Source organism: Capricornis sumatraensis, chromosome 23 (assembly GCF_032405125.1).
Source record: "Capricornis sumatraensis isolate serow.1 chromosome 23, serow.2, whole genome shotgun sequence".
Taxonomy (NCBI): domain Eukaryota; kingdom Metazoa; phylum Chordata; class Mammalia; order Artiodactyla; family Bovidae; genus Capricornis; species Capricornis sumatraensis.
Window position 1 is genome coordinate 39,936,606 of NC_091091.1, and position 288,358 is coordinate 40,224,963.

The window sequence follows — 288,358 nt, forward strand, 5'->3', positions numbered from 1 at the left end:
GCAAGAGGAACCGAAAGGTGCACTAAGCGAAAGGGGCGGGGAGGAAACGGGGAGGGGGCGGAGCCTGGGGCAGTCGGGGGAGTGGCCGGGAAGGGGGGCAAGGAGAAGCCAGGGGAGGTGCCGGGGGCGGGGCCGGGAAAGGGGCGGAGCCGAGGAGAGGCCTCCAAGGCCGCCGCCGCCGCCGCCGTCGCCGCCGGGGCGAGTTCTCCTCCCGCAGGTCGGGCAGCAGGGGCGCTTCCTCAGCCGCAGCTCCCTGAAGCGCGGTCTCAGGCGGCCCCGGCCGACGAGGACTGCCCGCGCGAGCCGCCGCCGCCGAGCCGGGGGGCGCACCCAAGCCGCCGCCGCCTCCCTCGGCGGCTGGGGCCAGCATGGAGCTCTTCCAAGCTAAGGACCACTACATCCTGCAGCAGGGCGAGCGCGCGCTGTGGTGCAGCCGCCGCGACGGCGGCCTCCAGCTCCGACCGGGTGAGGCTGGCGGCGGGGGGCGGGGGTCGCCCTGGGCGGGTCGGGGGGACCGGTGAGGGGGCGCGGCCGGGCCCCTCAGCCGGAGGCTGCGGATCGGGCGCCGCCTGCGGCCGTGGCGGGCGGGGCGGGCGCGAGCGAGGGCGCGAGATCTGTCATTATTTCCTGAGGGGAGGGAGCGCTCGCCGGGCCCCTTGCCCCTCCGCAGGGACAAAGGGCCGGCGACCCTCGTCCCTCCGAGCACGCTTCCGCGTCGAGATCCGCTCCGCTGCCCGGGGAGAGGGGAACCTGGGTCGAGCCGCCCGCAACCGGGGTCGGGCCGGCGCCCACCAGAAAGTTCGGGCGAGGTGCGCCTGGCCTTAAAGGCCGCCTCTTCTCTGGAGTGCCCTCTGACCCTCCTTCCGGGCAAGTTCTGGGTTCGAATCCCGGTCGCGCCAGTTTCCGTAGAAAGTCCTGCTGGAGCTTCAGTCCCTGTTGACATCTATGTGTTTCTGGTCCCTTATCATTATAGGCATGGCTTAATTCTGATTACCTCATAAGCACTCGATTTACAGCACCTTAAAAAATTTTTTTAGTATTACAATTAACCTGCAGTGTTCAACTTTTAATGTTTATGTGTGACTCAATATTGTGCGACACAGTCTCGTAGGTCTGTGTTTGGGTGTCGTGTAAGCTGTCATGAGATACCTCACTCTACAACATTAGTTTGCGTTAGGAAAACTAGATCACAGTGGTGAGTTAAGCAGGACAGTCTCTGCCCTCAGAGAGCTGACAGTCCAGGGGGCGGTTCTCTGGAGGGGCTCGGTAGCCACTCCCCGTCAAGGGTGCCGGTCCTCTTCCCTATCACCGCAGAGATCCCTTTTAGGAGATGTGAGAGAACAGAGTTCTTTAAGGAAATCGCGAGAACATTTCGAGTTTACCTGTAATTCTTGTGTGTAATCTAGACAAAGAATTACGTGGTATGAATTGGAAAATATGAAAGGTACAAATCAACCTTTCGTATATCTCATAGCAGTTACCATACATAGGAGGGTTTCCAAGGATTTGATCCCTTAATATATTATTCCCAGTCCTCACAACAACCTTACCAGGCAGGTGGTGGTATCTTCATTTTCAAGTGAGGAGACAGGTGTGAAAGGTTGAGTAACTTGCTGGAGGTCACAGAGAGGAGAATTGGCCCCTAAGACACTTGCTGACCGGTTCTACTACTTGCCTTGGAAGCTCTGGTGGTTGATTTGCTAGAGCAGTGAAGGAGTTTTTTACCCCCCCCCCCCCAAATTTGGGGTGTGTTTTCTTGCTATTACATTTCCTCTATTCAGAATGGAAGAGAAACTACTGCACCCAGATAAGGTTCTTGATAATCTTGAGACAGATGGTGTTGTAGATAGGCTAATTTTGGCCAGTCTCCAGTCATTCTTTTCTGTTTTTCCTGATTTGATCATTTGCCTGGTCTTTCCCCCCACCCCGCCCCCAATGTTTGGGGAAGGCTTCAAGTGCAAACTGAGGGAAGGTAGATTGCAAAATTCCCTAGGCTGCCAAAGAGCCAGCTCTTTGGATTCTAAGGGCTTAAAATTAACTATTTCAGCTGGATAGAACTTGACATCATCTTTAACTCACTGGACAGAACACTTCTGCACTTCATTTCCTCAGCTGTAAAATGAGGGTTTGACTTTTTTGGTCTTTGTACATAATGAAACGTTTTTGAAACAATGCCAGTTTAAGTGTTTGTTCGGTGTACCTCTCTGAGGACAAGAATAGCCGTGTTTCATGGAAAACACTCAGGAAACCTCTAGGTCACTTGTGTGTCAGTATGGCTTCCCTGGCTCAGAGGTTAAAGCGTCTGCCTTCAATGCAGGAGACCCGGGTTTGATCCCTGGGTCGGGAACATCCCCCGGAGAAGGAAATGGCAACCCACTCCAGTATTCTTGCTTGGAGAATTCCATGGACGGAGGAGCCTGGTTGGCTATAGTCCACGGGGTTGCAAAGAGTCGGACACGACTGAGCGACTTCACTCACTCACTCACTTATAGCGAATTGAGGCAGATATAAATAGGGGTGGGTGTGGTTGTCTCCATTTCTAGGGCTACTCTCTCCTTTTCTCTCAGCCCCTAAGATTTATAGAGATGAACCAGGACGGTGGAATTACATGAAAGGAGGTAAGTCCTCTAAATAGACGACTTTAAGTGAATTATTTGTCATTCTGTTTGGTTTGTGTTCATTTCTTGTACGCAGAAACCTGTCCAGTCCTAATAGCTTTAAGGATAAGTTGCTCCCCTCAAGTGAAGTAAGTCAGCCCTCTTCCAGGGCTTCCCTGGTGGTTCAGACGGTAAAGAATCTGCCCCCAGTGTGGGAGACCTGGGTTCAATCCCTGGGTCTGGAAGATCCCACAGAGAAGGAAATGGCTTCCCACTCCATTATTCTTGCCTGGAGAATCCCATGGACAGAGGATCCTGGCGGGCTACAGTCCATGGGATTGCAGAGTCGGACACGATTGAGTGACAAATGCTGATACTGATTAGGGATAAGTTGTTCCCCTCAAGTGAAGTAAGTCAACTCTTACAGGGTGCTGGCTAGTAGCTTACCTTTCTAGTGGAAGAATACTTAAACCCCCATACTTCTGAGCTGAGGAAGCTCGAACGGGCTATTGGCTTAAGACTTTAAGGAAACTTAAGGGAAACCTGGGCCTAGATTTTGAATTAAGCTATGTAATTTGAATTACCATTTATGTATCCAAAGTCCCTATCAGAAGGCAAATTAACTTTTTTCTGAGTAAATTGGTTGTAGTCTTGGCAATTAGGTTTATCTCACTTCTTAGGATGTAGCCAATCACAGACTAAAGTAGACCAAAAATACAGAGGAAGGAAGAGGCCATTATCTTTCAGAAAAGCCTGTTTTGAACACCTTCAGGTGTTCAAGTACATATAGCGAGCAAATAAAGAACCTCATGCTCTTGACTTTAAATAGTTTATCCTATCTAGTACTCAAGAGCCTTTCTAAAGAATGACCGTAGAATAAATGAGCCAGCTCATTGGAAAAGACCCTGATGCTGGGAAAGAGTGAAGGCAAAAGGAGATGGGGTCGGCAGAGGATGAGATAGTTGGATGGAATCACTGACTCAATGGACATGAGTTTGAGCAAACTCTGGAAGATAGTGGAGGACAGAGGAGCCTAGTGTGTTGCAAAGAGTTGGACATGACTTAGTAACTGACTTAGACAACATGACTTAGACTTAGACATGACTTAGACAACAACTACTAAATGGAATAATGGCTTTTTAATTGTTATCAGATCTCTGTACACTGACTTAAAATTCTCCATTTTATTGGATCATTTCCCTCTGCTTTTACAGCCAGTTTTGCTGTTGTTTGTAATTAAAGCATTTACGATTTTTCATAGTTTCTTATTGATTATTCAGCTGAATATATTACTAGCCAGCTCCCTTTTGTTTCTAAAGGGCAGTATCATAAAACCAAAAGAGCTTGTGAACATTGTGATTTTTATGTTTGTGGCTATTGAACAACCTGAAACGGTATTCTTTTCTAGTGATATCAGATGGATCATTATTGATATTTAAGGTTAAAATGACCATTTCCTTAGCTTCGAATGCTTGTTACTGTTGGTCTCTTTTCCTTATTTTGTAAGATCCAGTTTGGATGCCACCCCTTCTCTGTGCTCACCACACTCTGCATTCCTGGGGCAGAATTATTGGTCACCTTTTTGTGTTTCCAGGTGTTTTATACACTTGGTACACATTTTGTTTGTAGCTCTTACTGCTTCGTATGAAAATAGTTTTCTTACTTCTTCCCCAGTGGACAGAGCATTCCTCAAGCGAGGACTTTATTCTGCTTATCTTGGTATCTCTGAGCTTGAGTGTTGGACACAGAAGGCGTTTTTGGTTGAGTTGAACTGAATTAAATTAAGTCCGGGTTTTCTCTCAGTAATATCATTGTCATAAATATAGGATATTGTGTTATACTCACTCATTTCAGGGCCTATTTTGAATATCTTCTAACTGGGGTGGAAAATCTGTCCAGCTGAATAAGGAAATAAATGTGAGGAAAGATGCATTTCCACTTGTGATGTTTTTCTGATTTAACGACACTTAAAAAAATTATTTGTGATGGTATTCCTTATTTTCTTCTCTAATGTTGCTTACATTTTTTCTTCTAAAGAGTTGAATATTTTTTCTGGTGTTTCCATTCTTTTAAGGATAATGCGTAGTCTGGGATCATACTTAGAACTGCTTTTTGGGTTAGGGGCTTCCCTGGTGGCTCATGCAGTAGGAAATCTGAATTCTATTCCTGGGTCAGGAAGATCCCCTGAAGAAGGGAATGGCTACCCACTCCAGAATTCTTGCCTTGAAGATTCCGCGGACAGAGGAGCCTGGCGGGCTACAATCCATGGGGTCACAGAGAGTCAGAGACGATTGAGCGACTAACCCTTTCACTTTTTCACTATGTCTCTCTCAGGGTAATGGCCACCAGAGGAAAGTATTTAGTTTTATTTTCAACCACAGAAAATGGTAAAGTACTGTGTAAACATTCAGTAATCTTCTGAGAGTGGAGTTTCACTATCTGAGAATAAGGGCTGTAATTTAAAAAAAAGCAATGTAATATAGTCCACCGTTGGGAAAGGGTGATATGGTCTTATCTCTTTAATCTTAAAATTGCTTCCCCTTGTCCTTGTAGGTATTGTTCTGATAGACCAGTGTTATATAAGTTACTGCTATGTGTTGCTTCATTCTGAAACGAAGTGACCACAAAAAGATGGTAGAGTGTGTCATACAGGTGACATTCACAGAGCGTGTAAACTAGAGATGAAACTGATAAATACCAGTGAACAGTTATTGGAGGGGATGCTAGTTATCTGTTAGAATGCACAGAAACATAAAAATGTGTTTGTGTTTTTCCTAGTTATTTTTTGATAATGAAATTATTTTTAATATGTCATGAAAACTTTTTTGAATGAGATTAGCTACAGAACTGACATCTAAATAGAACTTTTATCTCCTTTGCAAAATTATATTTTATGAAACTGTTCAGTTAAGCATTTTGTGTTATATAGTATTTGAAAAAAATTTTAACTTTACCTTTTAAAAAAATCTTGTTTACTAAAACTTCACAAAGTACCGTGACAAAATATAATAGGGCATTTAAATTTAACAATTAGTTATTAAATATATTGTAAAAATCTTTTAAACCATTGTTGTTGCTGTTGAATAACCAGTTTTTTCTAGTGTCTGTAGTTTTCAGTTTCTTTTAAAGCTTACCAGGTTTATACCTTGAAAACTTCTTACCCCATATTTTATATTTCTAACAGGCCAGCAGTTGGATTGAGATCTGTAAACTTATTTTATGAACATTTACTGTTACACATGCAAAGCAGAAAACACATCTTTCCAAAAACTTTCACCCTTTCTTTGGCTTAAAAAAAAAAGTAGTCTTTGTAGGGTGAATGATGACAATTTTCAGAATCAAGTTTTACAGATAGAGGGAAGGTTTTGTGCATATTGTCTACTTTGTCAGCTAAGATTAATAGTAGGTAATAATACTCTGAGACAACCTAGAGGGTTGGGAGGTGGGAGGGAGGTTCAAGAGTGAGGGGACATAGGTATACCTATGGCTGATTTGTGTTGATGTATGGCAGAAACCAACATAATATTGTAAAGCAATTATCCTTCAATTAAAAATAAATACATTAAAAATAGCAGCTAATAACAGTGGCTTTTATTTATTGAGTATTTTTGTTAACCAGACACTGTTCTAAGCCCTGTATGTGTCCTGTTTCATGTCATCCTCCCAGTAAATCTTAGATTTTTCTAATTCTGATTTTACAGGGACAGAGAAGTAATTTGCCCAAGTTTAAAGAATACGAGGGAGAGCCAGACTTCCAACTCCATACTGACTCCAAAGCCAAGTTTTTCTCAATATTGACAAAAATGTTTTATAAACCTTTACCTTCTTGACCGCAAAGTTATAGGATTCATATATATATTTAATAATATTTATTTATGGCTGTGCTGGGTTTTCATTACTGCGTGGGCTTTTCTGTAGGTGCATAAGCTTCAGTGGTTGTGGCTCCTGGCCTCAGTCATTGTATTACCAGGGGCTTAGTTGCTCCGTGGCATGTGGAATCTTCATAGATCAGGGATGGAACCTGTGTCTCCTTCGTTGGGAGGCGGATTCTTTACCACTGAGCCACCAGGGAAGCCCTGGGATTTATATTTTTATGGGGAATATCTGAAACATATCTGTAACAACCATAACTCATTATCATGTAGTCTGTGTAGAGAATAAAATAGCCTCTCAAATGTCGAAGTATGCTCATTGAGGAAGGATCTATGGATCGATAGAATAAAAGACTGATAATGGGACTCCTGGCTTTTTGACATTTCACCTGTCCTGAGTCTTGTCTTGTAAACTAGTTTGTATAGTTACCGGGAATATTGTTTTTTTTAATAGATTGACTAGTTTTTCCAGTTAGGGTCAGTTTATCAGGTTTCTCAGGTTTCTTAGAACATTTGGGGGTTGGGGAGGGAATAGAGAGAGGGAAGATCTTGAAGCAGAAACACTGATAAGTACTGGATGGGAACTATTTCACCTGGTGATGAGCAACCTGAAGCCTTCCCAGTCTAGCTTTGCAAGAGTTCCAGATCCAGTTTCACAGACATCCTTTCAGAGCACATAAAGCAGAGAGGGAATGGAGGAGGAAGAGTCTTTAGGGCACCCGCCTCCAAAAAGGGGAGGGACTTTCATAGCATCACTGATTCCGAGATGCCTGTGTTCTGACCAGGCCATGACAGCAGAGACCAGCACTTGCCAAAGGCTGGCTTCAGAGGAGAGGCAACATGCAGGCCTTTAGGGCAGAGCATGAAGGTGTCAGGAACCAGGGTGCCCAGAGAGCTTGGTCTTTCCAGAACGTGACTACATTGGTGCTGTTCCAGGATGTCCAGCCAAATGGCTTCCCTTGTCCCACCTGGGCAGCCTGACTAAGCCCACTCAGCGAGAGGGAGGTGGAGATTCATTACTGTGTCCCTCCATGTGGCCCACTGCTGGTCTTCTGTAAAAATGGTAGGAATGAATTGAAGTAAGTCTGGTTTCTGGTTGACCCCATGTATCTCGAGCAGCAAAGAGGTTGTTGTGAGGATTAAATAGAGAACAGAAGAACAGAGGACTAAAATGCTGCTGTCTTAACCAGCTTTTTAAAAGATGCTAGTCTGTCATCATTTTATTCAGGAAAGGGAGGAATCTGAATTTTAGTTCTATGGGATTCAACAGATCTTTTTTGTTTTTAAATGAAAATAAATGAGACTCAAAGACATTTTTTATTTTTCTCTAGCTGGCCCTATGTCAAAAAAATTGCTTGTTGCTGATTTTGGTTTTTATGATTTATGACAAAATTAGCTAATGTATTTGCAGATAGATACAAGGCTATTGGAAAATCAAACTAATTTGGGTATAGTATTGATTGAGTGTATTCTGAGAGCCATAGTCTAACCTTGGTGTGGTTTTCTGAGGATTTAAATGTATTAGGTCTTTAAGAGCTGTATTATTATCTCTTTGTACACCTTATTGTAAACTGTACTATTCCTGTTCATATGTTTTAAGATATAACCTTTTAAAATCTAGCAAACACAAGTCTAAGAAGTAACAGCAATGTTTAAGAAAGTGAAAATCACTCAGTCGTGTCTGACTGTTTGTGACCCCATAGACTGTAGCCTACCAGGCTCCTCTGTCCATAGAATTCTCCAGGCAAGAACACTGGAGTGGGTTGCCATTTCCTTCTCCAACAATGTCTTAGAATCTCTAACAAATAACTCTTTAGCTGGGTTAAGTCATAATCTTATGTGTCAGCTGACCATAATTGAGCTGAGAATGTTTGAATTAGATTATGTTTACCAAAATAGAGAAATAATACATTAGTTTATTATCAGTAGCTGTTGATAATACATTAAGTAATATTTAAGTAGTATTTAAAAGGTGAGGGTTAACACTGAACATTTAGCATTATAGTACTATCACAACACATAGTGGTAGTATCTTAATTAAATCCCATGCTCTGTTAAGATGACTCATTTTCTGGTTGCTGTGAGACCCTTAAAAGAACTGTTCTCATTCACAAAAAAGCATCCTCTCCTGCCAGCTTTCTTTGAGGCTGGTTGAAGGAAGTACAGGTTGATTTTAGATCAGTATTCCATGTATTTTCTTTTAAGTTACCTTATTTTAATTGCAGATTCTTTCAAATTTAACCTTGAATTTCTTTAGCTTTATAGTGGGATATATAAAAATACAAAGTGCATTATTTTATCTTTATGAAAATTTATGAATCTTATTCTTTGAAACCACATTTTTACTTATACTGAACTTCAAATTCCAGTTTCGGCAATGGTCAACATACATAATTTGAAATAGTCCTAACATCTAACTGAAATGTTGGGGCATTTTAAATATGCTACAGTGCTCTTAATTTTAGTAGTTTGCGTGTATAATATTAATGATGCTTCATGTATAATATTAATAATGCTTCATGGTGTCATTCATACATTGTTTTTATGCCAGATATAAACATTCTTCTCCCCATTTCCAGCGTAATAGCCCTCCCCTCCCCCAGGGAACAGTTGTGGTGGGCAGACCAAAGAATTTGGCAGAGTTTCTAATTTGCTACTCTCTCTCTGGGCACTTGTTTTTCTTGACTTCCAGGATTCATCTCCTGTAGCTGTATTTATCCCCCTTTGCATCTTTCAAATATTCCCCACTCCAACAACTAACTTAGTATTCTATTTTGTTCTCCTTCCAAATTATATTAAGTCTGAAATTCTGTGAAGTCATTTACTTATTTCAACAAATCTTTATTGAAGATCTGACTGCTAGGCGTTGTGCCTGTATAAAAAGTTGGATAAAACACTCTCTCTGCCCTAGCCCAGGTAGTGGTCCAACAAGAGAAAGCCATACATAGTATTATAGAGTGACAGAATCCCTTGGACTGCAAGAAGATCAAATCAGTCAATCCTAAAGGAAATTATCCCTGAATATTCATTGGAAGGACTGATGCTGAAGCTGAAACTCCGATACTTGGGCCACCTGATGCCAAGAACTGACTCTTTGGAAAAGACCCTGATGCTGGGAAAGATTGAAGGCAGGAGGAGAAGGGGACGACAGAGGATGAGACGGTTGGATGGCATCACCAATTTGATGGGCATGAGTTTGAGCAAGCTCTGGGAGTTGGTGATGGACAGGGAAGCCTGGTGTGCTGCAGTCCATGGGATCGCAAAGAGTCAGACACCACTGAGCAACTGAATTGAACTGACTCAGAGTGACAGATACTGTGATAGAGCTGAGTTCAGTGGGAGATTTTAACTGGGTCTTGACATTCAAAGCCTCTGCTTTTTTCTAAGATAATGAAAATGTATTTTTCTCCCTAATAAAGAAATGGGAAGAAGGGAGTTCTTTGATTCCATGAAGTTCCTTCCAGCTGTAAATAGTCTGTAATTGTTTCTTATCTAAGAGTGGACAGTCTTGAAAGAAACTGTCTATGTGACTGGTGAACTTTAATGGATTTTTTTTTGCCTTGCCAGAAATAACTTTGTATGCACAGTGCCTTGGTTCTAAGTAAGTACTCAGAAAAAAAAAAAAAAAAAAAATTATGGGGATGAATAGTGCCTAACTGGCCAGACTGAAATAGTACAGGTTCTCCCCTGCACTCCCACCCCCACAGGGCACTCTACTGCAGCCCCTGCTTGATCTAGAAGTGGTTCTTGATTTGAGGCCAATTAAAATAGACCTGATGGTGTGTTTGAAGGTAGAGCTTTTTGGTGGTAAGGACCTATGGTATCAGAATGACTATACAGACAATCCTAGATGGAAGAGAATAAGTTTTGAACAGTTTCTGGGGAAAGCTAGGAAGTTATTTAAACACCGACAGAGACAAAGGTTACTGTCAGAATGCTAATTTTATGCTATTTTAATGTTACCAGCTCTAAAATGAGCTAAGGAAAATACCAATTGTTAGCTCTCCTATGCTCTTATTTAGCTCTCAAATCCTACTTCTGAACGTCATATTGCCCTGAAGAACAGTTTTTGGGAGAGCAGAGGTCAGGAGTGCATCGCACTGCCATGTTTCTTGGGTGATGCCTTATGAATTTGTTATCCAAAGGTTTAGCTAAGCCTTCTTTGGACTGGTTATATTTTCAGTTTCCTAAGGTAATGAGTTGGGAAAGTTGTCATTTAAGCTTGTACTTCCCTTCATTTATTTTCAAACTGTGTCTTTTCAATCTCTGTGCCCTATACTGGTATTCCGAATGTACTGTAAAGACCACATCTTTTATAATCTTATATATATTCATCAGATCCTCTCAGGACCTAAGTCTTTTACTTTAGTTGTCCTCTGTGCTTTTTTTGGAGTTGCACCGGATCTTTCTTGAGATGTGACAGTTAGAACTTTATACTTCAAATAGAGAATCATAACAATTTTTAGTTTGGATAGTGTAGAGTTTTTAAAAAATTTTAAACTATTTTTACTTATTTATTTGACTGCCCCAAGTCTTAGTTAAAGCATATGGGATCTTGTTCCCTGACCAGGGATCAAACCCTGGGCCCCCTGCATTGGGAGCATGGAATCTTAGCCACTGGACCACCAGGGAAATCCCCCTAAAAAAGCAATTTTTTATTGAAGTATAGTTGATTGACAATGTTATGTTAATTTCTATGGTATAGCAAAGTGACTCAGTTCTACATATACATTCTTTTTTTATATTCTTTTCCATTATAGTTTATCACAGGATATTGCATATGATTCCTATGCTATACAATAGAACCTTAATGTTTATCTATCTTGTATATATCACAGTTTGATGCCAGGTTGAGAAGATCCCCTGGAGGAGGGCATGGAAACTCTCTCCAGTATTCTTGGCTGGAGAATCCCAGGGATAGAGGAGCCTGGCGGGCTATAGTCCATAGGGTCACCCAGAGCCGGACATGACTGAAGCAACTTAGCAGGAACACATGCGTGCATGTATTAGTTTACATTTGCTAATTCCAAACTCCTAATGCTTCCTTTTTCCACCCCTCCTCTGGCAACCACAAGTCTTTTCCTCTGTGTTGGAGTCTATTTCTGTTTCATAGATTTGTTTATTTGTGTTGTATTTTAGATTGCACATATAAGTGATATCATACGGTATTTGTATTCTCTTTCTCTTTCTGACTTACTTTGCTTAGTATGGTAATCTCTAGGTCCATCCATGTTGTAGTCCATAGTATTTATATATACATCACATCTTTTTTTTAACCATTCATCTGCTAATGGGCTTTCAGGTTGTCTCCATGTCTTGGGTATTGTAAATAGTGCTGCTGTGAGCATAGGGGTGCCTGTATCCCTTTGGATTATAGTTTTGTCAGGATATATGCCCAGGAGTGGCTTACTGGATCATATGGCAACTGTATTTTTAGTTTTTTGAGGAACCTCCATGTTCTTTTCTATAATAGTTGCACCAATTTCCATTCCAATCAACAGTGTAAGAGGGTTCTCTTTTCTCCATACTCTCTCCAACATTTGTTATTTGTAGACTTTTTAATGATGGCCATTCTGACCTGTGTGAGGTGGTATACCTTCTTGTAGTTCTCTAATAATTAGTGATGTTAAGGATCTATTCACATGACTGTTGGTCACCTGTATGTCTTCTTTGGAGATGTGCCTATTTAGAACTTCTGCCCCCCAAAACACTTCCAAATATCCTTCATGATCAAAACTTTGTAGCCCTGTTGCTGCACTGTAATTATTAATAAAGCCCTGTTTTAATGGAGAACTCTAGAAATTCTTAGGATCCCTTTTCTAGGTATGTATCTCATCTTTTAACTGTTCTGAGTTTTTTTTTTTTTTTTCTTTTTTCTTTTTCCCTTAGGGTTACTTTTTTAAATGTATTTTTTGTTTATACTAGCTTAACCAGCTTTTGCCAGTTCATTGTATTATGAGCTCTTTCGGCAGTTTATGGTACTTAATTATATGAAAATAGTTCAAAGCTGTACATGGACAGGCATCATCTTTGAATCAGACTGGTAGGATAAAACTAAGCTACTAATGCAGAGTCCAACTAGTAGCCTATAATCAGTTTGACCTGTAATTCTCAACCTGGCTTACCTTAGAATCTTCTGGAAGAAATTTGCAAAATACCTATGCCTGGGCCGCACCCTGACCAACAGAGTCAGACTCTCCAGGTGTGGGGCCCAGGCATCAGTATGTATAAAGCTCCCAGATGATGACAATGATGGCCAAGGTCCAGGGCCACTCAGCTGGAGTTCACACTGGGAAAACAGTAGCTGTTAGGACTTTTAAATTGGATTAACTCTTTAGCTTGCTGAATGCTAGAAAATAATTACTGTTAGAGTTGAGAGAAATGTATATCAAATTTTGCATTTATAAGAAGGCAACTGAATCAAATTACTCCTTAACCTTTTCTTCTGGCCTAATTAAATTTTGAGAATTGAAGTATGGATAAGCTAACCACTGGACCTTCTAGTTCCTCATTGTAGAACCCTTTCCCTCATCTGTTTGACTTTGGTGTTGGTAATTGCCTTTTCAGAGCAATAACACCTTTTGTCTTTAGCAGGAAATGAAACAGGTCAGATTATGTATGCATACCTTGGACCTTGTTCTTTTTTTTTTTTTTTTTTGACACAGGAGAAACTGCCTATAAACTTCAGCAGCTCTGCAAAGCCCAGGGTTGTTCTTGGGCTCAGAGAGCGACATCAGTTATGGCTCTTGGAATGAGTGACTCATGCTCTCTGCAAGCACACAGTACTTAATCACTTGTTTTCTGTATACCAGGAAGAGGAGGGCATATGAAAATAGAAGCCATGTACTGCCAAATGGGATCTGAAATAAGAGTGGAAATGTTGACCTAATGGGTCAGACAACTTATGACAAAATACTTATGTTTGGGGGTGTATGTTCCTTTAATGATTTCATTAATTAAAATTTGGCATTATTTCCCAAACCCTACGCTTTTGTAATTGGTAAGCAACTCTACTCTTTGCTAGATAATTTTGATAATCCTAAAATTTAAAACCTATTTGCAAACTTCAAATGTTTCTGTTTTGAAATTTGTGCCACATTGGAATATGCCTTTCAAGGAAGGCTTAGAAGGCAGTACATTTGTTGGAGCAGATAAATTACCTGGCTATTCTTTGTGGAAGGACAAGCCCACTGGCCATTTTCACTGCCATTCCCATGCCTTCTGCCTCCAGAGTAACCATTAATAATGGTGACAAGGGTGTCCATTAATAAGCATATGCTAAGTTACTGCATGCAATCCACGGGGTCGAAAAGAGTCGGATGCAACTGAACTGAAGTTACTACATATGCTTAGACCAATATGGTTTATACTGGTCTCTATGTGAACACTCTGCTAGTGCTTTTATTTTTATTTCCTTAGTAACAGATTAAAAACTACACATATATTTTGAAGTGTCTATCATGTGTTAGACACTGTACCATGCATAAAGTCATAGCAGCTCAAAAAGACACGTTTAGCCTCCCTTCTTGTGCCAGTTACGTAGCCTGCTTCAGACCTTCCTCCACTGGCTTGTCTCTTGTCTCTTTATTGGTGTGAGAAACTTTGAGCACTTCTTAGAGATTTTAAGATAATTTAAAGTTTCCCAAATTTTAGTTGTCTTTCATTGTGAGAAATCACATGAGAAGTCATCATTTATTACATTTATTGAAAGAGAAATGCTTTTATTATTAAAAATACCCACCTAGCAGAGATTTGTGTTTTGGGACTTTTCTTATTTTTTAGTATTTATTTTTAATTGGAGGATAATTACTTTACAATGTTGGATTGATTTCTTTTGTACAGCAGTGTGAAGCAGGAGTTGACTCATTGGAAAAGACTCTGATGCTGGGAGGGATTGGGGGCAGGAGGAGCAGGGGACGACAGAGGATGGGATGGCTGGATGGCATCACCGACTTGATGGACATGAGTTTGAGTGAACTCCGGGAGCTGGTGATGGACAGGGAGGCCTGGTGTGCTGCGATTCCTGGGGTCGCAAAGAGTTGGACGCGACTGAGTGACTGAACTGAGCTGAACTGAGCCTCCCTCCCAGTCCCATCTCACCCTCTGTCGTTACAGAGCATCTTCCCACTGGCTGTCTGTTTTACACGTGGTAATGTGTACATTTCAGTGGTACTCTCTTAGTTTGTTCCATCTTTTCCTCGCCGTACTGTGTCCAGAAGTCTGTTTTCTATATCCGCGTCCCTATTCCTGCCCTGCAAATAGATTCACCAGTAACATTTTTCTAGATTCCGTATATATTTATTTTCTCTCTTTCTGACTTGCTTTACTCTGTATAACAGGGGTCTAGGTTCATCCACCTCAGTTTAGCTGACTAAAATTTATTCCTTTTATGGCTGAGTAATACTCTTTTGTATACATGTACCATAACTGCTTTATCCATTCATCTGTCGATGGACATATAGGTTGCTTCCATGTCCTGGCTATTGTAAATACTTATGCAATGAACATTGGGGTACACATATATTTTAGAATTGTGGGTTTTTTTTCAGGGTATATTCTCAGTAGTGGGATTGCTGGGTCATATGGTAGTTTTATACTTAGTTTAAGGAATATCCATGCTCTTCTCCATAGTGACTGTATCAATTTTCCACCCACAATAGTTCCCTTTTCTCCACATCCTCTCCAACATTTATTGTTTGTAGATTTTTTGATGATGGCCATTCTGTCCAGTGTGAGATGATACTTGATTGTAGTTTTGATTTGCATTTCTCTAATCAAGAACAGTGTTAAGGGACTGTTTTTTAAAACAGTAAAAACTTAAGATGTCAGTCTTATTAAAAGTCAAAGACAATAAGCAATTGGTGGGAGAAGATTTCCAATTCACTCTTTCATGCTTGTTCCTATTTACCTATTTCTCTGGTTCAGCTGCCGTTGAATGAGTGAGTCCCTGTTGTGTGTCAAACCCTGTGCTAGGCTGCAAGCATACATCCCATCCCTCCACAAACAGCCGTGTAATTGATCCGCTGCAACAAATGTATTGTTTCCTAATCTTCTTTTGAAAAGCATATTCTGTAAACAAAATAGGTCTAGAATTAAATTGATAGGAAAATTGAGACTTGATAGTCTTCTTTTTGAGTCTTTAGGAGTCTTTTAATTGGTAAGTTGACATTTTACATTTATTATAATTAATAACAACAACACTGCCTCTTACTCATCTTTTCCATTTATTGTGCTTTTTCTCAGTTTTTTTTTTTCTATCACCTTTTACTGTGTTCCACTGGGTAGTATGATTTTTATTTTATTTTGTTTTTTGGATGGTGTGAAATTTTTCAGATATTTTTCTGTTGCTGATTAGAAGTTACCCATCCTGTTTTTCATCCTTGTGTTTCTCAGAACTTCAGACACTACTTATTTTCACATATACAACTGAAGTCTACTGATGTCTATAGCATATTAAAAAAGCAGAGACAGTACTTTGCCAACAAAGGTCTGTCTAGTCAAAGCTATGGTTTTTCCAGTAGTCATGTATGGATGTGAGAGTTGGACTATAAAAAAAGCTGAGCGCTGAAGAATTGGTACTTTTGAACTGTGGTGTTGGAAAAGACTCTTGAGAGTCCCTTGGACAGCAAGGAGATCCAACCAGTCCATCCTAAAGGAAATCAGTCCTGAATATTCATTGGAAGGACTGATGCTGAAGCTGAAACTCCAGTATTTTGGCCACCTGATGGGAAGAACTAACCCACTGGAAAAGACCCTGATGCTGGGAAAGATTGAAGGCAGGAGGAGAAGGAGACAACAGAGGATGAGATGGTTGGATGGCATCACTGACTCAGTGGACATGGGTTTGAGTAAACTCCAGGAGTTGGTGATGGACAGGGAGGCCTGGCGTGCTGCAGTCCATAGGGTTGCAAACAGTTGAACACGACTGAGTGACTGAACTGAACTGATGTCTGTGTCTTTTCCCAAGCAATATTTCAACCTCCATTTAGACTTTACCTCTTCTCGATTTTTCCTCTGCAGTGTAAGGGACTTCAGGGAGGGGAGGAAGCTTGCAGTCATGCTTGATTTGCCATTTGGACCTGAATTGGGTTCCTGGGACTGAGACTGCATGCCTAATTTTGAGCTGCATCAGAGCCCGGTATCTGTTTCACATTCTGAAGAAACAGAATTTTGGGGGCATATATAAGCCTTGAGATATTTCATAAAACCTTTATTACTCTCAGAAAGCCTTTAGGGATTATGGCCTTACCATAAATTTTAATGCAAAAAAACATTATTGAAGTTGTTTTTTTAAATATCCTTTTCTGAAAAAAAAAAAAAAAAGCCATATGTAGACTCTTGATATAAAAATCTAGAGAGAGATTTATTGAGTGGTATTTTAAATGCATATACATTTCCCAACTTGAAGTAAAAGTTATTGAACATTTATGTGCCAGACATTGTGCTGGGTACTTTCACACAATTCTTTCATTTAATCCTCATGAAAACCCTGTAAGTTAGATGGATTCCTGCTTACAAAAGAGGAACCTGAAGTTGAAAGAGGTTCTGAGACTACAGTAGAGCTAGTAGGACTTTCTCTCGGGACACGGAACGCAGGTTGTAGAATCTCTGGACTCTCTCCAGCCTTTCATTTCCAGACTTGGAGCCAGGCCGCCCTTCTGCACACGCCTGTCATTGGATCTCCGGCTTTAGGACTGCCCCTTTGGGTCCACTCTGTACATAGTGGCCCTAAAGTTCAATCTCACATGCAAATCTGCCCTCTCTGGAGGAAATGGCTCCTGAATTTACTATCTGTGGCCCTCCTGAGTTGGTCCCTGTTTGGTTTCTCAGCCTTATTCTTACAGCTTCCTGCCTTTTACCTTAGGGCCTTACCGTACCAAACCATTTAGAGTCTTCATTGCATTCAGTAAATATGTGAGTGCCTGTTATGTATTAAACAATCTGCTGGCTGCGAGGCTGCCCAGGGCTTTTCTCATGACCCAGATGGAGGAGGTCCTGGTTCTCAACAAGTACAGCAGCAGTGCGGATGGAGAGAAGTGAAACGTCACATATGAGGAGGTGGAGTCAACAGGACTTGGTGAGGAAGGAAACCATTTTGAATGTCTCCCAGGTTCTGGCTTGTGCAGCTGGAATGATGGTGGTGAGCTGGAAGACTCCGTATAATTTAAAAATGAGAGCATCATATTTGAGTAATCACACCTGGTAGGGAAGCTTATGGTATTAGAGGTATGATAGAGCATTGGACTGAGAGTGAGAAATGGGGTTTCGGTTTTCACAATATGGGTAGTTAGTATCGGACACTTTAACCCCTGCCAGCCATGATTATGTTTGTTTGAAATACTGCAGATGACTTTCACTTTGCCACTTCAGATACTGAATGCTTCTAATGTGATTCAATGCAAATTATCTGACTCCAACCTACTTCTTCATTCTGAGTCATAGGTTCAGTTGTCCATTCAGCATTTTGGAGCCTGCAGTGTATGTATCATGCACTTGAGACATAAAGCTGAATGAGACCAGGTCTCAATGAACTTTCTGTTCTTGATGGGCTTCCTGTTCAGTCAGAGAGACAGGCAAATCAATAATTAGGTGCATTAAACCAAAATGATAAGTCACGATGGGTATATGAGCCGGTTCCAGGGGGCTCACAAAAGAGAGCCTGATCAGTTCTGCTGGGTGGGTGGAGAGGGGAATGTGTCAGGGAACACCAGTGACCCTTGTTCTGAGTCAGGAATGAAAAGCAGGCTGAAGTGGGTGGGGAGCAGCATTCCAGGCTCAGCCCTCGGACACTTCTGGAAGATGAAGGATGCTGGGGGTGGGGAGGCAGGAAGAGAGTAGACAGGAACAACCCATGCACAGCCTTGCAAGCTTTTCCAAGGAATTTGGACTTTGTTTTTCAGGCTTGGGGTGTAGGAGAAGTAATATGATGGGATTAACAGTGTTCTGTGTTGTATGTACTTATTTTTTTTAATGCTTGATATATTTCTTTTACAATATTAATCTTAGACAAACTAGACTTTAGGGCAAAAGAGCATTATTAGAAATAAAGGCAGTTATTACATCCTGATGAACAGAGCAGTTCACCAGGAAGATATAATTCTGAATCTGTATATGCCTGACAACATAGTTTCAAAAAATATAATGCAGAAATTACAAAGGAAAAATGGGAGGGGGGAATACATATAGCATGAGATTTAAAAAACAAAGCAAAACAAAAACCCCTCTCAAACTGTCAGTATTAGGCTAAGCAGTCAAATAATTAGCAAGTACATAGAGCAGTTGAAGAAAATAACAAAGTTGATAAAGAGCCCTTACCCTAGAGTTTAATAGTGTATTCTGTGTTTGAAGTAAGAAATACTTTTAAAAATCCTGACCTGAACAGACACATGTGTGTATGTACCGGAAACAAAAGTTTTGTGAAATGTTTCTCCTTACGTGGTGCAGTTTTTCTGTTTTCTGTTTCATTGCTAGTTAGTGCTGATCTCATTGTACAGAACTGATAAAATGACCCACTAATGGATTAAACTGATGCCCTTTTTCTTGAAAACACTAAGCAAATATACATGCTTTTCAAGTACAGACAGAACATTTACAAACGGACTTTCTGGATTCTCCTCACCACGCCTAGCATCTGCTACTCCTCCTGTTCTGCCTCTGTCCTCCCCCTGCTATAGAGAAGATGACTTGGACTCCTATTTGTACTGAGTCAGGGCCATTCGAAACATGGATCTGCTTTTCAGCTCCATTTCTATATTTAGCTTTTTCACCTTTTCTTCCAGCCTTAGTAAAAAGTAATATCTCCCCCCCTGCCCTGTTCACTTGTGTACCTGTACTTTTGATTTCATTTTCTTTTGTTTTCTTTTCCTCCTTTAATATCTCCTCTGTTTCTTATACCTAGACATTTCCCCTTGACCATCCCATCATGAACTCAGTCTTAATGAACTTACCTGGTTCTCTCTTTGGATCTCAAACATTATCAATGACTATTATTTTTAGTCAGTTAGACCACAAAATATAGTTTTTTTTTTTTAAGTGAAATTTTAATTTTCTTCAATGGCTGATACAGTCAAATGGTTCAAAATACCATAGGTGCGAAAAGGGTATTATTGAGTTAAGAGGTTTTCACCTGCCTTTTCTGCCAGCTCCTATATACCCTTGCTCCTTCTTACTCATCTCCGTCCTCATCTTATCCCTCTCTGGAGAGGATGACTGTTTCACTGTCATTGGTGAGTTTATCCTCTTCCTGTCCTTTGTGTAGCTTCCTTTAAGGTGTTTCATGTTAATCTCCTTCTGTACTTTCTTCACCTACTGCCCACCCTACTCCCCAACTACCATATCCTTTCAAGCCAACACTCTTGTAATAAAAACCATCTCGCTCCTTTCCTTGTTCGTAGTCTCCACCTCCTTTCAGTGCTGTCAGCTAATCCCTGGCTGCAGTCTTGTTTTACTTTTGTTATTATTTGCCTGCCAAGGCCTCCAGGAAGTAAGGTTCCTTAATTAGTCTTTTATTCAAGTCCCTTCTTATTGGCCTCAGTGTACTTTTTCTAGTCTTCCCAATGAAGATCTCCACCATACTCACCATCCTCTTTGGTCTTCTGATCTATATTGTTTGCTCCTTTATTTTCATATCTTCTCAGTGCCTGGTTCCTGAAATGTACTTGATAAGTATTTCCCCAGTGAAGGGATGGATTCCAAAACAAACCTTGTACTTTCTTTCTGCCACATCATTCTTCTTTCTGATTTCCTTACGCTTGAAGTTCCACTTCCTCTGCGCAACTGTCCGTGACTGCTTTAGCGCTGACTTTTCATCCTCCTCCATATACCTTGAGCTCATTTGATACCTGAGGGATAGAATCTTGCAACTGTGTTTGTTCATCTGGGGTCAGCGTGAGATTATGACTAGCTGGAGCTCTTTCCTTAGCAGGGGCATCAGTGTTGGTAGAGGTTGAGATGTGGCCTGCCTGACAGGGATTCTGGTTATTTGAAAAGAAATCAGGATACTTCTAGTTTATATACCAACATGAATTCCAGGGTTAGTGTTAGATTTTTATAAATTAAAAAAGGGGTAAAATTAATAAATGATTGATAACAGATAAGGAACAACTTAGTGATCTTCCCTGTAGCTCAGATGGTAAAGAATCTGCCTGCAGTGCAGAAGACTTGGGTTCGATCCCTGGGTGGAGAAGATCCTCTGGAGAAGGAAATGGCAACCCAGTCATGTATTCTTGCCTGGATAATCCCATGGACAGAGGAGCCCGACAGGCCACAGTCCATGGGGCTGCAAAGAGTCGGACCTGACTGAGTGACTAACACTACTACCACTAAGGAACAACTTGATAATATAATAAGTGAAAAACTGATGGATAATGAAAGTGATTTGTATAAAAATTTAAAACAAAGTATTTACAAACATGTCAGAGTTGATATCCTTAGTATAAAAACTCATAAATCCATAAGGAACATAAAAAAAAATTCTTAGATCTGAATAAGGAAATCATAGAAGAAGAACCATAAGCAGCCAGTTTTTTAATTAAATGTTTAATCTTACCAGCAATGAAAAGAAAATAAACATCATTTAGGCAGTGGATGCCATCAAAATAGCAAAATTTACAAAGAAATTTTAAATGATGGCAAGCGTAAGAAGCATTTTCATATGCTTCTAGTAGAAATATAACTTGGTGTATAAACTTTGTTGATAGTATTGAAAGCTTTAATTTTTTTTAAAGTTTTCACCTACTGATTTCATCCCTAAGAGTTTGTCCTAAAGCTATTAATTAACAAATAAAATACTTGGATAATGTTCATCATTTATCACAGCATTTTTTATAATAGGGAAAAACCTGGAAATGACTTATGCCCAAGAGTGAGAAAGTGCTTCCTTAAGTGGAAAATTAGACAGCTGTGAAGTTATAATTTTGAAGAATATTTTAAAGATGTGAGAAAATACTCATGAAATATTATAAGAAAAAGTTAGCATACAGTGATATATTTGCAATATTGCAGTTGGATATGCAGACAAATATATGATGTGAAATGTAGCAAAATATTATCTCTGGGTGACAGGATGGAAGTGATAAAGTATTTTTTCCAATCTTACAGTGTATTAGTTTTATAAGAATGCATGTTACTTAAAATGTAAATATTGTCTTATTGATTAGTTCCATGTATGTATAGGTCCTGTGTTTGGATGGTTAAGAGCACAGGCCATGTGGTGTAGACATGGGTTTGAATTGCAGCTCTGCCCTTGGCCCATTGTGTGATATGGCCACTTTACTTTTCTAAGATTGCATTTCCTCATCTGTGATTTGGGACTCCTAGTACCTAACTGCTAGAGTCATCAGGATTAGAAATGATAGTATGTATCATTTCTTTAAAAAATTAATTCTCTGTTTTACTTTAATTCTTGTAATAAAAACAGAAGTCAACTTTTTTTTTGCCTCCCACTGAATATATCATTAATAACAAAGATGTTCAAGATATAATAGTCAAAACTCAAATGAACTTGGAGACTAAGTCTTTTGTAATTACCCACATGAGTTACAAATTGATTATACATGTCATTAAAATAGAATTTAAATGGTAATAATTAAAATGTAATTTAAAATTTCTGCTAAAAGAAATATTGTTTGCATTCTTGCTAATCTTTTCTTGCTATTGAGCCACCACTAATATTACCTTTATCTCCATGGGTATAACAGCCTTTTGTAGCCTGGGTTCCACAACAGAATTCAGCCCTAAAATCCTCAGGCATCTATTGTGTGTAGTGAATGAGCTTCTCTTCTGTGTGTCTAGAATGGTACAAATGATCTACCATCCTTGGGAGAATTGAGAATACAGTCATCCAAGTCACTGTCTTGTTCTGTGGTTCAGATGAGAAACCCTGACTGGGATGCCTGGCACATAGTAGGCACTCAGTATAAATAGAAGTGATCCCTGTTGTTGTTGCCATAGAAGTCACATGAAAGAGAACTGGCTTTCTAATTTCTTTGTTTGGTGCTAGCTTCTTCAGGAAAGGATATTTTCTGGAGTGTGATTCAGTAAGTGGACATCTCTGGGGGCGTTTCTCAGTCCTTGTCTCTGGATCTGAAACTGGCTTTGGCAGTAGGACCTTGGATAACTCCTCTCGTTGCCCTCTTATATTGTACCAGCTTCCTTCCTCCACTGCAGGGCGCCAAAGTACTGCCTCCCATCCAAGTAGAGTTTTAGAATGTCAATCATCCTCCCGTAACTGTCCTTGTGTTAGAGAACTTACTCAGGCCTTGGATTTAGTGCTTTCTCTACAGTGGCTTGTTAGTAATGTATTCGGTCCTGGGTGTGGATACCTGCTCTTTTGGGTTGCTGATCATTTTTTAATACATTGCTAAAGACACTGTGTTTTTTAAAGCATCTTGTGACTTTTCTGTGACATTTCTTTTTAAAATTTTTATTTTTATACAGTGTTAAAGGTTACTTTCTATTTACAGTTATCAGGAAATATTGGTTCTATCCCATGTGTTGTATTATATGATCCATCCTTGAGCCCATCTGACACCCCTAGTTTGTGCCTCCCCTTCCCTCACCTTTATCTTGTCCCTTCTCCTTTCCCCACTGGTAACCACTAGTTTGTTCTCTATAAAGATATTGTTTTAATGTTTTCCAATGAATACTTTCTCATGACCGCTTCTCATTTTATTTTAGCTACCGATCTGCTTCTTGCGTGGAATCCCATTTGTTTGGGGTTGGTAGAAGGTGTTATTGGAAAAATTCAGCTTCATTCAGGTATGTTTCTGTAAACTCTTTAAGCTTGTCAAATTTAATGTGGCATTCTATGACATTGTCTTCTTTGAGGATAAATGTAGATTCTATAATGGCTTGGATTCCTTTACCTTAATTTTGGATCTACCCAAAGTGGGTATATTTCCTTGTTGCAGAAACCAGTACTTGAGAAACCAAGCACTACGCTCGGAGAGTTGGAGAACTCAAGTTTATTATGCCAGCGGGCCCAGAGGAGTTAACACTCCAGACTCTGAGCCCCGAACAAAGAGATTACAGAGTTTTTATAGACAGACTGTAGTGGGCAACACTAGCAGTTAATAGGCTGGTTTAAACTAAGGAGTTTCGTGAGCGCAGGAACAGTGGTCAAGATGGGGAGGGGGATGCCTGACCTGGACAGGCATGATTAAGCAGGTTTGCAGGGGCTGGGCGATTGCAAAAGAGCAGGACAAGGGTGAGTGAGATAAACTCCAGTTCCTAGTATTGCAAGTCCCCACTTTCTGAAACTGCATGACCTACGTGATCTAGATTTTGCAAGGGGCAAACTGAGTTATAGAGGCAGAAGGAAAAGGAGGTTATGTAAAATTTTAACTTTTCCTCATCATCCGTATAAGGGAAACAAAAATACAGGCATCCGTCATTTTATTGTCCTTTGCAGATGTTGTGTTTTTTTACACATTGAAGGTTTATGGCAGTTCTGAGCCCAGCAAATACATTGGACCCATTTTTCCAACAGCATTTGGTCATTTCATATCTCTGTGTCACATTTAGGTAATTCTTACAATATTGCAAACTTTATATTTGTTATGGTGATCTGTGATCAGTGATCTTTTTACTGTTATGATTCACTGAAGGCTCAGATGATGGCTGACATTTTTTAGTAAGAAAGTATTTTTTAATTGAAGGATAGTTGATATACAGTGTTAGTTTCTGGTATACAGCAAAGTGATTCAGTTATGTATATATATATACACACACACATTTTCATGTTCTTTTATATTATAGGTTAATATAAGATATTGACTATATCTCCCTGTGTAATAAATAGAATCTTGTTGTTTATCTATTTTATATTTATATATAGAAGTTTGTACCTGCTAATTCCAAACTCCTAGTTTATCCTTCCCCTATCCTTCTTCCCTTTGGTAACTGTAAGTTTGTTTTTTAAGTCTGAGTCTTTCTCTATTTCGAAAATAAGTTCATTTGTGTTATATTTTAGATTCCATGGGTAAGTGATAACATATGGTATTTGACTTTCTCTTTCTGGCTTATTTACCTTATGATAATCTCTAGGTCCGGAGAAGGCAGTGGCACCCCACTCCAGTGCTCTTGCCTGGAAAATCCCATGGACAGAGGAGCCTGGTGGGCTGCAGTCCATGGGGTCGCTAAGAGTCGGACACGACTGAGCGACTTCACTTTCACTTTCCACTTTTATGCATTGGAGAAGGAAATGGCAGCCCACTCCAGTGTTCTTGCCTGGAGAATCCCAGGGACGGGGGAGCCTGGTGGGCTGCCGTCTATGGGGTCGTACAGGGTCGAACATGACTGAAGCGACTTAGTGGTAGTAATCTCTAGGTCTACCCATGTTGCTGCAAATGACATTATTTCATTCTTTATTAAGGCTGAATAGTTTTCTATTGCCTATATACCACATCTTCTTTATCCATTCATCTGTTGATGGACATTTAGTTGCTTCCATGTCTTGGCAGTTATAAATAAATAGTGCTGCTGTGAACTTTGGTACATTGCTATGTATCTTTCCAAATTATAGTTTTCTCTGGATATGTGCCCTGGGGTGAGATTACTGGATCATGTGACAACTGTGTTTTTAAAGAAACCTCCATACTGTTTTCTTTGTGGCTGTACCAGTTTACATTCCCACCAACAGTGTTGGAAGGTTTCCTTTGCTCCACACTCTCTGCAACATTTGTTATTTGTAAACTTTTTAATAATGGCCATTCTGACTGGTGTGAGGTGGTACCTCATTGTTTTGATTTGCATTTCTCTAATAATTAGCATTGTTGAGCATCTCTTTCAACTGCTCATTGGCCATCTGTATGACTTCTTAGGAGAAATGTTAACTTAAGGTCATTTTTTGCCCATTTTTGATTGAATTGTTTGGTTTTTTGTTACTGAGATGTATGAGCTGTTTGTGGTAGTTTGGAAATTAAGCCCTTGTGAGTGACATGGTTTGCAAATATTTTCTCCTATTCTGTAGATTGTCTTTTCATTTTGTTTTTGGCTTCCTTTGTTGTATAAAAGCTTATAAGTTTGGATTAAGTTCCATTTGTTTATTTTTGGTTTTTATGTCTATAGCCTGGGGAGACTGAATTTAGAAAACAGTGGTATGATTTATGTCAGAGAATGTTTTGCCTTTGTTCTCTTCTAGGAGTTTTATGGTGTCGTCTTAAACCATTTGAGTTTATTTTTGTGTATAGTGTGAGGGTGTGTTTTAACTTCATTGATTTACACGAGCTGTCCAGCTTTTCCAACACTACTTGCTGAAGAACCTGTCTTTTCTCCATTGTAGTCAATATGTTCAGTGAAGAAGTACTTTTAATTAAAGTATGTACATTTTTAGACATAATCCATTGCACACTTAGTAGACTACAGTTTGGTGTAAACAACTTTTATAGGCACTGGGAAACCAAAAAAATTTGTGTGACTTGTTTTATTGATGTATTTGCTTCATTGCAGTAGTCTGGAACTGAATGTACAGTATCTCCAAGGGATGCCTATAAAGCTTTAGAGAAAGGAGGCATAATATTAAAATCCTTTCTTCCTCTTAAACCCAGAAACTTATTAAATGCCTACTCTCAGGATTTATGTTAGTCGGTGGAATACAATAGTAAGCAAAAACTGACCTGTTCCCACCCTCATGGAGCTTTCGGTTTAAGAAGGAAGGCTAGACATTAGTGATTAATCACTGAAATAAATGCATAATTATTTGTTAATTGTGATAGGTGCTCTGACAGATACACTAACTTCAGTGGTTTTGAAGGAGAGAATAGTGGGAATAAGGCTGGAGAGGTAGGCAGGTGGCAGACTCGGACTGATCCGCTTTGGTCAGCTGTCTATTCCTCATATAGTCAGCTCTGGCCAGGGAAGAGAAAGGGTCTGTTAGTGCACAGCGTGGTGCTTCTAGGAGTCCTGTCCAGGGAAGGCAAACTGATGGAAGGCCTAGTTCATTCACCAGACCCTTCCTTGGAAGGACAGGCACCTGTGCCCTGAGTTCAGAGGGAACTTTGTTAAAAGGTAGGTGTTACATAGGCAGGTCCCAAAATGTCACGAAAAGGACTAACTGAAATATTTTAAGCACGAAATTTAAATATATATTTTTTCATTGTTATCAATTTTAATGTGAGTTTAGGAAGCTTTGCTATTACTGCTATGCAATCAGGAGTGTAGCCACCTTTGTGTTTTTAAAAATTCTTTTAAGGTAAAATTATTGCACATTTGAAAGCCAGGTTAATTTCTGAATATAAAGCACAAATTGCCATGCTGCTGCTGCTGCTACTAAGTCGCTTCAGTCGTGTCCGACTCTGTGCGACCCCATAGACGGCAGCCCACCAGGCTCCCCTGTCCCTGGGATTCTCCAGTCAAGAACACTGGAGTGGGTTGCCATTTCCTTCTCCAATGCATGAAAGTGAAAAGTGAAAGTGAAGTCGCTTAGTCATGTCCGACTCTTAGCGACCCCATGGACGGCAGCCTACCAGGCTCCTCTGTCCATGGGATTTTCCAGGCAAGAGTACTGGAGTGGGGTGCCATCGCCTTCTCTGACAAATTGCCATAGACAGTCTTAATTTCTTTTTGCTAATTTTTTTGTTTATTTTAAAAAATTGTTAAATTTTATCGACACAGAGCTATTTGTCACCGATACACAGTATACTTGTTGTAAATTAAACACATTTATCTACCATGTAGATTAAGAAATGAAACCAATGTCTTTGGAACTCTTGCTGCCTTTCTCCAAGTGTCTCTTTCCCTTCAAGAGAACCTGTGATTTTGAATATTGTACTTATTAGCCCATTGATTTTCATTATTGCTTTTGTTACATATATATTGCTAAATAATATGTTGCTAAGTTTTGTATTTGGGAAATTTTGTATAAATGATGTTAAGCCACTTGTGTTCTTTCGCTTGTTGCCCCTACCCACACAACTGGATACTTTTGAGATTTGTCCACTTTGTTGATATATGAAACTTTAGTTCCTATTTTCATTATTGTATTAGTAATACAATATCATAATTTGTCCTTTTTCCCATTATTGGGTAATTTTTGTTTTCTGGGCCTTTTTTTTGCCATTAGAAATGAGACCACTGTGAGTGTTCTTGTACATTCTGTCTTTGGCAGTTTTGAATTCTTTCAGCACAAAGGAGAAAAGCATTTAGACATTGTGTAACATGCTAATAAGTATTTTAGTCACACTCTCCTACCTGTCCACATTTACATACTTATATTTTTTAATTCATTTATATGCTGACAGGATAATTTCACAGTTGAATGTTCTGAGCTAAAATTCATTTTCTATTGTTTAAGTGAAGCATATGAAACTTTTGAGTTATTTTTCTCCAATTTCAGTTACATCTTGAAACAATGAATAAATCACTGACATGAGTCAAGAGACCTAAATTCAAGCTTTATTTATTAGAGCTTTGAGATATGAGAGAAATTACATAACATCTGTTTCATCTGTTGCCGTGTAATAAACTGCCACAAAAGTTTTAAAGCCTTAAAACAGTAACAGTTTAGAGTATCTCAAGTTCTGTGGGTTGACACGTGGCTCTTCTGCCCTTTTCGTCTGTTGGCCAGGGTCATCTGAGTGGCAGCACTCAGCTAGGGGTTTGCCTGGGGCACCTTAGTTTTCCTTCATGTGGCATTTCTTCCATGTAGCTCACGAGGCCTCTTTTTGGGCCCCCTCTGTCTCCTGGGTACCTGGACATCCTTTCAGGGTGCTGAGGTGACAAGTTCCAGTGTAGAAGGGCTTATCAAGCCTCTGCTTGCATCACTGAGCTTGCTAATATCCCATTGGTCAGAGGAGGTCACACAGCTAAACCCAGAACCAACATGGGAAGGGGCTTCGCAAAGGTTTGCATCCCAGGAGGCTAGTTCATTGGGGACACCAATGCCCCAGAGCCTCTACTTCCTTGTAAACTATAAAACAAGAGTGAAAATAACTGCTCACTTATTTTTCCTGAGGGTATTGTGGGTCTCACGTGAGGTCATATACCTAAAGGTGCTTAGTAAATTATCACTATTTTATCAATTCTTTTGGTTGCAAATACAAACCTATCAGTTTATGAAAAAAGTTTTTATTAGAATTCAAGGGAACAAAACCAAAAAGTTGATTTGTTCAGGATCTGAGATTACATTCTGTGGCAGACAGTCTCTGACCATCGCTTGTCTCTGTACATCTCTTGTACATTCTTGTCTTTTGGGTTTCTCTGTGTTTGTGTATGTGGGATGAAATTTCTGTCCTTATGTGGTACTCAGACCGACTTCAGCTAGCCCTCAAGCTAACCAGCATCTGATGTCCCCTACAACTTCTAGAGATTGACTGGCTCTCTAGTTAAGACCCTAGGGAAGAGACCCTTTTTGGCTCAGTCTGAGTCAGGGCCCTTCCCTGGTCACAAAATTCAAACATGCCCACTACACTAAGCAGGACAGTCAGTCAAAGCAGGACTGACTTGGATTTGAACTTGGCAAACAAACCCCAAGTCATTTCCTAAAGCAGTGTACAAATACGCTACTGGTTGGTGAGTTTGATGCAGTGGAAGTATGGTCATTAGGCGGGTGGGGGCATTTCCTGTGGTCTTTTGTGGTCAGTCCCTGTTTACATGCACTTTGCCTCCTTGTACCTCATGCCTTTCTTTGGACCAAAAAGAAGTTGGTAGGCAGTGTAGATACCTGTCATGTAGAATATTTTGGAAGAGGGAAAAATGAGCGAATAGAATGAACTAGAGAAACTAATAAAGAAAATATTAAAAAGAAGTAAACGGGGCTGGGAAAGTTTTTCACGCTCCTAATCTCTGTACTTTCCCCCTGCCCCGCCCCCTCTTGCCACATCACTTCTAAGGTTTGGCTGTTAAGAAAGGATACAGGGGAAAAAAAACAAAGGAAAATCTCTTTTCTGGGCCTCCTGCTGCTCTTTCCCTCACCCAGAGAACTGCAGCCCTACCCTTTGTGCCACTCCACCCCAGCTCCCATGCCCTGAGCATCCATCTTGCTCTTCCTGCCTTCTATTTCTTCATCCTCTGTCCTGGGCATACCTCATTTCCTCCCCACCCTGTGTTCCACCTAAGCTCTTGCTTTGACCACACTATCAACTTGCCTGCTGGGCAGTGTGCTCCTGATGTGTGTTAGAACTGAAATAATCACTCCAAGTGCACTTGCCCATGGGAGCATCTTACCTTCTAGGGTAGAAGATGAGGGGAAGAAAGTGTCTGTACTTAAACTCTTTCTCACTCCTCTTTGCCTCCTACTTATTCTCTACATATTAATGCGTGAATTTCTGTTCTTGCCTAGTGAGATGGGAACAGAAGTTTACTTGAACAGTTGTCATTGACAGTCTAAAAGCGGCGTGGGTGAGCTGTGACTGTCATCAGGCAGTCGTGACTTCGGAACGGCATTAGTTTGCTAGGCTGCCGCAGCAAAGTTCCTCAAACTTGAGGGCTTAAACAAATTTATTTTCTTGTCATTTTGGAGGCTTAAAGTCTAAAATCTACTCATCAGGGTTGGTTTCTTCTGAGGCCTCTTTTGCTGGCTTGTAGAAGGCTATCTTCTCCTTGTGTCTTCACATTATTCTCACTCTGTGTTTGTCTCCAGATTTCCTCTTATAAGGACACCGGTCAGTAGGGATTAGAGCGCACCCTAATGACCTCATTTAACTTAATTACAGCTTTAAAGATCCCATTCTTTAAAACAGGCTCCCATTCTGAGGCTCTGGGGGTTAGGACTCCAACATAATGAATTTTAAGGGGACCTAATTCAATCTGTAATAGGAACCTAACATCCTCTGGAATGCTCACTACAAAAGCATGTCCAGGAGAATTCTCACCTTTGCATCTGCCCTTTTATTTTACAGTGGAATAGGCCATTCCCCAAATATCACTGGGTAGGCACTGGCCCCAGCACTGGACTAACCTTGAGGTCACATGATTGCCTTGGATCAGGTTATTCATCCAAGCCTCAGTCGCTGGGTGATGAAACCACCTAGATATGGTTATGGTAAGTTTAATAAAATTCTTATTAAGTGCTTAGCATGGCTTCTGATAATAGTAGGCATTCAGTAGATGCTGGCTATTATTATTATTTTTTCCTTAGTTTTAAAGGTAAAACATGTCACTAAAGAACACTTAAGTTCTGAATGTATAATTTTGAATAAATGTTAAACTTAGACTGTTTTTTCCAGTAACACTAATTTTTACTGAAACTAATGATACTATCATGTCACTAAAAGATGACATGGTGGGGATTATAAAAGCAATGTTTTTAGAAGTGAAATATTAGTAGCATTAGTGAAGGTTATATTTTATAAGTTGTGTGCCCATTTAGAAAAATGTGTGATAGAAAAAAATTTAGAAGTATTATTTGGTTGTGGAATCCTTTGCTGACAATTGCCCTTCCTTTTATAGCAAGCTCTGCCCCTCAAATTGTTCTATTAACACTGATGCCTAGAAAACAAACTAATTAGAATAGTTGGCCTTTCTTCAGTTTGGAAGGTCTCTTCCCACAGACATTTGCAGGCAGGTAGACTTTCAGCTGGAGAAGGCAATGGCAACCCACTCCAGTACTCTTGCCTGGCAAATCCCATGGACAGAGGAGCCTGGTGGGCTGCAGTCCATGGGGTCGCTAAGAGTTGGGACATGACTGAGCGACTTCACTTTCACTTTTCACTTTCATGCATTGGAGAAGGAAATGGCAACCCACTCCAGTGTTCTTGCCTGGAGAATCCCAGGGCCGGGGGAGCCTGGTGGGCTGCCGTCTCTGGGGTCGCATAGAGTCGGACACGACTGAAGCGACTTAGCAGCAGCAGCAGCAGCAGCAGACTTTCAGCCAGGGTCTAATGAGTCTATCTTTGACAGCCTGAAGGTGTCTGACTCCACTTTGATCGGTTGGGATTTATTAGGATGAGGAACAGAAAGTCAAAAGGCACATGTAATGTGCTAAATAGATGAAGGAAAAGTAAAGCTTCATGAAAAATCATTGTCTTCTATTCCTTGTAGTGTCCAGGAGGAAGTCAGAATGATGGTCAGATCTTACCACAGTTGTAATGACACATTACTTTTATTTTTTCTTCTTTTTTGTCTTCTTCCCTCTCTAGAGGATGAGCTCCAAGGCAGGGGCTGTGTTTGTTGTGCTCACTGCTGTATTCCCCTATTCAGTGGCTATTCAAAAATATTCAGCACATAATTATTTAACAGATAATTACAGAGTGCCTGTTGTATGCTGGGGTCTACAGGGTTAACAAAATGCAAAGCTTTCAGGAGCATGGAGTCAAATTCAAGAGCTAGACATTAATTGCCCGATCAGAGTTTTATCGTTAAACTTAAGCTTCTGAAGAAGACAAATGTGGGATATTCTGAAGCACGTAGCAGAGGAGCGTGACTGGTGGGGATGGGATTCCTGGATGGAAGGCATCCCTGAGGAAGTGATGTCTCAGCTGAGGCCTGAAATGTGTTTTCTCAGTCACGGAGATCTTTTTGCACACAGCTTACTCTGCCAACAACTGCTCTCCTCTTGCTTTCCCCACCCTGACCCTGTCCAAATTATCCTACTGAAATAGTTCTGACTTCAACTCAGACATCACCTCCGTAGGAATGCCCTCCATCCAGGAGATAGTATGTCATCACACAGATAATCTTGAAAAGATGGCTTATGTGTCTCAGTTGTTTCAGTCATGTCTGACTCTGTGTGACCCTATGGAGTGTAGCCTGCCAGACCCCTCTGTCCATGGGATTCTCCAGGCAAGAATACTGGAGTGGGTTTCTATGCCTTTCTCCAAGGGGTTTTCCACACCCAGAGATCGAACCCACCTCTCTTATGTATCCTACACTAGCGACACCTGGGAATCCCCCGAGATGGCTGGAGGCTGGAGGTTTTAAATGTATTACAAAAGCTCTTTAAAACCTACAGTAGTCTTCCCCCTGCCGCACCCCAGTCCGTAGTTTCCCCTTCTGAAGTTTCAGTTACCTGTGGTCAGCCATGGTCCAAAAATATTAAATGGGAAATTCCAGAAATAAACAATTCACAAGTTATAAATTGTGTGGTGTCCTGAGTGGTGTCCTTACTGCCAGCTGCCGAATGGACAGTCAGAGCGTCCACTTACCCGACCTCCTACCCATTTGCTTTGGATCTACTTTAAGTCTAAGAAGTCAGAAAATAACTAGTGAGCACTATTCAGTGAGTAGGGTATGTCTCTGTGCCCTCTGGCATGGGTTATGAGTCATCCCTTTGTCCAGCGTATCCACACAGTATGTTTCCAGCCCATTTAGTCACATAATTGGTTCAGTTATCAGATTGGCTGTTGGTATCATAGTGCTGTGTTCAAGTAAACTTATTTTACTTAGTAATGACCCCAATGTTCAAGAAAGAATGTGTATATAAGGTTTGGTTCTGTCTGCAGTTTCAGGCATCTGCTGAGAGTCCTGGAATGTATCCCCTGTGGGTATGTGTCCTGAAGACTGTGCATGCATGGGTGCTAATTTGCTTTAGTCGTGTCTGACTCTTTGTGACCCCGTGGACTGGAACCCGCCGGACTCCTCTGTTCATGGTATTCTCCATGCAAGAATACCAGAGTGGGTTACCATTTCCTCCTCCAAGGTATCTTCCTGACCCAGGGATCGAACCTGTGTCTCTTAGGTCTCCTGCATTGGCAGGTGGGTTCTTTACAACTAGTTCCACGAGGATAAGCTTGTTAGGGTATGAAATATCTGCCTATAAAATGCAAATATATCCACAGTGTATTCAGAACTAGTTTGAAGAAAGAATTGTCAGGAATCCTGATTTATTTAGCAATAGGGGCTCTTTGTTTAGTAATGAGGAGAATTACTACTCCTAGTATTGAACAGCTACAGACACAATTCACTCAAGTCTCTCCCATTCATTAAAATAGTATCACCATCTGCTTTTCTACTGTTAAAGTAGTGAGGATATTGAGATCCTTAAAATGGTACAATGTATTATGTATATGATTTTAAAAGTGTGATTTTGGTCCCTTGCTGTCTATGGAGACTTTGCTGTGACACTCAGTGATATGAAATATTTTTATACCTACAGTGTGAATGAATGGAATGTCACCAGCATTGCTTTCATACTTTCCTATAAAGGCATTAGAAAGGCCCACCCCTCAGGGGCACTAGAGAAAGGGAAGAGAAGCCTGGCAGGGCCCCTGCTTGAGGCCTGCTTCTTGGGCACGGCCTTCAGATAGTACTTCTGTTTAAATACGAGTTTCATAGTCTGTGTACAATTGCATTGTGGGAGAGGATTGTTTTATTGTCTACTGATGACTCATAGAAACATGTAAGGATTGTGATAATGATTGCACAGTTATAAATTCATTAAAATCATTGGCTTGTTTATACTTAAAATGAGTGAATTTTATGGTATATAAATTATATCTCAATAAAGACACTGAAAATATTTGTCAGAATACTTTTTTGTATCCTTTTATCATTACTTCTGATTTTATCTTATTTTAATAATTAATCTACCTTTTGATAATTTAAAGGTGACTTTTTTCAAAAGGTCAGTTTTCATTCCAGTCCCAAAGAAAGGCAATGCCAAAGAATGCTCAAACTACTGCACGATTGCACTCATCTCACATGCTAGTAAAGTAATGCTCAAAATTCTCCAACCCAGGCTTCAGCAATATGTGAACCGTGAACTTCCAGATGTTCAAGCTGGGTTTAGAAAAGACAGAGGAACCAGAGATCAAACTGCCAATATCTGCTGGATTATCGAAAAAGCAAGAGTGTTCCAGAAAAAATCTATTTCTGCTTTATTGACTATGGCAAAGCCTTTGACTCTGTGGATCGCCACAAACTGGAAAATTCTTAAAGAGCTGAGAATACCAGACCACCTGACCTACCTCTTGAGAAATCTGTATGCAGGTCAGGAAGCAACAGTTAGAACTGGACATGGAACAACAGACTGGTTCCAAATAGGGAAAGGAGTACGTCAAGGCTGCATTGTCACCCTGCTTATTTAACTTATATGCAGAGTACATCATGAGAAATGCTGGGCTGGATGAAACACCAGCTGGAATCAAGATTGCAGGGAGAAATATCAATAACCTCAGGTATACAGATGACACCACCTTATGGCAGAAAGTGAAGAACTAAAGAGCCTCTTGATGAAAGTGAAAGAGGACAGTGAAAAAGTTGGCTTAAAGCTCAACATTCAGAAAACTAAGATCATGGCATCTGGTCCCATCACTTCATGGCAAATAGATGGGGAAACAGTGTCAGACTTTTTTTGGGGGGGGCTCCAAAATCATTGCAGATGGTGATTGCAGCCATGAAATTAAAAGATGCCTACTCCTTGGAAGGAAAGTTATGACCAACCCAGACAGCATATTCAAAAGCAGAGACATTACTTTGCCAACAAAGGTCTGTCTAGTCAAGGCTATGGTTTTTCCAGTGGTCATGTATGGATGTGAGAGTTGGACTGTGAAGAAAGCTGAGGGGCGAAGAATTGATGCTTTTGAACTGTGGTGCTGGAGAAGACTCTTGCGAGTTCCTTGGTCTGTAAGGAGATCCAACCAGTCCATCCTAAAGGAGACCAGTCCTGAGTGTTCATTGAAAGGACTGATGCTGAGGCTGAAACTCCAATACGCTGGCCACTTCATGCAAAGAGTTGACTCTGAGTTGATGCTGAGAGGGATTGGGAGCAGAAGGAGAAGGGGACAACAGAGGCTGAGATGGATGGATGGCATCACCGACTTGATGGATGTGAGTCTGAGTGAACTCCAGGAGTTGGTGATTGACAGGGAGGCCTGGCGTGCTGCGATTCATGGGGTCACAAAGAGTCGGACATGACTGAGAGACTGAACTGAAAGTTACTTTGAGGGAAGAATCTTAAAGATTAACAGTATTATTTGTCATATAACATTTCTACCAGATAATCTAAAGTGTAATTAAAAAGTCATTTTATATTCAGTTTTTCTCTTTTTTTTTTTAAATATTCAGTTTTTCATCCATGGCTTCCCTTGTGGCTCAGCTGGTAAAGAATCCGCCTGCAACATGGGAGACCTGGGTTTGATCCCTGGGTTGGGAAGATTCCCTGGAGAAGGGAAAGGCTACCCACTCCAGTATTCTGGCCTGGAGAATTCCATGGACTGTATAGTCCATGGGATCACAAACAGTCGGACACAACTGAGTGACTGATTCAAGAGGGTCTCAGAACTCATGGATTTTGGAGATAAGATTCATGTTGGTGACTAGGTTCCTGGTTAACCCTTAAAAGATTCTTTCACTGTAGTTTAGCTGATCTATTCAGTTAATAGCTTTGGGTCTTGAAAGCAGGCGGGCTAAGCGGCGAGGGGCTCCTTTCTTTGGCATCTTCTTGTTGCTGTTTTTTGCTTCTGTCTTCCTTTTGCTCTCTCCCTAGGTGCTGAATGACCCTTCCCTCCTCTCTTTGCTCCCCTCTGTCGGCTCCATTACTTTATGCTTCAGAGTTTCCCATCACCTCCCTTGTCCCTTATCTGCGCTCCAATCTCCTTGGCATGGATTGTGCCACCTCCCTGGTAGGAGCAGTGCTTGAATGAGACACAGGAAGGTGACCCACAGTTCTGAGCTTTCCCAAGGGCATCAGACAAGCATGCTGCTTAGTTCTGAGCATATCTCTAACTGACAGATTTTCATATCCTCAGGCAGAGGGGTACGTTAGAGGTAGGCCAGCTTGCCTCTTCTGTTTCAGTCATTCTGCTATCCAGTTATAAATGAATTTGTTCTTAAATTCCAGTTGTTTTCTCAGTGATTTCTATGGCAGTGATATTAAAAGTTCTTAACTCCATAAAGAGAAGAATTTTGTAAAGGTAAGAGTGACTGAGTGTATGTATGGGCCACCTATAAAGGTGTTTCCTATATTCATATTATTTCCTCCTTTATATTCTTAGTAAGGTTTTTATCTTATTGAACATTTTATCTTCCTGAACATTTTGAAGTGATTACAATCAAATTATTATCAGGTCTAATTGTGTTTTAAAAAGGGTATTTTTGATTAAAAAAAAAAAAAACACCTCACTTACTTAGATGTGGCCAGTATCAGCCATCCAGGGCAGAAAATGAAGGTTATTAATCTAATTGACTTTGACTTGGCTCTCAGGTTTGTTACAGCCTGTGGGCTTGTGTTCCCTCAAGCAGAGAGGCCTGTAACCTCCAACCTCACAGCATACTTGTGTCACTCCTCAAAACAGTAGTTTATCTTCATGATAAACCTTCGCCATAAATAACCCCAATTATATTTAGTATGCTGGGGTTTAATAGGTAGGAAAGTATGTAATAGATTAACATTTTAAATAAATATGTAAGGAAACATCTTACTTAGCACTTTAGCAAGAGAAAGACACAGTTATGTGGAAAATGTACTCTTGTAATAGAAACTCATTTTGCTCATTCATACTTAGATGTTTGTAGTTTCCTAGGACTGTTATTGGAGAAGGCAACGGCACCCCACTCCAGTACTCTTGCCTGGAAAATCCCATGGACGGAGGAGCCTGGTAGGCTGCAGTCCATGGGGTCCACAAAGAGTCAGACAAGACTGAGCAACTTCACTTTCACTTTTCACTTTCATGCATTGGAGAAGGAAATGGCAACCCACTCCAGTATTCTTGCCTGGCGAATCCCAGGGATGGTGGAGCCTGGTGGGCTGCCGTCTATGGGGTCGCACAGAGTTGGACACGACTGAAGCGACTTAGCAGCGGCAGCAGCAGCAGGACTGTTATAGATAGAAAAGCCTTTATATTTTTATAGATTATAATAGATTAATTTTATGGCAGGTCATTATTAGGGATTTTGTTATTAGGCTGAGTTTGAATTTGTAGATTAAGCTGAATACGCTTCTGGTTGCACCATTTGGTACCTTTGAAATGGACCCTAATAAATGTATCTCATGTCCCAGACACTGTCCTTATGAGTCACTGTCGGTTTTCTGTATGTGCAGATTTAGGACACTTTAGTAGGCAATAGAGTGATCATTAAGAAACACTGAGTAGCTACTATGTTTGGAAGATGAACAAATTAATGATTGACTCTTTGGTCACTGAGACTATTAGAAGCCCAATATGATGTACTTTTAACTACAGATATCTGACAGTGGAAAAAAACAGCATTGTAGTATTATTTGTATTTCTACTTACTTGATGTATAATGATGTACGGTGCTCCTTGAAATATATTCAAAGGAATATGCTACTTTATTTCTGTTTCTATTAGGAAAAGTATTTTTCTTGATGTAGTTTTTTAAAAATAGAAATGGCCTTAAATAGAAAGCAAAAAATTATATTAAACATACTGTGAATACATATCTTTTAGTAGAAATTTAAATTCATGCAGTTTAGTTGCTCAGTCATGTCCGACTCTTTGTGACCCCATGGATTGTAGCCTGGCAGGCTCCTCCGTCCATGGAATTCTCCAGGCAAGAATAGAGTGGATAGCCATTCCCTTCTCTAAGGGATCTTCTTGGTGCAGGGATCGAACCTAGGTCTCCTGCATTGCAGGCAGATTCTTTGCCATCTGAGCATAAACTTACATAAAATCTATAGACTTATATTCATTTAAAAGTACTAAATGGCCAATTAATAGCTTATGTAATAGGTATGAATGAAATAGGTTTTATGCTCACAGTGGACTGAATTTAAATTCCTACCAATTTTGAAAAAAGAAAAGGTGAGATCCTTCACATTGAAACATAATTTATCTTGAGATGAGCCATGGTGGCTCAGTAGTAAAGAATCGACCTGCCAATGCAGGAGATGTAGGTTCAGTCTCTGGGTCAGGAATATCCCCTGCAGAAGAAGATGGCAACCCACTCCTCTCTTCTTGCCTGGGAAATCCCATAGGCAGAAGAGCCTGGCAGGCTATAGTCCATGAGGTCACAAAAGAGTCGGGAATAACTTGGTGACTAAACAACAAAGCCATTAGGATATTACCCAATGATTAGCTTCTCTTAGAATGCATAGTGTGTTACTATGCTATATAACAGATCAGTTAAAGATACTTCATACATTTAAAAAAATGAGATCAACAGAAACTAGTCAGAGATTGTTTCTGACAGTCACAATATCGAGAAATACTTTGAACTGCAAGAGGAAAAAATATGAAGAAAACCACAATTCAGCATCTTATACTAAAACTGATAAAAGCCGAAGTCAAAGAAAACGTCCTAAAGCAGCCAAAGAAAAGCTACATGTTAAATTCAATGGTGTTCAATAAAGCTTTGGTAGGAACAGTGGAAGCCGGAAGACAGTGGAATGAGACCTTCAAAGTGCTTGTCTAGAATTTTATACCTTCAAAAATTAAGGGAAGAAAAGACATTTTGAGCCAAACAAACTGAATTTGTCATCACCAGTATCTGCACTAAAATAAATACTAAGAAGTTCTTCAGGCAGAAGGAAAATGATTCCAGATAGGAGTGTGGAAATGTTGGAAGGAACGTAAAACAATGGAAAGAGTACATGTTGGTAAATTTAAACAAAGTTAGCTTTATATGAGGTTTAAAATTAACACAGAATGAAAACACACAACAATAATACTAACTATAGTGAGCTAAAAAAGGCTGGTGTTCTCAGGTCCTTTCCTTGTCCAGGAACTGGCAAAAGCACTTATTTACATTAGGCTTTTGTAAGTTAGGGCTCATGTTATCAGACCCTATAATATAACCACTAATAGAGTAATAGAAGATTGTAAAAAGCTAATAAAGGGAAGAAATGGAATAATAATTTTAACACTCAATCCAAAAGAAGACAAGGAAAGAAAGTATATAGAACACGTGAAGAAATGGTAAGATGGTAGAATGATTCTTAAATGTTTTAACAATTACATTACATATAAATGGACTCATTTAGTCACTAAGTCAAGTCTGACTCTTTGTGATCCCATGGAGTGTTGCCTGCCAAGCTCCTCTGTCCATGGGATTTTCCAGGCAAGAATACACCTGCATTGGCAGGCGGGTTCTTTACCACTGAGCCACCAGGGAAGCCCATGAATGGATTTAGTAGTTAAAAAGCAAAGCTTTTCATAATGGAAAAGTAAAATTCATCTACAAGCTACTTTTAAGACAGATACCTTAACTATATGTATAGAGAAAGGCTAAAAGTAAAAGGATAGAAAAAAGAAACCAAACAAATGCTAACCTACTGAAAACTGCTGTGCTCATAATAATATCAAAACAGACTTTAAGGCAAGAAGCATAAACAGATATACATTTCAAAAACAGCCAAAGTTCAAGTCACCAGAAAGACAAAGCAGTGTTAAATTTGTAAGCACCTAAGCCCTAAAGTATAAAAGGAGCAGTGAGTCATTTGGCTTAAATTTATTAGTTCAGAGTGTCAACTTGAAATGGCAGAGAGATACATAAGTATTCTTATTGTCAGCTTGACACAGAAGAAAGAAAAAGTGAGCCAACTGTAATTGCCTTTCCTAATTCTCTTTTTCCTTCACAGCAGCACATTTCCATCCTCTGATTGGTCTGGTTCGAATGCGGACTCTAAGCTCTTACTAGAGGCATAATCTGCAGAAGCTCTTCAAGAATTTACATATTGGTTATTGAATATTATGTTAGGACTTTGGAGTATGTAGTAAATAAATGTTAGTAATTTGGCATGTGGATATAATTGTAAATTCCTTTGTGTATAAGCTGGCTTGAAACTCAACATTAAAAAATACTAAGGTCATGGCATCTGGTCCCATCACTTTATAGCAAACTGAGGGGGAAAAATTGGAAGCAGTGACAGATTTTATTTTCTCGGGCTTCACGGTGACTGCAGCCATGAAATTAAAAGACTCTTTTTCCCTGGAAGGAAAGCTAGACAGCGTATTAAAAAGCAGATACATCACTTTGCTGAGAAAGGTCAATATAGACAAAGCTATGGTTTTTTCCAGTAGTTGTGTTTGGCTATGAGCATTGGACCATAAAGAAGGCTGAGTACCAAAGAAATGTTATTTTTGAATTGTCTTAAAAATCCCACTGAACCAGTAAAATCAGAAACAGTCTTGGAAAAAGGTGAGCCAGAAGGAAAAAAAAATCAGGAAAACAAAATTATTTTCACACAGATACCTCACTGGCACAGAGACTATGTACTGTGTATGTATTTCTGTCAGTAGGAGCTCTTTTAATTGAACCTCACTTAAGATTAACCAGCATTCCTCACTGCCTCTGCAGAATGTATTGGTAGATGTGTTGGATGCTCTAAAGTCTGGTGGAGACTGGGTAGGAAGCCCTCTGTCTTCTGGTAGAGTATAGGTTGTGTTTATTTCCGTACCTGTTCATATTTGTTTTACTTGATACAGTAATTACATAACTAAAACCCATCAACTGTAAATATAAAAGGAATGACTTCCTGTTTCTATGAAGGCTAAATTGAATGCTTTGAAAAGACTAGATAAAGCTGTGTTGCATTAAAAAAAAATGCTAGGGGCTCATTCTCAAACAACATGGGATTTTATTTCCTGGACTAGGGACTGAACTGTGGCCCTTGTAATGGAAACTTGGAGTTCTAACCACTAGATTGCCGGGAAATTCCCTAAATCATGCATGTTTTAAAAGTCATTGGTGGTTCTTTCTCAGAGGTCCAGGGGTTGAGCCCATCTTCCAATGCAGGGGGTGTGGGTGTGATCCTTGGTCAGGGAACTAACATCCTACATGCTGAGGAGTGCCTGAGCCCTTGAGCCGAGACTACTGAGCCTGCTCACCGCAACTAAGATCCAGTGCAGCTATAAATCAGTAAATATTTTTTAAAAGTCATTGTTAAGCTCAAGTAAGATTGAAAGGACTAATGCCAGCAATGGTAACCAGTTCTTTTTCTGCTAGTCTTCTTATATGAGGGAACTCATAAAGTGGGGTTTGGATGAGGTTTAAAGAATTTCCATGGAATGGGGAACAGTGGTGAAAGGAAATATTAATTTTATATGTAATGTTTACATTTTTAAACATGTGGAATGTATTCCTTTATTTTCTGTATGATTAACATTAATAAAAAGAGGATTGCTAGACATGCATTATTGAATCGAATGCTTTTCTTTTCTATTGATGCATGTCAGTAGGATGGATAGCCATGTTGAGAAATATTAGATGCAGTACTTAGAGGTGAGGTTGTGAGTAGGGAGAAAAGATTTTCATACAGTGGTGGTTTAGTCACTAAGTTGTGTCCGACTCTTGCAACCCCATGGACTGTAGCCTGCCAGGCTCCTCTGGTATTCTCCAGACAAGAATACTGGAGTGGGTTGCCATTTCCTTCTCCAGGGGATCTTCCTGACCCAGGAATCGAACCCAGATCTCCTGCCTTGCAGGCAGTTGATTTACTGACTGAGCTGTGAGGGAAGCCCCTAATTTTAATTTTAGAAAAAAAGGTTTTTTTGAATAAAAATCTTTCTCCTGTGATTGCTTACCCTAATTTAACTGAGTCAGTTATTGTATAGAGAAAGCAATTGAATCTTTTCCAGGACTGTTGTTTTACTTGCCCTAACTGGTCATGCTTTTCAAGATAATCACTTCCTAGTTAGTTTTCTTATCTGGCTGGGGAAGTCACATTTTTTGTCTGTCTTTTTTTTTTTTTTTAAAGGAATCAGGGTTACAAAATTGACCTTTTTCCCCATTGTAATATATTTTAAAAGCTGAAGAAATATCTTTATACCAAAAGACCTTGCTAGAATAAATTACCTTTGACCCTTGGTTATACTACATAGCCAGATCTCAGTGTGATGGCTTTAATTAAGCCAAGTTTCTTTTTCTGGTGGGTGATATAAATTAATGCAGTAACCTGCTTTGGTGCCTTTAAAAGCTTCATTACAAAATTGTGCTTGACTGGATAGAGACTGCTAAACAATAGTAATGCTATACTTTTGCATTTTTCTTAGCTTAAAATTCAAACTAGAGAAAATATATTTGGATCATTTAACCCTGTAACTAACATACTCACTTTTGCTGGATTTCCAGGCTTCTGTGTGTTTACTGTTGTGTTTGTTTCACCTACGGCAAAATAATTACAGGAATACTCCTTATCCAGGGGATCTTCCCGACCCAGGGATCGAACCTGGGCCTCCAGCATTCCAGGCAGACGCTGTAACCTCTGAGCCACCAGGGAGCCGCTAACAGGAATACAGATTGCGGTTATGTCCCAAGAGGTTTTTTGTTTTGCTTTGTTTTCTAGAATCAACCTAGAAATATCTTAGTGTCCAATTCAAGTTTTTCATTTTCTTTCCATTTTGATAATTTTACTTGTTTCTTTAAACACTATTTCAAGTACTTAAATCTCTGTGTTTGGTAGAAAATATACTTTTTAGTTTATTCACTGTTCTAGTAAGTAAGACTCCTAGCAAGGTTTTTGTTCTTTAGAAGCTTTTTTTTAAATTGAGATAAAATTCACACACCATAAAATTCACTCTTTTCACATTATAATTCACTGGGTTTTAGTATCATTGTAAGGTTGTATTATCCTATCATCAACTGCTATGTAACTCTAGTGTATTTCCATCATCCCAAGTTACTTAGATTATAACTAGTATATATCAGTTTTCTTGTCTATCTTACTTTTAGTTTTTTTGTTTTGATCAGTGTGTGAGACTGAAAACAGTAAGTCAGGAAACTGTATCGTGAAAGACTTATGAGACATTCAGTTCAGTTCAGTCGCTCAGTTGTGTCTGACTCTTTGCGACCCCATGAATTGAGACATTAACCCAGTGCAATTTGTAGAGCTGGTTGCAAGTCAACTACAAAAAGTGTTTTTATCCATGATCTCTACATTCCCAGTGTCTAAATTATTTCAGAGCAGGTTCCAGGTAGATACATTTGTCTGCAGATACTTCAGTATGTATTTCAACACTAGGTATTGACATACCATCTTTCCCCTTCTTTATCATCGTTAACTTAGATGCCCATTTTTACATGGGTCTCTGTCTTCTGTCTTCTTTTCTAGTACTCACTTGTCCATTCCTATACCAGCACGACATAGTTTTATTTACCATAGCTTTATAGTATGTTTTGCTACCCGGTAAACATTAACTCTTAATAACATGGAGTATAAAAATTATATAATCCTCCTAGGTTCTCTTTGAAATAGGCAATTTTTCCCCTTTCTACAGGTGAGAAACCAAGAATTGGAACAGTTAAGTATTATGCTGAAGTACATGATAAATAGTGGAGCTAAAATTAGAGTCTGAGTTCTGATGTCTAAGAACACATTGAGGCTTTTCTGAAAAGGGAAACTATTGTTTACAAATTTTGTTCCTTGTTGTTTGAGATCATTTACATTGTATTTTCTCAGATTTAATCTTCATTATAACCCCTCAGGTATTTTGAACTTAAGTCTGTATAATGTTTTAAGTGATTTTAAGTTTGTAAGTTGAATTTCAGTATTGACAATACCAGCATTTTTGTGTAAAAAGCATGCTTTTTGTTTTCCCAAGTGAGTCTATGTAGGGGTAAAACCTCTGAGTTTGAAATTTGGTATTTTTGGTACCACACCATTAGATGGCATATGAGAACGACATTTATCATATTTGATTATGCACATTGTGTTTTTGTCATTGCTGTAATTTTTTTAAATCGCAGTTCATAATGTTAATAAGACAAGCAGGCATAAACTAGGAAGAGGGCTTCCTAATGTTGGCTTGTCTTATCCTCTGCCAACACTCTAAATTGTTCCATGTAAAATAAAAGTTATTCTTATAAGGTTAAGAGATTTGTGGTAAGGGCTTCCTTTTACTCAACTGACTGTATTAACATTCAAGTGTACTGTGTATTATGTGATTTATTATGTGTTAGGTTTCAGTTCAGTTCAGTCATTCAGTCATGTCCGACTCTTTGCGACCCCATGAATCGCAGCATGCCAGGCCTCCGGTCATGTATGGATGTGAGAGTTGGACTGTGAAGAAAGCTGAGTGCTGAAGAATTGATGCTTTTGAACTATGATGCTGGAGAAGACTCTTGAGAGTCCCTTGGACTGCAAGGAGATCCAACCAGTCCATTCTGAAGGAGATCAGCCCTAGGATTTCTTTGGAAGGAATGATGCTAAAGCTGAAACTCCAGTACTTTTGGCCACCTCATGCGAAGAGTTGACTCACTGGAAAAGACTGATGCTGGGAGGGATTGGTGTTAGGTTTACTGTGTGTTAAATGCTTGGTAACCTTAATCTGTGCCTGACGTACTTCCCAGCACATTGTGGGTCTTTGGTTAAAGTTTAATGATCATGAACAATGAAATGACTTATAAAAGCCTTGAAACTTTGGAGTGAATTTCCATCCTACTTTATAAAGACTTAATCAAACATTTCCAAACTCTTGCATTTATGAAATGCCTAATGCACGTGTCCAAAGCACTTGCCTAAAATGAAAGTGGATTAGTATTTGGGAGAAAAAATGGAAGAAATTAAAATACTGTATCTTTGTAAAAAATATTTTTTCATAAGCACAATATATATCCACCATGCTGTTTTTCTATAATAAGAAATTTCTGAAACATTGTTTCAATAGTTTTGGGTGGGGATTTTTTGGTATTAATTAGGTAGTATTTTTAAAGGGTATAGTCTCAAAATGAAAAATTGCTTTTACATGCTGGCTTTCATAGACTGTTTCTCATTTAAATAAAAACCTTTTGTGAAAAGTAGAAATTCAGATTGAAAAGATAACTGTTGGGGCTCTAGGCATTTTCTTTCCTTTCTTTCTTATATTTATTAACTATTTCTTTGTCTTATACCCCTCTCCCACTTTCATCAATATATTTACTTATTTGCTCAGTCCTAGTGTGCACATGAAGTAGTTCTGGAATTGCTAGCCCATATTCTTCTGACAAATAACTTGCTTACCAGAGTACAATATTGTATACAGTTCTTTTTGTCTTTATCTTTACAAAATACTGTTTTCCAAAGTTAGTTTTTTTCTTCGTTGTCTCCTACAGTGGGTTAAATTTTCCATTTATAGCAGAGTTGGGCTACTCTGCATTTCATCTTGGGTTCCCTCCATATTCTGATTAATTTGAACCATTTATTTTTGAGGAGATAACATGATCGTGGTTCAGAGTCAGAAGTATGTCAAAGAGTGTACTTGGAGAGCTGTCAGTTCCAGTCCCTTTTATCTCATTCCTGTTTTCTCTTCCTTCCATCTCATTTCCACCTACCCCTTGTTAGGTAACCAACCTCATTAATTTTCTTCTCTTTTTCTATACAAATGAGCAAATATATTTTTCTCTTTTTTTTTTTAACAGAAAGGGTAGTGTGCTCTAGCTACTCCATTGTGCTTTGATTTAATACTATATCTTATTATATTAATACATGAATAATATATCCAGTTTATCCCCTTATCAGTTTATAGAATGCTTTGAATTCTTTTTTATAGCTAATTCTTCATAGTACTCTGTTGCATAGATGTGCCATAGTTTATTCAGCCATTCTTTGTGCATTCAAGTTGTTTCCAGCAGTTTGCAGTTAGACTGCTGCAGTGAATAGATTTGAGTGTATATATGTTTGTTTAGTTGAGATGGATCTTCAAGGTAAATTCACAAGCGTGGGATTGCTGGGTTAAACAGTAAGTGGGTATGTTTTAATGTTAGTTATAGTAAAATTAACATCTGGAAAAGTTGTATCTCTTTGTGTTCTCACAAGCGCTATGAGGGTGGCTGGTTCCCACAGCCTTGTCAGAATGTGCTGTCATAACAATACTTTTTTATTATCCCCAAGCTGATGGGTGAGAATAGTATCAAAACATTCTAATTTACATCTCCATTGAACATCTTTTCATAGGTTTTAGGGCCATTTTTCTATCTTTGTTGTGCTCTTTACCAAAGGACTGTGGGCTTCCCTGGTGGCTCAGTTGGTAAAGAATCCACCTGTAATGCAGGAGACCCCGGTTTGACTCCTGGGTCGTGAAGATCCGCTGGAGAAGGGATAGGCTACCCACTCCAGTGTTCTTGGGCTTCCCTGGTGGCTCAGCTGGTAAAGAATCCACCTGCAATGCGGGAGGCCTGGGTTCGATCCCTGGTTTGGGAAGATCCCCTGGAGAAGGGAAAGGCTACCCACTCCAGTATTCTGGCCTGGAGAATTCCTGCATCTGGAGGATCACAGATGGACATGACTAAGCCACTTTGACTTTCACTTTCACCAAAGGATTGTACTCTTTGCATACTGTGTTACTCAGCTTCAGCTTGCTAGGACAGCAGTACTTTATAGAAACCAGACATTAAACATGCCTTTTCTCTTTCAGATCTTCCATGGTGGCTTATTTTAATTCGGCAGAAAGCCTTGGTGGGCAAACTTCCAGGAGACCATGAGGTCTGTAAAGTAACCAAAATTGCTGTACTATCACTTTCTGAAATGGAACCTCAGGATCTTGAGCTAGAGGTAAGATGAAGTTTCAGGAAATTTCATGGCAACTTGATATGGTTATAATGGCGACCATGAGGATTTGATTTAATAGACCAGAATCATAGAGTTCTAGAGCTGGGTATCTTTAGAGTAATTGAGTCCTGTGTTTTCAGACTTTGGTGTGGAACCTTTGTTTTAAAATCTATGAAAGCCAGTATGTAAGATGCATAGAAGCAGAGTTGCACTGGTTGAGGTGGTGATGGGGGAAGAGCTCCTTGGGGCCCTTCCTACTTTGCCTTTGCTGGAAGCCTCCCTCTGCTTCTGGGGACCCCTGTGTGTGTTAGGCACTCAGTTGTGTCAGACTCTTTGCAACACCATGGACTGAAGCCCACCGGGCTCCTCTGTCCATGGGATTCTCCAGTCAAGAATACTGGAGTGGGTTGCCATTTCCTTTTCCAGGGGATCTTCCTGACCCAGGGATTGAACCCAGGTCTCCCGCATTGCAGGCAGATTCTTGACCGTCTGAGTCACTATAGCACAATTTGAAAACTGATCTGGGGTGAAGAGAGTCAGGAAGGTTAGATTTAACTTCTATTGTATCTTCTTTTTATCTATATGTCTTGAAATTTTTCTAAAGCTATATTTCTCTTGTAATTTTTTTTCTTAAAGTTGGGATTTTTGTTTTTTTAAAGAAGAAAAAATATAAACCCACTGACCTATTAGACTTTCATTTTCTAAAAGGAAACCAAGCCCACAAGTTCAGTAAGTTAGGGCCAAGATAATGAGATTGCCCAGGGCCAGTGTTCGTCTCCACAATGGCAGAAATAACCCATGAAAGCACTGGTATCTGCCTACTGTCAGTGTGGGGATGTGGCATCTAGGGTGTCATCACACTGTCATAGCCCTGGCCTAATTTGATCACTATGTGGTGTACCAGACAGGCCCTGAGGGTTAAATGGATAATCATGCTTTATCCGTTGGGGTGTTCTGTGAAGTAGGCACTGTTATAATCCATGTTGCACAGGGGAAGAGAGAAGGCTTGGTGAGGATTAACCACACAGCTGGCTTGCGGTGCATCTAGGCTTGGACTGAGGCCATCTGTTCCTGTGTCCCTCTGCTGGGCTTGCCTCCCTGTTACCTGAACCGCAGGTAACAGGTAGCATAGTGTCCACGGCCCCACAACTCAGTATGTGTTTTCTAGGCTGAACTTTGGGGAAGGAAATTGGGGTACAGGGTTACATTATTTTAAAAAATACATACAGGCATATCTTAGAGATACTATGGGTTTGGTTCCAGACCATTGCAATAAAGCAAATAATTATAATATGAATTTTTTTAGTTTCTCAGTGCATATACGAGATATGTTTATATTACACTATAGTCTGTTAAGTGTATAAGAGCATTATGCCTAAAAAAAATACATGCCTTAATTTAAAAATACTATTGCTAAGATACTAAATGTGTGCTTAGTCACTCAGTCGTATCTGATTCTTTGTGATCCCATGAACTGCAGCCTGCCAGGCTCCTCTGTCCATGGGGATTCTCCAGGCAAGAATACTGGAGTGGGTTGCCATGCCCTCCTCCAAGGAATCTTCCCAACCTAGGGATTCAACCCAGGTCTCCCACACTGTACATGGATTCTTTACCATCTGAGCTACCAGAGAAGCCCTCACCACCATCTGGGTTTTCAGGGAGTCAGTCTTTTCACAATAACATCAAAGATCACCATAACAAATGTGATGATAGTGGGAAAGTTTGAAATCTTGTGGGAAATTACAAAAATGTGAGACATATGACGTGAGCAAATGCTGCTGGAAAAAGTACCAATAAACTTGTTTATTGCGATTGCCACAAACCTCTTAAGTTGTTTTTTTTTTTTTTTTCTTAGAAAGCATCTGTGAAGCACAATAAAACAGGGTATGTGGTAACAATGTAGTAATTTTTGTGCCTCAGATCTTTCTGGAAGTTTGACAGTCTAACAAACCAGTATTAAAATGAATTTAGGACACTGATACTCTGTTACAGAAATTTAAAAAAAAAGATTCAAGTACTTATTTCCTTTGATTGGTACTAGAGATAGAATACTATTCATTATTGCTGATCCTCAGACAAGTAACTTCGGTGGCAATTGGGCCTGTTAAAAACAAGTGTTTTGCAGTTTTTGTTTGCATTTTATTTTAGCAAAGAGCAGACTAAAAAAATTTTATCCATTGATTAAGCCAGTAAACTTGTGTCTTTTGGATGACTGCTGACAAACTGAAAGATCAGCATGGCTTCCTGTCACCAGTCTTGGACTTGAGCGTGAGCATGGGCAGTGTGCTGGTTTCAGCAGTAAGCTGGGGGCCTGGAAAGTTAGATTTAGAGCAGAGACCAGCTCCTCAGCACCTTGGTCACCTGTTAGTCATCAGTTTGCACATCTGGCACCCCCAATTCTGGGGAAATGAATTATCCTCATCCAGAGGCCTGCATAGGATGCCCAGTGGACTTTTCAGGAAGATGCTCTTTGTGGCCATCAGTCTGTATCATTTGAGATTGTTGTTGTTGTCCAGTCACTAAGTCGTGTCCAACTCTTTGCAATCCCATAGACTGCAGCACACCAGACTTTGCTGTCCTTCACCATCTCCCAGAGTTTGTTCAAACTCATGTCTGTTAAATCAGTGATGCTATCTAACCATCTCATCCTCTGCTGCCCTCTCCTCCTTTTGCTTCTAGTCTTTCTCAGAATCAGGGTCTTTTCCAGTGAATTGGGTCTTCACATTAGGTGGCCAAAGAATTGGAGCTTCAGCTTCAGCTGACTGTTGTATAGATGGTGGGTGGTGGAGGGGAGAATCTTTAGGAAAGAACATTTAATGGAATTTTAAAACAAAAAAAAATGTGACTGTGATGACAGCTTTTAAAATGTCTTCATTCTGAAGACTTTTCCTTTTCTTTCTTGACACTCTCAAGTGAATGAGATCATCTTCACATACAAATGAAAATGAGATAGTCCCACGTAGCTGAGTGTTTTTACAGTACTGTTGGATAATCTGAGTGATGGCATTTGCCAGGGTACTAAAAGTACAGTCCATGTTAAGAGCTGGAAATATATAATGACCCTTACTAATTAGGGATAAACATGATTATAGATAAACTATTTCCAGATCCCAGTTTAGTGATAGTTTGTCATGGCTTTCTCTCAAGAGAATATAATTTCAGAAATTTGCATTTAAGCCTTTTTTTCCCTGCCTTTAATCCTGTTTTCTGTTAATGGAGCTTTACAACAGTGAACAATAGAAGGGCAAAGAACAACTCTGTTGAAAATCATGAACTATTTGCTTATTTTCTGACATGTTAATTTAAATCTTTGGTATTCTTGTTCTAGTTTCCATATAACGCCAGTTAAAAAGAGCATTTAGAAGCATGATAAATTTTTGTGGGGCTTTTTATTTTTGATTATATAGTAATTGTAACTGAGGAGGAGGAAAAAATATTGTCCCGCATAGAAATGATCAATGTCAATATTCTGGTTTTTAAAAACAATTTAGTTTTAATTGAAGGATAATAGCTTTACAATATTGTATTGGTTTCTGTCATACATCAACATGAATCAGCCATAGGGATACATACGTCCCCTGGTTTCCATTTGTCTCCAGCTCTTTGGAGGAGCAATATTCCAAATTTTCAGAGTAGTTTTTGTATTTTGCATCTTTGCATATTTTTCCTACTTCTGTTAGTTAAAAGATTCCTGTTATTTTTCATGACCATATGTATCTTATGCACATAAGACTTTCTTAAATGAAGCTGACTCTTAGGTCTTCTTGAAAGTGAAAGTTGCTCAGTCATATTCAACTCTTTGCAGCCCCATGGACTATACAGTCCATGGAATTCTCCAGGCCAGAATACTAGAGTGGGTAGCCTTTCCCTTCTCCAGGGGATCTTCCCAACCCAGGGATCGAACCCAAGTCTCCTGCACTGCAGGCAGATTCTTTACCAGCTGAGCCACACAAGAAGACCAAGAATACTGGAATGGGTAGCCTATCCCTTCTCCAGTGGCTTCCCGACCGAGGAGTCGAACTGCAATCTCCTGCGTTGTAGGTGGATTCTTTACCAACTAAGCTATCAGGGAAGTCGAGGGCTTCTTAATATGTCTTGATAATTTGGACATCTGTGTCTGTGTTTGAATACCCACTGCTTTCTCCCTTTCCCCTCAGGACCCCTGGGCTCTTTATTGTGGTCACTGTTCTCAGATTTTCTAGGACTTCATCTGTCTTCTGTCATTGGAGCAGAAGCATTTTGTTACAAAGTTGGGAATTAATAGTATTTCTAGTTTTCTACCCCAGTTGACTTTTTACTTTACTTGTATGGCTTATTATGTTTGCCAATTCTTAAAATAATTTTCATACTATACATTTCATCCATTTAAAGCACATAATTCAGTGGTGTTTAGTATATTCACAGATTTGTAACCATCACTGCAGTTAATTTTAGAACATTTTCATGACTCTAAAAATAACCCTGCACTCATTAGCAGTCACTCATTTTCCTCCAACCCCCAGGCAAATCCTAGGCAACCACTAATCTACTTGCTGTGTCTATATAAATTTGCCTGTTCTGAACAATTCTTCTACATGGCATAAAATATGTAGGCTTTTGTGCCCGGTTTCTTTTGCTTAGCACCGTGTTTTCAAGGTTCATGCTTGTTGTAGCATGGGTCAGTGCTTAATTTCTTTTTATCCCTTTGTATGGATATACCACATTTTATTTATCCTTTCATCAGTTGATGTACGTTTGGGTTGTTTTCATTTTGGGGCTATTTGTGAATAATATTGCTGTATATTTATATACAAGTTTCTGTACATAACAAAACTTGTACATTTATGTATAAGTTTTTGGTAGACATTGTTTTCATTTCTCTTGTGAGAAAAAGAAATTCTATACCTAGGAATGGAATTGCTGTATTATATAGTAACTCTGGGTTTAACCTTTTGAGGATCTGCCAGACTGTTTTTCAAAGCAGTGTGCCATTTAAAAAAGAAAAGATCTATGCAAGGATATGAAGAATCTTTGGAGTTCAAATAGATGAGAACATAGATATTCTTTCTTTCGGGAAAACATTCTTTAAACTTTTATAGGCTTATGTTCCATGTCTGCATATCTTATTTGCTGTATCTTGTTGCTTTAATAGATAACTGCATCATTTTCCATATTTGGTTTCCCATTAGACATTGTTTAAAATTTTAGCTCCTGATGGACATAGATAGATATCAACTTATAAAGTAAAATCATTTATTTTCCTTTCCCTATATAGCAGCAGCAGCAACATCAGCCCTTAATCTTGGTTGTGAACTCTAAGTGGTTAGAGCAGTAGAAATACTAGGGGAGCAGTGTGGTGCTGGAAAATCCCATGGATGGAGGAGCCTGGTGGGCTGCAGTCCATGGGGTCACGAAGAGTCGGACGTGACTGTAGCGACTTAGCAGCAGCATCAGTGTGGTGCTGTGGTTGTGGTTTTCTTTTTGAGATTGTGTGTATCAACGTTGTGATAAGGGCCTAAGCACATATTATGCAGAACTGGCTGGGCCTCTGGAAAAGGGAAGGTGATCTTACTGTACACGCTATGTGTGGTAATCCCAAGAGCTCTGTCTAAACAAAGCATTTTAGGACTGGAAGGAATTCCGAGAAGTTATTTTCTATATTCTTATTTCTTGGTAGGACTGAATTTAACCTTTAAAAAAAGATAGTGAACCTATTTGCAGTGCCGCAATGGAGAGCCAGCCAGAGAACGTGTGGACATGGTGCGGGGGTCGGGGGAGGAGAGTGTGGGATGAATGGACAGAGTAGCAAGGAAACATATACGTCACCATACACAAAATAGACTCGATGGACATGAGTCTGAGTGACCTCCGGGAGTTGGTGATGGACAGGGAGGCCTGGTGTGCTGCGATTCATGGGGTCACAAAGAGTCGGACACGACTGAGCGACTGAACTGAACTGACACAAAATAGACAGGTAGGAATTTGCTGTATGATTCAGGGAACTCAAACCAGGGTTCTGGGGCAACCTAGAGGGTTAGGATGGGGTGGGAGGGAAGTTCAAGAGGGAGGGGACATACGTATACCTATGGCTGAGTCATGTTGATATATGGCAGAAACAACACAATGTTATAAAGCAATTATCCTTTAATTAAAAATATATAAATTTATAAAATGAGATAGTGGTCATGCTTTCTTTTCTAAAGTTAACTGAATATTTATGCTGACTGTCACTGACAAGTGCTCAGTCGTGTCTGACTCTTTGCAACCTCATGGACTGTAGCCCACCAGGCTCCTCTGTCCATGGGATTTTTTCCCAGGCAAGAATACTGGAGTGGGTTGGCATTTCCTTCTTCAGGGGATCTTCCTAAACCAGGGATCGAACCTGGGTCTTTTGCATCTCCTGCATTGGCAGGCAGGCAGATTCTTTACCATTATCTATATATATGGGTGATTCTAAAATATTCATTGAAAATTTTTATGTTTAAAGTAATTTTAAATTTCTCTTTAGAAAAATCAACTTTAAGAGAGATGGTGTGGTGACTTTATGCTCTGCTGTGCAGATCACAATCCTTATCCGAAACCTTTGAGGCTGAATTTATTTTAGAATTCAGGTTTTGAGGGCTTTCCAAAAGGTTATTTCATGTATTTTATTATATGAGCAATTAGTCTGGGATGTTACCCTACAATACTACACATTCATATTTCTTAAAGAATCATATAAATATTCATTCTGAGGAAGGTAAATGATGACTATAAATAGCCTCTCTTCGGGGGTTATTTTATCATTAGATGAGCTTGTAGCAAACTTTAAAAATAACCTTTAAAATTTTAGCATTTTTTGAAGTTGTTGGTAAGGAAGTGAAGGGATATTGGGCCTCTGTCAACTCTGTTCCAAGCCCCAGAGAAGAGTAGATTAAAAAAAGAGAAAGAAAAACAAGGAAGACATTGCCAGGCCTAGAGGGAAACTGCATCTTATCTTCATGGACCACAAATGGAATAGTAGCTCAAATAGAGGCCATAGACCTCCTAGGTTCTGGATCCATAAGTAGGCAGTGGTGGGTGGAGATATGGTCCCTACACAGTGAAAAAAAGTGAAAGTGTTAGTCACTCAGTCTTGTGACTCTTTGAGACCCTATGGACTATAGCCCACCAGGCTCCTCTGTCCATGGGATTCTCTAGGCAAGAATACTGCAGTGGGTAACGATTCCCTTCTCCAGGCGATCTCTACACAATAAAGGGAACTAAATGGAAGCCTGGAACCCATTTCAGTACTTGAAGCCTGGAGTGCTTCAAGTGGTGCTGGAGTGGACTCCCCAGTTTGTGAAAGGAGGCTGTTAGGTTTTGTGCTCTAAGTGGGATGATTGTGCATAAAAGAATCCTCAGTCTGTTAAGCCAGTAGCACCTCCCTTGAGAAGCAGTGGTTTAGGCAAAAGATATGGTCTGAATTATCACAGTAGCAATCAGCATGAAATAGTTGGGGTTGATAGAAGAGACTTTATCAGGGAGAGTAACGGAAGATGACTCGAAGGTTTCTTGCTTAAGTGGTACAGTTGGTGGTATTGCCTGAGATAGAGCATACCAGAGAAGGAACAAGATTTGTGAAATAGATGTTGGTCAGTTTTGGAGATGCTGAACTTGAGAGACTAGTGTCAGTAGTGGGCAGATGTTGTATTTTGGGGTCATGAGTTCAGAGCAAAAGAGTAGAGTTAGAAATGTGGAGTTAAACACAGTAGTAATTAAAATGAGGATGTGTGTGTTAGTCATTCAGTCGTGTCTGACTCTTTGCAACCCCACGGACTATAGCTCAGAGAAGCTCACCAGACTTCTCTGTCCATGGGATTCTCTATGCAAGAATACTGGAGTGGGTTGCCATTCCCTTCTCCAGAGGATAGAGGATGAAATTTTCTCAGCAGAGCATGAAGGATGGGCAGAGAGCTAAGGATGGAATGTCAGGAACCACCATCATGTTTAGAGATAGAGATGCTAGACAGAGAAGGGACAGTCAGAGGTCTGGTAAGAGCCCAGAGAGATGGGTTTCATGGTGACCAGAGGAAGAGACAGCAGGAAGTGATCATTATTGCCACGTTCTTTGATTTGTCCTTTTCAGAGTTGGGGGTGGGGTCCTTGTTTCACTCCGCCTTGGGAATTTCACTGGGCCATGACTCCTTGATCTCCCCAAGTCAGACTAGCATCCTCACAGTTCCAAGGACTATGGCATAGAGATTTCAGGGTTGAGGAATGATTTAAAAAAAAAAAAGATTCAGTAAACTTCAGTAGTGTTAAAAGGTGGTAGGAAAGGGGCTAGTAGAGAGAGTTTGCAATAGAGTAAAGGGGAATGAATGACAGGACAAGGTCCCAGTCCTTAAGGGAGACAGTGGGAAGATAGCCTTGCAGAGAAAAACAACTCCTGTTCTTTTGCAAATGAGGAGAGTGTGGGTGCAGGCTAGGTGTGCTGCTACAAGATTACTTTAGAATAGCTAGATATTTAGAATCATCTTTGATGTATTCCTGGGGGAAAATCTTGCTGGCTTGAATGCTCTTAAGGAATAACTGTATCTGACAGGTGCATAATATTCTGTTGGAATATTAAAGTTGTAATAACTTATAACTAGGTTTGAGGCATGTTTTCAGATTTTTTTAAAAAAAGAAAGTGCAGCAGCAACAGGGGACTAACAGAGCTTCTTGGCTGTCCCAAGAATTCTGTGCTAACCAGCGTCGAGGGGTGTGAGGTGTATTCATGGAAGAAGGGAAGTGATGGTTTCCCAAGACTACTCTTAGGACCTATGTGAATCTGGAGGTTACGACTTCACATTTGTAACATCAGAGCCCATTCATTCATTTAACAAAGGTTTTTTTTTTTTTTTTTTTTGTGACCTCCTGTACCAGGTACTGCTAGTGCCCCTGGAGATATGAGTCAAAAAGCAAAGGTCTCTGGTGAACGTGGGGCAGGCAATAAACATTAACACGATTCAGTTCAGTTTAGTCGCTCAGTCGTGTCAACTCTTTGCGACCCCATGAATTGCAGCACACCAGGCCTCCCTGTCCATCACCAACTCCCGGGGTTCACTCAGATTCATGTCCATCGAGTCAGTGATGCCATCCAGCCATCTCATCCTCTGTCATGATTATGTTATGTCTTATGTTGAAAAGTAATCAATGCTATGGGAAATAAAAATTGAGTGCAATAAGAGTGGTGGGTGGAGTGCCAGGGGCGGAGATTATGGTGAGATATCTTAGGAGATATCTGGAGGGCATCACTGACTCATTGGACATGAGTTTGAGCAAACTCTGAGAGATGGTGAAGGACAGGGAAACCTGGCATGCTGCCAGTGCATGGAGTCGCAAGAAGTTGGACACGACTGAGCAACTGAACATTTGGGAAGAGGATGACAGCTAGAACAAAGGCCCCGAGGTGGAAGTAGCCCTGACGTGTGGGGAGCAGCAGGTAGCTGATGTGGGCAGAGCGGAGTAAGCAAAGGGAAGAGAGCCACAGGAGATGAAGGCAGGGAGGGAAGATGAGGGTCTAGTTTGGGATGTGTTGAGTGTGAGGTGCCTGATAGAAATCTGAGTGGAAACGTTGGCATTTGTGGTTCTAGAATTTGGGAGAAGAGCGGGGCTAGAAATATACCATTGAGACAGAAGGATTGGTATGTCAATGGTATTTGAAGCCAGGAGACTGGACAAAATCACTGAGAAAGTGAATGCAGATAGGACTGAACCTGGAGGTGCCAAGATGTTAGGAAGTGAAATGGTTGGGAAGGAACCAGTAAAAGAGGTAAAGAATGCCAGTGGAAGTCAGATGAGACAGTGTATCAGAGAGGATGAGGGACAGAGGAACTGTGTCAGATGCTACTGAGCAGTTAAGATGGGGACCAGGAATCCACATTGCATTTAGCCAAGGAGATCACAGGAGTCACACTGAAGATAGGTTAAGGTGGAGTGGTAGGGGCCAAAGCCAAGTTGCCGTGGGCTGGGGAGAGAACAGGAGGAGAGGAATTGGAGGCAGTGAAGGTTGTAAAGAAGTAGGATCCTAGCTGGCACAGGAAGATGTTGGAGGAGAGAAATATCTGTGTTTCTGTGCTGGTCGAGTGAGCAGGCAGAAAGAAGGCCACAGGGAGAACTGCTGGAGCAACATGCATATGCTTGATTCTCTCTCCTTCCCCATCATGTCATGATCTGGTTAGTTTTGCTTGTGTGTGTGCTAAGTTGCTTCAGTCGTGTTTGACTCTCTGGGACCCCACAGACTGTAGCCCACCAGGCTCCTCTGTCCATGGGATTCTCCAGGCAAGAATACTGGAGTGGGTTGCCATTTCCTCTTCCTGGGGTTCTTCCTGACCCAGGGATCAAACCAGAATCTGCTGTGGCACCTGCATTGCAGGTGGATTCTTTACCTCTGAGCCACCGAGGAAACCCTTGGAAGAAAATTTAAGTTAGTTCGGGTTTCAGCAGGATGACTATAGATCTTTTTTAACTTCCCCTTGGGTTCCCTTGTCTTCCTCTGGTAGGCCAGGAGGAGTGTAAAGTTGTAGTCGTGTTGTAAAACCCATGTAAATTGAGTGTTTGATAGCCAGAGCTTTAAAAAGACATGAAACCCATAAGATTGCATTACATGTAAATTCTTGGTTCAGTTATCAGTCTCTACTTCCAATCTGATAAAACCAGAACAGTCTCCTTCCTTTTTTAAAAAAATAACTTACTATCAAACTTGAACTAGGACTTCTCTGGTGGCCCAGTGGTTAAGAACTCGCTTTGCAGTGCAGGGGACACAGGGTCAGTCCCTGGTCTGGGATGAGCCTGGGATGAGCTCTGCAGCAAGAGAAGCCACCACAATGAGAAACCTGTGCACCACAGCTAGAGAGCAGGGCCAGCTCGCTGCAACTGGAGAATGCGCCCGCCCCCCGCCTCCCGCCAATGCAGCAGTGAAGACCAGCACAGCCAAAAATAAACAATAATTAAAGAAAAAAAAAAACCCAGCTTGGACTAGTTTTTGCTCTCCTTGTTTTTCTCATCCTGTTTATTACCTAGTAATAGTTATTTTGTAAGTAAGACACTACTAATAATAAGCATATAGTAAATGTTACCTCCTAATAGGGTTCTGCCACTTAGCACAGCAATAAAACCAGTGTATTGAAAAAATGGCATTCGTCTGCATATGGTTAATAGAATCCATGTGTCCCCTTCAGAATGTTTGGTTTGTGTGCTGAGTCACATAAAATTATATGTAAAATGCTCAACTCTAGCCAGATGGTCGTCTCTAGAACCTTTGTGCCTTTCTCTTGCCTAAACCTTTCCATCCTCTTCCTCACCTTTGTGGGTTAGACTGCTCATTTCCTGCAGCTCCAACTTTTTGGTTCTCCAAATTTAATCTCTGGACCCAACGAGTGTGTTTTTATGCTGATTTTACCAGTGTGTGTGTGTGAGGATAGAAGGGGAAAGAGTAGTTGAAATGTCCAGATTTTAAGATTGCTAATAGAGCAGACTCTTGGCATCTTCTCACCCAAAACACTCCACTAACTAGCATTAATATTTAGCACAGATTGCTGTAAAGAAATGTTCCTAGAGCATAGAAAATGTGTATATTGCACTAATTTTAATCTTGTGTGTCTGTACATGCTCAATTCTCTTCAGTCATGTCCAACTCTGCAACCCCATGGACCGTAGCCCACCAGCCTCCCCTGTCCATAGGATTATCCATGGCAAGTATACTGGAGTGGGTTGCCATGCCCTCCTCTAGGGGATCTTCTCCACCCAGGAGCCTCCGCATTGGCAGGCAGATTCTTTGCCACTGAACCACCTGGGAAATCTTAGATGCCAATTTTTAAAGCATTAACGAACCCCAACCAGAGCATTTTACTCTTCAGTTATATTAGATAAGAGCTTGCTATAATGCCCCCAGTATGTCCTGCCCTGTATTTTTTGCTTGTGCTCTGCTGTAGCTTTCTAATGCTTGAAACCACAGCTGTGTTTTCTAATATCAGTGGACTACTTGGTCATTTTACTTGCTCTTGAGGTTTTAACCACAATGCTTGAGCAGTAGCTACACTTGTGCACTCATGCTAGAACATTTAGCAAGCAGATATTAGTAATAATGAATTCTCTTTCTCTTCCTAATTATGTAGCTCTGTAAGAAGCATCATTTTGGAATTAACAAACCAGAGAAGATTATACCATCTCCTGATGACTCAAAGTTTCTACTGAAGACCTTTACACATATTAAATCCAATGTGTCTGCTCCTAATAAAAAGAAAGTAAGAGTTTGACTGATATGGGCTTGGAATTCATCTTTGATTAGTTTTAAATGGAGGGGTGACTTTCCTGCTAGGAAACTTATTTTCAGACTACTCATCATCTTAAAGCACTGTCTCTGCATGTCCTTGGGATTATTTTTCACTTTTCTCCTAGGGAGTTGAGTGGTATCCACATAATGCCTTGCATTTAATTCCTGCAGTAATAGTAGATACATTTCTTATAGGTTAAGGAAAGTAGAGAAAAGGAGAAGCTGGAGAGAAGATTACTCGAGGAGTTGCTGAAGATGTTCATGGACTCGGAATCCTTTTACTATAGCTTGACCTATGACCTGACCAATTCCGTGCAGAGGCAAAGTGCTGGGGAGGACCCCCGTCCCCTCTGGCAAAAGGTACACCTCACAGCTCAGAGCAGGGTTTGCCTCCAGAGCAATTTATGGCCCTGTCTGGCCTCTGTGGGAAAACTGAAACAACATGTTTCTGACCTATTTGTTTTCTACCTTTTTCAGGTTGATGACCGATTTTTTTGGAATAAATATATGATACAAGACCTTACTGAGATTGGTGTGAGTAGTTGTTTCTGAAATATTCTAAGGTAGTTATAATTGTTAAGCAAATATTTTTAAGTTGTATTAAAAGAAATTTAAAAACTCACATAATGTTTTACCCTGTAGAATGGGAATCATTTAGCTCGGGAAAACCAAGGTACTGTTTTAAGGCGATTCACAATTCAACTATATGGCCACAGACTTATCTTTTCAGCAGGTTCCCATAGGACATTCATAATTTAAAGCTATGGAACTAATGTCCATAGAGTTCCTCTAAAAGGTATTTTGTTTTTACCCATTGGAAATGTTGAAGCCCAGTTTTCCTTTAGTGAGATAGTGAAGTGAAGTCGCTCAGTCATGTCCAACTCTTTGCGACCCCATGGACTGTAGCCTGCCAGGTTCCTCCATCCATGGGATTTTCCAGGCAAAAATACTGGAGTGGGTTGCCATTTCCTTCTCCAGAGGATCTTCACGACCCAGGGATCAAACCTAGATCTCCTGCATTGCAGGCAGACTCTTACCATCTGAGCCACTAGGGAATCCCAGTTATTAAATGTTCCTGTTTCCTCATTTGCATTTATTGCTGGAACAAAATTAAAAATAATGAGAATGGTAATGAAAATAATGAATGTGGATAGATCTTCGCCTCACTGTTTGCAACTCTAATCACCTTCCTGAGATCCTGTCTACAGGCTCCATAAAACAGAAACGTGAGGGGACTTGGAAGATATGGTTGTTAAAAAAAAAAAAAGGGGGGTGGATTTGAAGTTGATGCTGAGATCTGTATCAAGCGTAGATACAGATAAGGAGACAGGGGAAAAAGAGGGACAAAGAACAACTTCTCTGGAGCACTTTTCATCCTTTACTGTCCCTGGATACAGTCAGTTGAGAAATTTTCTGAGTATTCTTAGTCTCAAAGACTTAAGAGGAGATCTTTGCTTTTAATTAATACTTACCTAATTACATTGGATGACTTTTTAAAATATTTGTGGACATGATTTTTTTTTGGTTCATTGACTGCTTAGATTTTAGCTGGGCACAAAGCAAGACTTTGTCTAAACTAGAAAGTAGAATAGACCTTTGTGTTTCATAACTAAGTGATCAAAGTTGGTTTTACTAAAGGCTTAATACAATTGTGAGTTGAAAAGCAACCTTTAAGCTGTATCTTCTTTTATACCAACAGGAATAACCATACTAGCTACATTTGTTAAATCCTTATTATAAGCAGACAGACATTTTAGATTTTACTCATTTAATCTTCACAGTAACCTTATGAGGTTGTTGTCTTATTTCACAAAGCAGAATGTCTGGAGGCCTGGAGAGGTTAAGTCATTCTTCTGAGTGAGGGAGTAAGTGGTGGAGCCTGAATTTGTACCCAGCCACCCAGCTCCTAGCTCTGGTCCCTCTCAGGCAGCTCTTCTTGAATGACCACCATAAACGAAATGAAAGGCTCTGCCCCCTCCCTCCCTTCATTCCTCAGTGTTCTCCAGTAAGCAGAAAATATGGTTAAAGAATGGAAGTTTTCTGCTTCTAATAAACTAGCAAGTATGTGATGTCCACTGCTTGGATTTGAGGAAGTAGCAGTGCTGTGCAGAATAGAAATAACAAGGTGTTCATATTATTTTCAGACACGAGATGTGGACTTTTGGATCATCCCCATCATCCAAGGTTTTGTGCAGATTGAAGAGCTTGTGGTTAATTATAATGAGTCATCTGACGATGAGAAAAGCAGCCCAGAGACCCCACCTCAGGAGTCCACCTGTGTAGATGACATTCACCCACGATTTCTAGTGGCTCTCATTTCACGCCGAAGTAGACACAGAGCAGGTAAGTGGAGGGCTGTAATAGTGTGCAAATCAGATCCAGGCGAGAAGGGAACATTGCAGATGAATTGAAATGCTAATGGCAATAATGGATTTGGAAAAACAGCTTCAAAGTGCTCAGTGACTCTCAATAGTGTGGTGTAATTGGAGACCAATTTTTTGGAGAGAAGTGAATGGGAGAGTGTTAACAAGAGGGGAAAGAAAAGGAGGTATATTGTGGAAAAGAGCAGAAAGTCACTTGGGATGTGCTTCTAAATACCATTGTTCCTACTGACAGCCTGTATCACTGTAATAAATCCTTAGTGCTAGCACCTTTGGGAAAACCCTCCTCTTTCAATTCACAGGCATTATCTCAGCTTCAACTTTTAAAAAACACTGGTGAATACAGGCATGATTTGGGGTAAGTCAATACTGTGCTGCCAAGCAGTTGCATGTTAGATCCCCAAGGCTATCCTGAAAGACACAAATTTTTTAAAAAACTTTTTATCTGGTATTGGGCTGTAGTCAATTAACAATATTGTGATAGTTTCAGGTGAACAGTGAAGGGGCTTGGTCATCCATGTACATGTATCCATTCTCCCCCAAACCAGACTAATTTTTAAAATTTTTGCTGTTTTAATTTTTTTTTTTAGGAATGCGTTATAAGCGAAGAGGAGTGGATAAAAATGGAAATGTTGCAAATTACGTGGAGACTGAGCAGTTAATTCACGTGCATAGTCATACCCTGTCGTTCATTCAGACACGAGGCTCTGTGCCCGTCTTCTGGAGCCAGGCTGGATATAGATATAACCCAAGGCCTCGGCTGGACAGAAGTAAGCCTGTCAGTTATTTGGTTTGCAAACGATGATTTCAGAGGAGATGTTTTAAAAATCCTAGATACTGTGTAGGTTTGGGTTTATTTTGCCAGATAGTTCATTGAAGACGGTAGCTGGTACACTGAGATTTAGTAGTGATATAATAATCTCAAAAGCATTGATAATAGTGGTTGCTGACAATTCAAGTAATTAACAATAAAAAATTGCAAAGTAGAGCATCGCATAGCTTATTTCACAGATTTTGTTGTTTCTTTGAAGAATACTTTATTACAGTGCTTAATTTTGGAAAAGTGTAAATATAGCCAGTATGTGTAGAAGCAGGAAATACCTTAACAAGACAGTGTCTTCATGGAATAGGTAGAATCTCTTTTCAGACGTTTGCTGTGAAAGGTTTGTTGTTTGAAATATTAAGGATTTAATTTCTTCAAGTATTTTAACCAGAATAGCTAAATCATATTAATCTAATTAGATTACTCAAAGGGGCTGATTTTAAAATTGTTTACAGAATGTTTTTCACTCAAAACTTAATTCATATTTGTGAGACTTCAGCACACTTTGGTTTTTAATATCCTTGCTTTAAGGGGGTTTTATTAATTTATTATAAACTACATGAAACGTTTTCTGACAAGTTGGTTGAATATATAGATAATGCCATAGTTTCATAGTTGACATCTTCAGTATGTTTCAGTTTAGTCTAACTGGGGAAAAAAGAGAAATCAAATCTTCAGCTTAGCATTTCCTTTAAAAAATACTAGTTTTAGACAATCTTAGTTACATTTGGGCTGTCAATGTTTAAAGTAAGAATAAAGATGAAATAGACACTAAACTCCGTCTTAAACATGGGAAGGAAAAACAGATTTTGTATCACTTCTTCGTAGGTGAAAAGGACACGGTTGCCTATTTCTGTGCCCATTTCGAAGAACAACTGAAAATTTACAAAAAACAGGTGGGATTTCATCTGTAGTAATGTGTTCCTTCAAATTTTTAGAAATGGTTGTGCATCTGTTTAAATTTCATGAAGATAATGACATATGGTTCATAATTAAAACGGCATTTGTCATGAAGTTAAGAAACACATAAACTAAGAGTATTCTTTAACAATTATTGAGTCAGCTACTTTAGATTGTTTTTAGATGAGATTAGTATCTTTTTTTCTCTGCACACCTTTCTTATGTATTCATACAGTCAATATGTAGATATGTGAACATATAAACCAAAATCATTTGAGAACTGTTGGGTGAAATACAATTTCAATAAGATGACCAGATTTCATATACATTAATATAAAATTATCAGTGACTCTTCTTATCTATTAGCAGTGACCAGTCTGATGGTATAATGCCATGGGATGTGTTTTTATAACCACAGCACAATAGGAAGAAATAGCCTAAAATCTATTGAACATACAAAAAAGATAGCATATATATGAGGGGAGGGGGCTGTTGGGGGGGGAAGTCTACTGGAGACCATAGAAGAAAACCTGAGTAAACGGAGAGACAATACCATGTTCCTGGACGGAAAGACTCAATATCGAATAGACTTCAGTTCTTGCAAAATTAATATATAAATGTGTTGCAGTCCCAAAGACAGTCCCAGCAGGGAAATAAAAAGGAAATCCTCACATTGGAAAAAATTATATAAAGTGTGAAAAGAAGAAATAAAGACAGGTAACTGGGGAAATGAGAACTGCCACACATTGCTGGAGATCAAACCAATCAATCCTAAAGGAAATCAGTCCTGAATATTCATTAGAAGGACTGATGCTGAAGCTCCAGTACTTTGGCCAACTGATGTGAAGAGCTGACTCATTGCAAAAGTCCCTGATGCTGGGAAAGATCGAGGGCAAGAGGAGAAGGGGGCAAGAGAGGATGAGATGGTTGGATGACGTCACCATCTCAGTGGACGTGAATTTGAGCAAACGCCGAGAGCTAGAGAAGGACAGGGACGCCTGGCGTGCTACAGTCCATGGGGTTGCAAGGAGTTGAATAAGATTTAGCAGCTGAACAGTAGCAACACTTCTCTGGGAGGAGCATAAATTGCTGTGGCCATTTTTGAATGGTATTATCAATCAAAATAAAATACGCTTATACTGTTAGTATAGTAATTTGCTTTTTGGCCCTACATGCCATATACAGAAATCAGTTCTAAATAGATATGGATCTAAATATGAAAGGTTAAACAATAAGCCTTTTAAAGGAAAATATTGCATTTAGACTATCTTTTGACCTTGAATCTTAAACAAGGTTTTAAAAGAACTAACGGTAATAAGTAGACTTTACTAAATTTTTGATTTTTATTAAAACTTTATTGAATTATATATTTTCAATATTAAAACACTACAAGTGGTATATTATTTATTAAAATGAAATAAGATTTTTAAAGTACCAACCATAATGAAAAATTGGTAATTTGACTTTACTAAAATAAAGAAATTCTTGACTATTAAAAAGCACCATTAAGAGAATGGAAAGGCAATTCAGAAAGTTGCAGAAGACATATGACAAAGGGCTTATATCTAGAGTACATTAAGAATGCCTTCAAATTCATAAAATGTGTACAACCCAATGAAAATGGGCAAAAGACTTGAGCAGATTCTTCATGACAAAGGACAGTCCAAGTACAATAAACAGGACAAGGTACTCCACTTTGTTAATCACTGGGGAAATGCAAACTAAAACCACCACTCACACATTAGGATGACTGAAATAAAAAAGATAGAAAATACAAGTTTTGTCAAGGATGTGGAGCAGCCATAACTCTAATACAAATTAAACAAAAAACTTAAATCTCCCTGAGATAAACGTGTTCAATCCAGGAGGCATGTATAAACCTCCTTTATCGCAGCATTAAAAAAACCCTAATTGTTCATTAGGCATTCAGTGGATAAAGTACAGCATATCTGAAGTGTTGAATACAAATAGTTAAAAATGCTGAGATGCATCTGTGTGTACTAATGTGAAAATATCTTAAAATCATATAGTGGAGTGAGAGGAAAACTATATAATAGCATATGGCATGTTACCACTTAAAAATCCCACAAAACAAAACTGTGCCTTTATACATATGCAGTTCTCTTCCATATATACGTGTGTTCTCACCTACATATGGCATACACATTTTTTTAGGGACGTGCTTAGGTGGCCTGAAAGGGTACACTTCAAACTTGTAGCAGGAGTTACCTTCAGGGAAAGCTGTGGACTAGGTGTGCTCAGGAAGGATGTGACCTTTATCCACATTTGAATTTTTTACAATCTGAAAAAAATTTCATGTATTTGCAGTATGTGTAGTTAGAAGTAGTATTGTGGGCTTCCCAGGTGGCTCTCGGAGAAGGTGATGGCACCCCACTCAGTACTCTTGCCTGGAAAATCCCATGGACAGAGGAGCCTGGTAGGCTGCAGTCCATGGGGTGGCTAAGAGTCAGACATGAGCGACTTCACTTTCACTTTTCACTATCATGCACTGGAGAGGGAAATAGCAACCCACTCCAGTGTTCTTGCCTGGAGAATCCCAGGGACGGGGGAGCCTGGTGGGCTGCCGTCTATGGGGTTGCACAGAGTCAGACATGACTGAAGCGACTTAGCAGCAGCAGCAGGTGGCTCTAGTGGTAAAGAACCTGCCTGCCAATGGAGGAGACACAAGAGCTGCGGGTTTGATCCCTGAATCAAGTGCCAAAAAATCCCCTGGAGGAGGAAATGGCAACATACTCCAGTATTCTTCCCTGGAAAATCCCATGGACAGGTGAGCTTGGCAGACTACAGTCCATGGGGCTAAAAAGAGTCAGACACGACTAAGCTCAACAGAGCCAATAAGTAGTATCACCTACTTACAATGATAACACCTAATCGTTATAAAAATTAAAGTAATACTGAGAGGAGGCAAGAGTACTGGAGTGGGTTGCCATTTCCTTCTCCAATGTAAAGAAAGTAGAAGAAATAACCTCTTGACCACGCTTCCTGCTCCCTGCTGACTTTCACGATCTGTTTGTACACATCAATCTTACGGGCATAGGTATTAGCAGTCACCTGTTCCTCTCTAACAGTACCCCAAGGGTATCCTTTTACCCATCCTCATCCCTTGGGTAATTGTCCTGGGAGGTGGTCCTATGGTTGGTCTGACTCAGTCATGGTGTCAGTACTGTTGCTGTTGCCTGTGGTTGGTATAGGTGTGGGGCAATGTATGTTTTTGGCACTTTGACCAACGAGGTCTAATGTGAAGAGAAGTCTGCTGGGAGGCTCCAGGCAAGATTTCCTACTCTAATAAAAAGAAATGCAGGAACCCACAGTCCCTCGGTGGTGGTTGTGTCTGGATTTGACTGGTAACTGCTGCAACTTTAACCAGGCTAGTTCATTAGTTTGAGGATTGAACAATATGTGAAAGATGGTAGAACAAAAGAGCTGGTATTGGTAACTACTGAATAAAGCAGTTCCAGAACCATGCAGCCTCCAGACTTCTGAGGTTCAGAACAGACTGGTGTCCTGAGATTTGAGTCAGCGATTTGTTATTTGCAGCAAAGAAACATCTTGACACGTGCATGTATATGCATTCGAAATTTAAGTCAAAAGAAGGCTATAAGCTATACCATATACACTGTTCTGCAACTATTTTCACATAGTAGCTGATGGCTATTATTCAACGAGTTCTCCACTGGTGGACCTTTAGGATATAGTTTCTGCTTGCTATTCTAAAATTCCCCAGAGAAAATCTTTTACACGTTTTGAAATATGTATGTGCTTTATAGACTGAATTTCTAGAAGTGATATGGCTGGATCACACATTCAGTTCAGTTGCTCAGTTGTGTCCACCTCTTTGCAACCTCATAGACTGCAGCACGCCAGGCGTCCCTGTCCATCACCAACTCCCGGAGCTTGCTCAAACTCATGTACATCAAGTTGGTAATGCCATCCAACCATCTCATCCTCTGTTGTCCCCTTCTCCTCTCTTCAATCTTTCCCAGCATCAGGGTATTTTTCAATGAGTCAGTTCTTCGTATCAGGCAGCCAGAGTATTGGAGCTTCAGCTTCAGCATCAGTCCTTCCAATGAATGTTCAGGACTGATTTCCTTTATGATTGACTGGTTTGAACTCCTTGCAGTCCAAGGGATCACACATTAGATTAACTTCAGGTTGATACCCACTACTCAGTTGCTTCCAAAAAGATCATTCCAGTTTATACTCTTAGCAGCGAGAGCCGGTACCCATTTCTCCACATATTCACCATGCTGTCCATATTTAGCATTCAGTTTTTGCCTGTCTGTAGATTAAAACTGGTTTTCTGTTTTAAAATTTACGTATTGTTATTAACAAAGTTGCAGATCTCATGTATATTGGCTATTTGTCTATTTTCTCTTCTGAATGTCTTCTGAATCCTTTACCTGTATTTTTCTTACTGAATTTATAGCACTCTATTTTAATGGTTTTTGTATTGCAGGTGTATTCCCCTAGGTAGTCCTCTATTTTTCTTAATGTTTGCTTATACTGTCATTTGTACACAGAGGTTTTAAATGTTCATGTTGTCACATCTGTCCATCTTTTTCTTTATGCTCTCTGGTTTTTATTATGCTTGGAAAGTCCAATGACTTTCCCATGTTGGCATGGGAAAAATCATGCCAACATTATTCTTGCCTTTTTATAACTTGAAGAAAAATACCTAGATCATTAATGCATCTAGAATTTCTTTTATATATAGTGAAGGGGCTAACTTAAGTCCCTGCCATGTAAACAGACAGTTATCCCAATATCATTTATAGTATGCCACTATGGAAACAGTGTCAGACTTTATTTTGGGGGGCTCCAAAATCACTGCAGATGGTGATTGTAGCCATGAAATTAAAAGACGCTTACTTCTTGGAAGGAAAGTTATGACCAACCTAGATAGCATATTCAAAAGCAGAGACATTACTTTGCCAACAAAGGTCTGTCTAGTCAAGGCTGTGGTTTTTCCAGTAGTCATGTATGGATGTGAAAGTTGGGCTGTGAAGAAAGCTGAGCGCTGAAGAATTGATGCTTTTGAACTGTGGTGTTGGAGAAGACTCTTGAGAGTCCCTTGGGCTGGAAGGAGATCCAACCAGTCCATTCTGAAGGAGATCAGCCCTGGGATTTCTTTGGAAGGAATGATGCTAAAGCTGAAACTCCAGTACTTTGGCCACCTCACGCGAAGAGTTGACTCATTGGAAAAGACTCTGATGCTGGGAGGGATTGGGGGCAGGAGGAGAAGGGGACGACAGAAGATGGGATGGTTGGATGGCATCACCGACTTGATGGACATGAGTTTGAGTGAACTCTGGGAGTTGGTGATGGACAGGGAGGCCTGGCATGCTGTCATTCATGGGGTCGCAAAGAGCCGGACACGACTGAGCGACTGAACTATAGTATATTACAGTATAGTAATATATAGTATCTACAGTATAGTCTGTGTATAGTATAGTCCATATTCTCTGAGAATGATATCATCGTAGCTTAGATTCCTCAGTGTTCATAGGTCTGTCTTGGCCATCTGTCTTGTTCTGTTGAGTCGTTCATTTTTCTGCACTCATACCATAGTTTTAATCACTAGATTTAACCTATGTTTTGCTCTTCAGTGGGACAAGTCCTTTATTGGTTTTCAAAAATTTTCCCATGTTATTCACTTTCCCAGAAAAACTTTAGAATTAACTTGTGAAGTCTGTACAAAGATCCTGTTCAAATTTTGACTGGAATTGTTGAGTGTGTAGATTAACCTGGGGAGCCCTGACATCTTTACAGTGTTGAATCTTGCCATCCAGCACCATGGTGTCTCTCTCCATTTACTCAGGTTTTCTGTGTTTCAGCAACGTTTCATAGTGTCTAACATGTAGGTCTTGTATATTTCTTTAAAAATTATTCTAGAGATTTAAAATATCTATCATAAAGGAACTTGTTTTCGATTTGTATTCTAATAGGTTATTGCACATGTATAATGTGTAAAACTATTCTTGCCATTGATGTAAATTCTCATAAACCTAAGTGTAACAAATGAAAATCTAATTTTATAAAGGAAAAAACTGATGCTTGAGTGGATTAACTTCTAAGTCTGGGTACAAAATATTTCTAAAACATAACTCTAAATAAATTCAGTGAAAATCATGAGTCTCAGATCTGATTAACTGAACTTTTTCTTTTTCCCCACTCTCACAGGTTATTATTAATTTGGTAGACCAGGCAGGAAGAGAGAAAATAATTGGTGATGCTTACCTGAAACAAGTGTTGCTCTTTAACAACTCACACCTCACCTATGTTTCATTTGATTTCCATGAGCACTGGTAAGATGGCTTCCTGAAAAACTGTATAAATCTTAATTATGTTGAATTGGTTCCTAGTGCTTTTCAGGTCAACTATATCCTTCTACTTTTCTGTCTATTCATTCTATTAATTTTTGAGAGTTTGATATTGAAACTCCAAATAAAAATCTTAATTTCTCTACTTAAAAGAATTGTAATGTATAGTATAACTTTGTTCTGTATTTTCCAAGTCTCCTGTAAATGTATTATCATACTTTCATAATTTAAGAAAGAGAAAAAAAAAGATGGCTTCCTGAGATGAGTTTTGATCAGGTCCAGTATTTGTAGTAGTTGCTGCCACAGAGAAGGCAGTGGCACCCCACTCTAGTACTCTTGCCTGGAAAATCCCATGGATGGAGGAGCCTGGTGGGCTGCAGTCCATGGGGTCGAGAAGAGTTGGACATGACTGAGCAACTTCACTTTCACTTTTCACTCTCATGCATTGGAGAAGGAAATGGCAACTCACTCCAGTGTTGTTGCCTGGAGAATCCCAGGGACAGAGGAGCCTGGTAGGCTGCCGTCTATGGGGTCGCACAGAGTTGGACACGACTTAAGTGACTTAGCAGCAGCAGCAGCCACAGAGACCTTAGTTTTTCATCTCTTTTTTATTGGGAAGAAAATCTTGTTCTCATTGTTAGAAAGGAGAAGATGATCATTTCTTAGTTCCATTTTCATATTGGTTTTATTTTGCCTAAAAATTTAAGTTAATTCTTCTTGAAATATTCAGTCTTTTTGTTCCAAAATGACTTCAAGACTTAGAGTTCCTTTTTCTCCTTTTCTCCTTCACTTAATTAATGGAGCTTTTTCTTTCTGCTTGAGTTTGAGCCTGGCAGGAATAATAGCATTCCCTTACTTAAAACTCATCCTGCTGGCTCGTCTTCATACTCCGTTAGCAATAATGCTCTCCCTTGGGATAAGTTCACTAGTTATCTGGAAAACAACGATCATTTTGATGGTAATTTTAACTTGTGTGTATTCTGAAAGCAGATTTCTTTTGTCATAAGCCTGGCTCTAGTGTTGGTTTATTTACCTAAGTATTGAAAACATTGGTGGGGAAAGAAGCTTCCAGCGGCTGTGATCTGTTTCAGTGTATTCTTAAGCATATTTTCTTTCATAATGCAGATTACTTGTAAATATTTATATAATTTCCCATATAATTTAAAGTAGTATTAATCTCATATTTACAGTAATAATTTTAATTTTTCCAAGCTATCTTAGATATCATATCTTAAGCTTAAAAAATATTCTTAAAGATGTTTTTCTTTCTTTTGGCATATATTTTAGCCGAGGAATGAAGTTTGAGAATGTCCAAACACTAACAGATGCCATTCATGACATTATTCTTGACATGAAGTGGTGTTGGTAGGTATTTCATAAGAAATCAGTTTGACAAACTCTTGGTCTGTCAAATCATATGTTTTTTGTCTAGTACCAGTAAGCGTTAAAATAATAGCAGGCTGGGAAAGACTTTTTGTTTTTCTTGTTTCACTTCCAGATTCCTATTCTCCTTTTCAAAAGTATTAGTCGTTAGGCATTGTTAGCTTTGAACAGGAAGAAGGTGTCAGGTGACTGACAAAATGGAGCAAAGTGCTCTATTACTGTTCTTTAATTCCTTCTAATCCTTTGTCCTCTACATTTCTTCTTGGTCCCTAACATGGGAAGGAAGGCTTAGAGGTATTTGGTCTCAGTTTTGAGACATTTAAAAATTGCTGGAGAAGAAAGATGATTCTCAGACTATAGGAGGGAGAAGTAGGAAGGAGAAATTGGCTTAAAGAACAGAAGAGAACATTTGATTAGATTTTAAGGCCACAGGTGGCCAGAGGAATTAGATGAGTGAGGCAAGCTTCATGATTCCACCCTGGGTGGTAGAGTGAATTAGTCTGTACAAGCTCATTTAGATGCATTTCTGCTTGAAGTCAAAAAGCAGGGAACAGGATGTTGTTTTAAAGTGCCTTCTGGCACTTAGTGTAGATAAGAATAGCTGGGGTTGTGTCAGCTCTGCCTAGTAATTGTGTGACTCAGGATAGTCATTCTGCGTCTCAGTTTTTTCATTTCAAAATGAGGGTAATATCTTCCTAGTCAGGTTATTGTATAAATTAACAATAATGTCTACAAAGGTCTCAGTAATGCCTGCCACATGATATTCCAAGCAAATAGATAACCAGTGTTGCTGTTGTTATCGTTATACTGTAAAGAATTGTGGGTTTTGAGAACTTTTAAGTTTTTCCTATTGTAAAGTAATTCCATACTGTTTTTGAAAAGGGTTGATCAAGCTGGAATAATATGTAAACAAGAAGGGATTTTTCGAGTTAACTGCATGGACTGCCTGGATCGCACCAATGTGGTCCAAGCTGCCATTGCACGAGTGGTCATGGAACAACAGGTAATTTGGAGTCCACTGGATTGTAAATATTCATTTCCAATTTTTTCACTTGTAAACAAGTAGCTAAAATCTTCCTGCCATAGAACATTTACAGCATGCAACCATCCTTGTTGCTTTAAAACCTGGGAAGTACAACCTTTGCTAGAAATCAGTTGAATCAGGTGCTGTTTTCTTAAGTACTCATTTTAAAAACATGAGGCCCAAAATTTAATAATGTAGTGGGTGGCACTGTGTAGTCATTTACTTTTTTCTCTCAGCTACACACCCTCCCGCCTGTTCTTGGGGCATGGGGTCTGCACACCACCTTTCTGCTCGACCACCTGCTTCCATGTCAGGCTCTGCCAGTAGGGGCTTTCAAGGAAGACTGTGAGGCTGAAGGAGGGAAGAGGGACACGTTTGTTCACCTGTCTTATATTCCCATCATCGGCACCCTCTTTGGGGCTGTGAGTCCTTGGCATCACAGAACCAGCCTCTTCCCTTTGTGCCTCAACCCTCCTGGTGGCATCTGTTTCCTGTAGTTATTACATCTCCACCTCTGTGTCTGGTTTTAGATCTCTCATCCTTCCAACACCTGGGTGATGAATTCCCAAGGTTGATATTCCTCTCATGGTGGTTTGTTTTGTTTTCCTGATAGAACCTTGTGACTGTCCTTAGAGGAAGTCTTCTACTGTTGCACTGAAGCAGCTAGGCTTTGGTGATGAAGCCCTGGCCCTACCACATACTAGGTGTTGACCCCATGCAAAGAACTCAGCCTCTCCAAACTTCTTTCATTTCATCCATAAAATGAGGGTACTAAAGAGTACTGATCGCATAGACTTGTTATGAGGAATAAATGAGATTGTTTATTTTAGGAAGCTCTTAGCATATGGCGCCAGACTTAATCTTCACTGAACACTTACTGCTCTGCTACTATTAATGTTTTTGTTGTATCCAAATGATTTTTTGATAGTTAGCTTCACTTCGTAGCCACATTTAAAAGAAAGATACAATAGTATGAGTCTATACATTAAAAATGACACCAGGATGGTATGAATGTTTTATTCTATTTATTCAGATGTAGCAGTTCATAAAGCTGTCTCTCAAGTGGTACTTTACTTTGAAAAAGTCTGAAAACATTTCTTGAAGGGTCCTAAATTGTACATGTGTATGCTTCCTTTTCTCTGCAGTATATGTTTTACACTATGATTTCCTGGCTTATCTGCAGTTAATCTACCAATGCATTCATTTTAGCTGAAAAAATTAGGTGTGATGCCCCCGGAGCAGCCATTACCAGTGAAATGCAATCGGATTTATCAGATAATGTGGGCCAACAATGGTGACTCCATTAGCAGACAGTATGCTGGGACAGCTGCTCTGAAGGTAAGTATCTGTAGCCAGAATCTGTGGGTCATTCTGTGGGACACAGAGTGTGGTTTAAAACCAACTTGGCTTTTGAGAGAGAAGCATGTGGGTGGTAGGTCTACGTAGTTGACTCTGGAATGTTTGGGTAAGGCAGGGGTCACACTTCCAAATTCCTGCAGGTGCCAAGTGGTGTGACTTGAACTGGCCACTCATTAGCTTAAAAGGAGAGATGGGCAATGTGTACCTGAGAAAGAGCATATGATGACTCACTCAGGAAGGTGCTGTTCTGCTACTTCTAATGGGGCTAGAGGCCCAGGGTTGCCAGAGCTCTCAGTTTTCAAGGGAGTTTGGAAATCTAGAATTTTATATGTAATAGTTGGTTTTTAAAACTTTATACAGACAAAATAAAATGTGTCAGTTGGTGGGATTTGGATGCCTAGTATAATTTGCCTCCTCTAAATTTGAATCCCAGCCCTGCCTCTTACTAGCTCTGTGACTGTGGGCAAGTCACTTAAATTCTCTGTGTCTGTCTCTTCATTTATAAAACAGGAATAATTCTAGGCCCACTTCAAAAAAAGTGGTGTGGGATTATATGAGCTAATACGTTAGATCTTAGATCGTTCCCTGACACACGGTAAATGGTGAAGAAATGTTTTATTATCTTTTTGTGATTGTTTTACATAAAGTCTTTTGAGGATCCTACCAAGCTGATCTTCACAGAATTTAATGTAAATGTAAAATACAGTCACTGGTTACTAGATACTCCCTCTCTTGGCAATAGGAAGTGGTTGAATTAGTTTAAATTAGGTTTATAGTTATTTTTCTTCAAGGTAAATAGTTTACCCCAGAATATTTGTCATAACAAATCCTGAATAAAATCCTAAAGACTCCACCAGAAAACTGTTAGAACTAATAAATTAATTCAGTGAGGGTGCAGGATACAATATCAACCTATGAAAATTGGTTATTTCTATATACTAATATAGAAAAATATACTAATATAATTTTCCAGTACTCTTGCCTGGAAAATCCCATGGACAGAGGAGCCTGGTAGGCTGCAGTCCATGGGGTCGCTACTAGTCGGACACGACTGAGCGACTTCACTTTCACTTTTCACTTTCATGCATTGGAGGAGGAAATAGCAACCCACTCCAGTGTTCTTGCCAGGGATGGGGGAGCCTGGTGGGCTGCCGTCTATGGGGTCGCACAGAGTCGGACACAACTGAAGTGACTTAGCAGCAGCAGCAGCATATACTAATAGGGATTATCTAAAAAAGAAATAAAACAATCCCATTTATAATAGCATCAAAAATAGTAAAATACTAAGGAATAAATTTAAACAGGAAGGTAAGAAATCTGTACACTAAAAACTAAGACATTGATAAAAGAAACTGAAAGAACAAACAAGTGGAAGATAGCACAGGTTTATGGCTTAGAAAAATTAGTATTAAAATATTACCCAAAGCCATCTTCAGATTCAGTGTAATCTCTATCAAAATTCCATTGGCATTTTCTACTAGAATAGAAAAAACAGTCCTAAAATTCATTTGGAAACACATGAGACCCCTAACAGCCAAAGCAATCTTGAGAAAGAACAAAACTGGATGCATCCTACTTCTGATTTCAAACTATATTGCAAAGTTGTAGTAATCAACACAGTATGGTACTGGCATAAAAACAGGCACAAAGACCAATGGAATAGAACTAAGAGCCCAGAAATAAACCCACATGTGTACAGTCAACTAATAATTTGACAAGGGAGTCAAGAATAGTCAATAGGGAAATGATAGTCTCTTCACTAAATGGTGTTGTGAAACTAAAATATTTACATGCAAAATAATTAAACTGGACACCATTCATGAAAATTGAATTGAAATAGGTTAAAGACTTAAATAGACCTGAAACTTTACTCCTTCAAGAAAACATAGGGAAACATTTCATGACATTGATTTTAGCAATAATTTTTTTGACTGACACCAAAAGCACAAGAAGAAAAGTAAAAATAAACAAGTGGGACAACATCAAACAAAAAATGTTTTGCATAGCAAAATAAGTAATCGAGAGAATGAAAAGACAACTCATGGAACGGGAGAAAATATTTGCAAACCATATGTCTGAGAAAGGGTTAATATCCAAAATATGTAAAGAAGTAATGCCACTCAATAGCAAAAACAAAACAAAACTGATTTTAAAATGGGCAAAGGATTTGAACATTTTTCCAAAGACGATATACATATGGCCAGCAGGTACATAAAAAGGTGCTCAATGTCAGTAATCCTCAGGGAAATGCAAATCAAAACCACAATGAGCTGTCACCTGTTGGGATGGCTGTTATCTAAAAGGCAAGAGATAACAAGGTGGGCAGAAAAGCTCACCCCTGTACATTGTTGATGGGAATGTGAATTGGCATAGCCATTATGGGAAATGGTAAGGAAATTCCTCAAAACATTAAAAATGGAACTACCATATGATCCAGCAACCCTATTTTATAAATATATATCCAGAGAAAATGACATCAATATCTGGAAGAAATACCTGTACTCTTGTGTTCATTGTAGCACTATTCACAGTAGTCGAGATCCGGGAAGAACCTAAGCATCTGATGCTGAATGAATGGCTAAAGAATATGTTGACAAGGGAAGCAGCCATACAAAATTTTATATATATATATATATATATATATATATATATATATATATTTAATGGAATATTCAGCCATAAAAGGAAGAAAGTCCTGGGATTTCTCTGGTGGTCCAGTGGTAGGGAATCTGCTTGCCAGTGCAAAGCATACAAGTTTGATCCTGGTCCAAGAAGATCCCACATGCCAAAGAGGAACCAAGCCCGTTTGCCACAACTCCAGAGCCCACTCGGTAGAGCCTGTGAATCGCATCTACTGAAGCCCAGGTGCCTAGAGCCCATGCTCCACAACAAGAGAAGCCACTGCAATGGGAAGCCTGCACACAGCAGTGTAGACCTAGCGCAGCCAAAAATAAATAAGTAAATAGTTTATTTATTTAAAAGAAGGAAATCCTGACATTTTTAGCAACATGGATGAATCTTGAGGGTATTATGTTAAGTGAAAAAGTGAAATCAGACAAACAGAAAGACAAGTCAGTAATGCAGGATCTCTGAACTTCCCTGGTGGTCCAGTGGTTAAGAATCTGCCTGCCAGTCAGTGCAGGGGACATGGGTTCAATTCTTGGTCTGGGAAAATCCCACAGGCCATGAAGCATCTAAGCCCGAGTGCGTCAACTACTGACACTGGCCCCTAGATCCCATGCTCTACAACAAGAGAAGCCTGTGCACAGAAACTAAAGAAAGCCTGTGTGCAGCGGCGAAGACGCAGCACAGCCAAAATAAACAAACAGAATGCATGATCTCACTTGTGTGTGGAATTTTAAAAAGTCAGACTCACAGAAACACTGCGACTGATGGCTACCAGAGGATGGGGTAAATGGGGAGAGACTGGTCAGAGTACAAACTTTCACTTATAAGTTCTGGGGATCTAAAGTACAGCATGGTGACTATGATTAACAATACTATGTTCACACACAAAATATCATATTGTACACCTTAAACTTATGCAGGGGTACTTTTTAATTATACAAAGCTGGACAAAGAGGAATACTTTTTTCCTTTGATATTAAAATTCTTTGGATGCAGCATTCATGTCTCTCTTTTCCATAATAGATTCCTGTTGCTAAATTAATATTTTCTGTGAATGACCTAACTAATTGGCAACATGTTCTTCCTAAATTGTCAATTTTAGGACAGGGCCTATTTCTAAGATTGCCTTGAATGGAAATAGTGGGGTTGGGATGGGGGAAAAAAGAGACTGTGCTTTCCCTACCTCTCTAGGGACTTGCTCTGACATCTTTGTTGTGAAAACCAAGAGAAACAAAACACTTAAATCTTCATTGGATCATTCTACAGGGATTGTAATGTGCAGCAAGGTATGGAAACCTTTGCTCTGTCTGTATATACACACAACCACATACACAGGTTAAATACGGTTGTAATACGCTCTACGGAACTGTCCACATTTTCCACATCAGATATTTGTGTGTTTTGAATATCATACCAGTTGAAGGCTTGAAAATCTTTTTGTTTTGTTATATATAAGTTTTGACCTATAAGTTCTAGATATTCTACAGACTGCCAAGAATGGCTTTACCTTAAAGCACCATCTAACTGTAAAGGTGGATAACACCAATAGCGTGTTTAGTTATTTGACATGCTTGGATCTGAGTCAAATACTAGTAGATATTTTAATTACATAATTTGGAAATTGTAAAAGCCTGTAGAATTGCAGTATCAAAAGCACACATTGACTTCAGGAATATTTTTGTGTTTGCATAAATTGTCAAAGTGACTTTTTTCTTGACAGGGTGACTTTACAAGGACAGGAGAAAGGAAGTTAGCAGGAGTTATGAAAGATGGTGTTAACTCAGCAAATAGGTACTACCTGAATCGATTTAAGGATGCTTACAGGCAAGCTGTTATAGGTAAGGAACACAACTGTCTTTCTTTAAAATTTGTTATACTTTCTGTGACTAACATTTTACAGTAACCAACTTCATTAACGTAATCCATATGTTTTATAATACACTTGTGTTTCTCCATTGAACATCTTACCCGATAAATCAAATTTTTACAAGATTAGAATCTGGACAGATTTTTTAGGCTGGAGTGGCAAAAGAAACTGCTCATTTCCTTACATATTTGTCAGTTTGTGATTCATGTAACAGAAGGCAAGGTTGAGGCTCCTGGATTATGGAATATGGTGCCCTAAAACCTCATCAAGTAAAAACTCAGTATTCTGTTTTCCTATTACTCAAGCCTGAGAGATAAAACAAAATGATTTTCTTTCTTTGTCTGATGTTTATCATGTGTTCTTGCTGTGGACAAATACACTATCCTTCCTTATAAGCATGATTTAACAGGGTGTTAGGATATCAGACTATCCTAACCAATTCTTATCATTATTTAAGAGAAAAAATGGAGGGTGAATTGCCCAGTGGAATTCATGCCACAGCATATTTTTTTTTTAATGTGACTTTAATTTCCATGAAAGTATTACCTTTTAGGATTAAAGTAAATGTAGAGTATTCTGGATTAGAACCAAACATAATAGCTTGACATATGGTCTCTAGGAATATTTTTAAAATCCTATTTTTTTAACCTAATTATTTATTATATATGAAATAGTAGGGCCCACACATAGGCAATTTAGGAATTTGAGAAATCTGATGTAATTAAGTTTGGTTCATTTGCCACAGATATGGTATGTACTGATAGGAAAATTGGATTTTAGCAGTTTTTTAAAGGAGAAATTGATACATTTTTTTCTAGCAATTCAGTTAGGTCACTGAGGACCCAGATTCTGTTCCTTTCTCATTTTGACCATGAAAAATATCAGCTTCATCCTAACCCTGAAGCTAAATCTCTTCCAAGTTTGAGAGAGACGGGCTAGTAGCAGTCTGGGCTCACTGCTTCTCCATAAAAGGCCAGTGGTTGGCAATTCTCTCCCAGAAGTCTTACTGTCCCAAACGCGTGTAAGGAGTGGGATTACAATGATTTTGTTAATAAGCCTTGAGCTGCATCCTACACCAGGAAGACGTTAACTTGTCTATTCAGTTCCTTTGCTCAATTTAAAATTGGCTTATTTGTCTTTTTATTATTGAGTTGTAGGAATTCTTTTATTATTGATAATAATTAGTAATAATTCTTTTATTATTGAGTTGTAAGGCTTTCCTAGTAGCTCAGTTGGTAAAGAATCTGCCTGCAATGCAAGAGACCTGGGTTCGATCCCTGGGTCGGGAAGATCCTCTGGAGAAGGAAATGGCAACCCACTCCAGTTTTCTTGCCTGGAGAATCCCATAGACAGAGGAGCCTGACGAGCTACAGTCCCTGGGATTGCAAAGAGTCAGACATGACTGCAACTAACTTTCACTTTCAGGAATTCTTTATATATTCTTGGATACAGTTCCCTTATAGATGATTTTTAAATATTCACTTCTACTCTGTGGGTTGCCTTTTAACTTTCATGGCATTTTCCTTTGAAACACAAAAGTTTCTAATTTTGATGGTGTCCAGTTTGTCTTTTTTGTTGCTTGTGACTTTAGTTTCATATGAAAAAAAAAAACCCTATGCCTAGTCCAAGGTCACAAAGATTTATGCCTGTTTTTTAAAATGAGAATCTTGTTTTAGGTCTTGTATTCACTTTCGCTTTTGAAAAATGTATTAGTAAACTAAGAAGATGATAGATATCAATACTTTCTACTCTAGATTTGATGCAAGGCATCCCAGTGACAGAAGATCTTTATTCCATATTTACCAAGGAAAAAGAGCATGAAGCTTTGCATAAGGAAAATCAGAGAAGCCACCAGGAACTAATTAGCCAACTCTTACAGAGTTACATGAAGTTACTGCTGCCTGATAATGAAAAGTTCCATGGTGGCTGGGCCCTTATTGACTGTGACCCCAGGTAAGTTGGAGTTGTGTCCTGGTGACTAATGTGCTTAAATTTTGGATGTTAAGCTGTGATAATTATTGCTAGCAGTTGTCCATAAGGCTGTGGGCATGGATGCAAAGTGCATGGCAGTTCTCAAATACATGGCTGGTACTAAGGCAAGCTGACAAGGCACTCAACTTCAGCTGTAAAATTAAAGGGGCACGAAAAAACTCAGTAATGAGGTAAAATAGGATAATGCCATATCTGATTTTTTAAAAACCCAAATTGTGAAACTACAATTCAAAGCTTGTTTCATGGGTCCTCCCCTGCCCCCAGCCCCAGCTCATGCCCCAGAAGCTAGGTTTATTGTGTTAATGCACAGAACCGCGTGCACCAGGAGGTTTAATGATGCTCGTTAGTTTGATGGTTTGTTAAGTGGTCCTGGTCTTTCATAAAATAAATAGGCCAACTAATACTCTACATTCTTTTTAAAACAAAAACCATCCACTTTCAAGTGGTTCTTTAAAATATCAGCTGAATGGCAGGATCCAAATTTATCCACCAGATTGCTTGCTTTCAGGCTAAAATCTAAAATTATAATTTTCAATATTATGAATCAGAAATACTTCAGAAAATTCTAAACCAAGCTTTGAGAGTAAAAGAGTCTATTTAGATTTTATCTTTTTTTACATTTTGTATGTTTTTAAATAAAAGGGGCATAAAACAAGCTTGCAAGAACAATAGAAGGCAAGGGAGTATTTATATATATGATAATGAATAAAAAATGATACTGACCGTAGGTTCATAAGGAGTCCTTCCATGCCTTCAAGTTCATGGATTATTTCGCTTTGATAGTCAGTACTGTGGCTCAGAGGTTAAAGCATCTGCCTGAAATGTGAGAGACCTGGGTTCAATCCCTGGGTCGGGAAGATCCCCTGGAGAAGGAAATGGCAACCCACTCCAGTATTCTTGCCTGGAGAATCCCATGGACGGAGGAGTTTGGTGGGCTACAGTCCATGGGTCGCAGAGTCAGACATGACTGAGCGACTTCACTTTCACTTTCACTGTATATATGGATGCAATTTTTGGACTCTTAAAGAGATGAGGTTTTCTGCCCATTTGAATTTCCAAAGTTAACTATATGTCTCCATCTTTTTTGTTGTTGTTGTCGGATATTTATTAGGCTGCCTTGGGCTTTAGTTGCCACGCATGGGTTCATGTCACATGGGAGCTTTTGTTGTAGCACGTGGACTCCCTAGATGTAGAGTGAGGGCTTAGTTGCCTGACCAGGGATCGAACCCATATTCTCCATAGTGCAGAGTGGATTTGTAACCACTAGACCACCAGGGAAGTCCCTATATTGCCATCATGATTAGACAGTTCTTTAAGAACTGTCCTTCTTATGAGAGATACTTTGTGGTTATCATCCTTTCTATTACTGCTAAAATTTCTTTAAATTTGCTACTTATATCATTTGCAAGGCTTAAAGATTTTCTAGATGGTGGATAGTTTTCCTTTTCTCTTGAAGGGAGATGTTTGGAAACCTGCCCTTGGGCTATCTGAGGTTGCTAGAGAGCCTTTGTATAGTCTGTCTAATGAGACAGAGATGTAGACCCAGAACAGGTGGCCCTTGGTTGAGGACAGCAAGAGTATCTCTGGGAGTGGCTTTGCAGGCTCAGATCCTGGACAGCGTGTGGTGGCCTCAGTCCCTCAGGCTTGGAGGTGCAGCAGTTTGCACCTGTCTGCCTCCAGCTGCATGTATACTTTTTAAAAACGTGTGTGTGTGTGAAGTTGCTTCAGTCATGTCTGACTCTGCGACCCCGTGGACTGTAGCTTGCCAGGCTCTTCTGTCCATGGGATTCTCCAGGCAAGAATACTAGAGTGGCTTGCCATGCCCTCCTCCAGGGGATCTTCCTGACCCAGGGATCGAACTCGTGTCTGTCTCCTGCAGTGGCAGGGGGTTCTTTACCACTGCTGCCACCCAGAAAGCCCCAAAATACCTTTATTGAGATGTAATTCATATAGCATACATTTCATCCATTTTAAGTATATAATTGGGTGGTCTTTAGAATATGCTCAGTATTGTAAGACCATCATTTTGGTCAGTTTTAAAACATTTTTATCACCACAAAGAGAATCCTTGTACTCCATCCCCACCCTCATCCCCTAAGCAACCACTAATCTACTTTTATCTCTCTGGATATGTGAATTCTGGACACTTCATATAAACATAATCATTAATATGTGGCCTTTGTGACTGGCTTCTTCACTTAGCATAATGTTTCATGGTTCATGGGTGTTGTGCCATGTAGCAGAACTTCATTCCTTTTCATGGCTGAATAGTATTTCATTGTATGGATAGACCATGTTTTCTTTTTTTACTCTTCTTTTGGGCATTTATATTTCCACCTTCTGGCTCTTCTGTTGCAAACAGTGATGTTGTGAATACTTATAAACAAGTTTTTGTTTGAACGCCTGTTTTTCTTTGGGATATATACCTAGGAGAGGAGATTGCCAGGCTACTATGCTTAACTTTTAAGACACCACCAAACTATTTTCTTTGGTGGCTGCACCAGTTTACATTTCCACGAGTAATGTGGAAGGGTTCCAGTTTTTCCATGTCCTCACCCACACTTTTTTTTTTCCTTTTATCCCCCATTTTTTTTTTTTAATTGTAGTCATCCTAGTGGATGTGAAGTACTGTCACATTGCAGTTTTGATTTGCATTTCCCTCATGACAAATGATGTTGAAGATTTTTTCTTGGGTTTGTTGGATATTTGTATGTCTTCCTCAGAAAAATGTCTATTCAAATCCTTTGCTCATTTAAAAAACTGGGTTGTTTTGTTGTTGTTGAGTTGGGCCACATGTTTTTGTCAATAAAACTTTATAGGAACGGAGCTGGGATTAGGGTGAGGCAAGCGAGACAGGGTTGGACAGGTTGCAGAGTTGGATCCTATCTTTATTTGAAATGTCGGATGTTTTGTTTATCATCGTATGTTTGCATTAATTTTGATTTTTAAAAAATACTGCATTAAAAACTTTCGTTGATGTCAGGTTTTTTTTTGGCACCCCCATAAATTTTGTGCCAGAAACCAGCGCCTCACTGACTTCACTGCAGTTATGGTCCTGTTTAATTTTAAACATATGGCAGAAAAACAGTTACGGCAAGCCGTTTACAAATGCTTGGTCCTGCGCAGGCAGCAAGAATGGCTGCCCTTCCCTTTTCCTTTATCTCCTAGGGCTCCAGTTGGAACTGTCCAGCCACCTGGAGCCCACCCTCGGGCCTTTTTATGTTAAACCCCCGAGCACAGCTCAGTTAATTCCCCGCAGACAGCCGCTGGCGTATACAGATCAGACCTCCTGGTTGTCCCGCGGCCACTGCTGCCGCAGGGAGAGCTGACTCGAGTGACAGCCCATAAGCGCCGGGTGGTGCACTTGTGGCTGAAGGAGGAATATTTAATGTGACAGGAAATCGGGGGACCGTCCAGGTGCCCTTCAGCATCTGCCCACTCTTTATTTGGTCCAACTCGTTCTCGCTTTTTCTTACACCGAGAGCAGCTGACTAGTCACTGGTACTCGTACTAGTGGACTCACGAGGCGCGCGGCAGTGCGGGGAGGCGCTTAGTCACCGTGCCGCAGGCCCCCGCCAGTGGCTGTCTGGGCAGGAGGGACGGCTCTTCACCAAGGTGTTTTTGCATGCACTCTCCCTGGACCCCGGCCGGGGCCTGAGCCTACCTCAGCTTCCCTCGGGGATCAGGGGCCGCACCCTCCTCTGGACGTAGGCGGTGCTGGACGGGCTGCGCCTGCGCACTGGGCGCGCACCGCGGCGAGCGTGGGCGGCGGAAGTGCGCCGTGTTTGGGGGCGGGACTTGGCGCGGCAGCGCTGCAGTTGCCGCAGTGGCTGCAGGCGTGAGGTCTGGCACAGGTGGCTCTGACTGAGCTTCGACTACTTGACGGACGGACGGACGGACTGACGGACTGACTGACCGACCAGATGCCGCGCTCCCACCGGCCTCCTCCAACCGCTCAGCGGCAGGCGAATGCCACAGGCAATGCCGCCGGCAACGCGGCCGAGCCCAAGCCCGAAGGCGGCAGCCTGGCGACCACTTTCAAGATTTTTCTCCTTTTTGCAGGACTGATGGTTAAAGTTCCTGTGGGGTTGTATTTTTCCTGCAAATTGCTGCTCTTCCAAAGCCTCCTGTTAATGTCCCCCGATGACAGTGGCTTTTACGCCACCATTGTCGCGGTGGTGGGGCTGCATGTGGTGCTGGCGGTGTTTGTGTTCATCGTGTGGAAGGAGGGCATGCCTGACTGGCGGGAAGAGAAAAACGAGTAGCGCAGCCCTTCCCTCCGAGCTGCAGCCGAGGGCGGGGGTGCACCAAAAGGGGTTTTTTTCGTCTGTGTGGTTTTTTTTTTTAAATGGGGGTTAGGTTTTGTTTATTTCTGTTTAAGTGGGGCAGAGGGTGGTGGGGAGGGAAATTAAGTATTCACTGCAGCTTATACTTAAGTAAAACTGCGGGTGGGGGGAGGGCTGACTTCTTTCTCCATTGCCTGTGACGTGCCAAGTGCTTTTTCTTTCTAGACGTAATGCTTTTGACTTGAGATCGTGTTTGACCAATGTAAATATTCGTGTCAAAATAGAAGCTATGATAAAGTAGCACTACTTAGTAGGTGTAGAAATTTTTTTCATATTAAACTACGTGTCGTGACGTAATTTTTATGGCTTGGCTCAAGCGACGGTTGTAAGAGCGCAGGTAAGCTCCAATGCGCAAAACTAAATTATATGTTACGGTGTTCGTCTACGTTATCTCGGTGAGGCTGCCAAGATTGTAGAATAGATGGTTTTCTCTTTCCAGTTGGTTGGTTGGTTATTGCTCGTATTTTGGATCAATCTGTGTATTAATTGGGTTCTGACTTCTTCAATCTAATTAGCTGTATTTGGGGGCATGTTTTTGGTGAAAATTGAGGTCAGTTTGTTATTTTAGATTAAAATTGTTCCAGTTATGGTGCAACAAGACGCCCCTGATGTAAAATACTGCAATTTAAGATCTTGGTGAAATTTTCTCTGCAGTACCTGTTAAACAATGACCTCATTCTTAGGCAGATTATGTACGTGACTTTACTTAAATTCCATCTACTAGTCATTTTCCCCCCTATTGTTTTCCATTTGTTTTTCAGTAGCATTTGGTCAGTTTTTGCCAATAGCTGTGAAATTCTAAGGTATTTCTATTCTAAGATAGAAATATCTACTCCGTCAGTGGAATTTTGAGAACCAATATGTGTGCAGATTAATTTTCATCTTTTGATTGGAAAGCTGTTTTAATAGTAGATGAATATTTGATTAAAAGGTTGAGTTCAGATTCTGCCCATGCTACCTGTTGAGTATTTTTGGATTTCATAAGTTGACCTTTTTAAAAAAAGTATTTGGTTTAATGGTTCATCAGTACTCGGTTTCTAACCCTTACACTGATATTTGACTTTAGAGTGGAGATAAAATACAGCAAAGTGGACTTAGAATAAGGAAATGTTTACTCATTCTCTAAAAGCTGTGTAAATTAATCTGTAGTTAAAAAAAAAAAGCAAAATAGTTTGGGCTTGGTTCCATTTTTGCACATAAATGTTATATTTACATAAGTCTTTCAAAGGATACATTCTGCATGAGTATAAACATATGGTAAACGTGCAGTGTAACTTGAAGATTAGGTCATGTGAGATGATCTAGGTAATTTCTTTTCTCAGCCTGCTATTTTCTTTACAATCCTTACCCCCCTCCACCATCATGCAGTTCCCTCTCCTCCCCATGTGCCATTATCCTATTTTCCCTGAACCCTCCCTTCTCCTTGGCTGCTCCTCAGCTCCAGTCCTTTCCTCCACCTACCTCACCTTCCTGTGTTCCTGGTTTGGTTTTGTTTCTTTTAATCTCCAAATGGATAGACTGTGTACATTTAACTTCAGAAGTAGGACTTATTGATTACTTGATTTTTTCTCCCCACCCTAGCCCCCACCAATCTTTTATCATAAGGGGATCTGCTATAGAAAAAGTGTAGATGAAAATGAAAATATTTAATTCCTTGTGTCATGTTTGTTTAGCCTCATTGATGCTACTCACAGAGATGTGGATGTGCTGTTACTGCTTTCTAACTCTGCATACTACGTGGCCTAGTAAGTTGCTTACTGATTTAAAGCTTTTACTCTTTTAATGTGAGTAAATATCCTTTTTAGATTCTGTAACACAAAAGTTAAGAATCTAGTTTTGCTATATATTTCAAGAAATTTCACTGAATCCCTTTATCTTACATAATTGTTACATCACTCTTTTATCAATTTGAAGATGTGATTTTAGTGTTATTTATCATCTGTATTTTTATAATAGTGTTCGAGTATTTGATAGTATCTCCTGTAGATCTCATGTTATGATGTATTCTACATATTTTTATTGTAATTGACCATATACCATGATTTTTTATTACGATACCATAGTTAAATGTTTCCCCATTGTTAGGCATTAACATACTTGTATCTTTTTTGCTATGAGGAGTGAGACAGCTGTGTGCAGATAATTGTGTATGTGTACACATGCACTTCTCTGATTATTAGGATATGATGAATTACGACTTTTTACGCCTTAGAAATGACACCCAGTTAACAATGCTACTAGCATAAATGCAAGAACTTCCTCATAGCCTTAACCAGAATTATTTTTTTCAAATACACAGTCACTTTCTTTTTGGTCTGGTATGAACTGTCATTTTTCAGTCCTTGGCCAAAAGGTGCCTATTGGCATTGATCATTTTTTATTTTGGATATCAGATTTATCTGCCAAATCAGGAATACGTAGCTTCAGTATGTGTTTTGCTTTCCTTTTAGGTTAAGTTTTAGGCTTGTTGGTTTAGTTTTTGTAATAGCTTTTGTAAAACTGAATTTAACTTTCCTATGTAATTTCCTTTAGTGTAAGATCTATAAACTGATTTTCATTTAGCTATTGAACTATATATAGATATAAAATTTCTTCTAGTTTTTAAAATATTTAACTCTTTACCCCAGAATGTATTGTGTTGTGGAAGACTTTCCCTGCATAATGGTTCTTGCTGTTATGCCTCAGCTGACCAGCCAAATATGCTTTTGATTTTAATCCTCTTCTTACTCCCTTTCCCTTTGTCTAGTTATGATGATGAAGTTGACAAAGTAAACCAGTATCAACGACTAAGTCTTGAAGACCTGGAAAAAATAGAAATAGGTAAATTTTTAAGATACTAACCAGGTCCTAGAAAGCAAATACTGTTTCTTCCAAGAGTGGGTCGTTATTTAAGCAACTGGTATAATAACATCTTACTGGAATCAGAAAGGAGTAGTCTAAGTAGTCCATTTCTTAAGATTCCCTTCTATATTTTAGAGATGAGTGGTGGATATAGTCATTAATTGTTTCTTTCATTACTTGTCCTGTGAAGATTAAGCCTGGGGTCTAGAAAGTTTAAATATTTGAGACGGAAGAATTTTTATTTATAGTCTTATTAGACCAAGTCATCATAAGCGTGTGTGCTTATTCAGATGAAAAAAAGTGCTAAATGATTGATGAATCAATCATCAATATTTTGAAGTATTTTGGATAATATCAAAATCTCAGTATTTTGAAGATACAGAAGAAAGATAATGTTATGTGAAAGATTAACATATATTCATTTGGGTCGTTAGGTCCTGAACCCACTCTTTTTGGTAAGCCAAAGTTCTCCTGCATGCGACTGCACTACAGATATAAAGAAGCAAGTGGCTATTTCCACACACTGAGAGCTGTAATGCGCAACCCGGAAGAGGATGGGAAAGGTAAGAGAGGTGAAAGTATTCAGTTACAGCTTATCTGCTTTTATAAGCCCAAGAGCAGCTCGGGACCACACATACCATTATACAAGTGAGTGATCAGGAAAAATACCTTTGTGATTTGAGATCTTGAAATAGCAACTTTGTTCCCGGCAGTGCAGGGACACAAATTGATTAGATAGTTTGGGCAAGGAAATATATTATGGGAATTCTCAGTGTGCTTGGGCATTTGAGTGTGATGGCTTTTCGTACTACATACGCGTCTCATGGATAATAGTCAGGAACAACGCCTGTCTTGTTCGTGCCTGTTGTCTCAGCATCTGGCAAAGTGTTTGGACAGATTAGAGTTTCCGAATAAACTTTTAATTCCAATTGATTTGGTTCTTTTGTTGTTCATTTAGTTTTCTGTTAACATTTTAGAACATTTTGAATTAGGGGAGTGAAGTAGTATGTTTTTGTAAATTATAACAAGCTTTTATTATAAGATTAAAAATCCCATTTTGAGTTCTGAGTTAGAACTGCTAGTTTTTAAATGTTCTTGCTAAAGTGGCAAGCAATTACATTTGGGTTTCAGATACCCTTCAGTGCATTGCAGAGATGCTGCAGATCACCAAGCAAGCCATGGGATTAGATGTACCTATAATAGAGAAAAAGCTTGAGAGGTAAGTGTACCACTTTGCACAGAAGTGTCTTTATTCTACAGAGAAAATTAAAGTTTTACTTCTTTTAAAGTATCTGCAAAAAGAAGAGAATTCACATTATAATACTGTGTTGATTAATTTAGAGGGGGAAGGATCATATCATAATGGATCAAAAAGTAATAATTTTGTTTAAATTATGGCCACAAGTGATGATATGTTTTAAAACTCCTGAGAGGGAGCATTCAAATTTAAATAATGTTTTAGAGAAAATAACCAGCCACTATATTTTAAACACTAGGTTAATTTGCGAAAAGAAAGCCTATAAACAAATTATTTTATATTTTAAATTTGTGGTTTTTCCATCTAATAAGCAGGTTTTAAAGTCCAAATTCCACTAGAAAGGAGGACCATCTGGTCATCTAGATAAAAATTTTCAGTCTTCTGTTAGAAATAATTATTTCAGTAGCTTTTGAAAAAAGCAGTACTGTATTCAATAACTCTTTTAACATAATTTTTATGAAATATTCTCATGACCAGTGATCCTGTATGACCAAGTGTTGAACACGTGTACTGAGATGTGCGGTAAATAGGACTGCCTTTTTTCTCATTTTTAGCAACCCGGAGGGCTGGCTAAGGAGAAAACACAAATTATTTATGTTAAATGTCCCAAGTCTTCTCAAATAAATTCAGATAACCCACAGGAAGCATAAGGAAATGGAGCTCCTTCCCCTCTTCTCTGCCTGAATTCAACCAAAGTGCAATGTATATAGACCAGCTTTAGTTAAAATGCTGTAAATATCCATTTATAGTCAGTGTCTGCTTTGCTGGTGGTTTAGATCGTGGATGTAGTGGATCTGTGCTCCCCCAGACTGTTGTGAGTCACCACATATGGCTGTTTTGAAATGTGAATAGTTCGAATTTTGGGGTGAGGTTTTTGGGGAAACAGATTCTCAGAATAATGCAAAAACAGAGGTTAAGGCTTCCATTAGGCTTCCCTGTCTCCCCTCCTGCCTCCTCTCCTCTCTGAATGCCAGGGAGAACAGTTGAAGGAAGTGTGCCATCACAAGTGATGATGAGTTGTAAAGACAAAAGGTCTGGTCCAAGAGAACATAACTCATCTAATTACAGTGAAGGGCTTCAGGAGGTGGGATAAAGATACTGTGGAGGTAGTGTTCCTCCGGGGTGGTTCTTCAATACCCCATGTGGGCGGCTTCAGAGAGAAAACCGCTCACTCAGGAGATGTCTGTGGCCTGCTTGCTGGACCTGGGGTTAAAGTCACATAGCGTGGCACCTCTTCCCTCTCAATGCCTGCAGGTGACTCATCAGTGTCACTTAACAAAGGCCTCTGCTGCCCTGTTATGTATAAAATACTTGTTCATTGGTTGTTTCAAAGACTTAAGTTTGAGAAAGATGAAGATATCTGATCAATCATCTCTTAATACTAATTATGTGTTGAAATGACAAATTTTTGTATATAAAATTGTATTTAGCCCACATGTTTGTATTGGACATTAATGCTCTAGCATCAAGTCAAAGGAGTTATCTAGATTTGTCATTAAGCAGTATGCTACTTTTAAGGAATTGAGGTCAACTTGAGTTTTCACTTACATTAATAATTGGAACTGTCATATTGGATTCCATGGGAAATTAACTTTTTTCTTTTCTAATCTGTAGGAAGAGCAGTAAACCTCATGAAGACATCATTGGCATCAGATCTCAAAACCAAGGCTCTCTGGCCCAGGGAAAAAAATTTTTAATGAGCAAATTTTCATCTCTAAATCAAAAAGTGAAACAGACCAAATCCAATGTAAACATTGGCAATCTAAGAAAGCTAGGAAACTTCACAAAACCTGAAATGAAAGTTAACTTCCTAAAACCGAACTTAAAAGTAAACCTTTGGAAATCAGATAGTAGTCTTGAAACCATGGAAAACACAAGTGTGATGGAAAATAAAGCCCAGGCAGAGTCAGAAGGGGAAATCTCTTCAGATAATGACTCATATCACTCTGATGAATTTCTTACAAATTCCAAGTCTGATGAAGACAGGCAGCTAACTAACTCTTTAGAGAATGTAGGGCCAATAGACTATGTTCTTCCTAGTTGTGGTATTATTGCTTCAGCACCTCGGTTAGGCAGTCGATCCCAGTCTATTAGCAGCACTGATATCAGCATTCATGTTCCTTCAGAGGTTACTATTGCTCATGACAGTGGGCTTGGAAAAGGCCACGAATCTTCTTTGAAGAAAAGTCCTTCTGCTGACAACATAAACACATTGACTGGCTTTGCTAAGCCTGTGGATATTTACTGCCACAGATTTGTTCAAGATGCACAAAACAAAATGACCCAGCCATCAGAAACCAGCCCTGTTTCTCAGCAGGCTAGTGAGGAAGGAAATCAAATGACCAATCAAGTTTCTAGTGAAGAAACTCAGTTTGAATCGACGGAACAGCTACCTTCTCGACCTTGTCAATTAGACGTGTCTTTTCCTGAAGCAGGCCCACAGTTTTTGTCAGTTGAACCAGTGCATTCAGTTGTATCTCAAAAGACCCCCGGCTCTGAATCTGGCACGCTTGGACTTGAGAGAGGGCTTCATGTAACTCCTTCTCCTTCAGAGAGCTGTAGCAGCAGAGCAGTCTCTCCTTTTGCAAAGATTCGAAGTTCTATGGTCCAGGTTGCTAACATTACCCAGGCTGGGTTAACCCAGGGGATAAACTTTGCAGTGGCAAAGGTTCAGAAGAGCCCTGCAGATCCTGAAGTAGTTAATGAAGTCCAGCAAAATGAACTTAAAAATATGTTTACACAATGCCAGACACGAATAATTCAGATTTAGTTTTTAGCCACATAGAATCCTGTGGCTTTTATTTAACCCCCTCAAAAAAAGGTGTCACAGAGTGTGTGACACAGATCTAGGGATCACAGATTCGAATTACGTTAATTTGGAAAGGTTTTAAAAGACTGAACCTGAGCAGATTTCCAAATTTGAGAGCTAGGACAATGGAAGTGCATCATCCTGGAATAGGACCTAAGTAGCTTATACACTACAGAGCAGTTTGTCTCTTCACAAGTAATTCAGGAATAGATTACTTTGGGACATAATAATATGAAAACTTTTGGAGTGGGGTGGGTGGGTAGTAGAATGTATGAAGTAGACTCAAAGAGTGGACATGGATCTTTAGATGAGTAGCATTGTTCATAATTGTTACTGTTCTGTCAGCTCATTTCTGTGTGTTAACCTCTACAAGTTAAATTCTTACTTTAGTGACTAGTGTGGAGAAACATTTTAATGTAAAAACTATTGGTTTAATTTTTGATGGCTTAACCATTCCCTACAGAGTTAGGGCTAATGGCACTGGAATCAAGGAATGTATGCCCATTTGATCCTAATTTTCCCCACATTCTACTTAAATAAATTTAAAATATACCTACCTTTTACTCCCCAAAGTCTAAGAGCATTAAGACCTGTCTGCCATGAAACCTGAGATATCAAATGTGATTACCAGCACCTATTAATTTTGTTCTCTCTTCAGAAATGTTAAAAATATACACATTGGATACTAGTAAAGCTTGAAAGAAGTTTTCAAGTTGTAACTTTGCAAGGTGCAGTCCATAGTATCTTGTATAGGCTCTCAAAACTGCTGAAAATTTTAGCCTGAAGCACGACTGTAACGTCGACCACATGGAACCAGGGCCTTGTCTGTAAGCCCATACAGTAAGAAAGTTGCACATCTTATTCCAAACAAGTATTGGTTTGTCTGGTATCTTTAGAGCCTTACTCTGTTGAAGTGATTCTCAGCTAAACATTATGTGTGCTGTAACTTTGATAAGTATTTCCACTTTTGTTATTTATTAGTGGTACCTTTTTTTGAAGTGTCAGATGTGACTATTTAAAATAAAATGTCATAATTTAAAGTGACAATGTGTATGAGAATTACTTGAGTAACACTGAAGATAAGGATTTGATTTAAGTCAGACTGACGAATTCAGAAGCAGAGCTTAGTAAGTTAGCTATAACTGAAACTCTTGATCCCAGCCTTTCCAAATACTTCATTCTTAAAGTGTTATGATTTTAAAAACTAAACATCGAAACTGAACATGTACTCCTTACCATCTTTTTTTGAAACTATTAAGTGTCCTACAACATGAGAGAAAATAAGGTCAGGTGATAAAAATGTATTTTAAGCTCCAAGGAAATTAATTCCACAGAGATTTTTGAAAACTAAAATGAAAGAGGTGATGTTTAAATCCAGTGAGGGTAATACAGATGCCTATTCATTTTCCCAGTATTTCAAATCGGGTTACTATTGCATTAGATCAACGTATTGTCCCCATGGAGAAAAGGACTTCTGAAGCCCAGAGTACCAATCTCTTACCTGAGTGGGCCCTCAGAGGAGGGACACCATGCTGTATCATCTCATACTGAAGTTTATCTCTGGTAATGATTTTCCACACAGAAGATCACATGGGGTGAGTCTCATAATTCATGAAAAACAGCCCAAAGTACTAGTAATTTGGTAAGTTTTATTTATTTGAAAGAGGGTTTTCCTTTCAAGGGAACTTTTCTGTAAGACCAGGCAAATTATGTACTTCTCTTTGGTAAATTACAATCCACATTGGCACAGTAAACACACAGTAACTAATCTACTCTGTTGAAGTTTATTCTCACAAATCCAGCTGAGCCTTTGTTTTATTTCTAAAAGTTAAAGGAAAGTCTAGTCTACCAGTTATAAAAATGAAAACCAGTTAGAATTCTAAGTATAAACAGATTATTTACATTAGTTTATAAAAATAGATTTGAGTTTAGGAAAAGTTAAAGAACTAGTAATTTCCACTTCAGTTCATGAGGCATAGTAGATTGCTCCATTTTCAAGGCTGACCCTGTTTTCTTAGTTTAGGCCTCGGGGCCAGGGGGATGCCAAATTTAAGTAATCATTTAACTGATCTCTAACGTTTCTACCTTACTGACTGAAGAAACTAATTTTTATATGTAACCAGTGGTAGTGTAAAAAAGTAATGTTCTAACCTTTCCAAAGATTCTCGATGCCACAGTTATACTACTATGCTGTATCAATTTGCTTTCTAGCTAAGGATAATATTTTTGTTCCTTTAAAAATTTGTTAAAACTGTACTTTGGTGATAACCTACCTACATACAATTTTATCAGGGCATTCTTGGACTAGCAGATAATGTTAGTTGATCTAATACATCTGGAACTAATGGATAAACATAAGTTCAAAATGCAAGGTAATCATCAAAGCAACTAAATGACATTTATTAGGAAAAGAATAAAAACCAATTTTTTTCTGAAGAAGGCATTTTTTAAAAAGTTAAATTATTTTATTCTCTTCCTCTTTGGGCAAAACAACTTCACAGGGCAGGCAGCATTCCCTTTAAGTGAGTCCCATAAACAGTGGTTCCCAAATGCACTGGAGTGAAACGAGAAAAATAAGGACAATATAGCGGGTTTTTTTTTTTTTCCTTCCAAAAGAGCTACATTTATTCCATTTAAAGGACTCTCTCTTGTTCTGAGACTGTTCTTTTATGGGGGAAAAAAAGGTGATAATACAGTGACTTCTTTCAGATTACTTGGCAAAATAAATTGGCAACTCTCAATCCCCCACAATTTTTGTGGAAATATTACTGGTCCATGAAACCCAAAAGTCTGGGAACCACTGCCATTTAAAGACTTGCTTTGCATGTTGTTAACAACTATTAAATAAATGGAAAAAAGAGGTGGTCCAATGTCTGGGAAATGATACTGCATATATGAATTAATGGCAAGTATGCTCCATTCCCCAAACTTGGACCACTATACATATTCAGACCCACTGTTCATTGGAGAGACAAAAATCTGAAGTGAACAATTCCTTTGACTTTGGAATTGTAACAGTTTTCTTCAAATGATGCTCACATTTCTTATTTCAACAGAGTCTGGCCTATGACTTAGCTGAAGCTAAGGAAACTAAGGAAATGGTATATCAGCAACATTATCAATATTAAATTTTTAATATCAAATACATTTTTGTACATTGTTACTAATTTATATAATTATAAAACAAAATTCAAAAGCTCCATAAAATCAGTAAGGTAAAAGCCCTTACTGAATATTATATAAACTTTAGATGTTACCAGGCTTGATTTCAGGAAAAGTCATCAGTTTCTTTGATACAAATTATCTACAAAACAATGTGATATAAATGATATTTGAATTTTACAATAATGTGGCTAGAATCTGCCCATTACTCTTTATAGATATCAGACCTTTAAAGTTCATTTCCATTGACACATTTCTGCTGTTGAAGCCTGGCTCTTCTTAAAGACTCCAGCTGCTTGGCTCTTAGCCATCGTTCTCTTGACAGCGTTGTCTGACCGGCACTGAGAGATAGAAACCTGGTTTGAAATACAGAAACAAATTAGACTCTAGATCTAGAAAAAGGCCTTTTTAAAAAAACTGGTTTAGAAGTTTTTAAAAAAATGTTGTGGGAGACAAGACCATCTGGTAGCTACCCAACTCAACAGCCAAATTAAGACTTCTACAGAGGAATCCTTTCAGAGTCAGACTTGGAGGGTGATTCCCTCTTTGAGTGGGGCTTCCTTGGTGGCCTAGATGGTAAAGAATCTGCCTGCAGTGCAGGAGACTGGGGTTCGATCCAGGGGTCGGGAAGATCCTCTGGAGAAGTGAGTGGCTACCCACTCCAGTATTCTTGACTGGAGAATTCCATGGATAGAGGAGCCTGGCGGGCTACAGTCCACAGGGTTGCAAAGAGTTGGACACAACTGCGTGACTGATATTTTCACTTTCTTCCCTTAGAGAGGAGAACAAGGAGCATGCCTTGTCCACTGAAGTGATCTCTGGCCAAATGTAATTCCCCCTCCGTGAGCCATTTCACAAGGGGGTTTTTAGAAGGGAACAGTTCATTTCCATTTTTGTAAGTCTGCCTCAGTTATCCTAAATAAGGAGAGTTAGCCACAGGTCGCTGAACAGGCAACAGTGGACAGGGACTGACTCACCGAGCTACGATGAGTAACTGGTGGAGATCGTCGGCAGTGATGCTCTGAGGATCATTCTTGCGCATCTCCACAAAGTCATCTTCAACTGCCTTTATCAAAACAGTAAATGAACTTTGAAGTTATTCCTTATGAGGAAATTATATTTGCATTTTGTAGGGAAAAGGATTCTTTACCAAGCTAAAGTAAGACGGTCCTTGCCCAATGTGAAAATGAGGTCAGCCCTGCACCTTGGACAAATGAGACAGTATGGGTAAAAGGACCAAAACCAAACTTTACACCTAAATTATACCACTGAGGAGAGTACTGGAAACAAAATAACAAAACTCAACAGATACAACCCAGCAATTCTCATAGCAAAGCATGATGCCTTTAAATATAGGGAAGAGAAATGTCAGCAAAATTGGCCAACTCAGGACCTCTGAAAACTCCCCCACCATTAAAGAAGAACAAGAACACTGGCAAAAATTATCACAATCAGCTCCTTTAATACTGGAAATTAACCAGACCCCTGAAACAAACCGGGGAGCATTTTCTCCAAGAAAGACAAAAGAACATTGTGCTTTGAGGTATTTAAATTTGGCCTATTCCCTTCCCCATCTCCAAGCAGCCGTGAAAATAGTCTGGCAACCACTGGAGAGGCTGGTGGGACTGGAGCTCTGTCAAAGCACCATTCCCAGAGAACTGTCATTACCTGACTGCCTGGTGGTTCCTCAGAACAACACATTCGCAAGACTGTCTTTTTTTTTAAATTGAAGAATAACTGCTTTACTGTCTTGCTATCTTTATTTTACCTGACTCGGAGTTTGTTCAGTGTGAACAGCTTGTCTCCCCCGACCCTACTCCCCACTGAGTGTTTATCAGAAACAATCAGAAGCAATTATCTATCGACCACCTCAGCTGCCCCAGACCATGGATAAGTAGATGGGGCAAACAGCAGGCTAACCTAAACCATTAAAAAGAAAATCCTAGGGATGAAATGTCCATATATTCACCAGGAATTTACAAGGCCACACACATACGCAGGGGTGTGCACATGCTCAGGAGATCTGAGCCTGAGCAGGCAGGCCATAAGCTCTCATTCCTCAACAACCTTGAGGCTCTGTGCAAGCAGAAGGCAAAGGCTAGGGCAGAGTTGTAAACTGCATGGCTGAGTGCCGAAGATTTGCCCCACCACGGACACAGAGTCCCTTGGCTTATAGTGGGAGACTACTTGCAAGCATCTAAGGAAATTAAATTTCTCTCCAATCACTGACCACTGAACTAACTGAGGGAGACTTCTGTGACCACTGAACTAACTGAGGGAGACTTCTGTGCCCACACACAACTAAGAATACAGACTTTAAGAAATCAATTCAGAAAAGTCACTAAACAACAAACAGCAACAAGAACAACAAACCCTAGGGCAGGGGAGAATCTGCCAGAGCAGAGGTGCCAGGTTATATTATTTAAAGCACCAGGCTTCCAACACAAAAATTGGAAGACCTACAAAGAAACAAGAATGCCTGGCCCGCTTCATGGGAAATAAGAAGTCCTTGAGGAAACCTAAACATTGGAGTTACTATACAAAGACCTGAAATCAGCTGTTTTAAATATATTCAGAGAACTGAAGGGAAACAGGAATGAAGAACTGAAAGCAAGAGAATGGTATCAAATAGAAAATATCAATAAAGAGAAATTACTTAAAACATATTCTGAAGTTGAAAATACACCTTAAATTAAAAATTCACTTGAAAGGCTTAACAGCAGAATTTAACTGGCAGAAGATTCAGAAGATCTGTGGACAGGATGACCAAGATTATCTGAACAGAGCCTCAAAGACCTGTGGGACCCATCAAGTGTACCACATACACACCTGGGAAGGCCAGGGAGGAGGGAGAAAGGGGTAGGAAGAAACTTAAATAATGGTCAAAAATGTACCAAATGTCTTGAAAACTTGCCCAAAGTGTGCATTAATCTGCTTATCCAAGAAACTCAATAAACTGCAAGTAGGATAAACTCAGAGATCCGCATCTAGACACATCACAGTTCAACTGTCAAAGAGCCAGAGAGAATCCTGAAAGGACAAGAGAAAAATGACTCACTAATGTACAAAGAATCCTCTCACTGGAAACTCACTTCTTATCACAAAGTCCAAAAGGCAGCTGGAGGACTTCCTCACAGTGCTGAAAGAACAAACCCAAGAACTAAGAATTCCACACCAAGCAAAACTGGTCGACTTTCAAAAATTAAGGCGAAATTAAGACATTCCCAGATAAGCAAAAACTCAGAATTTGTCACAAGCAGATCTCCCTTACAGAATAACCCTGAGAAATAAGAAAGTTCTCCAGGCTAAAGTGAAAGTAACTTGGATCCCTGTGAAGATCACTGCTAAGGGTATCCACACGGGTAAATACAAAAGGTAGTATAAATGTCTTTAAAGACAACTACATAAAGCAATAATCATAAATGTGTTGACAGACATACAATATAAAGATGTAATCTGAATGATAATAAAGCACAAAGGAAAAAATGGAATTATGAAGGAGCAAAGCTTTTGCATACTATTATAAGTAAACCAGCATTAATCCTAAAATTAATTCCAGATTATCATAATTAAGATGTTAATATAGCTCCAAAGGCAACTACTAACGAAAAAAAATTGTGTCATAGAAGAAAAAATTAAAGTTGTACGTTAGTAATATCTATTTCAAACAAAAGACATTATATAACACAGAAAACAAATAGCAAAATTACCTCATCGGTAATTACAGCGAATGTAAATGGATTATTCCAATTCAACACAGAGAAATCCTTTGGTTTAAGCTAAACACACCTTGGTTATTTCATCAGAGATGCTATAATCCAGGAACCTCAAAAGGGTCAGATAGATGCGGAATTTATTCAGCACAGAGGGCAGCACGGCCGAGAGAAGGCTATTCATGTACTCCTCCATGTTTGGTGGCATTAGCTGTGGCTGTAAGTGGATCTGGCAGTCTGCCTAAAAAGAGGAACAGTGCACAGTATTTTCCAAGTTCCTAAATTAAACCAAAATTTTTAGGGGATGCTTCAGCTCTATCAGACCCCTGAGGGAAATAGGAAATATGATTTATTATTAGGGGGAGGTCACTTTTTAATATTAATTTATGTGAACTGTAACTACCCAGCAATAATTACCAAAGCTAGCCTTTTCTTGGTTACTTATGTTTCCTCAGTGGTATCAGTAAGCATATAGAAAGAGAGTGCATCTCTACAAACTGGCTAATTACAATGTTTTAGATGTTTCCTTCATCATGGAATATGTACTCTGTATCTTACTAAATTGGATTTCTAGACACCACATAAAGCAAATCACACTTTCACTACAGAAACTCACCACTGGGCCACCTAGTTCCCATTCACAGGCAGTCCTCATACATCACGGGTGAGCATGTTATACAGAGCAACTAGATGTCTTTCAAGCAACTGGGTGTATTTCTCATCATTAAAAGACTCAGAAGTAAAGGTGCTCTTCCATGAACCACTGAAGTAACCAGAGTTCTAAAGGGAACTCTCAAATATTTCTCACAAAAGATTCACAGAAGACAGTGGAACAGAGGCAACAAGAACCAAGGTCTGGATGTTAATCAGGCAATTTACAGAGAGCTTCTACTTTCTCTCCCCACGTGTGGGGGTTTCTACCGCCAACAGCTTTCTTTCCTTGCCTTGTGATTTTCTTTATAGATACGAGGTGTTCATTCCAGAGAACCAAAATATTCAATTTCCTCATTAATAATCAGCAGCCATAATTTTAAAACAAGTTTAACTTATTAAAAATAAGCAGTGCCAAGAAACAAAGCAAAAGTCCAGATCTCTTTCCAGTAACTGCCCTCCACTTCAAAATGACCCTTCGTACCGGCAGGAGTGATCTCCCCTCTGAAGTAATAAAAACATTAATGTTGCAGGGAAATTCCATCTGGTGGTAGCTGAAGTCATAATCCACCTTCTGCCAAGTTATTAGGTTGCTCAGGGCAGTCACATTATGAACACCTACAAAAGCAAGAAAATAATTTTTCAGTCACTTGACTTTAATTACTTAACCAAATTAGTTTTGCTGACATTGATAATAAGACATGAGATTTCTACTGCTTTAAAAAATATGAGAGGCAATATCCAATTTTCTAAATGACCATTAACTAAGAGGGTTCACAGACAATATTTGTCCAGATAGATAAAACACATTTCTGGAGCCAAGATTCCCTACCCACCCACCCAAAATTTACTATCAAGCATCGGGTGTGCAATTAGACAGAAAATAATTCCCAAAAAAGTAAGATTGCTTTGTATGTGATGTGTCCACAGGGCTAAAATAATCTGGCAGGACCAAAACGGTTTTTACAGAGATGAGGTTACTGAATTTTAATGACTTTCTGATCATTTCTGCCTTAGTTCTACCCAGTCTAACCCTGCTCTTTCTACCTTTACCTCCTGAACCGATTACTAGCAAAGGGGCTTCTGCATTCTCATTCGAGCAAGGTAGAGCAGTCTGCTTTCTCATAATTTCATAACATGTTTCATCACATTCAGTTCAAGCCATTTGATCTTCTAGATATTCTGATTCTTTGGGAAAAAAGTTTAATCACACTGGTTGGTAAAAAAATGTTTTATTAGGTCTTTTCTACAACTTTTCTTTTCAGATAATACAGGACTAAAGGCAAAGCCTCCTGCCTTGCAACCTTTAAAAAGCCGTATCTCTTGTATCGTGGTACAGTTTTCAGACCATCATAAAACACAGCTGATGTACACAACTTATTTGTTTACCATATAAGCTTTACCTAAATTCACAGAGCAAGCCTTTATCTTAAATATCTGTGAAGTGTGAATCTGCCCTTGTTCACGGTTATATTTTTAGAAAACCATTACCCAGCCTGGCCTCGCTGGGACTTAGAAGTGGTGGGGAAACGTCGGTGCACACACCTGGTGTGTCCAGCTGCCCTTGCTCCAGGAGAGTCTCGTCAATTACAAGCGAAGTGTTGCTGGGCAGCTGCAGGAGCCCGCTGACCAAGCGATTGGCTGCATAGTCTTTGTGGGGAATGAACTTCAAATGGTTCATGTTCTCTATAGTCATCTGTAGACGAAAAGACTGCAAAGAGGAATTTCCTAATTAGCAAGTTTCACTCTTTTAAGAAAATATGTATCTGGAGTTAAACACTACCTTGTATAAGGAGAGAAAGATCTTATCAATTTTTAAGGGAGTAGGCTCATGGTTTCTGGAGCTCTCAGAAACAAAAATTTGTACATCCTAAATAAGAATTTCTCTGATTCTATGAGCTGGTTTATTCTCAACTGTCCTATTCAGTATTCCTGGAGAATAGTTTTTATTTTATTAGTGAACCAGAAACAAATCATAGACAACTGAGATATATATTGGTATATGTATCTCAAATACACAGAGGCTTAAAAAAAAAAGATATCACCAGAAGCTTGCTAAGACCCGTTTATGGGGTCCCATGAGGTCAAAATCCCGGATAAAGGATCCATTCAGTGTGCAAGAGACCAACGGGTTTATGACAGCAGAGCATGAAAAGCTCACTGATGAGATCTCAGATGAGATCTCAGACTTCACACTCGCAACTCTTTTTGAAGAAAATACCACACGGACAGTTTTTCGTTCAGTATCAGAACATCCAAAAACAACATCCACAGTTATCTGAAAAGGCTGTTGACACAGTCCTTCCTTCGCCAACTACGTTTTCATCTGTGTGAGGCTAGCTTTCCTTCGTATACTTCAGTCAAACATCATGTTACGATAGACTGAATGCAGAAACAGATAAGCCAATCCAGCTGTTTATGAATCCAGACATTACAGAGACTGGCAACAATTTAAAACAACGCCACTTTTATCACTGATATTTTTTTTGTTTGGAAAAAATAGCTATTTTCGCAATTCTACTTATGTTCGTATATAATTGATTTGTTTTCAATGACTATCTTAGTCTTTAATTTCTAACATGGTAAATTGACGATACAAACAATCCACACAAACAATTTCTCTTTGAGTCCTCAATGATTTTTAAGAGTGTAAAGTAAGTCACGGAGAGTGAGGCATGCTGGTCTATCTGGTCTATTGCTATGTCTCTTAAGGGCCTAGAAGACACTGAATAAACACTGGTTAAACGAATGATCTACTTCAATCTTTTAAATTTCCAAAGTAAGGTGTGATCAGCATTGCCAGGCACACAACTAATCAGAAGCTACTCCCCTAAGATCTTACCACCACACAAACACTTCATTCTAGATGCTCTGGCAAATAAAGGTAGCTTGACTTTCAAACAGGAATTAAACTTGGGCAGCAGAGATAAAGTTATTTCCTCAACTAAAAAGAATTATGCTCCTACAGTTTAGTTAACTGACATTTAAAATCTTCACACATACAAAGGATACCACATTGTACAAACGAACTGGCATCAAAGGAGAGTACAATGTTAAAGGAATTACTACAGCTGTATTAACTGTTATTCAAAGAAATTCATGCTAAGGCAACAAAGGAAAAGTGGAATGTTTAGAGGTAAGCACATTTTACACTATGAAACCGGGCAGGCTTTGTTTCCCCTTAATGAGATCTATTAAAATCTCAAAGTTAAATATTTGGGTTGAATGAAAGACCATTAGATGGACTTTTAAAGTATACTTAGGTTTATAACACGTGTTTATATTGATCTTACTGCTGGAACCAGATGTTGAATAATTCGATATAAGTGTTCCGTGAAGGTACTATTCCGTGGACAACCACTCAAGTTAACCGTAAATTTTCCTAGTGGAAGAACATCTCTTCTTGTGTATCTAGGGAAAAAAAAAAAGGTATGAACCAATAAGACACTCAGGTGATTTCCTGATCTCCATCAAAAGGCAAACAAAGAAAAATTAGCTTAATACTGTCATTAAAAATAAAGCAGATTACTCTCATCAGCTTTTTTAAAAAACAGAAACAATAACAAAAGTAACAGCCAATACTTAGTGCTGGTATTGTTCTTCTACCACGTGCCAGGTACTGTTCTAAGTACTTTATCATTTAATTCCCAAGCACTCTGAGGTAGGTAATATTATTTTCATTTTACAGATGAGAAATCTGAGGCACTGTAAATAATATGCCGACATTCATACAGCCATGAAGTGGTAGAGCTGGACTTAAACACAGCCAATTTGGTTCCAGCATCTATGCATTCAGCCATTATGTACTACTGTCTCAAATCCTACCTGAGGAAAGATTTATTAGGACAAATATGTTTACTACAGAGTTAAACAGAGAAAAACTAGGGAAGCCTAACATTTAGGGGAAAAGTACAACTGTCTATAATGAAATACACTGTACAGCCATTAAAAGGCTCATGGAGAATTACGATGGGAGAATGTTTAATATTTATTAATGATAAAAGCAAGCTAATCATCTATTTAGAGTACAACTGAGACCCAAGTAGGGAGGTATACACATGGAAACAAAAAAAGCTGATATCATCAGCTACCAAGGTCTGTTAACTGATACCATCTCTAAGTGGTGTGATTACAGACAGTTTCTGCTTTCTTCTTTATGCCGTAGCTTACTGAAGGCACGCACATTACTTTGAAATCGGAAAACAAAGAGCTCTAGCGAGGTGAGAGGAAGAGGGGCTCACGTCCATGCACAAGTGAGATGTGCACCAAGTGGCCTCACAGACTGTAGACACAGAGCCTCAGGATGTATAAATAGGGGACTTATAGACTGCAAAAATGACAAGACAGCTTGTTTTATTCATCAGCTAGGTTCTATACCTAGTTTTAGCTCTTATATTTAAGGAGATACAATCAAAATGCTACAAGTGACCCTGAGAAAAGCTGAAAAAAGGAGTATCTGAGATTAGGTCTAACAGCTGCTGCACTGAACAAATAACCATCTGGTGATGAAGCCTAATAAACAAAACAAATTATCTCAGAAACCTTCCTCTTCTTTGTCCCTCTCAACAAAACACCCAACTCCCAGGAACACAGCACTTACACTGTAGAGATGAGATGTAATATAAGGTACTCAGCGGCCAAGCTGTCTCCCAGAAGGGCATGAGTGAGGAAGCCAAGCAGCTCTGCTCTGACTGGAGACAATTCGGACATGAAACCGGAAACAACTGCAGAGAGAAGGGCGACCAGATTCAGCAGACACGCCAGGCCCTCGCGTGCCTCTGGCTAAAAAGTAACTATGCAACAAAGCAGTGCACGTCAGCAGACAACTGGCAGGGACGTCAAGCACTGGCCCGTGAGTGATGCCAACTGTCAAGACAAGACAAGCGGCATACCTTTGGGAGGGGCCTCATTTTAACGAAGAGAATTAACACAAAGGAAAGTGGACAAAGCGATGGTGACCGCTGGAGGAACTTTTCCTGACCACTGAGCACCTGAGCAACAGCTCCACAAAACGCAGCTCCCACGCGCTGGGTGAGGCTCTGGGCCACGAGGCGTCACACTTACACTTACAGGTCTTGCTCTCCTCTTTGTTGAGGCAAGCAGGCAGTAAGGGGTTGATGTGCTGCAGCTTCTGGGCTAGGACCACGTGGATTCTTGGCACTAAGGAGGCAGGAGGACTGTGCACCCTCTGTTCCTCAGCCGTGTCCGTGCACTCCATCGGGTCCAGCAGCGAAGAGGCGTCCCTGCCGAGAGACGACAGAGCTTCAGCCGCTGTACACACATAAAAGTAACATCCGTCTCTGAAAATGACATGGGAACTCAAGCCGAGGACAGTTCCACCTGACTTCTCCTGAGAACAGAAAAATGCTCCTCTTCTTCGTAAACTGTTACATGACAGATTTCAGGCTACCTACACACGTCATATGATAAAGGCATATGTATGTACACGTGTGCACCAAATGTAACAAAGTGATCAAAAAGAACTTCACCAGTAAGTGGACACTGTACCTCCAGACGTGATGCACTGGGAGGAACGTATCACTTTGTAGTTTTCTGCCCAAAATGCATAGCTGGAATCTAATCACAAGGAGACATCAGATAAACCCAAACGGACAGACGTCCTACAGAGTAGCTGGCCTGTACCCTTCAGGGTCGCGAGTCTGCTCTGCCATGTGAGGACACGGCAAGGAGACAGCCATCTGCAAGCCAGGAAATGGGCCCTCGCTAAATGCTGCTGTCTCAACCTTGGTGCCCCCATACTATGAGAAGTGAATTTTCTCATAGTGTCAAGAAAAGTGTCAATACACTGAAGGACAGGAAAAAAAGAAAAGAAAAGTATCAAGGCCTTGAAGGACAACTAAGAGCTGGAGACTGCTCCAGGTTAACGCAACGAGTGATCCTGTGGATCCTGGACCAAGAGGAAGACTCAGAAAGAACAGCACTGAGACACTCGGTGAAATTTATCGTTAGTGTGGCCGATGGCTAGTGCACTGTGTATTCAAGGCAAATTTCCAAACTTTGTAGCTACACTCTGATTATATATGAAATACAGACACAGCAAGGATTTAGGATATGACATACACAACTTACTCTCAAGTGTTTCCAAAAACTACGTATGTATAAAAATGTATGTATATAAAAATAAGCAGAAACAAATGACAAAACAGATGGAGCCTAAGTGTTAACAACCTGTAAATCTGAATGAAGGGAAAAGGGAGTTCTTTATATAACCATCCTCCAACTTTTCTCAAAGTTTGAAATTATTTCAAAAGAGACTCACCTTTCATCATTATTCAGTATACTTAGCGCAGGATCCACGGAGAGTATGCCATATAACTCAAGAACATCATTTACTTTAAAACAATCCCAGTCTTCATAGACCTAATGAGAGGCCACACAAAATCACAGTTAGGGCTCAATGACATCAAAAAGTGCATAAGATATTAGCCTTGAAGTAATAATAATCAGAAAATGAACGTCACAGCATCTCCTTTATTTGATAAATGGAGACCAAGGCAGGTAAGGCTCTTACCTGAAGCCATTTTGCTGGTTAGCAAATAACAACTAAAACACGGGACTCCTGACCAATGTCTGTTTTCCCACTGCTTCAGAGAAAAGCTTTTCCCGAAGGATGAACTAAAACTAGAAACATGAATTATCTCAAAATCTATTAACTACACTGAGATGGGGAAAACTGAGTATTACTAACTTTGGACTTCACAAGCTCTGCAGTATTAAGAGGACTGACACAGACTTCAAATGGCCTTGAGGCTTCTCACAATAAAGAGCCAAACCTTCAAAGCCGTCTATCAAGACGGACGTTAGAAACTGTCACAGCCTCTTACTGGTGAGAGCTAAAAGAAGCACAGAGGAAAAACGGGCTAATTCTGGTTCCTGTGCTGCACAGCTGAGGTGCCATTTAACTTAAAGCCAAAACAACTAAGAATGGAAATCCTCACTGATCGTTTCTGAAACTTGTACCACTTGTTCACTGTTCACGATTAAAAAACCAGAATGAGCAAGACAGGTGAACAAACTGTTAACAGATTTTCTTCTACCTTATTTTAAATCTAATTGATAAGAAAAGAAAGAATGGTGAAAATAAAGCAGAATTTAGTAACTTAGAAATGATACAGGAAGAATATAGATATTAATTTAAATGCTGTTTCACCTCTATTTGAAATATTCATTTTTTAAAAATAAAGACAATGCTGTAGTAGATAAAATAATTCCCCCTCCCCACCATACACATATCCACATCTCACTGGAATCCTTGAATATGTTACATGTAAAAGGGATTTACATAAATTAAAGGACCTTAAGATGGGGAGATTACTCTGGACTGCATGAGTGGGCTCGATCTAATTACTCATGTCCTTAAAATTAGAGAATCCTTCCTACCTACAGCCAGAGGGAGACGAGACTATGAAAAAATGGTCAGAGGGCTGGCTGTGCTGGAAGATGCAGGAAGAGGTCACAAGCCTCTAGAAGCTGGAAAAGGCTGAGAGAGTCTTCAGAGAGGAACCAGTCTTGCAGCCACTTTCATTTTATCCCCAGTGAGATTCACACTGGACTTCTGGCGTAAAGCCTCTAAGATGATAAATTTTGTTATTTTAAGCCCCCTAAATTTGTGGCAATTTGTTACAGCAGCAAGAGAAAACTCGCTAACACAAATGCTAAGACTTTTCTGTTTTAATTTCTGAGACACTTAGCACACCTTTGTCAGCATCAGAGCCCTCAAAGACGTTCTTACCTTCACGAGGCATGCAGGACCCTTCTCTCCTGGCAATGGAAAATTCAGATCAAAAGGAGAAGAGAAGTTTAGGGAGCTCAGCTGCTGTCCAGAAGAAGCTTCCGTTTCTAAACGTTTTGGCTCACCACTCCATTGAAGACCACCAACATTCCCTAAATTCAAAGGGACAGCATTACACATCGTCATTTCAAAGGCTTCCTGGAGATAAAGAACATTCCTAAACAGCCTTTTGAGTTTGACTGAAATGATGTATTTCTGAGCTTGCAAACTTCAAGTTGTTCCCATTTTAAAGGAAGTAACACACATTAGAAGTCCTTTTGACCCGTTAAGGTAACAAAGAAGATCTGGAAGTGTGGTCACCTTCCCCTGCAATAAAAGGGCAGCAGACTCCTGCCCTCCCCCGTCAAATCTCCTAGATGTGACTTTAAAAGTCAATATTTAATAGGTTATTTAACGTCTTTGATGTTATATATGGGTCTACAGACAACAAACACACTTTGGTAGAATATATTTCTTTCTACTTACTAAGCAGAATAAAACCACATAGCAATAAACTAATTTACTAAACAACTATTAACTTCCACTCTGTACCAGGAGTCAGACTAATTGTTGGGCCTTCAAAGATCATTTAAAGATAGCCTGTACCCCTAAAGTTGTTACAATTTAGGACTGGTAACTAGTTAGAATTAAAATATAGCTTGCCACACCACACTATACTGCTCAGCAATAAAAAGAATAAGCTACTAATAAAAACAACAATTTGGACAGACCTCAAGGAAATTATGCTGAACGAAAAAAGCTAATCTATAAAGTCTATACACTGTATGATTCCATTTATATAACATTCATAAATGACAAAATTGTAGGGATGAAGAACAAATTAATCGTTGCCAGTAGGGAGGCAGAAAAGCAGATGTGATTATAAAAGGGCAACATAAGAGAGCCAGGTAATGAATTGTTCTGTATTCTGACTGTGGTAGTGGTCACATGAATCTACATATGTGATGAAACTGCACAAAAATAAGCGCATGTAAAAATGTGAATTCTGAATAACGTCTATGGACCATATCAATATCCATTTCCTGGTTATGATATTCTACTATAATTATAGAAGGTGTTATAATTATATAAGATGTTGACCCACTTGAAACTGCATCAAGGATATATGGGGATCTCTCTGTACTATTTTCTTTTGTAAGTGCATGTGAATCTATACTTATCTCCGAAACAGCTTAATATATACATATATATACACAACACAGTCTGATAGATTGCCTAGAAACCAACAAACAAGGTTAAATGGTAGTCTCTCAGTTGTGTCCGACTCTTTGTGACACCATGAACTATAGCCCTCAAGGCTCCTCTGTCCATGGAATTCTCCTGGCAATAATACTGGAGTGGGTTGCCATTCCCTTCTCCAGGGGATCTTCCCAACCCAGGTATTGAACCCAGGTTTCCCATATTGCAGGCAGATTCTTTACTGTTTGAAACACAAGGGAAGACACAAACAAGGTAAAACTTTACATAACTAATACACTCAAATGTATTCAAAAGCCCTGAAGTATGACATTCAAACAAAATGGGTAAGAAATAGAAGCATCGACAGCTTAAATGTTAAGGAAGAGAATTACCATGTGCCCTGGATTCTAATATGTATTTAGGTTATTGTTATGATGCACTATTAATTTTAATAAACATCTGGGAGTGAGTAGAGAAAAAGAGATTATTATTATATTCACATATGTTTGGTGTAAAACATTTCAATTTTAAAAATATTAAAATATGCCTTAGCTTAAAGACATACGGTAATATGAACTTGTGCAGTAGACTACTACATGGTTAGATGAGGCTCAGCAGTAAATCTGTCTACCACTGACTGCTCTATCTGCTCTCTCAACCCACTCTTCAGATTAAATTAACTCATTTGTTTTACTTCCTCTGCCTTTAAGAAGTGACAGGACATAAAAGGAGAAATAAAGACAAACTTACCTACCTGGCATATGAAGGAATTCACTGGTCATAAAAACTGTGATTGGCAAATCAATAACGATATATACCAATTTTGAAATTCTCTTAGAAAATTTCAACTTTTGGTTTCCTTGTATAATCAGAATTACTCGCATTTTAATTAATATTTTAATACATAAACTACTACAAACCTACTTAAATAGAACAAACAGAACTGTGACTATTCTAAGGGTTATTTGCTTTAAAGTTTAGGAATAAGTAATCCAGCGTACCAAAACTTCACGTTTTTCCTCCAATGTGCTCAGTCTTACTAAATTAGAGCAAAGTAAGAAAGGATGTTTCCAGATACAAGTAAGTCATTTTTGGGGTAGACTACTATGCTTTCATATTACTTAAAGGCTGAGATAAACAATAAATAGGAAGAAACACAAAAGCCCTTTTCTAGCTTCCCAACTTGAGACCCTGAACACGTGACAGCAGAGCAGCCTCTTCCAGGTGAGCCTAACCGCTCAGTTACGGAGCACAGACTGAGCCTCTTCCAGGGGAGCCTAACTGCTCAGTTACGGAGCACAGACTGACTGACCAGAGCGCAGCTGTCAAAACTCTCAGAACTGTCTCTAACTCTGCTAAACCTGAAAGCAAAGTTGTCAAATCACTGCCAGCTCCTAAATCTACAGCTACATGATAGAGCTATGAATTCTAAATATGAATCCATGGCAGGAGAGCCGAAGTCTCCAGAAAGCGGGATGGCACATGCTACCTGCTTGTCTGGCAGTCATGTGCTGGTCTTTCTGTTTATTGGGCTGCAGATCCATATCTTCGTCATCTTCATAGCTTCTCTTGTGACGGCTGGGGGTGTAAGACGTTGAAGGGCTGACTCGAGCTTGGTTGGCATTAACATAGGCGTTAAATGAAGGGTTAAAGAAAGATTTCCATGAAATGGGGAATATCCTAAAATTATGCTACCTCTATGACTAATAAAAGACTACTTCTATTTTGGTAGCTTACTACTTGCTACTTTGGTAGCTTGGTTAAAATAAAAATACTTTTTTAAAAGAAGACTGATGCATACAAAAAAATAAGCTACAAGGATATACTGCACAGCACCACAAATATAGGCAATATTTTATAATAAATATGAACGAAGTAAAATTTACCAATATTTTTGAATCATTATGCTGTATCTGAAGTTAATACACTATTGTAAACCAACTACACCTCAATATATTAAAAAAAAGAAACAAGAATTAAAAAATTATTTTTTCCAGCTAACTTCATTGAGGTAAAAAGACTAAGTTTGAAAAAAAAAAAAATTGTTATCTCTTCAATTAAGAAAATTATCAGGAAGCATTCAACACATAAGAAGGTTCAGATAAAGGATATTTCTTTTACCCACATAGATTCTCCAGGCACTGGAACACAGTAGAATGTCTGTCTCTCCGAAGTAGTAGTTCGTGGAGAGTTTAAATCAACTTCTTGCTGAGGCTGTGATGTTCACAAAATTTTATTTATTAAAAAAAATTAGCAACTCTGTTTTCAGATTGTTTATAAAAATCACAGTAAATACTTCATATGGAGTTAATTAACAAGCGACTAGTAAATCTAAACTATCATTTTTGAAACGAAAACTGACATAAAATCACTTCAAATGCAATCATCAATGCAGTGTGTACAGCCTGAGACGGTATGTATAAGCAAGGTGGGCAGCCTGAGATGGTATGTATAAGCAAGGTGGGTTTTGTTTCTTTCTTTCCTTCCAGGGCCAAAGTCCCCTTTTCCTGGTATGGTGCTCACTCTTACAACTCTTCAGCAACACAGCACAAACTCTTGCTCAGTGTGTCCAACTCTGCAACCCCATGGACTGTAGCCCACCAGGCTCCTCTCTCCATGGGAATTCTCCATGGAAGAATACTGGAGTGGGCTGCCATGCCCTCCTCCAGGGGGTCTTCCCGACCTAAGGATCGAATGCAGGCCTCCTGCACTGCAGGCAGATTCTTTACTGTCTGAGCCACCAGGAAAGCCCAATTAATACTGCAGCTTCCTTCAAATCCAAAATACACAATACCCTAGGCTACAAAATTAAATCCCTAAAATAAACACAGTACTTTGTTAAACTTTTTTCAAAGACAACACTCATGGTAATCCCACTGTCTCTCTCACAGGAATGCTATCAACATTAGCCTATTAAATAGGAATTTAATGATACACTTCTTATGATGTTGCTCTGAGATGAGATTTAAAAAGAGAAATTATTTCAAGACACTCATATTACTTTTATAGCACACAAAAAAATCCCTTACAAGTAAACAGAATCTATATTCTATCTTATAAGAGAAAAACAAAGAAAGAAAGAAAGCCAGAGACACCAATTGAATCTGAGATGTTATGTGTAAGCAAAGCGGCTTTTCTTTCTTTCCTTCCAGGGCCAAAGGCCCTTTTCCTGGTATGGTGTTCTTACTTATGACTCTTCAGAAACACAGCACAAACTCTTTGCCTTTGGGAGTATTACAGATGGACACCCTCATCCATTTTGTTCTCCAATTTCCAGATGTTGAGATTACTGAGTTAGAGAGACACTGCATTACTGTGTAGTAGAAGAAAAATTGTGTATTAATTTATCAGCTTAATGTAACTTAGGGCTCCATAAACAGGAACGCAGGATTATAAAGTTGCCTCATTAGACTCAGCACAACAATGTATTACCATGTCATGGAAACACCCTTAAAAAAGACACTGGGAGACTTGGAGGTCATCAAAAGATTAAACGAATTCATCTTTCATGAGTCCGTTACTCTAAGTAAGTGTAGGAAGTTATATTTCATTCTCTATAGAAACCTTCCTAATTAGGGCCATTCTTCCACACAGATCAGCCTGCTGAGCTAGAATATTTATTCTAGGATTTTGTCTTCTTTCTTCTTCCCTTTCCCATTATTGATATGTAGGAGAGTTTCTATTACTTCCTTTTATCAAAGAAGGCTTAGGTTTACTTTTTTCTTCCCAGGAAGAGAGGGCAGGATTTAATCAAATTTAATGAAGCACATGTAGGGGGTTCCCTGGCAGTTCAGGGGTTAGGACTCCATGCTACCAATGTAGGGAACTAAGATCCCAAATGCTGTGCCGCGTGGCCAAAAGAAAGAAAAAAAGGTATAAAAAAATTAAGCGCATGCAAAGCCCTGAAATAATATTCTTTCATTTTTCTTCTACTTTTCATTTTAAAAGAACTTAAGTAATTTTTAAAAGCAAGTGTATAGATATTAGGAAAAGAAAGGAATTAACTTTGTCATTTACAATATTCCACCTTCTAAGACATTTTTAGAAGATCAAAAAAAAAATCATATCAGAGAAACTCAAGGCAAATAAACAAAACATTTCACATGACTTCTTAGAACTTATATACAAGATAAGTAAATTTATGATCAACCAAAGGAAAATAATATTCTCTGCCCAGGAAAAAGAGCTCATTAAAAAGTTTTTTATATATTTTAAGTATACATACCCCACACTCTGCTACATCTCTGTATTTTCCAAAATGAAGAACCTATGATTAAAACAATATATCAAGATATCAGAATCAAAACTGCCACAGACAACACAAGGTCAAAGCTAATCCTACTAACTGTAAACACTAAGTTTCATGAAAAAAGCAATACATACACGTGCTTTTGTGTTTCGGTTAACAGTTTCATAAACTCCCATGTAAAATTCAGGGTCAAACATATCCTGAACCATGCAACGAAACTTCACAAAACTGTTAGGTTTCAAATAATGAAGAGGAACTTCATTCAGTGATGGTACCTTAAAGGAAAACAAACAAGTCAAAATAGTCTCTGTTTTGCAGAGACAAGCACATACACATGTATATCCAGACAAACTGCCATTCCCCACCTACCCACCCCCAATACACAATCAAGCCCTATCAAGGAGCCAAATGATTTCAACGGTCAACAACACAACTGCTGAACAAAAGTCCTTTCCGCATTCTTGCAAGTTCAGTTCGTATGATGACATTTGATTATAATGTCAAAGGATGCTTTTCCTTCAGAACACCTTCCACTTAGCAGAAAGGCATTTGCTTTGTTGAGCTCTTCTCTTAAACTCATACAAGTAATTCTTTAAAATGAAGGTAATAAAAGATCATCGAAGCTCTCACAATTACCCTTTTTTTTTTCCACAGTCAGTTACTGCCACCTACAGGTGCCAGTACAGAAGCATTTATTTGCTTGAAATTAAATTGCAAGAGACCAAAATCTTTTAATACATATGCACTTAAGGCAGAGGGCGGTACACGTTAATTTATATATTTTTAAGTTATATGTGGATCACTACTGTGAGAAATTGGAAGTCTGCCCAACCCTTGCCCGCCCACCCACCCCCAGCAAACAGCAATAATAAGCTTACCCATTTAGGAGCATTATTCTCCTTCAGCTTTTCCTTAAAATATTCTATTACTTTCTTCTCCCAGTCAGGATTAACCCCATTTTGAGCTGAAAGAAAAATATACTTTTCAAAGCTGAAGGTACATTAGTTTAGGGTGCCTTATTGGAAGTGCTGCGCAAGACACCAGAGCTGCCGGGTCGGGGGCTGGATATTACAGTCGGGGTGAGGCTGAGCCCCTGCGGGCTCTCAGGTGCTAACAGTTTCCCAAGAGCTCTACCACAGTGAGAGATGAGGCCCCAGACAGAGCAGCACAGGAACCATCACCTGAAAAGCACTCTGCTGCTTGAAAACATTTTAATACAGATTTAAAACACTTTTACAATTACCCTGAAATGAAAAGCAGAGCATGTTCTTCTTCTACTGTTTTTAACTTTTTATTTGGGAATAATTTCAAACTTCCAAAAAGTCACAATGAAAATTACAAAGAACACCTGTACCCTTGCTCCCATTTACTTTATTATTCACTTGCTCTCTCTCCCTCTCCCACATTTTTCTCACTTGAGCTTACATTACACACACATCATTTATTTTTACCTTTAAATAGTACTTGGGCTTCCCTGGTGGCTCAGCTGGTAAAGAATCCACCTGCAATGCAGGAGACCTGGGTTTGATCCCTGAGTTGAGAAGATCCCCTGGAGAAGGGAAAGGCTACCCAACTCTAGTATTCTGGCCTGGAGAATTCCATGGACTGTATAGTCCAAGGGGCCGCAAAGAGTCGGACGCAACTGAGCGACTTTCACTTAAATAGTACAGTGTGTTTCCTAAGAATAAGGAGATTATCTTACATAACCACGGTACTTGCTATCAATCTCAGGAAATTCGAAATCAATACCAAACTCTTTTTACCAAGCCTACCACACATATTCCAGCTAGTCTCCCGACCCATCACTATTGTCTCCTGTATTTTTTCCACTTCAGTGCACATCCAGTTTAGGATCGCAGCCTGCTTTCTGCTATCAATTTTTTCTTTTCAATCTTTTTCTATTCCGAAACAGTTCCTCAATCTTTATCTTTTATGACACTGATAATGAAGAATACAAACCCATTATAAAAAAACAGCATGTTCCTCACTGGGTCTGTCTGATGTTTCCTTATGCGTGGACTGCGGTTACGCGTTACCGGTCAGAGTGCTATGTAAGCATGCGGTGTCCTGGAACGGTTGTACGTGCTTCATTGAGACAGGAGATGTTCATCTTCTCTCCACGCATGACGTTAATTTTCACCACCCAGTAAAAGTGACAGCCGAGTTCTCCACAGTGGTCACTTCCCCCTCTCTCCTCTAGTAAGCAATCTAACAGGAGATGCCTCAGGACCAAACAAGTAATTTTCATGAAACTTGCCCTGCTCCCAAGATTCAGCACACCTCTACCTCTTGCAATGATGATTGCAAAATAAGAAAAAGGTGTTTTTAATGTCATATTAAGGATAAGAAACCAGCTTTTGAAAAACTATGGGAACTGGCCAAGACTAAAAAGTGAATCATCCAAAAAAAAAAAAAAAAAAAACCCAGGAATATATATACACGCATGTTTTCATGAATTAGAACTACCTAACCAGACCTTTGCCAACAAAGGTCCGTCTAGTCAAGGCTATGGTTTTTCCAGTGGTCATGTATGGATGTGAGAGTTGGACTGTGAAGAAAGCTGAGCTCCAAAGAACTGATGCTTTTGAACTGTGGTGTTGGAGAAGACTCTTGAAAGTCCCTTGGACTGCAAGGAGATCCAACCAGTCCATTCTAAAGGAGATCAGTCCTAGTGTTCATTGGAAGGACTGATGCTAAAGCTGAACTCCAATACTTTGGCCACCTCATGCGAAAGACCCTGATGCTGGGAGGGATTGGGGGCAGGAGGAGAAGGGGATGACAGAGGATGAGATGGCTGGATGGCATCACTGATGGACATGGGTTTGAGTAAACTCCAGGAGTTGGTGATGGACAGGGAGGCCTGGTGTGCTGCGATTCATGGGGTTGCAAAGAGTCGGACACGACTGAGCGACTGAACTGAACTGAACCAGAGCTGGTCAATACTTCCAACAATGCATGGGTACCATATACATCACACACGTGCTATGGAAACGTGGTGTAAAGGAATTTTGTCTTTATTTGTTATGCAGCTGGTTCTGTTAGAAACACTCATAAGATCCTGGTAACACCTGCTGTAGCAGATTCCTAATGCTTTCACTTAACTGAGCAAAGGACAGTTATTAAAAAGCACTCGTGGAGGTGAAAGTGCCTTCTGTGATTCTGACTGCAATGAGGGTTAAATCCTTGTGTGTGTATGTTAGTCATCATGTCCATCGCTTTGCAACCCCATGGACTGCAGGCCGCCAGGCTCCTCTATCCATGGGATTTCCCAGGCAAGAATACCAGAGTGGGTTGCTATGTCCTTCTCCAGGGCATCTTCTCAATCCGCGTCTCTTGCATTGCAGATGGATTCTTTACCAACTGAGCTAGAGCAAAGCCCCCAAGGGTTAAATCTACTCCTAGTAAACTGGTCCTCAAAGTGTAGCTTCCCAGACTGGCAGCACTAGCACCACCTGAGCAGCTGTTAGCAAGGCTGGGAGCCCATCCCAGAACCACTGAATGAGAAGCTCTGGAGGTGAGGCCTAGCAGTTCATGTTTTAAGATACCCTCTAGGTGATTCTGGTGCACACTGGAACTTGAGAAGCACTGCTCTACTAAATGCATGCCAATAAAGGATCACTGAATGGGGTCGGGGGGGACTAGACTGGGTATTTCCGCTTCTAGTCAAAACGGATGTTTCCTACAAGCAGACATGACCACCAACACCACCATTCTGACTGCATCTGTGTAAGAAGGTTGAATACACCACATCACAGGCGATGAAACTACATTAAAGAGTGACTAGGAAGCAGCAAGTTACTTCGAAGTAACTTACATGTTATGAAATGTTAACAAAACATCTGGTCTTGCTGAACAATTTAAGGACTGAAGCAGACAATTCCAAAATTCTCAGGAGTACAGTAACTACCCATTATGTATTAAGCCTACTTTATGCCCAGCACTCTGCCAGGTGCTATCAGGATCCTTAGACTTGAAGGAACTTAGGAGAAGGCGATGGCACCCCACTCCAGTACTCTCGCCTGGCAAATCCCATGGATGGAGAAGCCTGGTAGGCTGCAGTCCACGGGGTTGCGAAGAGTCAGACACGACTGAGTGACTTCCCTTTCACTTTTCACTTTCATGCATTGGAGAAGGAAATGGCAACCCACTCCAGTGTGCTTGCCTGGAGAATCCCAAGGACGGGGGAGCCTGATGGGCTGCTGTCTATGGGGTAACACCGAGTCAGACACGACTGAAGTGACTTAGCAGCAGCAGCAGAGCTAAGACAGGGCTTCCCAGGTGGCTCAGTGGTAAAGAATCCTCCTGCCAATGCCGGAGACGTGGGTTCGATCCCTGGCTTGGGAAGATATCCTGGAGGTGCATGCAAGCACATGAGAGCTAAGATAAACTATGGGCAGAATAGCAGGCAAAAGCAAAGAGGAGAAAATAGTGAAAGTCAAAATATTTCAGAGCGGGCTTCTGAAAGAGGTGGTGTTTGAGCCAGGCCTGGGAAGAGAGGCAGAATGGAACCATGCCGAGGTCTGAGGGGTGGGCATATTGCAGACACAGGGCATTCTGGGGGAGGCAACAGTAATAGCAAGCCAGAGACAAGGACGGACATACCAGAAATTCAAATACGCGAGCACAAAGTGGCTGGAAAAGAACAAAGCTAACGAACAAAAGGAAGATGAGACCAAACACATCACAGAGTTTTCAATGCCAGGCTACAGATCCACTCTCTGTTCATCAACAATTCACCTTTACATTCCCAGGCTCTAACAAGGGCCTGGGACACAGCTCCTGGAGTCAGAGAAGTAAACATTAAACAGACAAAACATTGAGAAAAATCGGCTGTTTCGCAAGACTAGCACCCATTTCCCCTTTTTCTAGCAAGTGCCTCTCCTGAGGAGGAACCACAGCACCCGCACTCTCAGCCCCGGGGGCGGACCTGACGGAGGCCTCACAGTAGTTCTGATGATCAGGTTAGGGGGGCCTCAGTCAAGGACAACCCCGGGTATAAGGCTCAGCAGCTGGGTCCAACAAATCCCACAGCTGCCTGTGGCCACAATGACCGAGGTCTGTCTGAAAACGAAGCCATCCCAGGGGAAAGTGGAGTAGGGAGGCTGATTTCTGAAGTATTTGGCTGTAGTTGAGCCAGACATTAGCCCACTCAGGAACTGTTACCTGAAACAACGTGTTCATCTTCCTTGGTTTAAGCAGAATCGACTTAGGCCATGGGCAACCAAGAATCCTGTTGAGCACATACATATCACTATCATCCTTCTCATGAATTCCTGGCCGTCTGAACGTGGGCACCCCTGCACTCTCTTGCCCTAGTTTAAGTGGTCAGAGGAACTGAGGAACAAAAGACAGACACACTTTTACACTCTCACCGACAGCCTATGAGAGGTCCAGTGCTCTGCCTCAATACTTCATCCTGTCAATCTTTTTAATACCCATCATATACCAAATTAATGTTTTTGTTTCTAGTGTGACACAGACATCAAGGCTCATTTTTTTCCAGAAAGATATCTATTTGTTCCAGCCTTATTTAAAGGACTTTCTAGTGGTAAACTGCTTTGGCAAACGGAGTAACAATTAACTGTCACACAATTACCAAAGAGAAAACATGCAAAAAAATAACCACTCACTCAACATATGCCACAAAACCATGGTCAAGGAGGAGGAACTTCACTCATACACTGTCAATCTTTCCTCCTACAGAATTAGCAAACTTGCATGGGTCCGAGTCCATCATTGATGCTGTAATTGGGGAAAGTCTTCTCGCTGGCCCTCAGCAGCAACAGATGAGATTTTTTAAAATAAGTAAATTGCCGTGGTACTACTGTCAAACTCAACTCCTGTTTTTATGTTACCATATTCTGTTAAACTGGTAAGAGTTGTCTATCCTTATGCCAGTACCATATTGTCTTAATCACTATAGCCTGATAGCGAGTCTTAAAATTAGGTAGTGATGTTCTTCATCTTTGCTTTAAAGTTTGTCTTGATTATTCTAGATTCTAAACATTTCTAAGTAATTCTGAGGAACACCTGAAAACGACTACTGAAATTTCTGTAAGATTATATTTTGATGTTTAAGTTTCAGTTTGATTATATACTGCATATATAGATTTGAGGAGAACTAAGACGTATGTCCCTTGGACTGCAAGGACGTCCAACCAGTCCATCCTAAAGGAGATCAGTCCTGGGTGTTCACTGGAAGGACTGATGCTAAAGCTGAAACTCCAATACTTTGGCCACCTCATGCAAAGAGTTGACTCACTGGAAAAGACCCTGATGCTGGGAGGGATTGAGGGCAGGAGAAGGGGATGACAGAGGATGAGATGGCTGGATGGCATCACTGACTCGATGGACGTGAGTTTGAGTGAACTCTGGGAGTTGGTGATGGACAGGGAAGCCTGGCGTGCTGCGATTCATGGGGTCGCAAAGAGTCGGACAGGACTGAGCGACTGAACTGAACATGTAAGAACTTGACCTGCTGTTGCTGACTTTTAAGACTGAAGGGGGCCACAACACAAGAAATTAGCCAAACTCTGCTGCTGCTGCTGCTAAGTCACTTCAGTCGTGTCCGACTCTGTGCGACCCCAGAGACGGCAGCCCACCAGGCTCCCCCGTCCCTGGGATTCTCCAGGCAAGAACACTGGAGTGGGTTGCCATTTCCTTCTCCAATGCACGAAAGTGAAAAGTCAAAGTGAAGTCGCTCAGTCGTGTCCGACCCTCAGCGACCCCATGGACTGCAGCCTACCAGGCTTCTCCATCCATGGGATTTTCCAGGCAAGAGTACTGGAGTGGGGTGCCATTGCCTTCTCCAGCCAAATTCTAGAAGCAGTGAAAAAGGCAAGGAAACAAGAGTATCCCCTAGAGGCTGCAGAAAGGAAGGCAGACCTATGAACCCCTTGACTTTATCCCAGTGACACCCACATCAGACTCTGGCCTCCAGAACTGTAAGATAATACATCTGTGTAACAAACGCTGGAGAGGGTGTGAAGAAAAGGGAGCCCTCTTACACTGTTGGTGAGAATGTTAAGTTGGTATAGCCACTATGGAAAACAGTTTGGAGGTTTTTCAAAAAAAACCCTAAAAATTAGAGTTGCCACATGAACCAGCAATCCCACTCCTGGGCAAATACTGGGACAAAATTATAGTTCAAAAAGATACAGTATCCTGCGACAAATCATAACGGAAAAGAATATTAAAAACAATATATATATATATTATATATATAACTGAATCACTTTCCTATAAACAGAAATTAACACAACACTGTAAACCAACCCTATTACAATAAAAAATATGTTGTTTTAAGCAATTAAATTTGTGGTAATTTATTACAGCAGAAATAGGAAATTAATAGTGTATTTTTAAAAGAACTGGTCTATTTCATCCAAGTTGTTGAATTTATATCCACAAAGCTGTCTGTATTACTCTTCCCTGTCTGTATTAGTCTTCCTGTCTGTATTACTCTTCGCCTGTCTGTATTACTCTTTCCCTGTCTGTACTACTCTTCCCCTGTCTGTATTACTCTTCCCTGTCTGTATTAGTCTTCCTGTCTGTATTACTCTTCGTCTGTCTGTATTACTCTTTCCCTGTCTGTATTACTCTTCCCCTGTCAGTATTACTCTTCGTCTGTCAGAATTACTCTTCCCCTGTCTGTATTACTCTTCGCCTGTCAGTGTTACTCTTCCCTGTCTGTATTACTCTTTCACATCTCTAATGGTATCTGCTCTTTCAAAATAGTACAGCGACTCTGGAACACAGTTTGGCAGTTTCATACAGGGGCTTCCCAGGTGGCACTAGGGATAAAGAACCTGCCTTCCAATGCAGGAGACACAGAGACACAGGTTCAATCCCTGAGCCAGAAAGATTCCCTGGAGGAGGACATGGCCAAAAATAAAAGGGATTCTCTTGTTATTCCCATTTTACAGATGATAAAGTTGAGGTAAAGAAAAGTTAATTGACATGTTCACGCTCAAGGTTAGGAAGTAGGAGAGGTCAAGCAGTGACCTACTACAGAAGTGTTAGGAGTAGTCTAGCCTAAGTGCTAGCAATAGGAGATAGCTTTCCTGCAGAGAATCTAAAAATAATAAAACCAACTAAAATCCATTCCACTTCTACCATCACTATGAATTAACCATTCTAAACAATGTCATTGATAAACTATTTTTCCTTTGAAAACCTTCTGCTGGTATAAATCCTAAACAACTGCTGACTACTGCTGAGTTTTAATATAGACTTCCCCAGTGGCTCAGATGGTAAAGAATCTGCCCACAACGCAGGAGACACAAATTCGATCCCTGGGTCAGGAAGATCCCCTGGAGATGGGAATGGCTGCTCACTCCAGTATTCTTGCCTGGAGAATTCCACGGACAGAGAAGCCTGGAGGGCCTACAGTCCATAGGGCTGCAATTACTACATTTTTACTATTTACCCTTTAATAAATATCTCATTTGACACAGCAGTGTATTTGAAGAACCTCTGTTACATTTTGTGACCCCATGGACGGGCTCCTCTGTCCTTCACTATCTCCGTTAGAGTTTGCTCAAAATTCATGTACACTGAGTTGGTGATGCTATCTAACCATCTCATCCTCTGTTATATACTTAGCTCCCAAAACAGACTCAGCCACATGCATTTGTCTGGACAGTGAATTTCTAAGAGGTACGTGTGTGCATGCCCAGTCATGGCTAACCCTTTGCGACCCCAGGGACTGTAGCCTGCCAGGCTTCTCTGCCTGCGTAAATTTTCAGACAAGAATACTGGAGTGGGTAGCCATTTCCTTCTCCAGGGGACCTTCCCAATTGAGGGCTTAAAACCTGCATCCCCTGCATTGGCAGACAGATTCTGTACTACTGAGCCACCTGGGAAGCCCTCTAAGTGGTACAGAATAGTCCAAACTTGGTTAGAGCAGTGAGCATTCCCCAAGCCCTATGGTACTCTAGAGTCCTACAGGTATACGAAAGATTTTAAATAAACGAACAATAACCCAGTGACTGTAAAGATGAAGGAGAACTTGAATTATTTCAATTCTATCTTCCATAGGACAACTTGAACAACTTTTTATGTTTAATATTTTGAACAGTGAAATAGTATGAATTGAGAGGTGCAGTGGGTGCAAATTTTGCTCATAAGTGAACATTTTACTGAATTTGAATCGTATCTTAATATAGAAATATATTATTCTTAAGGGCCTGCTTCCCTGGTAGCTCAGCTGGTAAAGAATCCACCTGCAATGCAGAAGACCCCGGTTGATTCCTGGGTTGCAAAGATCCCCTGAAGAAGGGATAGGCTACCCACTCCAGTATTTATGAGTTTCCCTGGTGGCCCAGACGGTAAAGAATCTGCCTGCAATGTGGAAGACCTGGGTTCGATCCCTGGGTTAGGAAGAGCCCCTGGACAAGGGCATGGCAACCCACTCCAGTATTCTTGCCTGGACAATCCCCATGGACAGAGGAGCATGGTGGGCTACAGTCCATGGGGTCTCAAAGAGTCAGACTGGGCAATTAAGCATAGCACATTTTCTTAAACAGCTATTTGTTTTACAGGAAAGAATGAATCAAGAAAATGTTAGTAACATCAGTGGAAAGATTTCTAGTTTGTGTCTTTTATAGATGTTTCAGTTTTATCAAAATTCATTTATAATTGAACTGTTTATATAAAATATTATTATATTGAATTATAACTAAAAGACCAAAATTCAAACTATTTAGTAGGTATAAACACTCTTCAGTAAATAGTTGAGCTTTTTGTCTATAGAAACTTGTTACTCTTAATACAAAAAATTAATTATACAATTAATACAAGATTATTCAAATCTAAAGTGTGGTACCTGTACCAACATGAAACAACGTCGTCATAACAGAACTCAACAACCACAAAAAAATTCTAAAATAAGCAGGGATGAGGAAGAAGTTGATAGAAGCAATGTCTAGATTGAATCTGAAATATGTAATTACCTTAAACACTGCACATAGCTTCATTTCATGATTATTACTGAAAATAATTTTGTAGTATAAAGAAGTTAGTTAAGTTGCTCAGTCATGTCCAACTCTTTGCGACCCCATGGACTGTAGCCCACCAGGCTCCTCTGTCCATGGGATTCTCCAGGCAAGAATACTGGAGTGGGTTGCCATTTCTTTCTAAAGGAAGTATTAAAAAATGATTAGAGCTAAATGCCCTGGGTACGGCCTTGTAGCTAAGAAGCAGTTTGGCGTTAGAATCTGAAATCTTTACTATTCTCTACTACCCAAAGAATTAAATGCACTACAGATTCAATGCAATCCCCACCATAATGCCAACTGCCTTTTTTGCAGCAATGACAGATTCTGAATTCATATGGAAATACAAGGGATTCTGAAGAGTCAAAACAATCTTTAAAAAAAAGAACAACGACAAAGTTGGAGGACTCATGCTTCATCATTTTAAAACTTGCTACAAAGCCACAGTAATCAAGACAACATAGTACTGGCAGAAGGGTAACATACAGATCGACAGAACGGGATACAGAGTTCAGAAATAACGCTATACATCAATGGTCAACTGATACATACACATATACACACACAGTTTTTAAAGAAAAAAAAAAGCTGCCAAACTGAATCAGTGGGGAAAGAATTGTCTTTTTCAACAAAAAGTGCTGGGGGAGCTTCCAGGATGGTGGAGGCAGCCACATGCTGAAAAGGCAGCACAGTGAAGTTCCATGCAGACAAAAGCTGTCCACAAGCAACCCTACCAGACCTTGCCCTACGCTCCTTTTTATCTGCGTACTCTATGAGATCCTTCAAAATAAACTGGCAAATGTTAAAACACACACACACAAGGTGCTGTGACGATTAGATGTGCACTTACAAAAGAATGAATTTGAATCTCTACTTCATATCATCATCCACAAAAATTAATTCAAAATGGATCCAAGACCTAAATGTAAGGAGCTAAAACTACAAAATTCTAAGAAAGAACACAGATATATATCTTTGTGACCTTGCATCAGACAATGGTTTCTTAAATATGGTACCAAAAGCATAAGCAACTAAAGGAAAAATAAATTGGACATCATCAAAATGAAAAATCTGCATCAGAAGATGTTATCAAGAAAGCAAAAAGGCAATTTATAGAACAGGTGAAAATATTTCTAAAACATATATCTGATAAGGGTCTAATATACAGAATATATAAAGAACTCTTATAATGCAATAATACAAGACAAAACCCCAATTTAAAAATCTGCAAAGGGGAATTCCCTGGAGGTACAGTGGTTAGGATTCTGGGCTTTCACTGCCAAGGGCATGGGTTCAATCCCTGGTCAGGGAACTAAGATTTGAGAAGCAGCTGCATGGTGTGGTCAAAAAATAAAAATCTGCAAAGAATCTGAAAAGACATTTCTCCAAATAAGATATACAAAAGGCCTATATGCATATCAACAGATACAATATACTATTACATTACAGTAATGCAAATTGAAATCATAATGAGATATCACTTGACCCCCATTAGAATGGCTATTATTAAGAAGAGGTTGAAGTGGACTGGAGAAATTGGAACCCTCATACTTTGCTGGTGGAAATGTAAAATGGTGCAGATACTTTCGGGAAAAGTTCTAACATGAAATTACCATATGGCCCAGCAATCGTATGCAGAGGCATATTCCCAAGAGAACTGAAAACATGTATTCCCACAAAAACCATGCGTATTTATAGCAGCACTATTCACAATAGCCAAGTGTCCACCTATGGAGAAATGGATAAACAAAACATGGCATATTCATGCTATGGAGTACTGTTTGCAGTCGTGGAAAGGAAGGTAGCACTGACACGCTACAACATGCATGAACTTGACGGCATTATGCGAAGTTAAAGAAACCAGACACAGGAGGCCAGAAGCTGCACGATTCCCTTCATATGAAATGTCCAGACGAGGTAAACCACGGACAGAAGTCAATGAGTGGTTTTAAGAGGATGATGGATGGGGCAGTCGGGAGTGACTGCTAACATATACGGGGCTTCTTTCTGGGGTAACAGTAACGATGTGCTGATGGCTGCACGTTCACAATGAATAAACTAAAAACCACTGAACTGTACATTTTTAAATGGTGAATTTTATGTTATATCTCAATGCAAAAAAAAAAAAAAAAGTAAACAGTTAAAGTGGGACCCTCAGCGGCAGAAAAGCAGCACACGCTTACTCTTCATTTTATACTGTAACAGTTTTTTAACCATATGCAAGTTATTACTCAATAATTTAAAAATTCATATACATACACATGTATCCTGCTGCTGCTGCTAAGTCGCTTCAGTCGTGTCCGACTCTGTGCGACCCCAGAGACGGCAGCCCACCAGGCTCCCCCGTCCCTGGGATTCTCCAGTCAAGAACACTGGAGTGGGTTGCCATTTCCTTCTCCAATGCATGAAAGTGAAAAGTGAAAATGAACTTGCTCAGTCGTGTCCGACTCTTAGCGACCCCATGGACTGCAGCCTACCAGGCTCCTCTGCCCATGGGATTTTCCAGGCAAGAGTAATGGAGTGGGATGCCATTGCCTTCTCCAATACACATGTATATATCTATACGTGTGTGTGTGTGTGTCTATGTGTGTATATATACATGCCTTTTGCCATGGCTCTCCAATCTATTCTTCCCTGAGAACTTCCCCCAGTGGTGAGGTGTGGGCCTCAGTAGTTATGACGATCCATTAACACTGCCCTGGCAGTGGCTGACTGGCCCATGAGTGAACCACTGACTCCATGCTGGGCCAATCAGATCCTCTAACACTAAAATCTGGGATTAAGATAAAGATGCTGGAACTTCTCTGGTGGCTCATCTGCTAAGACTCTGCCCTCCCCACACAGGGTGCCCAGGATTGAACCCTGGTTGGGGAACTAGATCCCACATGCCTCAGCTAAAGGCTTGCATGCCGCAACAAATACTGAAGGTCCTGCATGCTGCAACTGAGACCGGGCATAGCCAAAAAAAATATTTTTGGAAAAAATAAAGATGCTAGCTCAAGTGGGTTGGAACTGACAAGAGAAACTGGGAGCCCTGGACTAGAGAAAGGTAAAGTTTGTGTGCAGAAATGAACATAGCCTAGGGGAGAAAACTGAGATGTCCTGCTTGGCTGGATTTCTGCCAGCTTTCCAATTTCACTCAGTAGTCTCTTGGGTTACCAAACCACCTGCCCTGCCTTTGGGTTCTATAGCCTTAAAACAAATCACGTTTTTTTCAATGGCCTAACAGGGGCCTGAATATTCACTGGAAGGACTAACACTGAAGCTGAAACTCCAATACTTTGGCCACTTGATGTGAAGAACTGACTCATTTGAAAAGACCCTGATGCTGGGGAAGACTGAAGGTGGGAGGAGAAGGGGACGACAGAGGATGAGATGATTGGATGGCATCACTGACTAATGGACATGAGTTTGAGTAAGCTCTGGGAGTTGGTGATGGACAGAGAAGCCTGGCGTGCTGCAGTCCATGGGGTTGCAGAGTTGGACATGACTGAGCGACTGAACAAGGGCCAGGTGGCAGGAAGGTCCACGGTAGGTACAGACAAAAAGGAATGAACTATTTATTGGATTAGAATCATGGTGACAACAAAAAAGCAGACAGACTTTTAGATGATTTTACTATTGCTTGAAATTCTCTAAAATCCTAGTGATAAGATACTACTCCCTTCTCTCCTCCACACATCAGTGACCTTTTTCTTCAAAGAGCTAGTCTAATTCTAGTTCTGTTAGATATGACCAAAGTGCCTTGAATATAACTGCAACTAATGATCTTGACCCAACCAAAAATATGAACATAAAGAAATCTGAGTTGATAAGCATTCCTACTTATTCTGAAATTAAAGCAGTTACTAATTCAAGTGAATAAAAAATCCTTTTTTAAAAGAAAAAAAAAGATTAAAAGAAAAAAGTATACAAAACTTTTTTTTTTCTCATTTACAATGCCTGCTTCTGTTTAAGGGAAGCAAGTTGTCACAGGTTACTAATGAACAATCACTGCGGGGACCAAGCCATCAGCATTATGCACATAATAGAGCTCAATATGAGCTTCCCCGGTGGCTCAGACGGTAAAGAATGTGCCTGCAATGCAGGAGACCGGGGTTTGGTCCCTGGGTAGGGAAGTTGCCCTGGAGAAACAAACAGCAACCTACTCCAGAATCCCATGGACAGAGGAGCCCGGCGGGCTACAGTCCATGAAGTTGCAGAGTCGGACACGACTGAGCGATTAACACACACACACACACACACACACACACACACACAGAGCTCAATAAAGTATTTCTAAATCTTAAGTCTATGGACCTCAATGCTCTGTATATAAAATCTTTTAGAAACTGGAATGGAGACAGAAAAAGCATTTATGAACGCTTACAGGGAAAAATTTACATGTGAACAATTGTAACATGGCAGATACAAATTCAAAATACGCACTGGTTCACAGAGATGAATTATGACTCATATAGTTGTGATTGTGGTCACTAAGAGAATTTCAAAGTTTCTTACTTGAACCAAGAAAAAAGAATTAGAATTTGCATGTGAAAGTAACTCATACCTGGTATGATCATATTCTCTGAACCAATATAATGTCCACCAAGACTGTCTTTAGTTAAGATTTGTAGTGACAGTAACCACCCCAGTTTGCACCATTTCTGACTGATTAACCAGTCTTTTCTCTGCTCAACAAATATTCACAGAGCACTCTTTTTAAAAAAATCTTATTTTATTTTTTGGCTGAGGAGCATGTGGGATCTTGGTCCCCTAACCAGGGATTGAACCTGTGTTCTGTACATTGCAACTGCGAAGTCTAAACCCCTGGACCACCAGAAAATCTCTCATGGAGCATTTTCGATGTACAGGTATATTCTAGGCAAATAACAGATACACATCCTAAAATCCCCAGGGTTAAAACATAGCCAAGGAACCCAGGAAACGAGTGATTTCAACAACATGCTTTACAAGTTAATTTTCAGGCTTCACAGGATCCTATAATTACATGCAGCAGAAGTTACCTAACTCAGGTTCCCAAAGAAGAGTTAAGATTTAGCCAGGAAAATAGAAGTGGGAGGGGAAGTCTTGACCAGGCAAAGGAAACAGCCTATGCAGAAAGCCTAGTGGCGTGGTTTAAGATCAGAGAACTGGAAGAAGGTTCAGTGTGAGGGGGAATACCATGATGAGGTCTGAGAGCTGGGCAATGTGCCTGCCCAGTTGTGTCTGACTCTTTGCGACCCTATGGACTGCAGACTGCCAGCCTTCTCAGTCCATGGGATTTCGCCAGGAAGAGTGGCGTTGCCATTTCCTTCTCCAAGGGATCTTCCTGACCCAAGGATCAAACCTTCATCTCCAGGGTCGCCTGCATCACAGGTGAATTCTTTACCACTGAGACACCAGAGCTGGGCAGGGGTGGGGCCAAAAGGCCTCATAAACCACAAAAAATGAGTATACTTTTCTCTCTGGGGGAAAATGGATTTACAACAATTTCCTATTAGACCAAAGAGAGTCTACAAGTTTAACACCTCACTTCTCACACAAACATACCTGTAATGTTGTTATTATAAAGCTATCCAATCCCATATATTCACAGTGATAGGAAAATATAGCAAAAATATACATTATATATCAAAGCAGCTTCTACAAAAACATCATGACTGTAAGACAGGATTAGTTTCTTCTCTGCAAGACACAATCTGTATGAGAATAAGACATTCTAGAGGAAAAATACATCAACAAGGTCCAGGTCACCAACAAAACACAAACTTCAGAAAATACTGTAGAGCCAGCATTTTATATCCAAATTACACCTACTATACTATAATGAGTTGTTGCCTCTTAGGGTCCTACAAGCAGGAGACAAAATCTGACACAAATACATTCAAATATATACCAAATATAAAATCATCTCATTTATCCAGCCGGACTAGGACATGGATATTTCTCTTAAATTTTCTAAACATCAATTAAGCACCAAAACTTACTTTTGAATGATTTTCCCTAAAAAGTGTCTCTGTGTCTGCACCCTCTTAAACCTACTGTGCAATTTAATCTTCACTCCACATTTAAAGGCCATTATTTTGGAAAACAATTATGGGTTCTAGTATTCATTATAAGCATCAATTACTAGGATTTAGTAGAGAGACATATGCCCCTTTTTGAAAAGGGCCCTGGATGGATATACAGGGATTAAAAAAATTTTTTTAAACACTATGTACATAGTTTGAAATCTCTCCTTTAATAGGTTGTCAGTGTTCACTAGCTACAATTTGGATGCCTACCCAGGGCTTTTCCTAATATGCTGCCTCTAGTTTCAGCCTGGGAAACCAGACAACTGAACAAGTTCAAATCACAAGGAAAACGAATAGAGTTGCTCAGTGAGCCTTTCCTGCAAGAAATACATTTTCTGCCTTCCGTTTTGGCTGCTGCGGACTATTTAGCTTCTTAATAAGCGTTCACGCTAATATTCCACAAGGTCTTAAGTGAGGAAGGCCACTTTCCAAGTTCAAGTTACCTCCTGACAAGTCAGGTGTTCTGATCTTACACACTGATTCCTGGTTGGGTTTGCCTCCACCACTCCTGAGTGCAAAAGACATGCGGGGTGGGGCCAAAATGCCTAGTGAACGGCAACCAGACCTAAATTTTCCTTTGTGTACCCTACCCGAAAAGTGTCATTAACCATGACTGCAAGTGAAATTTCCTGAGCTTGCCTGCCACATTCTAAGCTCTTTCTATGCAGGAACGCATCTGAGTTCGTTCACCATTTCTTGCTAGCTCTGGCCCAAAAGGAGATGGGGAGACGAGACACGTTTTAAAGGTGTCCTAACGGAAAAAAATCTAAGTTATCACACGAAATCTTATCTCGAAAAGGGAGGATGTGTGTAACCCAGGAGTTACAGCCAACTTCTGCAGCGAGCGAGCAAGCACGCGAGCACTCCCCCCACACACCGGAAGTTTTGAAATGTCCTGCGGGCTTCCCATAGGCAAAGTGCTTTTCCCTTCAGCACATCTCTGCGGGTCCTCCCGAAAGGTTCGAGGACCCCCAACCCCAGAGTCCGGCCGCACGCGGGGCTCAGGGTCCGCCCGCGGGGCCACGAAGAGGGAAGCGAGGCCGTCAATCACGGCCGGCAGCCGGCTCCTGGCGCCGTAACCTTGGTGGCTCGGGAGTCGCGAATCGGGCAGGTGGGAGGCACCTGCGGCCCGGGCCCGGGCAGCCGCGGCCCGGAGTCTCCGGGCGGGAGGGGGTTGCCAAGCGCCGGCGGCGCAGGCCCGGCTGACCGTCTCGGCCGCTCGAGCCCTCGAGGCGGCCCCGCCTGGGCGCCGCGCGGCAGGGTCCGGGCCCCGGGGGCTCGGTGAACTCGGCGGCCCGCCCGGACCCCGCCCGCCCCCCGGGCGCCGCCACTCACCGAAGAAGCCCTGCACGATGCCCAGCGGGTGGCTGAGCCAATCCTCCCCACAGGGCATCTCGCCGACTGGCCGGAGCCGGCGCGGCCCGGGCGTCCCGCGCGCCTCTGCTCCTCGTCGGGGGCTCGGCCGCTCCTCGCCCGCGCCCTCCCACGCAGGGAAAGCCTCGCGGCGCGGGCCGCCTGGCCTCCCCGCGCCTCAGGGAACGGCGGCGGAGGCGGCGGCTGTGAGGCGCTGCCGGCCACGGGCAGGCGGCGCGTGCGGGCCCCCAGCCTCCACTTCGCACAATGGCGGGAAATAGGCGCCGCCGCCGCCGACCGCGCTGCCGGCGACCTGGGTGGAGCTCGTGCGGGGAGGGGCGGCGGGAGCGCGCAGCGCGGCCCCGCGGCGGGGAGGCGGGGCGGCCTTGCTCCCGGGAGTGGGGGGTGGGGCTCGGCGGGGCGGGGCCGCGGCGGCAGGGCGGTCGCCATCTTGGAGACGGGCAAGGGGAAGGGCAGGGGCGGCCTCGCGAGCATGCCGCGTGGTTACTTGAGGGCTGCATATTGCTCGGTGTCCCTCTGCAGACTCCAAAGGAGAAACTCCCGATGTCTGGTTTATCTGTTTATAGTGGCGAGGCCTTGCGCAGGTCGGAGACCGCAACAGTCCAAGAGCACAAGCGCAAAGAGACCTCAAAGTTATCTCTGGGCAAAATTAGAAGGTAACGTTGCCTCTGGTGTCTGCCCACCTCGTCCCTCCTCTTGGTGGTGTTTTTTTTTTTTTTGGCCAATGGCAACTCTTTTGTTTGGTTCCGTGCTAGAAACCCCCTGTAATGACTTTCCTCCACTGGATCAAGTCTTCCCTCGACTGGATCAAGACAGTGGTATCTGTACACAGAAAAGATCTGGTTAATAGTAACCTTTGAATGAGGAAATTTGGAAAATATCCAAGTTCTATAAATGAAACAGCCCCTAGATCTGAAATATATCGGAGAAAAACCTCTCTCTCATAACCTGAAATACAGCGTATTAACAGAAGGATGATCCGAATGCGATCATCCACTCCCTAAAAAGTGAGGAGCTGGAGAACTGAACTGGGATCTCAAGCCCTCCTTAGGGCAAAAGGGTTTCTTTTGTATCTGTCACTGTGAACTAATTACATTCCTCTGAATCTGGTGGGCAAGGCTGGTTGAATACCCGGATGTGGAAACTGAAGCTATGGAGACCTGATCACGCAGAGCCCTCTGTACTATTTCGTACCATTTTACATAAGAAACTCGGGCATCCACAGATACCTGTTCCTGGAACCAATTTGCTGCAATTGATACCAAGGAATGACTGTGATTGGCATATTATACTATACATCAGGCTCTTGTGAGTTTGGGTGAGCTGAGAAAACGGTTTCAAATCTTTGGCATTACTACTTTCATTCATTCATTTAGCTTAGAAGGGCTCGAGATTCCTGGTATTGAATAGAGAAATCTCCTATTTAGCTTTGTGACATACAATCTTTTAAATTATAATAATTTCAATTTGCTGTCTATGAAATTGCAGCTGGACACCAATTCAGCAGTGGCTAAGAACACTTCAGCTTTTGGTTTCTCCCTCTGTAGTCAGTGATTTGTAGACAATTGTTCAGATTTAACTTTAAGAGACACTGTGATCCTACTGAAATGTAATTACTTTATAATGTGAATAATTTCACCCAAGATGTTTTGACACTACTAATGAGTGGTTATGAAAACTTAAAAGGCCAAGGGAAGGTCCATAAGAGTATTTCTCTATGGCAAGATTTTTTTTCCCACTGCTGGCAATCACACTTCCCCACTCTCAAGTCTGTATTTTTAAGAAAGGCATTAAGGACTTCTGTGATGGTCCAATGGTTAAGAATTTGTTTTCCATAGCAGGGGACCCAAGTTGATCCTCTGTGGGGAAACTAAAATTCCACATGCTGAGGGGCAACTAAGCTGGTGGGCTACAACTACTGAGCCCACGCACCCTAGAGCCTGTGTTCCACAAGAGAAGCCCCCTGGACTGCAACAAAGACCCACTGCCTTCATGTTGCGTCCAGTTCAGTGAGAGACTTATTACTGAATAATTATCCATTTACAACCATGATAGGTACCAGGACAGAAAAACTGAAGTTCTATAAAAGGAATGAATAGCACCTAGTGAGGGAGGGTTTTGGGGAAAGGATCCTTCAGGGTTTCCTGCAAATGTGGCATTTTTCACTGGGACTTGAAAGATAAATAAGAGTTAGCTAGGTGAAAAGCGTGAGGGAAAGTTATTCCAAGTCTTAAGGCAAGGAAAACAAAAACTTGAATAGAACATTAAGAGTCACAATTTATGTCAGGACAAAGCTCTCAAGAGTATTTAACAGCATAATAATGTTAAATTAGAATATTTATCTAAGCAACATTATAATTTAACTTTAGGAAGCTAAGGGTATGAGGATGTATAGGATTCATATATGTGATAGGATAAAGAAGATTTAAACCTCATCTTAAACCTGGGAAGTCAACACACAATTCAAAGGAGAAAAAAAAGGAAAACTCAGAAGTGACAATATAATGTTAATTTTAAAATACAGAAATACTGAAACAATCAGCGGAAAGAATTGAATGTCGTTGCCTCCAGGATGGGGTAAAAGTTTCTTGTAAACATTTGCTTATTTTCTATATACTTAGCATGAATTCAACCTCAGCTGCACTGAAATTTCCACTAGATTATGAGATCTTTGAAGCAGTGATTTTGGTATTTTTATGCTGTATTGTTCCCAAGTACCTAGAACACTGTCTGACGTCATAGATGTGCAATAAATAGTTGCTGAATGGATAATGCATACTTTCCATTAAGTGCCTAAATCTCCTTTCTAAATAGGCACATTGAGTATGTTTTAATTAATTAATTATAATTTTGGCTGCTCTGGGTCTTCATTGTGGCAAGCGGGGGCTCCTCTCTCGTTGAGGTGGGTGGGCTTATTGTGGTGGCTTCTCTTGTGGTAGAGCGCAGGCTCTAGTGTGTGCAGGGTCAGTGACTGTGGGCTTAGCTGCCCCATGGCATATGGAATCTTCCTGGAACAGGTATCAAACCTATGTCCCCTGCATTGGCAAGCGGATTCTTCACCACTTCCCCAGGGAAGTCACATCAGATATTTTACATACATTATTTCCCCAAAGTCCTTTGTCCTATTCTCATCTGGTTTGTTGCCCTCTACTTCTGGTGCAAAACTGTCTTCTTAGGGTCTCCCACCACCATTATCCTAAAGATTCTCTTCTTTAGGATTCATCTTTTCATTGAGACTTCAAAAAAATGTTTTCTCCTTTCACGGTTGTGGAAAGGTTGTCCTGGGAAGAACTGCGTTTCCTAGCTATGAAGTGTAGGGGAGGTTTTTTGCCTGGCTAGGAACTACATTTCTCAGGCTTCTTTGATGCTAGGCAGGGATATATGACTAGGTTTACCAAAGCAGGCAACCCACTCCAGTATTCTTGCCTGGAGAATCCCATGGACAGCGGAGCTTGGTGGGCTACAGTCCACGGGTCGCAAAGAGTCGAACACGACTGAGCGACTTCACTTTCACTTACCAAAGCAGCACAAGGGAAAGGGTATCTAGAACCTTCCACTTCAATTTCTTAAGAATTTGGCCTTGGATATGTTCTTTGTTCTTTCCTGATGGATGGGGTGGTAATGTCTAGAATGACCTTGTGCTAAAGCCAGCCTAGATTTTCATATGAACATTGCATTCTGAGATAGCTTTTTTTTTTTTTTTACAACTGCTAGCATTACTCTAAATAAGACAAATTATTTTCAGAAGTGATGTGCTACCATAATAAAGAGAAAATGCATAATGTGGCTCTAGTTTAGTGCTTGGATAGTGGATGACAATAGATGAAAGACAAAATGCTGCAGGGAATGCAGAAGATCATTGATTTGGGCTGTTGGCAACAGAGAGAACACACATTCAGGAGAGGTGTTATTTTTTTTTTTTTTTCCCCCCGCACTGGGTCTGTGTTGCTGTACACGAAGTTTCTCTAGTTGCAGGAAGTGGGGACTACTCTCTAGTTGCGGTGAGCAGGCTTCTCATTGTGGGGGTGACTTCTCTTGTTACAGAGCACAGGCTCTAGGGTACGTGAGCTCAATAGTTGTGGTGCTCAGGCTTACTTGCCCCAAGGCATCATGTGGAATCTTCTAGGACCAGGGATGAACCCACATCCCCTGCAATGGCAGGGAGATTTTTAACCTCTGGACCACCAGTGACCTCCCTCAGGAACATTTTAAAGAGTTAAACTTGGAGATTTTATAAAAGAGTCACTGAGGGTGGGGTTAGTCTTATTTCGGTAAGTGCAAGAGCCTCCTTTACAGTTAGCCCTTTCTTAGAAAACAAAAGGGAGGAGTAATTTTCTTTATTTTTTGACCATGCGGTATGGCTTGCAGGATCTTAGTTTCCTGATCAGGGATTGAACCTAGGCCCCTGCAGTGAAAGCGCCAGATGCTAACCACTGGACCGCCAGGGAATTTCCAAGGAGGAATTTCTAACCATCCCTATCTTCTGGGGAGTGAGGGAAACAAATAGGAAAGTTGGCACTTAGCAATCCATTGCTCTACTGTCAGAGGATATGGGTCAGAGTTCTATTGTTAAATGCAGTCTGGTCATTGTGTATTCAGTCTCCCAGATATATTGTGCAAACCACCTATGTAATTTAAAAGTTAAATTTTAAAAAGTAAAAAGAAACAAGTAACACTTTTTAAAATAAATGAACTGACTTTCTGAATACATTTAAAAGGATAAATAGTCCTTTCAACCAGAGAAGGCAATGGCACCTCACTCCAGTACTCTTGCCTGGAAAATCCCATGGGCGGAGGAGCCTGGTAGGCTGCAGTCCATGGGGTTGCTAGGAGTTGGACATGACCGAGCAACTTCACTTTCAATTTTCACTTTCATGCATTGGAGAAGGAAATGGCAACCCACTCCACTATTCTTGCCTGGAGAATCCCAGGGATGGGGGAGCCTGGTGGATTGCCATCTATGGGGTCACACACAGTCAAACATGACTGAAGTGACTTAGCAGCAGCAGCAGCAGCAGTCCTTTCAATGGAGAGAAAAAGAACAGACATTGCTCTGGCACAGAGTGGTAACACTAATTTTAATAATATATTTAACCCAATATGGTTTTCCTTGTGTCTCAGTTGGTAAAGAATCTGCCTGCAATGCGGGAGACATGGGTTCGATCCCTAGGTTGGGAAGATCCCCTGGAGAAGGGAAAGGCTACCCACTCCATTGTTCAAGCTGGTTTTAGAAAAGGCAGAGGAACCAGAGATCAAATTGCCAATATCTGCTGGATCATTGAAAAAGCAAGAGAGTTCCAGAAAAACATCTATTTCTGCTTTATTGACTATGCCAAAGCCTTTGACTGTGTGGATCACAATAAACTGTGGAAAGTTCTGAAAGAGATGGGAATACCAGACCACCTGACCTGCCTCTTGAGAAACCTATATGCAGGTCAGGAAGCAACAGCTAGAACAGGACATGGAACAACAGACTGGTTCCAAATAGGAAAAGGAGTACATCAAGGCTGTATATTGTCACCCTGCTTATTTAACTTATATGCAGAGTACATCATGAGAAACGCTGGGCTGGATGAAACACCAGCTGGAATCAAGATTGCAGGGAGAAATATCAATAACCTCAGGTATACAGATGACACCACCCTTATGGCAGAAAGTGAAGAGGAACTAAAAGGCCTCTTGATGAAAGTGAGAGAGTGAAAAAGTTGGCTTAAAGCTCAACATTCAGAAAACTAAGATCATGGCATCTGGTCCCATCACTTCATGGGAAATAGATGGGGAAACAGTGGAAACTGTCAGACTTTTATTTTTTTGGGCTCCAAAATCACTGCAGATGGTGATTGCAGCCATGAAATTAAAAGACACTTACTCCTTGGAAGAAAAGTTATGACCAACCTAGATAGCATAGTAAAAAGCAGGGATATTACTTTGCCAACAAAGGTCCATCTAGTCAAGGCTATAGTTTTTCCAGTGGTCATGTATGGATGTGAAAGTTGGATTGTGAAGAAAGCTGAGTGCTGAAGAATTGATGCTTTTGAACTGTGGTGGTGGAGAAAACTCTTGAGAATCCGTTGGACTGCAAAGAGATCCAACCAGTCCATCCTAAAGAAGACCAGTCCTGGGTGTTCATTGGAAGGACTGATGCTGAGGCTGAAACTCCAATATGCTGGCCACCTCATGCGAAGAGTTGACTCATTGGAAAAGACCCTGATGCTGGGAGGGATTGGGGCCAGGAGGAGAAGGGGACAATAGAGGATGAGATGTTTGGATGGCATCACCAACTCAATGGACATGAGTTTGGGTGAACTCCGGGAGTTGGTGATACACAGGGAGGCTTGCCGTGCTGCAATTCAGGGGTTGCAGAGTCGGACATGACTGATTGAGTGAACTGAACTGAACCCATTCCATTATTCTGGCCTGGAGAATTCCATGGATGTATAGTCCATGGAGTCACAGAGTCAGACACGACTGAGTGACTTTTACTTTCAGTTTAACCCAACATATAAAAATACTGTAATCTGTACAAATAATCCATGTGAAGACTATTATCTTTTTAAAATCTAATTCATCAAAATCCAGAGTGTATTATATACTGATAGTTCATCTCAATTCAAATAGGCACATTTCTAATGCTTAGTAACCACAGGTGGGCACAGCCACAAGATCAGGAGAGCTGTAAGCACAGGAGAAATTGGGGCCTTCCTGGATTGAAAGAAAACAATGTGGTATTCAAACTCAAGGAGAATTTATTCAAAGGTGTTTTCAAGGATCAGTCCTTTAAGACTTCTCAGGTAAACTAAAGAATCTAGCTTTGTAGCAAAGGTCAGATCAAGATTGTAGCTTGGTTTTAAATGACCTCAGGTTAACCACCATTGAAAGTCACTCAGTCGTGAGCGACTCTTTTTGACCCCCATGGACTATACAGTCTGTAGAATTCTCTAGGCCAAAATACTGGAGTGGGTAAGCCTATCCCTTCTCCAGCGGATCTTCCCGACACAGGAATTGAACCGGGGTCTGCTGCATTGCAGGTGGATTCTTTACCAACTGAGTTATCAGGGAAGCCATAGTAACCACTGTTACGCTCAGAGGAAAAAGAGCTCAGGTCAGACACGGAAGTTACTTTACTGGAAACAGCAAACCAGGGGCTGGGCTGAAAGAGTCTGTAACTGTTCAAGCCTGAAAGCAAGTTTCAGGCTTCAAACTCATACCAACAGGAAGTAAACTGCCAAAGCTGTACTGCCCCTAACAAGGATGTACTTAGTACTTCTCAATGCCACTTCACTTATGGCCTTGGATGACCACGGTCAAGGAGAAACCCCCCAGAGGGCAAAGCCAGGGCCAGTAACGACTGTGGATGGGGGTGGGGGACAGTCAGGACTAACCACAAACATTCTCCACTGTCAGGGCAGGGGTATTTTCAGTTTCTGTCTAGAAGGACTCAATCATTTCTATGAAACAGAGAGTACTGTGCTTTCCATTCTTCTTTGATTCCTAGTGGAAGTCTCCGTTATCTTGCTCCACAACCATCAACTGAGTGTCTCATAGTCACAGCTCCGGAGGAACCACATCCAGAATCACTGGGAAAAGCTGAGCTGCCCAGAGATCCTGGACTTTTAAGCTGAAGGCAGCTAGTTGCCACCCTTGGGGCAGGAGTATGTTCCATTTGGAAAGTGAAAGTGAAGTCACTCAGTGTGTCCAACTCTTTGCGACCCCATGAACTGTAGCCTATCAGGCTCCTCCGTCCATGGGATTTTCTAGGCAAGAGTGCTGGAGTGGGTTGCCATTTCCTTCTCCAGGGGATCTTCCCAACCCAGGAATCAAACCTGGGTCTCCTGCATTGCAGGCAGATGCTTTACCATCTGAGCCAGAAGGCTTGGTAAATGGTGGTCAGAGGGAGAGACTGCCTTGGCAATTGTCATTTGCCCACCAAAACCTTCTTCCTCCATTGTTATAGAACTGTAGTCACCAGAATTGTGGCTACCCAAGTGTGGAGTGTTATTTCCCAGCTCTTCTTGTACCCAAAGGGAGTGCCTTTTGTCGAAGTTCACACTAGTGGAAAGTGACCAAAAGTGATGTGTGTTAACTTCGGTCTCACTTCTGTTAAGGGACATTTGGACTCTGTGGCAGTCCAGTGGTTAAAACTCCATGCTTTCACTGCAGCGGTAATGGGTTGTATCCTGGTTGGGGAACTGAGATCCCACACACCTCACAGTTTGGCCAGAAAAACAACATGGGACATTTGTCTCTGAACTGAGCTCAGCTCTTCCTCTTGCCTTGGGGGGCAGCCTCAGAAGCACTATGTTGAAGACAAAAGGTGGTCACCAATATGTATTCTTGTGTGAGTGAGAAAGGAACATTTGTTTGAACCATTGCATTTTTGGGTCTTTTTGTGTGGGAATGTGCTTGAATTCCCCTGTACACCTGTGTTGGATATCCTGTTACTTGCAGCCCATATAGGAAGACTTAGCCTTATTCCTTTATTTTCGGTAGAGCCTCTCCATCATACTCTTAGAAAGTCTGCTTGAGAGGTAAATATTTTGGGAGCTGAATTTCTTTGCATCTGACCTGTTTTTATCCTTCCGGAATCTGTATGGATCTTTGTCTCCTGTGCTCAGATGTGTTTTTTCAACTATTGTGCTGAATACTGAACCAACCCCCCCACCCCCTCCCCCCTTTATTTTTAAGATTAAAAATTTTTTGTAAATTTTTGGCTGTGCTGGGTCTTCCTTGCTTTGCACAGGCTTTCTGTAGTTGTGGTGAGTGGGGGCTACTTTCCATTGCAGCTCACGGACTTTAGGGGCGTGGCCTTCAGTAGTTGCAGCACGAGGGCTCAGAAGTTGCAGTGTGATGGCTTAGTTGCTTCTTGGCTTGTGGAAGCTTCCCAGACCAGAGATTGAACTTTGTCCCAGGTGGTGTTAGTGGTAAAGAATCTGCTTGCCAATGCAGGAGACGAAAGAGACACGAGTTCAATCTTTCGGTGATGATCCCCTGGAGAAGGAAATGGCAACCCACTCCAGTATTCTTGCCTGGAGAATCCCTTGGACAGAGGAGCCTGGCTGGGTACAGTCCATGGGGTTACAATGAGTTGGGGATTACTGAGTAACAGAGCACAGCAGTGCCACCAGGGAAGTCCAAAGATTTACTTTTTAACGGATCATTTTTAAAGTCTTTCCCAGATTTATTACAATATGGCTTCTGTTTTATGTTTTGATTTTTTGGCCATGAGGCATGTGGGATCTCGGCTTCCTGACCAGAGATCGAACTGGCACCCCCTGCATTGGAATGTGAAGTCTGAACCACTGGACTGCCAGGGAAGTCCCACTAAACCCTTTAAATTTGGAAACCTGTATCCTTCATTTCTGGATATAAATTTTTCTTCTTGATGATTCCCTCCCCTGCATGTTCTGTCTTTTTTAGCAGAGCTCTTAAAATGCAAATACTGGTTTTTCTTGCTTGGTACTCTAATTTTCTTAGGTTTCTCGCCTAGCTTCCATCTGTTTGTCTTTTTGTTTTCCTTTTTGAGAAAATTTCTCGTATTTATTTTCCTATACTTACTTTCTTGTTTGTTCCCTAAATATTTCTTTTCTTTCTCAAACAGTACCCTGATCCTGTTTCTTGGTTGCAGATCCCTCTGAAGATATTACTGATAGATTTTTTAAAAGTCCCTGCCTTCCTGTGTGGGTTATTTCTTCTAAATGACCATTTCCTGTTCCTTTTGTGGGTTATGTCTGGATCACTGTCTTCCAGGTTAATGGCTCTTCTCAATCATGTGGTAAATATACTTAAAGTGTGGGGACTGCCTCCCACCTGTGCTTCTTCTGATCACACCTGTCAGCCTGAATTAACACCCAGTATGTCACCTTGTATAGAAAGCAACACAAACCCTCCTCCAAAAGAATGGCCATTTCTGACATCGACAGGGCATGAGGCTCTTTGCCCACTACCCCCAATTTCCAAATCACTCACATGTGAGCTGATGCCGGACTTCTTTCTTCAGTTTTAGAGCCATCTATCTAATTGCTGGGTATCTCCATTTTTATGTTCCACTTTGTCCGCCTGTTGCTCTGTGTTCCCTGAATCAGAAATTAGCACACTTTCCCTCCAGTCTCCTGTGCCTCATCCTCCCTATTTACCTGCCTCACCAGGTAGATGTGAGTGTGGAAGAGAGGGCTGCTGCTCCCTAGGGTGTGAACTGTCAGGACTCTGCTGGTCTGGCCATTCTTGTATCCCCCATGTCTGGCACAAGGGCAAGTTCACATAATAGAATTTGCTGAATGAATGCCTGAACAAAAAAATGTGGGGACTAAAAAGGTGTTTGGGAGCTCAGAGCAGGTAAATGGGTCTGGTGGTTAGTTTTTGTCTAGATGAGTTTATTTTTATATGAATCAGTTCAGTCGCTCAATTGTGTCTGACTCTTTGTGACCCCATGGACTGCAGCACGCCAGGCTTCCCTGTCCATTACCAACTCCCGGAGCTTGCTCAAACTCTTGTCCATTGAGTCACTGATGCCATCTAACCATCTGATTCTCTGTTGTGCCCTTTTCCTCCTGCCTTCATTCTTTCCCAGGATCAGGGTCTTTTCTAATGAGTCAGTTCTTCACCTCAGGTGGCCAAAGTATTGGAGCTTCGGCTTCAGCATCCATCCTTCCAATGAATATTCGGAACTGATTTACTTTAGGATTGACTGGTTTGATCTCCTTGTGGTCCAAGGGACTCTCAAGAGTTTTCTCCAATACCACAGTTCAAAAGCATTAATTTGTATAAAAATATTTATACGAATATTTCATGGAAATAGGAATGTAGCAAGAGGGTCTGGGTAGTAGAATTAAAAATTGTAAGCGGAGATTCGTAAGTGTTTCTCTACTTACATCTGGGATCAGGCTTTCCCAACATTAGGCTCAGCAGCAGCCCGTTTCTGCTGCCGGTATGCAGACGCACCCCTGGGCACACTTGCTGTGCCCAGGACAGCAGGAGCAGCAGCTCTGATTGCAGGAGGTGCATTTGCAGGAGCAAATACTAGGAGTGGGGGCAGGACAGGAACCACCTGAGGCTCACGGGCACTTAGGGTTCATTTTGAGCTGAGCTGAGGCCAGATGTCTGAATCAGTGGCCAAGAAGAGACATTTGGGCTAGTGGCAGGGGAATTCTGGGCTAGCTGATTGTGAGCTAAATTATGGGGTGATCTGCCTGGGCTTCCCAGGTGGCTCAGTGGTAAAGAACCTGCCTGCCAATGCCGGAGATGCAGGTTTGATCCCTGTTTCTGGAAGATCCTCTGGAGGAGGAAATGGCAACCCACTCCAGTATTCTTGCCTGGAAAATGCCATGGACAGAAGAGCCTGGTGGGCTACAGTCCATGGCATTGCAAAGAGCCGGATACGACTGAACAAATGAGCAGATCACATGCTGTCTGGGCTGTCTTACTGGGGAGCCCTGACTTAATTACCTCTAGATGTTTTTTCACATGACCCCAAGAAGAGTCTGCTAATCTCCTGCCGAGAGGTTGAAGACCTGGCATCTAGTGTTTTGGGAGCTAAGTGGAAAATTGGGCTGGGATTGTGGAAGAGAGTGTTTTATTGCTCAGTATGTACATATTTGCTCAATCTTCCTCCTATTTTGGGCTTCCCTGGTGGCTCAGACAGTAAAGAATCTGCCTGCGATGCAGGAGACCCAGGTTTGAGCCCCAGGTGGGGAAGATCCCTTGGAGAAGGGAATGGCAGCCAACTCCAATATTCTTGCCTGGGAAATCCATGGACAGAGAAGCTTGGCGGACTACAGTCTAGGGTTGTGGAAGTGTTTTATTACTTAGTATGTACATAGTTGCTTAATCTTCCTTCTGTTTTACCCTGTCCAGAAGGAAAACTCAGTCTTTTTCCTTTAAGGGGGATGGTCAGTCGTCTAGAGTGGAGGTCAGAGCCGGGGGAGGGGATCTGTTTAAAAAGTTTTCGCCAATCCTCCTAATTCCAGGACCTTTGTTTTCCACTGGACCGCCACTTCCAGAGGTACCCGAGGTTATCAGGTCCTAAACTTTTTGGTGATCTTATGGTGCAAATAATGTTGCTTTTGAGCTCTCCCCATTACTGGTTTGCTAAATCATCTACTACTTGCCCTTTGTTTATTTTGATAAAATCTTGTTGCTGTCAAATCTTCCCACATTCTCATCCTTATGGATGTATGTCTAAAAAAACAAACAACAACAACAAAGCAAACAAACCTGTTTATGCTTTCAACAGAGTTTTAGGAAGAAAATGAAGATCCAGCTGCCTCAGTCTGACATCTTTGCCCAGAAATCACTCCTATTTCTGTTCACGCCAACTGCAATTGCTCTCCTTTGAGTCACCATCATTGCTCAGCTGGCCACTGCAACAGGCTGCCAACTGTTCTTTCTATGCTCAGGTTTGCTCTTTCCTTATCTATTTTATTACACTGAAGTCAGAGTGAACTTTCTGCAGAACAAATATTATTTCTCCACCCACCTTTAAACCTTTCTTTCAGTCACTTTTGTTCTTAACTTGTAAGGACCGTGTATCAGTTGGCCTTGATCTACTTTTCATTCTTATCTCCAGGCTTTCTCCCACTTGTTCACTGGGCTCCAGCCATGCTGTAACTCAGGTTTCTTTTATTACATTCAAATATGGCATCTTAAGGCATCCCTACATACTGTAATTTTATCTGTTAATTGTCTCTTACCACATCCTCCAACCCCTCTCCTCCAGCTTTTCTGGTTAACTTCTACTCATTCACTTTCAGGTGTCAACTTAAATATGTTTTCTTCAGGAAAGATTTTCATGTAGCTCCAGACAAAGTAAGCCCTTTGTTGATGGTCTGATTGTTCTAAATACTTGCTATCCCTCCCCTAGAAAGGTTACAACTCCCTCTCCTGATGGTGTCAATACTCCACATAAGACACTTTTGAAAATTTTACATTATCACTTTCAACACACTTTATTGTTATTGTGTGTCTAGTTGTCTGTCTTTCTGACAAGACTGTAAGCTGCAAGAAGGAAAGGTCCTGTGTCTCTCTTATGTACCATGGTATCTCCAGGGTTTAGTATACTGCCTTGAGCACTCAACAGTAATGGCAAAGACCCCTTGACCAAACTCTACCATGGCTACTAACAGCTTAAGGCCATGTCCCCAGGATGAACCCTGTCCCCCTTAAAATGCCTGCATGAGAAAGCTCAACAATGCAGGGAGAATTGACAATTCCAACCTAAACCAGGTGATAGGCATAGAGGCCCCTGAACCTCCTTTAAGTAGTTACTTTAGAAAGTTAGCTACTATAAATCTTCTTTCTGCCCCTTTGAGATATAAAGCTTTTGTCACCCAGAACTGTATTCTCAAGGACATGACAGCTCCTCCCAGCCTGGTGGGTGCCAGCATGCATGCTACGTCACTTAGTCGTGTCTGACTCTGCGACCCCATGGACTGTAGCCCGTCAGGCTCCTCTGTCCATGGGATTCTTCAGGCAAGAATACTGGAGTGGGTTGCCATGCCAACGTCCTGGGGATCTTTCCCACCCGGGGACGAACCCACATCTCCTACATCTTCTGCATTGGCAGGTGGGTTCTTTACCATTAGTGCCACCTGGGAAGCCTGGTGGGTACCTTGCTTTAGCTTGTACCACTGCCCATCATAAAGATATGAAAAGTTAATTCCTCCTCCACATAAGTGCCAATTAACAAACCTGGGTGGCCTAGTCACATGTACCAGCAACCCATGACACCCTTCAGTGCTTTCCTTAGCTTTTTGTTTTTTTTTCTTTTGACAGTAAGCATACTAAATAGTTATTAGGTAATAAACGAGTACTATGTTAAAAAGCAGACATTACTTTCCCGACAAATGTCCATCTAGTCAAAGCTATGGTTTTTCCAGTAGTCATGTATGGATGTGAGAGTTGGACCATAAAGAAAGCTGAGCGCCAAAGAATTGATGCTTTTGAACTGTGGTGTTGGAGAAGACTCTTGAGAGTCCCTTGGACTGCAAGGAGATCCAACAAGTCAATCTAAAGGAAATCAGTCCTAAATATTCATTGGAAAGACTGATGCTGAAGCTCCGATATTTTGGCCACCTGTTTCAAAGAACTGACTCATTGGGAAAAGACCCTGATGCTGGCAAAGATTGAAGGTAGGGAGGAGAAGGGGAGGACAGAGGACGAGATGGTTGGATGGCATCACCAAGTCAATGGACATGAGTTTGAGCAAGCTCTAGGAGTTAGTAATGGACAGGGAAGCCTGGTGTGCTGCAGTCCATGGGGTTGCAGAGTTGGACATGACTGAGCGAGTGAACTGGTGTGAACAGCTGAGGGACATGATAGTTTCGTTATTTCAAAGCTTTCTTGGGGTTTCTCCTATAGCTTTCTCCTATCCTCCAAGAAGTTATGTTATTTTTTTCTTTCATAATCTAACTATATGAAAGATAATCATATCCAAATTATCCACAGTGTATTTTAGGATTAAACTAGTTAGATTATTGTGGACGGGTAAAGAGGTGGACACGAGTTAGCCACTAAACCATCACCACCACTATAGAAAGCTGTTAAAAAGTCACACACCCAAACATCAATTCCCTCTTTTTGCTTTTTGGCTTAAAATCTTCAAAAGTTTTACCATTTCTTCCCCCCTGCCCCGTCTGGTGAAAACAAAAATCATCCAAAATTTATTCTCCAATAGACAGCAGCAGCAGATAAAAACTACAGGGGTTTCTCTGCAGATCATGCATTCACGAGACATTATTAGCTATCAATTGAGAAATCCTCTGGTGTATTTTCTGTAAGTTTTACCATTTCAGTTTCTGGACCAATGACAAGAATTCAGTTCAGTGCATAAAGTGTGGATGGGTAAGATGCGGTTATTTGGTAAGAGCCGGTGAGTTGGTCTATATCTTGGCCACAAATGGCCCACACACCTCTAGTCCTCCTTTGGTCTGCTGCTAGCAATCTGTTACCTACACGTGCGGGCTTTCGCACTTCCTCAAAATCTTACCTAGTTAAACGCTCCTGTGGGTACTTTATGGAAGCACAGAGCGCCCCCCGCAACCCGGGATTTGCAGTGTCGATTCGTACTTTTATTCACAAACAGCAGCACCCCATCTCCCACGCTCCAGCCCCAGCCTCTCCGGCCCCGCCCAGGCAGTGGTCGAGGTTGTCACGTGCTAGGACCCGGGCGCGAGGTCGGCGCCGCCATGTTACTTTCTGGTGGCCCAGTTGGCGAAGGCAAAGGGAAGCTGAGCGGCCGCCCGGAGTTCCGGCCCTTGTGCGCAAGTGCGGAAGTGTGTTGGCTCCGACTGCGCTCAGTTTCCGGCCGGTGTTTCCGCACCGGCCGCCCGTAGACGTGTAACGGACGGTGGGCCGCAGCCATGGCCGAGAGGAAACCTGACGGTGGCGGTGGCACCGCCTCGGCCTCCTCGTCGGGCACTAACTTACTTTTCTCCTCCTCGGCCACGGAGCTCAGCTTCAATGTGCCCTTTATCCCAGTCACCCAAGCCGCCGCTGCCTCGGCCTCCCTGCTCTTGCCCGGAGGTAGTAAGGAGATGGAGATCCGGTTGGGCAAGTGTGGGCGGGGGGCGTGAGGTGAAGGGTCGGACCAGAGGTTTTCCTTTGCCTGGATCCTGCCCTCTGCTACCTTGTCGGGGCAGTTAGTGGCCAGGTTGGAGTAGCTTCGGGACTTTGGGGTCTTGGGGGCGGGGGCCAAGCTCTTCGTCAAAGGGACTGTTCAAGTGCTGGCCACTCCTGCACTGGCATTCCTCACGTTTTTGTTAAACAGAGCCAGGTGCTTGCAGGGAAGGGAGAATATATTAGTCCTCCCTCTCCTCGGGTACAGTAGACTGTCTCTTAGGATAGGCTCGTAATACTTGCAAAGCAGAGGTATAGAACACAGTCATCTTTCAGGGCCGTGCCTCATTTTCTGTTAGACGCTCTTGCTTGTTCTTAGGTACCACTCTTGTGTTCATCTTAGCACTTTGTACGTATCTTTATTAGTGTCTGCGGAGCTTGCGTTTTCATGATTATGCGGCATAACCCAGAGCTGGTGTTTAGGAGCACCGACAGTATTCCAACCCTAGCCTTGGCAGTAACTTTCTGTGTGATCTCAGGCATGTTACTTCACCTCTCTGTGCTTCGTTTTCCATACATGTACAGCCTCCCGGGGCTGTCATGAGAATTGAATTGATTTTTGTGAAGCACTGAATATAGCGTCTGGCACATCATGTTGCATAAACGTTTGTAAAGTTAGTGTGTCTGCCTGTTTATTTGGACTGTGAGCTGTGTGAAGTTCGCAGCTATGACTTATTTACCTTTTTATTTCTAGGATCTTGTTTAGTGCCCAGCACATAGCTCCTCAGGAAATAGTGAATATTTTTCTCTTGAATAATTTATTCTTATTTGGAGGACCAAGGAAAGTTTCATGGAGAGGTGAAAAAGGGCGAACCGGAGCAGTACAGGATGGTTCTCCTTCTCTGGTGTCACGTTTCTTCTTGGTGCTTACCACCTGACATGTCCACATCTTTGTTTATCTTGTCCCACTAGCGTGTAAGCTCCATGAGAGAGCAGAAGCTTATACCTAGAACACATCTTGGTATGCTCTAGGCAGATTGTTTTCTATAGAGACTTCAATGAATGAAAGGGTGGGAGTTAGGAATATGTTTGTCTTGTTTTGATCGTGTGGCTGAAAGGTTCCACATTGCCATTTTTGCTGGAGGACCAGCATGGCTGGAGCAGAATGCTTTTGGAGGTTGCAGGAATAAATATGGCTCTACATGGGATTCTCTTACCATCCTCTGCTTCACAAATGTTTGGTTCATGCCCGTGTTCCTTTATAATATTTTGTTTGTCACTGTCAGTAAATGGTTAACATCTTCATTGTCAAGAGCAGTGTAACTTAACGTGTCTTGAAAGCTATTGTTTCTTGGAGACGGTTTATTTTTTAATAAGAAAATTAGTTTTAGAACTAAAATTCTTTAACAAATATTTTTCTACCTTTAACAAAGATTTGATCATTAGAAGTCCATTCAGTGAATTTCCAGAGACAAAAGGAGAACCGGTTGCATTGGAAGCAGCAATGAATCAGTGTCAGTGAAAGAGGCATACAGGAAGCAGTTTCATTCACTCAGCAAACCTGGACTGAGCAGCTTGTTTGCCAGGCCCTGTTCCAGGCGTCAGAGAGACAGAGAGGAGCAGATAGCATTGTCCCCAGTGACTGCACACTTTTAAAGACACGCTGTTCCCAGCTGTGTAAGTAGTTGTGGTCCAGGTTTGTGATGGCTAGAAAGAGAGATTGATAGGCTGCTGTGAGAGCTGTGGCTGTCAGGCTGGCTGACCGGGGAGTGGACATCCCTTAGACCTTCAGAACTTTACAGAGGAGGTGGTTCTTGAGCTGAGTGTTGAAGGATACATAGAAATTAGGAAGTCTGGGGAGACAGGTATTTGTAAAAGTCTGGAGGCATGAGAGAAACCTGCAGATTTGGTGGGATTTTGAGGTAGGTGCTCATATTCTCTCTCCCCGCCAACTCTTTCCCTCTTGGCCAGTTCCCCACCTCACCCCCCCACCAGGTCCTTTTGACTAGAGTGAATGCAGGGGAGTGGCTCAAGTGGTTAGTGGGGGAACCAGGTCATGAAGGGCCTCATACAGCACATTAAGGAGTTCATAGTACATCCTGTGTGGTGTGCGGGTACCCTTAGCAGGTTCTAAAACAGGGCAGTGACATTAGAGATGCATTTCAGAAAGAAAGACTAGAGTTTTCTGAGGTTGTACCAGAGTAAAGCGGACTGTAGCAGAAGTGTCTAGTCTGGACGCCACTGTGAGTCAGGCAGGAGCGAGTGGCACTCTTGCCCTGGTCAGCCACTTAGGGTGTGAAGAGCAGGAAACAGAAGTAAGAGATTTTTACACCGTCAAATTGTTGGGACTTAGTGACTCACTGAGGGCCAGACTGTCCAGTGTACAAGCTCTTTATCTGTTCAATTTCAGCTCCAAGCTACAGCTCCACCTGGCATATAATAGATACTGTGTACTTACTTCTTTAATTGAAGATCTAAATGATTAAATGGAAGCGAGGGAGGAGTCTCAGGAGGTTTCTGGTTTTCATGTCTGGATGGATGTTGGTAGACATCTGTTGAGGTAGTGAGATTGTAAAAGGAGCCCGTGAAGGGGAACAGTTAAGATGATGGTCGAGGTTTACTCAGCTTCATCTGTATGTATCTGAACCTGCCAAGAGTACTGAGGAAGCAGCTGGGAAATGGGTTCTGGGACACATACGATCAGTCTCAGTTTGGGACAGAGTTGGGAGTGTCACAAGTATACAGGTGCTTATTAAAGATACAGGTCTTGATGCCAAAGGTGTCCACACGTAATTAGAAAGTGCCCCTGAGGTGAGACTGGCAGCTTGTTGAGATCAGTATTTTGTTTGTAAATGATGCTAATCAGAGAAAAGTTTCTTGTATCAGATTGATCCCAGGTTGCTTTAAAGGATGAAGGACACCACAGAGGTTTTCCCCCTGCTTTCAGATGTTGAGAGATGAACTGAAGTCTGAGTCCAGGTGAAGTTCATGGGAATGGAGAGAGAGGATAGAAACTGGAAATGTATCAGAGAAGTAGAATGATAAAAGCAGAAATGGGTCCTTGCTCAGGAAGTGATATTTTAATTACGAAGAAACAGTTCAGAGGGGTATTTTGAATAGTGGAGTACCTCAGTTAAATTGATGTGTGAAATATATCTGGGAGCAGCCTAACAGCTGAAGGCCACATTCAGCAGCAAAGGTCAAGAAGGAGCTCAGAGCTTGAAAGGTCACACTTTGGCAGGTTTCAAGGACAGGGACCACAGCCTGCCTGTGTGCTGGGAAGGGGTCCACCGTTCCGATCTGCTCTGTGCCTCCAGTGGTGGGAGATTAGAGAGATTTGAAGATAAAGGGTTGAGATGGGAGAAAGAAAAGATTAGGAAGAGAAAGGTGATGTTCCAAGCTAAGGACTCATAAGAGTTTCTAAGGAAAACTAGACGACTTTTTAGGCCGTGTAGAAGGAAAATATTATTTTACAACTTGGTAGCGAAAGAGAGAATAAAATAATATAATTTGGTGCCAGAATACCAGCAGTGAAGATCAAGTTTGGCAAAGGGAAGTGAGGAGACCTACCCTTTGTTAGAAATGACTTTTTTTTTTAGTGATTGTCATTCTCTAATGACGATTACCTGGTTGTGATACTGTGTGGTTTTAGGGATGGTAGTGAATGGTTGACCTACTTTGCCTCGGGAATGCCAGCACCTCGTGTTCACTTGTATAATGAGTGCTTTGTAGGTTAGAGCCCTGACACACCTTTTCTTGTCAACAGAGTTAATATCTGTACTTTAGCTTCTTGTTGTTACTGTATAAATAAAGTTCTGTGTATTTGGGTAGTGGAATAATGTTTGAATTGTTTCTTACTGGGAAAAAAAATCATTCAAAATAACATCTAAAACTAGTAGGTACAAATTTTGTTTCCATTTTTTGAAAAATTCTCCTGTATACAAATATGGGCTTCCCTGGTGGCTCAGATGGTAAAGAATCTGCAGAAAGGCAGGAAACCAGGGTTATATGCAAATATGTCTACATAATTTATACATGTCTACCAAATAAATAGTACGTAACTATTTCTGTTTATTTTGAGAGTATGGAAAGGTATGTATCAACATATTAAAGGCATTAACAGTGCTTGTCTCTGGGAGGTGAGCTTACGAATGAGTGCAAGGGTTCCCTCCTTTTGTTGTTTCTTACTGCTATTTTCTAGTTTTTCATTTCAAAGAAAAAAGAAAAGTTTTTCATTATTGTCTTTAAGGCAGAAATGTAAGTTTGAACAACAAAATCAGAGGTATAATTGCTAGACTTGCCATATAGCATCTTGTCCACAGAGTGACAGCATCCCTTTAAACCACATGCCCTCCTGTTCCCTTGCAGAGGATTCCACCGATGTGGGTGAGGAGGACAGCTTCCTTGGGCAGACTTCTGCTCACACATCTACCCCAGAGACATTTAGTTACTTCTCTCAGGTATCAAGCAGTAGTGATCCTTTTGGGAATATTGGACAGTCCCCGTTAACAACTGCAGCAGCATCAGCTGGACAATCAGCCTACTCCAAGCCCCCAACGGCTCTGCCTTTTACAACTGGATCCCAAGATGTGTCGAATGCATTTTCATCATCCATTTCGAAGGCGCAATATGGTGCTCCACCTGCTTCACAAATGGGAATAAATCCTTACCTGCCTTCTCAGCCTAGTAATCTCCCTCCTTCGAATTTTGGGAGCCCACCACAAGGAACGCCCCAACAAGGATACAATCCGTATCGCCACACGGCCGTAAGCAGCAGGGCTAATCCTTACATCGCACCACCGCAGCTGCAGCAGTGCCAGACGCCAGCTCATCCCTCCCATCCTCCGCCCTCCGCACCCCTCGTTCAGATGTACCAGGTGCCTCCAGGATCTTTGCCGCCGGTATGAAGACATGCTTTATATCTTTATATCATTCACTGTAATTCTAATCCCTCTCATTTTTACCTGTGATTTGATGACAAACTATTTTCAGACGGTTTTTTTTTTTATAAGCTATATGTTTTGAAGTAAACAATCTTTTAAAAGCTCATTAAATGGTTCATGTCTTAGGTTATATTTTTCTATTTATGGAGGTAATAATTTATTTTAATGCATTAACTGTATGCCAGTATTACCAGATTTAATGTAAGATACCAATAACAAATGTCATCTGGAGATATGTGAGAGTTGAAGCAACTATTATCAGCTTCTCTTTTTTAAATTCTACTGTCCGATCAAAACGCTCAATTGCTGGGACTAAAATTGATTACTCCAATAATTTATTTAGATTTATAAAGTTTGAATCTAGACAGACTATCTCAGACAGATGATGGAATAACTTTTGCCTTGGGTAAATTTTATGAAATTCCTTTATGCTTCCCCTGTCCCCCCCCCCGCCCCCCCCAATTATTCAGCTGACTTCCAAAGGGAAGTGAATTGAATCAGAAAAAGGGAAATGATTGAAAGGAAGAGTTAAGAACCCAGTGTGGCAGGGATAGTGGTACTCTAGGCAGTGGTGATAGAGAATGGGCTCCATTTTACCATCTAATCTAAATCATACCAGTATACAGACTCTTGGTAACTGTGGATTTCAGCAGATTGGTAGCATGTAATGTAAGTATACTTGTTTGCTGGTGAAGTTTTGAAGAGTTCTGATTAAAAATGTTTAAATAATTTTAAGTAAACCATTGCAAAAATAAAAAATAGAACAAAGAACACCCCAGTACTCTAACCCAGGTTCCCTGTCATGAGCATTTGTTCTCTCCTTCGTGAACACGCACACTGACATGTGTGGGAGAGTCTTCTCCCCCATTCCTTTCTCTTGCTGTATATTGGCAGTTTTTTGGGGAAACATTTGCAGATCAGTTACATACATTATAGGGCTTCCCGGGTGGCTCAGCTGGGAAGAATCCACCTGCAGTGCAGGAGACCTGGGTTTGATTCCTGGGTTGGGAAGATCCCCTGGAGAAGGGAACAGCTACCCACTCCAGTATACTGGCCTGGAGAATTCCATGGACTGTGTAGTCCATTGGGTCGCAAAGAGCTGTATACAACTGAGCAACTTTCACTTTCACTTACATACATTATGATTCTTTACTCCTAGATACTTTAGTGTGTATTAATATTTCCTAAGAATAAGAATATTCTTTTGCTTGACCACAGTAGTCAACCTCAGTAAATTTAACATTGGTGGAGTATTTTGAAATCATTTTTTAAATAAAATTTAAAAAAATTGTATTCTGCTTTTAAAAGTATTTTTACTGCACAGGATTTGAGAAATGACTGATAGCCAAATGAGTAAAAATTGCCACGAGAAAACCTTGTTTTTAGTTTTTATGTCTGTCTTATCTTTTTTCTAGATAAACATAGTTTTTCCTTGACAAGCATTATATATGTTTTTTATGTCCACATAGTTTAGATGTTAAGATTTTTTTCTAAAACATTTTTAATCTTTCTAGAGAATTCCAGTATATGAGTAAAAGATGATTTTTTAAAGTCAGGTTTCTGGTAGGTCTTTGAATTGTATCCAGTGATTGTCTGTTATAAATCCTTGTAGGTAAATTTTTACAGTTAGGTCTTTAGGATGAATTCTTAGAAATGGAATAGGTAGGTCAAGGAATATGCATTATTTTTTATTTTATTTTATTTTTGGCCATGCCTCATGGCTTGTGGGATCTTGGTTCCCGAACCAGGGATGACTCTAGACCCTTAGCAGTGACAGCAGCAAGTCCTAGCCGCTGGACTGCCGCAGAATTCTCGAGGATGATGCGTGTCTTAGAGATGAAATAAATGACAGGAGGTGTACTGCTGGATTGATTGCTGTAAAGGTATTCGTTTACTTTGCCATCAGTGTGAGAAAGCCCTGTTCACTTTCCAGCTGGCATGGGGTTTTGTTACATTTTTTAAAAACTTTAAATTGCTCTGGAGCTTAGTTATTAAATAGCTGTCTAGAGAAATAATAAGAATAATTATTACTAATGTCAGTTTGGGTCTGCAGCATACACAGAATTGTTCCTTTGGTCCTGTCTTTTGTCCCCCCAGATCCCTCCTCCAGCGCAGGCAGGGTTGCCCCCTCCAGTCCAGCAGCAGGCACCTGGCAGACCTGCAGGACCCCCTGTGCAAGCGCCACCTCCTTTTCTACTTCAAAACCAGTATGAACCTGTCCAGCCCCACTGGTTTTACTGCAAGGAGATAGAATACAAACAACTATGGATGCCTTTCAGTGTTTTTGACTCTTTGAATCTTGAAGAAATCTATAATTCAGGTAAGTGTGGGTCTTGCATCATTTGTATCTGATTTGAGGAAGAGTGGAATGAGGAGTAAGTATCCATGGCCTCCTTTTCATGAATGTCATTTTCTTTAATCCTGTAGACCTCGCCAGCCTCTGTACCTTAAGGTGATGATACTTTTAATAATACACTGTATTCTTAAGTTCTGGGTTATTTGAGTAAGGTATTTGAAGACGTATTTTAATAAGTTTTTTTTTAAAGGTATTTTAAATCCAAGAAATAGAGTAGTTCATATAATCCAGGTGTCTGTTTTCTTATTTCCTTTATTTTTTTGTAGCTAGAGGGCAATGCGGGAGACCCGGGTTCAATCCCTGGGTTGGGAAGATCTCCTGGAGAAGGGAAAGGCTACCTACTCCAGTATTTTTGGCCTGGAGAATTCAATGGACTGTATAGCCCATGGGGTCACAGAGAGTCGGACATGACTAACTTTCACTTTCACTTCATATGGCATTTATAAAGCATTTTCTATGGAACTCTTGTTCCTTAAGATAAGAGTTTTAAAAATGCTATAACTACATCCATCTCTCTCTCTTTTTTTTTTCCTGGAGCAAGAACATCCATCTCTTGAGGTGGTGCACAGGAGTAGGAGGTTCACACTCTGAGAAGTTTCACTGTAGAAATAGGTTTTTCTGTTTATCCTGAAGATATTTCATCTTAGGACTTAAAAATCACCTATTCTTTAGAAGTATGTTAATGGAGAATTTGCTGGTTTGATACATAGAGAAAAAGCCTACCAGTTATTGGAATTATTTCATGATGCTTTTATATTTTACTCTGGTTATTTCTTCTCCACTTAAGAGAGTCATCATTTTGAGCAGCACAGATTAATCTTAAAATTCTGTTTTTGAATAGAAATGAGCTTTGTTTTTTGTCTTTAATGTTAGACAAGTCGCCATATTCGTTATTTATTACTTTTAGATCTACCTTGTAACTGTTCAGTTAAAATGTGGGCTTTGTTTCCTAGTTCAGCCAGACCCTGAGAGCGTGGTCCTTGGCACTGATGGAGGGCGCTACGACGTCTACCTCTATGACCGGATGCGGAAAGCCGTGTACTGGGACGAGGAGCCAGCCGAAGTGAGACGCTGTACTTGGTTCTACAAAGGTGACACAGACAGCAGATTCATTCCCTATACAGAGGAGTTCAGCGAGAAGCTAGAGGCACGTGGGCTTTGTTCCTTTATGCCTTTCTTTAAAACACATAGCCTCTATACATTGGAGCCTCATGTAACACCTCTCACAGGGGAGCGGACTTTATTTACAGGACACCTCATCTTGATCCGATGCACAGAGAAGACTACTTTTTAAGTAATGTCATCTTTTTTGAAGTGCTAATTGTGGTCTTGGTGTCTGAAGATACAGTGTTGTTTGGGGAACATTACAGATCTAATATAATAACATTGTATCAAACCTTCAAAAGAACTTAGGCTCCTGGATCTGCTGCTACTAATACATGCCAAGGGTATGGATGTTTTTCAAATTAACATTCAGTAAAAGCATTTATGAAAATAAACATAAGAATAGGAATAGATGTTGTCAGACTTTTTAACCGTCTTAAAACTGGTGGTTAATGTTGCTTTACGTAATAGTGTTAATTCATTGTTAAAATTTTCTTAATAATTGAGTATTTAAATATTTGAAATGTTAATTTATCTGCATACATGGGCATGATAAAGGACAGAAATGAAAAAGACCTAACAGAAGCAGAAGAGATTATGAAGAGGTGGCAGGAACATAGAGAAGAACTATACAAGAAAGATCTTGCTGACGTGGAGAACCACTATGGTGTGTTTACTCACCTAGAGCCACACATCGTGTAGTGTGAAGTCAAGTGGGCTTCAGGTTGCATTAGAAGTATAATTGACAGGCAGTGAACTATATGCATTTATGACATGTATATGATTCAAAAAGCTTGGGCATATCCATACACTTGTGAAACCACACCACAAACAAGTTAGTAAACCAGTCTGTTGTCCCTTTTTGCCTTTTCATACTATTCATGGGAATCTCCTGGCAAGAGTACTGGAATGGGTTGCTGTTCCCTCCTCCGGTGGGCCATGTTTTGTCAGAACTCTTCACTCTGACTCATCTGTCTTGGGTGACCTTGCATGGCATGCCTCACCGAATTATGCAAGCCCCTTTGCCAGGACAGGGCTGTGATCTGTGAAGGGGGTCCTTTAAGAAGAGGTGGCAGGAATACACAGAAGAACTGTACAAAAAAAGGTCTAATGACCTGGATAACTTATGATGGTGTGGTCACTCACCTAGAGCCGGACATCCTGAAGTGTGAAGTCAGGTAGGCCTTAGGAAGCATTACTATGAACAAGGCTGGTGGAGGTGATGGAATTTCAGCTGAGTTATTTGAAATTCAAAAAGGTAATGCTGTTTAAGTGCTGTGTCAAATATGTTAGCAAATTTGGAAAAGTGAACAGTGGCCACAGGACTGGAAAATGTCACTTCAGTCCCAAAGAAGGACAATGCCAAAGAATGCTCAAGCTGCCATACAATTCTCATTTTACATGCTAGTAAGGTTGTGCTCAAAATCCTTTAAGCTAGGCTTCAGTAGTATGTGGACTGAGAACTTTCAGATGTACAGGCCAGATATAGAAAAGGCAGAGGAACCAGAGATCAAATTGCCAACATTTGTTGGATCATGGAGAAAGCAAGGGAATTCTAGAAAAATATCTGCTTCTGCTAAAGCCTTTGACTGTGTGGATCATAGCAAACTGGAAAATCTTAAAGAAATGAGAATACCAGACCACCCTACCTGTCTCCTAAGAAACCTGTTTTTGGGTCAAGAAGCAATAGTTAGAACCAGATATAGAACAGTGGACTGGTTCAGAATTGGGAAAGGAGTACAACAAGGCTGTATATTGTCACCCTGCTTATTTAACTTATATACAGAGTACATTATGCTCAGTGCTGGGCTGGATGAAGCACGAACTGGAATCAAGATTGCTGGGAGAAACATCAACAGCCTCAGATATGCAGATGATACCACTTTAATGGCAGCAGAAAGTGAAGAACTAGAGTCTCTTGAAGAGGGTGAAAGAGGAGAGTGAAAAAGCTGGCTTAAAACTCAGCATTCAGTAAACTAAGATCATGGCATCTGGTCATATCACTTAATGGCAAATAGAAGGGGAAAAAGTGGAAGCAGTGGCAGATTTTATTTTCTTGGGTTCCAAAATCACTGTGGGTGGTGACTGTAGCTGTGAAATTAAAATACTGTTGCTTCTTGGAAGGAAAGCTATGACAGACCTAGGCAGTGTCTTAAAAAGCAGAGACATCACTGCCGACAAAGGGCTGTCTAGTCAAAGCTATGATTTTTCTAGTAGTCATATATGAATGTGAGAGTTGGACCATAAAGAAGGCTGAGCACTGAAGACTTGATGCTTTCAAATTGTGATGCTGGAGAAGACTCTTGAGAGTCCCTTGGACAGCAAGGAGATCAAACCAGTCAATCCTAAAGGAAATCAACCCTAAATATTCATTGGAAAGACTGATTCTGAAGCTTCAATACTTTGGCCACATGATGCGAAGTGCTGACACATTGGAAAAGATCCTGATGCTGGGAAAGATTAAAGGCAGAAGGAGAAGGGGAGGCAGAGGATGGGATGGTTCGATAGCATCACTGACTCAACTGACATGAATATGAGCAAATCTAGGAGATGGTGAAGGACAGGGCATCCTGGTGTGCTGCAGTCTAGGGCTGCGAAGAGTCAGATTAGCAACTGAACAACAATAACAAAGAAATTAATAGACAACTCTAAACTTTGGTTTTCACCTCTGTGTAATGGGGATAATGTTATTTAGGGCTGATTAAAAGCAGTTGATCAAATGAGGTACCATATGTAAAATGTTAAGTTTGATAACCACTTAGTAAATGAGATCTGCCATTATTGTTACTTTTATTACTATCATTGTTAATAATTTTCTTCCATACTTTCTCTTAATGTGACACAGATTTGTCTTACTGGATTGTACATTGTTTCCATTGTAGGCTGAATATAAGAAAGCTGTAACCACAAATCAGTGGCACCGAAGATTAGAGTTTCCAAGTGGAGAGACAATTGTTATGCACAATCCAAAGGTAGTGATATTAAGATATTAAAATGCTTAGGTTTTAAAAAATTATTATTTTGCTGAATGTGTTTGATAAGTGTTCATTTTTATTCTATAGTAGGGATATATTTATAACAAGTGCATTGCATGGATGATAGAAAAATAAATGAAATGTAAATTTCTCTCACTAAGTTTCTATTTGTGGTAGCACATTAGCTAAAGTTTAGTATGCATCATTGAAATTAAGCTTGACAAGTTTTTGTACTTGACCCAAGGTCAGCAGAATTTTCTGTGAAGGGTCCGAGAGTAAATATTTAAGGCTTTGTAGGCCATGTAGTCTCTGAAAGTGTATTGGTATTTAGGCAGTATGTAAACCAACGGGCATGGCTATTTTCAATAAAACAAACAATATTTCAATTAAAACAATATTTCAGTATTTTCATTTGCTTATAAAAATGAGTGGTAGGCCAGGTTTGATGTGTGGCAATAGTTTGCCTACCTTGCCCTTGAGAGTGGTTTGTTTAAACCTTTACAGTCAAAATACATTCTTTCTCTTTTATTGGGGGGAGGGAGAGTGATGTTAAACTATCATTTTACTTTTTTAACTGAAGCGTAGTTGCTTTATACAATATATTAGTTTCAGGTGTACGGCATTGTGACTCGGTAATTTTATAGATTATTATACTCCATTGGAAGTTGTTACAAGATAGTGTCTGTAATTCCTTGCGCTGTGCGATATATCCTTATAGCTTATCTATCTTGTATGTAGCAGATTGTGTCTCTTAATCCCCTACCTCTGTCTTGTGTTACTCCTTTCCCTCTCCCTAGTTGTTAAACTGCTTTGCTTTTTTTGTTTTTTTAAATCTATGAGTCTTTCTGTTTTCCTACATACATTAGTTTGTTTTCTTTTTTAGAGTCCACAGGTAAGTGACATAGTATTTGTCTTTTCTGACTTAATTTCACTACACGTTTTCTAGGTCCATCCATGTTGCTGGAGATGGAAGAATTTCATTCTTTTTTATGACTAATATTCCATTGTGTCTGTATATTTCTCTATATCTGTGTGTCTGTCCAACATCTTCTTTATCCACTTGTCTGTTGATGGACGCTTGGATTGCTTCCATATCTTGGCTGGTGTAATTAGAACTGTTGTGACCTTTTAAGTTTTTTGGTTTAAGTTTATTACTAGGTCTTTTATTTTTGAAGAGATTTTAAGCAGAATTTTTTCTTTTTCTTCCTCTTTTAGTTCATTATTAGTGTATAGAAAAGCAGCAGGGTTCTGTATATTAATTCTTGTATTCTGCCATTTTACTGAATTCACTTATCAGTTCTAATAGTTTTTTGGTAGAGACTTTAGGATTTTCTGTTTACAGTGTCATGTCATGTGCAAATAGTGATAGTTTTACTTCTTCCTTTCCAGTTTGGATGCCTTTTATTTCTTTTTCTAATCTGATTGCTGTGGCCAGACTTGCAATACTATGTTAAATAGAGGTGGCAGGAGTGGGCATCTTTGTCTTGTTTCCAGTTAGGAGGAAATACTATCAGCTTTTCACCACTGAGTATGATATTAGTGGTAGGTTTTTTCATAAATGGCCTTTGTTATGTTGAGATATGTTCTCTCTGTACCAACTTTGATGAGAGTTTTGTCAGGAATGGGTGTTGAATTTTGGTTGTTATTTCTCCTTTTTCATTTCTTACTTTGTTTAGTTGTGTCCTCTTCTTGGTAAACCTGCTTAACGGTTCATCAAATTTTGTTTCTTTTCCAAAAAACCAGCTCTTGGTTTCATTGCTCTTTCTTATTTTGGTCTCTGTTTTATTTATTTCCTCTCTCATCTTAATTAGTTCTTTCCTTTGCTGACTTTGGACTTCATTTTTTCTTCTTTTTCTGATTCCTTTAGATGGTAGATTAGGTTGTTTGAGATTTTTCCATATGACACTGGACTAAATTTAATACAGTTGATTTAACAGAATAGTGTATGTCTTCCTGAAAAGTGGTAGGTAAGTCCGTTTTTGACATTGAAATTGAATTTGCACTTTGTTATTTAGAGGATTTTGTGTTTATAAAACAGATTTCCTCTACTGCAGGTAACTTTTCTTTAATTTCTTACATGTAAACCTGAAAGTTTGTTATATTTTTAAATCAAGACAAACTACTTCTCATTTAGTTGTACTGTTTTTCAAAACAAGCATTGGAAATAATGGTATTGACTTACTTAATCTTAATGGTTACTGAACACCAGCAAGACTGCTAGAAAACTGATTTTGGAGGAGCAGTGTAAGTACTTGATTTATAAGCTATACTATAAAGTAGTTTATTGTGTATTGAAATAAATTAATTTATAGTGGAAATGGATTTGGTAGTGATCTCTGTCATAATCCTTTTCTGTATCTTGAAGGTTATTGTTCAGTTCCAACCTTCCTCAGTGCCTGATGAATGGGGGACGACACAAGATGGACAGACAAGGCCTAGGGTTGTAAAGCGTGGAATTGATGATAACCTTGATGAAATTCCTGATGGTGTGTATAATTTGTTTAGGATCAAGATCATTTTTAAACTTTTCTACTTTAAAATGATGAGAAAAGCAAACAGTTATTAGGATTACCTGCCATATTTGAATGAAATAATGAATGAAATGAAACAATGATTTATTCAGGTTAAATAATATGAATCAATCTATAATCTAAATGAAATAATTAGAGTAAAATAGTGGATTTAGCTTGAAAATGTTCATTATAGTGTGTATAAATCTAACAAAGAGAAGGATTTTTGAAAAAGATTGTAAGTTTTATATTGGCAGATTGCTTCTCCACATGGGGCTTAGTGCCCTGGGCAGTTCTGGAGAAATGACAAGGTTATGGAGCCTCTAGACGTACAAAACTGATGGTTGTCATTGGCTCATATCTTCTCTAGTGAGCTGCTTTCTCCACTCCTTGGTCTAGTTCACTGATTTATGCCAAGGTTGACTTTGAGCTTTGTTCATCTAATTTTGGCAAGTTTGTGATGACAAAAGGGATATTGAATATTGCTACTTGTTTAATAAAACCTAAACCAGTCTCCACCTTGTGTATGTTTGTATGTATGGATGTGTGCATGTCTGTCTGTCTTTTGCAGGGGAAATGCCTCAGGTTGACCATTTGGTGTTCATGGTCCATGGCATTGGACCTGTGTGTGACTTGCGCTTTAGAAGCATTATTGAATGTGGTAAGTGTTAGTCACTTTATTTCATGAAATGATTTGTAAACTATTAGAAGAACGTTAAGCCTTTATTTTAAAGTGTTTCCACCTGTATACTATTGGCTGATGTACTGTCAGAAGAGATTGAAATGATCACTGGGCAATACTAATTTGTACTTGTTTTGCTCTTATGACATTTGTAACTCGTAAAATCCTAGACTGTGAAGAATGAGCAGGGATCTTGGAAATAATTTAGCCCTTCTGACACCCTCTACCTGAACACTTTCAGCTACTAGGAACACCTACACGTTGAACTGATTTTTGGTGAATTAGTTGTGAGAAGTTGTTTAAAGGAACTATGAATTTGCCTGTTTTACATAAATAAAAAGCTATGAATTTTATTTTTTTTATTTGTAGTAATAGTTCATATTTATTGAATATTTGGAATGTGCCAAGAATCTTGCATGTTTTGTATCATTTAACCCTCATAATAACCTCTTGAGGTATAGGTGCTGTTACTGTCATCTTTACTGTTAGGTAAGGAACTGAGGCCCAGAGTATGAGTTAACTTCTCCTGTGTCTCAGTCTGGGAGGTTCTGGAACAGGTTAATTTGATTCCTGAGTCTACCCACAGTGCATTTCTGCCTGCCCGTAGTGGTAGTTGAGCTAATATTTTTCAGTCATTTATCTATTTCTGTAAAATAATGGAAGAACTTCTTAAAGATTGTTTTTTTTTCTTTTCTGAACTAAATTTTGTCATTTTTTTCCTTTGAAAAGTTAGTGTTACAAAAAATACTGATATAATTGAGGTGATGGCTGATTGCTTACCAAGGTAGCAAAATTTAATCAAGTACCTTTGTCTTCCCTGATTTTTTTTTTTTCTTTAAGTGGATGATTTTAGGGTGGTTTCTCTAAAATTGCTGCAGACACATTTCAAGAAATCTTTAGATGATCGGAAAGTAAGCAGAGTGGAGTTCCTTCCAGTTCACTGGCACAGTTCCTTGGGTGGAGATGCCACAGGTGTTGACAGGTTTGTGAGTTTTGATAACTTGGTTTTCAGATTAGTTAAGCTTAGATTCAAATTTTAAACTATCATATAAAGTAGTTTATTATGACTTCAACAAGTACACTAAAAAGCTTTGATTATATATTTGCTCTTATATATTATTAAATACTGTTAAGCTTATATGCTACTTTGTATGTGTGCATGCCTAATTATGTATGTATGTATGTATGTATGTATGTATGTGGTGTGTATATTTCTGTTGTAAATATTTAAGAGAGTCTAAGAAAGTTAAACTGGTTTTAAAATACTTACCTATAGCGTTTTTTTTCCCCTATGGTGTTTCAGACATGGGGCTGTCCTGTACATTGTAGCATGTTGAACAGTACCCTTGGCTTCTACCCTCCAGATGAGAGTAACACAACCTAACCTCTGATTTAACAACCAAAAATGTCTCTAGTTACTGCCAGAGGTGCCCTGGTGGCAGAGTTGCCCCTAGCTGAGAACCACTAGTTTAGATGATTGTTTCTCAGTGGAGACTCTTCTGGCAGGACAGTTGTCACGAAAGACTGATGTGTGTATTGTAGGCCATTTAATATCCTTAGTCTAAATGCCACTAACTGCCAGCAGCACTTACCAGGCACTGTGACAACTAAAAAGGCCTCCACTCATTTTTGATTGCTTCCAGTTGGGAACCACAGATTTAGGATGTATTTCTTTTTAGGGACACAGAGCTGATAACATACTTGGATTTTAGTGAATGTCATGATGTTTCAGGGCACATATTTTAATAAAACTAACCTATGAATATTTTATCATGTGAGGCCCTGTACAGAGGATGAGCTGGTTGGATGGCATCACTGACTCAGTGGACATGAGTTTGAGTAAACTCTTGGAGTTGGTGATGGACAGGGAGGCCTGGCATGTGGTAGTCCATGGGGTCTCAAAGAGTCGGACACAACTGAGCAACTGAACTGAACTGAGGCCCTGTTACGGGGCTGTTTTCTTTCTCTCTGGGTATTCCTAAAGTATGCTGTGCTGTGTCCTGAAATATGACCAACTCAAATCAGGAAAGATTTTCATTCTTTTAAACTCCTCTCTTAGTTTCTTGCCACATTCTCTGTTGTCCTTTGCCACCTACAATTGTTGTCAAGTATCCTGATTTCCAGTAAGTTGGAAGAAAAAGGTAGGCTTTCCTCTTTAAAAATGAAGTAAAGATCTTTGTTTTGGCCTTATTTTATATGATAACTTTAGAGAATCCACAAATTCACAGGATAGTTATAGACACAAGTTGATAACGTTTTTGGTTTATCTTGGTTTATTTACAATACCTCTGACTGAAATCAACTCATAATTAGTCTGTGAGTTTTTTTTTCTCAGTGTATTTTCAGGATTCATAAACTCATATTTAAGGTGGTTACTAAGTATACTTTTTTCTTTCTAAACAGGAATATTAAGAAAATCACTTTACCAAGTATTGGTCGATTTCGTCACTTTACCAATGAGACCTTGCTAGACATTTTATTTTACAACAGCCCCACCTACTGTCAGATGATTGTGGAGAAAGTGGGATTGGAGATAAACCGTCTGTATGCACTCTTCATGAGTCGGAACCCGGACTTCAAAGGCGGGGTCTCCGTTGCTGGCCATAGCTTAGGTGAAACTTTTAAATTTCCACATTGAAAGTACAGTTTTTGTTGAGTCATCACTGTTTTCATTGTGGGTGACATGGTTCGTTAGAGATCTAGAATTATAGATTTTCAGTTTTATAAAGGGTAGAAGTGAATGCTTTGAGTTTACATTCGGCCTTTTGCTATTCACCTTTCCTGTTGCCTAGGAATAACCATGGGGTCGCTAAGAGTCGAATGACTGAGCGACTTCCCTTTCACTTTTCACTTTCATGCACTGGAGAAGGAAATGGCAACCCACTCCAGTGTTCTTGCCTGGAGAATCCCAGGGACGGGGAGCCTGGTGGGCTGCTGTCTGTGGGGTCGCACAGAGTCGGACATGACTGAAGCGACTTAGCAGCAGCAGGACTGCTTTATATTTTAATTTATTCTGCTATTCAAGAATATTGATTATCAGATCTTGATGAGCATCTAACTTTACGTGACTTCCACTTGGGACTTTGAATAATAAGAGTAGGATAATTTAATTAATGTTATAGAAGCACCTAATACATTATAAAACAACAAAGCAAAATGCTTTTTTTTTTTAAGGCTCTTTAATATTGTTTGACATCCTGTCTAATCAAAAAGATTTGAACTTATCAAAGTCTCCTGTGCCTTTTGCTGTTGCTAATGGAGTTGTGAAGCAACCACATTTTCAGGAAAAGCAGGTATGGCCCACTAACATCTAGATTTAGAGTTTGAGCCAAAGAGCTTTTCAAAATCTGAACTGATTTTATATAACAAAACTCCTTGAGGTTTACAAGTATGATGGAACCACAGAGCTTGTTTGAGTTTCTTACTTGTCTTCCTTATGGATTATACATTTAAATGTGATAGAATGTTTATGATTTGTTTAAAAAATGTGAAGTAAATTATTATAAGGAAATGAGAGCATACAAATTTAGTACTTTCAGTAATTTTCTGAATATTCAAATTTGGAATAACTACTAAAACTTATGATTTATGTATGGGACAAAATTAAGATTTTTCCATAGATCAGAAGATGTTTTATGGGAGTTTTTCTGAACTTTGTAATGTTCTCCCAACTTTTTTTTAAAAAGATACCCGAAGAGCCAAAGCTGACGTTGGATGAGTCTTGTGACCTTGATGTTGAAAATGAAGAAGTCCTGACTTTGCAAGAAACTCTGGAAGCACTTAGTCTCTCTGAATATGTTAGCACTTTTGAAAAGGAAAAGATTGATATGGAATCTCTGGTACTGATGATAGTTTGATTCATTTTTGTCTGAAACTGTTTTTCCTGTGTATGAGATGGAAAATTATTAAGATTTAAACCCTTTTACATCACAATGAAAGCAGAGACTTAAGTGTTTAAAAAATTGAAAAAAATCAGGAGACTTTAAAAAAAAATAATCTGGGAAGACTTTTCTAAGTAAAACAAAACCCACAAGCCATAAGGAAAAAGAAATTGTGTAGTAGGGGATGCCATAAGCAATATCTAAAGGCCAGTGATAGGTTAAGAAGACAATTTGGAGCACACTTGTAGACAGAGCACTCATTTCCTTATTATTCAAAGTTGCTACAAATTAACTACATAAAAACCACCAACACAATAGGAAAATAGGCAAAGGATGTGAACAGATGTATATGGAAAATAAGCAACTTCTTATCAGGAAACTCAAGAAAAATATGAATTAAAAGTGCAGTGAGATTTTTTTTTAACCTGTCAGTTTGGCAAGAATATTAAGAGGTTGATGTTCATACACTGTGTGGCCAGGATAACAGGAAATAGGTACTGATACATACTGGAGTAAATTGGTACAACCTCTGTAGAGAGCAGTCCAACAGTATCTTTTATTATTTTTCAAATATTTATTTATTTGGCTGCACCAGGTTTAGTTGCAGTATGTGGGATCTTGTTCCCTGACCAGGGATCAGACTTGGGCACCCTGCATTGCGAGCGTGGAGTCTCAGCCACTGGGCCACCAGGGAAGTCCTGTCTTTTAAAATACAAAGAATGCATACACTTAGCCCAGCAATTTCACTGCCAAGGGTATTTCCTATGAAAAAATACTCACATAGGAGTATTTCCAAGGATACTCACTGTAGCACTGTTTGTAATAGCAGCTCCTTAGGAACACCTGTGTCCACTAGTAGAGTGCCCGTGAAATCATTTATGGTGCATGCACACAGTGGCGAACCCAGCTGTTGAATGAACGGGGCAGTGCCAGAGGGAGTGGTGTGGAACGATCTCTAAGGTTTGTTACATGAAAAGACCGAAATTCAGACCTGTTTGTGTATAGGTTTGTTGTTCAGTCACTAAGTCACGTCCTACTTTTTGTGATTCCTTGGACTTTAGCGCGCCAGGCTTCCCTGTCCTACACTATCTTCCAGAGTTGCTCAAATTCATGTCCATTGAGTTGGTGATGCGTATAAGTCACACACATGGAAAAACACGGGATGCCGTGTACACATAAGATATCTCTGGACGGAGAGCAAGTTGCCTGCAGTGTCTGTTCAGAGGACTGGGTGGTTGGGGCGGGTGGAGGGAGGAGACTTTATTTTACACTTAACATAACTTCGGATACTGAACAGCCCTGCGTGTTAAAAATTAAGAGAATGATTTAGATGTGGAGGCTGAAGATTTTACCACCTAAATTAGTTCATAATTAAAAATTACTGAGGGTGGGGGTAAAAAAATTAAGTTGACTAGGATATTCAGTTACCTTAGGTGATACAGTTTCTTTTCATAATTTCCTTTTTTCAGTTTCATTTCATGTATCATTAGATTGACAAATGTGCTTGTCTTCTTTTAAAGCTTATGTGTACAGTGGATGATCTGAAGGAAATGGGGATACCGCTTGGACCCAGAAAGAAGATAGCTAACTTTGTAAAACATAAAGCTGTCAAACTGGTAAGGTTCATTTCTGCTCCTAAAAGAAAACACAACTTAACTCTGACTAGCTTGTTTATATTTTGGAAATTTTTGTTCATACCATTATGGTTAGGCCAGTTACTGTGCTCCCTGCCCAAGGGAACAATAATTGAGTTGATGGAAGCCCAGAAGTGGGAGTCAGCCAGAACGGGGTTTAAATTCTTATTAAATTTCAATTCCTGGTTTTCCTGGGGATGATCAAGGTTCAGGTTAAAGGACTTTCAGTTTTTAAATTGGTATTTGCGTATTTCCCAGTGCAACATTGGATAAGTCCTAGATAAATAGATGAGCTGGTGACCCTAATTTCCAATTCAACTACTCATTAACTATATATTCATGAGCAATTTGCTTAACTTTTCTGGTCCTTGGTTTCCTTCATTTCTACATTGGGAGTGATAATGCCTTCCTTACAGGATTGCAGAGTGGATGAAGCCATGCACGTATAGCTAATCACCCAATAAATATTAGCTCATTTTCTGTCTTTCTAATCCTTCTCACCATCTAAAGAGATAAAAAGAACACACACATACATCTCGTTAAATAATAACCGAAAAGCAAAAATTGTCAGCAATCCAAAACACAGCAATAACAGCAACAACTAAAAAGCATTTAAGAAGAAGTAAAACAATTGGGAATAACTGACTTGTTTTATTTAATTTTCATTGAGTTAACTATACAGAGATTTTCTGTAAACTTAGGAAAGTTGGTAGCATTTAGAGTAGGTATTTTGTTTTTATTGTACATTAATTAACATGGTCTTCCTTGACCCTTCCATCATTTAAACTTCTGTGGTTCTTTACTTTGGAAAGAACTTAACATCCCACTTTATGTGTAATACGGTTATAAAGTCATAGGACAGAGCTGTTGTGATTAGCTAAGCAGTTGAGTTGTTTGGCATTTTCCGAGTGTATCTTTTGGATCAGGCACGTGCTGGATCCTTGGGACCTCGAGATGAACTGTGCGGTCTGTGGTCTAGCTAGAGCGGGAGATCTGACCACAGAGAAAGTATCGGTCCCCTGACAGCTCTGTCAGAGCCAGGTGAGGCCTGGCCGTGGGAGAAGGGACAGGCTGGTGAGGGAACACTTCCCCCAGGTGTTGGTCAATGAACCTGAAGGAGGGGTGGGGTCAGGGGAAATGGCTTTCCAGGAGGGGGCAAGTATTTTTCTGCAGTGGAAACAGCAAGGGGACTGAGAATAGGGTAGGAGAGAGGGTCCCAAAGGCCCGAATGGCAGAAGTGGCAGCTGGTCCTCAAATGTATTCTCATGGCCGTGAAAGGCATGGTGCTTTTTAAGCTAACACCATGAAATGCTGACTTGCTTATTAATTCTTGTCACAAATTATGATTTAGCACCAAATCATTTATTTAGTCTAAATTTTAAATTTTTTACTTCAGAAATGTTAAAATTTAAAGCTGTGTGCTATAAGCCACATCACCAGGGTCTTCTGCATTGCAGGTGGATTCTTCACCAACTGAGCTATAAGGGAAGTCCCTATAAAATTTCAACCATGAGCAAATATGCTTATAATAAATAATAAATGAGTTTTTAGGCATTGATTCCTTCCTGGTTTTTCCATTAATATTTTCTGTGTTTTGCTGTTGGTTAGGGCCTACTGGCCGGTACGCAGTACTAAAGGAAGAAAAAGTTGGAACAAATCGTAATGGAGCACATCATTATCAACCTGAATTTCACATTAATATGTGTATGTGAGGGGGAGAGAGAGAGAGAACTGGGCCACATTTTAGCAGCAGTGTAAAGCCACTGGGTCAGTTCTAAGGGACATGGTGTGAGAGCCACCGCTGTGGGTCAGTGGAACAGTCAGGGCACTTCCATGACTGGGCTGGTGTTTTAGAGTTCAGTTGGTTACAGTGTGGGTGTAGAGTTGGAAGAGGGTGAAGCTAGAGGCTGTTGGGAATCTCAGCATAGTCACTGTAATTATTCAGTGACTCGGAAATGGTTGGGATGTAATAGAAAATGGAAAAAAAGGGTGCGACTCAAAACACATGTTAGACACAGGATAGCGTTTGTGATGGTTGACTGAAGGTGATGATGAAGACTGAGTAGAGGGGCAGCATCTCTGGTGAGCAAAGTGGTCACACCAAAGCCAGGACACCACAGGTGTGTCCACACTGGACAGCAGCCTGTGTTCTCCACGTGTAAGCACGTGCGTCTGCATGTGCACATCAGTGAAGCACAGGCCTGTAGAAGTAGAGAAGCAAAAAATGAGAAGCCTGATTTCCAGGCTGTGCATCTGCCCTTGATTTTATATTTCAGTAAAAGGAAGAACAGAAAAGTGTTCTGTTTATAGTTCTTGAAAAGTCTCTAGAAGGAGTTCGGTTTGGCTCCTGTAGTAGCTTGGCTGTATCACTTATGGCACTTACAAGAATGTTTTGAAAGGGGTAAAAACCTATAAAGTCATCTTATTTTTTAAATTCAAAAATAATTGCCTCTGAATGAACCGTGACACTTTCTCAGCTGTGTCACCACTGATTGCTCTGGTTTTCATCATTAACAAGGTGCTGCTGGGTCAATAATGAGATAAAATGGTGCCTCCTGTTGATTTTCTGTAACTGAAAAGTTGCCTGTTATTTTTAATAAGGAGATCAGGTATTTGTGACTTGAAATTTTCCTTCCCCTTTGTAAACCATCTTAATCATTTTCCTTTGAAAAGAAATAATTCTTAGTGCTGGGAATATTGATTGTCAAGTATGTGTATGTTGGCTCGCTTTGTTTTCAAGTTACTGCCTCTGTCTAAGAGGGAAACAAAACAACAGCTTGCGTAGGACAGTTTAGGATCTATTTAGACTGTTCTCTTAGCAATTTAGATTGTTATGTTGTATGACTATAATGGGAGGTACTTTGAAGCAAGAAACCAAATTTAAACTGAAGAACATTGGTCACATTCTTCAGTTTGTGTTTTAGGCTTAATCCTGTGGTGTCTCCAAAGGGCAGAGATAACAAGGCCAACTCAGACCTTCATGGTGGGATCAGTTCCCAGATGGCTGGCGGAGAGCTTTCTTTTTGCTATATCATCTTTTGAATTAACCAGTTGGACTTGTTTCCAGGTTTCCTAGTATTTGGAATTCACTGATGGACAAGAGCAGTTAGACCAGTGTTTAGGCACTGTCAGTAATGTTCAAACAGAGACTTACCCAGGCATTCACAGCTTGGAGAGTGAGGACTACTGAGACCTGTGCCCATGGGAAGTCAGCAAATCCACCGTGACGGTCGTTCACATTCCCCTGACATTGTTGCCGCTGTCCTGGGGCACAATCACAAACCAACATGGGCGGGTTTTGTCTCATTACTATAGTGATACACCTGTTCTGTTGATGCTCCCAAAGATTTTCTTTACTGACTTATTTATGAAACGCATAGATCTTGAGTGTTCTGTTCAATAAGTTTTGACAATTTTTGCACCTGTGTAACCACCAGCCAAAACCAGAAACTGAACATTTTTGTCACTCAGTTCTCTCATGCTTCTTTCTAATCAGCTCCTCCTGCCATACAGCTCCTCTTCTGAATCTGATCACTATCGAATAGTTTTGCCTGTTCTAGAAGTTTATATAAATGGAACCAACACTGAAAATTCTTTTGTATCTTTCTTTTACTCAAAATAGTGTTTTTAAGATCCATGCAGTTGTAGTTTTATTTGCAGTTTACTTCTTTTTATTTCTGAGTAGTTATTCCACTGTATGAATGTACCACAATGTGTTCTTTACAGAATGCTTTTGAGGAAAACTTGTCAATGGCTTCATATAGACATAAGAATATAAACATGTTGGAGAAATAAATTTCTTAAGTTTACACCTCTTATAGGAAGTATATATTTTACAGTTACATAAGTACTTCTAAAATTATCTGGCTGAAGTTGAGATCATAAAGGAAGAAGTTGGTATTTTTAAAAAAAACTTCTATTAAAATTTTAAATTACATAAAAAGTGTAGGGCTCAGGGTATAATAATAGATAATATTTAGATTTAATTGTAGCTGTTTTGCCACATTTTTCTTTGTTCTTAATTTTCTTTTTCTTAAGAATTTTAAAGTAGCTTATAGGCATCATGGCATATTTTTCCTTGAATATTTAGTATGTGTCTCTAAAAGGACATTTCTCTAATTGACCACAATGCTTTCATTCTTAGGCCTAAGAAATTACTAATCATTCCTCAATATTGATATGGATATTTCATAGTGATAGCTGATAACTTTTCCCCCTTAGTTATATTATGACATTTTGGTATTTCATAGGAAGAGAAAAAAGCAACATCGGAAAAGAAGGCAGTGGTGGCCACTTCAGCAAAAGGACAGGAGGAAGGTGCTCAGAAAGCTAAAGACGTGGCTTCTCCTCCCTCAGACTCGAATGAGTCCAAGAGGAGACTCCCGCTTGGAGCGTCTGTCTCTTCTGTGCGTGTTGACTATGAGGCGTTTGAAGTTGGCACCGGACAGGCAAGTCAACACACTGACTCAGGCTGTGTGGTTCATGTTGGAATCCCTTACCTGGGTTATTTGGGCGACTTTAAATTCTTTAAATATTTATTCAACAATTTTTTAGGGGGAGGATGGAGAAAACTGATTTTCTCTTAATAAAAACAGTATGCTTTCATAATGTTAGAAGTATGGGATTGAATTGTACTGAACATATCACCTCGCCTTTGAAATTGTCTCTGTTTAAATCTTTTCACCCCTTGGTTTTATAGCGTTCAGTGTCTCAGCCACTAGAAATAGAAGTGGTGATAGAAAATTATTTTCAGAGTATGCTTAAACGTTTTTATTACTCATAGTTCTTCCCCAAGGGAAATAGTTTCTGTAAAAACCTACCAAGTAGTTGATAATGCTGCATTTAATGATAAACTTGTTTCACAGTGGCTTAAAAGTATTAAAATCTTTTTAAAGAAGGTTACTTTCAATTTATTTATAGTTGTATGGTTCTAATCTCTTCAGTGAGTTCATGACTGATTTAAAGAAGGCAGAAAATATTGCTGGATGTTTGATACAGCCTATTCAAGCTTTTAAGCCTAATTCATGCATAAAGTTTGCATTTAAAAGGATTTTTATTTATTTCTTTAACTTACTTATTGGCTTGCCTACTCCAGAGCGAACGAGCTTAGTAGTTAACAACTGGCAGGCTCAGTTGCCCCACGGCATGTGGGATCTTAGTTCCCCGATCAGGGATCAAACCTGCGTTCCCTACATTGCAAGGCTTGCAGAGTGGATCCTTAACAAAGGATCCTTGCAAAGTGAAGTGAAAGTTGCTAAGTTGTGTCTGACCTCTCTCGGCCCCATGGACTGTTGCCTGCCAGGCTCCTCTGTCCATGGAATTCTCCAGGCCAGAGTCCTGGAGTAGGTAGCTGTTCCCTTCTCCAGGGGATCTTCCCAACCCAGGTCTCCCGCATTGCAGGCAGGTTCTTTACCATCTAAGCCACCAGGAAAGTCCCCAAAAATGTCTTCTTAAAACATGAGCAAACTTGAACAGACTCTAGGAAATAAGAAAGGACAGATACTTTCTTAGCTGCATATGAAGGCTGAAGTGTAGGTTTGTGGAAACAGGCCCTCCCCATCACCAGGACACTCTCACTGCCTGCTTCTCCTTGCAAGTGTTGGCATCTGTGAACGTGGAATTGTGGATGTTGGTGGTCTGGACTCCCCTCTTCATAGCTTCATCACCATAGAGGTAAAGGAATCTACTTAATAGGTCCAGTTAAGAAACTTTTAAAGAAGGATTTTATTTGACCTGACTTGAGTCTCGAGTCCATTCTGGACCAATTGTTATTGCCTGGGGAGTGGGGCATGGTTTGATTGGCCCAGTCCAGGTCACATGCCATCTCCTTTGTTACCCAGAGGGTTGTTGTGGTAATCCACAGTATGCTTCATTCATGCTAGAAAGCCAGAAAGCACTGATTAAGGAGAAGATGAGGGGGAAAAATAAATCTCATAATCTCCTTAACCATGACTAATTACCATAAGCAGTTTGAACAAGGCCTTCTGGACTCTTGAGCATATATTTACGTATCTGTTTTAATAAAAATGGAAAATGCTAGAACATTATACAGGTCTCCCTTGACTTATGATGGGGTTACATCCTGATTAACCCATTATAACCTGAAACTACCCAAAGTCAGAAATGCATTTAATACACCTAACCTGTTTCCTGGGTGGCTCAGACGGTAAAGTGTCTGTCTACAATGTGGGAGACCCGGGTTCGATCCCTGGGTCGGGAAAATCTGCTGGAGAAGGAAATGGCAATCCACTCCAGTACTACTGCCTGGAAAATCCAAAGGACAGAGGAGCCTAATAGGCTACAGTCCATGGGGTTGCAAAGAGTTGGACACGACTGAGCGACTTCACTTAACCTGCCCAGCATCAGAACATTAAACATTAAATATGCTCAGAACACTTAAACATTAGCCTACAGTTGGGGAGAATTATCCAACACAAAGCCCATTTTTTAAATAGGCGGCCATAACAAACTATCACAAGCTAGGTGGTCTTAATCACCATAAACTTACTGTCGCACAGTTCTGGAGGCCGGAAGCCCATGACTCAGGTGTCAGCAGGGCCTTACTCTGCTCTGAAGGCCCGTAGGGGCGCCCTTCCCTACCTCTTGCCCTTCTGATGGTTTGCCAGCACTGGTTAGCATCCTTTGGTTTAAGCGTGCTTCAGCCCCCCTCCCCAGTCTTCCACTTTCATGTGGCCAACTCCCTTTGTGTTCATGTCATTTCCCTGTCTCTGTGTCCAGGTTTCTCCTTTTCATAATGACATCAGTCACTGGATTTAGGGCCCACCTTAATGCTGTAATGATTCTGTTTCCAAAGAAAGCCTGAGGTACTGGTAGAGTTCTCTTTGGGGGGAACACATTCAATCCATAATATTGGACCTGTAGGCAGTTTTTCACTCTATTAAGCAATCCAGTGATAAACAGTTTTAAACCAATTTTCTGTGAACATTTTTTATTCTTTCTTGCAGTTATATAACTGGAAGTATTTATATAGTTGGGCCAAAAGCCGTGAACACAAGAATGTTAATAGTTATTGCTACTTGCCCCTGGAAAGTTTGTACTCCCACTGGCAGCTTCTCTGCCTCTCTCTCCTCTCCCTTGCTAGTACTATCAATCATTCTTGTTTAAAAATGTCATATTCTTACTTCTATAACTTCTTCTAAAGAAATAATTTTTTCACATGCAAATAGGAGTTAAAAATTTTTTTTTAGTATTTTATTTATATCTGTGCTAACTGTTCAGTTCAGTTCAGTTCAGTCACTCAGTGGTGTCCGACTCTTTGTGACCCCATGAATTGCAGCATGCCAGGCCTCCCTGTTCATCACCATCTCCTGGAGTTCACTCAGGCTCACGTCCATTGAGTCAGTGATGCCATCCAGCCATCTCATCCTCTGTCGTCCCCTTCTCCTCCTGCCCCCAATCCCTCCCAGCATCAGAGTCTTTTCCAATGAGTCAACTCTTCGCATGAGGTGGCCAAAGTACTGGAGTTTCAGCTTTAGCATCATTCCTTCCAAAGAAATCCCAGGGCTGATCTCCTTCAGAATGGACTGGTTGGATCTCCTTGTAGTCCAAGGGACTCTCAAGAGTCTTCTCCAACACCACAGTTCAAACGCATCAATTCTTCGGCGCTCAGCCATCTTCACAGTCCAACTTTCACATCCATACATGACCACAGGAAAAACCATAGCCTTGACTAGACGGACCTTAGTCGACAAAGTAACGTCTCTGCTTTTGAATATATTATCTAGGTTGGTCATAACTTTTCTTCCAAGGAGTAAGCGTCTTTTAATTTCATGGCTGCAGTCACCATCTGCAGTGATTTTGGAGCCCCCAAAAATAAAGTCTGACAGTTTTCCACTGTTTCCCCATCTGTTTGCCATGAAGTGATGGGACCAGATGCCATGATCTTCGTTTTCTGAATGTTGAGCTTTAAGCCAACTTTTTCACTCTCCTCTTTCACTTTCATCAGGAGGCTTTTTAGCTCCTCTTCACTTTCTGCCATAAGGGTGGTGTCATCTGCATATCTGAGGTTATTGATATTTCTCCCGGCAGTCTTGCTTCCAGCTTGTGTTTCTTCCAGTCCAGCATTTCTCATGATGTACTCTGAACATAAGTTAAATAAGCAGGGTGACAATATAAAGCCTTGACGTACTTCTTTTCCTATTTGGAACCAGTCTGTTGTTCCATGTCCAGTTCTAACTGTTGCTTCCTGACCTGCATACAGATTTCTCAAGAGGCAGGTTAGGTGGTCTGGTATTCCCATCTCTCTCAGAATTTTCCACAGTTTATTGTGATCCACACAGTCAAAGGCTTTGGCATAGTCAATAAAGCAGAAATCGATGTTTTTCTGGAACTCTCTTGCTTTTCTTTCCCATGATCCAGCGGATGTTGGCAATTTGAACTCTGGTTCCTCTGCCTTTTCTAAAACCAGCTTGAACATCAGGGAGTTCATGGTTCACGTATTGCTGAAGCCTGGTTTGGAGAATTTTGAGCATTACTTTACTAGCATGTGAGATGAGTGCAATTGTGTGGTAGTTTGAGCATTCTTTGGCATTGCCTTTCTTTGGGATTGGAATGAAAACTGACCTTTTCAGCAGTCCTGTCGCCACTGCTGAGTTTTCCAAATTTGCTGGCATATTGAGTGCAGCACTTTCACAGCATCATCTTTCAGGATTTGAAGGAGCTCAACTGGAATTCCATGACCTCCACTAGCTTTGTTCGTAGTAATGCTTTCTAAGGCCCACTTGACTTCACATTCCAAGATGTCTGGCTCTAGATTAACGATCACATCATCATGATTATCTGGGTTGTGAAGATCTTTTTTGTATAGTTCTTCCGTGCATTCTTGCCACCTCTTCTTAATATCTTCTGCTTCTGTTAGGTCCATACCATTTCTGTGCTAACTGTATCTCACTGTATTTCTTTGAGCACTAGAGAAGTTAGATGTTTTGTCATCTGTTTTTTATGCTTTTTTAAAATGATGTACTAGTATACCTATTTTTCTTTTGGGCTGCTTTTCTCTTTACTGGTACTAAAGAATTCTTTATATATTAGAGATGTTGGCCCCTTCATGTGAATATTTTTTCCAGTTTATAATTTTTTTAACCTTATTTTTTTTCTGAAACTGATGGAAGATGTGTAATCTTGAAAGCACCTCCTTTGTGGTCCCCATCAGTAGCAGAAACTATTGAATTTGCAAATTTAGGGGCAAACCAGGGGATATGAAGTCTAGACTTTGTTAGAAGGGCAGCCTAGTTAGTAGAAAGAGCTTTGAATTTGGGATTAGATGTCATTCTGCCCCTCACCGTGTGCTCCTGAGTAACTGCCATCACCTACTTGGGTTTCACTGTCTTCGTCTGATATGTGGGCATGAGGGTTCCTGCCATGCCCTCTGCTCTCAGTGGACCTCTGTCATGCCCTTGATTATGCCATTCCTTGTTCTTCATTCTCAGGATACTGAAATGATGGAGGCAGAAGTTCTGTCACTGAGCATCAAACAAAAGAGCTTTGTAAACTACAGAGAGCTGTCCGAATGTGGGTGCTTTCTCTTATGCTAACAGTTCTCTGTGAGCTGAAAGGCTACATGTGAGCTTCCCCCACACAGGAGCTCTTTGGGGATAAATCATTTTTCTAATGGAGAGAAACATGCCTAATGAATGAGGATGGTAGTTTTAATAGAAGTCACAGTCACCGGATGCTTAAAATATGCTAAGCACCTTATGTGGATTTGATTATTAAGTGTGGTTTTTCAACCACATTATGAGTTTGGCATTGCTATGATTCCCATTTTATAGATGAGGAAACTGAAGTGGAGGCAAGAGAGATTGAGAAACTTGTCTGAAGACACACAGTAAGGAGTGGAGTCAGGGCTCAAACCCAGGCAGTTTGATTCTAGAGTCTGCAGTTTTGACCACATTTATAACTAACCTAGAGATGATACTTCTCTACACTGTATATTTTATGCTTTATACAATAAGTGAAAGTCTTAGAGGATGTAATTGTGGGTAAAGATTTCAGAGGGAAATTTTTTGGTTCTTCTGTGCTAGCAGCAGCTGTCCGTTACAGTGATCATTAGTATCGTAAGCTATACGTTACAGAACATCGTCTGTATTGGGGTGCTTTTAATTAAGTGAAGTTTTAGTTGAACCTTTGATATTTGTGTTTCATGACATTGAAATGACTGTCTTTCATTGTTTTCTGATTCTTCCTAGGTTTCTGTTGTTTACAGCTCCTTAGACTTTGAACCAGAGATTTTCTTTGCCTTGGGATCTCCAATTGGTATGTTTCTCACTATTCGAGGAGTGGATAGGATAGATGAAAACTACAGGCTTCCTACCTGCAAAGGATTCTTCAATATTTATCACCCAGTGAGTGACTTGCATTTACTTCTGCTTTGAAGAAGACAAAGCACTAGTCCTCTTTATCCTGATAGAGTCTCAGATTCGTATTTCTTGGGAATTAAAACTGATTTTGATTTTGTACAACTCAGCCCTCTGACCTAAAAAGTACAGTCTGATACTTTGCAATAAACTTTTCTACCAGAAAGCCTTTGTTCAAGGAAACGATTCTTTTGTTTTGTTTGCAAAGTAATTTTCTCCACAAACTGAAAAGTTGTCTTATAATTACCAGTATTTGAATAAGGTGTGGAAAAAAAATAAAAATCTCTGGTTTGCTAGTTATCTGTTTTCTCACTTAACTAAGATACGTAACTCAAAACAGCTTTCATAAATTTCTAATTCTTCTGTTTATAGCTTGATCCAGTGGCATATCGATTAGAACCTATGATTGTACCAGATTTGGACCTGAAGGCAGTTCTCATTCCACATCACAAAGGCAGAAAAAGACTTCATTTAGGTAAAGAGAAAATGCTAATAAAACTAATTTCCTTCCTGTCAGTTTGTGACCTGTCATTTAATGATTTGGGATCTTCCTGTCATTTGTAATAAGTTATGAGCATTTTAACACTAAGGTCTTATTTAAGTGCCTACTATGTGCAGAACCTGTTTACTAAATATTTGGAGGAGCTGTAAAGTTATAAAAGAGTTTCTTCTTGATGATTTCTTCTTGATAATATTTGATATTTGTTGATATAATTGATACAATTGTTGATATAATGAGGAATGGGGGAAGTTGGTGATAAAGTGAGATGCATACATTTTGATAAAATTTGGTAAAAGTTTTTGGAATTGGGAAGCATAGTTGTTTTTGAACTAAAGACCAAACCATCAAGAAATAAATTTGACGCTCAGTCAAGTGAGCTGTTTTTTCCTTGGTAACTATAAATAAACTTTTTCTTTTAAATAAATTTTATTGAACAAAATGGATTGATAATAATTCCAAGTAGGGTTTAGGTTTCTTTTATGCCTCTTAATGGTGTAGTATTCTTATTCATAGGTTTAAAAGGAGAAGTGATCATGCCCTCTTAAAATTTTTGTTCTTTTTTTTTCTTTAAGCTTGCATCATGCTTTTCAAATGTAATTAACTTTTGAAGTTAAAATGAGAAATTTGATACATTGATATTCTTAAGATTTTGAATTAAAATATGATTTATTAGACACAAGTAGAAAAAGTAAAGGGGCAGTAGTTTCTTCATTTTTAAGTTAGGAGTTTAAATGGTGATTATATCAGAATCTCAAGTTCTCAAAACCATTCGCCAATGCATAATAGAAGAACAGTCATCTTTTTAGTCTTGTGGGCCCGTTTTTTGACTTTTAAAAAAAGGCCCATAAATGTGCTTATACCTTTTTATGGTATTTGCATTCTGGTTTTTTTTTTTTTGGAAGAGAGGAAATATATAGGTTTAGGCTGGATCAAGTTTAGTCATTAAAAAAATGATAGAGTAAGACTCCACAGAACATTTTATTTATTTATTTATTTTCACAGAACATTTTAACATGTTGAGTGTTCTTGGCTGAGAAACTCCCGTGTATTTGACATTTAAGAGAAGAGTAAGAGGTCTTATCCAGTCTGAGAATAGTGTAACTTGTGTTTTAACTTCTGTGGTGCAGAATTTTACCCAGTAACTAATAACTTGTTATGTCGTCTTAATCTCTGTAGAGTTGAAAGAAAGTCTCTCTCGTATGGGATCTGATTTGAAGCAGGGTTTCATTAGCTCTCTGAAAAGTGCTTGGCAGACATTAAATGAGTTTGCCCGTGCTCATACCTCTTCAACTCAGTTGCAAGAAGAATTGGAGAAGGTAGCCAATCAGATCAAAGAGGAAGAAGAAAAGCAAGTAGTTGAAGGTAAATTTGACATTTAAGGCATTTTCCAGTGCAAAAATTATCTGTGAACAAAGCACACATGAATTATTTGATGATGCTTTTCCATTATAGTCCTTTCTGTTGAAATGTAGAGGCTCTTCCTATAAAGGAAAATCTGTTTGTACAAACTGTACTTCAAAACCTATGTCATCCTTTCTTTTTAACCTAGGTTTTGGGCTGATAGTTGCAGGTTTTACTTTGCTGCTGTTTAGTTGCTAAGTCATGTCCAACTCTTTGCAACCCCATGGACTGTAGCCCATCAGGCTCCTGTCCGTGGGATTCTCCAGGCAAGAATACTAGGGTGGGTTGCCATTTCCTCCTCCAGGGGAGCTTCCTGATCCAGGGATTGAGCCTGCTTCTCCTGCATCTCCTACACTGGCGTGAAGATTCTTTACCACTGAGCCACCTGGGAAGCCCAGGTTTTACTGTACAGGCTTTAAATTTTGTTGAGATTCATAAGGCCAGAATGGAATGTCGGAGTTGAGAACTTAGTTGGTATTCAGGCATCTGAATGACCCCCTGTGAGAAAAGCTCTCCTGGTTCTGTGTCTGACTGTGTCACTGTAGACTATACGTGCAATGTAAAGTCGTTGTGCCATGATGTTTTTGATTCTTTCAGGTTCTAATTCTATTTCCTTTCTCTCTACAATGCCCTCTTACCCCTTTTCTTCAAAACTCCTGTCAGCTGGTTGGCTCTCTCTCCTCTCTCCCGGGCAGCCAGCCCCTCTCCCCCTGGCTCTTTGGAGGAATGGGAAGTGAGCCTGGTAGCTCCCCAGGCTGCTGCGTGTGTCAAGCAATTTTCTCTTGAGCCCAGAAAGTCAGCTAAAGTCAAAGGATAATGATTAAGTGATTGACTTTGATATTGAAATGGTTTGAATTCTAGCAGAAAAGATTGTTGAAAGTCCAGATTTTTCCAAGGATGAGGACTACTTAGGAAAGGTTGGAATGTTGAACGGAGGCCGTCGAATTGACTACGTTCTTCAAGAAAAGCCAATAGAGAGTTTTAATGAATATCTTTTCGCTCTTCAGAGTCACTTATGCTATTGGTAAGTATTTTCACCTTTGATAGTGTTCATGTGGCCTTTAGGTGCCAGCATATACCGCAGTTCTGTGAGAGTCTTGCTGAATTAGCATTTGTTACGGAATATTAATTTGAACACCCTTATATTCAAAATCAGTATTTTCCCCCATTAGCTTAGTTATCCACAAGATGGCAGCGTGTCACCTGCATTTGACCAAAGTCCTTTGGTACTTGCACATATTGCTGGGATGCCTTTCAGAGTGGGAATGGTAGGGACTTTGAATGCCATCCTTTTATATATCCTGTGTCACCAAGAAGAACGGCAGCACAGCTGTTTTGTTGCTGATCAGTCTTTATCCATTTTTTAAGGATAGCCCTGAGATTACACAACTTTGTTTTCATTTGCCCTCCTTAGGTAGAGTTGAATAGAACCAAAGCTGGCTTTCCACCTTTATGCATAGAGGTTAATTTATCATTATCTCTTAAGTAAATGTGCTTTTCTTTTTAATAGGGAATCAGAAGATACTGCTCTGTTATTACTTAAAGAAATTTATCGAACAATGAACATTAGTCCAGAACAGCCCCAGCATTGATTGGACTTCAGCTTCACTGTGTGAGTTTATCTTTATTTTGTGTATAAATTCTGAGGCTTTTTTTGGCTGCACCCTGCAGCATGTAGGATCTTAGTTCTCGACCAGGGATCAAACCTGGGCCCCCTTTGTTGGGAGGAGAGTCTTAACTCCTGGACCACCAGGGGAGTCCTATGTCTTTCTCGTCCTCTCTTAGTCACCTGGCAAAACCTTAATCCTAGGAAGCCCAGTTGTCTCTTACTCTGAACCTCACCCGAGTAGCAGCACATGGCCAGAGAAAGGTCATGCAGTTGTGCTAACCATACGCGCTTCAAATCTATGACCAAACGCCCAGCGGGCAGTCAAGCCTGCAGTATAGCTCTGCCACACTTGTGCTGGTCAGTCCCCTTCCCCACACCCTGAGGTGACTGTTACTTTGCCCCTTTCTCCTCACGTTTCCCACAGCCCTTGACCGTGACCCTACTCTCACACACTTCGGAGAGAAGCCAGAGAACCCCGCTCTGACGACCACCAACTTTACCCACTCTTCTCACCTTTGTATCTTTGTGATTTTCCAGCATCCACCCACCTATCCATTCATCCACCCACCCACCCGCACACCCAGCATCTATCCATCATTTGCCGAGCACCTTACTTACCTGTGAAGTGCCTAGGCCCTGAGGGTCACAGCATTGGACTACACAGTCTCTGCCCTCAAGGATCTTCCTTCCTCTAGGGGAGGACAGACAGTAAATAAACAATGGAAGTGAGTCAGATGGTTAAAAATAGAGCAGCAGGATAAAGGGGAGAGGGAATACCTTTGAGATGGGAACAAGTTGTTATTTATATAAAATGGCAGGGGACATCCCAAATGATAGAATGTCATTGGAGCAACTGAGCCAGGTGGATATCTGGGGAAAGATCATCTCAGACGGACAGAATATATATCAGAACAGAAGAGCTGCCTCATTCTTTTTAGTGATTGTGTCGTATTTCATTGATTGTTACACCACAATTTGTTTTAACCATTCCTTACTGTTGGGCATATAGGTTTACTAGTATGAACAGTGCTTCAGAGATACATTATATTTAATAGTTGTATTTCATTCATAGTTCTTTTTATTAAAATCCTTAATTTATCTACCATTGTTGCATGTTTAATGATGTTCCGCTTTTTATTATAAATAATTCTTAACATGTAGTTGTACGTACTTTTTGTGCATCTCTGACTGTTTGCTTGGCCTAAATTCCCAGAAGAAGTATTGTTAAATCTAAGAGTTGTCACATTTTAAAAAGATTTTTGATCTGTATTTATTGGGAAGTTATATTTCAGAAGGGTTGCAGAAGTTTCATAGCTACTGTCAATATAAGTGCTAGTTTTTTTCTACCCTTGTCCATATTGGTTATTACTGTTTTTTAAAGTTTTACTAATTTGATAGCTAGAAATTGTTATGCATACATGCTAAGTCACTTCATTCATGTCCGACTCTTTGCAGTCCTATGGACTGTAGACCTCTAGTCTCCTCTGTTCATGGTACTCTCCAGGCAGAAATACTGGAGTGGGGTGCCATGCCCTCCTCCAGGAGATCGTCCCCGCCCATGGATCAAACCTGGGTCTCCTCTGTCTCCTTCATTGGCAGGCAGGCTCTTTACTGCTGGTGCCACCTGGGAAGCCCAGAGGTGGTTACATCAGTGTTTCATTCTGCATTTCTGTTACTAGTGAAATTAAGCGTGTTTAGTGTTTTTACTGGCCATTTCTTCTTTTGTCAATTGCCTGTTTTTGACCTTTATGCTTTTTTCTGGAGGTGGGAGGTATGATAGTTTTGCTTCTTATTGATTTATAGTTTTGATAGTTAAATTAACATTTTGTCATTACAGTTTCTTTTTTTAATTTTTTTTTGAGTTTGGCATTTGCCTTCTAGTAAATAAATACACCATTTTATTTTGAGGGGGGTAGGATCAGGGAGCATGTTTTAAAAATGTGCAGGCCAGTCTTTTAATATTATTTAGATAATTACATTTATTTTCTTTTAGTTTTTATATGGTTTTGTTTTTTCACCTGAGTCTTAGAAACTTAACTTCTCTGCTTGAGATTTTCTTGGCCTATGCTGATAGTGTGCACACAGGTCATGAAATCTGCAGGCTGGTGGGGGTGGAGGCACCAGGTCAATATCAGGGAATTTCCCCTCCTTCCTGTTGTCAGAGAAGTGGTCTGCAGCATCTTTGCTTTCTTTCTGGAGGAAGCATTATTATTTTTATTATTACATTTTTATACCCCTCGTTGAGGCTGTTTGGGATTTGATATCCCCACTTTTTGTGAGGGTCTCTATGCCTTTTAGACTCCCCACCCTGGGCATATTTTCTTTGCATGATGCATAAAACAATGTTGCATCTTACAATTGATGCTGTCTTAGATTCAGTGAAAGTTTTTAATATCTGCTGGTCCAGTTTCTTAGGCTATCATAGTCTTGGCTATTATTCCAAATGAATTTTGAAATGATTTAAATTCTCCTGACATTCTTTCTGCACAAAACAAAGCAGAACAAACAAAATCCAAACCATAGCAGTTCTAGGACTGTGACAGCATCACCTGCTGTGAAAAATTAAGACCCTTTCACCTTACACATGATTTGTTCACTGTACTTGTTTTATTTCTTCTTATACATGATTGTAAAACTTAGGCAAGAGCTTAGTTCCTAACAGTATACTGACACTATAAAATAATTTAAAATCGTAACAGTCCTTCTATACGTGGTGCATTCAAGCATCGACAGTCTTGCTGAATTTTTTTTCTGTCCTTTAACTTTAGAATCGCTCTTTAAAAAGCCTCAGATTAACCTGACAGATAACTCACTCTGTGTTTTGTCTTTTATTTTTGTACTCATTTTGTTACGAAGACCATGACGCTGGTTGACCTCACTGAGCACTCCCTGATGCCCTCCTGTCCCTCCAGAAGGCCTGTCTGAGGACTTGGTGTTCCCGGGCCACGTTCTTCCAGGCAGTCTGCAGTGTTCGCTGTCGCTTGACAGTGTGTTCTTTTATTTTAGAAAGGAATGACAGTGAGTTTTTGTGTTATGTCTGTAAGTTTGTAAAGATGACCAAGGACTCTTTTTTTCTTTTCAAGACTCTTGTCTTTACAGAAACTTGCAGTCTAAATTACAGTGCCGAGAAAATCCTCAGAGGACATTCCCAGTCCGCTCCTGGGATGGCCGACAGAAAAGTGATTCATCGACAGTTCCTGTGCTCTCATTCTCAGATGTAGGGGTTCATTTTAAAGAAAACATGCAGAACAAAAAGACAGTGAAAAAAATCAGTACCACATTTGGACTGTGTAGATGAGAAAAAGAAATGTTTAAAATGATGCAGTTTAAAACTCTTCAGATCAGTTTAATTGTACAGTTGTCAAAGTAATATGTGATATCAATGAAGAATATTTGTTGCATGCAAACGGTTGTTTCTTTTTCCTAAAAAACTGTTGTCAGTGGTCTATTAAACTTGCATTTTAAAATTAATGTAGTATGTTCTACAGACTTCTCAAGAAACTATAATAATACAGTTTTTTAAAAATTTATGTTCAACTTTTAAAAATGTGAATTATAGTTCGGGCTGCTTTAATGCAGGGTTATTTGTATTTGTTAAGCGGAAGAAACCAAAATCACTTCTGTTCCAAGCTCCGCTGTGGTCTTGGAGCCTTCCAGGCTGTTGCTGGGAGGAGAGTGGGGAGAGGAAGTGAGATGCTGGTTCACTTCACGGAAGTCCTGTGAACGCTCTCCCAGGGCCGCTTCCGCTGGTAGCGGGGAGCAAGCAAGAAGTTTCTCCCATTTTGTCACCCATGGTAGCTGTGCAATCGCCTTATTGCTGAAGTTGCAGTTAATATGAGAACCACAGTAGAATTTTTTGGGGTTTTGGGTTTTTTTGCCTTGTGTTAATTTCACTCATACCAAAGTATTGGAAAGTATCAACTTCTAGACTGTAGCTCTGCTTCATGAAAAGACTGTTCTGTGATGTTTTACTTTGTTTTACTGTAACTTCAGATTGTCTGAATATTTTCCTAATAATCCATGGGAATGCTGATCTGCTTTTGTTATGCAGTAGGAACGTTTGACACTGTTTACATAGCTCTCATGGAACATAGAATTTTTTGAAGGCCGCATATGATACACATTTTTTGTGTATAGATATTAGTGTGAATAAAACAGTAACATCAGTGCATTTTTCTAAAGCAGAAAACTTCTGTAATTTTCTTGTCTTCCTTAAAAGTATTCCTTTGAGTTCAGTGTTCATTTACTTTTCATTGTGAGCATCTGCTCTATGGTTAATGTCTAACTATAGCATTTGCTCCTAATAATAGAATTAGGACAGTAGAGTTTTTGAACTGCAGCTGACCCCAGACAGCATATGTTCCAACCACCTTATTCTGCATCCAAGGACACGACACTAAATGCCTTTCTCAGGCTGCTGGTGGCAGATGTGGGCTGGAGTATGGTTCCACCCACTCCCTTTTGGCCTTCATTTCTCGACACCAGTGCTATTACTTTTCACTTAATTTCCTCCTAACTTCCCCAACTGATGAAATAAATAAGAGTTATTTATGTATATTTTAATAAAATCCAGTTTGATTTTTCAACTTAAGCTGGTTTTGTCTGTATTATTTAACCTGTGTTTTCTGAACATTGAGCAGAGGAGAAACACTTGAACTAGTGTCCATAGTAGAAACATACACCAGAGCAGTTTTAGGAATCTTGTGATTTTAACACTTCAGAAGATATAAAGTAGAATTTGGGGGGCATGTATTTATATCCCTCTTCAGTTTCTTAAAAAAACAAACCTAAAGTCAAAACAGTAAGTAGGTCTGAGGACAGAGTCTCTTTATTAGCATATTGTTGACAGTTTTAACCACCCTGCCTAGCAGAGTCTTGTCACAAAGTGAGGCACGTCCCAAATATTTGTTGAATAAAACAATTAAAAAAATCAGAAGTAGAATTAAATAAGAGACCTTAGAATGACTGTTCAGACCAAACCCTTTACAAATTACATATTTTCTTTAATTTTGCTTTCTTTTTAACATATTTATTATTTTTGTCTGCACGGGCGTTTGTTGCCGCTCTTGGGCTTTCTCTGGTTGCGGTGAAGGGCTTCTCATCGTTGTGACTTCTCTTGTTGCAGAGCATGGGCTCTAGGTGCTCAGGCTTCAGTGGTTGCGGCCCATGGGCTTAGTTGCCCTGAGGCACGTGGAATCTTCCCAGGCCAGGGATTGAACCTGTGTTCCTGCACTGCAAAGGTGAATTTTTAAGCCCTGGACCACCAGGAAAGCTCCCCATTTTAAACATTTTAGATGAGAGTATAGGTGTTGAGTAAAGCTTGACCTCCTCCTTTTCCCCAGCAGCTCGTCCTCTCCTAGGACCCTCCTGCTACTGCTAAGTCGCTTCAGTCGTGTCCGACTCTGTGCGACCCCATAGACAGCAGCCCACCAAGCCCCACCGTTCCTGGGATTCTCCAGGCAAGAACACTGGAGTGGGTTGCCATTTCTGGGTTGATGCTCTCATTTTCTTCCAATGAGGGACGTCAAGTCTCTAGTGATTCTGAAGTTGTTTCATATGCAGAGTTTGGGACTAAAGTTAAAAAGCGTCAGTGTCTGAAATTGAAGGTCAAAGAGTTGTAAAACTGATAAGGACAACCTAGGTCTGGTTTGTTAACGTGGCCGTAGTGAAAGGAAAGTTATCTTCCAAGTCTGATGGGCCTGTGTGTTTTGTGATTTCACCAGATCCGGATGTTTCTCAAAACCAGAGTGTGGCTATAGTATTGATAAAAGAAAACTTGATAGGTTATATTGATTTTTGAGGTTAGTCTTGAATATGTTACTGGAAAGGTGTGCTTTACATAGACCCTTGAAAATGAGGACATAAAGTGTAGACAGCGCTGTCCTGGCGAGGGTGATCCTCTGTGCAACATGGCGACTCCCAGCACTGTAAATAGAGTGCTGGAGATGAGGACTGTCCTGGAAATTCCAGAGTCGTTGATTTTGGTATTTATTTTCCCGTTGTTTCAGGTTGTTGACTTGAGGCATCTAACTTCCGTTAAGTGTTGAGCCTCATTTCACTGAACAGCATTCTCGTGGTGACTTGTTTCCTATGTAGATCTTCCCGTCTGGGAAGAGGGTGCTTTGAGCTGCAGACACTGAATGCTCTGATTTTACTCTCAAGTTAATGGTTCTCATTGTGACAATAATTTGGCACTGGTTAGTATGAGTTATTAATAGTTCCCCAGGGCAGGTCCTCTAAGGCTAGTTGATAGAATTTAGTTCTGTTACGAGTTATGACAAACCTAGGCAGCATATTATAAATAAGAGACATTGCTTTGCTGACAAAGTGTCTGTCTAGTCAAAGCTATGGTTTTTCCAGTAGTCATGTGTGGATGTGAGTTGGACCATAAAGAAGGGTGAACGCCAAAGAATTGATGCTTTTGAGCTGTGGTGTTGGAGAAGACGCTTGAGAGTCCCTTGGACTGCAAGGAGACCAAACCAGTCAATCCTAAAGGAAATCAGTCCTGAATGTTCATTGGAAGGACTGATGCTGAAGCTGAGGCTTCAATACTTTGGCCACCTGATGCGAAGAGCCAATTCATTAGAAAAGACTCTGATGCTGGGAAAGATTGAAGGCAGGAGGAAAAGGGGACAACAGAGGATAAGATGGTTGGAAGACATCACCGACTCCATGAACATGAGTTTGAGCAAGCTCTGGGAGATGGTGAAGGACAGGAAGCCTGGCGTGCTGCAGTTCGTAGGGGTCACAGAGAGTCACATGGCTGAGCGACTGAACAACAAGCTGAGGTGCTGACATGCCATTTCTGCTCTTGTCCGTCTCCCTGCAAAGCACCAGATGGACCGTCAGTTGACTTGTCTCCTTGCTATTTCTATAAGACTTCCAACAGGTATCAGTCTTTTTCTGGTATTTCACCTCTAAAGTGAGCTTACCAGAATCTTCACAGTATGTTAAAGAGTGCAGGTGCCCACCTGCTGTTGAGTCCAAGCTCTCTACCTCGTAGCCGTGGGACCCACGCAAGATCGTTTTCTCCTAAGGTCTTGGCAAAGTGTTTCTGGTCAGTTTCCTCTTCCATGAAATTCCTCAACCTCACAGTTGTGAAGCTTAAACAAAAGTATGAGTAGAGTATAGCGGTTCTGGGCTTTAGTAAGCACTCAGAAGATTAGCTAATTATCACTACTGTTGCTCTTTTTATCATGAGCACTCAGATTCATGGAAGACCCACGTCTTTGTGCCACTTGTAGTCCTCCCTGAGCTGTACTTGGCCAGGTTTCTTATCTCTGAGCGATGCCGGGAGGGCTGAGCATCCTCCAGGGACGCCAGGTGTCTGCAGGTGTGCAGGCCTAGAGGTGCAGGTGACTGGGGAGGACACAGGAATTGTGGAGCCAGTTGGGGTGGGGCTAGGGGCGGGGGTGGTAATGCTCACGAGTCTGTCTTCATGCAGGTCAGTGGGACTCTTGGAAAGCACCTTAGAATAACTTCTATGTGCCCTGATTCTCTAAGCTCTTTTTGGTATAAGGATCAAAAAAACACGTTTTCCTTCCTAAATTCTGCCTTCTTTTCTCCCTATTTTATTTTCCTGCTTTAAAACACCAACTCTGCTGCAGATTTTCTCAAACCTATTGGCCCCATGGACAGAGGAGCCTGACGGGCTACATCCCATGGGGTCGCAGAGTCAGATGCGACAAGTGACGTGGCATGCATGCAGCATTGACCTCACAGAGCTCTGAGAGTGACTTCATGTTGTTAACACTAGTGGGCGCTCGTGAGACAGTGCAGCCTCTTCATTTAATGCTTCCTTGCAAGTCTCAAAGCAAGTGAAACGCGTTTAGACAGTATTCACACTTGGTGACAGTAAGCAGTCACGGTATATGTTTAATACAGGAAACTTCAGAGTGACCTGTAGAACAGGCCAGGGATTAGCAAGGATGCATCCTGGAGACAGCGGGCAGTGCTGCATATTTGCTAGGGGCTGAGCTGCAGTTCAGGTTCACGGACAGGTGGAATTGGTGAACCTGGGGTGACCCTCTGTGTTTTTCTTTCGCTTATCCTATTAAAGAGTGACTTTTGAAAAGTTTTATTGTAGAGATTTTCATATACTCCAAAGTGTGGAGAATGGTGTAATGAATTGCCATGGATGGACCCCTGCCCTCGCCTCTGGTGGTGCCAGGGTCTGCCTCTCTGTAACCTGAAAGACAGGTGAGCAGTGGCAGCCAGGGGCAAGCAGGGAAAGAAAGTGCATTCAAGACATGGAAAGACCTGAGCGGGGAAACGGGATCACACAACGGGGCGACCGGAAGAGAGTAAGTTGTGTATGAAACACAATAAGAGCTGTTTGAATGTGTTGAGTATGGTTTTCATTAAAATTGTTTTAAAGACAACATTTCTAGTGGTGCTTTTTCTTTTTGTAAGCCACTTGCTGGCATTCACTCTTGCTGAAAGGAACGTGGTTTGGAATATTGGAAAGTGCTCACTACCAACCAAGAGGCATTCCTTTTTCCCTGTGCCTCTCAGAACCTGTGCCCAGCTGTATCTCCGAGACCCGCCTGCTTCTCTTTCCAAGGAATGTTTATTAGTCAGTAGGTAAAAAACTGTTTTGGAGAGCACTTCTCACTCTTGGAGAAGCTTCACGGGAAGGAGGCTGTAATAGTTCTGAATGTTACTCCTTAGAACTGGGAAGAGGAATTTGTGTTTTGGGGTGTGGACTGTGTTTCAGGCACTGTGCAGACTCTTTCATGTCTCTACAGAAACCCCATGGGAGTAGGTTTATTCTTCCATTTTACAGATGAGAGAACCGAGGCTCACAGAAGCTAGCCATCTTGCCAGGGCCACACAGTTAATGGCAGGGAAGAATAAAGTGTACTTAAGACTCAAGAAGGAGATCTCCGCTATAGGGAGATACTTGCAGATTGCCTCTTCTTGAAACACCGAGACAGTCACAACACTACCTCCCTCTGCTTGTTTTTTTCCTCCCACAAGCAAAAGCATTTTCAAAGGATCCTTTGAAAGGAAAGGGAAAGTTTTAGGAGATGTGGATTATAATTTGCTTTGTTGTTTGCACCTGGAGTGCTTTTTCTTTTTAACATAGGGCGTGAAAGCCTCTTGTTAGTAGAGATTCCCAAATATTGGTCTGAACAGGACCTAAATGTTTAACTACCTTTTGAACTGAAAAGAGAAATAAAAAGATGGTCTTTTGTCCTTAAAAAAAGAGTGTAGAGGTGTCCTAGCTTGTGTGCCCACCTGAATGTCTCAGTGGCCGGTCCCAGGCTTTAGATGTTCCTTTGGGGTTGGTTCTCCATTCTCACTGGCATCACCCTGGCTTTCCTTTAGCCCAGGCCACCGAGACACCATGCAACCCTCCAGCATCCTCTGCCCTCCCCCTCTCCCTGTTGGGGGCTTTCTCTGGTTCAGAATTTCCTGTCCTCCTCGCTCTGCTGCCCTAGCCTCTCTGCCGCCTTTCCTGCTGCTCCCGCAGCATGAACCAAGCTGGCTATTCATTCTCCCAGTTTGCTCTTCCTTTATCATCCCCTCCCGGCCTCTGCAGGAGACCAGAGCCTTGGGCTCCCACCTTCTCCGCAAAGCCTCTTCCCTCCAGAAATCCTAAATAGGGCTGCTTCCCCAGTGCTGCTTGGTAATGTTGAATCGACATTTTACCCTGGTTTGGTCACAGGTGTCTTAACTCAAAGAGCATCGTTTAACAGGGGAGGATGACTAGCACGGGATTTCAGCCTCCACGTCAGAGGGAGGCAAAGCCCGAGGGCACAGAGAGGCCGTTAGAGCACCTCTCTTCTCTTCCCTGAGGGCGGCGGCCTCCGCCTCGCTGTCTTCCACCTGCACTCCTCCCCAAACACAGTGGGATCGTGAGTTTCTCATCTCACAGTTACATCTTGACCCTCATGGGCATCCATCAGGTAAGAGGAAGGCTTCATGTGTAGATTTCAGCAAGTGGCTGGCGAGGGAAGGAGGTGCATGGTTCTAAACATACAGTTACCTGGTGAGGTGTCTTTTATAGGCTGGAAGTTCATATTAAGGATCTGGATTTAATGTTTTCTGTTCCCCCTATTTTGGAGAAGGCGATGGCACCCCACTCCAGTACTCTTGCCTGGAAAATCCCATGGGCGGAGGAGCCTGGTAGGCTGTAGTCCATGGGGTCGTGAAGAGTTGGACACGACTGAGCGACTTCCCTTTCACTTTTCACTTTCATGCATTGGAGAAGGAAATGGCAACCCACTCCAGTGTTCTTGCCTGGAGAATCCCAGGGATGGGGGAGCCTTGTGGGCTGCCGTCTATGGAGTCACACACAGTCGGACACGACTGAAGTGGCTTAGCAGCAGCAGTTCCCCCTATTTAATAAAAAAAAAGCATCTTATTACAAAACTTTTCCTGTGAAAAGGTACATTATAAAATCCCCTCCCCACTCAACGTTATCAGTTCAGTTCAGTCCAGTCGCCCAGTTGTGTCCGACTCTGCGAGTTGTGCCCATGGACTGCAGCACTCCAGGACTCCCTGTCCATCACCAGCTCCCGGAATTTACCCAAACTTATGTCCGTTGAGTCAGTGATGCCATCCAACTGTCTCATCCTCTGTCGTCCCCTTCTCCTCCTGCCTTCGATCTCTCCAAGCATCAGTCTTTTCCAGTGAGTCAGTTCTTTGCATCAGGTGGCCAAAGTATTGGAGTTTCAGCTTCAGCATCAGTCCTTCCAATGCATATTCAGGACTGATTTCCTTTAGGATGGACTGGTTGGATCTTGCAGTCCAAGGGACTCTCAAGAGTCTTCTCCAACACCACAGTTCAAAAGCATCGATTCTTCAGTGCTTAGCTTTCCTTATAGTCCAGCTCTCACATCCATACATGATTACTGGAAAAACCATAGCTTTGACTAGATGGACCTTTGTTGGCAAAGTAATGTCTCTGCTTTTGAATATGCTGTCTAGGTTGGTCATAGCTTTTCTTCCAAGGAGCAAGCGTCTTTTAATTTCATGGCTGCAATCACCATCTGCAGTGATTTTGGAGCCCCCCAAAATACAGTCTGTCTCTGTTTCCATTGTTTCCTCATCTATTTGCCACGAAGTGATGGGACCAGATGCCATGATCTTAGTCTTCTGAATGTTGTTTTAAGCCAACTTTTTCACTGTCCTCTTTCACTTCATCAAGAGGCTTTTTAGTTCTTCTTCACTTCCTGCCATAAGGGTGGTGTCATCTGCATATCTGAGGTTATTGATATTTCTCCCAGCAATCTTGATTCTAGCTTGTGCTTCATCCAGCCTGGCATTTCACATGCTGTCCTCTGCATAGAAGTTGAATAAGCTGGGTGAAAATGTACAGCCTTGACGTACTCCTTTCCCGAATTGGAACCAGTCTGTTTTTCCATGTCCAGTTCTTACTGTTGCTTCTTGACCTGCATACAGATCTCTCAAGAGGCAGCTCAGGCGGTCTGGTATTCCCATCTCTTTAAACTGTGATTTTTCCCAAAGTATTCCCCAAAGTATCATCTCAGGTCAAAATGCTTAGTTTCTTTAAATAATATCTGTGATACCTTTTATTAGATAGACTTCTGGATACCATCCAGAAATTCTTAACTTGTCTGTTTTGAAGGTTTCTATCATTTTCATTAGAAAATCTTTAGGTAGGTCATGGGTGTGAGAGGGAGGGAGTTTATTTTATTCAGCATTCGATAGGGCAACTCTTCAGTCTTATAATTCAGAAACATACACTTGTAATAGAAAGTTGTTTATTTTTTGAGGCTGTGTTTCATTTCTTTTAGCTCAAGTACCTTTCACTGAACTTTCGTTAAAATTCATTTTCTGATGCCACTTTTCATTTTTCAACAAATTTCAGAATCAAGCCCTCAATGCCTCCACTTTTTTTTCTTTTCCTAGTCAGTTTTGTCAACACCTGAGTCTACTCAGGCTGTGGTCTTTGGATGACTGTGTGTGATTATCTCCCTCTATCATTACTTCTTATTGCCTGGGGCCTGTGGAGTTTTATTCTCTAGAAAATGACAATATTTTGTGAACTGAAAATTAGAGTTTACCTCGATTGTACATGATGAGTTTTGAATGGGTGAATCTGAGTCTCAGTCCCCTCCAGATGAAATCTGTAAAGACGAAGGTTTCTGAATCCTTGGGCATCGATAGTTGAACATGTGCTGCTTATCTGCCGAGAATTAAATCCAGTCTGCTGGCTGGATTGTAGAGTCAGGTCTGTCATCACTTTCTTTGGAGCTGAAAGAGGAGCATGAAGTCTCCTGTTGGCATATCTAAAGTTCTGGGAAGAACTTTCCTGAATTGCAAGAGTGAATGTGTGCAGTTAGCTGGAACTAAATTCCCATTTGCGAGGCCCCAAAGGGAAATGAATATTTAAAGAAGTTTTTATTTTATAGCTGTTGTTTAGCTTTGCAAAGTGCAGATCCCAACCAACTTTGAAGTGTTCAGTTTTATTTTTTTGCTTTTGAATTTTATTTCATTTAAAGAGTGTCTCATCTAAAGAAAAGATACCATTTTTCATAAGACATATTTAGTATGGCGAAGTAGAGATCAGTTTTTCTTAAAACTGCTTTAAGTCAAGAAAACATTTCACAAAAATAAGAGTATATATGCTTTAATTTCTATAAACAATGTGTGTGTTAACAATATTTGGCTAAAATGTTCATTTCACATTAATCAATTTCACAGTTTTAACTTTTGTCTGGAATTAACTGTCCCATCCTTTTTACCTGTGGAAGAAATTACAGATTTTTCTTTGATGAATTTTTAGCAAGTTAAAATATCTGAAAAGGTCATGAACAGGTAAGTCACTAAAACAGACTCATACACTTGAAATAAAATGTTCATCCTCATTACTTACCTTAAAAATACAAATTAAAATGTAAAAGAAGGGACTTGTTTTTTAACTGCTCATAATGCCAAATTAAAAAAAAAGATTGTCATGAAAGCTCACCCATTGCTGGCAGAAATATCAACTGATACTTCTTTTCCAGAAGACAATTTGGTGTAATATGTATCAAGAGCCTTAAAATGCTCTGTACCTTTTAACCCAGTAATTTCACTCTGAGAAACAGAGTCTTTAAAAAAATGGACAAAGATTTATGTATCCTGGATTGTTCATCCTGGGAGAGTTACAGAGTGAAAGTCTGGAAACAAATGTTCAGGGTAGTTTAAACAAAATTACATGGTCAGTTTGGGAAGAAGTTGGAGGAGACGTGGGAAGAAGACTTGGAATTCACAAATTTCTAGTTTTGACCACGAAGAGTCTTATTGGAGAATAAGAGCCCATGGACAGTTTGACATAAGTCTGTATTTTTGTAACTACAAGAACAGCCCAGTTGTATCACTGCCAGGAAGGCTGGCAGCACTATCTGTACAAGGTCAGCTTGTCAGACAGGGTCGCTATCCTAGCACAGATGACGTTAGCTAGAAATAGCCCAGTCTGGGAGATCAGTGGATGTGCAGAGCTTGAACTGTGGCTGGAGCTGGGGGCACAGGACTCCTAACAAGGCCTTGGCAATCTGAGGATCAGAAAGGGGAGGGGGCCTGGTCAGGGTCACAGATAGTGACAAGACCAGCGTTGCAATCTCCTGAGCCCGAGTTCATTTGTGTCCTTTTTATGTAACTCTGGCATTTGTGGCCTCAGAATGGCACCGGCCCATTTTATAGATAAGGAAACTGAGATCAGCAATATGGAGTGACCTCCAAGATCACATTATAAGTAACTGGTGGCATTGTGGTCAGAGTAGAGAAAAGAAAATTTTTTTAAAAATGAGATGAAAATTCAAGCGTTTAGTTTTCCTCCAATGTTTGGACAAAGTCTTAGAGGTTGCTGACCAATACTCTTTCTTTAGTGGATTTGGAAGAGAGAGGAGTGTGTTATCATCTGAAAAAAAATTCTCCTATTCTTCACATGTGGCTGTATCTCCCACAGTATCCTTCCCTTGTTTTTTTCTGCCTCATGTAACTGTTGATAATGTACCACTGGGGACCTGGGACAGCTATTTCTTCACTAGTGACTTGTGAAAACATTTTGTTTTTTTCTCCCTATGGGTGGACACTACCTACCTGTCCAACACTCCTGCTTTGGTGCTTTGTCAGGATCCCACATTTGTCCCCACCTGAGGGAACATGTGTGGTGGTGATGATGGATATCTTTTTTTCCCTGATGCAAAATACAGTCTTAAAACTTTATAAACTTGAGTCAGATCCATTAAAAAAACTTTACAAGCAGCTTTAATAGTTACTGTTACTCCTTTTGCTGAACCTCACTTTCCTCTTGGCAGAAGACTTTCGTGAACTTTTTGCATTTGATATTTGCACTAATTAAGGGAGGGAGACAAGCTGGGGATGAGCATCTCCATCTTTAATTAGATGAGAGAACCAAAATTCCCAGAGGTGCTGTGACTTGTCTGAATGACTCAGAGGAGTGAGCGGTGAAGCTGGGACTTGAACGCAAGTCTTCTCCCTCCAAGTCCAGTCCTCTGTCCGTGGCATCATTTTGTTTCTGTGTGGAAATACATTATTTACCAGTACAGGCAATTCTCACGGGCCTTGAAATTTATAAACATGAAATAGCTCTTGGCATTGTGTTGGACTGAAAATTTGGAAAACGCAGAGAAGCATAAATGAGAAAATAACAATCACACATATTCTACTCTCATCATTTTGCATTTTTCCTGAGTAAAATGGGGTCACATTATAATATTTGGAACTTCCCTTTTTCGTTTACTGCTTCTTGAATTTTTTCTGTTACGGGAACAATCTTCTATAAAGTCAAATCGATTTGTATTCTCACTTATTTTTTGTTGTTTTCAGTTTTCCATATACATATGCATGTGTGTGTGTGTATAGATAGATACACCATATATACATCATAGAGGGTGATCAGAAAGATCAACTTCTTTTTTTTACTGTTTTAAAAAAATGAATCATTTAATTTTGGCTATGCCTGGTCTTTGTTACTGCGAGGGCTTTTGTCTAGCTGCGGTGCTTGAGCTCCTTATTGCCGTGGCTTCTCCTGTGGCAGAGCACAGGCTCTAGGGCTCATGGGCTTCAGCAGTTGTGCCTCCCAGCTCTAGAGCACAGACTCAGTAGTTGTGGCTCGCAGGCTTAGTTGCCCCAAGGCATGTGGGATCTTTCTGGATCAGGGATCGAACACTGTGTCTCCTGCAATGGCAGGCGGATTCTTTTAGCACTGAGCCACCAGGGAAGCCCCTGGTGATGAACCTTTTGATGAACCTCCTTTCAGAGAAAGCTTCGTGAACATGTGAATTAAGATTTTAAATTCAATCCCTGAACAGGTGTAAGATTTCTCAGAGGTCAAATGATATAGGAAGTTGCTAAGGAAATAAGACTTTGTTCCCTTGATTTTATTTGGGTCTTTGTACAGCCTCTTTTCAACCTTAAAATCACCTTCAAGATTATGTTTCCTTGAATGGTAGTTTTGGTACCTCCCAACCTGTATGTTTCAAGTAGATTTAACTCAGTCACTTAGCTACCTAGTAAAGTGGTGGTTCTATTTTTTTCATGCCAAAAATAATTCTGCTAAAAAGCTAAATTAAAAAAAAAAGAAACAGTGATGGGAAATATGAATTCTAGAAGGCATTCCTCTGTTAGAACACATTGACCTTTTTTTTTCTTTAAGCAAAAGGGGCTAAATTGTTTCTAAATTGCAAACTGGTTTTACCAGTGGATGCCACTCAAGTATGGGTTGATATATGATCTTGTAAGCCTAATGATCCAGTTTCTGACCCTTCAGAATCTTCTGGAAAGGCTTCCTAGTTCAGGAAGTTTTGAGTTGTCTTGTTTATGCTGTGTATATGATTTGTATTGCAGTCATTTGTTTTCATTTGGGACATACATCTTACTTTAGAACTTGATCTGACTTATGTAGCTGATGTTAGCAGTCTTTTAAATCTCTTTTGTAGTATTTGTTCATTTCACTTATTTACTCATTTTAAAATGAAATTTGGCTATTTGAGGTTTTTTGTAGTTGTTGAATTTGAAAAATAAGATAAATGTATGTGGATCACTGAATCACTCTGGTGTACACCTGAAACCCACAACATGGTTAATCAACTACGTGCTGTGCTGTGCTTAGTCCGTTAGTCTAGGCCACCTCTTTGCGACCCCATAGACTGTAGCCTGCCAGGCTTCTTTGTCCCTGGGATTCTCCAGATAAGAATATTGGAGTAGGTTGCCATGCCCTCCTCCTAACCCAGGTCTCCCAAGTTGCAGGTGGATTCTTTACCATCTGAGCCACCAAGGAAGCCCAAGAATACTGCAGTGGGTAGCCCATCCCTTCTCCAGGGGATCTTCCTGACCCAGGAATCGAACCAGGGTCTCCTGCATTGCAGGTGGATTCTTTACCAGCTGAGCTACCAGGGAAGACCCTAATCAACTATACTCCAATATAAAATAAAGAGTTAAAAAATGAAATTTGCCTCTGAACATGAAACTTTAATTTCAGAACATGTAATTGTTGGCTTTAGTGTATTGTTTCCTCACAAATGTGTTCAGACTTTCTATTTACATTCTAAAAGCCTTAAATCCAAATTATGTATATGAGAAGGGGAGAAGGGGAGCAGAGTAACCCACCTAATGTTGTCTCTCACCAAGCAATAGTATCTTCCAGAATATTCTTGTTCCTTTTTAGCTTTTTTCCCCCACCCAATTTTTATCATCCAACTCATAATGTTTTTCAGTTGTGATGCCATGAGGGAGACTTCCACTTTCAGTGATGGTAGACTAGCTGATTGTACACCAACCCTCCCACTAAAAACGACTAGAAAATATACGGAAAAAGTGTTTGAAGGTAGCAGAGACCTACCAAAGAAGTGAAGTACAAGGGATTCTGAAAAATACCCCCACCATTTCAGCTGGGACTTCTAACAATCTAGTCCTTCAGACAAAGACGAAATAGAAGTAGAGCAGCCCTCACAAGGACTACGGCCCAGATTCACATTGGCTTAATCCTTGATTGTAAAGTGGTCTACCCCTCTCCAAACTGCCTGCAAGAGGCAAAACACACTTTCTGGGGAAGGAAGATAACATCATCTCCAGCTTCAAAAAGGCCATGGCACCCCACTCCAGTACTCTAGCCTGGAGAATCCCATGGATGGAGGAGCCTGGTAGGCTACAGTCCATGGGGTCGCAAAGAGTTGGACATGACTGAGCGACTTCACTTTCACTTTTCACTTGCATGCATTGGAGAAGGAAATGGCAACCCACTCCAGTGTTCTTGCCTGGAGAATCCCAGGGACAGGGGAGCCTGGTGGGCTGCCATCTATGGGGTCGCCCAGAGTTGGACACGACTGACACGACTTAGCAGCAGCAGCAGCAACAGAGCTTCAAATTTACTGTATAGTTTTTCATACATGATAACTAATCTCTATGACTAAAAGCCAAAAAAAAAAAAAAAAACCCAAAACAAACCAAGACAGACCTATAATACATCCAGACACTGGAGTTTCTTAGACACAGATTTAAAATAACAGCCATTAATATTGTTAAGAAATAGGATGACAATTTGGAGACTTCTTTCAGAGAACTGGGCTTCCCTGGGGGCTCAGACAGTAAAGAATCTGGGATTCAGGTTCAATCCCAGGGTTGGGCAGATTCCCTGGAGAAGGGAATGGCTGCCCACTCCAGTATTCTTGCCTGGAGAATTCCATTGACAGAGGAGCCTGGTGGGCTACAGTCCATGGGGTCGCAAAAAGTTGGACATGACTGAGTGACTAACAGTTTTAGAGAACTATATATGTATATAGTTCTAAATATATATATAAAGTATATATATATAGTTCTAACTAAATATATATATACACACGTACACACACACATATAACTGAATGGAAATTCTAGAACTGAGCACTATAGTAATGGAAGATAAGAATTCAGTAGTGAATTTCATACCAGGTAGGCCATAACTGAAGAGATGAATAGTGGATTGGTAAGAAGGTTAGAAAGAAATAGACTGAAACTCACAGAGGAAAAAGATAGAAAGCACAGGAAAGAGTGTAAGAGATATATGGAATATGATGGAAAATCTAAATATGTATAATTGGGGTCCACAAAGCAAGGAGGACAGAGAGAGAGCATTATTTGAAGAGATAATGAGGATTTTCCAAAACTGGTGAATGGTTTCAAGAAACACTGTAAACCCTTGTCTGGACGCAAAGGAAACCACACACTAAGGCACATGGTGGTAAAATGCTGAAAAGTGAAAGTGAAGTCGCTCAGTCCTGTCTGACTCTTTGCGACCCCATGGACTGTAGCCTACCAGGCTCCTCCATCCATGGGATTTTCCAGGCAAGAATACTGGAGTGGGTTACCATTTCCTTCTCCAGGAGATCTTCCTGACCCAGGGATTGAACCCAGGTCTCCCACATTGTAGGCAGACGCTTTACCGTTTGAGCCACCAGGGAAGTTCGGTAAATTCTAGGTGGCTTAAAATCACCCCTTCAGTCGCTATTTGACAGGATGTCTTCACCTCAGTGGGCAGCACCGTGGCTGTGAATTTCCACAACTGCTTCCAGAGCTTTGCCTTTAAATTCTTACCAGACACGTCTCTCTTTGGGGGCACAGTTCCTAAGGACCAGCTTTCCGTCTTCGCACGAGCTCTGCGCACCCAGCGGTGGAGTTCCCCTCTCGCTGCGCTTTTGTCTGTGGCCCCCGGGGAGCATGCTCAGTCCCTGGTGTGCGCTGGCTGGTCTCCCGCTGAGGGGTTGGAAACACATTGCCAATTTTTTTTTCCTTCGGCTGTACCTCTCAGCTTGTGGGATCTTAGTTCCCTGACCAGGGATTGAAACCGGTCAGCAGTGAAAGCGTGGAGTCCTAACCCCTGGACCACCAGGGAATTCCCAGGCTTCCTATCTTGTTTCCACCACTTACTCCTCATGTGATCTCAGTTCTTAAAGCTTTTCAGTCCTAAAATGTACAATAAAGATGATAATGGTTATTTACACTTTTTAGGGGCATTATGAGAATTAGATGAGTTCATGGATGTGAAATTTTTGACATACAGGAATTAATGGAATTAGTGAATGAGTTTATTTTTAAATCTCCTCAACCCATGCCTTCAGTCTGATTGGCAGCCACATATTCCTTCCTTAATAATAGCTGAGGCTTCTTCAGATTTTTGTGCCTGGCTCATCCCAGTGGGAACTAACATGAAAGGAGAGGAGGTGGTATACATTTTATATTAGAGGAGAGAGCTTAAAAATTAATCTCCTTAAGTATGTACAAGAGTTGGTGAACTTCACCTTTCAAAAGAAGTGAACATTCAAAAGGAGTTAGAAAAGTTTCTGAAGAACCAGAGAAATCAGATCCTGATAAGATCAAATAAACCACCTAGAGTGTTAAACATTGCCACTCTTACTACCCTGACCCAATTTAAATTTGGTTCCTGTTTCTGCCTTAAAAAAAAAAAAGATGCATAAAATATACCATTTTCTTTATCATAAAATTCTTTAATAACAATTCCATTAGTTTGGATCCTGTACCCTGATTCAGTTGCCTTCTGACTGCTGTTAACTCCTTGACTGATGCATTTTAATATATGCATATGAGTCAAGAAACACCTGGAGTAACAGGCAAATTTGACCTTGGAGTACAGAATGAAGCAGGGCAAAGACTAATAGAGTTCTGCCAAGAGAATGCACTGGTCATAGTAAACATCCTCTTCCAACAACACAAGAGAAGACTCTACATGTGAACATCACCAGATGGTCGACACCGAAATCAGATTAATTATATTCTTTGCAGCCAAAGATGGAGAGCTCTATACAGTCAGCAAAAACAAGACCAGGAGCTGACTGCGGCTCAGATCATGAACTCCTTATTGCCAAATTCAGACTGAAATTGAAGAAAGTGGAGGAAACCACTAGACCATTCAGGTATGACTTAAATCCCTTATGACTATACAGTGGAAGTGAGAAATAGATTTAAGGGACTATGTCTGATAGACAGAGTGCCTGATGAACTATGGATGGAGGTTTGTGATGTACAGGAGGCAGGAATCAAGACAATTCCCAAGAAAAAGAAATGCAAAAAAGCAAAATGACTGAGGAAGTGTTACAAATCGCTGTGAAAAGAAGAGAAGTGAAAAGCAAAGAAGCAAAGGCAAGGTATACCCATTTGAATGCAGAGCTCCAAAGAATAGCAAGGAGCGATAAGAAAGCCTTCTTCAGTGATCAATGCAAAGAAATAGAGGAAAACAATAGAATGGGAAAGACTAGAGATCTCTTCAAGAAAATTAGAGATACCAAGTGAACATTTCATGCAAAGATGGGCTCGATAAATGACAGAAATGGTAGGGGCCTAATGGAAGCAGAAGATATTAAGAAGAGGTGGCAAGAATACACAGAACTGTACAAAAGATCTTCACAACCCAGATAATCACGATGGTATGATCGGTCACTTAGAGCCAGAATCCTGGAATGTGAAGTCAAGTGGGCCTTAGGAAGCATCACTATGAACAAAGCTAGTGGAGGTTATGGAATTCCAGTTGAGCTATTTCAAATCCTGAAAGATGATGCTGTGAAAGTGCTGCACTCTATGCCAGCAAATTTGGAAATCTCAGCAGTGGCCACAGGACTGGAAAAGGTCACTTTTCATTCCAATCCAAAGAAAGGCAATGCCAAAGAATGCTCAAACTACTGCACAATTGCACTCATCTAACACATTAGTAAAGTAATGCTCAAAATTCTCCAAGCCAGGCTTCAGCAATATATGAACCGTGAACTTCCAGATGTTCAAGCTGGTTTTAGAAAAGGCAGAGGAACCAGAGATCAAATTGCTAACATCTGCTGGATCATCAAAAAAGCAAGAGAGTTCCAGAAAAACATCTATTTCTGCTTTATTGACTATGCCAAAGCCTTTGACTGTGTGGATCACAATAAACTGTGGAAAATTCTGAAAGAGATGGGAATACCAGACCACCTGACCTGCCTCGTGAGAAACCTATATGCAGGTCAGGAAGCAACAGTTAGAACTGGACATGGAACAACAGACTGGTTCCAAATAGGAAAAGGAGTACGTCAAGGCTGTATATTGTCACCCTGCTTATTTAACTTATATGCTGAGTACATCATGAGAAATGCTGGACTGGAAGAAGCACAAGCTGGAATCAAGATTGCAGGGAGAAATTTCAATAACCTCAGATATGCAGATGACACCACCCTTATGGCAGGAAGTGAAGAAGAACTAAAGAGCCTCTTGATGAAAGTGAAAGAGGAGAGTGAAAAAGTTGGCTTAAAGCTCAACATTCAGAAAACGAAGATCGTGGCATCCAGTCCCATCACTTCATGGCAAATAGATGGGGAAACAGTGGAAACAGTAGCTGACTTTATTTTTCTGGACTCCAAAATCACTGCAGATGGTGATTGCAGCCATGAAATTAAAAGACACTTACTCCTTGGAAAGAAAGTTATGACCAACGTAGACAGCATATTAAAAAGCAGAGACATTACTTTGCCAACAAAGGTCCGTCTAGTCAAGGCTATGGTTTTTCCTGTGGTCATGTATGGATGTGAGAGTTGGACTATAAAAAAGGCTGAGTCCCGAAGAATTGATGCTTTTGAACTGGTGTTGGAGAAGACTCTTGCGAGTCCCTTGGACTGCAAGGAGATCCAACCAGTCCATCCTAAAGGAGATCAGTCCTGGGTATTCATTGAAAGGCCTGATGTTGAAGCTGAAACTCCAGTACTTTAGCCACTTGATGTGAAGAGCTGACTCATTGGAAAAGACCCTGATGCTGGGAAAGATTGAGGGCAGGAGGAGAAGGGAACGACAGGATAAGAAGGTTAGATGGCGTCACCAACTCGATGGACATGGGTTTGGGTGGACTTCGGGAGTTGGTGATGGACAGGGAGGCCTGGCATGCTGCAGTTCATGGGGTCACAAAGAGTCGGACCCCACTGAGCGACTGAACTGAACTGATGAACTCATACACATTTTCTGTAATTATTATACTGCAAAATATTTTATTCTAATTGTGTTCCTTTTCTTTACATAAATACATAGTTATACAAAAAATTGTTTCATAAAATTGGAAGTTAAAATAAATCTCACTCAAAGAGTATTTCTAACCACTATCAGCATCAACTTGTCTGATATTTGGCTCTCCATTCACAGAATTAAGAGAAATCTCCATCCACAGAGCACTTATTGTATCGGGCAACGGGAGAAGCCATCACTGTGCTGCATCTCATCTGGTCTTCACAGCTACCTGGAGAGGTCTTTCCTTTAGGCCCAGGGCATCATTTATTTTTTTTCACTAGGCAGAAATTTCGTGTTAATACAATATAAAATTACTATTATTTTTGGCTTCACTGCAAAAGATCATGCCCTGTGGGATCTTAGTTCACCAATCAGGGATTGAACACATATCCCCTACAGAGGAAACACGGAGTCATTACCACTGGACCACCAAGGAAGTCCCATGAATATAAAATTATACAGAAGTAATATGAGATATCTTAGCCTGTTGGACTGCTATACAAACTACCACGGACTGTGTGTATTATAAACAGCAGAAATTTATTTCTCACAGTTTTAGAAGCTGAGAAGTCCAAGAGGAAGATGTCAGTAGATTCAGTATCTTGTGAGAGCCCACTCTCCTGATTTGTAGATGGCTGTCTTCTCACTGTGTCCTCACATGTCGGAAGGGGTGAAGGAGCTCCCTGAGGTCCTTTTCATAAGGGTACTAACCCCTTTTGTGAGGGTTCCACCCTTGTGACCTAATTACCTTCTAAAGGCTCCACCTCCTAACATCATCACATTCAGTTCAGTTCAGTTCAGTCTCTCAGTTGTGTCCGACTCTTTGCAACCCCATGTAGCGCAGCATGCCAGGCCTCCCTGTCCATCACCAGCTCCTGGAGTCCACCCAAGCTCATGTCCATTGAGTCGGTGATGCCATCCAACCATTTCATCCTCTATCGTCCCCTTCTCCTCCTGCCCTCAATCTTTCCCAGCCTTAGAGTCTTTTCAAATGAATCAGCTCTTCGCATCAGGTGGCCAAAGTATTGGAGTTTCAGCTTCAACATCAGCCCTTCCCATGAACACCCAGGACCAATCTCCTTTAGGATGGACTGATTGGATCTCCTTGCAGTCCAAGGGACTCTCAAGAGTCTTCTCTAACACCACAATTCAAAAGTGTCAATTCTTTGGTGCTCAGCTTTCTTTACAGTCCAACTCTCACATCCATACATGGCCACTGGAAAAACCATAGCCTTGAATAGATGGACCTTTGTTGGCAAAGTTGGAGGTTATGATTTTAACATATGGACTTGGGGGAAGCATACATGTTCAGTCTGTTGCACCAGGTAAAAAGTGAAGTTTTCACTCTATCCCCTTGTCCTAGTTCCTCTATATTTCTTTACAATGTTTCCTCAGTATTTTGTAATTTTTGCTGTTGTGGATGTGATGATTTTTTAAAAACAATTTCAAGTTGGATATTGTTAGTACATGGGCAAGTATTGATTATTATTCATAATCTCATGTCAGTTGCCTAACTCTTCACTCTTAGGAGTACTAATAATTTTCAGTTGTTTTTCTTTAGTATTTACTGAACATCGGTTTTCTCATCTGCGAAATAAAGATTGCATGGAAGAGCTTTCATGAAGACCGAATGAGATAAAGAAGCTGAGCTTAGTGCCCAGCTCAGTGGGGGCTTGATTAACATTAACTTGCAGTCTCACTTCCACCATCCTCACGATAAGATCTTTTCTTCATGACTCCCTTCACTGATTGTGGGAATAAGGATCATGGAGAAATGATTTGATCAGAAAAGGCTGTACTTACAGTTGCTGATACAGAAAGACTTACATCAATCAATAGGCTACTAATAGTACATGCTTAAAAAATTGTGGCAAAATTCACGTAACATAAAATGTACCATATTAACCATTTTAAGTGTAGTACTGTCTCATGAAATATTTTTACATTGTTGTGCAACCATCAGCTGCATCCATCTCCAGAACTCTTTTCATCATGCAAAACTGAAACTCCATACCCATCAGCAGTAACTTGCCTCTCCCTTCCAAATGCTGGCAGCCACTGTTCTGCTTTCTGTGTCGATGAATTTGATGACTCTAGGTACCTCATGTAAGCAGAAACATACATTGTTTGTCCTTTTGTGTCTGGCTTATTTCATTGAACATAATGTCCAGGCTTCCCTGGTAGCTCAGATGGTAAAGAATCTTGCCTGCAATGCAGGAGACCTAGTTTCAATCACTGGGTGGGGAAGATACCCTGGAGAAAGGAATGGCTACCCACTCCAGTATTCTTGCCTGGAGAATTCCATGGACGGAGGAGCCTGGAAGGCTGCAGTCCCTGGCGTCACGAAGAATTGAACATCACTGAACAACTAACACTTTACTGTCCTCAAGGTTCATACATATTGTAGCATTTGTCAGACTATCCTACCTTTTTAAAGCTGAAAAACATCCCAGTGTATTAATATGTACATACTACGTTTTGTTTATGCATTCATCTGTCAGTAAACACTGGGGTTGTCCACACCTTGGTTATTGTGAATACTTCTGCTTTGATTGTAGGTGAACAAATAGCACTTAGAGTCCTTGCTTTCAATTCTTTGATGTATATATTCCAGTGGGTTTTTGAAAGCTAGAGCACATTAAGGATAAAATTCGTGTGTGCCGCCTTTGGTTTCTGTAGCCCTTGGAAGAACAGCCTGACCAGCAAACCCTGGGCATCTTAGGCTGCCGTGGCAGAAAGGAGGGGTCTTCAGCTGACTGTCATTGTGTGTCTAGCTTTCAAAGCCCCCACCAGCTCTGCTATCTCGGCACTTGTGGCTGCAGAAAGCACTGGACAAATGCAGGATTTGCTGCTGCTGTTGCTACTCACAAATGTACATTTTTCTATTTTATTGTATAATTCCCACAGCTAAAATGACCCTGTACAATGCAGAAGCTGCAATCAAGCATTCACGTGTGGCTTCCAGGAAAATAAAAATGCAGCAGGAAGCAGCAGCAGCAGGAGAAAGAGAGTACTGGGAAGACTCACAATATGAAATGCCGTGGCTGTTTTTTTCCTTCCCTCCCGCCTTCATTTAAATGCCCTGTATTATTAAATGCAGCATTGTTTGTAATGGCAGAGACTATAAACAACCTCGACGTCTATCAGTGGGAAATGCTTAGATAAATCACACTTCTCCACACCGTGCGAGATTGTAGTGCTGTAAAAAAGATGCTCGACCTTTTTGTAGAGAAAGATCTCCCAGATAGTTAAGTGAAATAACATAGGTGAAATGCTGGTTAGATTGTAGAGTATGCTGTCCTTTGCAGAAAAAGTGAGCATTAAGACTGTGTTGTGTATTTATATGCATAATACATTCTTACCCTTGTTTCTGTATATATATATGTATATATATATACTCTTGCTTATATAATGAAACCCTGGAATGATGACAAACCATTATCAGTGGTTATATTTGGGGATGGGAAGATTTTCACAGTATCACTTTTTAGATATATTTTTTATTCCAAAACCTTGTCAATAGATCATTTTTTGAAAATCAAGAGAGAGAGAGTTTGTATTTTCCCACCAGCCTGACCATGCTGCTGCTGCTGCTAAGTCACTTCAGTCGTGTCCGACCCTGTGTGACTGCATAGACGGCAGCCCACCAGGCTCCCCATCCCTGGGATTCTCCAGGCAAAAACATGGGAGTGGGTTGCCATTTCCTTCTCCAGTGCATGAAACTGAAAAGTGAGAGTGAAGTCACTCAGTCGTGTCTGCCTCTAAGCGACCCCATGGACTGCAGCCTACCAGGCTCTTCTGTCCGTGGGATTTTCCAAGCAAGAGTACTGGAGTGGGGTGCCTTCGCCTTCTCCAGCCTGACCATGGGAGAGGCTAAATATCTAAATTAAGTTGATTTACAGGCAACAAACAGTTGCACAATATCTTGCAAGAAAAAACATATCTCTGTTATGGGCTATTGAGAATTTATTTTCTGGTCAAGGAAACCAACAACTTCTGAATCTGACCCTGAAGATACTGAGAGGAGTTAGGGAGGGATTGGTGCTCAAGACCTCCCTCTACAGCTGACCCTAAACTCTTGGGAGAAAGGGGAGAGATGGGCTCAAGGTAGGAAGCCAAAGCCATGGCGAACTGGGACTGGTTATACTTGGGCTTTCTCGCTGTCTTACATCACCCTGGTAAACCAGGGCAGTTAGCAAACCTTTGATTTATATGGCTGGATCCGAACTCGGATTGTTTGAAACTCTGAAATCTCCGTCAGCTCATAAATTAGCAGGCAGATGAACATGCTGATTGACTGAGTGCCCACTGTCATGTGTCCAGAGCGCCTATCACTGCTCTCCCTGCAGGGTGACCAGGCAGGAGTTGCTTGAGTTCAGAAAGCCCCAGTTGGGACTTTCTGTGTCTGTATCTCCAACTCACCTGGAGAAGCACAAGGTAGGGCTTATTCTCCCGACCAGAGAGCCATCACTAGCCAAGGAATAGTTAGTCTTAAGGGAATAAAGGTGAATGCAGAAGAACACTTAAGAGACTTTTGAGGAGAAGCCACCTAAATGTCCACTGACAGACGAATGGATGAAGAAGCTGTGGTACATGTATGCAATGGGATATTACTCAGCCATTAAAAGGAATGAAATAATGCCATTTGCAGTAAGTACCATGGATGGAGCTAGAGATTGTCATACTGAGTGAAGAAAGTCAGAGAAAGAGAAATATCCTATGCTATCCTTTATATGTGGAATCTAAAAAGAAATGATACAAATGAATTTCATTGATACTGATGAATCATTTACAAAACAGGAACAGACTCACAGACTTAAAGAATGAACTTATGGTTTGGGGCGGGGAAGAATGGGTAAGGGATAGTTAGGGAGTTTGGGATAGACATGTACACATTGCTATATCTAAAATGGATAACCAGCAAGGACCTACTGTATAGAACATGGAACTCTGCTCAGTGTCATGCGGCAGCCTGGAAGGGAGTGGAGTTTGGGGGGAAATGGATACATGTATATGCATGGCTGAGTTGCTTTGCTGTGCACCTGAAATAGCATTGTTAATTGGCTACACCCAACCTAAAATAAAAGGTTTAAATAATTTTAAAAACGAGACCTCTGAGAAGCAAGAGTCCTGTGAGAGAGGGATGACTGCCACAGTCAGAGATTCTGGGATGAGAGAATCCCGAGGTCCAGTGACATATTATCTGCCAGTTTACACTTGAAACAAAAGGACACAGAAGCACGAAAAAGAAAGAGATGAAAAGAGAAACACAAGGCAACTAAAGCTCAAGAAGCAATTTTAGTACAAAACAAAATGACTTTATGGAAGAGCATCAAAGATACAGTGTTCCATGCTGAAGAAAGGCACAATAAACCAAGAAGCTCTAATGATTATAGACATATGCCCCTAATACCACACCCTTGAAATATATAAAGCAAAATACAGTAGAATTAAGATGTTCAGTTCAGTTCAATCGCTCAGTCGTGTCTGATTGTTTGCGACCCCATGAATTGCAGCACGCCAACCCTCCCTGTCCATCACCAACTCCCGGAGTTCACTCAGACTCACGTCTATTGAGTTGGTGATGCCATCCAGCCATCTCATCCTCTGTCATCCCCTTCTCCTCCTGCCCCCAATCCCTCCCATAATCAGAGTCTTTTCCAATGAGTCAGCTCTTCTCATGAGGTGGCCAAAATACTGGAGTTTCAGCTTTAGCATCAGTCCTTCCAATGAACACCCGGGACTGATCTCCTTTAGAGTGGACTGGTTGGATCTCCTTGCAGTCCAAGGGACTCTCAGGAGTCTTCTCCAACACCACAGTTCAAAAGCATCAATTCTTTGGTGCTCAGCTTTCTTCACAGTCCAACTCTCACATCCATACATGACCACTGGAAAAACCATAGCCTTGACTAGACGGACCTTTGTTGGCAAAGTTATGTCTCTGCTTTTTAATATGCCATCTAGGTTGCTCATAACTTTCCTTCCAAGGAGTAAGCATCTTTTAATTTCATGGCTGCAATCACCATCTGGAGTGATTTTGGAGCTCCCCAAAATAAAGCTACTGTTTCCTCATCTGTTTGCCATGAAGTGATGGGACCAGATGCCATGATCTTGGTTTTCTGAATGTTGAGTTTTAAGCCCACTTTTTCACTCTCCTCTTTTACTTTCATCAAGAGGCTTTTTAATTCCTCTTCACTTTCTGCCATAAGGGTGGTGTCATCTGCATATCTGAGGTTATTGATATTTCTCCCGGCAGACTTGATTCCTACTTATGCTTCTTCCAGCCCAGCATTTCTCATGGACCTAACAGAAGCAGAAGATGTTAAGAAGAGGTGGCAAGAATACACAGAAGAACTGTACAAAAAAGATCTTCACAACCAAGATAATCACGATAGCGTGATCACTCACCTAGAGCCAGACATCCTGGAATGTGAAGTCAAGTGGGCCTTAGAAAGCATCACTATGAACAAAGCTCGTGGAGGTTATGGAATTCCAGTTGAGCTATTTCAAATCCTGAAAGATGATGCTGTGAAAGTGCTGCACTCAATATGCCAGCAAATTTGGAAATCTCAGCAGTGGCCACAGGACTGGAAAAGATCAGTTTTCATTCCAGTCCAAAGAAAGGCAATGCCAAAGAATGCTCAAACTACTGCACAATTGCACTCGTCTCACACGCTAGTAAAGTAATGCTCAAAATTCTCCAAGCCAGGCTTCAGTGATATGTGAACCGTGAACTTCCAGATGTTCAAGCTGATTTTAGAAAAGGCAGAGGAACCAGAGATCAAATTGCTAACATCCGCTGGATCATCGAAAAAGCAAGAGAGTTCCAGAAAGCATTGATTTCTGCTTTATTGATTATGCCAAAGCCTTTGACTGTGTGGATCACAATAAACTATGGAAAATTCTGAAAGAGATGGGAATACCAGACCACCTGGACCTGCCTCTTGAGAAACCTGTATGCCGGGCAAGAAGCAATAGCTAGAACTGGACATGGAACAACAGACTGGTTCCAAATAGGAAAAGGAGTACATCAAGAATTAAGATAAGAGGTATATAAATCAAGAGTTATAGTTGGAGATTTTAACATATGCTCAAAAGCTGATATGCAGAAAAAATTACCAAGGATATAGAAGAGTTTAATAACATGATTAGTTAATCCAGATTAATGGAGATGAATTTAAGTAACACAGAATATACAATCTTTTGAGCACACACAGAATAAGCACACAGTGATTTATGTACCATAGCACAAAGAAAATCTCAGTGAATTTGAAAGAAATTGGGTACAAAATCAATATTAATAGCATCTTCTTACTCTAAAAATAACTCATTATAAAATGAAAACAAAAACAATTAAAAGAGAAGCTCCACAAACCTTTACATTTTCTAGGAATTAACATAATAAAAGCCTCAAGATCTTTAAGAAGAAAAGTTTGAAACTCTATTAGACAATATAAAATAAAATGTAAATGAACGAAGAGCTGTGGATAGGATAACATTATAAAACTATTAATTTCACTTAATTTGTAAATTCAATGTGATTACAAATAAAATTCCAAGAGTATTTTGAGAGGACTTAATAAACTGATTCTGCAAATTAGATAGATGAATAAAACTTTAAGAATAGCTGAGATATTTTTGGGACAAAAAGGAGCAAAGAAAGATGACTAACACTACCAGATATTAATACATATTACAGAACCAGACATAAAACCAGGCCCAATTGAACAGAAAAACATCTAGAAATAGACCCTGTATAAATGGGATTTTGGTATTTTATAGAGCTAGGGAAAAGATGGATTATTTGGTAAATAATCTTGGGTTGTTATCTGGAGATAAAGTTGGATCCTCATCTCTACTATATACAGAAATAATCTCCTGGTGGATTGAAGACCTGATTTTAAAGATAAAGTGCTATGTTATAGAAACAAAATGTAGCTAATTCTTTATGATCTTGAGTGGTGGAGATTTCTTAATAGGATGCTCAAAGTGTATACACTAAAGAAAACAATAGACTCGAATGTTTTAAAACAGACTTTTTTGGCTGCTATTAATAGGCAGATACCATCCAAGTAAACAGATGACAGCTGGTAATATGCGTGTGCAACATCTATGACTGGAAAGCAATTAACTTCTAGAATGTAGGGAAAACATTTAAAACTCAGTATAGAAAAAGGAAAATAAATTAGGAAAAAGAATTAAAAGGGAAATTAGATGAATGGGCAAGTTACAGAAGAGGAAGCCTGAATGAATGACACATATCCGAAGAGATGCTCAACATCAGTCAGAAAAACACAAATTGAAATAGTAATGAGACCCTATGTCCATTTGATAGCCAAAAACAAAAAGGTTTTTAAGTTTATGTCACTCCCCTGTGTTAAAACTTTCACACACACCCATGTCACCTGTCTGATGGACCACACACTCACCTCTCCACTTTCCTCCTTTGCTTCCTCTCATCAGACTTGCCTTTTAGTATAACTCTAGTAACTGTGGAGATTGGAGAGAGAAGATACTAGAAAAAGAATGACTACTTAGAAGCCCACTGAAATAGAACAGGAAAGAGATGCCTAGACTGGGATGCCAAAGAGAGGGTCAAAGTGAAGAAACACTGACAGAGAAGGCAGGATGTGCAGACCTTTGCTGGGGGCAAGGAGCGGTTGTGAATGGCTTCTAAGGTTTGTCTCCCAACTTGTTGCGTGGTGGTGCCGTCCGTCAAGACAGAAAGGAGAAAGTCCAGGTCCATTTTCACTATGTTGAGGCTGAGATAGCCATGGTACCTTCAGGAGGATCTGTAGAGTTGTGGCTGGCTATGAAGGCTTGGCATCTAGAAGGGTAACCTGGGTAGAGGTGTCAGTTTACGGATGTCATCACTCCATAGGAGGCGGTTAACATCATTTCATTCAGTGAGACTGAGGCATAAAGCACAACAGCTTCCCTTTGTTGCTAAAGATGCTTTCTAACTACTGGCTTTTTTTTTTTGCAGGGCTAGGATGACCCCTCACCCCCAATTTGACCACCTCATTTTATTTTTTGTCGCATGATAAAGCTCACCTCTTGTTTTAGAGTCACACTTCATTGTTTGAAAAACTCCTGATTGATGTCAGTGGTGAAGATAATGAAATTGCTTTCCCTGGAGTTCAAATTCATGACTTTGGCCTCTTTAGTACTGTTGCTTTAACCAGCCAGAGACTTAATATCTGAATCTGCTATCTGGCATGAAAATAAATGAACTTGAAAGTGAAAAAGTCTTCTTATTATACTTGCTTATTAGATGACATTTTGAATGAGTTGTAGGTTAAAGTGATAATTGCTGTTACTAGAACTTCCAGGTTATTGATATTCGAGGATTTATGATCTAGAGTTACTTTCTAGTACTAAGTATACAAATTCAAGTTACAAAGGTTCTAGAAAAGTACCATGAGCTAAATAGAGGCACTTGATATATAAACAATTGTGATATAATAGGAGATATGATTTTTCCCTCAGGCTGTTATCTGTGGATAGTCTTTCAGTGTAGACAGTGAGCTAAGCACATGGGAACATGGGATTTGGGATTTCCCTGGTGGTCCAGTGGTTGAGACTCCACGTTTCCAGTGCAAGGGGCATGGGTTCAATCCTTGGTAGGGGAACTAAGATTCCCACATGCCGCTTGGCTAATAATAATGCAGTACCATTTATTAAAAATAAATAGAACATGGAATTTGGAGGCAGACTTGAGACCTAGCTCTTCCACTTACTAAATGTATATCCTCTTAGGCTGTGGTTCAGAGATGGCTAGGGCAGTTCCAAATATCCAGAAGCTTCAAAAGGGAGTCTTTCTTCCTGCATCTATGTAAGTTATTGAGAGACCTTTCCCGGAAAGCTAATGCATGCTTCCCTTCATGTCTCAGTGGCTAGCGTTGCACTCCATGCCCTGGCCTGAGCCATCATTGGCAAGGAGGGCATGGAACTATTATGTTTGGCTAGACTGTGTCTCTCATAGTCCAGAAAGTCACGATTCTGTGTCTGGGTCTATCTGCATCCACTGTCAGTTGTCTTTTCAACCTGCTGACTCATCCTTTAAATTCTGAAGAATGTTCTTGAAACATAAGTTAATTTTCTTCCCTTCGGTTTTTCCGTTCTCTCCTGGGAGTGTCCCTCTTATGGGAGTGGTCTGGTCTGCTATTATTCTACCTCCTGGACTGGTCTACTATTCTTCTTTCTCTAATATTTTTCATCCCTTTGGAGTTTTGTTTTCTGAGTTTTTCATTTTGGCTGCTAAAAAATTTAACTCCCAAGAGCCCCCCTTTTTTCTTCTTTTTCTACTTTTTTCTTCTTTGTGCTCAAGGAAAGTGAAAGTCACTCAGTCATGCCTGAGTGTTTACGACCCCATGGACTATACAGTCCATGGAATTCTCCAGGCCAGAATACTAGAGTGGGTAGCCTTTTCCTTCTACAGGGGATCTTCCCAACCCAGGGATTGAACCCAGGTCTCCTGCATTTCAGGAGGATTCTTTACCAGCTGAGCCACCAGGGAAGGCCCATTTTTATAGCATTCTGTTCTAATTTCATGGAGATAAACTATTCTCTTACTGCTCTGAAAATATTAAATGTGGCTTTGAAGCTTTTGTTCTTAGAGTGTCTACTTCTTCTAAATTGCTTTTTACTATTTTTGGTGTCATTCATGTTAAGGATTTTACTCAAATATCTGATAATTATTTTTAAGCTTGAGACACCGAGAACCCCTGTGGGACTGGGCTTGTTGATAGAGAGCCTCACCATGGGTGGAAGGACCATTTCACTGGGGATTCCTCCCTCTCTCCTAACTGTTTTTTTGCCTTTTCTTTTGAATTGGCCAGAGAAGAATTTTCAATTCTCCTTCTTGGGGTTAGAAGCCTGGTTTCCCCTGGGTTCTGAGTCAGGGAGGAGAGCTGAGTGTTTCAACATTAATATGTAGATCAGTCTTATTTTCAGTATTTTACTCTGTCCCTCAACTAGGGCTGGTGCCCCCATCTTTTTATACCCATTCAAATGAATAAACCTCCCATTTTCTGCCAAGGTGGGGCAGGGGCAGCTGCTGAAAAGCATCACGCTGGGGAGAGCATCTAGGAGATCTCAGAAAAACTGAGAAGATGGTGTAGTGTTCCCTTATACCCAGCACTCAGTTCCCATTATTATTAGCATCTTACACTGGTATGATTCATTTGTTACAATTAATAAACTGATACTGGTGCATTATTAATCTTTTAAATTTTTGGCCACATCCTGCAGCATGTGGGATCTTAGTTCCCTGATCAGGGCTCAAACCCATGCCCCCTGCATTTGGGAGCACAGAGTCTTAACCCCTGGACCACCAGGGAAGTCCCATAAGCATTTCTGAAAAACAATCTTGCTTACTTATTTTTCCTTCTGCCTGGGTGGGGTCTTTGTTGCTGCACGGGCTTTTCTTTGGTTGCAGAGAGCGAGGCGACCCCCTGGATGCAGTGCACAGGCCTCTCCCTGCAGTGGCTTCTCCTATTGCGGAGCACGGGCTCTAGGGCAGTCGGGCTTCAGTGCTTGCGGCGGGTGGGCTCGGTAGTGTGGCTCCAGGGCTCTAGAGCGCAGGCTCGGTAGTTGTGGCACATGGTCCAGTTGCTCTGCAGCCTGGCATGTAGGATCCTCCTGATCAGGGACCGAACCCATATCTGCTGCCTTGGTAGGCGGATTCTTTACCACTGAGCCACCAGGGAAGCCCCATTAGCATTTTAAGTAAATGAATGAGTCTCCGTAGTCCTCAGAGGACTTAGGATTGTGCCTTCTTATAGGAAGTCCTAAATAAATAATAACTGTTTGCCACACACACTACCAAATGCTTTACTACCCTAGCAGAATAAATAAGCATGCAATTAAGTCACAGAAGACGAGGACCGCAAAAGTCAAAGACACGGGACTCTGCTCCCTCCAGATGAGTAGCTTTTAATGCTTATGAGGTGTTCCTTTCAGTCAAGCCTAATGCAGTTGGAAGGAAGATGCTAGAATGGGCACAGCGGCTGCCCTCCTAGAACCAGCACACTGAATAAGTAGGGTGTGTCTAGGTGCCAAGGAGAGGAAGGAGAAATGAAGTCAGGTTCTCAGGAGCAATGTATGCGGAGAAAAACATCACAAGTTAACAACACTAGGGAAGAAAATAAAGATTCCTAGGGCTCACCTCTACCTCTTTGAAACCTAAAGCCTGAACACAGAAAACTTTATTCTAACTAAATACAGCTTCATTTTAATCCACTTCAGAATTTTCATCCATATCTTTTACATTTGAATTTTAAGATTTCACTCTTTAATATGACTATTCATATTACTACTTGCGTTTTGGTTAAAATGCTAAGTGCAGATCATTTGTTGGACTTTTTCATGGTGTGGAGAGGTGGAGGCTTGATGGCACCATCCGGGAAGTTCTATCTTAATGGAATTTGGGAAATGAGATAAGCCAAGTTGGTGATGTCTGTGGCTGAAAATGATAATGCCTTCCAGTGGCAGGCCAACGGACACTATTATTAAAGCCTATATATATATATATATATGTTAGAAATAATAATAAAATGGAAGCAAAGTTTTGATTCCTTTCCCAGGATAAACTCCTTGAATGTTCATCTTATAGAAGACACAGAAAGAATTTGGTTTTAGACCTGTGTATTTGTCTAAATGCAGTGAGTGACCATTTTGTTGTTGCTGTTGTTGTAAATTTTCTATAGGGAAAAAGCAACAATGTGCTTCAGAGCAAAACACAGAAAAAGTCATTAAAATAAAAATTCAGGATTGAGACTCTGTAATATATTTTGCTAGTGGCAGCATAGCCCAATAAATCAGGTCTATTTGTTCACTTTCTTGATAATTGATTTTCCATATTTTTCAGCAAGTCATGGAAAATTCAGCTTTAAATATGTCTGTTTTTATCTATGACCTACTGTGGGAAGAAATTACTTGTGTCCATATTTTAAATTATTTGCCCTCATGAAATTTTCATGGTCTTTCCTCCAGATTGCTCTTCCATAAAAGGGCTCATTCATTTATTCACCCATTGCTTGTAAATGCCTTGCGTTGGACTCCCAGGGGTTAGCTCAGTGTCTGACATATGGTGGCATTTTATATGTATTTGATGGATGAGAAAATGTTGTCTGCACGCACACAACATTGTTTTGAATGTATTTCCTAAGACATGGTCCCTTGCAATGTTCATTTTCTTTCCCTACAGGCTCTCCCTTTCTTTGCCAGGGAAAGAGCTTTTTTAAAAAGTTATTTTTAATTGGAAGATAAAAAATGCTTTACAGTATTGTGTTGGTTTTTGCCATATATCAAAATGCATCAGCCATGGGTATACATATGTCCCTCCCTCTGGAGGTTCCCTCCCACCCCATCCCACCCCTCTAGGTTGTCACAGAGCACTGGATTTGAGCTCCTTGAGTCATGATAATGAAAGAACTTTTAACTTGGTTCTGCCTTTGGAAGGGAGGGACTTCTCTTCTCCTTGCCACAGTTCCCCCTTCTTACTGGTTGGAGTGTAGACAAGATGTAGAGCTATTGTAGACAGGTAAAGGCAACACTCTTGAGGATGGAAAGTCACAGATGGCAGGTGCCTGGATCCCTGCGTGCCACAGTGGAGCAGAGCGGCCCTCCAGCCCCCACACTGCTCCTGCAGCATTACACGAGAGAGAAACGAACTCCCATCTCTTTAAAGCCATTGTTATTTGGAGATGTTTCTTACACAGCGGCCAGATTTGTTTTTTAACCACACAGTTCTCGGGGCATTTAACTTTAGAAAGGTTGAAATTGTTAGTTCCTTGGTCTTGTCTGACTTTTTGCAACCCCATGGACTGTATGTAGTCAGCCAGGCTCCTCTTTCATGGAATTCTCCAGGCAAGAATATTGACTTGGGTAGCCATTCTCTGCTCCAGGGGAAGTTCCTGACCCAGGGATTGAACCTTGGTCTCCTGCATTGCAGGCAGATTCTTTACCATCTGAGCCAACAGGGAAGCCCACAAAGGTTGAGAAGTTCTTAAATAACCATAATGTATACCAGGATGAGAGAAATTCCATCAGAGAGTTCAATAAATGCTCTGAGAGTTTGGAGGAGGGAGGGTTCACACCACCCATTAGGAGAGCAAATTAAGTGTGGTTTAGATATTAGGATGTCTGAATTTTTAAGTTTTTTAAAAATAATTTTATTTATTTATGATTTGGCTGCACTGGGTCTTAGGTGTGGCACATGGGATCTAGTTCCCTGCCAAGGATTGAACCCTGGTCCCCTTCATTGAGAGCTTGGAGTCTTAGCCACTGGACCACCAGGAAAGTCCCATGGATATCTGAATTTTGGAGAGCAGCATTACTCTAGGGTTGGCCATGGATATTGTTATTCATGGTACCTTAACTGTCTGCCTTACCTTGCTTGTCTGTCTGGCACAAAGTTGCCACCTTCAGATTTGGGCAAGGCGGACAGACATTCCAGAGGACCTGGGGAGAGGGAGGGGTCAGGGTGCACTCAGCTTGCATGTGGAACAAAGAGGGTGACCGAGCTCTCTCTAGGTAAATGGATTCTGACCCTTGCAAATTATCGAGATGTCCAGGAGATGTGAGATTGGACAGATGTTGGGGTTCAGATTCTATCTTTACTGTTTCCCAGCTGTGAGCAAAAGATTATGATAGCTGAGATCTGGCTCTGTGGGTTCAAATCTCTGTTCCACCCCTCAGGACCCATGAGATCATGGCGATTTGGTTTACCTCTCTGTGTCCTGATTTCCCTGGGATAAGAGTACCCACTTCTTATGAGTGGTTGAGGAGTGTTGAGGAGATTAAGTGAAATCTCCTGATAATATTAAGTCTTTAACACACATTTAATGCTTAGTATGTGCCAGGCACACAAGTATATTTATATATCTATTTAATTTGTATATAAAGAAAATAGTATCTGGCATATAATAAATATTTAATGAATACTACCTATGATTGTTGTTTTTAATGACAACTTCCTGTGATTTAATGGCCTCAGTTTACATGCGTGTAAAATGCAGGTGATAATACTTACCTTCTTGTCCTCATTTATAACATGAGGACCCCTTAGGGTCATGAGATTATGTCTGTAAAACACCTACAAAATGCCTGGTAAGCAGTAAGATCAACATTATTAAGCACCTTTTGAAGTAAGTCTCTAAAAAATATTTCCTCATACATTTCCTATGTACTTCTAAGGCAAGTGTGTGGAGACTTTTTCAGTGCAGACTTAAGGAGAGAGGAAGCCATGGGCATAAGTGAAATAGTGTTTGGCCAAACACTCTGCTACACTGACGATCTTTGTAAGGATTTTGTGGCAAAGATACAGAGAATTCCAGCTGGTGTCCAGGGTGGGAAATAGTAGTTGCCACTTATCGAGCCCTTCTATGTGGTTCACCAAGGCCCCAGGGGGAGACTGTGTCCCTTCCGATGGTCAAGAAAAGTGAGGTTGAGAGAAGGTAACTTACCTGTCCACAGTCTCTCAGTTGGCCTGGAACCTACTGTACACACCCTCTGGGTTCCTGTTCAGTCCCTGTCTGGCTGAAATGCCAGTAGCAGGGCCAGCGGGCCAGGCAGGAATGGTGGGATGGTGAGCTTGGCTCTCTTGGAGGTTCCTGCCCACCTGTGAGTGTCAGTAGAGCCCCTGCCCCTGTGACAGCCTCTGGCTGTCCCAGAAGGTGCCCAAGCAAAGTATTAATAACCTCAGACCCTGTAGTGGTCCCTTGGGATCTTCCCTGGATCTTCCAGGACCTGGTCAACTCTCAATCACTAGGGATAAAACCCTCTTTCAGCTGGAATGGGAGAACTCTTACCATGGTGTCTCCCAATCTTGTTGTGTCATAGGAAGCATTGAAATCATAGGGAAGAGGGCTCTGAGTTGACCACTCATTTTGGAGGCTCTTTGAAAGCATGGTTCTCTTTCTCTTGCCTTTCTGGACCTCTGGAACGGTTGTGGGGACTGTGAGGACCCTCTCAGTTCCCGACCATTCTTGCTGCTCTCCGTGTGTGGTTATTTCCTAGGCTTTGAGGCACAAGGGACCAAGCAGAAGATGCCCAGGGCTCCAGGTGGGACAGGTGAGGCTCGGTTCTTTCCACTCTGGGCTTTCTAATCCATCTGAGTCTCCGCCAGCAGCCTTCAACACCTTCTCTTCTGGGAGCAGAGCCCAAAGCCAGGCTTTTTTGGGCCCCTCCCTTCCTCTTCACCTCTCTGCCTTCCTTTTCCAGCTCCAGGGTAAGAGAATAGATGGGTAGGGCACAAGATGGGGAATTGCTTCTGTCAGATAGCACTGCTCTTTAGATTTTTAAAAATTTGGACCGTACCCTTTGCACTTAGATGCAAATAATTTGTTGTCTCCATCGTCTGGACATGACCTGGCCACAGGCCCTGGGACATGAATGCAGCCCACTTTCTATGATCCAAAGAAACTGTGGGTAGAGGGAGTATGGGGCCAAAGGGCACGATTCCTGCGTCACAGGGCCATCCAGCTGCCTTTCTTTGCTTGGAGTGAGAGCGTGCGTGTGTGTTTCCATCCTTCCTTTGTGTCCCACATCCTTAATGTGCTGCTGCTGCTGCTAAGTCACTTCAGTCGTGTCCGACTCTGTGCGACCCCATAGATGGCAGCCCCCCAGTCTCTGCCATCCCTGGGATTCTCCAGGCAAGGACACTGGAGTGGGTTGCCATTTCCTTCTCCAATGCATGAAACTGAAAAGTGAAAGTGAAGTCGCTCAGTCGTGTCCGACTCCCAGCGACCCCATGGACTGCAGCCCACCAGGCTCCTCCGTCCATGGGATTTGCCAGTGATGAGACACATTTCACCGAGTCCCTTTGTACAGAAACTATTGTGATTGTATGTTTCTGTTATTTGGTATATATTTACTATAATGCTCTGTTATTAGGCCTTAGCATGTGTGAATTTTTCTGTGTTCAAGAGTTTGGGGAGCATTTCCCCAAGAACCCTTCAGCCATGTTTTATACCAAGAGCATGTGTCAGAAGTTTATAGGATTTAGGACAAGCCCAGGAACAGGTTTCATGAATGAGGGTAGTGGATGGGTCAGCCATATTATCTTTTATTTTTCAGTTACTCAGTTGTGTCCGACTCTTTGCGACCCCATGGACTGTAGCACACAAGGCTTCCCTGTTCTTCACTATCTCCCGGAGTTTGCTCATGTCTATTGAGGCGGTGATGCCATCCAACCATCTTATCCTCTGCCGTCCCCTTCTCCTCCTGCCCTCAGTCTTTCCCAGCATCAGGGTCTTTTCCAATGACTCAGCTCTTCTTATCAAGTGGCCCAAGTATTGGGAGTTTCAGCTTATCGTATGCTTATCATATACATATTATCTAGCACAAGCTTATCATGTACTCTTTACCAAGAATCTACTCTAGATAAAGCCATCTGAAACTCCAATAACCCCTCAAATAGGACTCATCCGGGGGAGGATTTGCTCTTCACCTGTTGGTCTGTAGTCATCTTTGGTAGGACTGATGCTTTGAGTCATGATCTGAACGCAGCAGCTGTGGACATTTGGGACTAGGAACAGAGCCCGATGATGGCCAGGATTCAGATGCCTTTAAATGTTTTCTTCTGAGCCAGTCTTGATGCGGGGCTTCTGTTTGAAAGTTGTCACTCATTGGCCCTGTCAGCAGATGTCACGAGGCAGATAGCTGTGAGTGATGACATGTTACAGGGGGACACAAGATTGGAAAATCACTGGAGTGGGGCAAGGGGAGACAGATGGGCGCTTTCTGTTTTAATGAAAATTTTTAGCAGTGAGAGGATCTAACTCAGAGATGATTTAAGATACAAAATGTACCTTTGAACTTATTGTTAATGTTTCTTATTTTTCCCAGACAATAGAAGTAGAAAAGTTGGAGGATATAGACAATTATAAAGAAGAAAACAATTACCCACCATTCCACCACCCAGAGATAAGCTTTTATCTGTGCACATATTCCTACATCTAGCATATATTATATAAATATCATATACTTAATGTTTTATAAATATTTTATTTAGAAACTTTTAATAATTATGACAGCAATGCAGACTTGTTGTAGAAAACTCGAGCAGAGCTGACCATCTCCCCAACCACCTCATGGAAGGTCAGTGTGGATATCTGGTATGCATCCTTCTAGATATCTTCTTCATACATGTACTCCCTGCAAATTATTTTATTTACTTATCTATTCTTTCTTATAGCCACTTGGCCATAGATTTCCAATATCTTCTTCCAGTTCCCTGTCCTGGTGCCTGATTGGCTCAATTAAAGAGCTCACTCTGCTGAACCTACTGAGGCCACTGGTTCAGTAGCTGGCTAGCACCCTTCTGAACCACAGCGCATAAAGGCTCGCCACGGGACTGGCCACTGAACATGGATGGGATGGTTTCCAGCTCACTGGATGAGAGCAACAGTCTACTTCCCTTTCTGGGACAAGGAACGTCTCACAGGGATGTCTGTAGAGGACCTGGGAGCAAGGGTGGGTCCCCCACCCCCATCCTCCCAGTTCAGGGCATCAGGCTCATTAATTCCACCCTGTCACAGTGAGCCTCTGGGTGGTGACTGTGGTTGGCTTCGCAGATGCTACCTGTATTTAAGTTGATTTAAAGAAATGAAAGCTATGTTATGTCTCAACATTTGCTGTTGCACATTCATATGTATGGGAGAAGGAAATGGCAACCCACTCCAGTGTTCTTGCCTGGAGAATCCCATGGACAGAGGAGCCTGGTGGGCTGCTGTCTATGGGGTCGCACAGAGTCAGACACAACTGAAGCGACTTAGCAGCAGCAGCATTCATATGTATTCCAAACTTGTACTCGAACAACCTCCCAGAAACTCTGGAAAGATAGCTTCTGAGTTGGCTTCTAATGTGTCTGAAAAGTTTTGGTGGTGTCTGGAAGCATGAAGAAGTTGACCCGTCTCATCTCTCCTGCAACGTGTTGCTTACGGACGTTACCCACCGCCTAAGAAGGGTCTTGGCAATATTAACGCTGGTTCGGCTCCTGACAGGAGAACTTGGGATTTCCCAGTGCTCTCTTAATTCTGTCATCAGCTGGACTTAACAACCCCCCTCGCCCCCTCTTCTTCCCCTGTCTTCCTCTCTCTGACCTTCTGGAGGGTAGTATAGTTGGAAACCCACACCTTTCCATGTGCTCTCCCAATTGTTAAGCGCAGCTATTTAACTGAATTTTCCAAAACTCTAGGCAGGTGGAGAAACCCACATCTGTGGGCTAATTTGACATCATGGCACTGTAGGACTATATTCCTACCTCCCCATCGAGTTACATTGTTTTCCCAAAGTTCTTATCTTGCCTATCTCACGTGATTTATAGGCCAATAAGATAAGTAGTTATTTTAAACACCCTTTAGTTTACTCTTTAAGAGGGCTCATGGGCTGACTTCAAAAGGTGACTGTTTTGAAGATGCTTTTAATGTACGCTAAAGACATTTTGTTTAAGGAACAAATTCTGTGGTTTTGTAAAGAGAGGCCAAATGGAATTAAACTTCTTATGGAAATATCAGTGGGCATGCTTACCTCTCTAACATAAATTCAAGCCTACGTGATTTGAGTGTTATGATGCTATTTATCTCTTTGAACAGAGTAAAATGGTAGTGTATGTGACAAAATTACAAGGTTGTATAGTTCCTTTCTCCATTGTTAGAGTCTAAAGCTCCTTTTTCTACATGAAATAAGGGTGACAATAATAGAGAAAAACGTCAGATGCTTTCCCTAGTACCTGCTCCCCACCCCATATGTCTTTCTCCTGCTTCCTCAGTACATTCTAAAACTGCCTGCAGGGTCCACAGGAAATGTATTGTGGTCTCAAAGCTGTCAATACTAACTACTGATTCATCTATTTTTCTGGCTCATCACCTTTTTCTTCTGAGGGATTAATCAGCTCTCAAGACTCTAAGATGTAAGAATAAGCCTGATTCTGTAAGGAGGGGAGGAAAAATGAGTGAATGGAATTTGGACATAGTTGCTGGCTTCATGCCTGTATGTTCCTGTCCCTGGGATGACACGCTATGATAAAATCCATTTCTTTTATGGGAATTTCTTTTTACAGAAGTATAGAGGCGCCACGTGTCAGTAACTTAGTTCCCAGAATGGTGAAGACCTTGAAATCCTGTCCTTTATAAAACAGTGAGAAGTTTGCCTTCCAAAGTCAACTCAAATATCAGACAATTAGAAAAAAATTCTAATGGGGGGGGTAGAGCTTAATAAGATCTAATTCTAAAAGCTATGCAGTGTTATGTTTAATGTAAGGGCAAACCATATCTAAGAGGATCACAAAAGCTATTCCCTGGAACCATATTTATTTCTTCACAGTTCTTCATGACAGTTGATCAGGGTTTAAAAGTCACAGATAGATGGGTTGAATTTATACTTGCACTTGTGTCTATTGGTAAAGACATTCTCTAAGTACAAGGTTCCTGTCAGCAGCCGATAATGCCCGTGCTGTTGCTATCTTTTATCTCTATCATAGTTCCAGAAGCCTCAGGTTTTCAATCGCAGCATGTTCCTATTGTGATGTATATTGCCAAAAATATAACAAGAAATAATCTTAGGAGATATACAAATGGTTTTTAAAGTTTAGGCGGCTATATATTTAAAGTAGTTAAAAAAAATACAGCTAGAACACCAAACCAATCAATTCAGATATTGTATAACTCTGAAATAAAGTAGATGATTTAAATGAAAGTAAGGAGCCTGATGGCCGACAGTCCACAGGGTCGCAAAGAGTCGGACACGACTGAAGTGATTAAGCAAGCATGTGCACATGCATTAAGTAAATAATAGTTTGAGTGATACATGAATATGGCAAAAAGCATACACATAGTATGGAAATGACCGCAGCATGAGAAACTGTGAATTAATGGAGTCTCCCTGGCTCTAGCAGGCTGATGCTGTTTTTTTTTTTTTTAAATTTTATTTTTACTTTATTTTACTTTAAAATACTGTATTGGTTTTGCCATACATTGACATGAATCCACCACAGGTGTACATGAGTTCCCAACCATGAACCCCCCTCCCACCTCCCAAGACTGATGCTGTTTATCTGTCTCAATGTTTGGCTGAGTTGGGTCTTAGTTGCAGCCTGTGGGACCTGTTGGTGGGCTGTGTGAGTTCAGCGGTTGCTGCACTCTGGCTTGGTTGCCCTGTGACATGTGGGATCTTAGTTCCCCGACAAGGCATCAAACCTGATTCCCTTGCATTGCAAGGCAGATTCCTAACCATTGGACCACCAAGGAGGTCCCAGGGTGATACTATCTTTTAACTTTAAAATTTCAATCTGATTAAGGTAGATCTCAAAGATCAAGATAGATAATCCCAATGATTTAACATCACGGGGATCCTGAAGAGAATGTTCAGTCAGTTGTTGACCTTAGCTTCCGATTTACCACCTGCTGTATCTTAGGTTCTGTTGTTGTAGGCACCTTATTTTATATAATACTGCAGACTCTGGATTCCTGACTCTATATTTTTTTTGTGTGTGAACTCAAATTTACTCAACCACCATGAATCTACTTTTTTCACAGGTAAAGTGGGGAAAAATAGTACCTAGCTTGGGAGGTTCTTCTTAAGATTAATAAGCCAAAACACACCAGGGATATAGGCTGTTACCAAATGAAGCATTGAACAAGTACTAGCTGTTACGGTTTTGGGCTTCCCCAGTGGTTCAGTGGTAAAGAATCTGCCTGCAATGTAGCAGCTGCAGGAGGCACAGGTTTGATCCCTGGGTCGGGAAGATGCCCTGGAGGAGGGCATGGCAATCCACTCCAATATTTTTGCCTGGAGAATCCCATGAACAGAGGCACCTGGTGGGTTACAGTGCATAGAGTCGCAAAGAGCTGGACATGACTGAAGCGACTTAGCGTGCACACACGCACACATTATTGTTTTATGCTTCTGAAAAGTTGCCTAAAGATAGTGGTTTATATATAAAATTTCATTTATCATGCCACAAAAGGGCTTACTTAAAATAAATGCTTGGCAAATCCCACTGTGAAGCAATACTTACTATGAAATGTACTGTACTTTTGGACAGAATGGGCTGAAGGTGAGGCTCTTCTTAGAAACACTTAAGTTCTGTAAAGTTTTAAAGGCATTTATTTTCACTGTGACTTGGCACAAAGAAAGGTACTTTAAAAAGTAATATAAATTAGCTTGGGATACTTGAAGGCAAATATTCCAAACTGTATGTGTAAGACTTCAGGATGATGGTCGGTATAATGAGAAGAAGTACTTCTGCATTTCTCCTGGGAGTCTTTTAGGGGAACTCTAGGTTATGGCACTTGAAAATGAGGTTTTGGTTTCCATTATCTTTAGCATCACCTGAATAGGATGCAATTTCATTCTTTAAAAAGTTTGTAAGATATCAAACATTTTGCAGTAAGTATGTCATATATTTTTACTTGAAAGAGGTTTTTTTTTCTTTAATTAATTCAGTTCAGCCACTCAGTCATGTCCAACTCTTTGTGACCCCATGGACAGCAGCATGCCAGGCTTCCCTGTTTATCACCAACACCTGGAGACTACTCAAACTCATTTCCATCACTTCGGTGATGCTATCCAACCATCTCATCCTCTGTCATCCCCTTCTCCTCCCACCTTCAGTCTTTCCCAGCATCAGGGACTTTTCCAATGAGTCAGTTCTTCGAATCAGGTGGCCAAAGTATTGGAGTTTCAGCTTCAGCATCAGTCCTTCCAATGAATTTTCAGGACTGATCTCCTTTAGGATGGACTGGTTGGGTCTCCTTGCAGTCCAAGGGACTCTCAAGAGTCTTTTCCAACATCACAGTTCAAAAGCATCCATTCTTCGGGCTCAGCTTTCTCTATAGTCCAACTCTCACATCCATACGTGAGTACTGGAAAAACCATAGCTTTGACTAGACATCCCTTTCTTGGTAAAGTAATGTCTCTGCTTTTTAACATGCTGTCTAGGTTTGTCATAGCTTTTCTTCCAAGGAGCAAGTGTCTTTTAATTTCATGGGCTGCAGTTAATTAATTAACTAATTAATTATTTAATTGTTGTCTGTGCTCGGCCTTCATTGCTGTGTGCAGGTGTTCTCTGGTTGCAGCGGGCAGGGGTTACCCTCCAGTTGTGATGCACGGGCTTCTCATTGCGGTGGCTTCTCTTATTGTGGAGCACAGGCTCTAGGGTGCTTGGACTTCAGTAGTTGCCATGCAGGGGCTTAGTTGCTCCATTGCAGGTGGGATTTTCCTGGACCAGGGACTGAACCCATGTCCCCTGCATTGGCAGGTGGATTCTTAACCACTGGATGCCAGGGAAGTCCCTGGAAGAATATTTTTTTGATTCTAGCTGTTTAGGTAGGGCTACATGTAGAATCACAGAATTTTTAGAGTTGGAAGAAACCTGGCATATTGTTGAGTCACCTCCTTCCTGGTCTTTCTATCACAGAGCCAACTTGTCCATGTTACCCAGCTAGGTAGTGATTCTTCTAATGTACTACCCCAGGTCCAATTCTGTTTAGACTGGTCACTCATTAAGCTTCCAAATCCGAAGTTTCTTAGTCCTGTCAAATTCCTTACACATTTATTGCTTCTTTGTCTAAAAAGTATAAAAGTTGCCTGCTTTGACTACTTCTTAGCCCCCATTTCTGTAAGACCTCCATGTGCCCAAATTAAAATTAGTTTCTCTTTTCTCCCATCAATCAGCCTTGTGTCAATTTTATTATTAGTGGAGCCACAAGAACTCAAGAGGAGTAGAAGAGGAAATTTCCCCTCCCAACCATGCATAAGGGTGAGAGAGCCTTGAAACCATGGAGAATTGCCAGACAGGACTTGCATGGCTGGGTGTTCAGGAATTTTCTTTTCCTAACAGACTCTCGGTGACAACGGGAGACTCTCCCAACAAGAACCTGGAGACAAACAAGTGATAGAAAAATTATCCTGGTACTTCTTTTCATGAAGAAAGAGAAAAGTTCTAGAGTGCTAAAGACCAAACCCTTGATTTATAAAGGGGTTGATTTCTACTTTGCTATTGCAAAGAAGAAAGGATAAAAATATCCATGTTGATTAAATCTCTGGGTTTTGTGCCCCGTTTCTCTTTTCATCTCTTGCCTGCAGGTTTATGGTCCCAGCAGCCTTGATTGGTTCATGATGTTCATTTTATTTGTTTGTTTATATTGAGCTCCACTCTGTACCACTCTCTGGCCCAACTTGTTTGATGCCTCCTAAATATTAATGAGCTAATCTTTCCTACTGACAACAATAAACAGGAGGAAGTATTTGGGCCTTCTCTCTGTGCCTAAATCTCTCCCTAAATGAATCTCAATTCACAAATAGAGGCTTTGGATTAAAATAAGCTATGCTTACCTATATGGGGAAAGAATCCAAAACTGAATGGTATATGTATATGTATAACTGATTCACTTTGCTGTATCCCTGAAACTAACGGGATTGTAAATCAACTATACTCCAATGAGAATTAAAAAAGCAAAGCAAACAAAAAACAAGTCATCTTGAGACAGTTCTGAAAGGGGAAGTATCAGGCACTCACTTTTAGTGTGAAATACATCGGATTTCTCCCAACACCAAGTTGAAAGCTACGCTCATGAAGCGATTTACCTATTTTGGGAGTGGATAAGGAAGTGGGAGTAGGGCAAAGGAAGAGGGTTTTGTGGCTCACAGGGGCGCTTTGGACAGTTCAGAAGACACCAGAGAATTGCTGGTGGTCCCCGGCTGCTGGCTCTGGGAGAGGACTGAGGAGACTGGTGATGTAGTCCAGTGTAAGAAGAGCTTCTTTAATCAAGGAGTAATTGGATGGATGTTTTAATTTTTTCTCCTTTGTATTTACTAGATCCTGTGTAGAATAATTCTATGTGTTTATTAGAAAATCATCCAGAAATAGCCTGGTGGGACTTTTGCTCTTTCATTTAGAGAGTTGTCTGGTGGGAGAAAGATGATGCCCAGCAAATTGGACATTTTCACAGGGAAATTTTTGCCTTGGCCAGCTGTGCTGTTAACCTTCCACCTGGTGGCTAATTGCCTGTGGATCTCAGAAGCTGAAGCTAATTAGAAAATGAAAAATTAGAAATCTCAGTAAATGGGACATTCTGAAGATCTTTAGAAAACTTGTGTTTCCTCACAAAGCAAGTGTCACTAACATTTTTTTGCTATTATGAAAGAAAGTATGATCTAAATGTCCTTGCATGAGTAAGTCTCCAAGATATATTTTGCCTTCTTAATATTATCAGTATTTTTTGGCCACACTGTGTAGCATGTGGGATCTTTATTCTCTGACCAGGGATCGAACCCATACCCCTGCATTGGGAGCCCTGAGTCTTAACCACTGGTCCACCAGGGAAGTCCCTTCTGAGGTTAAGACAACAAAATAGGTTTCAGGACTAAGCCTTAAGCATCACAGACACACACACACACACACACACACACACACACACACACACTGTTACAGATCCTCTGTAAGTAAATACAAGAATACATGGATGTAAAGTAGCTGTCACAGAAGAACTATACAAAAAAGATCTTAATGTCCCAGATAACCATGATGGTGTGATCACTCACCTAGAGCCAGACATCCTGGAATGTAAAGTCAAGTGGGTCTTAAGAAGCATCACCACGAACAAAGCTAGTGGAGGTCATGGAATTCCAGTTGAGCTATTTCAAATCCTAAAAGATAATGCTGTGAAAGTGCTGCACTCAATATGCCAGCAAATTTGGAAAACTCAGCAGTGGCCACAGGACTGGAAAAGGTCAGTTTTCATTCCAATCCCAAAGAAAGGCAATGCCAAAGAATGCTCAAACTACCACACAATTGCAGTCATCTCACACGCTAGCAAAGTAATGCTCAAAATTCTCCAAGCCAGGCTTCAACAGTATGTGAACTGAGACCTTCCAGATGTTCAAGTTGGATTTAGTAAAGGTGGAGGAAGCAGAGATCAAATTGCCATCATCCACTGGATCATAGAAAAGGCAAGAGAATTCCAGAAAAACATCTACTTCTGCTTTATTGATTATGCCAAAGCCTTTGACTGTGTGGATCACAACAAACTGTGGAAAATTCTTGAAGTGATGGGGATACCAGACCACCTGATCTGCCCCATGAGAAATCTGAATACAGGTCAAGAAGCAACAGTTAGAACTGGACATGGAACAATAGACTGGTTCCAAACAGAAAAAGGAGTACATCGAGGCTGTATATTGTTACCCTGCTTATTTAACTTATATGCAGAGTACATCATGCAAAATGCTGGGCTCAATGAAGTACAAGCTGGAATCCAAATTGTTGGGAGAAATATCAATAACCTCAGATATGCAGATGACACTACTCTTAGGGCAGAAGGCGAAGAGGAACTAAAGAGCCTCTTGATGAAAGTGAAAGAGGAGAGTGAAAAAGCTGGTTTAAAACAACATTCAGAAAACCAAGATCATGACATTTGGTCCCATCACTTCATGGTAAATAGATGGGGAAACAATGGAAACAGTGACAGACTTTATTTTCTTGGGCTCCAAAATCACTGCAGATGGTGACTGCAGCCATGACATTAAAAGATGCTTGCTCCTTGGAAGAAAAGCTATGACAAACTTAGACAGCATATTAAAAAGCTGAGATATTACTTTACTGACAAATGTCTGTATAGTCAAAGCTATGGTTTTTCCAGTAGTCATGTATGGATTGAGATTTGGACCATAAAGAAAGCTGAGCACTGAAGAATTGATGCTTTTGAACTGTGGTGTTGGAGAAGACTCTTGAGAGTCCTTTGGGCAGCAGGAGATCCAACCAGTCCATCCTAAAGGAAATCAGTCCTGAATATTCACTGGAAAGACTGATGCTGAAGCTCCAATACTTTGGCCACCTGATGGGAAGAACTGATTCATTTGAAAAGACCGTGATGCTGGGAAAGATTGAAGGCAGGAGAAGGGGACGACAGAGAACGAGATGGTTGGATGGCATCACCGACTTGATGGACATGTGTTTGAGCAAGCTCTGGCAGTTGGTGATGGACAAGGAAGCCTGGCATGCTGCAGTCCACGGGGTCCCAAAGAGTCAGACATGGCTGAACGACTGAGCTGAACTGAACTGAAAGTAGCTGTCTCATGAAGTTGTTATGAGGATTAAAAAAAGATGATGGACATAAAATTCCTAGAACAATGTAAATGTGTGCAAATATATTACACAGTGTAAATATGTGAAAAATGTTAACTACTACTATGATGTAATGCATTTAGAATGACTTGTACTGAAGTTGTAGTTGTTAACAGTGGGGTGGGGTGGATGGATGACTTGGGCCATAGCCAGATCTTTAATGTGTTAATACTTCTGCAATAAGGAAATATGTTCACATTACTTGTATAATTAAAAAGGAATTTAATAGATCTTAAAAGCAGATATACTGACTAAAATTTTAAGACAAATATTATAAGCAGGGCTGCCCTCGGACCTGGGCAGAGGGGATCTTGCCCTGACCTCTGTGTTTTAGAGAGTCCTGCACCTTAGAGAACACATGGGCAGCTTTGTCACTTAGGAACGGTATGATTTAATGCTAATTAAAAACCCAGGCATCTGCTTTTGTGAAGAGCTCCATTCAGGTCCTAGGGAAAAGATTCTGCAGGTCTTTTGTCCTTGAACAAAGGCAGCTGCCCCCAAATGCCAAGAAGGGTGAAGCTTGTGCTGCTGCCTGTGTGGGAGCTGCTTTATTACATAAGGATTTGAGCAGCAGAGCACTGAGGTAAAGAAGAGACAATTTAATTAATTGATCATTAATTAACTTACAATAGATTCTTGCCTAAAGACTTATTGCTTCCCAGTAGTGCCAACATTCATTTTCTTCTCTTTGTGTTCCAATCCTTGGTTCCAGGGATATTGTAAACTAGCATGGTATTTGCAGTCGTTACACATGGCAGCTGGAGAATATTCTGCAATATTAAAACAATGCATGAAGAAAAAGGGAAAGTGTTAGTTGCTCAGTCATGTCCAACTTCTGAGACCCTATGGACTGTAGCCTGCTAGGCTTCTCCAACCATGGAATTCTCCAGGCAAGAATACTGAAGTGGGCTGCCATTCCTTTCTCCACGGAATCTTCCCTACCCTGTGATTGAACCCAGGCCTCCTGCATTGCAGGCAGATTCCTTACCATCTGAGCCACCAGGGAAGCTCGAAGCACTGCATATTATTTTTAAACCACTGAATGTATGTTAGTCACTCAGTCATGTCGACTTTTTGTGACCCCACAGACTGTAACCCACCAGGCTCCTCTGTCCGTGGGATTCTCCAGGCAAGAACACTGGAGTGGGTTGCCATCCCCTTCTCCAGGGCAACCAATGAAGCATGATGTCTATTTTTTTATATAGGCACCTGCATGGAAATTGAATGCTAAAATTATGAATAGTTTTACTTCTATAATATATATTTAATATGCCTTGATTACATTTTCAAAAAATTAAATGACAGTTTTAAGTACTTTTGATTTAAAATTTTTATCTTCATTGATTAAAAATTTTATTTTTGGCCATATATACCCTATGCCTCCCCCCAACACTTTGGAATATGTTAGGAAAAAAACCCCTATTTTAAAAGCATAAAATAATTTCAATTTGAACATTTTATTGTTTTCTTTTAACTTGTATTTTTAATAAAAAGTTATTCCAATTTTGTACATTGGAATATTATTACATTCTGATTATTTAATCATTTAGGTCACTGCTATCAATAGCACAGAAATTATGTGAAAATTGTAGAAATATAATTATGATTTCCCCAAAATGAAGTTGAGAAACAATTTATGAAATAAAGGTAATTAATAATAACACATATCTTTCTGACTTATCAATGTTAGAGCATTAATTGAACATCCTGATTTGGGAAATAATACATTTAGTTGTGTTTGACATTTTGCCAACCTTCAGGCACATACAAGCGTAACTTTGGGACTTCCCTGGGAGTCCAGTGATTGAGACTGTGCTTCCACTGCAGAGGATGTGTTCCATCCCTAACTGGGGAGTAAGACCCCCACACGCTGCTTGCAGTGTGGCCAAAACAAAACAAAACACCCAGACCTAACTTTATATGTGTTTTAGGTTTTGTCATTATGAAAGTATGCTTGTATGAGTAGGAGGATAAAATACATTTAGCAGCCTGAAAGCTCTGAGTTTTCAGGTTAAAGAACAAGACTCTCCACCTGAACTTTCAACCTGAAGTCTCCTACATGACAGAGGTGGGTCTGAGAGTATACATTGTCTTAAGCCACCAGGACTACTTACTGTGGACCACTCATTTCCCAAGTTCCTTGCTTCACCCCAAACTGCCCAGGTTGACCCATGGGAAAACACAGGGATCAGCTCCTGGAGCTTGACCAAGTGGCTGGGCATCTGAGAGGATGGACCCTTCTGCCTTTTCTCTTTCTCCCCACAGCTTCTTTACTCGCCTCCTTGCCACAGCTCCTGGGGATGTTCTCCTAAATCTTTTGGTGAAGCCATAGCCTTTTCCTCTCTTCTGCTCTGCTTCTATAGAGCTTATCCTTTCAGATGATTGCCAACTAATTCCTGCTACATCCTTAGCTGATAATTAAAATCTGAACCAAAATAGGTTTAAGGAAAATGCTTTCTAGAGATTGTTGAAATTATAAAGGGCAGTGTTTTTCACTGTGTCCTCAGAGTTGAATTTAGACATTTAAAACCATTGACTGAAATCATGAAAGGTTACTTTTTTAGAAATTTCCTCTCAGTTCTCTGATCATCTTGGAAAGAATGCTTCGATTTGTTGCCAGTGTGTATGCTAATGTCTCTTCTAAGCAATTCCTGTCCCTCCCTTTTTATTTAAAAGGCAACTTTATTGAGATAAATTCACTAAAATAAAGTGCACCAGTTTTAATTGTGGTGAACTTGATAAATGTATACAAATAACAAGCAACAAAATCAAGACAGAGCATTTCTACCACATCCAACTTCTTTGTGCCCTGATTGTCAATCTGTCTCCACTTCAGGCCCCAGGCAATTACTGACCTGTTTCCGTCACTCTAGACTTGATTGCATTCTCTAGAATTTAACGTATATGGAATCACCCAGGATATCTGTATTTTGTGCCTGGCTTCTTTCATTCTATATAATAGTCTTCAGATTCATCTATATTGTGTGTATTAGTAGTGTGTTGGCTTTTATTGCTAAGTAGTGGTCTTTTGTATGGGTATATCAAAATCTGTTGCGCTGTTCACCTATTCATGGCTATTTGGATGTTTTCAGTTTGGGCTGGTCATGAATAAAGCTCCTTTGAACATCTGCATGCATGTTTTGTGTGGAAATATGCATTCATTTCCTCTGAGTGAGCAGCTAGGATTGGAATTGCTGGTTCTTATAGTATCTGTACATTACCTTTAGAAGAAGCTGACTTGTATCATTTTATACTCCCACCATCAACTTGTAAGAGTTCAAGTTGCTCCCCATCTTTATCAACACTTGTTAGTGTCAATCTTTTTAATTTTAGCTATTTAGGGGATGTGTGTGGTATTCCATTGTGATTTTAATTTGTGTTTCCCTGATGATAATTGTGCTTATTTCCCATTCACATATCTTCTTTGGTGAAGTGTCTATTCAAAATTTTTGACCATTTGTTTTATTCTTATTGAGTTGTAAGAATTATTTTATATATTTTGGGTAAATATAAGTTTTGTAAATATTTTCTTCCAGCCTGCAGCTTGTCTTTTTATTGTCTTAACGATAAAAAGTGGTTTTTGAAGCAGAAGATTTAAATATTGATGCAGTCCAATTTATTAATTTTAAAACATTAAAAAATCAGTTGTGTTTTCTGTGTCTTACTTAAATATTTGCCTAACCCAAACCCTAAAATTTTTTTGATTTTTTTTATTTGTAAATTTTGTGGCATTAACCTTCTTGTGTGTGTGTGTGTGCACGCACACAGTTGATCAGTTGTGTTTGACTCTTTGTGACCCTGTGGACTGTAGCTGCCAGGCTCCTCTGTCCGTGGTATTTTCCAGGCAAAAATACTGGAGTGGGTTGCTATTTCCTACTCCATAACAATAGCAACAACAAAATAAATCTGACCTTAGACACTGACACTGAACTTGGAGAGATAAAATGGCAGGAAGTTGATGCTTGCTGCCCATCAGAGATGGCATGCTGGGGGTCAAGTTGTAATCTCTCTGTAGGACTAGTTCTTATAAAGTGAAGACAGGATATCCCTCTTGCTGATATGGAAAGAAGAAATATTTATTGATTTTATACCAGATGCCCAGGATCCAATTCTTCTGTCTTGTGATTGACAGTGTGACCCTTACCTGAGATGCATCCCAGTTTCAGCGGAAAAGACAACATAATTGTGCATTTATTTGCCACCTGCCTTCCAGAGACGTAGGTGGAACTCAAGCCAAGCACAAAGCTGAGTCAGGTCAGAAGGGCATCAGTGTTCATAGTCTGAGTCTATTCCCCAGACTGGTTCCCCATGTGGTTTATTTCAGGAGACAAAGATTTGATTAACCAAGCTGGCCCTGGTTCCAGTGGGAAACACAGAGCAAGAGTGTCGCTCAGGGCACATAGGACTGGTGGGTGGGTTGCGTGATTTGCTATTTGGCAAGTTACCCGAGCGTCGGCTGCCCCCTTCCCCAGCATCAACATGGAAAATGGAGTGTTCACAGCCATTTTGCTCCACTTATGGAAGGTGAGTCGCTTATACTTCGGTCGGATTTGCTGAGCTGCACCTCCTTTTGGCCTACGTGCTAATAGATTTTTGTTGAACTGCCCTGCACTGCATTCCTCCAGCAATCAAGCTGTTACACAAACTCTACTCCTTGCTTCATGTGGCAACTCTGTGGTGGCACAGTTACCAGGGGCTGTGTTCTCTGGAGCGGGGTTCCCATCGTTGTTTGTCTAAGTCCTATCGAATCTTGCATTCCCAAGGTGCACAGTCTGGGAGATAAGGGCTACCATTCACGAAAACTAGGTTCTGATTGTTATCAGCCAGTTTATTCTGAGAGCATTTCCCCCATCATTGTTTGTGAAATTGATTAAGACTGGCTAAGTAAAATTAGGAAATGTTAAAACTCTGAAAGAATCGTGGTGAAGAAAGAAACCTTAATTTATCTTAGCATTTCCAATGAATTCGTATCTCAGATGAAAAATAATGTACAGCATGAGATGCTCCCCCTAAATAAGAAAACTGTGTATTGATGTGCCTAGGTGTGTGTTTGTATAGGGTGTGCGTGTGCGTGTGCGTGCATGTGTGTGTGTTTATGGCCAGGGCGCTCTCCCCAGCATTGATGTTAACTCAAGAATATCAGGCTGGGACTTTCCTGGCTGTCCAGTGGTTAGACTCTGCTCTTTCAGTGCGGGGGGTGCAGGTTTGATCCCTGGTCAGGGAACTAGATCTCACAGGCTGTGTGGCCAAAAAAAAGAAAAGAATTTTAGGCTGGTTATAAGCATTGAATTTGACCTTGAAGCTCACCCAACTTCAAACCTTAAATTTTGCAGGTGAGGAAGCTGGGCTCAGAGTGGTGAGGTGACCATTCTAAGATTCCACAGCCTCTGTGTAGCAGTGACCAGAGGAGCTCAGATTCCACGGTTTTAATCTTTTGAGGGGTTTCCTTACCTAGTGTAAAAAGTGCATGGCATAGGCTTTGTTTTAAATGGTTTCTTTTCACAAAGCTGTCTTTCTCTGATTAGAATTTGACTTGCCATCCTCGTTTGCTCAGGGCACAGGGTCTCTGGAACTCAGGACTTCGGCAGAAACCAGGGAAGTTCAGGAAAACCCGGATGAGTCTGTGACCCTGTTGCAAGGGTTTGCAGCTTTTCATCTGGATGGTTTTGTCCTGTTTCCTGGTGACTTGTGACTTCTGGCCTGTGCTACATGAAAGGAAAGAGATAACTCTGTTCTGTGACAAAGAAGAGACAAGTTGTGACTCTCTCTGGGCTGCGAGCGCCCAAATCCTGCTCCCCTACAACCCAGTTCAGTCTGTCCTTTCAGCTTCAGTCACCTCCTTTCCCACCTTCCCTGACCACTGTGGTGGTTGTCAGACACCTCACTGATCGGCAGGAATGATTTCTGTACGAACCATTGCACCCTATGCCATCAAGCACTGCAGTGATTTAATCAAGGTCTCTGATTTCACGTAGACGGGTTTTATCCCTTCAAAGATCTTGCGAGCCCCTTGAAGGCAGGAGGTAAGGCCACTGTCTCCTGGACAGGTGAGGATCCTGGCCTCTGGGGCCCCTTTGGTTTAGAGTCCTGGTGCTCTGTGCTTCGTTAGTGAAGTGATCTGGGCAAGTCATGTAAAGCTTTGCTTCTCAGTTTACTTCTGTAAAATGGGGAATAATAGTACTCACTTCTCAGGTGTCATGAGAATTCACTGATACCCACAAATTGCATATAGCAGCCCCTTACACGTGGCACATTAGCTACCATGAGTGAGATCTCAGTAGATTCTGTGCTTGTTGGCTGCTTTGAATGCATATTCACATGGCTAATTTCCTTACCTTTAACTTTGACTTGCAAGCTTTGCACTTTGAAAGTGAGCCTTGATGACCTAGAGGAGTGGGATGGGAGTGAGGAGGGAGGCTCACAAGGGAGGGGATATATATAATTATGCTCATATGCGTTGTATGGCAGAAACCAACACAACATTGTAAAGCAATTATCCTCCAATTATAAAAATAATTTTTTTGAGAGAAATTGCAATGGAATTAAAAGAAAAAAAAAGTGATCCTGGTGGTGGAGAACATTTCTTGCCACCTAGGCTGTTAAAGGATTCTGTGGGGTTCGTTAGAATTCTAACTGCAGCGGAGCTTGCCTTGAAATAGAATCTTTAAGCATAAGGCCATCTGAGAGTGTCTGCTTGAAGATTACTCTTTATAAGTAATGCTTTTCCATCTTTGAACTGACCATTTAATAACAGAAAGTTATCAATTAAAAATAGTTTAAGAGCATGTTAAAAGGACAGCTAATTTTAATTCATTGGAATGGATCTTTATTTTATTTGATACATAATTTGAATTTTATGGCTGAAATAAAAGGTTAAAGCTGATAGGTAACTGAAACAGAATATGTACATCATGGGAACTTAACTTTTAATCTTTTATATGCCTTGGTGTAATTAATAAAACATTTCTTACAGCAGAATTGCATGACTGCATGAATCCATGAACTCCCTGAGTGTCAAAGCAAATCAGATTATTTCAATCCTCATCTAAAGAATAAAACTGTTCAAATTGCAAGGGCTGGTAAATTCTTGACTTTGGAACAAAGAATGTGTACTGTCTTTGGAAGAGGGAATAAACATTTTCTGCATTCTCTTCACCTGCAAGAAATCCAGCCAAAGCTGATGACAGCGTATGTTAATGTACTTGTCTGCCCAGCCCCTTCACCCTCTTCCTATGTTAAGTGAGGTTTCCCTCGTGGCGCAGATGATAAAGCATCTGCCTGCAATGCAGGAGATGAGATAGAATTTGATCCCTGGGTTGGGAAGATCCCCTGGAGACGGGAATGGCCACCCACTCCAGTATTTTTGCCTGCAGAACTCCATGGACAGAGGAACCTGGTGGGCTATAGTCCACTGGGTCACAAAGAGTTGGACACGACTGACTGATTAACACTTTCACTTTCTGTTAATGGAGCACCTCCCCCTTCTTTGGGGTACAGCCCTTTCTCCCTTCCAACTGTGTATTGGGGGCTGTCCTTCATAATACCCCAAATTCCTGACCCCTGCTATAGGTACCTGGTCAACCTGGGTCCTACGTGTCTGTATGAGTTTCTAGGACTGCTATAACAAAACATCACAGAGCAGGTGGCTTACCGTAACACTGTTAGAAGTCAAAAATCAAGATGTTGTCAAGGGTGGCACCTCTGGGAGGCCTTGAGAGGGAATGTGCTCCTCACCTCTTGCACCTTCTCGTGTGTGTATTTGTGTGTGTGTGTGTTTGTGTGTGTGTGTGTGTGTTCAATCTTGTCCGAACCTTTGTGACCCCATGGACCATAGCCTGTCCCTGGGATTTCTCAGGCAAGAATCCTAGAGTGAACTGCCATTTCGTTCTCCGGGGGATCTTCCTGATCCAAGGACAGAACCCGTGTCTCTCACGCCTCCTGCATTTGCAGGCAGATTCTTTACCACTGCACCACCTGGGAAGCCATAGCTTTCAGTAGTTGCTGGTGATCTTGACATGCCTTGGTCTGCAGATGCGTCTGTCTAATTTCAGCCTCTGGCATCACAAGGCATTCTCCCTGTGTGTGTATGTCCGTGTCCAAATTTCCCTCATCTTATAAGGGCACCGCTCGGATCCGGCGTGACCTCTTCTTAACTTAATTACATCTGCAAAGACCCTGTTTCCAAGCAAGGTCAGATTCTCATGATATCAGGAATGAGGACTTGAATGTGTCTTTTGGGGACAGAATTCAACCCACCACACCTTCTTCTCCATGGTGAGTGGTCCAGTGATAATCATTGTACCCAAACTGGGCCAGTTGGAGTCTCCCATTGAAGCTTTGGGGAACATCCTTTTTTTCCCCTCTCTTCCTTCCTTTCTTCTTCTTCTTTTTAATAAATATTTATCTATTTATTTACTTGGCTGCATAGGGTCACACGGGCTTAGCTGCCCCATGGCATATGGGATCTTAGTTCCCCCACTGGGGATGGAACCCACGTCCCCTGCATTGGAAGGCAGTTTCTTAACCACTGGACCACCAGAGAGTCCCCGTTCTTGCTCTCTGCTTGAGATAATCGTGGCTGAGCTGCTGGCCATCATGAGTCCAGCCTTGTGGAGAAGGTTGCCTGAGAGGGTGGAGCCCAGGAGCAGAGAAAAGCAGAGAGAAAAGACAGTCCTGATGACATTCAGGTTATTATATCCCGATTCTGATTTCCTTGGCTTTCTCACATGAGCCATGAGACATATTTGAGATAATTTTTCAGTCATTCTCAGCCTAAGGACCCTAAAATAATACAATTTAAAGAGGTTCTAGGATTTTGTGAGAAACTACCCTAAAATGGGAACGCTGTCTCCCGGAAAGCGAGGGCTTAGCCAACTTCGCTCCAATGCGCCTGTGTTTACTTGGCAAGTAGTGATGTGTGTGGGCAGGGACAGCTCCTGTCTTCCAGGTCATGTAGAGATGCCCACTTGCTCTGGATCACCACAGAGGTGGGTTCAAGCTCTGAATTCATTTATTTTTCTTTCCCTCTGTTGATGCAGTCCAAGCACGGGTTGGAAAAGAATTTCCAGACACAGAGCATTTCAAAAGGGAGTGAGTTTATTAAAAACAAAGAGCAGAGATAAAGTGGGCCCTGCAAATGCAGTGGGCCAACCTCCTGACAGACCAGGGATAGCTGGGTTAATAGCCAATGTTTATAGCTTCAGGACAAAGCAAATTTCGGCTAGAAGTTTGGTGTTAAGTGACTGGTTGGGACGCTATAGGGTATTTACTGGAGTGGGCATCTTTACTTAATTAGAAGTCAGGAAGGTTGTTAGTGATGATCAGGGGGCTTTTGGCAAGGTTAAAAAGGGGTCAGTCAGCTTTAGAGGTGATCTGGGTTCTCGACTCTGCTTCTGTGGCCTTGGGGCAGGACTCAACACCCTCCTGCAGGCTTATTCTGACCCACTATCATTTTTGTATGAATTTACAAAAGAAAACTTTTCGTGAGATCCTAAGAACAAAGGAACAACATAGAACAACGTGCTTTTCCCAGGATGAGTGCTGTAATAACATAAGAGTGTCTTGTCCAGTTGTCTGATTTGTTGAGAGAGTGCAGAGGTCACAATGCAACATCCCCAAAAAACTTTCTGCCACCAAGTGGCATTTGGCACGCAGGAGGCTAGCTTCATGGTGAAACTGCTGGACACTTTTGGCTGCAAACAGTGAGAGCTTCAATATTAAGGAACCTCTTATCTTACATAACAAGAGATGCAGACACAGGGCTTCCTTTGGTGGCGTCATTAAGTCTGTGACGCTTCTTAAGTTTCTGCTTTCCAAGTAGGGCCATTCAGGTTTTTTTAAGTTATTCATTTTTAATTGAAGGATAATTGCTTTACAGTATTCTGTTGGTTTCTGCCAAATGTCAACATGAATCAGCCGTAAGTATAGCTCCCTCTTGAACCTCCCTTCCCATCCCAGCCTGCTAGTTTGTTACAGAGTCCCGGTTTGAGTTTCCTGAGTCACACAGCAAATCCCTAAATTCATGTTGATTATTTTACATATGGTAATGTATGTTTCCATGTTATTCTCTCCAGACATCCCAACCTTCCCGACCACCCCCCACCCCCCTGCTGTGTCCATAAGCCTGTTCTCTAGGTCTGGGGACATGCAGTTTTGAGGTCGTTAGCCCGCTGGGGCCTGCTTTGCCCAGCAAAGCAATAAAGCTATTCTCTTCTAACTTCACCCCAAAACTCTGAGACTTAATTCAGTGCTGGGGTATAGAGGTAAGGCTGGATTCAGCTTCAACTGTCGTGGGCACAGCACGCTGGCAGGAGCCTCCTCCCTCCCTGCCAGGCTCCTCATCATGTTGCATCTGCCGCCTCAGCCACCTCTGGCTCCCTCAGTTATGGCCAGCTGCTGCTGCTTACGTGCAGATCCCTCTTGGGCCACGACCAAACTCTTCATGGCTCCCCCATCTTCTTCAAGCACTCACACGGGTGGTAGGGAATTCAGTGCCTGTGTGGTGGGACCATTGCAACCCCAGGACCCAGCACAGCACCTCCCCAGGGCAGGTACCTCCAACTCTTGGTGGAACAGGTCCATATATATCCACGGACCACTGAATGTTATGTATTACCCTGCATACAACCTCTACGCTTTTTTGCTGTGGAAGGGTGTATTCAATTTTGAGGACTTCTATAAGCAAGTAGCACAAACGGGGTGGCTGAGACAGAAACTGTCTCACAGCTCTGGAGGACATAAAACTGAGAAGGACCCTATGATGCTTTTCTAGGTACAAAAGCCCCTCTGTGTTCCCTGCTTGTAAAAAAGCAAGGCTTTAGTCTCCAAATCTTCCCTGGGTTCCAGAGAGCAGACTCAAACAGGTTATGAATTAGGGAAGTGAGGGAATGCAGAAACAAAGGAAAATCAGTCAAGCAAGAAAAGTGATGATAGCTTAAACAATAGTTCAGATAAATTTAATATAAATTAAATTTAAAAATTAAAAAAAACTGAGCTTTCACTGCTGTGGACCCAGGTTCAGTCATTGGTTGGGGAACTAAGATCCCACAAGCCATGGCCAAAAATAAAAAAAAAAGATTTAGAACACCAAGTGTTGGAAAGGAGATGGAGCAATCTTACACATGCGTACATTGTACAAAAGGAAACACCACTTTGAAAAACAGTTTGGCAGTTTCTTAAAAGTTAATCAGATTCATCATACGCGTATCCTGTGGTTCATTCGTGCGCTCCTAGATATTTACCTAAGAGAAATAAAATATATGTCTACAAAAATCTTCAGAAAAAAATTACAAAACTAAAAAATAAAATATAGTTCAGATCATGAAACAGAGTCCAAGCTCCTCTTCAAGGGATTTCAAACAATCTAATGCATATTTTTGAGTTGTTCTGCAGACACTAAGACCTCCCACCCAGGCGGGGGATGATGATACATGCTGACCTTGTAGACCCTATACTGGTTGGAACCAGGTTGGTGCTTAAGAGTCCTGAAACACCACGGTGTTCCCTCACCACCAACCAGTCAGAAGAAAATCATGCATCCTCCAGCCCTCACCCTAAATGTTGCCCTTTTAAAAGCTTTCCCTGAGAACATACCTATGGCTGATTCATGCTGATGTATGGCGGAAACCAACACAATATTGGAAAGCAATTATCCTTCAATTAAAAATAAAATAAAAATTTAAAAAACTCTTCCCTGAAAGCCACTGGGAGCTAGGTCTTCTGGGCATGAGCTGCCTGTTCTCTTTGCTTGGTACCTGACTTTTAACTAATTAAATCTGCAGTGACTCTAAGTAAGGTTGCATTCTGAAATACTGGGATTAGGGCTTGAAATATGAATTTGGGAGGGGAACATAATTCACCCGTAACAGGGGGTTACCAAGTGTACAGTTACTATTCCTTGTCCTCAGTTTTGTTGCTCTTTCTCCATTTATTAATATGTTAGAAAAGGTTGACGCTTATATAGATTTCTTTAAAGTGTAGACACAGCTTTTCTTGAGGAGGACCAATGAAATGAATGTTCCTCACATTAACAGAACTAGAATTTTGGATTTTGTCTGAAAATGGCAACCAAGGCTAAGAATCTAATTTTTTTTAATTAAAAATTATTTATTTATTTTATTTGACTGTACTGGGTCTTAGTGGTGTCATGTGGGATCTAGTTCCTTGACCAGGGGTTGAACCCAGGCCCCCTGCACTGGCAGCGTGAAGTCTTAGCCGCTGGACCACCAGGGAAGTCCTAAGAATCTTAGAGATCTGATAAATCGTGCTATTTCATCTCGACCTTGCGTATCTGTGAATAAACTGTATTTTCTCTTTGGAATCAGTGAATTGTTTGCATGAGAATACCTCATTCTTATCTGCGTGCCTTTAAGCAAAATGTAGTTCTGTCTCGTGACTGGATGGACACAGTTGGCACAAAGTTTGCTAGAAGAAACTGGAAAAGATAGTAATAGCAAATCTTTCCTCTAGTACTTGCTCTGATCGGAGCTGCTGTTAAGGACTGAACTCATCCAACCGCCCCTCAGTCCCACTAGGGTACTGCTGTTAACAATCATCCCATTTACTGGTCCAGAGACGAGACGATGCACAGAACAGCCAGCAGATGGCGCCAGAGCTGAACTTGAATGCAGGCAGCCTCATCCCTCGCCGCTAAGACACAGGGTTGATGCTGACGTTGTAACCAAAAGGGCTTGTGCATCTGCAGCACAAAAAGCCAGACTCCGACAGCCACAAAGTAAGTCTGCAGCAAAGTCAGGATTTATTGCCGCACACCAAGCAAGGGAGTGGGCAACAAGCCTCAGATCCACTCCAGCTTGGTCTTTGAGTTAGGATTTTTTTTTTCCCTTAAAAAGGGAAAGAAGAAAGAGACCAGGATCAATTATGTGACATTTCTATGACTTTCCTTAATTGAGGTTTTGAAGTCAGGTTGCCTGTGGTTTATGATTCTCTGGCCAGGTGGTCTATGGCTTGGGGTCTGTTAATTCATCTTGGTCTGGAGAAGCAGCCTGAGTTTGTGGTTAAAGGTGATATCTACAACAGCAATTTCAGCACATTAAGGATGTTATCGACAACAGCAATTTTAGTTCAATAATGGTGGGATGGACAAGAGCAATTTTAGTCGTCTGTCTGGTGGATTAGGTTCAATAAGCTCAGGGTTGAGATCAGAGAGGACAAGAAAGGGAACAAAATTTTAGACAGGGAGTTTAGACATAAACTCAGCTTTGAGGGGACTAGGTTTCAACACCTCACTTTAATCTTGGCCATTGCCTGCAGCCTCTCGGGGAGTACACAGCCCCGGTGGGAACATAGTTACCTTGCAGGGGGCTTTTGAACAGCTTGTTACTGGGAGCAGGGGAAACACGGCTACCTTTGCAGGGAGCCTTTGAAAGAGCATGGTGTTGACAGTGGAAACCGACATGGATTATGGTTAACGTTTGCCGCCTACATTTTTGGCTAAGAAGCTGTCCTGACAAGATGCTAGACTCAGCCATGCGCCTGCCAACAGTGCCAGAGCCCTGGCCTGCCAGGCAGCTGAGGCCCTGGCCCTGCCCGTATGCTGGCCCTGAAATGTCCCCTCTCCAGGTACCCATCCCCTTTGGGTACCTCCAGGAGCCCGTCCCCTTTGGAAGTCCTCCAGCTCCACGGTCTCCCTGGCCTGTGGCTGCTGCTCTCTGAGCAGTTCTCCATTTGTTAACAGCTTCCTCGGGGTTTGAGGCAGAGAAAAGAAGCTAATACCTCGTGTGGAATTTGGTAGAGGAGAAACTGGCAGGAACAAGGTTGAAGCCAGTGGCTGAGATGCACGGAAGGGGTTCATCGCCCTGCTTGGCTGGTGTCAGCCCCCAGCGCCTGGCCTGGCAGCATCAGTAGTGCCTTCAGGAATGTAAGGACAGACAGACACTGCTCGTCACTGGGAAACAAATCTGAAGGCGTGGTCTCCAAGGCTATGGCGAAACTGTGCACACGTTTTACTTGGGGAGAGGGAGGGAAAAAGGTGTGAAGTGACAAGAGTGTGCCCCATGGAGCCCCAGTCAGGACACACCAGGGGCTGCGACAGTTTTCAGAGCTCAGAGGATCTGCTTAAGGAATGGGCTTCTGGTGACTGGTTAAGGGGTAGGGGGTGCGAAAGAAGAAGAAAGGTAAGAGGGACCAGATGGGGTGGAGGGGAGATAAACTGCAAGTGGCCAGGCTTACCATCTTGCCTGGGGCTTATCTGGAAATTTTGCCTTGGGGTTGTCTCACTGTTGCGACTAACAGGAATGGAAAGAACTGGCCTCTGTGAGTGACTAAGTCATTTATAGACAGATACATAGCTTTGTTTTCCTACCTGTAAAATGGGCCAATAGCTTGCTAGGATGGTGTAGGGCTAGGAGTGTGTGTTTTGCAGCTGCAGCTCTGCTGGGGTCCCCGTCCAGCTCTGATGCTTTCTGTGTGAACTTGAGCATCTCTAAGCCTAGACAGTCTCTCAGCAGCGAATGAGAGAAATACACTGGGATTGGGGATGGAAGGGATCTCGGTGGGACCTACCTGCTGAGGAGGGGGACCTGAGTTCTCCGCAGTGAAACGTGATCTTAGAAACAATGCCCATGTCAATCTGACTCATGTTTTTTTGGGTTTGAATGGATAAAACAGAAGCTAGCCAGAGCAGATTCTGGAGAACAGAATTGGTTCTGCTTGGGATCACATGAGATGAATCAGCAGTAGCTTGTCAAAAAGCTGTACGTGGGGAAAAAAAAAAAAAAAAGCTGTACGTGGGACTAGAGTCTTGGGGACCACCATACATTAATGAAGGAGAAGGCAATGGCACCCCACTCCAGTACTCTTGCCTGGAAAATCCCATGGACGGAGGAGCCTGGTAGGCTGCGGTCCATGGGGTCTCGAACAGTTGGACACAACTGAGTGACTTCACTTTCACTTTTCACTTTCCTGCATTGGAGAAGGAAATGGCAACCCACTCCAGTGTTCTTGCCTGGAGAATCCCAGGGACGGCAGAGCCTGGTGGGCTGCCGTCTATGGGGTCGCACAGAGTCGGACATGACTGAAGCAACTTAGCAGCAGCAGCAGCATACGTTAATGACTGAATTTAGTTTTGTGAGTATCTGCATACATGTGATGTGAATTTAACTTCTAACCTTCTCACAATGCTACATCTATCTGTGACATGTTAAAAACAGAGTCCATGCGAGTAAATTTGAAGGTCTAACTGGCTTCATTGAGTGACTGATGAACTGGGTAGCATTCCACCGAGCCTCTAGGAGGACACTCGGAGAGGGATGTACAGAGTGGGAGGTTTTGATAGGGAGAAGGGTGGGACAAGGGAGCTATTAGCAGAAGAAGAGCAAAGATTGTTTTCAGGCCAGGACATCTTTTCTGAGGGGAGGAGGAGGGAAATGGTAAGGATTTTATGGAACAGATGGCCTCTTCTGCTGGGTGAGGGGAGGGATAGAAGGCCCCTACATGACAGTCTGCCTCATTGGTGCTGACTGGAACATTCCAGAAGGGTTAAGATTATGTTTCTGGGGAAATTTGAAACTGCAGTTAAGTCAGGTGTTTGGTGTAAGTTTGGTATCATGGACTTTAGCACAACTGATGCCATTTTGACCCTATGGCTTTCTCTCTAACACTGGTTTAAACTCAGGAAAGATGAAGGGTTTAAGAGGTTTATTCCAGCTAAAATCTATCTGAAGTCAAGTCTCAGGCGGGCCAGGTCAGCCTGAGCAGGCATTGTCTTTGTAAAAAGTTCCCAGCGTGGTTTCTTCCCACTGTGGGTTCTCTTGTACAGTGTTTGCCTATTTTTCTGGGGCCTGCTTTCAGATTTTACGGTGGCTCTCTGCCCTACCCTCCGTTCTGACACATCATAGGCATAACAAAATTTGGTCAAATGGAATGAAATTCTAAAAATGGTGAAGATGGTGGCAACTTGGATTGAATTAAATTAGATTCTGCTCAGTCATTCAGTTTCTCATGGGAACCTTTTTGAAAAAAATATTTATTTATTTTTGGCTGTGCTGGGTCTTCATTGCCACGAAGGCTTTTCTCTAGGGGCGCTGAGCGGAGGCCACTTTCTAGCTGCGATGCGCTGGCCTCTCGTTGCAGTGGCCCACAAAGCCTTTTCTCTAGGGGCGCTGAGCGGAGGCCACTTTCTAGCTGCGATGCGCTGGCCTCTCGTTGCAGTGGCCCACAAAGCCTTTTCTCTAGGGGCACTGAGTGGAGGCCACTTTCTAGCTGCGATGCGCTGGCCTCTCATTGCAGTGGTTTCTCTTCCTGTGGAGCTCAGGCTCTAGGCGCTCAGGCTTCAGTAGTTGGAGTTCCCTGGCTCTAGGATACAGGCTCAATAGTTGTGGCGCGCAGGCTTAGTTGCTTTGGCACATGTGTGATCTTCTTGGATCAGGATCCAACCTGTGTCTCCTGCCTTGGCAGGTGGATTCTTTATCACTGAGCCATCAGGGAGGCCCTCTCCTGGGAACCTTTTAAAATAAAAAATCTGGAGCTTTTCTGAATCAGGGGTCTCTCTAAGGGCCCAAGGAAACTTTTGACTGTCTCTTTAGGTTTTGCAATTAAATACAAACATATTGTAAGAAATTCCGGAGTGTTTATAAACTCAGATTGTCCATCTCTGTTTAAGCATCTAAATGCAAAGTTCTGTCTTTCTCCTGTTCCTTGATGTGAATGGAGATATTTAAAGAGAAGAACACTGTGTTTATGGCTAGAGGCAAGTAGAGATGGACTGTCAGTATCTTATTATTTTGATAGATTTCTTCCCCCCACAGAGATGGGCAGAATATTCCAGGGTGAGCAAAGGAAGACAAATATAGTGGTAGCCAGTCTTTAGGGCTTGTTTTGGTTACGGATCTTCTAGTTATCAATTTGATGTATGAATTTTTTTTTTTTTTTTTTTTGGTTTATTTCCTTCCTGCTTCTCAAGGAAGATAACAGTAGGAGATTTGGTCAGAAATCCCAAACAGCTCAGAGTGCATGTATTGTAGTGAAATCTGTGCCTGAATCTGCTGAAAATAGGCCCCAAGGTAAAGGAGTCTTTAGAATAATCACATGTGTTTCCCTATCAAACCTGATCAATTAGAGCGCCACCCCCCAAAATCTAGGGATTTCTAAGTGAAGATGCTGCCCAAGTGTAGTTTCAGCTTGCATTCCTGCTTCCAACATTGCATAATTGCTTATGGATTACTTTGCATGTGTTCTCAGATATGTCTATTTTCCAGCCACTGTCCTGTGCAAATGTTTGACTTGGGAAGAGTGTGTATGATGAAAGGCTGCAAGTTCTAATAATGCTCCCAGATCATTCAATGTGGGAAGATAGACAGTGTTTCCACTAGAAAACATACCCACTCTTTCGTCCACTGAGTTGGCTTTGAATATGCTTAAGTCAATTAGATGCCATTCTGATCATGGTCAGCAGAGTTATTTTAGAGTCCTGATAGATCACTTTGCAAGTCAAGTATTTCACACTGCAGGGTATTACTTGGTGGGGAGGTAAGAGATGAGATGAGTAGCCTGGGATTCATAATTGATGCACTTGTATAGAACTTAGAGTTTTGCATAGGCATGCTATAAAGCAAATCTTATGAAGCTTGAAACAGCACAAAGTGAACTTTCCAGGGTTCTCAGATTCCCTAATTTAGTTAAAACTCAGGTTTCTGTCTGTGGTGAGGTTGGACCCTGAGTACAGAGGCAGGTTTATGACTTAAAATAAGCTTGTGAGCGCCATGGTGCCCAGTGCTTGCAAGAAGCCTAGGAGCCATCTAAAGTGGGGGGACAGCTTTGATCTCCCACCCTCAGCTGGCTCAACAAGAGACAGACGTAGCAAAAGAAAGAACTTTCTTGGAGGTGTTGCCATTGGAAGGTTTTTTTCTTTTTTGCAAAAAAATATTGAAAAGTAGAATATTGTGGCTGATAGTTTTCCTGCTCCACTAAATACATGGTTCTTTGATTAAATTCATATTGCCTCAGAAGATTATGACCCTTCCAGAAGATTTTATGCTTCACTTTTGAGTGCTGTGGAGGGTGAGAGGCCTGCTCTCATAATTTTGGTTTTATTAGAAGCATTTATCACATTGTCCTCTTACTTTTGTATTAAAATTTCCATATGACATCTTTAAAAGACATAAAGTAAAATCTTTGTTTTATTGCAAAATTCTTTTTGATTGAAGTGAAAGTCACAGGACATAAAATTGACCATTTTAAAGTGAAAAATTCAGTGGCATTTAGTATATTCAGTGTCTTATTCCAAACATTTTCATCACTCACAAGGAAATACTAGACACATTAAGCAGCTGCTTTCTATTCCCCTCTCTCCCTAGATCTTGGCAGCAGCCCTCTGCATTTTCTCTCTGTGGATTTTTCTACTCTATATTCATATAAATGAAATCATATTACTATGCGGCATTTTTGTGGCTTATTTCACTTAGAATAATGTTTATTCTAATATTTGATTAGAAGTTTATCCACATAGCAGCATGTATTAAAACTCCATTCAATTTTTATGGTTGAATAATATTCTCTTGTATGGATCTGCCACGTTTGGTTGATCCGTTCATCTGCTCATGGAGATTTGGGTTGTTCTTACCTTTGGCTGAATGCTTTGTTTTGGAATTAGATGCATAGGGCACTAATGTGGCGACTCACATGATGGCAGGATTCTTTGAGGAAGAGTCACTCCATGGTACACACAGCAAGGGAGTACCAATAGTTCTGTAGGACAGGGAAAGAGAAACGTGTTCCTGGCAATTGGCTAGTCTGTGATGAAGACTGGAATGGCTCTGCCCTGACTCACTTTGGTCCTCAAGATTGATTAGACAAGGCGTAACATACACTGATTAGCAATATTTCCAACCCTGCCTTGCTTCATGAAAAGTGAAAGTGTTAGTTGCTCAGACCCTATGAACTGTAGCCCACCAGGCTCTTCTGTCCCTGGGATTTCCCAGGCAAAAATACTGAAGTGGGTAGCCATTCCCTTCTCCAGCAGATCATCCTTACCTGGGGATCAAACCTGAGTCTCCTGCATTGCAGGCAGTTGCTTTACCCTCTGAGCCACCAGGGAAGCCTTGTTTCATAGTTACCACTTAAAAAAATCATCTGTAATTCAGTAGAAAAACATTTCTTTTCATATGTATACTTGCCTGCCACAAAACATTTGTCTTTATTCAGTAGACTTTTCAATAGATTTTTATCAAGTCAGTTTCCCTGAAACAACCCACAGTGAAATTCTACAAATAAACTACATTTCCTCCTACTCACTTATACCGATAAGAAGTCAAAGATGGAAGAATCTCTAGACTTCAGTTTTAAGTCCTCCAATGGCAAGACTTTTTGGGGGCGGGGCATATTTCAAGACCTTACCACTGAAACCTTTCCCTTGAAAAAACAAAAAGATAAGAGCTGACCTATTTTCCACCATCAAAATTTGATACACTCTTTTGATTCATTTAAAATACCTGGACTCAGCACTTATAAAACTTTTCCTTTTCTGACCCAATGGAGAAATTCACCTTAATAAGAACCAGTCAAGCAGATTGTATGCTCAGATTCATATTTTTTTTTTTAAACCACTCTGTGTCAGTTAATCAGAAGAGAATCTTCACTGGCCATTTGTTAGAGCATCAATGTAATTTTTAGGGATGTGGCCACGGGAAGCCCAAGTGGGGTTGCATAGAACAGTGCCTCTGTCTCTGCCTCCAGAGGGAGCCCTCAAGGGCTGTTCATTATCTTCTCAAGTCTTGGTGATTTATAGTTTACATCCTAGTCTCAGAGAATACAGACCTCACGAACCCCAAGGTGATTGGCTTTGCTGCTGGTAATCTCGTTTGCAACATTATTGCTTTCAGGAGATTCCTAATGTGGTGTTAGATATATGGACTCATGTCAAATTCCAGTGGAGAAGCAAGGAATAATGCTCTTCCATTCACTCCTAGCCTCAGGTTCCAGTTTCCAGTTTTATGACAGGTAACAAGAGAGCACAAATATTCTTAGAACAATGAAAAAGGTGCATGGGAACATAATGAAATGTAGCCCCTTGTTTTTAGCCAATTTTCTTATTGTCCTTTTGGGTCCTGATCCCACCATTCTCAGTCCGTCTTTTTCTTAGGCACCCACTGAGAGGGACTGTGGGTGATTTTGAATCTGACACCTTTGGTTCTGTGTTCTACCACTTAGCATCTGCATCACATTGAACAAGTTACTTAACGTCTCTAAATATCAATCTCATCTCTAAGGTGGCAGTAATTCCTAAGGGTTAATGTGAGGATTAAATGAGATGGTATACATAAAATGCTCAGCCCAGGCCTAGCTACTTAAGGGTGCAGTCAAAGGTCCATATTATTGTTATTTAAATAAATGCCAACTATGTCACTCAAGTTCAGTTCTTTGAGAAAAAAAATCCATCCGAAATATATGAGACGGTTTAGAATTAAGCATTCATGTCACCAGGTAACATCGAGACCATGATAATGAGTGCAGCTTCATATTTCAGAGCAACATAATGTTGATAAATGGAGCAATTGCAAATTCAAAAGGAAAAACCTCCTTTGCTGGAAGAAGGGGTGCCAGAGATTCTAAGCATGATGAATATGGGTGAAATTGACTGAAGTTGACTGCTGAGAAATAGAATTTCATGGGCAAGAACATTTAAAAAAATTTAAATGAAATTAAAAAAACATAGCTGATGATCAGAAATTAAAAAAAATATATATGGTTGACAATGGCTAATAACAATTACATAGGTTACCAACAGGAATTTACCTTTTTGACAATTCACACAGACGTCCAACAAACATCTATGGAGTTTCTAAGACCAGCCACACAAAGAACTGGCTTGAGGGGGCCGAGTCCCTCTTCTCAGCGAGCTCATGGTCTGACTTCGTGCAGAACACACTGGGAGTAGAGAGTTGGTACACCTAAACCAGACAGATTAACAGAAAAAGAAACTACTTTTAGTTCTTGCACAGGGAAGTCTTAAAGAAATAGGACCTAAGAAGTGGCCAAAGCAAGCAGCTTTTATGCTTTTTAGACAAAGAAGCAATAAATTCGAGAGAAATTGACAGGACAAAGAAGAGTCATCTGAAGAGGCAAAGTTGATTGTTGAGGAACTTGAAGTGAAAAGACCAAAGTGACTCAAAGAGAGGGAGAGGGAGACAAAACACCCCACACCACCAAGGAGGGAGATGCGCTGGAACAGGGGTGAGGGCCATCGTGGTGAGCAGGTGAACTTGAGGACTTGGTGTCGACGTGCCTGGGGGAAGGCCGGGGGGATGAGAGAGGATGTGCACCAAGTGGCAGGGACCGTATGTCTTCACGTCTTGGACTCCATCTGTGGGTAATAGGAAATCACAGAAAAGCTTTCCACACAGGAACCATGAGGTCAAGATTCTGGGTGCTGTTAATTTTTTGCTTCAATTTTAGAAAATTGATTCTCTTTCATTAATTTCCTTTTCTCTCTTTGTCCTTCTACATGTTCAATAAGAAAATGAGGTGATGATAAATAAATGTTGATTTCTCTCAACATTGCTGCTTTGCGAAGCATTTTCCCATCTGCTGTGTCATCTCAGGCTCCTCCCAGGAAGACAGCTGTTAGCTGAGAGATTTGGGAGCTTTTGAGCTGTAGGGCCTCCTAAGTGTGGCTAGTGGTAACGAACCCTGCCCGCCAGTGCAGGAGACATGAGATATGGACTCAGTCCCTGGGTTGGGAAGATTCCCCGGAGAAGGGTATGGCAACCCACTCGAGTATTCTTGCCTGGAGAATCCCATGAACAGAGGAGCCTGATGGGCTACAGTCCATGGGGTCACAAAGAGTCGGACATGACTGAAGCGACTTAGCACGCATGCATTTTGAGCTGTCAGTAAGGGAGGCCACTCCTGAGACAGTGGGGTGTCTTTCTGTATGTTCCCAAGGCACTTGTCAAGGGCCAGTTTCCTTTCTTAGGGTAACTTCCCCTTTTTGTCATCTTGATATTACTAGTTTTGCAGGAGAATTCTGTGCCCATAGTCCTCCAGCATCTCTGCTTCCTTCTAGATGCAGATTTGGTTTATTTGTCATCTGTTTATCAATCCACCCATCTATCATGTATTGTTTATTTATTATCCTTTGCTCTTTTCCTTTCAAGGTCCTCTAACAATCATCTTTGGCTTATTAGATGTCTTCTAATTAATATTCTTTTAGCGGCAAATAATGAAAATTGTTTCAGCAGATCGAATTCTTCAGCCTTCTGAAGACCTTGGGGTCTATGGCAGGACCCAATAACAGCGACCTGACTGGGTCTCAGCAAAGACTAGAGCCAGGAACCGAGTGCCTAGGGAGCTGCTGCCAATAGCTTCTGCGATTTCCAACTCCCCACACCCACCCTAGTAAGGCTAGGTGGCCTCACTTGGTCATCATGCCAAATCCCTGATGTAGAGGCTTTCGGTCTGCGGTCGGGGAATTGGAGGGAGGTCTTTCTGTATGAACGTGACTGTTGCCTCTGCAGGTCTATGGATGGACAGGAGAGGGCAATCCCTCAAGGGTGATTGGGGCAGAAACCGCTTAGACAAGGAATGAGACCATATGAAATTATGATTTGGCTACGTTTTTTAAATAGAGGCTGGAATTTTTTTTTTCTAGGAAGAAATTTTGCTGCAAAGAATACCAATAGAGGCTGGAATGTTTTTGTTGGCATTTGAAGAGAAGAATTTATTGTCCTTTCTAAGGCTCATAAAAGTAATTCAAGTTATTATATTTATTCTCTTCATTTTCCGTGCATGGATCTCCTTCCTCTTGACCCTTCTGATCGAAATATCCTGTAATCCTTTCCCTTGGTTCTTTCTCTTTACTTAAGTTTCAGAAGTATGTGCATCTGTGTGTGTGTGCGTATGTGTGTGTGTATACACTGAGCTGAACCTGGCGTTCAGACATGTCTGGGCATGGGGTGGGCAGAGGGCTATGGACTGGAAGAGGTGGAGGAGAGATTGCTGTGTCTGAGCTGAGGGAGAACCTGAATTGAGGAGGACAGCAAGGCTCCCACCTTGCAGATTTGCCCAGGTTCGGATTCAAGGACTTAGCCCCGTAGAGGGCATGGCTACTAGTGGAGGCTGTAGGAACTAGTGAGGTCCTGGGGTGCCCGGCATACCTCAGCGTGTGGTGTACTTCCCTCTCGTGCATGGAACAGTATGGCATGGGGGTGGTGAGGACCCCAAGGAGGGTGTTGACTTGGTCCTCATGTTGGAAGCCGCTGTGTGCGTTCTATGCTCCTGGCATCATGGAACATCTCTTATGCAACAGATGGAAAACTCATCCCCACTCAGGGCTGAGTCTCAGCAGTCCTGGGGGTGACTCTGGAACCTCATAACCAAACCTAGGAATGCTATGAGGTCTGCATTTTAAGTCAGGCTACCCAAATGGGCCCCCATATCACTGTTTTTGTGTAACATGGTAGCAACCTGCCAAAATCTTAACTTTTTAAATGTAGATGCCCTGCATTATCCCAGGAAAGATATTAGAATCTCTATAACAATACATTTAGTTTAACAAGACTGAAAAAAAAACGAGAAGTAAAAAAATTGAGGTCAAAGGAAAATAAGGATATGAAAGACCCGATGAAGCCCAAGGTAAGGTTTGCACATAAAGTGCCCTTGTTATGATCCCAAGTGTGTGGCTGAGCTTCTCAGCCCCTAAAGCTTGGGAATAAATAAGACTCATGACATGTAAAAGATTAAAAGCAAACCCGTGGTTTGGAGAAGTGCAGCTATTTTTGTTACTGGAGCAGAGATATTTCTCCTGTGGGTCTTCAATAGTAGTCCCAGTGTGATGTAGCAAATAATATCCTCAAAAACACCCATATGGAATATATAATAATATATAATGATGAGCTTCCCTGGGTTGTTTTTCATAGTGTCTTTCAATGTGGTCAAAAATAGTGAAAAAATAAAGCTTAGTAAAAACTTGTATATGGGAAGCAAAAATGGTTCAGTTATTCTTTCCAAAGATCTGGCTGACTTAAAAGGTTGCCTTTAAAACTGAAGGAAAGAGTGGGTGGTGTGTTCTCTAAGCAGTTTTTCATCAATATTACTTTTTGCAGTTAAGTTCAGGTTGCTAAGTATAGGCTAGTACTGAGTACTGATGGTCTGTTCTCTGACAAGTAGAACAGACAAAATCATCCTTCAAGGGCCAGTTCCTTGCAGTGGAGATGGGATGGGTATCCTCTTAAGAAACCTGGGAGTCTGACCAGGACGTGCCTGTGCTGAGGCTGGTCTGCCCGCCCACCGAGGTGGGTCACAAAAGAACCTGTTGGCAGGGCCAGATTTTTCCTTAGAGAGCAATTCAGGATTTGTTCTAACCTATGGATAATGGCTGATGAGATCCCCAAAGTCTTTTTTTTTAATAGTTATTTTTATTTATTTATTTGGCCATGCCGGGTTGTAGCTCTGGCATGTGGGTTCTAGTTCCCTGACCAGGGATTGAACCCGGGCCCCCTGCATGGGGAGTGCAGAGTCTTAGCCCCTGAACCATAAGGAAAGTCCCTAAAGCCCCAGAGTTTTATGTCAGTTTTAGCTGTGCTCAGTCGCTTCAGTCGTGTCTGTCTCTTTGCAATGCTATGGACTGTAGCTTGCCAAGTTCCTCTATGCATGGGATTTCCTGGCAGGAACGCTGGAGTGGGTCGCATGCCCTCCTCCAGGGGATCTTCCTGTCCCAGGGATTGAACACGCGTCTCCCATGTCTCCTGTGTTGAAGGTGAATTCTTTACTGCTGAGCCACTGGGGAAATCCTAGTCTTAGCTAGGAAAACCTTAAAGCAGATTCATGCATTGCGTGCATTGTTGAGGTCCTATACTGTTCAGCTCAGTTCAGTCGCTCAGTCGTGTCCGACTCTTTGCGACCCCATGAATTGCAGCACACCAGGCCTCCCTGTCCATCACCAACTCCCGGAGTTCACTCAAACTCACGTCCATCGAGTCGGTGATGCCATCCAGCCGTCTTATCCTCAGTCGTCCCCTTCTCCTGCCCCCAATCCCTCCCAGCATCAGAGTCTTTTCCAATGAGTCAACTCTTCGCATGAGGTGGCCAAAGTACTGGAGTTTCAGCTTTAGCATCATTCCTTCCAAAGAATACCCAGGACTGATCTCCTTCAAAATGGACTGGTTGGATCTCCTTGCAGTCCAAGGGACTCTCAAGCGTCTTCTCCAACACCACAGTTCAAAAACATCAGTTCTTTGGCGCTCAGCTTTCTTCACAGTCCAACTCTTACATCCATATATGACCACTGGAAAAACCATAGCCTTGACTAGATGGGCCTTTGTTGGCAAAGTAATGTCTCTGCTTTTGAATATGCCATCTAGGTTGGTCATAACTTTCCTTCACAGGAGTAACCGTCTTTCAATTTCATGGCTGCAGTCACCATCTGCAGTGATTTTGGAGCCCAGAAAAATAAAGTCTGACCCTGTTTCCACTGTTTCCCCATCTATTTCCCATGAAGTGATGGGACCAGATGCCATGATCTTAGTTTTCTGAATGTTGAGCTTTAAGCCAACTTTTTCACTCTCCTCTTTCACTTTCATCAAGAGGCTTTTAGTTCCTCTTCACTATCTGCCATGGAGACTCGGGTTTGATTCCTGAGTCGGGAAGATCCCCTGGAGAAGGAAATGGCAACCCACTCTAGTATTCTTGCCTGGAGAATCCCATGGACAGAGGAGCCTTGCAGGCTACAGTCCATGGGGTCTAAAGAGTTGGACACAACTTAGTGACGAAACCACCACCACCACTTTCTGCCATAAGGGTGGTGTCATCTCCATATCTGAGGTTATTGATATTTCTCCCGGCAATCTTGATTCCAGCTTGTGCTTCTTCCAGCCCAGCGTTTCTCATGGACTCTGCATATAAGTTAAATAAGCAGGGTGACAATATACAGCCTTGATGTACTCCTTTTCCTGTTTGTAACCAGTCTGTTGTTCCATGTCCAGTTCTAACTGTTGCTTCCTGACCTGCATATACGTTTCTCAAGAGGCAGGTCAGGTGGTCTGGTATTCCCATCTGTTTGAGAATTTTCCACAGTTTATTGTGATCCACACAGTCAAAGGCTTTGGCTCACCCTACATTGTACTAAGTATTAATAATAGAGGTGAATTCCTTGCCTTCCTGGAGTTTGGTATCTGCTGGATGGAAGATGGAGAGCATTGAAGTAAATGAATGAATAAATTAAAAAAAAAATAATGACAAGCTGTGCTAAGGGCTTGGACAGGGTAAGAAGAGGTGAGGGGAGAAAGACCTTCTGAGGAGGGAGCTTTTAGACTGTGACCTGAACAAGACCCTGACCTTACAAAGGTCTGGGAGAAGAGCCCTTAGGAAGAAGCAATGACGGGAGCCCGGACTGAGGCAGGAAGGGCTTGGTGGGGAAAGCGCTGAGGTGGGGAGGCAGCTGGACCCGGGAACGGTGGGAGAAGGTGTGAGATGGGGCTCAGAGGCCGTGGGGGCCTGCTGGAAGGGACCTGGTCAGCACACAACACGGTCTTGGTTGCCTGAGCTTTCTGAACTTGAAGCATCGTACTTGTTTGTGTCGTCTTTAACGTGGCTCGGTTGCAAAGTATGCTGTTAGGGAACTCAATGAGTTCCAGTTGGTTAGTATAATTTGTGTGGGTTTAGTCGCTCAGTCGTGTCTGACTCTTTGTGACCCCATCGACTGTAGCCTGCCATGCTCCTCTCTCCATAGGGATTCTCCAGGCAAGTATACTGGAGTGGATTGCCATGCCCTCCGTCAGCAGATCTTCCCAACCCAGGGATCGAACCCAGGTCTCCCAAATTGCAAGCGGATTCTTTACCATCTGAGCCATCAGGGAAGCCCTGGCTCGTATAACAGTTATACTTAAAAGCAGGAGACAGCAGAGTGATTTTTATGCTGTGTGAATTAGATCTCAGTTAAAAGAAATTTTGAGGGCAAGGGTCATATCTTGGTGATCAATGTGGCATAAGCCAGTTGGTGCTCAATAAATTATTTTAATGATTAGAGAAAAAGGTAGATTTTGGACAGGCTGATGTTCAGTCCTTCGGGTAGTCCTTGTCTAGTGTGGTCAGTTGTCTGTTTCGACCCCTTGTTTGTGACAATGCCCTGTTTATACAGTGAATGCCATCTTTTGGTTTGGTAGTTGTTGTTCTGAGGGTTTTCAGCCCTCCATAAAGTATCAAGTCATTAGGGAACAAGTGAAAATAAAAAGAGTGGTCCTGTGGGAGCATCTATACCTCTATCATTCTTCCAGAAAAAAATCTACTTCTCCAAAGGGAAATTCTTACCAACACTAAGTGTTGAGGTCCTGATAAGGGAAACAGTATACCCTCTGAATTGTAATAACCCAAATCTGGCTCTATAGATTGTCTTGCAAAGAGAGAACTTCTCTTCTTTGTAAGCAGCTCGTTTCAGGAGTGCCTCCGAACAATTTCTTTGAAGTAGATTGGAATAAGTTCTCCACTTTCTTGATTCTAGCATAATTTTGTTTTAATAAACCTCTTCTTCTCAATTAGTATAATGCACAAGGAAGCTTTAGCTGGGAGCAGTTCATGATCACAGATGCCCTAGGAGAGGCCTGTGTGTTGCTGATGGGCTGGGGCACCTGTGTCTATTTCCTTCTCTTTTGCACTGAACCCCCTCTCTGTGGGACTGATAAAAGCCCCACTGTTCACTGAACTCTGAAGAGCTGCTGTGTGAAGTGATGGTTTTCAATTTCAGATGTTCCCTCCTTTTATTAACTTGCTTTTACTTATTTTTAAAAAATGTTTGTTTGGCTGTGCCAGGTCTTAGCTGTGGCATTTGGGATCTTTAGTTGCAGCATGTGGGATCTAGTTCTCTGACCAGGGATGGAACCTGGACCCCTTGCATTGGGAGCATGAGGTCTTAGCCATTGGACCACCAGGGAAGTCCCTTAACTTGCTTTATTTTAAATTCTAGAATGGAAGACAAAATTTAGTGCTCTTCCTCAAAGATGGGTAAATAAAGGGCCCTTTGGAAGACGTACTTTTTTGGGGAAAAAGTAACTTTAAAATATTCTATCAATACTAAAGTTGACAGAGTTATAGAGTAAAATGCCTTATTCTCTCCATTCCTCCCCCAGAATTAAGGAATACCAGTAATAGATGGCCATATTTTCAGTTTCCTGTGCACTGATAGACATTCATATCTTTATACATATACATACACGTGTATATAGTTTTATTATTTTTCTAATGTCCTACATGATTTTTTGTTTATTTTATTTACAAATTTTGAAAAATTTTGAAATCATTAGATTCATAGAAAGTTGCAGAGACAGTGCAGAGATGTCTCCTGTACCCTAATCCAGTTTCTCCTGATGGGGAGTAGAATATGCCTCTGCAAAATATGCCCACCCTGGCATATTGATCATATTGATTACTTTGAATTAAAGTTACTTAGGAAAACAGCTGGTGCAAGAAGGACGCTCTGACCTCCTTAGTTCCCCTGGAAACAGGAAATCCATCTCCCCATGAAAGGTACCAAGAGGGTAACAGGCATCCTTAGCACCAGAGACTGGAATTTAGGACTGAGAAAGCTGTTTGCACAAAGCTTGTTACTTCTTCACTAATTTGCTACTCCAAACTCAAACCCCTTTGTCTTGTCAGCTCTCCACAAATGTATTGTTTTTCTGTCTAAAAGATATAAAAGTTCGCTGCTTCGGCCACTTTGAGTCTTGTATTTTTATGGCGCTCCCATATACACAAAATTAATTTTGTTTTTCTCCTGTTAATCTGACTTATATATTCAGTTATTAGATTAGTCAAAGAACCTAGAGGGGAAAAAGGAAAAAAATTTCCACCCTACACCCCTATAGCAAAGCCAGGCAATTAACATTGGTACAGTGTGATTCAGCGGCATTTGACCCCTTGTGTAGGTTTCTGTAACCACCACCCCAGTCAAGATGCGGAACTGCTCCATCACCACGAAGATGGGGTTGTGTTGCACTCTATGGTCGCACCTCTGCCCTTCCCTCCCCCACCATCTTTAACGTCTTGTTGCTCTTTTTTTTTTTTTGGATCACATCAAGACTTGCAGGATCTTAGCTTCCTGATCAAGGACTGAACTCTGGTCCTTGGCGGTGAAAGTGCAGAGTTCTAACCACTGGACCACCAGGAAATTCTCGTTTTTTAAAAACGTGAATTGTTACATGCTATACTTATTGATCTACATTTTTTCCCCATCTTAACAATTAGGCCTGGGGAGTTTAAACATTAGCATAGAGATTGTTCTGGGAATGCCTATCCACTGCATATTATTCTGTGTGGGTGTGTCATAATTACTAAAGGACCTAGAGTTTCTTTTTCTCCCATGTTTTGGCTATTATCAACAAATGCTACATTGAATATCTATGTGCATAGGTCTTTGCAATTAATGCAAGTATGTGTATAGAATCAAGTCCTGTGCATGAAATTTCTGTGTCAAAAGGATGTGTGTGTTACTGATAGATACTATCTAACTGCCCTTCAACACGACTGCATCAGGGCACACTCCCATCAACAATTTACAGGAGCGAGAAGTCCTGCTTTGTGGAGTGGTTATTAAAGGCTGGTGACAAGTTTAATTTCATGTTTTTATTAATTCTCACCCTCTGAGTGGAACAGAGCCTCAGACAGTACATTATGACACTGCGGGCAGATTCTTTTTGCAGCAACCTAGCTTTTCTCGACTCTGAATATTCATTGGAAGAAATATGTTGTTCCAGTGAATATTGGAAGCTGAAGCCGAAGCTCCAATACTTTGACAGGTCACCTACTGCAAGAGCCAACTCATTGGAAAAGACCGGAAAAGATTGAGGGCAGGAGGAGAAGGGGACGAGATGGTTAGACAGCATCACTGGCTCAATGGACATGAGTTTGAGCAGACTCCGGGAGGCAGTGGAGCACAGAGGATCCTGGTTTGATGCAGTCCATGGGATCACAAAGAATCAGACACAATTTAGCGACTGAACAACAACAACACAAGTTTTCTACACATGTATTTGTTTTCTAGGGCTGCCACAACAAAGCGCTGCAAACTTGGCTCAGGACAACAGAAATACATCATCTTTTTGGAGATTGACAGTCTGAAGTCAAGGTGATGGCACAGCCATGCACCGCTGCTGGTTTGGGGAAGGGTCTGCCTCAGACCTCTCTCTGAATTTCTAGTACTTCCTTTGCTTGTGGCTGCATAACCCCAGTCTTCACAGGGGATCCTCCCTGTGTGCAGACCTAGGTCCAAATTTCCCCTTTAAAAGGGCACTAGTCCTGTGGGATTAGGGGCCCACCCTACTCCAGTATGACCTCATCTTCACTAAGTACATCTGCAAAGACCCTAATCAGATCACATTCTGAAGTCTTGGGGGTTAAGAATCCAGCTTTTGAACTTTTGGAGTGAGGACACAATTCAACCCATAATCACAACTGTTACAGATACGAACATGCAACTCCGGGGCACACACGGAATGCTTTCCTTTCTCACTCTGCTCAGAATACTTTTCTTTTCCCAGTCCCCGGTGTCTAACAGCAGGTCCCACTTTTGACTCAGCCACCCAGAGACAGACCATCCATGCTTTCCCTTCCCAGTTGTTAGTGTGACATGGAGCATGCCTAGAGAGAATCAAGTCAAATTGAGATGAATTCAAGAGACTTGTGTTCATACTGGGCAAAACCAGAGAAGGATTCCCCTGAGAGAATGCTACCTGCCCAGTAGAGCCCATCTTGCCCAAGTGTGCAAGTCTGCAGAACTCAGACGAATGCTTTCGCTGAGGTCTTTATGACAATGACTTAAGTCCAAGTTAGGCTAACAAGCCTGTACTCCAAAACAGCAATCGTAACAGAGCACTGGAATGTGCTAGGCACTCACCTAAGCTCTCGACCTGTATAAACTCGCTTAGACCTCACAATGACCCTACAAAATAAGATCTGTTAATGACTCAGATAGACAAGTACACTGGGGCACACGTTTGAGTCATGGTCAGTTCCTGGCCCTTCATTGGTGGGTGAGCCCAGTTCTGCTTCCCACCCCCCGCTCTCCTTTTTTAAAACAATATTTTTTTATCTGGCTGTGCCAGGTCTTAGTTGCAGCATATGGCATCTGGTTTCCTGACCAGGGATCAAACCTGGGCCTCCTGTATTGGGAGTGCAAAGCCTTAGTCCCTGGACCACCAGGGAAGTCCCTCTACTCATTTTAACTTAGGGGAAGCAACGAAAACTTTATTTCACAATCAGCTGCTAGTGGTGGTGTAAAAGTAACTCAAGAAAATGTGTCTTTTGCACAGCTAGGTATTTGTAAAGGGCTAGAGGGAGAGATGTCTCCTAGCCATATCAAAGTTCGACTTTCTTTTATTTTCTTAATTTATTTATATTTATTTATTTGGCTGTGCTTTAGTTGCAGCACCTTTTCCAACTTTTAGAGCTTTCTGCATCCCTTAGCATTTGGCCCCCTTCCTCCATTCGCAGCAGCTTTAAGATGGTGTTAGGGGTGGAGCTATGCAGGTCAAAGTTCACATATACTATTGAAATTGTTGTGTTACTGAGTCCATGCTTGCTCTGCTCTCTGCACGACAGGCCAATGAATCCATGAGATGAGGGGTTGAGGCAAGGAAGAGACTTTAATCGGGGAGCCAGCTGCCCAAGAAGATGGCAGGCTAGTGCCTCAAAATAACCATCTTGTCAGGACCTGGTGGCCAGGTTCTTTTAGACCTGGTTGCCAAGTTCTTTTAGACCTGGTTGCCAGGTTCTTTTATCAGAGATGGCGGGGAGGTGAGGAAAACAAAGCAAAAGAACTATTCAATCCTTGCAAATGTCCCCTGGATAGGCAAGCCTCAGGCAGGGGAATGTGTTAGTCTTACTTTCTTACACAGTTCTTCACAGGTGGGCAGCTCAGGTTATCTCTCTGAGCAGGCCATTATGTATGCTTATAATAACAGAAAAGGGTTCACGTCACAGAACAGATCCAGGGTATATTTAAAATTAACCCTTCCTGGTTACAACTGTTGTTGTTGTTTAGTTGCTAAGTCATGTCTGACTCTTACATGATCCCATGGACTGTAGCCCGTCAGGTTCCTCTGTCCAGAAGATTCTCCAGGCAAGAATACTGGAGTGGGTTGCCATTTCCTACTCCAGGGAATCTTCCTGACCCAGAGATCAAACCTTCATCTCTTGAGTCTCCTACATTGGCAGGCGAGTTCTTGACCAGCTGAGCCACCAGGGAAAGCCAGAAATAAGGAAGATCACTCAAATGAGAACAAAGGCTACTTCTACAAAGCTTGCTGCAGGCAAGAAGTCAGCCTCCCTCTTTGTGTCTGGCTGAGACTCCAAGGCAGGCAGGGGAACAGGAAAGTTTTACAGTGAAGAAAGGGAGAAGGTTTTCAGTGTGTTTTGACTGCAGGATTATTGGCCTGGGAGAAGCTGGACGTGGGCTAACTAAAAGTAAGCATCTTAAGTAATTGGTTTGAGAAGCTTGGTAGGGGAGGATAAAAATGTTTTCCCTCTAATCCAACTTAGATTTTCAGACTGGCCTCCTGTAAATTAGACTAACAAAAGATGAATTAACAAGACAGAAACAGTTTATTTTTAAAATGTTTTTACATTTATTTTTTAAATGTAAATTTATTTATTTTAATTGGAGGCTAATTACTTTACAATAGTGTATTGGTTTTGCCATACATCGACATGACTCCGCCACGGGTATACACGTGTTCCCCATCCTGAACCCCCCTCCCCCGCCACCTCCCTCCCCGTACCATCCCTTTATTATTGAGTGGGAGAAGCTTCAGTGATGAGTAACTCAGAGTGGTCTGAACTTGGGCTTATATAGCATCTTCAAAAAGAAACAATCAATCTGAGGAGAAGTAACAAGACAAAGGAGAAGAGTTCTAGGCTTCTAAAGGTATCAGCTGTGGGAAGGTAAATATATGGGGGAACTAATGGAAGGTAATGGGCTATATGAGCAGGTAAATCTTGGCGCCAACTTTCTGTCTTCTTCATGGCCATAAATCTTCCTTGGCAGAGGGGATTTATGGCATCCTCAAGTTCTCAAACGTTTCTGCTTTTTGTCAGATACGAGAAAGTCTGGGAAGGTTTCTTTCTGGATCTGTTGATTCTCATTTGTCTCCAACTCAAAATAATCATTGTGACAGAGTGGAGTATTTTAGGGTGGCATATTCTTTTTTTAAAAAATAAATATTTATTTGGCTGTGCCGGGTCTTACTTGAGGCATGCGGGATTTTTAGTTATGCCATGTGAACTCTTTGTTGTGGTATGTGGGATCTAGTTGCTCAGACAGGGATCGAACCCTGGCCCGCTGCGTTGGTAGCATGGAGTCTCAGCCACTGGACCATCCAGGAAGTCCTGGTGTCTTCTGATCTCCTCCAGCTTTCTCTGGTTGGTCCTGACTTGGAAGCTGGTGATCACTGACCCAGTCCTAACTGACCTGGGCAGGTTACTGCAGAGATTGTGGGTCAGAGTTTAAGTATTCAATTCGGTCCAGCCCTCACCTGTTGGTGTATTCCATCTCACAAATGTTATAAGGTGGAATCTGATCGTGTTATATTAGGAGTTCTCCTGACTGAGGAGTAAAGACAATAACCCTTATAGCCTGTGTGGTTACAAAAATAATTTGGGCCTATCTCAGAATTTCTTCTTTTCCCCTATGGTCTTATCTAATGACATTTGCTATGTTTGCCTTTGGGCTCTGCTTACTGTGAGGTGGCTTGAGGGACCGTGCTTGTATTGATCGTTGTTGTTCAGTTGCTGAGTCATGTCCAACTCTTTGTGACCCCATGAACTGCACATGCCAGGCTTCCCCGTCCTTCTCTATCAGATTTATGTCCATTGGATTGATGATGCTATCTAACCGTCTCATCCTCTGTCAACCCCTTTACTTTTTGCCTTCAATCTTTCCCAGCATCAGGTGCTTTTCTAATGAGTTGACTCTTTACATCACGTGGCCAATGTATTGGAGCTTCAGCTTCAGCATCAGTCCTTCCAATGAATATTCAGGGTTGATTTCTTTTAGGATTAACTGGTTTGACCTCCTTGCAGACCGAGGGAATCTGGTGCTTTCTGTGGCTGGCTTGGCTTCCTTCTAGTTTCCTCTGTAATTGCATCTTTGCCATGACTGTGTGATGCTGGAGCTCTCTGCCTCTCCCATCCATGCCCACTGTGGCTACTGGCAGCCTCTTTCTTTCCACGTGGTGTGACATTCTCCTAGAGATGGTACTTGGAGGGTGATGTTACAATGCCTTGGGAGTTCTCATCCCGTCCTAAGGAAACACAGATCCCTAAACTCTGGGTCTTACACATGGGGCTTTGCTGATCAATCACACCACCCGGAAAGCTGTAGAGCCTCTACTCTCACTTTCGCTGTGGATTTTGTTTTTCTTCTATTTTCCGCCTTTGCTGTGATATGTGAGTATTGCTCTGACGCCCAGTGTGGACCATCTCAGGACCATGGGTGGGGAGCCAGGGAAACCTGGGAGAACCAACAGCCCTCTGGGTGGTATCTCCTCTCAGGATGTAAGGTTCGAATACATGGATGGATTGGAGATTTTCAGAGCTGGAAACTATTTGAAAGTGATTCTGCTTGATGAATAAGTGGTAGATTTATATCAAAGAATATTTTAACTCAGCTGTCATTAATTGAGGGCTCCTTGGCTCTGGGGTAAGCATGGGGGGTTGGGATCTGGCAAAGGTAGTCAGGACCCACAAGGACTTCAGCATTTGCTTGAGAAGAGAGACAAAAACACCAGTGACTATGTAGTCCTAGGGAACATTGTGTGGAAGAGGTTCCACTTTCTGAAAGCCAGTTTGCTGAAAAACTATTCTCAGGGTGGCCAATTAATTAGCCAAACTCCAATGGTGGCCCCCCAACCAAAGTAACTGCAGAACCACCCCAGATTGGCTCTATCCTGTTTCTAACAAGATACTCAGTTATTTTTCAGGGACAACAGAAGAAAACCACAAGTCACGCAGCCAAACCAGGTGCAGAGGAGAAAATTTTGCCCTTAGTTAATACCTAGAAGTTTCTCCCCACAGAGGAACCAAAGGACCAGGACTTCACTGGAGCCTGAACCTGGATCCCTTTCAGGAGCGAAGGGTCTGTTGTCCAGGAAGATCTGGTGTTGCACCCCTTTTCCACACTGACCACAGGTGGCCAGCTCCAAAGCCCTCTCGTCATAACCTGCCCACCAACGTTTCCCCAGACCAGCCTCCCACCCTAACTCCCAAAAGTTTGACCAAACCCCAGATCAGGTGAGAAAATCAACCCACACCTCCCATCTCCTTTCTGGTCCACCTTGCAATAAAGCCTTCTCTTTTCTCAAAAGCTAGGGCCATAGTGTTGACTACTAAGCGCATTGGGCAGCAGACTCTTTTTGGTAACAAAAATGTAGCATTGCTGTCTGAAGGCTGGCAGTTTTTGTTTTTAAAATAATTGTTTTTGCTTTGGCACATGGTGACCTGCAAGGGTGCTTGACAGAGTTGGGGCTTAATTTTTGGTGAGATGGTGGAGACTCAGTGATGGTGGTGAATTGTATCTGAGCCCTGGCCTTCCATAGAGCAGTGCTGATTGAGAAATCTCCCAGCCTTTTGGGCTCTGAGAAGGGGGTAACTGTGGGTGACCGCTCCACTCTTGCATATTCCGTGGCAAGAGACATCTCTGCACTTCCTCCCATGACTCCCATGAAAATAGGCGATGATTCTGTTGCCTCCCTGCCTCTAGAAAACCCCAGGCCTCCATCCTTTCCTCTGAGATGCTTCTCATTAGTGGATATCTTCCTTATAACAGTAGCTTGAATAGAATCATCACCTTAATTGTTCTGGGAATTCTGTCCTTAACACTAACAAGACATCAGCAGGGCCTAGCAGGGGGGGGTTAGATGGTCACATGGTTGCCAGGGAGCCTTGGCAACCCTTGATTTGGAGCAAACTTGAGCAGGTGTGGTGTGCAGTGAGCAAATCGGCCAGGAGGTGGCAGGCGTCCACACCAGAGAGGGCATTAACTGGAAGGACTTTTGTCTTTGATTAGTCTAATAAGACCAGGGAATGCTCCACTCCAATCTTAGAAGAACCAAGAGCTGAGCTTTCTAATGGGTTGTGTGTGTGTGTGTGTGTGTGTGTGTGTGTGTGTTCAGTTGTGTCTGACTCTTTGTGACCCCATGGCTCTAGCCTGCCAGGCTCCTCTGATCATGGAATTTTCCACGCAACAATACTGGAGTGAGTTGCCATTTCCTTCTCTAGGGTATCTTCCTGACTCAGGGTTCGAACCCGGCTCTTGAGTCTCCTACATTGGCAGGTGAATTCTTTACCACTAGCGCCAGCAGGGAAGCCTATACCCACAGCTAAACATCTAGTTGGAAAGTGATCGTAAATACGTTGGTTCAGAGTTAGGTCTAGATAGACCATTGAGATGACTCATGGAATATAACCTTCAGCTTTGTATTAACATCTCCATGACTCCCCTATTTAATAAAACCCCAATCTGGTGCCTGGTAAACACAGACTTAACAACTTACTCAGTGATTTTCAGTTGGGTAGAGAGATTTTCCCTCTTTTCTCAAGGACAAAGTTCCCTGGACAACTGAGGTGGTTTCATCTAGGATATTGCAATAGGGACAACATTCAGTAATGAGGGTAAGAAGAGGGAGAAAAACTGGGGTTTTATAAAATAGGGGAGTCATGAATGAAGGGTAGAGGTGGGATGTATCTTGAAATATGCTAAAGAAGCATGGATTTTTGTAATCAGGCCTTTTCCAGAACACAGGGTCGGGGGTGGGATTTCTCAACCATCACTGCTTTCTGGGAGCACAGGGCTCACATAAGATTTGACATTGTCACCTCAACCTGTATCCTTTGAAATGGAAAGCGGATTACTGTCTCCTTTTCTGGTACTTTCAATTCCAAGTGTCTGGACTTTCTTTAGAAAGGTGTAAACATTTCCACAGAACTGCCATGATGAACATGTTAAAAAGTAGAATTATGTTGTTCCCTAGAAATTCAGTTCTGGCACCTGTATTATCTGCCAGCAAATGAATCTTTTGTCTTCAAGCACACAGTGATTAAACCCTTTTCCCCAACATGTAATGATTTCTTTACAGAAACTACCTTTACAATGAGCATTTCTTTAGAATGGAGTGAAAGTAATTGTGGTTAAATTCACAAATCTTATCTCTGTAATGATTTTAAACAAGAGTTTAGTCTCTAAATTCTTAGGTGCAGCAAATTCAAATTCCTTTATAATTAGAGGCATTTTAATTTTACTTGCTGCTTTAGATGAGTCATCATCTATTTATCTTGAAACTCTGGGGCATTCACAAAGAAGCCAAATTAGCTAACAGTACAAGGTGATCAAGGTGAACAGCATCAGTGGCCTGGGAATCAGCTCAGAAAGCTCTAGACCTTTATCTTTCCTGGACGGGGATTATTTTACCTGGGATAATTGAACTTTTCATTCACGCTTGTGTTGAGAATTACTCTGTCCTCTATGGCACTCATATGACAGCTGAATGTCCAGAGTGACCGCCTTCTTATATTGAGGACTAGGCTTGCTGCCTAGTGAGAGTGAAAGAGGAGAGTGAAAATTTGGCTTAAAATTTGACATTCAAAAAATGAATGGCAGTGATAGGACCAGATCATGGCATCTGGTCCCATCACTTCATGGCAAATAGATGGGGAAATAATGGAAACAGTGAGAGACTTTATTTTCTTGGGCTCTGAAATCACTGCAGATGGTGACTGCAGCCATGAAATTAAATGATGCTTGCTCCTTGGGAGAAAAGCTATGACCAACCTAGACTGCATATTAAAAAGCAGAGACATTACTTTACTGACAAAGGCCTGTCTAGTCAAAGCTATGCTTTTTCCAGTAGTTGTGTATGGATGTGAGAGCTGGACCGTAAAGAAAGCTGAGCGCTTTTGAACTGTGGTGTTGGAGAAGACTCTTGAGAGTCCCTTGGACTGCAAAGAGATCCAACCAGTCCATCCTAAAGGAAATCAGTGTTGAATATTCATTGGAAGGACTGATGTTGAAGCTGAGGCTCCAATACTTTGGCCACCTGATGCGAAGAACTGACTCATTGGAAAATACCCTCATTCTGGGAAAGATTGAGGGCAGGAGGAGAAGGGGATGACAGAGGATGAGATAGTTGGATGGCATCACCAACTCGATGGACATGAGTTTGAGTAAGATCTGGGAGTTGGTAATGGATAGGGAAGCCTGGCATGCTGCAGTGCATGGGGTTGCAACAAGTCGGACATGACTGATGAACTGAACTGACTGAAGCTTGCTGCCTTTTGTAAATCTGATTGAAAGGAGGTGTAAGACCAGGAGACAATGTCCTCAAAGAGACTTGAATCTCATAAATATCTCTGCCTCACATTTCTCTGACAGGTGCATGGGAATTAGACTGAGCTTGTTGACCATAATGACCTGAGGTCTCAGTTCTTCAGAACTCCACTCTTATTAGAGAGTTTGAGAAATGCAAATCAGAGCTACACTGAGTCGAAACTAAAAAATTTACATTGGTCAGAATGGCCATCATCAAAAATTCTACAAACAATAAATGCTGCAGAGGGTGTACAGAAAAGGGAACCCTCCTGTACTGTTGGTGGAAATTGGTACAGACACTATGGAGAACAATATGCTGCTGCTGCTAAGTTGCTTCAGTTGTGTCCAACTCCTTTGCCACCTCATGGACCATAGCCCATCAGGCTCCTCTGTCCATGGGATTCTCCAGGCAAGAATACTGGAGTGGGTTGCCATTTCCTTCTCCAGGAGAACAATATGGAGATTCCTTAAAAAAAAACTAAAAATAGTACTACCGTATGATCCAGCAATCCTATTCCTGGGCATATATCCAGAGAAAACCGTAATCCAAAAAGATGCATGAGCCCCAATGTTCATTGCACACTATTTACAATAGCCAAGACATGGAAGCAACCTAAATGTCTGCTGACAGAGGAATGGATAAAGACAACTTGCTACATATATCTAATGGGCCACACTGTAAGAACCGCTGCTCCAAGGCAAGAAGATGTAGAATTATAGGGTATATGTGGAAACCAGTACTTTGGCCATTTGGGTTCCAGTGGAAGATTTGTGAAAACCTGGGAATTCGCGGAGATGAGACTAAAAAGGCAGTTCAGAGCCATGTGCATTCCTGTCACCTTAAATTAATAGTTTCATAATTAAAAAAATATCAAGGTACCATGTACAATCCTAGGGGGAAATTTCAGCTAATATGCCTGATGAGAAAAATGTGCTTTTCTGTAGGGTAGATTGCATTACTGACCCCAACTCTTTTTATTTTATTTTTTGTCTGTGCTGCTTGTGGGATCTTAGTTTCTTGACCAAGGATGGAACTCATGCCCTCTGCATGAGTGTGGAGTCCTAACCACTGGACTGTCAGGGAATTCCAACTTGACCCCAACTCTTGCCTCAGCTGTATCCATGCCCTTTTCCATGTGACCTTGAACTTCTTCCTTGAAAGTGCAACACATTTCCCTACCCTTGGACACTGCGTTTAGCTATGTGCTTTGGTTCGGCCAAGAGAATGAGGCAGAAGTGAAGGTGCCAAGTCTGTGCCTAGGCCGAGTGATCTTGGGTTTCCACTTAATCTTGGAAGACTGTGCCTGGACTGGGAGACTGGTCCAGGGAGCCTGAGAGACACACGTGGAGCAGAACCATCTCAGTTAAGCACAGACTAGACTAGTCATTCCCCCAACCCCTAGGTGTGTAAGCAAATAATAGCTGTTATTGTTTCAGCCACTGAGTTTTGGGATGGTTTGTTTACTCAGCAATAATTTACTGATGCTTCCTCTTTAAAACATGTATGTGATTTGAATGTATTCTTTTAGGCTACCTTATCAAAACACCAAATTTGTTCTTTTTCTTTGTATAAAAGAAGCTTAAATGAAATTTGTTATGCTTGCAATTTTGCTGATAGTCTTCCGTGAAATATCGAGTATATCACCCAGATAATTCTTTTATAAGAGAATCTGCTGAAACTGCTGGGCTTTTTTTCACATCTTCCTCTGTGGTTTTCTTGATTTCAGGCTCAGGAAGAGCCCCCTCATTGGCTGGGACTTATTCTTGACAGATCTAATGAGCAGTCCATTATGTTGTCAGCTCATTGATTAAGAATGTCTTCAGTGTGAGAGAACATCATTGTCATCGAAATTTCCCTGATCCTGGCTATCTTTCCTAATAAACTGGGTGCAAAAGAAAACCTACACTTGAGAACAAAGAGAGCTGTTAAACTAAATAGTGGTTCCAGCCAGACAGTGGTTTAACATTTATAAAACACTGCACCTTAATTTTTCATAAATACCATTGAGTTGACTTATAGTTAGAGCCTTGGTTTGTATCCTAATGTTGGTTTCAGAGATCAGAGTGTTACACCAGGTAGAAACCTAGTTTGTTGCCTGTTAGAGACAGCAAAGGGCGTCTTAGGGCTATTGGGCAATGTGACTCATTCTGGAAGCTAACAGACCTTGATTCATTCTCTGTCCTGGCACACAAGTCTCTGTAGTCTGATCTTTTCCAGGAGTGGTTACGCCTTGGTAAAAAGGTCTGTATAGTCAAACGTATGGTTTTGCTAGTAGTCATGTACAGATATGAGATCATAGGGAGGACTGAGCACCAAAGAACTGATGCTTTTGAATTGTGGTGCTGGAGAAGACTCTTGAGAGTCCCTTGGACAGCAAGGAGATCAAACCAGTCAATCCTAAAGGGAAGCAACACTGAATACTCATTGGAAGGACTGATACTGAAGCTGAAGCTCCAATACTTTGGACACCTGATGTAAAGAGCCGATTCACTGGAAAATACCCTGATGCTCAGAAAGATTGAAGGCAAGAGGAGAAGGGGACGACGGAGGATGAAATGGTTGGATGGCATCACCAATTCAATGGACATGAGTCTGAGCAAACTCTGGGAGACAGTGAAGGACAGGGAAGCCTGGTGTGCTGCAGTCTATGCGGTTGTAGAGTCAGACATGACCGACTTTGGAAGGGCTCCAAGCATCTCAGTGCAGCTGACCCTCTGGAATTGTGATGCTCACAGATTTTCTTTATCAAAGTGACTTCTGGGTCCAAGTGTTCAGTCACACAATTATCTGCTTTGTAGGCTCCTCTTGAACCTTCCTCGACTCTATTTCATAAGGGTGTATTTCGGCTCCCTCCCATGGAGAAATGTCAGGAAAACATGACTGTTCTCTACACTGATCCTTAAATTTCAGTGTGGATAAGAGTCACCTAGAGAGCTTGTTAAATCACAGATTCCTGGCCTTACCACACAGATGCAGTTGGTCTGGGGTGCAGCTTCAGAATTTGTGTTGCTAATGAGTTCCCAGGTGATACGTGGATGGTGTGTAGTTGTTGTGTTTGTTCAGTCTCTCAGCTATGTCCGTCTCTTTGCGACCCCACAGACTGTAGCCTGCCAGGCTCCTCCATCCATGGCATTTCCCAGGCAAGAATATTGGAGTGAGTTGCCGTTTCCTTCCCTAGAGGATCTTCCCAACCCAGGGATCAAACCTGTGTCTCTTGGGTCTCTGCATTGGCAGGTGAATTCTTTACCACTGAGCCACTTGGGAAGCAATGGTCTGCAGACCTCCCTTCAAATAGTACAATTCCATCTGCCTTTTGAATTCTTACCCCAAATTCCTTCTCAATCAGTTCTCTGAGCCATTTCCTTCCCATGCTTACAGGTTTTTATCATCCAAACCCATTTCTGTCGGAGGAAGCTCTAACTCTGCTGACTAACTTCCAACAGACTCTCGGGCAGTTCTCTTAGCAAGCATCAGTGGGGTAACGGCCTCCATGGTAAGCATTTTTCTTCTCTGTGCAAAAGCCACCAGTCAGGGCACACCTGACGCCTTCTCTCCACTATAAAGCTTTCCCACACATTTGCCTGTTTTTTGAGTTTCTGCCAAATGCAAGTAATGATGGCTACAAGCTCTGAATGAACAGTCTTTGCTTTTCTCGTTTGGTTGATCTTCATGTATTTATACCTAAGTTATAGTTCCCATATAATAGAAAGCACCCATTTGAAGCGTTCCTTCTATTTTGCTACATAACTGCCATTCCCGTTAAGATATAGAACATTTTCATCGCCCCGAAAAGTTCCCTTGTGCCTCTTTGAGATCAGGCCCCACCCTCCTCTACAGCTCCAGGCGAGCAATGATCTGTATTCTGTCCTTGTAATTCTGAATGCAGTTTTTTTTTTTTTTAAGTATTTATTTATTTTGCCTGCCCTGGGTCTCAGTCAAGATTTGTGGGGTCTTTGTTGTGGCAGGCATGTGGGATCTGGTTCCCCTACCAGGGATCAGACCAGGGGCTCCCTGCACTGGGAGCGAGGAATCTTATCCCCTGGACCGCTTGGGAAGTACCCTGAAAGCAGTTCTTTGATAAATCTCCCTGGTCGTGTCCCCCACCCCCACCCCAACCCCACCAATTCCTGCTTGGTTTTTCTCTTCTCCACTTTGAAATTTTCTGTGAGTCCCCACTCAGGACTCTTGTGGGTAGATGTTCTCCGTTCTGATTTTTACTGCTCTAACTCTATCTGCTCTCTTTCTGGGCTTAAAAAATTTATTACCTTTAGATGGCCTTTCTTGCTCTCCTGTGCTATTGTGGTTTTATTGTTCAAATAAAAAATCTGTAACCTGTCAAAATCAGTGGGGATATAAACAAGAAATTGTCTTTATTTCTTTCCATCATTGCCTCTAGCCATACCTTGTCAGTTTCTTCTTTCCTGCCCTTTAATAAAATCTTGGGCAGATTCCTTAACTTTACTTCCTTTCAGCTTGTCTCGTCCTGGGTGGAACTTTATAGTTGATTTAAGCTCTTACCTCCCCTCCATCCTGTGGCTCGAGGGACCTGTCGTGTCGTGGGGCTGGAAACTTAGTCCGCTCAGGAGGTACAGTGTTCTCCTTTCTCCACATCGGGCTCTTCCTGAATTGAGATCAGGGAGTGAAACTGAGTCCCTCTGAAACTGAGTTCCTCTGCTGAGTTTATGATTAACCTCTCTATCCAAAATTGTATTCCCTTTCTTGTCCAGCACGTGTTTTCCTCAAGATTGAGGAATATCAAAGAGAAGGGGAGATTGAAAGCGAGCAGGACCCTGTGGGAGCCTCCCTGGGCATGAAAGCCTTTCCATATCTTCCATTTCTTGCTTGTAGGAAAAAGGTTTCAGCCTCCTAGACCTTCCCTGAGTTCCAAAGGGCAGATTCAAACAGTTATTTTAGCACTAATTAGAGGAGTGAGGGACTGCAGCAACACTGGGCGGGGTTCTGGTTTCTCCTCAAGGGATGTACAGAATAACGAGAAAAGTAATAGTGCCAGGCTATTCCTGGGTTATTTAGTCCAGTAACTGGATATAACTTCACTGGGACAAAATATCAGTTTAAGAAAAAATAATTTACCCTTTAGAACTCAGGGAAGGTCTAGGAGGCTGAAGCCTCTTTCCTACAAACAAGAAACAAGAGACATAGAAAGAATGTATACCTGGGAGGGTCCCACAGGGTCCTGCTCTGTTTCATGGTTGGGCGGCGGTGGTTCCTCTAACACAGAGGACCTCCCTGTAGAAAGTGTGTGGTTTCCTCGAGCAGAATGGAGACATTGGCAGCTAGTGGTTTCCTTAGTCCCTCCCGGTGATCCAGCTGTATTGCTAAAGCGGGGGATGGTGGTGGTGCGTATGTGTCAATTTCGCCTAAATCACGCAGCTCAGAATTGAAGAGGTACAGTTCCTCACGGGAAATTTGGGGCATTCTTAACATGAACCTCAGAAATAAAGAAGCTAAATCAACAGCTGTTCAACGTGTATGCAAAGATTGCACCCTTTGAACAATTGCATGTAGGGAAAGATGCTCCTCTCCTTTTCCTGCAAAGAGAATGGTAGGTCTAGATTAAAGTCCTGATTTTTAATCTGCCTCTGATGCATATTTTACTTTTCTGGGGAGTGTTCGTTGGTGGCTTAGATGATAAAGAATCTGCCTGCAATGCAGGACACCTAGGTTTGATCCCTGGGTCAGGAAGATCCTCTGGAGAAGGGAATGGAAACTCACTCCAGTACTCCTGCCTGGAGAATTCCATGGACAGAGGAGCCTGGCAGGCTACAGTCCACGGTGTCCCAAAGAGTCAGACATGACTGAATGACTAACACTTTCGATTTCATGGTCAGCAGAAAGTCTGGGATTTAAATTTTTAGAAACTGCAATGTTTTTCTTTTCAAATTATCAGCAGTCTTTCATAAAGGTGAAGGTGGGAAAATATTTGGATTTTGTTTTTACAGCTTGAGAGTAATCTCATGCTTGTGTTACAGCTGATCTCTTCCTGGATTTATTATTCTTTCTAGAGTTGACTTGTAAAATTGCCTTTAACTGTTTATCACATCTGAGACCCTGAGTGATCTGCATCTCTCTGGTCCCCATCTTAGTAGAGCTTCAGTAGAGATTCGGCAGTTTTCATTCTGTAATTCTCAGGCTATCATAAATGCAAGACTGGAGGGCCATATGGCCAGCCTTATGAACCAGGGGTGAATATCTTTTCCCTTGAAAATGGGTGAGACTTTGCACACATGACTTTACTGATGCTAGAAATAAATTTAATAAAGGATCTTCTCCAAATGGTTGAATGTAGATAATTTTGCATTTAGAAATTTTTCATTGTAATTTCAATACCATATACAGATTTAAACCGACACATTGGGGAGCTTACAGATGAGATGTGCTGCAGATCAGGCATCATGGTCAGTAGATTTTATTGTTTTAGAAATGGCATAATGACTATTTTTTTCAAGTTATAATCATTTTTATCTTTGCATATAAATATTTTTCTAAAATTAGTTGCATGCATATTGAGAAAATTCAAGCATTATAGAAAAAAGTATGTTATACTATTATATATAGTATAATATATATTTTTATAATATACCATTAATATATCAATGAATATCCAGTCATCTCTTTAATCATACATACACACACAATTATCTCTGTAATTTAGGTAAGAGGTCATTCTATATACCATGCCTGGCATCTGGCTTTTTTTTAACTTTTATTTTTTTAAATTATGGAAGTATGATAACTCATTTACAGGAAACTTGGAAAATACAGAACAAGGCTACATATAGTATCACTCTATATTACAATTTTTTTTAAGTAGGTAAATTAAAATTTTTACTTGGAGTTTCAATAACAAACTCTCAAAAGTTAATCCGATGCATATACAGAGAAATAAAAGGATATAGAAGACCTGACAAGCACTGTGAACCAATTCAAGATAATTAAGATTTATATAATTTTCACACGAGAGTAGGTTACAATTCTATTCAAGTTCCCATAGACTATAAACTAGGAGGCACTTGAACATATCCAGGGACATAAAACAAGGTTCAAAGATTTCATGGTCTAAAGGTATTGAAATCATACAGAATCTGTTCTCTTAACACTGTTGAATTATGTCAGAAATCAATATCAAAAGATACTTGGAAATAACAAACATATTTTCAAGTGCAATGTGACATTTACTAAGAGAGATCCTCATCTTAGCCCTCGAAAGCAGAAGAGGTGCAACGACTCTGGAAAGGCACTAACTGCGTGCAGTTTAGTGTGATAGAAGAACGCAATACATTTATACTGCCCGTGGGAGCCTGTTCACAAAGACAGTTTAGGGTATATAAGAAAACAATCACGCATTATTCTAATCACTGTGGCGTTTGCAAGTTATTTTTCCTCAATCAAAGGGCATTTTGAATAATTTTGTTGGCATTTCAAATCCCTGGTAAAAGTAGCAAAATGCATGGGGAAGAGCAACGGACTGGACTGGGATTCCAGTTTTTATCCAGCTTCTTAGAGACTTCGTGCATAGACTGTTCAGATTCTCTAGGTAAGTTTCATTTTCTCTTTTCAATTACTTAGAATTTTTATGTAATGCTTTTCTGGAACCTATCAAAATAGAATTTTTCTTCTTTAATCTACTGACATAATAAGTTACATTAATAGATTTCCTAATGTAAAAAACCTCTTGATGAAAGTGAAAGAGGAGAGTGAAAAAGTTGGCTTAAAGCTCAACATTCAGAAAACTAAGATCATGGCATCTGGTCCCATCACTTCATGGGAAATAGATGGGGAAACAGTGGAAACAGTGTCAGACTTCATTTTTTTGGGCTCCAAAATCACTGCAGATGGTGATTGCAGCCATGAAATTAAAAGACGCTTACTCCTTGGAAGGAAAGTTATGACCAACCTAGATAGCTTATTCAAAAGCAGAGATATTACTTTGCCGACAAAGGTCCATCTAGTCAAGGTTATGGTTTTTCCTGTGGTCATGTATGGATGTGAAAGTTGGACTGTGAAAAAGGCTGAGCGTCGAGGAATTGATGCTTTTGAACTGTGGTGTTTGAGAATATTCTTGAGAGTCCCTTGGACTGCAAGGAGATCCAACCAGTCCATTCTGAAGGAGATCAGCCCTGGGATTTCTTTGGAAGGACTGATGCTAAAGCTGAAACTCCAGTACTTTGGCCACCTCATGCAACGAGTTGACTCATTGGAAAAGACCATGATGCTGGGAGGGATTGGGGGCAGGAGAAGGGGATGACAGAGGATAAGACGGCTGGATGGCATCACTGACTCTATGGACATGAGTTTGAGTGAACTCCGGGAGTTGGTGATGGACAGGGAGACCTGGTGTGCTATGATTCATGGGGTTGCAAAGAGTCAGACACGACTGAGCGACTGAACTGAACTGAACTGAACTGAACTGAATGATAAACCAATGTAGGATATTAAGTCGTCATAAAATTCTGTAATGAACCCATATTGGTCACCGTGCTTTAAAAATATTTTTTTAGATTCAATTTGTTAATACATTATGTATGGTTTTGTAGCTCATATTGCTAGTAATATAGGTCAGTAATTTCTTTGTAGTTTAAAAACTTATACTTTGAATCAGGTTTATGTCTACTTCCCAAACGATTTGGAAAGGTTTTTCCTCTTCTTTTGTGCATGCGTGCTAAGTCACTTCAGTCATGTCTGATTCTTTGTGACCCTATGGACTGTAGCCTGCCAGAATCCTCTGTCCATGGGGATTCTCCAGGCAAGAGCACTGAAGTGGGTTGCCATGCCCTCCTCCAAGGTATCTTTCTGACCCACGGATCAAACTGGTGGCTCCTGTGGCTGCTGCGTTGCAGGCAGATTCTTTAGCCCCGAGCCACTGGGGAAACCCCTGTAAGTCATGATTCAAGCATCACAGGAATTAGCTGTTCTCTGAAGGACAGATACACTTTATGGGCAAAACCATCTGGGCCTGGTTCCTGTTGCAGTGGTGGATGTTTCACAATCCTCCCCAACACCCCTGTCAATTCTTCTATCTTTTCTTGAGTTTATTTTGGTAATAACAGCCACCAATTTCATCTTGATATTCAAATTTTTTGACACACATAGTTATTTTCAGTGATTGTTTTAATTGCCCCTTATTTTACCTCATTTCTGATATTTATTACTTTCTTACTTTCTTTTTAAAATAAGGGGTGTTCAGGATTGGGAACTCATGTACACCTGTGGCTGATTCATGTCAATGTATGGCAAAACCAATACAGTATTGTAAAGCAAAATAAAGTAAAAATAAAAATTAAAAAAAATTAATTAATTTTAAAATTGAGACATAATTGACCTTGGCTTCCCAGGTGGCCCCAATGGTAAAGAATCTGCCTGCCAATGCAGGACATGCAGGAGATACAGGTTCGATCCCTGGGTTGGGAAGATTCCCTGGAGAAGGAAATGGCAACCCACTCCAGTATTCTTGCCTGGGAAAATTCCATGGGCAGAGGAGCCTGGCAGGTTATAGTCCATGGGGTTGCAGAGAGTCAGACACAACTGAGTGATTAAGCAGTATAGTTGACCTAGAAGATTATGTTAGTTTCAGGTATACAACATAATGATTTGATATTTGTATATATTGTGAGATGATCACCACAGAAAGTCCAGTTAGCATCCTTCATTGTAAACACTTCCTCAGGTTTCTTGAATTGTTTTGCTAGGAATTTGTCTTCATCATTCAGCATTTCAAAGAAATTATTCTTGATTTCCTTATAACACGCTTAGATTTTAAAACAGGAAATAAATTTAACTTTTGGTTTAATTATATACTTGGTACACCAAATGGAGGATATTTCAGAAGGGTCACTTGTTACCTTGTCTACAGCCCCCACCTTGACCTTCCTAAGTAGAGTTTAGAAGAGTCAGGACAGGGAATTAGCAGAGAAAAATGAACACCAACTGGACTGGGAGCCACATGGAGGGTGGGCTTTGTGACTTTATTATCACATAACATATGGTCTACAGCTGATTTGCTGGGGAGAGACAGTGCTTGGCAGCTTGAAGGCAGTATGTTGTAGTTAAGGTTAAAGCTTTGGACAGACCCGTGTTTAAATCCTGGCTCTGTCACTTACAGATGGTGTTACTTTGGGCCAGTCCCTTGGCTCCTGAGTCCTCATTTGCTTGTTTGTTGAGGGAAGATCACATAAAATGTATGAAAGCTTTTAGCTCAGTGCCTGGCGCATAGTTAACCTTAATGGGTGGTAAGAGCAGTGGTAATTCTTATTGGTCTAGTATCTGGTCAGAGCATAGTCTCAGTTTCTTGTTCCCAAAAGGTAAGGGTCTATCCTTTGGAAGCTAACTCGGCAGGCAGATCTAGAAACACTGTCCTTCTCTCGGTGTGAGCCATTCCTCCATCCTCTGCTGGAGTAGCAGGTAGGCTTGGATGCCCAGATGTGGTCTCTGCATCTTCCAGTTAGCTCATCACGTTAGGCTACCTCTGTTAGATAACCTTGCTTCTGTGCCTTGAATGCAACAGTAATACCTGGGTAACAAAGCTATAAGGGGGAAAAGGTGGTACATACATTACTGATACATGCTTCTCCCACCCGGGTTATACGTTTAGGATTTTTGAGGTTTGACGAGGTAATTTAAGGATCCTGTTACAGTCTCTTTGGAATGACGAAGGAGGACACAAGGCTGCCTGGCCCCTCAAAACAGAAGGATGAGGTGATGGCCCAGTTTTGTCCTCTGAAAGGTCTCCCCACTCCATTTGCTTCCCATTCTGACATGGATGGTTGCCATGCTGTATCTGAAAGTAGCGGAGTTGGAAATAGGCTGTCGTGTTGGAGATACAATATTTCATCTGTGAGATCTTAGCTCCTGTTCCAACAAAGTCTTCCTGTTTCTCCTACTGTTTCATTCCTTAGGGATTCTTAGACCTGTGATGATTACAGGGGATGAGTCCTGGGGCCAGGGCCACGACAGCTTGTTTATTTCCCTGCAGTGTCTCTTGCCAACACCAGTGTGGTCTCTGCAGCTTCTGGGAACAACCCGATAGGTCAATAGAGCAGGTAGAGCCATCACCTCCATTTCATAAACGAGGAAACCGAGACCGTGGGAACCTAAGAACTCTGCCCAAGGTCACACTTAGAAGACCTGAACTTTGGAGAGTTCAAAGTCAGGCAGCCCTGGTTAGCGTGATATTTTTGCGGTCAGATTTGTAATTTATTTGTCTTAGTATTTTAAAAAAATCTATAAGTGAGACATGCCTGTATTCCTTCTGCAAAAGATTCAAACTGCACAGGCCTAAAGAGAGCAAAACAGTTCCTCTTTGGCTTAGTTTCCAAGTCTAGGGCGGCTTCCACCCGCAGGTCAGTCTCTCCTCTGCAGGGACCACATGTTGGGTCAGAATTCTTGCCTCTGGATTTTTCTATTGCTTCCTGCCTGGAGTCCCCACCTTAGCTTACTTCCCCTTAGTGAGGGAGAGGGAGGGGGAGTGAGAGGAAGAAAGAGGAGAGGCCAAAACAGAATGAATAATCTGACTTCTCAAATGTAGGAATTTCTCAGTTTAGCCTTTCCAGTTCTACAAGCCTTTCCCAAAGACGAGATCTTTTGGTGCTCCTGATTTTTGATGGTTTCTCAAAAGTGCCACAAAAGCATATGGTTTCACTCTTCACGTCCTTTTCTGGCAGAACAGATGATAGAAATGTAGACTGCCCTCATCATTGCACTGGGCCCAAGGGAAGGACGTGACATTTTCTCATGAGACTAGAGCGGAGCAGAAGCAGATGTGGGGAAGGGTTATTTTGCAAACCAAATGTTTTGCAGTCTTGAGTGGTGGTGGTTTAGTTACTAAGTCAGGTCTGACTCTTGTGACCCCCATGGACTGTAGCCTGCTAGGCTTCTCTGTCCATGGAATTCTCCAGGCAAGAGTACTGGAGTGGGTTACTGTTTCCTCCTCTAGGGCATCTTCTTGACCCAGGTTTCCATTGCAGATGGATTCTTTACCAACTGAGTTACTGGGGAAGCCCTTTACAGTGTTAGGAGAGACAGTATTTACTGGGGGAATGGATAATGTTCCTTAGGCTGTCCTCTCTGTACTAGGAAGGAACCACAGTCCAGCTTCGTGCATTCACTGCTTTTCTCCTGGCCCCAGATTTCTGTTCGCTTTGCCTTATAGCAAGACCTGTAAAGCTGACAGTCCCTTATAAAAAAATCAGGTGGCAAGCACTGGCTCGTTTTCATAAAATGAGCAAACAGTAGTTCTCCATCAGGGTGATTTCTTCCCCTACGGGACATTTGGCAACTTCTGGGGACGTTTGTCAAAAGCGGGGAGGTCCCATCGGCATCTAAAGGGTAGAGGCCAGCGTACTGCCAGGTGCCGTACGGTGCACAGGACAGTCCCCACAGCAAAGGATGAGCTGGCCCCAAAGGTCGACGTGCTGAGGGTGAGAAGCTCTGGGTGAGATGAGACTCAGCATGCAGCAGTCATGTTGGATGTTTGGTCCAATGGTTGGATGCTGATACGTTCAGGAGTTTTGAGTAGCACATCCCTGCTGAGCGTGATATCTTAGGGTCAATTTGTGAAATTTCTTGCCTGATTATTATTTTATCTATTTATGAATATATTTATTTATTTGGCTGCACGGGGTCTTGGTTGAGACATGTGGGAGCTAGTTCCCTGATGAGGGATTGAACCTGGGCCCCCTGCATTGGGGGTGTGGAGTCTTAGCCACAGGACGACTATGCAAGTCCCTAATTATTATTTTTAAATCTATAAATGGGGTGTGATTATATTCCCACTGAAACGATTCAAACAACACAGTAGCAAAGTGAGCCAAGCAGTGACTGTTCGACTTCGTTCCTACTCTCGCTTTTTCTCTCTCCTGTTCTGTCTCCCCGTCCTTCCTGGAAGCCATGTTCTAGGTGCCCTCAGTGTATCGACATGTTTTTTTTTTTTTTTTTCTTACATAAGTGGGATCATTCCATACATACTCTTCTGTAACCTGCTTTTTTCCCACTTAGCATTTTATTAAATAAGCTTCTGGGTTCTGGGCTGTTCAAAGTTTCACAGTGAAAAGATAGTCTCATATTGTCACAATAATAGAAGAAGCATTTAATGGCCGTCTATGCCAGGCAGGATTCCATAAGCTGTGCACATAATTTATTTATTTATTTTTTACTTTATTTTACTTTTCAATACTGTATTGGTTTTGCCATACATTGACATGAATCCACCACGGGTGTACATGAGTTCCCAAACATGAACCCCCCTCCCACCTCCCTCCCCATACCATGTGCACATAATTTAAATCTCAGAAATGCTATGAATTAGGTGCTATTTTATTCCTATTTTATGGATCAGGAAACTAGGCATTCAGAGGCTGAGTTCTTGCTTTTTACCCTTGCACTATCCTGTCTGTACAGAAAATGGTTACCTGGAGCTTGGGGAAACTGGTGACATCCTCAAATCTGATATTATAGTATAATAATAAATATTATTTGTTTTTTGTCCCTGGTTCGTGGTACAGAGCTCTTAAAACCTTTTGGTTTCCTGAATGGTAGGGGTGATAGGAGCATTTTTTTTTAAGAGGTTTTTTTTTTTTTAATGGAGATGGCTTTATTTTATTTTTTAATCTTTCAGCTGCACTGGGAAGCATGTGGAATCTTAGTTCCCCAACCAGGGATTGAACCCATACCTCCTGCATTGGCAGCTCAGAGTCTTAACCACCAGACCACCATGGAAGTCTGATAGGAGCATTGTCTGTTTTAGTTCTGGTCTTGGATTATAGTCCTTGAATCTGGACACAAGAGCTTCTAAAACCTTGTAATCTCCAGAGTGGGAAGAGGATCTTCCATATGCTGATGAGATGACTGGTGGTGGGGGGCCCTTAGACAGTGTCAGGATGAGGGCTGGTCTCCAGAAAGACCAAGACATGATTAGAAATTTGGAACTTAAAAAAAAAATTATTGGAGTATGGTCTATTTATAATGGTGTGTTAATTTCAAGTGTATAGGAAAGTGATTCAATTATACAAATATTCATTCTTTTCTGGGTTCTTTTCTCATATAGATAATCACAGAGTATTGCGTAGAGTTCCCTGTGCTACGCGGCAGGTTCCCGTCAGTCATCTGTCTTAAATATAGGAGTGTGTGTGCATTCAAGTTTGGAATGAACATCCCTATTTGTTTCCCCACCTCCATGTTTCCTTTTGGTAACTGTAAGTTTATTTTTGATATCTGCAAGTCTGCTCCTGCTTTGTAGATAAGTTCGTTGATATCTTTTCACAAGTTAGATTCCACACATGAGAGGTATCGTAGGATATGTGTCCTTGTCTGACTTCCTTCACTCAGTATGATAATCTCTAGGTCCATCCATGTTGTTGCAAATGGCATTGTTTCATTTTCTGTGTCTGATTAATATTCCACTGTACACCACGTCTCCTTTATCCATCCCTCTGTGAACATTTAGGTAGTCTCCATGTCTTGGCTATTGTAAATAGCACTGCAAAGAACACTGGGGTGCATGGATCCCTTAGGATTATGGTTTTCTCTGGATATATACTCGGGAATGGGATTGCTGGATCACATGGGAGCTCTGTTTTTAGATTTTTAAGGAACCTCCACAGGGTTCTCCATAGTAGCCATACCAATTTACATTCCCACCAATAGTGTAGGAGGGTTCCCTTTAAAAATTTGAAACTTTCATCCCAACGTTTGCCCTCTCAGGAGAGGAGCTTGAGATTGAGTCAGTCTCCGATAGGGAATGATTTCATTGATTGTGCCCAGGTAATGGAGCCTCTTTAAAACCCCCTAAGCTGTGGGACTTGGGGGGGGCGTTTCTGGATTGGTGAACACTTTGAGGTCCTGGAAGGATAATGCACCCAGAGAAGCCGTGGAAGCTCCCCTGCCACCATACCTTGCCCTCTGCATCTCTCGCATAGGATCTGGTTGTTTCTGAGTTGTAGCCTTCATAATAAACCAGTAATAGTAAACTCCCCTGGTGGCTCAGACGATAATCTGCCTGCAATCCAGGAGACCCGGGTTCCATCCGTGGGTTGAGAAGATCCCCTGGAGAAGGAAATGGCTACCCACTCCAGTATTCTTGCCTGGAGAATCCCATGGACAGAGGAGGCTGGCGGGCTACAGTCCATGGAATCACAAAGAGTTGGATATGACTAGCACTTTCACTAGTAAGCAAAGACCTTGTGTGAGTTCTGTGAGCCATTCTAGAAAATTAGTGAGCCTGAGGAGGGAGTTGTAGTTGTGGGAAAGTCATGACTTTATACTAATAGCTGGTACATTCAGGGAACTCAAATCCCAATTCCAACTGACCCCAGAGCAAATACTACATAAACCCAACAATAGATAGCCAAAGTGTAAACTATAATCACACAAAACAACACAAAAATGCAGGAACTTGGAAACTGAAACTCCCTCTTCTAAATCTTGGATCAATGAGAAATTGAATGTGTAATTACACAATGGAAGAAAAAAAATTATATGACCATTTCATGTTAGAAAGCAGATTGATGACATTAAGTTGTATCTTATTATGAAAAAAGAAAAAGCCCATTTATTTGGTGTCAGAAGTCCGGTGAGTAAAAAACATCACAGAATGGATATTCATTGAATGCCAGCCACGTGCTCAGCACTTTGCCAGGTGTCCCTGCCCTCCAGGAATGCCTGGGCTCAGAGCAATAATAGACAGGTAGTCAGACAGTGGCAGGTCACAGCAGCTCAGCGAGCTAAGTACAACAACAGGAAGGCAACAGTCACCACTTGATTTGTGCACCAATTCCAGGAGGCCAGTCCAGAACCATTCTTAATTAAATATGATCTGTCCTTATTAGTCAGCTTTTCTGTCTCAAACTTTTGAAGAATGCCTAATCATGACTTGCTTTATAATCTTATAGCAGGAGATGCCAGTAGGCAAAATAATGCTTCAGATGTTGTAAGATGGTAGGGTCTGAGATGCTACTGTCTAAATATTTCATGTCCAGACTAGTGCTTTAGGCATCTCTCATTATTTCTCAACTTTCAAATGTGTTTTGCTAAATATGCCACTCTTTCCCCTCATTACCCTGCAATATCATTTTTCTCTTTTACCAAGGATGACTGTTCAATAGTTTCAGAGTGCAAAACACATGGCACCCACTAGGATATGATCCATTTCAGGAAGCCTTTAGTCATCTCTAGTTGGGAACCAGTCACTGTGACATGTGCAGGGAGGCCTTCACAGGTGTGTTTACAGTAGATGTGACAATGAGCTAAGTAAAATGATAAAAATAACAAGATAACACATGAAGGGTTTTAGGAGTCTAGAGTAGTACCTGGATGCATGTCTAGGCTGTAGAACTGCATCACATAGGGTATATTCCACTATATGTAGATAGACACATACGTACATACATGGTTGTTCAGTCAATCAGTTGTATCTGACTCTTTGAGACCCACGGACTGCAGAATGCCAGGACTCACTGTCCCTCACTAGCTTCCAGAATTTGCCCAAGTTCATGTCCAGTGAATCGGTGATGCTATCAACCATCTCACCCTCTGCTGCCCTCTTCTCCTTTGGCTCTCAATCTTTCCCAGCATCAGGATCTTTTCCAATGAGTCAGCTTTTTGCATCAGATGGCCGAAGTATTGGAGCTTCAGCTCAGCATCAGTCCTTCCAATGAATATTCAGGACTAATTCCCTTTAGGATGGACTGGTTGGATCTCCTTGCTGTCCAAGGGACTCTCAAGAGTCTTGTCCAACACCACAGTTCAAAATCATCAATTCTTCGGCACTCAGCTTTCTTTATAGTCCAACTCTCACATCCATACATGACTTCTGGAAAAGCCATTGCCTTGACTAGAAGGACCTTTGTTTGTAAAATATTGTATAGTTTCTGCTATCAGTTCAGTTCAGTTCAGTTCAGTCGCTCCGTCGTGTCTGACTCTTTGCAACCCCATGAATCTCAGCACGCCAGGCCTCCCTGTCCATCACCATCTCCCGGAGTTCACTCAGACTCACGTCCATCGAGTCAGTGATGCCATCCAGCCATCTCATCCTCGGTCGTCCCCTTCTCCTCCTGCCCCCAATCCCTCCCAGCATCAGAGTCTTTTCCAATAAATCAACTCTTTGCATGAGGTGGCCAAAGCTATACAACAAAGCAAATCAACCACACGTCTATACTTATTACCTCGTTTTTGGATTCCCTTCCCATTTAGGTCACCACAGAGTGTTGAGTAGAATTCCCTGTGCTATGCAGCCTGTTCTCATTGGTTGCGGATTTCATACATGGTAGTGTATATATGTCAGTGCCAATCTCCCGATCCATCCTGCCCCGTGTATCCCCTCTTAGTGTCGTTAGGTCTGTTCTCTATGTCTGTGTCTCTATTTCTGCTCTGCAAAGCACATGGTCTTGTGTCTTCTGATCTCGTCACTCCTCAGGAGTGGCAAGTCCATTCATGCTAGGGCAGATATTTGTCTATTAGACCAATATTTCACTTGCTTTCCTTCTTCCAGCAGATTGTCTCTCTCTAAGGCAACATTCAAATATCTGTTTAGATTTCACAGTTCAATTCTGAATGTTTGGGGAGCCTTGACATTCCCTATCCTTATTTACTGCTCTGAAATAATTGGATGCACCATTTGCTACTGAACTTAACCTCTTTTAATTTGCTGTTGGTTCCCTATCTATCAGTAAGTAAGACTTGGCTGTTTAAGAAGCCGCATTGAATAACAGAATGCCCTTGAGCTTCTGACATGCCAGACTTCCCTTGATGTGGCTGAATTGTCTAACAGCAGCCACAGGTTTCCAGGATTTGGGGATGTGAGATTTTTCTAATATTATATTTATAAGCGTAAACTGAAAAGGCCTTGGATTCTCTTTCTCACCAGTATGTTTGGAGAGGGTGCTTTCCTTGGTAGGAGAGCAACTCGGTAAACGTATTGGGTAAGACTAGAGCTTGTTTGGAATGAAATCTTTATGAGATTGTAGCAGAAGATTGTGATCTGAGCTCGCAGGAACAATGCCTGGTGTGAGGGGTACAGGCCACATCCTGATGTAGGAGGGGTAAAAATAATTATCCCCAAAGTACATATTCTTAGCATGTTCCTGTAGAGATAAAACTCACATCCAGTCATTTCTCTAGATTATCCTTTTTTAAAAAAATTATTTATTTATTTGCTTTATTTTTGGTTGCACTGGGTCTTTGTTGCTGCGCACGGGCTTTCTCTTGTTGCGGTGAGCAGGGGCTACTCTTGGTTGCAGCTCGAGGGCTTCTCATTGTGGTGGCGTCTCTTGTTGTGGAGCGTGCGCTCTAGGCTTCAGAATTTGCAGCACACAGGCTCAGTAGGTGTGGCCCGTTGGCTCAGTTGCCCCGAGGCATGTGGAATCTTTCCAGACTAGGGACTGAACCTGTGTCCCCTGCATTGACAGGTGGATTCCCATCCACTGGACCGCCAGGGAAGTCCCTAGATTATTCTTGTTAAAAAGCAATTCTCTATTTTCCAAGATAGGAATCTCTCAGAGAAGATGGAAACTGAATATGAGGAGGGAAGGGAGGATGAGAAGTAGTGGATAGGAGGGCAAGGGGCTCTTTAATTAAAGCTCTGAGGAATCTCTCTGCCAATGGCTCTCAGACAAGTCCTTGGAGAATTGGGCTTTCATGAATAAGAATGAGGATTGGGTTTCCTCGGTAACTGGGGGACTGGCAACATAATTTTTTCACATATATTCCCAATCACTGAGTGCTTATTGTGTGCAAGGTGCTAATTAAATTCTGATTAAAAAGTAATGAATCTACAATTTCCAGGAATTTACAAGATAGAGTGTAAATGAGAGACCCAGAAGACTTATTTTCTAAGATTTCATTGAATTTGCTTGTTTTTTTTTTTTTTTTTGCTAAAAGTTTCATTTCCTTGCTTCAGATGATAGCTGCTTTTAGTTCTGAGCTAGGTTTGGCTGATGGCAGGAAATAATGGGAGGGACAAAGCCTGTGAAGTCATTTATTCTAAATTTAAGACTGACGTGGGCCATTGCAGTGAAGTCTGGATTCGTATCTCCTATGAGCCAGTGGACAGTCTTCAGATCCCCGTGAATTCATAATGATAGTGATGTTCACAGAGCTCTTCTGATATGCCAGGCATCATGCTAAGTACCGATGTGGGTTATATCATTTAATCCCACAGCAGCTTTAGGTGGAAGTGCAATTTGTGGACACATTTTACAGATAGGGAAACTGAGGTTCAAGAGTCAGAAGTAACAGGGTCAGACTCCAGTCTAGGAAGTCTTATTTCACAGGTGGCACACTCGAAGGTCTTGCTGGACAAATAAGTGGATCTTGTCCATCACCTTGTTGTCTATCGAATTATCTGAATGATCTCATTGTACAAGCTCATGAGTGAGCAATAGCATTTTATTCTGTAATGTTAGAAACTATGGCTATACAAGGGGAGCCAGCTTTTATTTAAGGAAACAGACTTGTTAAGAGTGAAGCTGGGTCATTCCCCAGCTTCACCCCTGCTGCAGTATGGCAATGCTTGCGCTTGGTCATGCCTCTCCTAGGGCAAGAAAACACAAAGAAACTGTAAGGGACTAAAAATGACTGTGTGCAGGGGCACACAGTGCAGTTGGGGCAAATTCTGGACCCAAAAGATACAGAGAGACCAAAAAGTAGGAGCCTAGAGAAAAAAGAAGAATGTTGGGAGCAAACGCAGTGTACTGAGAATGCCCCCTGTACACAATACTGGCTAAGCGGTAGCAAAATGTCTAAACCACACTTCTGGCCCAACCCATGGACACATCCCTATCCTCACCCCATATAGGGAACAAGCTTGCTCCCCCTTGGGGAGCAGGGGACAAGGAAAGGAACCTGTTGTTTGTTCTTACTCCCTTGCTGCTGCTGCAGGAACCCCAATAAAGGCTTGCTTAGAAAAAAACAATAGAAGCTGAGGCTAGTGTGCACGCATGCTAAATTGCTTCGGTTGTGCATGACTCTGCGACCCTATGGACTGTAGCCACCAGTCTCCTCTGTCCTTGGGATTCTCCAAGAATATTGGAGTGGGTTGCCATTCCCTTCTCCAGGGGATCTTCCCAACCCAGGGATTGAACCCGAGTCTCTTATGTTTCCTGCATTAGCTGCTGCTGCTGCTAAGTCGCTTCAGTCGTGTCCGACTCTGTGCGACCCCATAGACGGCAGCCCACCAGGCTCCCCCGTCCCTGGGATTCTCCAGGCAAGAACACTGGAGTGGGTTGCCATTTCCTTCTCCAATGCATGAAAATGAAAGTGAAGTCGCTCAGTCGTGTCTGACTCTTCTCGACCCCATGGACTGCAGCAGACAGGTTCTTTACCACTGAGTCACTGGGGAAGTACAAATAAAATATAACCCTTATCAAAAATCTGCAGGGCTGGTGGGAAGAGTCATTTAGGACCATCCAAGTGAGGATAAAATAATTAAGGAGTCAAAGTGTTTTCAGGCAAAGATTCTGCTGGGCTATATGGAACAAATAGATGCAAATCCTCCTAATGGCCCAGAGATATATTGGTCATGATTCAGGGTTAACCATTTGGCTTAACATCCTGCTTGGGGACTCAGCTGGAAGCAGAACGTCTAACAGGTGCTTTGCTGGTCTGGATGGAGGTTGTCCTCCCCAAGGCCAGACCGAGAAACAGCAGGTTGTTCTTCATATCCTAGTGCCGAGGAGAGATGAGATGGCGAAACGCCAGTGGTGGCAACCTTGAGAACAAGATGTGAGTCTTCGGTGCCCTTGAGGGTAGTTTTTGAGTTCTGAAAAGTAAGTAGTTCTTTCTCAGCCTTTTCAATGATGTCAGAAAGATCAAAGTTGAGAGCGATTTGAGAGTTGAAGCAAAAATGTCAGTCCCTTTTGTTTTGTTTTGAAACAAAAATGCCAAGGGTTCTCTAGTGATATGCAGAGCAAGAATGGCCAAGATAACTTGGGTTCACGGATAGTGTTAGTCATACACAGAGGATGAGATGATTGGATGGCTTCATCGACTCAGTGGGCATGAGTCTGAGCAAACTCTGGGAGATGGTGAAGGACAGGGAAGCCTGGAGTGCTGCAGTACCTGGGGTCACAAAGAGTCAGACACGACTGAGTGACTAAAGAACAACAACAAAGTCATCCACTATGCTCTGGGATGCTTGAGGACTGTCTCTCCTTCAGGTCCAGCTCTTTGGTGTGACCCTAAACTGAAAGGGAACCCTCAGAGGCATGCATGCACCATGATACTAGGAAGAAGAGATTTAGGTGGGAGGACTGAAAGAATTTCAAGTAGAATTCTGACACGTCACCCTCTCTTTTGTGAGTCATTCTTGTTCATTATTCTTTTAGTCTCTTTGATCGAATGCTGCTGGGTTAGTAGGGCCTGAGGACTGAGAGACAAGCATAGATGTCACACTGTCTGCTAGCCTTGGCCTGACATTGAAGGCATTACTCTGACGTTGGTGCAGTGCTCACCCAGGACCTGGGGAATGAGGTCAGATACAAACATTATGGTGCAGCCCTTGTTGGTGATAAAGAGTGTGAAAGTGTCAGTGTGTCTCTTGTACGCATTCCCCAAGAAGCTATGGGTAATGAGCTGGGACACAGAATGGAGCTGGAAGGACTCAAGGCAACAGAAACCTACCACTTCTTTCCAGAAGAAACAACTAACTGTTCTGAGAGACGCACATGGTGAACACAATTGACACAGATGAAGTAGAATGGCTTTACTCTTATTTTGCATCTCTTCTCTCTTACAGAAGAGATTCTCAAAATCAGTGGTAGAATCAGTTCAGTTCAGTTCAGTCGCTCAGTCATGTCCGACTCTTTGTGACCCCATGAATCACAGCACGCCAGGCCTCCCTGTCCATCACCAACTCCCGGAGTTCACTCAGACTCCTGTCCATCGAGTCAGTGATGCCAACCAGCCATCTCATCCTCTGTCATCCCCTTCTCCTCCTGCCCCCAATCCCTCCCAGCATCAGAGCCTTTTCTAATGAGTCAACTCTTTGCATGAGGTGGCCGAAGTACTGGAGTTTCAGCTTTAGCATCATTCCTTCCAAAGAAATCCCAGGGCTGATCTCCTTCAGAATGGACTGATTGGATCTCCTTGCAGTCCAAGAGACTCTCAAGAGTCTTCCCCAACACCACAGTTCAAAAGCATCAATTCTTCGGCGCTCAGCCTTCTTCACAGTCCAACTCTCACATCCATACATGACCACAGGAAAAACCATAGCCTTGACTAGACGGACCTTAGTC

The 288,358-nt window shown here is 41.2% G+C and overlaps 3 protein-coding genes and 1 non-coding gene across 5 annotated transcripts; 2 read left to right on the top strand and 2 right to left on the bottom strand.

Moving 5' to 3' along the window:
• Positions 1 to 368: 368 nt before the first annotated feature.
• INPP5F (inositol polyphosphate-5-phosphatase F) lies at positions 369 to 91,886 on the top strand. Its single transcript, XM_068961477.1, has 20 exons — positions 369 to 465; positions 23,147 to 23,227; positions 46,636 to 46,772; positions 58,868 to 58,996; positions 59,221 to 59,385; positions 59,503 to 59,559; positions 61,170 to 61,368; positions 61,997 to 62,176; positions 63,058 to 63,125; positions 69,331 to 69,455; positions 70,758 to 70,835; positions 71,736 to 71,856; positions 73,087 to 73,215; positions 77,585 to 77,702; positions 79,486 to 79,684; positions 85,743 to 85,814; positions 86,816 to 86,889; positions 87,345 to 87,473; positions 88,042 to 88,129; positions 89,783 to 91,886. The coding sequence occupies exons 1-20, from the start codon at positions 369 to 371 to the stop codon at positions 90,936 to 90,938; spliced, it is 3,402 nt and encodes a 1,133-aa protein (XP_068817578.1). The 3' UTR covers positions 90,939 to 91,886.
• On the bottom strand, positions 42,453 to 42,524 carry TRNAS-GGA (transfer RNA serine (anticodon GGA)). Its single transcript has one exon. It is a non-coding gene; the product is annotated as a tRNA-Ser (tRNA).
• A 772-nt stretch (positions 91,887 to 92,658) lies between the features above and the next one.
• MCMBP (minichromosome maintenance complex binding protein) lies at positions 92,659 to 129,212 on the bottom strand. 2 transcript variants are annotated; one of them, XM_068961271.1, is made up of 16 exons: positions 129,131 to 129,212; positions 112,623 to 112,708; positions 111,879 to 112,019; positions 111,721 to 111,762; positions 109,608 to 109,709; positions 108,985 to 109,129; positions 106,257 to 106,408; positions 104,784 to 104,884; positions 103,574 to 103,746; positions 103,104 to 103,227; positions 101,797 to 101,914; positions 100,049 to 100,214; positions 98,988 to 99,121; positions 97,929 to 98,093; positions 95,117 to 95,205; positions 92,659 to 94,495 (listed from the first exon to the last, which is right to left on the bottom strand). In XM_068961271.1, exons 1-16 carry the CDS (start codon positions 129,186 to 129,188, stop codon positions 94,369 to 94,371), a joined length of 1,923 nt encoding a protein of 640 aa, XP_068817372.1. In that variant the 5' UTR covers positions 129,189 to 129,212; the 3' UTR covers positions 92,659 to 94,368. The 2 variants fall into 2 exon arrangements, with proteins under 2 accessions (XP_068817372.1, XP_068817371.1); XM_068961270.1 differs by having other exon boundaries at positions 103,568 to 103,746.
• Positions 129,213 to 144,486: 15,274 nt separating this feature from the next.
• SEC23IP (SEC23 interacting protein) lies at positions 144,487 to 183,201 on the top strand. The gene is made up of 19 exons (XM_068961324.1): positions 144,487 to 144,685; positions 149,087 to 149,619; positions 151,759 to 151,981; positions 152,971 to 153,164; positions 156,004 to 156,093; positions 158,462 to 158,582; positions 159,178 to 159,267; positions 160,129 to 160,270; positions 161,692 to 161,900; positions 162,463 to 162,581; positions 162,975 to 163,127; positions 164,690 to 164,785; positions 169,060 to 169,251; positions 175,012 to 175,167; positions 175,552 to 175,654; positions 176,858 to 177,043; positions 177,947 to 178,106; positions 178,593 to 178,694; positions 181,775 to 183,201. Exons 1-18 carry the CDS (start codon positions 144,523 to 144,525, stop codon positions 178,672 to 178,674), a joined length of 3,012 nt encoding a protein of 1,003 aa, XP_068817425.1. The 5' UTR covers positions 144,487 to 144,522; the 3' UTR covers positions 178,675 to 178,694; positions 181,775 to 183,201.
• Positions 183,202 to 288,358: the final 105,157 nt, after the last annotated feature.

What these genes read in the sequence shown, in the direction of transcription:
- INPP5F (XM_068961477.1), top strand. Translation starts at nt 369, where the DNA reads ATGGAGCTCTTCCAAGCTAAGGACCACTACATCCTGCAGCAGGGCGAG. An exon ending in CCGAAGTAGACACAGAGCAG is followed by an intron (nt 61,369 to 61,996) that starts GTAAGTGGAGGG and finishes TTTTTTTTTTAG; the next exon opens with GAATGCGTTATAAGCGAAGA. An exon ending in CCTGGAAAAAATAGAAATAG is followed by an intron (nt 86,890 to 87,344) that starts GTAAATTTTTAA and finishes TTGGGTCGTTAG; the next exon opens with GTCCTGAACCCACTCTTTTT.
- MCMBP (XM_068961270.1), bottom strand. Translation starts at nt 129,188, where the DNA reads ATGCCCTGTGGGGAGGATTGGCTCAGCCACCCGCTGGGCATCGTGCAG. An exon ending in GTCCTGCATGCCTCGTGAAG is followed by an intron (nt 104,885 to 106,256) that starts GTAAGAACGTCT and finishes GCCTCTCATTAG; the next exon opens with GTCTATGAAGACTGGGATTG. An exon ending in AGGGCAGCTGGACACACCAG is followed by an intron (nt 99,122 to 100,048) that starts GTGTGTGCACCG and finishes TTGCTTTTGTAG; the next exon opens with GTGTTCATAATGTGACTGCC.
- SEC23IP (XM_068961324.1), top strand. Translation starts at nt 144,523, where the DNA reads ATGGCCGAGAGGAAACCTGACGGTGGCGGTGGCACCGCCTCGGCCTCC. An exon ending in CAGAAAAAGACTTCATTTAG is followed by an intron (nt 175,655 to 176,857) that starts GTAAAGAGAAAA and finishes TAATCTCTGTAG; the next exon opens with AGTTGAAAGAAAGTCTCTCT. An exon ending in CAGAGTCACTTATGCTATTG is followed by an intron (nt 178,107 to 178,592) that starts GTAAGTATTTTC and finishes TCTTTTTAATAG; the next exon opens with GGAATCAGAAGATACTGCTC.